This window comes from Elephas maximus, chromosome 12 (genome assembly GCF_024166365.1).
Source record: "Elephas maximus indicus isolate mEleMax1 chromosome 12, mEleMax1 primary haplotype, whole genome shotgun sequence".
Classification (NCBI taxonomy): domain Eukaryota; kingdom Metazoa; phylum Chordata; class Mammalia; order Proboscidea; family Elephantidae; genus Elephas; species Elephas maximus.
In genome coordinates this window covers 80,568,199-80,811,991 of record NC_064830.1, presented here as the reverse complement: position 1 = coordinate 80,811,991, position 243,793 = coordinate 80,568,199, and the positions used below count along the sequence as shown (strand labels likewise).

General features: G+C 41.1%; 7 protein-coding genes across 20 annotated transcripts; 3 read left to right on the top strand and 4 right to left on the bottom strand.

The window, feature by feature from the left end:
* Positions 1 to 276: 276 nt before the first annotated feature.
* On the bottom strand, positions 277 to 25,242 carry LYRM1 (LYR motif containing 1). Of its 9 annotated transcripts, none has more exons than XM_049904925.1 (4): positions 25,161 to 25,242; positions 12,785 to 12,950; positions 8,066 to 8,158; positions 277 to 1,261 (listed from the first exon to the last, which is right to left on the bottom strand). In XM_049904925.1, the coding sequence occupies exons 2-4, from the start codon at positions 12,941 to 12,943 to the stop codon at positions 1,145 to 1,147; spliced, it is 369 nt and encodes a 122-aa protein (XP_049760882.1). In that variant the 5' UTR covers positions 12,944 to 12,950; positions 25,161 to 25,242; the 3' UTR covers positions 277 to 1,144. The 9 variants fall into 9 exon arrangements, with proteins under 9 accessions (XP_049760882.1, XP_049760884.1, XP_049760881.1 ...); XM_049904927.1 differs by lacking the exon at positions 25,161 to 25,242 and adding an exon at positions 24,789 to 24,875 and having other exon boundaries at positions 12,785 to 12,943; XM_049904924.1 differs by lacking the exon at positions 25,161 to 25,242 and adding an exon at positions 24,789 to 24,872.
* Positions 25,243 to 25,326: 84 nt separating this feature from the next.
* On the top strand, positions 25,327 to 72,969 carry DCUN1D3 (defective in cullin neddylation 1 domain containing 3). 5 transcript variants are annotated; one of them, XM_049904915.1, is made up of 4 exons: positions 25,327 to 25,494; positions 30,116 to 30,195; positions 69,301 to 69,836; positions 72,170 to 72,941. In XM_049904915.1, the coding sequence occupies exons 3-4, from the start codon at positions 69,406 to 69,408 to the stop codon at positions 72,651 to 72,653; spliced, it is 915 nt and encodes a 304-aa protein (XP_049760872.1). In that variant the 5' UTR covers positions 25,327 to 25,494; positions 30,116 to 30,195; positions 69,301 to 69,405; the 3' UTR covers positions 72,654 to 72,941. The 5 variants fall into 5 exon arrangements, with proteins under 5 accessions (XP_049760872.1, XP_049760871.1, XP_049760870.1 ...); XM_049904914.1 differs by having other exon boundaries at positions 30,116 to 30,207; XM_049904917.1 differs by lacking the exon at positions 25,327 to 25,494 and adding an exon at positions 25,599 to 25,796 and having other exon boundaries at positions 30,116 to 30,207; positions 72,170 to 72,969.
* REXO5 (RNA exonuclease 5) lies at positions 63,500 to 116,981 on the bottom strand. Its single transcript, XM_049904901.1, has 21 exons — positions 116,705 to 116,981; positions 116,438 to 116,579; positions 115,006 to 115,118; positions 113,915 to 114,041; positions 111,337 to 111,433; positions 108,208 to 108,351; positions 105,961 to 106,049; positions 104,566 to 104,681; positions 103,358 to 103,496; positions 103,114 to 103,208; positions 101,844 to 101,946; positions 99,344 to 99,447; positions 98,487 to 98,607; positions 90,342 to 90,446; positions 89,716 to 89,853; positions 88,519 to 88,611; positions 87,673 to 87,889; positions 87,267 to 87,454; positions 86,155 to 86,273; positions 83,455 to 83,532; positions 63,500 to 63,572 (listed from the first exon to the last, which is right to left on the bottom strand). Exons 2-21 carry the CDS (start codon positions 116,573 to 116,575, stop codon positions 63,515 to 63,517), a joined length of 2,382 nt encoding a protein of 793 aa, XP_049760858.1. The 5' UTR covers positions 116,576 to 116,579; positions 116,705 to 116,981; the 3' UTR covers positions 63,500 to 63,514.
* Positions 116,918 to 126,271, top strand: ERI2 (ERI1 exoribonuclease family member 2). 2 transcript variants are annotated; one of them, XM_049904902.1, is made up of 9 exons: positions 116,918 to 117,100; positions 118,685 to 118,752; positions 118,843 to 118,926; positions 119,615 to 119,742; positions 121,102 to 121,258; positions 122,422 to 122,522; positions 122,783 to 122,864; positions 123,663 to 123,751; positions 124,153 to 126,270. In XM_049904902.1, the coding sequence occupies exons 1-9, from the start codon at positions 117,078 to 117,080 to the stop codon at positions 125,473 to 125,475; spliced, it is 2,055 nt and encodes a 684-aa protein (XP_049760859.1). In that variant the 5' UTR covers positions 116,918 to 117,077; the 3' UTR covers positions 125,476 to 126,270. The 2 variants fall into 2 exon arrangements, with proteins under 2 accessions (XP_049760859.1, XP_049760861.1); XM_049904904.1 differs by lacking the exon at positions 118,843 to 118,926 and having other exon boundaries at positions 124,153 to 126,271.
* Positions 126,272 to 126,669: 398 nt separating this feature from the next.
* Positions 126,670 to 178,695, bottom strand: ACSM3 (acyl-CoA synthetase medium chain family member 3). Its single transcript, XM_049904905.1, has 14 exons — positions 178,576 to 178,695; positions 163,127 to 163,396; positions 162,076 to 162,286; positions 142,627 to 142,834; positions 139,780 to 139,923; positions 139,509 to 139,665; positions 139,188 to 139,267; positions 138,099 to 138,222; positions 137,078 to 137,158; positions 131,134 to 131,235; positions 129,291 to 129,418; positions 129,092 to 129,191; positions 127,913 to 128,032; positions 126,670 to 126,926 (listed from the first exon to the last, which is right to left on the bottom strand). The coding sequence occupies exons 2-14, from the start codon at positions 163,343 to 163,345 to the stop codon at positions 126,840 to 126,842; spliced, it is 1,761 nt and encodes a 586-aa protein (XP_049760862.1). The 5' UTR covers positions 163,346 to 163,396; positions 178,576 to 178,695; the 3' UTR covers positions 126,670 to 126,839.
* A 7,835-nt stretch (positions 178,696 to 186,530) lies between these two features.
* On the top strand, positions 186,531 to 195,227 carry THUMPD1 (THUMP domain containing 1). Its single transcript, XM_049904912.1, has 4 exons — positions 186,531 to 186,893; positions 188,965 to 189,139; positions 190,043 to 190,291; positions 191,426 to 195,227. Exons 1-4 carry the CDS (start codon positions 186,663 to 186,665, stop codon positions 191,845 to 191,847), a joined length of 1,077 nt encoding a protein of 358 aa, XP_049760869.1. The 5' UTR covers positions 186,531 to 186,662; the 3' UTR covers positions 191,848 to 195,227.
* A 950-nt stretch (positions 195,228 to 196,177) lies between these two features.
* Positions 196,178 to 220,611, bottom strand: ACSM4 (acyl-CoA synthetase medium chain family member 4). Its single transcript, XM_049905032.1, has 13 exons — positions 220,411 to 220,611; positions 217,778 to 217,988; positions 213,315 to 213,522; positions 206,938 to 207,081; positions 205,898 to 206,054; positions 203,131 to 203,210; positions 201,180 to 201,303; positions 200,415 to 200,495; positions 200,192 to 200,293; positions 199,595 to 199,722; positions 199,400 to 199,499; positions 197,349 to 197,468; positions 196,178 to 196,264 (listed from the first exon to the last, which is right to left on the bottom strand). The coding sequence occupies exons 1-13, from the start codon at positions 220,609 to 220,611 to the stop codon at positions 196,178 to 196,180; spliced, it is 1,743 nt and encodes a 580-aa protein (XP_049760989.1).
* Between the last annotated feature and the right edge of the window lie 23,182 nt (positions 220,612 to 243,793).

The window sequence follows — 243,793 nt, the reverse complement described above, 5'->3', positions numbered from 1 at the left end:
ATCAAAGGCCTAGAGCTGCATTTGTGTTAAAATGTGTATATGCTACCACTCCACTAACAGCATTATATTTGTTCCCCGTGTCATTGCCCAACCCTACAATACTTAATGCAGAGCATGGAAAAAAAGTATCCTTCTGCTCACAGGCGCAGGTTTTTGAGACTGAAATACAAGACATATTTTGAAGGAGAGGATCTGTGGGACAAGGGTAGTACCAACTGCTGTTTCTGAGGGTCAGAAGGCCATTACGGAAAAGAACACGGAGACCAAAACTGATAGACATTTGTCTTTATTGTTGATGCTTGTCGTCTTTGGAGGTCAAAGGCAACAGCACTGATGTACAGACTTGCCATGGGACTCTCCCTTGATTCCACATATTACAGAGGTATAAATTCTTTGTGTTTCGGTCTTTACTTTTCCCATTTATGTTTACACATAATTTGAAAGCCAGCTTGGCTCTTGTACTTTTCAATTATGTTAAGGTAAAATACTTATGATGAATACGATATGAGTTTTAAGTGCTTTCCAGATCAGCATACTAAGTAATCACAAGCTTTAAGATTAGGTAAACATAAGCATTTAACTAAGACATGCACTTTCATTTACGGGGCGGGTAATGGGTCTCATAAAATTTCCATGAAAAACCATAGAATGATATACCTTTTAAGAGTTTATCTAGAATTTGGAAGGGTCGAAAGACAACACACAAAAAAGCCTAGTTTTAAGCAAATCTATAATTTGAAAAGAAAATTTAAAATAATTCTGAGTGTGCTATACGTTTTCATAGTAGCCATAATTAGCAATCGGCTAATTTCTCTGAATCAGCTGGCATGTGTGGCTAAGGGCGTTCCCATGAAAACCTTTATTACCCTTCACCCTTCCTTCCACATATTTTGTTTCAAAATATGACTTCAGTAAGGCTTCAAAGGTCCATGACCTGTAGGGTTTATATCATCCACTTAGGCAGCAAGATCCTGGCAAACTCTAGGAACACGTAGGCACACATCAGGGTAAGTTCCAATATCTGGGAGGTTTTTAGAAGATACCTGAATTTTTTTGCCCCTAATCAAGGAGAAAGGTTTTGTCATCTGTTTTACATTTTAGGCCTAGTTGGCTCATCATTCTCAGAAATAAACTTTCTCCTGGGTTAGGAAATTTCATCATGAGACTTGAGATATACCGGTTTGGCAAGTTTCCTCAGTTTCTCCTGTCTTCGAAGTCCCCGACCTTGTAATGGGGTAAGGCCCATTGGAGGCAGATGAATCTGAATAATAATAAGAAAAATAATAATATTAATAATCACAATCATAATCGTAGCAGCTTATATTCACTGAGGCTTTACTAAGTACCAGGCTCTTTGCTAAGCACTAACATATTTAACTACGGCTGCTAACCAAAGGGTCAGCAGTTTGAATCTGCCAGGCGCTCCCTGGAGACTCTATGGGGCAGTTCTACTCTGTCCTATAGGGTCGCTATGAGTCAGAATCGACTCGATGGTACTGGGTAACCTATTTAAAAAATCCATTGCCGTTGAGTTGATTCTGACTCACAGCAACCCTATAGGATGGAGCAGAACTGCCCCATAGGGTTTCCAGTGAGCAGCTGGTAGATTCCAACTGCTGAACTTTTGGTTAGCCGCCGGGCTCTTAACCACTGACTCATTAATCCTTATAATCTCGATACATTAACGTTTACAATAATCTCAAAAGGAATTATTATTCCGATTTTTATAGATAAGAAAATGGAAGCTTGGAGGAGTTAAATAACTTGCCCCAGAGTATATATTAAGTCGTGGAGCCAGGAGTTGAACTCAGATCTGTATGATTCCAGTGCTTGTGCTCTTTGCCATTTTGCCTGCTTGGAGGAAAAAATGACCACAGATCACACAGCAAGATGGAAATCCAAAGATGAGGGATGTTTTGGGTTGACCTGTATCCCCAAAAAGATATGCTGAAGTCCTAACCCCTGTGAATGTGACCTTATTTGGAAATAGGGTCTTTGAAGATGTTATCAGTTAAGTTTGATGAGGTCCTAGTGGAATAGGGTGGGTCCTAATCCAATCTGAGTGATGTCTTTATAAAAGAGGAGACACAGAGGGAAGATGTCCATGTGGTTACAGTAAAAACCCATTGCCATCGAGTCAATTCCAACTCATAGTGACCCTATAGGACAGAGTAGAACTGCCCCATAGGGTTTCCAAGGAGTGCCTGGTAGATTCAAACTGCTGACCTTTTGGTTAGCAGCTGAACTTTTAATCACTACGCCACCAGGGTTTCCAGTAGCTAACCACCACCCACCCTTATCTACAGTCTGACTTTATGCAGTTTCAGTTACCCGTGGTCAGCTGCAGTCCGAAAATGTTAAATGAGTAGTGTGATGAAATCTTACACCGTCCAGCTCCATGCCACCTGGGGATTATGTTCACATAACTTTTATTACAGTATATTGTTATAATTGTTCTATTTTTTTTATTAGTTATTGTTAATCTCTTACTGTGCCTAATTTATAAATTAAACTTTGTCACAGGTATGTATGTATAGGTCAAAACATAGTATATATAGGGTTCAGTACTATCTGCCGTTTCAGACATCCATGGGGGTCTTGGAGTGTATCCCCCATGGATAAGAGGGGACTACTGTAGTCAGTTATACTGCAGCTGCAAGCCAAGGAACATCTGGGGCAAGAGAACCTGGGAGAGACAAGAAAGGATCTTGTCTTAGAGAGCATGGCCCTGCCTATACCCCGATTAAGGCTACTAGCCTCCAGAACTGAGAGAGAATAAATTTCTGTTGTTTAAAGCTACTCATTTGCTAGTACTTCATTCTATAGCAGCCTAGGAAACTAATAGGTTGTTGTTGTTAGGTGCCGTCGCATCAGTTCTGACTCATACCAACCCTATGTACAACAGAAAAAAACACTGCCTGGTCCTGCACCACCCTCACAATTGGTGCTATGTTTGAGGCCATCATCACAGTCAACTGTGTCAATCCATCTCATTGAGAATCTTTCTCTTTTTTGCTCACCTTCTGCTTTAAAAATCATGATGTCTTTCTCCAGGGACTGGTCTCTCCTGGTAACATGTCCAAAGTATCTGAGACGGAGTCTTGCCATCCTCGCTTCTAAGAAGCATTCTGGCTGTACTTCTTCCAAGACAGATTTGTTCGTTGTTCTAGCAGTTCACGGTATATTCAATATTCTTCACCAGCACTATAATTCGAAGGCATCAATTCTTTAGTCTTCTTTATTCATTGTCCAGCTTTCACGTGCGTACGAGGCAATGGAAAATACCATGGCTTGGGACAGGCACACCTTAGTCCCCAAAGTGACAACTTTGCTTTTCAACATTTTTAAGAGTTCTTTTGCATCAGATTTGCCCAGTGCAATACATCATTTGATTTCTTGACTGCTGCTTCCATGGGAGTTGATTGTGGATCCAAGTAAAATGAAATCCTTGACAACTTCAGTATTTTCTTTATCATGATGTTGCTTATTGGTTCAGTTCTGAGGATTTTTGTTTTCTTTATATTGAGGTGTAATCCATATTGAAGGCTGTAGTCTTTGTTCTTCATCAGTAAGTGCTTTAAGTCCTCTTCACTTTCAGCAAGCAGGGCTGTGTCATCTGCATATTGCAGGTTGTTAGTGAATCTTCCTCCAATCCTGATGTCACATTCTTCTTATAGTCCAGCTTCTTTTGCTCAGCATATAGACTGAATAAGTATGGTGAAAGGATGCAACCCTGACACACACCTTTCCTGATTTTAAACCATTCAATATCCCCTTGTTCTGTTCGAAGGACTGCCTGTTGGTCTATGCACAGGTTCTGTATGAGCACAATTAACCAAAAAACCAAACCCACTGCCGTCGAGTCAATTCTGACTCATAGCGACCCTATAGGACAGAGTAGAACTGCACCAGAGAGTTTCCAAGGAGCGCCTGGCGGATTCTAACTGCCGACCTCTTGGTTAGCAGCAGTAGCACTTAACCACTACGCCACCAGGGTTTCCGAGCACAATTAAGTGTTCTGGAATTCCCATTCTTCCCAATGTTATCCATAATTTGTTATGATCCACACAGTTGAATGCCTTTGCACAGTCAATAAAATACAAGTAAACATCTTTCTGGTATTCTCACTTTCAGCCAAGATCCACCTGACATTAGCAATGATATCTCTTGTTCCACATCCTCTTCTGAATCCAGTTCCCTGTTGATGCACTGCTGCAATAGTTTGTGAATTACCTTCAGCAAAACTTTACTTGCATGTGATATTAATTATATTATTTGATAATTTCCATATTCTGTTTGTTGGATCACCTTTCTTTGAAATGGTCACCAATATGGATCTCTTCCAGTCGGTAGGCCAGGTAGCTGTCTTCTGAATTTCTTCGTATAGATGAGTGACCACTTCCAGAGTCGCATCTGTTTGTTGAAACATCTCAACTGGTATTCTGTCAATTCCTGGAGCCTTGTTTTTTTGCCAATGGCTTCAGCGCAGCTTGGACTTTTTCCTTCAGTACCATGGGTTCTTTATCATATGCTACTTCCTGAAAGGGTTGAACATTGATGACTGTATTCCTTCCATCTTCCCTTGATGCTTCCTGTGTTGTTCAGTATTTTGCCCCTAGGATCCTTCAGTATTGCAACTCGAGGCTTGAATTTTTTTTCCAGTTCTTTTAGCTTGAGAAAAGCTGAGTGTGTTCTTCCCTTTTGGTTTTCTAACTCCAGATCTTTGCACATTTCATTATAATACTCTGTGTTCTCGAGCTGGTCTTTGAAATCTTCTGATCAGCTCGTTTATGTCATAATTTTTTTCATTCACTCTAGCTACTCTACGTTCAAAATCAAGTTTCAGAGACCCTTCTGATATCCATTTTGGTCTTTTCTTTATTTCCTGTCTTTTTAATGACCTTTTGCTTTCTTCATGTATGATGTCTTTGATGTCATCCCACAACTCGTCTGGTCTTCGGTCATTAGTGTTTAATGCATAAAATTTATTCTTGAGTTGGTCTCTAAATTCAGGTGGGATGTACTTAAGGTTGTACCTTGGCTCTCATGGACTTGTTTTAATTTTCTTCAGCTTCAACTTGAACTTGCGTATGAGTAAATAACGGTCTGTTCCACAGTCGGCCCCTGGCATTATTCTAACTGATGATATTGAGCTTCTCCATTGTCTCTTTCCACAGATATAGTCGATTTGATTCCTGTGTATGCCACCCAGTGAGGTCCACGTGTATAGCTGCCATTTATGTTGTTGAAAAAAGGTATTTGCAAAGAATAAGTTGTTGGTCTTGCAAAATTCTATCATGCAATCTGCAGCAGTTTCTAACACCAAGGCCATATTTTCCAGCTACAGATCCTTCTTTGTTACCAACCTTTGTATTCCAATCACCAGTAATTATCAATGCATCCTGATTGCATGTTTGATCAATTTCAGATCACAAAGGTCAGTAAAAATCTTCAATTTCTTCATCTTTGGCATTAGTGGTTGGTGCATAAATTTGAATAACAGTCAAATTAACTGGTCTTCTTTGTAGGCAAGGCGTATGGCTATTATCCTATCACTCACAGCATTGCACTTCATGATAGATCATGAAATGATCTTATTGACAGTGAACGCTATACCATTCCTCTTCAAGTTGCCATTCCCAGCGTAGTAGATCATATGACTGTCTGATTCAAAATGGTCAAAATCAGTGTGTTTCAGCTCACTAATGCCTAGGAGGAAACCCTGGTGGCGTAGTGGTTAAGTGCTACAGCTGCTAACCAAAAGGATGGCAGTTCAAATCCACCAGCTGCTCCTTGGAAACTCTATGGGGCAGTTCCACTCTATCCCATAGGGTTTCTATGAGTTGTAATCGACTCGATGGCAATGGGTTTGGTTTTTGGTTTAATGCCTAGGATATCAATCCTCATGGGTTCCATTTCATTTTTGATGAATCCACCAGCTGCTTCTTGGAAACCCTATGGAGCAGTTCTACTCTGTCCTACAGGGTCGCTATGGGTCAGAATTGACTTGATGGCAACGGGTTTGATCTTGGGTTTAATAGGGAGCTGAGGGAGCCAAAGATTGAAGTTGTCAAGGATTTCATTTGACTTGGATCCACAATCAACACCCATGGAAGCAGCAGTCAAGAAATCAAGAGGCATTGCATTGGGCAAATCTGCTGCAAAGGACCTCTTTAAAGTGCTGAAAAGCAAAGATGTCACCTTGAAGACTAAGGTGCGCCTGACCCAAGCCATGGTATTTTCAGTCGCAATCATATGCATGTGAAAGCTGGACAATGAATAAGGAAGACCAGAGAAGAACTGACGCCTTTGAATTGTGGTGTTGGTAAAGAATATATATCATGGACTGCCGAAAGAACGAACAAATCTGTCTTGGAAGAAGTACAAGCAGGGTCATGGATTGAATTATGTCCCCCCCAAAATGTGTGTATCAATTGGGCTGGGCCATGATTCCCCGTATTGTATGATTTTCCTTTATGTTGTAAATCCTGGCTCTATGAAGTTAATGAGGGAGGATGGGCAGCAGTTGTGTTAGTGAGGCAGGACTCAGCTTACAGGATTGGATTGTATCTTGACACAATCTCTTGAGATATAAAAGACAGAGGCAAGTAGAGAGACGAAGGGACCTCATACCACCAAGAAAGAAGCACCAGGAGCAGGGCGCGTCCTTTGGACCCAGGGTCCCTGCACCTGAGAAGCTCCCCAACCATGGGAAGATTGAGGACAAGGACCTTCCTCCAGAGCCAACAGAGAGAGACAGACTTCCCCTGAAGCTGACGCCCTGAATTTGGACTTCCAGCCTACTAGACTGTGAGAAGATAAATTTCTCTTTGTTAAAGCCATCCACTTGTGGTATTTCTGTTATAGCAGCACTAAGTGACTAAGACAACCGGAATGCTCCTTAGAGGCAAGGATGGTGAAACTGTGTCTTACGTACTTTGGACATGTTGTCAGGAGGGATCAGTCCCTGGAGAAGGACATCATGCTTGGTAAAGTACAGGGTCAGCTGAAAAGAGGAAGACCCTCAACGAGATGGACTGACACAGTGGCTGCAACAGTGGGCTCAATCATAACAACGACTGTAGGGATGGCACAGAACCGGGCAGTGTTTTTGTTCACAGCATCGCTATGAGTTGGAACTGACTCAATGGCACCTAACAACAATGAAAGAGCCCTGGTGGCACAATGGTTAAAGCACCCAGCTGCTAACAGAAAGGTCAGTGGTTGGAACCTACCAGCCACTCCACAGAAGAAAGATGTGGCAGTCTGCTCCAGTAAAAATTACAGCCTTAGAAACCTGATAGAGCAGTTCAACTCTGCCCTATAGGGTCACTATGAGTCACAGTTGACAGTATGGCAATGAGTAATAGGGAGCTGGTCAAATTATGGCACATTCATACAATAGCATACAATGAAATGACTGAAAAAGATTGAGGTAGAACTTTATAGATGTCCAGAATAAATCAAGTAAAATAAACAGACAACAAAATAGTATGCCTAATAAGAATCTATGTATGTCAAGAAAATGTATGTATATGAGCGTAGGAAAAAAAAAAGACTAAAAGGATATATTATCAAACTATTAGGTTGAACCAATACAATATGAAACTGCTGTTTTTGTATGTCAAAGAACTGAATATTGGCAATTTCTTACCAACGCCATAGTTACAGTGGTCACTTCTATAAAAAAAAAAGTGAGGATTTTGCCAATTTTCACCTTCTACTTTATGTATTCCTTTAATGTTTGAAGTTTATTCTTTTATTACAACAGCTTGGCTTTTATAATAAGGAAAATAAGCACATTTTCATAAAAGGGCGAAGGTTAAAAGAGAATGCTGTATGTTTTGTGTATGTGGGAACGTTGTACAGATAGGAGAAGCCAGGCATTCACTGATATTTTAGTTTGTGGCAATGGGTTGGTGGTCTGCGAGATAACTTATTTCCAGCGTGCCTCCTACAGTAGCTCAAGGCTTCCAGCAAGCATAAGCCCCCTCCATACACATTCTTAGAAATAGCCAGGTTGACAAGGATTAGGACCCACCCCATGTTAACGAGTCACACTTACTGGCCTTGGATAAGGAATCTGGTAATGCAGTCCGATTTCAATCCTGGCCGTGCACTCGTCTATACACTGCTGAATCAGGTCTGTGTCTGTGAGCTGTTACCAGGAGAAAACAGGTGAGGCTGTTAGTATTGTGGTAATGCCACCTAAAGAATGTGGTTGTTGTTAGGTGCCTTCGAGTCAATTTTGACTCGCAGTGATGCCATATGACAGAATAAAACTGCCCATAGGGTTTCCTAGGCTTTGATCTTTATGGGAACAGATTGCCAGGTCTTTCTCCCATGGAGCTGCTGGGTGGGTTTTGAACTGCCAACCTTGTAGTTAGCAGCTGACAGCTTATTCGTCGTGCCACCAGGGCTCCTTATGTAAAATACAGGTGTACATTTTCTTAAACTTTTTCAATTCATTAACACTAAATTAAATGTTGATAATTTGAAAAATCAACAGTAACTTAAATTTACTGTGGATTAAACTTGTAAAAAATTGTTGAAACAGGTAATACATGCATATGATAAAACTAATTCAAATAACACAAAGAACGCAGCATTAAAAATAAGTCTCCCTCTTACACACCCCCTAGTTCCCCTCTTCACAGACAACAATTAGCGGCAGATTCTTGTGTGTTCTTCCAAGGATATTCTGTGCATATATAAGCACACATACATAGACAGACTTGGTTTTTTTTTCCTTCATTACCTTAAGGACAGCTCACTTCGTTCTGAACCTTGCTTTTTCACTAACAATGTTACCTGGAGCTCCTTGTATATTTACACGTATAGAGTTGCCCCATTCTTTTTAACAGCTACACGAAATTCCAATGTAAGGCTGTACTATAATTTATTTAACCAATCCCCAACTGATGGACATTGAGGATATTTACAATATTTTGCCATTTTTACAAACAATTCTGCTCTGGATCTCTATAAAAAATATTTTTGTGCCCATTTGCAAGTATCTAAAAGATAAATTCCTGGAGAGAGATCTGCTGGATGAAAGGGTGTGTGTTTATGCATTTTGAATTCTAGCAAATGTTCCCAAATTACTGTCTAGAGGTTACACTAATACTCCACCACAATGTGTAACTTTTTTGCCCACTCAAACCGTACCTAAGAGTGCTTCTCTATATCCTCTCCGATTGATTCAATTTTAAAGGGACTCAATTGTTTCAGCATATGCTGTCTGGAACCCCCCTGAGTAAGCTACTGAAGAATGCTCCAACTTTCATTTTGAACTGTAAACTGCCTTGCTCATGGGTAAGGGGAAGAAAGGGCTTTTGAAGTTCCCAATGTGTCAAATCATGGAGGTCTAGTTTCAAGAAATGGGATGAAAGATTTTTCTGAAAAACAAAAAGCCAGGTAGGATTAGGGAGAGAAGCACTTCCATGCCAAGGGTGAAAAATGAGTCGACATGTGGCTCTGCTAAGGGTTGCAAATGGGCCTCAAAGCAGAGCAAGGATTGCATCAGCCCCAGATGACACCCACAGTGAAGTCTGGGCCTGTGTGGCTTGAAAATTCCAAGAGCGTTCCTGTCCTCTGGTACCTCTTGGATCAGAGAAGAGTTCCAGGAACAGCAATGCACAGAACTAGAGCTGAGTCCCTTGGGGCGAAGGCTCAACTTTCTGACCTCTGTGTTTCTCAGAAGCTATTGCTCTCATGTCCAACTTGGGAATACATTTCCATGTTCCCATTGGCCCACTGGGATTCAGAGCAATTCATGAGATAGCTTTGGATTACTAAGCTCTTACAGTGAGTGAGGTGACAAGAAGCTACTTATGTCTGCATGGGGGACTGGGGAGAAAGGAAACCTGACAAAGATATAGTTAAGGGGGGTTGTTGAGGGGGAGGGACAGGACTCCAGCTCTCCATCTGAACAAGCTTGGGCTAGAGTTCTCCAAACAGCAGTCATTCATGGACTGCTTGTATGTATGATTTTACCATACCTACATACTGCCTATACTGATAATATTTTTCTTTAAACAATTTCTCTCTTAAGCAATAATATTTGTGAAATTGTGGTCTAATATTCTATTTCCCTTCTGATACACAATAAAACAAGTATATATCTTAATATTAAATTAAAACCCATGTACCCCCTGCCCCCAATAATTTCACATACTATCAGTGGTACGCACACCTCCCACTACACTAGCTCACACTACCTTGGGCTAATCCAAGCAGAGGCAAAGGAATGATTATTGTAATAACTAAAAACACAAAGGATCTCAAGCAATCCTCAAGTGAGCTCATTGGCAAGGGTTTATTGGGTATTTACTACAATATTCCCACTACCAGGCTGGACACTGTGAGGCCATGGTCCCTGCCCTCAACTGTCAAGGTTATTACCTGATATGTGAAGCTACAGAAAAGGCATGGTGGTATAATATAACCAATGAGGAAAATGACAGGCACAGACTGCTATACAAATTCAGAAGAGTTAGCCATCATGGGGGTGTGTCTGGGGGAGGGCAGAGAAACTGAGATGGATTTCTAGAGCAGGTCAAATGGAATCAAAGTATTTGTAATGCTCATCAATTTAGTGACAACCACAAGGCAGGTCCTGTAGTATATACAAGAGAAGCACAAGACATTGTCTATGTGCTCAAGCATTTAACAACCTAGTTAAGGAGACTAGGCCAACATAAACAAAACAAAGAATAAGAAAAAAGAAAATATAACCAACTACTTAGGGGTGGGTATAAGTCAGTGGTTTCCAAACTTTTTGATGACCTACTTCTTTCAATAAAAAATTTGAGCCCAGATAATTTATAAATCAGTAAGTTAATTTATAAATATTTATAATTTATATTAATTTATAAATTAACTTACTGATTTATAAATTATCTACCAAGCCAAACCAAACCCACTGCCATGGAGTCGATTGCAACTCATAGCAACCCTATAGGACAGAGTAGAAATGCCCCATAGGGTTTCTAAGGAGCACCTGGGGGATTCAAACTGCCGACCTTTTGGTTAGCAGCCAACATGGACTAATAAATTCAATATAAAATATACATAAGCACATATTTTTAAAGGATGAAATGAAAAATTAATAGAAATAACGATTGTAATATTTTCTTTCCATTCCTCAGGGGATTGATTAAGGACCTCATGGGTATGCACACTGGTTGGGCATGAGCCATCTACACTAAGAAGAGACAAAGTTTAGAGAAGCTGGAGGATGGTGATAAAGGCAGAGGGAAGCTTCACAAGCCAGTTGGCCTTAAAAAGCAGAGAGGCTTCAGGGATTCAAAGGAGAAAGGAAAGATACTGTAGATTAGGAGTGGGTCCTTTGTAGTGCTTGTCCCAACAGTAATTTCACAGTTAATATCATCTACCTCTGAAACAAGGAGCTCTGGTGACACAATGATTAAGCACTTGGCTGCTAATTGAAAGGGTGGAGGTTTGAATCCACCCAAAGACTCCGCAGGAGAAAAGACCTGGTGATCTGCTTCCGTAAAGATTATAGCCTAGGAAACCCTACGAGGCACTTCTACTCTGTCCTATAGGATTGCTATGATTTGGAATCAACTCAACAGTACACAACAACCACAACCTCTGAAATACCTTTGAAGGACCCTGTCTTGGTTTTGCTCATTTTTATATCCCCAACATCTAGTCCAGTGTTTGGCACATGGTGGCCACTCACCCACTTGTTGAATGAAAGAATGAGGGTGAAAACCTGCAGAGTGGTAGAAATGGGCAAGCTGGGGAGGGGAGGCACTCCTGCAGAAAGATGAATTCTGCTTTGATTAGATGCTTCCGGTGGTTGGTGAGAAGCCGAGGCTGGGTATTCAGATGTTGGAGGTGAAACCATAAGGTAGTTACTCCTTCTGCAGGCCTCAATGCAGAGGGCTGACTTTCAGAGGACCCTACAGCTGGCAGAAGGGTGTGTAGAACAGACAGTGCCGAAAAGGAGACAAAGACAGGGGTCAGAGAGGAAAAAAAGTCAAGGGAGTAGACTATCAGGAAGTTTCACGAGGCGAACAGTGGCAGCACTGAATCCATTAGATCGATGAGAAGGAGGCTGAAGAAAGGTCAGGAGCTGAAAGCCCTTCCCATGCTTGGTGCCAGACAGTCTTTCTAAGGAGCTAATAGCTAATGCTTTACGGTTGGTTGGAATGGATCAAATTGAGCCTCCTAGAAAGGTTTCTGGCTCCCTGGTCCCTGGGTGTGGAATTTGGTTAAACTAGCTAATGGAGGCACTATTTTACCCAATTCTGTGGTCCCAAAGGGCCAACTCACTCTGCTAGGCAAAGAGGCTTGAGTTCAAAGTTACATTTATGAAGGGAGCCCTATGTCTCAATCCTATTCTCTTCCTGCTGAATGGGCTTATATTTGGAGGCTTTGAATAGTTTATGAATTGAAAAAAAAATGTAATTATGCACCTTTTTTTGTGGGAGTGGCTGGCAACGGGCTCAGTGTGAGGAACAGCTCTGCCTCTGAAGACTCACATTGGCCTGGTTGTCACCTGGCTCATGGGGTCCACTGAGCCATTTATCAGCTGGACTGAGATCTGGAACACGTGAAGAGAGAAACACGTGCTGGCTCTGCTTTCCAGTGGCTGTGCAAGCTAACTAAACTGGGCCTCTAGCCCCTTCCTGGTCTACTCTCTGCCACTCGGACTTGTTGTTTAGTCCTCTCATTTTTAGGACAGAATAGGAATGAACACACTCCACAAGAAACTGCACCTCCTTCTTGCAGACTCCAACTGAGGCCTACTTACATTTTTGTTTTTCTGGAACAGTGTTCTGGCTTCTTTTAATATGTACTGTTTTTCTTTAATGGTGTCTTCCATCTGCCCTGATGCCGCCTGCCATTTCCTCGCGAGCCTGAAAATTCTGCGGTAGAGGCCAAGAACTTCTTGTCGTGTTGCTGTTGTCATCTTCAGACTCACCAAAATAGAAGAGGGAAAATTTGCATAAAAATTCAATTTGACAGTAGGCAGCTAGGCAGATGTACATTTTTTTTAATCAAGCTCTTTAATTAGTCTAGAAAGAATTGCTCTTTCTCAACAGATCTGTTTGGTCACATTGCCAGGACGGTGTAGTAGGAATACCAGCTATCTCTCAACTAGACGTGTTCATCCTCCCAAGGCTGAGGATTGCTCAACAGTGCTGTTTGCCATGATAGCCAATTTTACAAGCGTAGCAAAATGAAAATTCACATTTACTGTTCTTTAAGCTCTTACCACGATACCTTAGAAGTGATGCTTTAATGTGTATTCTTGTATATTACATCACTAACCTAAGTACTTTGGAAAAGGGACCTTTTGGATAAATGAATTTCCTAGTTAAGTGAGAAGGGGAATTTAATGCAAACTCAAGTGCCTCTGGGTGCTTGGGAGGTAACACAAATGACGAACCTGGTTGGGTGGGGACAGAGGCCCACTGGAGAGTACATGCTGCCTTGAAAGGGGACAGTTGCTACTCAGCTCTGGCCAGCTCCTGCCATGTGGAAGTGAGGGCCTAGGGATGCCAGATTTCCTGAGAGCTTTGAGAATAGGTAGCAATACAAATTTTTTTAAATGAGAAATCTCCTGCTGTTGTTGCAAGCCACTGAATCGATTCCAACTCAAAGTGAACCTATAGGACAGAGCAGAAATGCCCCATAGTATTTTCTAGGCTATAATGTTTATGGGACGAGACCACCAGGTCTTTTCTTTCTCGGAACGACTGGTGGGTTTAAACTGCTGACCTTTCAGTTAGTAGTCACCAAAGCTCCTTTTGAGAAATCGCCTAAAAGACAAGAATTCATTATTTTTGAAAATGTGAGCCACACACAGGACAAACCAAACTGAGTCTGTAAGCTGTTTCATCCAGAGGCTGTTAGGTTGCTACTTCTCTTCTAATTCACAACAGCCTTGTGGGAAATTATTTCTCAAAATTGTCAGTCTACTTCCCTGTCCACGTAAGAACTGGACAACGAGTATAACTGAAAATCTTTCTGATGACTGAAGATCTTGTGGCCTCTCTGGGGTTTTCACTCTGAAAGATTGGTTAATTTCAGAGGACTTGGCTGAATGTGAACTAAGTATATCCTCTAAACCTATTTTTATTTTTAAAAATAAAATTCCTGTCAGTTTTAAGTCATTTCTATTACAGAATATTTCAGATGTAGAGAATATATATGTTAATTATAATAATATAATAAACATATTCACCAGAGACCTTAAAGAATAAATCATGTACATAGAGGAAGCCCCCATTGTTTAACCCTTTGTAATCACATTCTCCTTCCACTTCTAGAAGGAATTCACTATCCTGATTTATCATTCTCACACATATCTTTATATTTAACATTATATAGTATTGCTTTACAAGGTTTAAAAACTTTATATATAAAATGGTATTATATTCTTCTGCAACTTTTTTTTTTGCTCATCATATTAGTAAGATTCATCTATATTGTCACACATAGCCCTAGTTCATATATTCTCATTGTTGCAGATCAGTCCACTGTATGAAGACACTCCAATATTCTTATCTGTTTTCCTGTTGATGGATATTTAGTTTTTTTTTTTTTTTTTTTTTAACTTAAGGAAAATTTTCTGCCTATTTCTTTACTATTTACTTCTACATCTAAAAGTAGTTTAGGGAAAATGAAAAAAAAAAAGTCTCATTACTGGAGGAATCTGATTAAAAAACAGGTTTAAAATCATGAATATACTGCTTTTAACAAACAGGCAGGCTGGGAAGGAAGACAAGGGCAACAGACAGATAGGGTGAGCGAGTAGCAGGGCCAGGCACTTGGACACCTCATTATGAGTCCCGGGTTTTCCTCAAACAGGCTCATCAGGATAGGGAAATAGGCAGCTCACTGCTGTCTGGAAACATGGCCTGCTTCCAATTCAAGGGAAGACGTTAAAATCTGGTGACCGTGTATGCTTTAGGATGCCCTGAGCTTATGAGAATTTGGGCAGCTAAAGAATGCAGCTGGGAACTGGAAGAAGGGGTGTTCCTCTAGAAATTCTAAGTACCATAACTGTAAAGAATTCCCCTTACAGAGAATGTCTTTTTTGAATCTGATTGACCCTCCTACTTATCCTGACCCTGGTGATCTTTCTTGAGGCTTAACCATTTGATGAAGACTTGAAAGCACTACTTCACCCAATTCAAAAGTTTAAAGGCCAAAAGTTATAGTCAATACCAATTCTGAAGTCCATGATGCTTCACAGAAAAAGTTTTTGAAAGGAATTCATAAAAACCAAGAGAGAACATCATGCTTTGTGGTTGATTCTACTAAAAACCCAGATGAGATGATGACATTTTTCCTGTTAAGGAAACAGGTTTCGGAGTTTCTGGCTATCCCTAAAACTCCATGGTTTCACTTGAAAATATGTGTCAGTTCCTGTGAGTAGGGAGTCTGTAACTAACATCTATTACTGATTGCTTCACTTCCCTGTCATTAACAGACGAAACTTCCTTGACGGCATGACACGTGAGCAGGAAAGTGAAGAAGGTCTGGCACGTTAAGACAGCAGCAACCTTCTCCAAAGCCTGACTTTAACTGGTTTCCTTCGACTACTCTAAGAAACACAGCTTCAAACTATAACCGATCATATACCATAATCTGATACACAAGACCTACAATTAGAGTTAACAATTGGTACTTAATACAACTATTTTCAAAACACTTTAATTATGTCTAAGTGTTTTGAAAACTAATCCTGAAAGGGAGATAAGTGATAGTTTCGTCTCCAACATCAGGTGACCCAGAAAATCCAAGTCCAAAGACTTCCAGAGAGGAGTCTAAAGTGTATTCCCCATTGTGGACTATTAACAAGTCTAGCCTACCACTTCCTTCCAAGTCTTGAGAGAAAAGACACGGAAAATGTTTCTTTTGTTCTTTATTGGATTCCTTTCAGTTCTTTGAGGGAACCATCTTCTTTCTTGCCTTGGGGGCACATACCATGCTGTCGCTTCTTTCTAGAAGGTTTTCCCCTGAACTCCTCTTTTCACCTGACCAACCCCTACTCATCCTTCAGTTTCCAGTAAAATCATAGATGTCTCAGAAAATCCTTCGCGCTTCCCCTCTCCCCCAACCACACCCCGTGTTGAACCCTCCCACAACTCCCTGTGTTTTCTCTTTGTAGTGCTTCTCTCTTGTGTTGTTATTGTTGCCAGGTGCCTTGAGTTGATTTTTGACTCGCAGTGACCCCATGTGACAGAGCAGAACTCCCCCATAGGGTTTTCTAGGCTGTAATCTTTAAGGGAGTAGGTTGCCAGGTCTTTCCCTCGCAGAGCTTCTGGGTGGGTTTAAACCACCAACCTTTCAGTTAGCAGCCAAGCACGGAACCCTTGCGCCACCAGAGCTCCTTTATCACTCACATACTAGCTTGTTGACATCTTCCCCCAACAGACCCTAGCCTTTGTGGGAACAGAAACCACATCCCCTTATTTACTGCTGAATCCTTAGCACCTAGTAAGGTGCCTGGCATATAGCTGGTGTTCAACAAGTGTTTGCTGAACGAGCCAACGATCTCTTGCTACAGAAAGCCTGTGCTTCTAGAAACTGAATCAGCCATATATAAAAAAATTAAAAAGCTCTTTCTCTTTTGGCTTCTATTTTCTTCTTTGCCCATGGAAAACAGCTCACTTAGAAAAGCTGCCTTTTCCTGAAGGATTTTCCTTCCAATGGATTTCATGGCTTGAAACCAACATTTTTCCTTTGTAACGATCAATTATTTCACACTTATTCATGTGAAGCTGAGGCATTTTTTTCCCTTCTTTCTCTAGGATCAGGGGGTTGACCTGATGCCACGGGTATGCTGGGATTTTTCCCACGGGCTACATCAGGAATATTTGATTATTCAGAGGACCACACTGAACTTCAGTCTTATCTGGCCATTAAGTTTACTCTTATACCAGAGTTTCCTCTAAATAAATGTATTTAAATATTTGTTTAAGTCGATTTAAAACAGAGGTAAAATTACAAAATAGCAAAAATTGTGACAGTGGACTCTGAAGAACAGAAGTTTGGAAGCTGCTACTCTAAGGCATTCTGTGGTGTCTTCCCTGGTGTTTGTCCTAGCTGAGCCTTCCATTTGGAATGTCTCTTTTCTGCTACCTGCCCTACCTCATCCAGTAAACCTATTTACTATGAAGTTTTTGGAGGACCCCCACCTTCTATCACACCCAGCTACTGCTCTTTTGCTCTTATTTCATCACGTCTCTTTAGTCCCAGAGTCTCTGAATTCCTTGAGGGCAGGGACTATGTCTTGTTCATTACAGTAATAATAATGATGATATGAGGAGTCCTGATGGTGCAGTGGTTAAGCACTCAGACGCTAACCAAAAGGTCGACAGCTTAAACCCACCAGCCACTCTGCGGGAGAAAGACGTGGCAGTCTGCTTCTGTAAAGGGTACAGTCTTGGAAACCCTAGGGGGTGGTTGCACTCTGTCCTATAGGGTCACTATGAGTTGGAATCAATTTGATGGCAATAATGGGATGGGGTAATGATATTAAACCAAATCCGTTACCGTGGAATTGATTTCGACTCATAGCAACCCTATAGAACAGAGTAGAATTGTCTCATAGGGTTTCTAAGGAGCAGTTGGTGGATTCAAACTGCACACCTTTTGGTTTGCAGCCAAGCGCTTAACCGCTGTGCCACCAGGGCTCCAATGATGATATAAAGAGCTGATATTTGCTTTGCCCTTACTCTGTGCCAGGCATTTTGCTAGGTGCTTTACGTATGTTAACTCCTATAATCAGTACAGCAACTCTGTACGGTCAGCAATGGGTTTGGTTTTGTTTTTTATAGAGTAAATACTATTATCCATGCCCATCTGACAAAGGAGGAACTTGATACAGAGAGGTTAAGTAACTTTCCCAATGTCACACAGACAGCAAGAGGGGCCAGCGTTCAAACCCAGTCTGGAGGCAGAGCCCATGCTTTCAATCACTAAATTGGCTGCTCAATCTCAATAAATGTTGTTGAAAGTCTGTTGATTAGCTTTAAAGAACTTAGCCAGTTGTGATATAGGGAACTAAGCAATTCTATTCCCTTCTTATACAAAGAGCAAAAAGAGGCAATTTTTGCACCTTGGCATGAACTGCAATAATCCTTTTTCTAAGGTTTCCCATATACCATCTGCCCTTCCCCCTATCCTGCAAGGGCCCTTCTTCAATAATTGTTATACATCAGCATCTTTAAAGGAGACAGTGCACTGGCTGGGCTGCTCTGCTCTTCTGTTCCCCACGGTAACTCTATTCCCTCCAACTCCAAAGGGAACTGACATCATAAAAGAGACACCAGGGCAGGAGGTTCATTACAATGCTACCACCCACATGCCTTACTCTTTCTCTCATGGGACCCATTCACTCAACATTTATTAACCAACCACCATATGCCAGGCATGTGCTAGGTTCTGGAGATACAGTGATAAACAAGCTGCCAAGTCCCTGCCTGCCTAGTGTTTTATATCCTAGGGGCAGAGGCAGATGATATGTAAGAAAATTCCAGATAGTGATATGTGCTCTGAAGGAATGAAACAATGATATGATACTAAGGAGCAGAAGCAGGAGTTATTTTATCTTGAGTGGTCAGGGAGGGCCTCTCTCAGGAAGTGACATCTCAGCTGAGACCCTATTGGTAACAAAGTGCCCATCAATGGGAAAAGTTAAGGGGAGGGTGGTGCAGGAAGGGGGAACAGAAGGAGCAAAGGCTCTGAGGTGGGAACCAACTTCACAGAGCAATGTGAATATGGTCAGAGCCTACAGAGTCCACAGGCTGGCAGATGCCAGCACAGGTTGGTCAGGTGGGCCTTGGAAGAGTTCGGTCGTACTCTGAGAGCGAAGACACTGGTGGGTTTTAAGCAAGGCGGTAACATGGTCTGATTTACATTTTTAAAAATCTGCTGGATTTCAAATGATGAGAACTCATGATTCTACCAATCTTACAGATGGCATACAAGATTCTTGGCTAATGCCACCTAATTGACCGGAGAGTCGGAACTGAAAGCCAAAAAGTTCGATCATTTCCCTATCTGACCACAAACTTCCCCGTTTTTATTCCCGAGTCAGAAATGGGGACTTATAATGAGAAGTGATCAATCTCTTAAAAACAAAAAAACCCCACTCATTCTTCTACTCAATGTTAAGATTATAAGTACAATGAAAGGATATGGGGAGGCTCCAAGAGCCCACTGTATATGGCTCACCTAGACACTTGGCATGTCTAAATCTAATTTTATAGAAGGTCTATGGCAAGATCTGCTAGTACTAGGGGCTTCATCCACTTCATCTTTTTCCCCACCTCTGGAAAGACCATCACGGCATGAACACTTAGGAGTTTAAGTCCAGAGATGAAAATTCCCTTTCTCCAGATGAAATTTATAGAAGTATGACTCTGGTGTTAGGAATGTCAAAATTCCACATGTTGGATTCTCATGGGGCTTTGCCTTCTACTGAAGGAAAAATGTAGCAGTATAACAAGAGACGAGACAGAAGGAAGCAAGGAGAGTTAACCCTCGTTTTTGAGCCCCAGGTGAAGGGAAAGACGTTCCATAGGTAGATTTTTTTCTCCTCAACTTCTTTTGACTAGTATGGCCAAATTTTTCTCCTGAGCACTTTATTATGATTTTTTTTTGGGGGGGGGCAGAAGATAGTGAAATCCACCCACACAAAATCACCGTCTTATGTGCTCTTTGTGCACCAGTGACTGTATGTCCTTTGCCCTTCTACCCTATTATCTCCTTAGATCTGGAACTCTTTCTTTCTGCCAAATGAGAGTTCACACACCAGATACACCCTTTCTTTGACTAGCTGCTGCTTCTTAATCTTCAGCTTCTATGTCATGTCTTGTGAGGTGCCTTCTTCATATTGAGATGGGGTCAGTGTCCCTCCTATGTGTACCCCCAGCACACAGCTTACTCCTGTTGCAATATTCATTCTATTCTAGTGTAATTTTCTGTTTGATTTACCATTCTACCTCCATCATGTGTGTGTTGGGGGTGGGAGGAAGGTGATTTGGGACTATGTCTCATTCATTACACTCATAGGCCTGGCACATAATTGGAGCTTGAAAAATATTTGTTAGGAGAATAAACCCACACACACAGAATGGTTACCAGTAATGTCCATTCTCAGCCTGAAGATATACGTGAGTGGTATTTGGGCCAGGTTTCCCAACTGAAGATCTCATAGCACTTTAAAATACTAATTAGTCCTCATGATGATGTTTTCAGGATATGTGGGTATCAGGATAAAGGACTAAAGACTCAGTTATTTTCGGGGCGGGGGGAAGCCCATCAGTTCCATCTAGGGCAGCATAAAACACAGTTATGATGTAACCTAAACTCTAAGTTCTTTTAAGGCCGGTTAGGGTTTGGCCACTAAAATGTTTTATTGAGACTTAGAACCAAACATACACAAAAATAGGATTCTGATACTTTTTCTTGAAAAACAATCTTTTAGGGGAATAAGGTCCATTGCGCCCAATGATCAACCAAGCCAGAAAATTGTAATTTAAAACTTCCATCATTTGGAAAACCTCTAGCGTACCGAAATGTTCTTGATAATACCAAAGTAATCAGATTTTCGTGTCCTAGATAAAGAAGAATGACTATCTTAGTTTTGGGCACTCAGTTTCTCCACAGATATAAAAAATGAATGTATGGGCTCTGGGGGGCCCAAACTTGTGTTTGAATCCTGACTTTACCACTTTGAGCTGTTATGAACCTCTCTGAGCCTCAGTTTCCTAAAATGTAAAATAGGGTAACCATAGTACCTTCTTCAAAGAGTTGTTGTAAGGACTATTCATGAGATAACCTATGTAAATCACTTAGCACTGTGAGTTAACAAAGGCAAATGTGACCTCAATAGGAGAAAATAAAGGAGGAACAATGAGGCCTCTTTGATCAAGCCTACGCTTTGTCTGCTGGGAGGCCGGGTGGGGGAAATGTGTTGTCTGCTGGCTGGCGAATTTATTGCTTTGTGGTAGTAATGGATTTTCCTAAAGCTGTTTCCCTCTGATCATTAATAATCCCTGTACAGTAAAGGGCTATTGTTCTTCAGTATGAGTAAATAACCCTGTTGGAGGCACAGCTTATCTTCAGACCACAGCGCATGCTTCTTACTGGAAATATAATGCTGGTGCCAACACCAAAGGCATCATCAGACTTCCCTTCCTATTTTTCTTCCTTAATCTCTTACTCCTTGCTTATCCTTCAGTACGCTTTTCTCCTAGATCTGTTATACTCCCTCTTTTTGGCATACACCCGTATCCTATATAATATCATCCTTACCGTCAAGATAAACTGTGCCCCACACATCTGTCTCCTCCCTCCCCACCCCAATCAATCAACACATACACCACGGACTTGCTTCCTGTTCTGGATTCAGTTTTTGGTTACTAAAATCCAAAAACGGAAGTGTAATGCCACACACTGTATTGCAAATCTCAGGATATGCCTGCGTGGTGTACTTAATCATATCACGGCTATTCTCTGAAACAGCATCTTTGTACACAGAAAGTGACAAGAATACAGTGTGTCAGAGATGGGGGCAGGGTGCAGAGGGTAGACCATATTTTTATTTTACTTAAGGGAAAAGAAATTAGGCTAGGCTCTGTCAGATGCGAAGTCTTAAGAACATGGTGAAAATCCAAAAATATTGACGTCTGGCAGGCTTTTAAAATAACTATCCCAAACAAGATCCTGCGAGGCAAGTACACCCATTCTAAATATATAATGCCACCACTGGAGCACATACAAGATCATACTCGCGTAGGGGAACTCCAATCAAGCTATTGTAACCATGATGTACTGCCATTTTTTTTTGCCTCAGGGACAGAAATTCTAAATGGAAACCAAGTTTCTTGGTCCCCTCAATTCAAAAGAAGTTAAAGCATCTGTTACGCTGTCAGCATTTTTAGGTGACAAAGGTAGGGTAAGGGTCCGTTGGAGGTGGTGAAAACCAGTTACCAAAAGTAGAAGGCAGTGTTAGAGGTGTATGGGAAGGGCTGAAAATAGATGGTAAACTAGGCCATCCAACCCGTCATTCATTCCTAACTACCCAGCAGGGATCTTCAACCCTCCATAGGAACTAGAGAAGTTGAAAAGCTCAAAACGCTAATTTAAATTCCTCCTTTGAAATAATTTTCTAAGGAATTGGGATAGAAAACTGGCAAAAGGGCTTCAGCTGTAACCGTTAACACAGCTGGAGCTTTTTAGCATCTGAAACTTGTTCCAGCCATGTAATAAATAACTGTACTCTGCACAGGTACAGCTTCCAAGTACCTTCCACCTATGAAACAACTATTAAACGAACAACTTTTGTCAGCTGCAGAGATGAGTAAAGACGAAGTTCCTTGAGAGTAGGAGCCTTGATTGATTCATCTTTACATGTGGGAAACAATTAGCACCCTGGGTACCTTCAAGATCCTCCAGTCCAGTGCTGACCATGAGAACTTCCTGTGATACTGGAAATGTTCTGTGCCTATGCTGTGCGATAGGGTAAGACACATGTTGTTACTGGGCACTTGAAACGTAGTTAGTGTACCTGAAGAGGTGAGTTTTTATTTAATTAACTTACATTTTTTTTTTTTAACTTACATTTAAATAGCCATATGTGGCTAGTGGCTACACACTGGACAGCACAGCTCAAGACCAATGACTGCAAGTCAAATGCCCACAAGGGTAATGCACACATGATCCATATAAAAAGGGTGAAGCTACCGCTGACTGTTACTGTGTAGGAGCTTCAGCAGTGTTGCCAGATTATCTGATTTTTCAAATGAAGCTGAAAATCTGGATTTTGATGTCCAATTTTTAAATGTTGGCAAGTAAATTTTAGAAAGAATTTAAGTCACTTTGTGGGTAGAACAATGTTTGTGGGCAGAATCTGTCTTGTCATTTTGCAATCTCTAATCTAGGCCAACCCCTCGAGCTCAAAGAGAAGGACCTTATCCAAGGCCACTCCACCGGTTAGTGGCAGATCAAAGATTGAAATCCAGGCCTTCTGATTCTTCTTAGGACACTCTTTCCACTGAAATTGTGGCGGTGGTGGCAGTGGCAGCAGTGGCAGGGACAAAAACCCCTTTGTCAGAAACTATTGAATTCCACAGCAGATACCTTATGAATACAGTGTTCCTACTGTTGTGTTCCTACCCAGCTACAGTGACATGTTGGGCCTTCTGGGCAAAGCTCTGTACTAGAAGCCAGAAGACCACAAAGCAGAAACAGTCCCAGCTCTCAAAGAGTTTATAGTTTACGAGGGATACAGATATATACAGAATTTAAAGTCAGGCTTCCTATAATGGGCACAAATTACCTGCACACAAGTCCAAAAGCACTGATAGCTGGGAGAGGAAGGAAGGGACAAGACCTGAACCAGGCCTTAGGTGATGGGTAGAAGCTGGCCAATGGGTGGATGACTCTCATTGATTATGAGAGCAGGTCTCATTATTCCAGGATATTATGGGGGAGGGGGACTCCTCCTTGTATCTTTGAGGCTTTTAATACTGTCCTTTCCTGGCTTCTCCTTCTGCGTGTATTGCTAAGTGTTGAAAGCCCCAGGAAGTTTAGTCCTGGGTCTTCCTCTTTTTTATCTACATTCTCTTCCAAGGTGATCTATATTCTGAGCACCCCAAAAATTTATTATCTCTAACTATGACTTTACCACTGACTTGCATATTGAACTTCTCAACATCTTCATCTGGATGGCTAATAAACTTCTCAAACTTACTATGTTCAGGACAGAACTTCTGATATTCCTTTCCAAACAGTCTTCCCCATTAGGAGCCATCCTTGGTCCCTCCCTCTCTCACACACCATATATCCAATTCAGCAGCAAGTCTTGCTCCAAAACATATTCTGAATCTAATTCTCTCCGTTTCCACTGTGACCACTCTAGTCAAAAACAGCAACGTCTCTCCCTTGGTCCACTTTAACAGGTTCCCAGCAGGCCGGACAGCTTCCAACCTTCTCTATGCAGTAGCCACAGCGATTTTTTTTGTAAAATGTAAGTCAGGTCAGGTCACTCCCCTTCTTAAAACCCTTCGCCGGTTTTCCCATCACATTTAACATAATATCCAAGCTCTTACCACGGCCGGAAAGGCCCTGCTTTCTCAGGCCCTGCCACTTGTGTAACACTTGCTCTTTCTGCTGCAGCCACATGGCCTTCTCGCTGTTTCCTCCATTCGAACCTTTCCTTGCTCTTTTCCCCACCCAGAAAGCTCATCCCCTATCTCCTCTCGGATCTCAGACAGTTTCCTCCTCTGAAAAGAGGGCCCCGGTGGCAATTCCTGCACTCGAATGGAAAATCACGGTGCAAGGCTTTTGTCTAGTTCCCAAGTTTGTGGACTGACGGAATTATGAAGCTAGCTTTCACTGTCCTAGGCGTTTTCGTTCTCAAACGGGGCCTCGTCTGAGTCAGCCTTCCCCAGCCAGACGTCTCTAGTCCCCGGCGCGCTGGGAAGAAGCGAATAGCCTCTACTATTTCCCACTCACATTTGGGAATCCAAAGGATTCAGAAGTCTCTAATGGGCCCCAAACCGGCATCTCAGCGTTCCCAAACCAGGTGTCCCCTTTCTGCACGCGGGCTGCTTCCCAGAGGCAGGTTCCCGAGGCCAGCGTCGATGACACCGAGCTGCCCTCGCGAGACTGGGGTCACACAAGAGCGTCTCCTAGCAACGCCGCGCCCCCCCCGCCCTTACCCCTGGGGAGCCAACCCCTTCCCCCAGTCTCCCGCGCCTGGAGTCAGCGTCTCCATCCCCTACACTCACTCTGCGTCAGTCCTGCCTTTCCCCACCCACAGAAGCGCGGCAGCCCCCGGCGGGCTGGGAGGAGGCGGTGCCGGGAACCCAGTGGAGTGGTGGCCGACGGAGCTCGGGCAGATCCGGTAGGCCAGGCAGGACCAAACCACCGGGCGGACCTTTGTGGGAAGATTAGTTTCAGGTCGCAGGCCGCTCGAGTCTCAGTGAAATTCAAACTCTGTTCCACCCTCCGCTGTCTACCCAACAATATAGCCGCCTCATCTTCTTCCTATTTTCCGTTTACCCCTTTCGCTATTCTTCTCTCCCCCACTCCAGCCAAAAAAATGGGCCAGTCCAGCTCCTCCCAGCCCTCCCTCCCTGTCGCTCTGTCTTTGCCCTTACTTGGCGACGGCTTCGTACGTCCTTGCTTACGTCGTGACGCTAGCTTCCACCCTTTCTCTCCCAGCCCCTCTCCCTCATTCTCCCTCCTGGAGCAGGCGGCCTGCGGGGTTACCGGAAGTGATGATGCAGGAGGCGATGGAGGGGGCGGGGCTTCGGGGCGGTAGCCGCCGGTGGGCCGCAGATGAAAAGGAGGCGGCGGCAGTCGTGGATGAAGTGGCGGCGCTGGCGGGGTTAGGGAGCCTGGAAACGCAAGTGGGGATGGTAGGTGGTTTGGACCCGCCGAGCCGCCGTCGTTTCCAGAAAGGGTCTGACTGGAGGAACCTCTGGAGCAGCTGTGAGTTTGGCGGGGGGAGGGAGTAAGTGAGGAAAGAGGGGAATTGAGAGATGAAGGGGCGGGGGTTGGGTACCTTCGAGAAAGGGGAGGTGTACAGGGGGGAGTGGAAATCAGCGCCTGGTCTGAGCTGGTCCCTCTAGAAGAAGAGGCTGTGAGGGGAGCCTGTGGCGTGTCAGCCGCAGGGCTCAGAAAACTTACCTACTGTCTCTGCCTCCCACCGCCAGCACCCCTCAACACAGTACCTGGGCATCTGGGGCCGGAGCTGCCCTGGAGGGGGTGTAGACTCTGGTCCTGTGTCCCGGGTAAGTGCCGTGAGGTGGGAGCCCACAGGAGAGTTGGTGGGTGAATCTCCAGCTCCCTACGCCTTCGTTTCCCTCCCCACCCCCATCTTTCTCTGTAATCATTAACAGCCCTGGAATTAAGGGGCTCAGACCTGAAGGCCTTTCTGTGCACCTTTGCTATAAATGATAACCATCTGTGCCTGAGGTAATGGGGCTCGAGGCTTTGCCTGTGTCCTGTATAGGAAGTGGGACGGGGTGACAAATGTAATTTTTTTTCCATGCCGCCTCACCCCTTATCCTCCCCTACTCACACCCCTCGTTTCCACTTTAATTCATTGTGGTTGTGTGGCAATCATGTTTTTTTTTTTAAATGGCACTTAGTTCCTTGCCTTACCTCTTTTGAATTTGGTGTTCAGCCTCTATCCCAGGTCTTTACTGCAAGCTTTGTAATAGTTCATTTACAGGCTGTGTGTCATATCGGGAGTACTTCTCAAAGCCTGGTAGCTCCTGATTATAATGAGCATTTTTTCCTGTGAACACTAGAGTTCCAAAGGATTCCTAAATGGCATCATCGCCCAGGAATCAAGGTCTCTTGCTCTAAATACTTTATGTGTGAGGAATTTACATGTTGTCAACTCTTTCCAAAATTGTTTGATGTTGGGCTAATTCTGGATTTCTGTGTTGCTTTCCACCCACACTTCAAGATGCACTTCAGAGAACAGAAAATCCCATATTACTTTTTTTGTTTCAACAATTGGACAATAGCTCTTTTATTTCCTTCTTCAGTTGCGTGTCTGGCACACAAGTCTTAAGTGACACATTGGTCTTGTGCTGATTTCCATCTGATTGTTTGTGTATAGGTGGTCTTAAGTGAGGCAGTGTGCTCTGTTGTGTCTTAAAGGCTATTACAGCGCAATAACAGGGGTGAAAAATTGTCATAATTAAGAAAGCTAAGAATGTTTGGAAAGAAGGTCTCTGTTGATATTTTGTTGGTTTAAAAAAAAAAAACACACACCAAGTAGCACTCCTGTAGCCTGTCATGAATTTCAGAGTGAAGAGTGATAATTGCACTTTTGGTGTTGACATTTTCTTTGGAAATCCTCTGTCTAATCTAGGACTGTGTTTTCTGAAGAACTTTGATAGTGCCCAAATCTTAGAAATCCTATGAGTAGTAAATCTGTCCATAAATCCTGCCCTTCTGTAACTGAGCTTGTGTATATCGCTAGGAGAATTATCATAACAGGTGTGTTGAAGCTGGGGAGAGAGTCTCATTCTACTTATCAGGACTTTCAGGACTGATGAGACAGAATATTTAATGTCTTGATTGTGCAAGTAACTGTGTTTAGATGTTTCACAGAAATACAAACGAAAAGAATGACTACTGATCTCACCTTTAATTGATTTGGATCCTAGTTTACCAGTGAATAAAAAGTCCAAAATTAATTCATTCAATTAAATATTTATTGACTGGCTACTAAATGCACTGGGTATACAAAGGTGAGCACAAGCAAAAAGTCCATGCTCTCATTGAGCTTACATTGGAGGAGGGTGGGGACTGGAACAGAGAAATAGATAATAAATAAGCACAGTGAAGAAAATAGGAGTGATGTGGTAGAAAGTGTCTGGGATACAGTCAAGGAAGACCCTTCTGAGGAGGTGACACTTAAACTGAGTTTGAAGTAAAAAGGAGGAGTCAGGCATCCAAAGATAAGGGGAGGTGCCATCTAGGTTCTGGGAACAGCTAGTGCAGAAACTGGGGAAAAAAAGGGGTGGAGAAGGGGGCAATGTGTGAAAGCAGTAATAGCCAAAGTTTAGTGAGCAAGGGGGAGAGTGAAAAACAGGCAAGGTCGGAAAGGTGGGGACAGAGCTCAAAATAGGCAGGCAAAATAAGAGTAAGCAGGGGAAGGGCAGAGAAAATGATGCTTCTTTTTAATTCTGTGGGCTTTCCTAGAGTCTTATGACTTGCTGTTTTGTAGGTTCTGTTGGACTGTTGTAGTAAAAAGTCACCCTGCTGAGAGTGGAAGAGGAAGAGGCAATGGGCACCTGAGTCTTTTCTGGCAGATAAACCTCCTATCTATTCTCAAAGAGAAAATTCAGCAGGGTGTTCAATTGAGGGCACACCTTTTTCCTTAAGGGATTTTGTCTTCTGTGCTGCTATTCTAAATTGCATAATAAGTACTCTGAAAGTGTTCTAGTATAGGAATCCTCTTTTGCAGCCAGCTCTGGGTGAACTTAGAGTTGAAGGATTAGGCAAGTGATAGTAATATGCCCCTCTTGGTCTACAAATGTGACCATCAGGATCTAAGTTTGAAGCTTTTTTTTATCCAGATGCAGGATTTATGTTGCAGTGGTTTTCCTTGTTTGGTTTTTCTGTTAACTGATAACACTCAGCTGAGGTGCAGGTTGGAGCTAGAAATTCACTCAGTGGATTACATTAGGTAAATGATTATTGGGGGGTTGATGCCACTATGTTGGCATCTCTGGGCTGCCGTGTAACCAATGGATGTAACCTATTTTTGCTTTCAGTTGGGGCTGTGCATTTAATAGTCTCCTGCTTTTCAGCCTCACCTTGACCAGATTGCTAACTTAGAGAGGCTAATCAAGTCTCCCTCCTTGATTTCTCCCTCTTCAACCTGTGTCACAGCAGGCTGAAACAGAAAGAATATGCTTTTTTCTTGTGAACTTCACAGCTGTGACTAGTGTGTTCTTTGGGTCGATTGGTCCTTTGAGCCAGGGAGTTGAGAGACTTACATGGTGCTTGGACTGTTTATAGTAAACTCTGTGTTGTTGTTGCTATTGTTGTTGTTAACTGCCATCGAGAACGTCTCCAACTCATGATGACCCCATGCACAACAGAACAAAATACTGCCTGGTCCCATACCATTCCCATGGTCAGTTGTGGATCGGACCAGGCTGTTGTGACCTGTAGGGTTTTTATTGGCTGATTTTCAGATAGACCACCAGGCCTTTCTTTGTAGTTTGTCTTAGTCTGGAGGTTCCTCTGAAAACTTTCAGCATTGTTGCAGCACTCAGGCCTCCACTGACAGATGGGTGGTGGCTGCACAAGAGATGCACTGGCTGGAATCGAACCCAGATCTCCTGTATGGAAGGCAAGAATTCTACCATCGAATAACCAATGCCCCTATAAACTCAGTATTAGAAATGCTACATAAAACCTTTTAGTGTGTGGGAAAGAAGAATCAGAAGTTAAGGACTTCTGTTTTAGGTTCTAGTACTCTAGTAGCTCCTGAAGATGGAGTGTCAGAACTCGAACAGAGCTCCCTGGGCAGTCCCAGGGCTAATAAAAAAAAAAAAACCTGTTACTGTCAAGTCGATTCTGATTCATAGCGACACTATAGGACAGAGTAGAACTGCCCCATAGGGTTTCCAAGGAGCACCTGGGGGATTTAAAGTGCCTACCTTTTGATTAGCAGCTGTAGCTCTAAGCGCCAAGGTTTCCATTAAAGAAAGAAAAAAATTCTTTTTTTTTTTTTTTTTTTAGAGGGGATGAATTAGAGCCTGGTACTGAATTCCAACTTGAATGCAAATAAAGTCTTTTAGTATACATGTTGGATATAGTTAGGACCAGGCAAACAATATACTTCTTCCTCCACACCCACTACTAAAGAGTCACTCAAAGGAGTAGAGAAAGGATGATGATACTTCTTTGTTTTTGATTTTGGCCCAATTAAAAAAAAAATTTGGACTTTGTATGCTAATGGCTGGTACTTAAAATGCTCTAGTCAATGGGTTATTAGACTGTCCACTATTCATCTTCTTTTCAATGGTTTATTATAACTCAAGTATGAAAATATCCCGTAGGCTGAAATTTCATCAGCCATTTGGAGACTGGTGGTTCTTTTCTAATTTCCAAAAGGAGGTGGATGGGTAGGAGGGGACTTGAACACAGGGAGAAGCCATTGACTCCTACTTTGGCCACTAGTTGTGTTTGGGGAAAGAATCTGCAATTCTAAGTGAATTTGGATTCCCGGAACTGAGATGACTTTTTAATCCAGGTTATCGGTGAATTTGTTTCTTAACCTTTGGAGGCTTTTGGACAAACTCTTTTGAAAGGTGGCAACCTAGCAGGCCATTTGATGCCATTTGCTGTTGGGCTTGTAAGTGGTTTTGCGTTTCATTAGATGGCTTAAAGTTAATCTGATTTTGCTATTGTTTTGATATATACGCTACAGTGAGAAGAGTTTTTAATTGTACACTGAATACCAGTTGTTTTGAGGTAAGGACTTGGTAACTCAGATTGAAACAATGGTAATTATGTGGTAACTCCTGTTTCCCTAGCTCTTGATAACTTACAATTTCCTCTTTGTGTGTGTTTATAGATGTTGATACCAGTGAAGCAGGATCAATTCTTCTTTAACGTTGGAACGCTGTCCTGAAGCTCTTTGCGCAACGGACCAGGGTATTTCATTGAGTTAGTATTCTTCAATTCAAATCAAGTCTCACTAGTTTCTGTGTCTTTTTCTAGGCAATGGAGGGGGGAGGCCATATTTTATATGGGGGAACAAGGAGGTTACCACAGCACATTTGACCATTTAATTATAATTACAAACTGGAACTTAAATATCAATTTAGTGAAATAATGGGGCAAAAAGTTGGAAGTGGTGCAAACTCTAATTCTTTGGAGTTGTGATGTGCAGAAAATAGGAGGAGGAAATGCTGTCTTTTAAGATGTGATAGTATTTAACTACCACACACCAGAGTAGAGAAGCTCAATAAGTCAGTCCACCCTGGATGGAGGTGATGATTAGCCCTTGTGGCAATATAAACCATCTATGGTCAGCGCCTACTACCAACCTGTCATCATGCTGATGACTCCTACTGCCTCCCCCAAGGCTTGGCCTTGCTCAAGAGTGTCCTTTTAGCTGGGCTGCGTTGTTGGGTTTCAGGTTGAATTGCCGCATGGAAAGCTTGGATTACATAGTGTTGGGAAGTATCATCCATGTTTCTGTTCTATCCTACTATGCCGGAGGCCTCAACCTCAGCACCACAGGACTGGAAAAAACTCTGTCGCTGAGGCCTGTAGATCTTGACCTGATCTGATAACTGACCAAGTATCTCGGACAGCACCATTGTGTAGTGTAGGACTTTTCATTTTTGGAGAGTGCTTAGCATCTTATAACCATGCCTCACTATCTACTGTCAGTCCAGGAGACACTAAGGAGAAAAGGCCTGTCCCCCTGTGTTAGTAGTAGATTGCTCCTACACTGTCAAGACAGCAGAGTTCATTTCCATCTTTTAGCTCGGCTTGGTTGATGAAGGGTTTGGACTCCGCAGTGTTTGCCTGAAGTGAGTTGGTGTGTGACCTATAATTTTGATTCTGAGCAAAATTCAAGTCACAGCATTTACTGTATCGAATTCTACTAATTCCTCTGCTTCCAGTTTAAGAAGAAGAAGAAAAAGTCAGACCCTCGCAAAACCTTAGAAAATCTGGTGCGATTTTTCGTTAGTTTGTTTTTAAACTGAGCTTTGAGGAGTTTTCTCAGGGACTGTTGCTGAAGTAAGCTTGTGACAGGGATAAGGGCAGTTTGTTGTCTTCCATTTCAGCCCACTGCACTTCACCCTGTGAAAGATATTACTTTAATATTCTGTTATATTGGGCTTCCGCATAAGATGAAATGAAACATTCTTGAGACTAAAAACAGATTGAAAACCTGTGATTTAGTGGGGTAACAAATCTAGAAAGGGTAGTAACTAGCTTAAAGTCACAGAGCAAGGTACTGGCAGCTTCAGGACTAGAGTCAGGCCTTTTCTGCACTAAATTTTGTTCTCAGCTTCACGGCCCCTCTCAGACGACAATGAGTTGTAGGCACTAATAGAGTTTGAGTTGAATTGAATGCTTGATGTTGGTATTCTGTCTTCCTAGGTTCTTCACTTACTTTATTAGTTTCCTAGTTCGTTACTAACTTTATTAGTTTCTGAACTTTCAGCTTGACAGTTTTGTCACAAGCAATTAATCTGTCAGAGAAGACGCCTTATAACCAGATGTGAAGTCTATGTGAAGTTATTAATGGATAACGGACTCAGAGACTCTCTAGTTTAGCAAAGGTTTTGGCTACTTATTAGGAGAGCTGGTCTTTTCCCCTCAGAATATTCTGAAAGTGATCATAAACCAAAGCAACCCTGTTGCCGTCAAGTCACCAACAACCCTGTAGGACAGAGTAGAGCTGCCCCATAGGGTTTCCGAGGAGCAACTGGTAGATTCAAACTGCCGACTTCTTGGTTAGCAACCTGAGCTCTTAACCACTGAACCTTTCAAATAGGAGTTGAGGCTTTATCACTGTAAATCTTAAGTTAGTGGGCATGTTATAGAAAATACCAACGCAAAATGCTGAAACATAGGCTGCCTTTTCCCAGTGATTTACTTGCCCTGGAATCTGAGCAGGAAAACCCAGGTGTTCCCATTGACAGACAGCTTTAGAATAGCTCTGTGGAAATAACCACAACAGTCACATTCTGGTTTCTTTTTTTTTTTTTTTTATAGCCATGGAACAAATTTGTTTTCAGTTAAACACTTGTTTTGTATCTACTCGAGGACTGCCTAGTGGCTGACCTTCAAAAGAAGGCGGGGATTAGGAGTACAACTGCAGTGAGGTGCTTACACTCAAGCAGAGTGGGTCCTAGGTACAGGATTGGGGACATGCTGGAAGCCCAGGCCCTCTGAAGGCGTGCTTTTCTCAGTTGTGACATTTACTTTCTTCTCAGTTAAGTGGAGTTTGGCAGTGAGGGGTGTTTTGAGGAATGCTGTTGTGTCCATTTGCAAGAATGTTTCCATGGTTCTTTTTCTCCAAGTAAACTAGTTCTTATTTGAAGTAACTAGTCATGTGTCCAGTCATTTTTACTCAGCAACACGTAGTTATAGCTGAGGTCCATGATGAGGAAAATTTTGCTTGGGGGTTAACCTTGTGTGAAAGAGAATAGCCTAAAGACTTTCTCAGAGACGGTAAAATGGGACGGCTCAGTTGTGAGTGAAGGGGACATGCAGGGGCAGACCTTTGGGAGGGCAGGGGGTGTTGATAGTGTTGTGGACTGGGTGAAGAGAAGTGTCCAACGTTGGGCCAACTGGGAAAGGGTGGAAAATGCTGACCGTAAAGCTTAACTGGGGGAAGAGTGGGTGGGGAAGGAACAGGGTCCCCAACTCCGGGCAACACCATTCACAAGGAGGAGTCTGGGCCTCTGTGGAATTGAGCGATGCAGTGGCCCTGACCACAAGTCTTCTCTCCCCCTACTGTAAAGTGCATTTCTGCTGGAAAGGGATGAGTGTAGGAGTGTAGTGGCTGGTTTGATCAGACTGCTCTTTAGGATTGACTGGTCAGTCCTGATTGACTGCTTATGGAGTTGTCTTAGTCATCTAGTGCTGCTGTAACAGAAATATCACAAGTGGATGGCTTTAATAAAGAGAAATTTATTCTTTCACAGCCTCGTAGGGTTACAAGTCCGAATTCAGGGCACCAGCTCCAGAGGAAGGTTTTCTCTATCAGTTCTGTAGGAAGGTCCTTCTCGTCAGTCTTCCGTCAGCCTAGGAGCTTCTCTACGTAGGAACCCTGGGTCCAAAGGACGTACTCTGCTCCTGGCACTGCTTTCTTAGTGGTATGAGGTCCCCCTGTCTCTCTGCTTGTTCTCTCTTTTATATTTCAGAAAAGATTGGCTCAAGACGCAATCCAGTCTTGTAGATTGAGTTGTGCCTCATTAACATAACTACCACTAATCCATCTCATCAACATCATAGAGATGGGATTTACAGCACATAGGAAAATCACATCAGATGACAAAATGATGGACAGTCACACAATACTGGGAATCATGGCCCAGCCAGATTGATACGTGTATTTTTGGGGGACACAATTCAATCCAAACTTAGGTAGTGGCCTAATTTTGTTTTTTGAGATCTGTCTTTTTTGACTTTTATATTTGACAAATCAGAAGTTGGTAAATTAGAGGGCATATCATGTACTGGGGTCCGTTCAAGTTTGGGTTAAAGTACATAGTGATGAGAACACTAGATGGTGGCTATTGTCATTTAATGTCTACTATCCAACGGGCACATTACATGTAAACTATAAGGTAATTCATGACTCTTTCATGGGAATTATAATAAATATGAAATAAATCACAACCGAAACTATTAACTGAAGTCATTTTTTACTTCATCTTTCCACAACATCCCATGTTCTATTTAGCAGTTCAAATTAGTTCTTTAGTCTTCCTTTTAGATTTTTTTTTATTCTACCAAGTCCTTGTAGACCTGCTCTATAGGACTAGATTTCCTAGTGCCCAAACCGGCAAGCAGTGCTCTGAATTAGCGACAGCTCTAGACATAATGACTAGATCAAGCAGAAAGTGGCTTGATCTTATGGCATTAAGTCAGTTTTAATGTGGAGTTCTTTTTCGGAAGTTATGAATCCTCCAGTTTTGAATTCCATAAGTGTAATGGAATAAGGCTATCTGAAGTTGATTTAGATGATGAGTAACAAGGTGCATCTACTGATATTTGATGGAGTTTTCTTGACATCCAGATACTACAAATTGAATAACCTCAGATTAAAAGAAGCAGACTCCTCCCTTAATCAATATGAAATGGTGCATTCCCAGAATGTAATACATACTTGTCGAACTTCATGGGTTCACTAGCCCTAGAGCCCCACAACACAAAAAATTCACTTAATAAAAAATCAAATACACAGACTTCATGTTTTCTTTCAATATGACTTTAAAAAGATTTGGGTATGCATAGCTCAGTGGTTAAGAGCACAGACTCTAGAGTCACACAGTCTGGATTGGAATCCAGACTTTTCCACATATTTGCCATTTGACCTTGGAGGAGTCACTTAACATTGCTAAGCCTCAGTTTCCTCATTTATAACTTGAGGATAGTCATAGTAAATAGTTGTGAGGATTCAATATGATAGTACATTTGAAGTACGTGGCACAGTGCCTTGCATATAAATAAATATTTAATAACTTTAGCTATTATTAGCTACATGGCATACATAGCTAAGTTCACCTGGATTGCCAGCTCCTTAGGAGCCAGGAACTGCAATCATGCGTTGCTTAACGTCCATGGTATGTGCTGTGAAACAGGACTTACGTGATTTGGACATTGTGTGAACACCATGTTATATACAGGCATTTCCCGGGTTACAAACCTCCAACTTAAGTATAACTCATAGTTAACGAACCAATCCCCATAAAGTCTTAAAAATTAGTGGTATATACAATGGTTCATAATAACAAACGGGCTCTACGACGTGCATCAAAACATTGTTATTACTGTATTATTATGTTAAAGATGTTTTAGTGTATCTGGAAGTGTTTAATTTTTAGAAAGGTACATTATATGCTATATACTAAGATGGACATTTGACTGACATTAGATACCTAACTGTCTGACTTATGTACAGATTCAACTTAAAGATAGGCTTAGGAATGGAACTCATGTATAATCCAGGGACTGCCTGTATCACCTTATGGGATCATGGATGTTATGCTGTGCAAGCTGTGCATGACCTCCTCTTAGCACAGTGGTTAAAATGATCGACTGCTAACCAAAAGGTTGGCGGTTTGAAACCACCAGCAGCTCCACAGGAGAAAGATGTGGCAGTCTGCTTCTGTAGAGATTTGCAGCTTTGGAAACCCTCTGGGGTTGCTATGAGTTGAGATCGACTTACAGCAGTGGGTTTGGTTTTTGGTTTTATGACCCATGTATGGAATAGTGTATAAAGCGTTGCCAGGCACATGGTAGTCGCGAGTTTATCACTTGAAAATAAAACCTGCCCTCTGGGTATCTGGGACTCTGTAATGGGTCTGTAATGGAAACTTCCAACCTGTTTCCAAACCCACAGATGGAAAAATCTTCCTGAAATCCTATAGAGCTTGCATAAGTCTAGCAGTCAGAAAAGGGCCTCAGTGGCTAAGATACTACTGTTTGATCAAAAAATGGGAAACTGATCCAGGAGACGTTTTTCAGCTTTGGCAGTATGCCTTGAGGCTCAGTGAGTTGGGCAAAACCACAGGAGACTTCAGGAAGGAAACAACAGATTTATTTCAGCCGGTCAGACAATCTTTGAGAGAGTCGGCTGGCAAGTACCATGTTGTGTGTGTTCCTTCTCAGAGAAAGTGAAAACCCCGCCAATCCATGTGTAAAGGGTTTACCAACTACTTAAGGTTCACTTGTTGGCAAACTACCCTGTGACCAGGTCTGTAATTCCCCCTTTAACTCACCCAGTGGGAGATTCCACTCTAGTGGTACCATTGCTGGATTAAGTCCTAGATTCTAGATTAGAGTCTGCCACCAATTGCTGTATGTCCTTGGGCAGCTTGTAGTCCCTTTTTGAGTCTTGTTTTCTTAACTGTGCACAGAGCATTTGGGACTAGATCACTGTTTGTCAAAATATGGTTTTCGAGAATACACGTTTAACAAGTACTCAAGAGTATGGTTTTTTTTATCACAGGTGGTATGTGAAATGAATTTTGGTGGTCCATGGATGAATACTTTTTGTTTACTAGTTCTGTGTTTTAATGTGTATTAGTGAAAAAGTGACTAGTGTATCAGACCTTTTACATCATGGATAGTTTTGTTTGGGACATGATTTTTTAAGCTTTTAAGAAAAATAGGTGAACAGTAGTGGAGTGGTAAATGGACATTGTAAGATTATAAAGGTGCTGTAGAAATGGCTGAAGTTTGTAAGTTCCATGATTCATTAAGTTCTAGTACAGTGCCACACATTAATTTGTGAAGTCTTTGTGGTGATGGACAGAGTAGGGCAGGCCCAATTTTCAGTGAATTTAAAGATTTTACTAATTCAAGCAAGCTGATGAAGTTCTATTCTGCATTCATGGAAAAATAAGTAGGTTGTGTAGAGTTTAAAATATCATAGTATACAGGGTAGGTATCTGTCTTAGTTATCTAGTGCTGCTGTAACAGAAATACCACAAGTGGGTGGCTTTAACAAACAAATTTATTTTCTTGTGGTTTAGGAGGCTAGAAGTCCAAATTCAGGGTGATGGTTCTAGGGGAAGGCTTGCTTTCTCCATTCTGGTGGAAGGTCCTTGTCTCTTTGCAGCTTCTATTCTTTGGCTAAGGAGCCCTGGTGGCACAGTGGTTGAAGCACTCAACCAAAAGGTTGGCAGTTCAAACCTAGCAGCAGTTCCGCAGGAGAAAGGCCTGTTGATATGCTTCCGTAAAGGTCATTATTGTTGTTGTTAGGTGCCATTGAATCACTTCTGACTCATAGCAACGCTATGTAGAACAGAACGAAACACTTCCTGATCCTGTGCCATTCCCACAGCCATTGCTATGTTTGAGCCTATTGTTGCAGCCACTGTTGTCAGTCCACCTTGTCGAGGGTCTTCCTCTTTTTTCTTTGACCTACTTTACCAAGCATGATGTCATTCTCCAGGGACTGGTTCCTCCTGGTAACATGTCCAAAGTACTTAAGATGAAATCTTCCCATCCACGCTTCTAAGGGGCATTTTGGTTGTACTTCTTCCAGGAAAAATTTCTTCATTCTTCTGGCAGTCCATGGGGTATATTCAATATTCTGTGCCAGCACCATGATTCAGAGGCATCAATTCTTCTTCAGTCTGCTTATTCATTGTCCAGCTTTCGTATGCATATGAGGTGATTGAGAATACCCTGGCTTGGTCAGGTATACCTTAGTCCTCAAAGTGACATCTTTGCTTTTTAACAGTTTAAAGGGGTCTTTTGCAATAGATTTGCCCAGTACAATACATCGTTTGGTTTCTTGACTGCTGCTTCCATAGGCGTTGATTGTGGATCTCCAAGTAAAATGAAATCCTTGACAACTTCAGTATTTTCTCTGTTTATCATGATGTTGCTTATTGGTCCACTTGTGAGGATTTTTGTTTTCTTTATGTTGAGATACAATCCATACTGAAAGCTGTCATCTTTGATCTTCCTCAGGAAGCACTTCAAGTCCTCTTCATTTTCAGCAAGCAAGGTTGTGTCATCTGCATATCACAGGTTATTAACATGTCTCCCTCCACTCCTTGTATGGCGTTATTCTTCATATAGTCCAGCTTCTTGGATTATTTGCTTAGCATACAGATTGAATAAGTATGGTGAAAGGATACAACTGTGATGCATACCTTTTCTGATTTTAAGCCACTTAGTATCCCCTCGTTTTGTTTAAAGGACTGCCTCTTGGTCTACGTACAGGTTCTGCATGAGCAAATTAAGTGTTCTAGAATTCCCATTCTTTGCAATGTTATTCGTAATTTGTCATGATCCACACAGTCAAATACCTTTGCGTAGTCAGTAAAACACAGGTAAACATCTTTCTGGTATTCTCTACTTTTGACACATCAGCAACGATATCCTCTTCTGAATCTGGCTTGAATTCCTGGCAGTTGCCTGTCAATGTACTGCTGCAATTTTAGATTATCTTCAGCAAAATTTTGGAGCTCTGGTGGTGAGGTTAAAGACCTACGGCTGCTGATCAAAAGACCAACAGTTAAATCCATGAGCTGTTCTTTGGAAACCCTATGGTGCAGTTCTCTGTCCTGTAGGGCCGCTATGAGTTGAAATCAACTCGACAACAATGAGTTTTTGGTTTTGGTTCATCAAAATTTTATTTGCGTGTGATATTAATGATACTGTTCAATAATTTCCATGTTCTGCTGGTTCACCTTTCTTTGGAATGGGCACAGATTCGGATCTCTTCTATTCAGTTGGCTGGGTAGCTGTCTTCCAGATTTCTTGGTGTAAATGAATGAGCACCTCCAGTGCTGCATCTCTTTGTTGAAACATCTCAATTGGTATTTCATGAATTCCTGGAAACTTGTTTTTCGCCAGTGCCTCCAGTGCAACTTGGACTTCTTCTTTCGGTACCATAGGTTCTTTATCATATACTACCTCCTGAAATGGTTGAACGCTGGACTAATTCTTTTTGGTACAGTGACTCTGTGTATTCCTTCCATCTTCTTTTGATGCTTTCTCTGTGGTTCAATATTTGCCCCTAGATTCCTTCCATATTGCAACTCGAGGCTTGAATTTTTTCTTCTGTTCTTTTTATTCGAGAAGTGCTGAGTGTATTCTTCCCTTTTGGTTTTCTAATTCAGGATCTTTGCACATTTCATTAAAGAACTTTACTTCGACTTCTCAAGCTGCCCTTTGAGATCTTCTGTTTGTCTCTTTTACATCATCATTTCTTCCATTTACTTTTGCTACTCTATGTTTACGAGCAAGTTTCAGGGCCTCTTCTGATAACCGTTTTGGTCTTTCTTTCTTATCTTTTTAATGACCTTTTGCTTTCTTCATGTGTGATGTCCTTGATGTTACCCTACAGCTCATCTGGTCTTTGGTCGTTAGTGTTCAATGCATCACATCTGTTCTTGACATGGTGTCTAAATTCAGGTGGGATATACTCAAGGTCATACTTTGGCTCTTCTGGACTTATTTTAACTTTCTTCAATTTCAACTTGAACTTGCATGTGAGCAGTTGATGGTCTCTTCCGTAGTTGGCCCTGGCCTTGTTCTGACTGATGATATTGAGCTTCTGCCTCGTCTCTTTCCACATATGTAGTTGATTTGGTTCCTGTATATTCCATCTGGTGCAATCCACGTGCATAGTTTTCATTTATGTTGTTGAAAAAAGGTATTTGCAATGAATAAGCTGTTGGTCTTTAAAAATTGTCATGTGATCTCTGACATCATTTCTGTCACCAAGACCATATTTTCCAACTACCAATCACTGGTAATTTTCAGTGCATCCTGATTGCATGTTTGATCAATTTCAGACTGCAGAAGTTGGTAAAAATCTTTAATTTCTTCATCTTTGGCATTAGTGGTTGGTGTGTAAATTTGAATAATAGTAGTATTAACTGGTGTTCCTTGTAGGCGCATGGGTATTATCCTATCACTCATAGCATTGTACTTCAGGATAGATCTTGAAATATTCTTTTTGATGATGAATGCTATGCCATTCCTCTTCAATTTATCATTCCCAGCGTAGTAGATCATATGTTTGTCCAATTCAGAATGGCCAATACCAGTCCATTTCAGCTCACTAATGCCTAGATATCAATCTTTATGTGTTCCATTTAATTTTTGACGACCTCCAATTTTCCTACATTCATAATCGGTACATTCCTTTTTTGAATTATTAATGGATGGTTGCAGCTGTTTCTTTTCATTTTGAGTTGTGCCACATCAGCAAATAAAGGTCCCAATAGCTTGATTTCATTCACATCATTAAGGTCGACTCCATTATGAGGAGGCAGCTCTTCTGTTGTGTTTTGAGTGCCTTTCAACCTGAGGGGCTCATGTTCCAGCACTGTAACAGACAGTGTTCTGCTGCTGGTCATAATGTGTTCACAGGTCAGTTTTTTTTTTCTCAGAAGTAGATCACTAGGTCCTTCTTCTTAGTCAGTCTTTGTCTGGAAGCTCTGCTGAAACCTGTCTACCATGTGTAACTCTGCTGGTATTTGAGATACTGGTGGCATGGCTTCCAGCATCACAGCAACATGCAGGCCACCACAGTAGGACAAACTGATGGATGAGTAGTGGCCATAAAGGTTACAGCCTTGGAAACCCTATGGGGGATTTCTACTCATAGGCTTCCTGTGAGTTAAGATTGACTCAGCGGGAGTGGGTTTGGTTTTGTTTTTTCATTGCTTGGCTACTTGGTGGTCTTCATGTAGCTTGGCATCTTATCTTTCCCCATCTCAATTTGCTTCTCTGTGCTTAATCTGCTCTTTTTGTATCTCAAAGTGGTTGGCTTAAAACACACCCTACACTAATATAGCCTCTTAACACAGAAAACCCATTCCCAAACGAGATTATAACCACAGGTAGAGGCTTTAGAATTTACAACACATGTTGTTGGGGGACACAGTTCTATCCATAACAGTATCTCTATCTACCTCCTCTGAGGCCAATTCTAACTCTAACTCTGAATATCCTCTTTGACACCAACTGGAAATGTGTTATTTCTCCCTCTGTCCCTAACCCCTGGAGTTAGGTCAGATCTCACAAGTTAAAGGAACATAGTTCTTCAGACTGCTAAGTCAGCCTAAGACTTTAGATACTGTAAGCCTGGGGGTCCCCACAATACCTTTACTTCTGACCTGCAGGTTACAAATTCAAGGGTTCCTTCTGTCCACTCAGGATGCCAGCTGTAAGCTTGGAAGTCTCCAGACCCCCCTCACTTCTGACTTCTTGGTTCAAAATTTGGAAGACCCAAGATCCCCTTCACTTACTTGCTTGCTACAAGTTCAAGGGTTCCCTTTTCCCTCTCAGGATGCCAACCATGAGCTGAGGGTCCTCATACTATCCTCCCTCACTTGCTGGCCACAAATTCTAGGGTTCCTTCTATCTCCTCAGGATGTCAGCCATAAGCTCAGGGTCTCATACTATCCCCCTCCACTTCTAACCTGCTGGCTACAAATTTGGGAATTCCTATTACCTCCTCAGGTTTGATAATTCTCCAGGACAACTCACAGACCTCAGGAAAGCACTCTATGTAGGATTACAATTTTATTATAGCAAAAACGGATACAAATGAAGAGACACATGGGGCAAGTTCTGGGAGGGTTCCCAACTCAGACCTTCTGTGTCCCAAAGGACACACTACCCTCCCCCTGTGCCTTAATGTCTGTCACCAACCAGGAAGCTCACTGAGCTTCCACGTCCAGATTTTTATGTTGGAGTCTCGTCCAGAGTTCTTATGGAGTCTCATTATCAAGGCCAATCATTGCCCATATGGTTGAGCCCAACCTCTAGTTCCCTCCCCTGAAGTCTGGCTGACAATCACCTGATGGGTCTTTCTGGCATGGCCCAGCCCTCACCCAACATCACCTCATTAGCATAAGCCATTAGGTGTGGTCTGGAGTCCTCACAGATGAAAAAGGACTTAAGAGCTCAGCTGCTAGTCTAAAAGGTCGAATCTTCCAGCTGCTCCTTGGAAACCCTATGGGGCAGTTCTGCCTTGTCCTGTAGGATCACCGTGAGTAGGGATCAACTCAGGAATAGAAGGTTTTTTTTTTTTCCTGAGGTTTTAGAGGTCATCTCAGGAACCAAGGACAAAGACCACATTGTTTAATGTAAATCCCTCACACAGGAATTAGTAGTGGTAACTGTTTGTTTGCATAGTGAGACCTTCAGTTCCTTTCACTCTTTGGTGTTGTGACTCTTCATATTAGGAGTGAGTTAGGGTTCCGATTTGTTCTTTTGGTGAGGGAGGAAACCAGTTAATGAATCCCAGGCTCCGGGAAGACTGAGGTATTCTGCCCCATCTTAAGAGCTGACCTGTACATTATTTCTTGCTGATAATTACTTTAAAGGGACCGTGTGCTATGTGCCCAAAAATGAAATTAAACACTGAAGCAGGCTTTATTTAAAATTTGGTTTCACTTTCTGTCATATTGCTCATAACTCAACATAGTGGGGTCTTGAGAAGGAAAATGAGTAGTGGTAGAAATGAAACAAACTATCGTGAAGGGTGGTTTCTTTTTAAGTGAAACCTGAGAATAAAACTGAAATCTCGATTAGAAAACTAAGAAAACCGCTTTCAGATGTAGTCTATGGTTTCTTGAAGTTTGTTTTTAGGTCTTAATTACCTGCAGTCCCTAGACATTTTCTGTGTATCTTCACACTATCATCTTTCATTATCTACATTTGGCTGTTGGTCTGTGTTCAGCAAGCGATCTTGTTTTATAATTAACTCAGCATAAAGGGCTATGGAGTTGGTATAACTACTTGTAATAAATTGTTTAATGTTTCAAACTGTAGTTTTTAAAAAATTGCTATAAATATGGTTCCAAGCCTGTTGTTTTTCTGCGCCGTGTGTTATGTAATCAAGATTACATTAGAATAGAGCAAAATAATGACAACAGTGTAGCTCAAGATTTTTCTCTGACATCATTTATTTAATACAAGGTTTCTACACGATCTCATGTTTTCCAACTGAGGTGTGATCCAGTGTTGCGTGCCACGGGTCCTCATACTTGGTAAGGTTTGATTTTGTCATTCATACTTGTCTTGTTTCCTGAGAAAGGAGACCTATGCTCTTGAGTGCGTTGGGAAAGGGAAAGAAAGGCCTTTTACTCAAGGCTGCATTTTGCAGGATTAAAAATCTGCATGCCCACTAAGATCTAATATATGATATGCAGCTAGCGTCCTTTGAGCAGATTTTATTCCTTAAGCTCTAATCAAGCAACTTTTCCTTTGTCTTAGATGTAAAAGTCTCAAGACTGTCTTATTCAGGCTAGATGCGGGGTTTCTGAAGCACAAAATCCATTTCCCTTGGTGCAGAGGTTAGTCATTATTTATAGATAATTGCTGATGAGTCTGGATAAATTCTAAAAGGGAGTGGGCAGGGATTGTGATATTTGCCCTTGGTCTGTAGACTAGGATTTGCAAAGCTAGAATGGGGTTGTTTATTTTCTTCTCTTATTGGGAAATTGCTCTCGGATCAAGGAGTCTTGTTTAAGACCTCTTGTGGGCAGCTGGGCGGTTGGGCTTTTAAAGATTAGAAGCACGTGAAAGAAAGAGTATTCTCTCCCAATCATACAAATAATTATCTCCATGGTAGTGTAATCTCCATAGAAGTATAAGCGTTCAAGACCACACATTTAAAAAGATTATTATATAATTTAGAGTTACAGTGAAAGACATACAGACATGGTGATAGCGTTCATTACCTTTTCAAGCAGTCTCTACATGTTTCTAGTACAGTTTACTGTTGTCTTGCCACACCAGACTGCCCTGTTTTCACTTCATCTGGAATCTTTTCACCTCTAAAATAAAGCCATTTCCTGATATTGAAAACTTGGACTTTCGTGGTAACTTCAAGTAAAAAACAACAACAAAACAAAACAAAAAATGCTTCATTGAAAACTTTCTTTAACTATGACATTAACCTCCCTAGTCAAAAAACTGAAATTACTTAATTTATCAGAGCATTTGCTTTTCTGAGTTTCCAGCTCTCAACTATTGCTCGGCCTAGAAGGAAGAGATAATAAAATATTATGCAACAGGTGAAAATCTTTCCAATTGCCTTTTCCCCATTTGGAGAAAAACAGTTTTTCCTTCCCTCTGAGCAGCTTGTCTTAAGCTTTTCCATTTTCTTATTCATAGCTTTACTGTGTACATATGCTTAAGTTGACTAACTAAACACAAAGCTCTGACAGTCTCCAGCATTTAGTACTTCTGAATCTGCTTGCTTAAGCAAGAAAGCCTTGGGTTACAGTAGCAGCTTAACAATACAACTTTTAAAAACATAGCTTTCTAATAGTATTCAAGGCATCCAAACAGATGCAAGATATTTTCTCTCTAAGAAGAACCAGACTTTTTTGTTTTCAAGTTAGGCAAAATGAGCAAGGGACCGACTTTCTCAGATGGAGATTGAATCATTCATAGGGGACTTCTGAAACTTCTAAGCTGGAAAAATATGGCCTCCAAATTTAATGCTCTCACTGTTGTATTCAAAGTGAAGTATGTGTAATCTGAATTTTTGTTGAAGACTGATCCTAGGATTGGATACATGGTGTTTCAGGAAAAAGAAATGTGTTTATATGTTGCCAGCTCTCCGTTCCACCAAGTTGGAGGGCCTACTGTAGAGCTTGTTCTTAAGGACCTTGCAGCCTGGTAGGAAAATGATACAAGAACAGTTAGATTGTAAAGTCACTGCTATAAAGGTATCAGTGCTATACTTGGATGATATGATCCTATATATAGAAAATCCCAAAGAATCCACAAGAAAACGTCTAGAGCTAAGAGAGGAATTTAGCAAAGTTGCAGGGTACAAGGTCAGCCAAACAAAAATCCGTTGGGTTTCTATATACCAGCAATGAGAAGTCTGAAGGGGAAATTAGGGAAACAATTCCATTGACAATTTCAGCTAGGAGAGTAAAATACCTAGGAATAAATCTAACCAGGGATGTAAAGTAGTTACACAATAAAAATTAGAAAACACTGTTGAAAGAGATTAAAGAAGACGTAAATAAATGCAAAGATGTTCATGGATTGGAAGACTTAATATTGTTAAGATGTCAGTACTACTCAAAGTGTTCCATAGATGCAGTGCAATCCTGATCAAAGTTCTGACAGCCTTCTTTACAGACATAGAAAAACCAATCTTCAACTTTATATGAAATGGCAAGAGGCCCTCAAATAGCTAAAACAATGTTGAAAGAGAAGAACAAAGTAGGAGGACTCACACTTCCTTATTTTAAAACATACTATAAGACTTTTTTTTTTAAATAAGACTTTAGTAATTAAAACAACCTGGTACTTGTATAACAATAGGCACGTAGACCAAAGGAATAGAACTGAGAGTGCAGAAATAAACCCCTGCTGATTTTTGACAAGGATGCTAAGTCCATTCAATAGGGAAAGAAGAGTCTCTTCAATAAGTGGTATTGGGAAAATTGGATTTCCACATGCAGAAAAATGAAGTAGGATTCATGCCTTATACCATACACAAAAACAAATTCAAAATGGATTAAGGACCTAAATGTGCAAACTAAAACCATAAAATTCTTGGAAGAACAAGCAGGGGCAATGCTTTCAGGCCTAGCTTTCAATAATGGATTGTCTACTATAATAACAAAAGGACAAAGTCAATCAATGGAACCTCATAAAAATTAAAAGCTTTTGTTCATAGAAAGACTTTACAAAAAAAATTAAAAGACAAGCTACTGACTGGGAGAATATCTTCAGAAACTATATCCAGAAAGCTTTCAAGCAGCCATCTAAGGCACAGCAATTGGTCTCTATCAACCTGGAGCAACAGAGGAAGAAGGAGAGTCAGGAATAGGAGGACGATATGGAATGTGTGGCTAATTGCTTGCCATGGGAACAGAAGAACTGGATAGTCCCCAGCTACCATTACTGAACATTTTGATCAAAAATTCCATAGAAGAATCCTGATCACGAGGGGGAAAATGCAGAGTAGAATTTCAAATTCTCATGGACTTTAGACTTTCTGGAGCCATGGAGGTTGTATGAACCCCTGAAATTATTGCCCTGAGATAATCTTTAAGCCTTAAACCAAAAATATCCCCTGAAGTCTTCTTAAAACCAAGCAGTATAGTTTAACTAGTGAAAAAGGTCTGCCGTGAGCATTATGCTCTTTTAAGAACTGTCTATATGGGATCGAATTAACAACCCTCCAGTCCTACTGCCATCGAGTCGATTCTGACTCATAATAGCCCTATAGGACAGAGTAGAACTGACCCGTAGAGTTTCCAAAGAGCACCTGGCTGATTCGAACTGCCGACCTTTTGGTTAACAGCTGTAGTACTTAACCACTACGCCACCAGGGTTTCCAAATTAACAACAGCAACTCAAAAGATTAGCTAGGAACCTTAGGGAACAGTGAGTTTATGTTAATGAGGGAGGAGCAACTCAGAAAAAGAGGGTAAGAATGGTTGCACAACTGAAGAATGTAACCATTGTCACTAAATTGTATGTGTAGAAATGGTTGAATTAGTGTATTTTTGTTGTGTATGTTCTCAACAACCACAACAAAATAAATAAAATTTAGAAGTTAAAAAAAAAATCACTGCTATAAATGAAGGTGCTGAGGGGCAGATAGGCTCTGGGTCTGCTTTTAGGAGCCAGGGAAGGATTCCTGAGGGAGAAAAAAAATCTGAATTAGGCTTGAAAGACCAAGACTGGGGAATAGGGAGGCCTTCCAAGCAGTGCTAAGAGCATGTGTAAAACGGTAGAGGCAGAATAGGCAATGCCGCGCTGTGAGTAGCAGGTGTTTCAGGAGAGGGGAATATGACAGAAGTTGAGGCAAAATCCAGAAGGGCCTTGTATACCTTCCTGAGTTTGGATCTTATTCTGTAGGTAAAGGAGAACCATTAAATTATCTTCAGTAGAGGTGTGTGTGTTCGCATCTTAGAAATATCACCCCTGTGGCAGTGTGCAGGAGAGATTGGAGGGAGCAATCTTGGGAGTAAGTAAACCATTTGTGAAGGTGTTGTAATAAAGGTGGCAGGGGCCTGAACTAAGTCACTCACTGTGGAAATACCGAGGAGAGACACTTTTTAAGTGCAGGAGTTAGAATTTAGAAAATTTGCCTTAATCAGAATAAAAGTTATTGCTCACTCATACCACATGTCCCACATGGGTTGGCAGGAGGAAGGGTGGTCTGCTACACAGTTAGAGACCCACCCAGGTTGATGTAGGTTCCACCAACTTCTACTATACCATCTGTACTGTCTTGGTCACCGTGGCAGGGGTGTCATGTACCAGCTCTATGCCTGGACCTGGAAGGCATAAGTATCATAGGCCAGAAATAGTCATATTGCCCCACCTAACTGAAAGGAGGCAGGCAAACTGGGAGAGCAGATGAAATGTTTGGTGAGCTCCACTGTCTCTGCCACAGAGTAAGGACTTGTGTAAGTTGCTTCATTTCTGAGCTTGTTTCCTTATCTGTAAATTAGGGATATTAAGAGTACAAACCTCATGGCATAGCTGTGGGGTTTAAACAATATCATGCATGTAAAATGCTTGGCACTGTGTCTGGCACAATAAAACCTTCAAGTTTGTCTTCAAGATGAGTCATGTCTCATTAGTGGGTTATAGACAACAATTAAAAACAACAACAAAAACTTTTTTTTAAAGAAATAGCATCATAGAAGTAAGCATAAATAATTGCTTCATGAAACTTGTGGCAGTTATAGGCGTATTTTTGTGTGTCTTGGGTAAGGATGTAAAATGTATTTCTCACTAAAGGTTACAGTTAAAGTTTGCAAGCCCTTGGATTAGTCCAAGCTGTCATTTCTCAGCTACTGAAAGGCTTGTGCGCACCAAAACAACCAAGAAAAACCTATTATAATATATCCTTTATTTTATTTGATTGTGGTAAATATGTATAAATATTTCCATTTTTAACTCTATAACTCAGTGACATTAAGTACATTCACTATGTTGTGCAACCATCACTACTGTTTCCAAAAGGTGCCACGTCAGACCAACTCAATACATCTTAAGTAACAACTCCTAATTCTCACCTTTCTCCAGCCCCTTGTAACTACTAATAAACTTTTATCTCTTTGCATTTGCCTAGTTTTGGTATTTCATATAAGCGGAATCGTAGTATTTGTCCTTTTGTATCTGACCTGTTTCACTCAGCGTAATGTTTTCAAGGTCCATCCATCAGGTAGCATGTATCAGGACTTCCGTGTCTTTTTATGGCTGAATACCATTGTGTGGATATACCACATTTTGTTTATCCATTCATATGTGGTAGATAGTTGGGTTGTTTCCACCTTTTGGCTATTGTGAATAGTACTGCAATGAACATTGGTGTACAAGTATTTGAGTCCCTACTTTCAAATCTTTGGGGTATATACTCAGAAGTGGAATTGCTGGGAATATGATAATCCTGTGTTTAACTTCTTGAGGAACCACCAGACTGTTTTCTAAAGCAGCTGCATCATTTTACATTCCCACCAGCAGTGGATGAGGGTGCCTGTTTCTCCGCCTCCTCTCCAACACTTGGCTGTTTTCTGTTTTTCTGGTAATAGCCGTCTTGATGCATTTGAAATGCCATCTCATTGTGGTTTTGATTTGCACTTTCCCAATGCCGTTGAGCCATCTTTTCATGTACTTGTTGTCCGTTTGCACATCCTTGGAGAAATGTCTTTTTAAGCCCTTTGCCCATTTTTTAATTGGGTTATTTGTCTTTTTGTTGTTGAGTTGTAGTTCTTTACGTATTCTGTATATTAAACCCTTATCAGATATTTGGTTCCCAAATATTTTCTTCCATCCTGTAGGTTGTCTGTTCACTTTGTTGATAAGTCCTTTGATGCACACAAGCTTTAATTTTGATAAAGTCCAATTTTGTCTTTTGTTGCTCTTATTTTTGGTATCATATATAAGAATTTATTGTCAAAAACCAAGTCCTGAAGCTTTATTCCTATGTTTTCATCTACGAGTTTATGGTTTTAGTTCTTAATTTAGGCCATTGATCATTTTGAGTTAATTTTCATATATGGTGTGAGTTATTCTGATTTACTGTTTCGCTTCTGCAGATCCATTTTTCCCAGCACTATTTGTTGAAGAGACTAATTTTCTCCCAATGAATGGACTTAGCACCCTTGTTGGAAATCATTCATTCTTAGATGTATGGGTTTATTTCTGAATTCTCAATTTCTATTCCTTTCGTCCGTATGCCTATTCCAATACCAGTACTATGCTGTTTCTATTACTGTAGCTTTATAGAATGGTTTGAAATCGGCCAATTTGAGTCCTACTCTGTTCTTTTTAAAAATTGCTGAGGCTATTCGGGGCTCCCTGTAGTTCCATATGAATTGGAGGATTGGCTTTTCTGTTTTTGCAAAAAATGCTGTCAAAATTTTGATAGGGATTGCATTTGTAGTGCTTTTTGAGAGAGGCAATTTAAACCTCCATATTTTTTTAAAAAATAGCTTTGAAAAACATTTAATTTTGAGAAATTCTGGCTTTACACTTACTAGCTGTGTGCCTTTAGGCAAGTTACCTATACTTTGTGTGCCTTCGTTTTCTCATTTATAAAATGTGATAGTAATGTTTACCTCATAGGATATCATTATAAGGATTATTGCAATAGTTGATGTGTATGAAAATGTTTTGAAAATGATGCCTGGAACATGGTAAACCTTAGGTACTATGTTTTTACCCAGTAATGCGCACATTATACTTTTTTGCCAGCTGCGCAACACCCACCCCACCCCCCTCCCACGTTATTTTGTTATTTTCATAAGCATGCTATGCTAGTTTCCACATGTTATGTGTGGGCATATTATTTGTGAAAATAAATACTGTAGTATTTGTGAATGTTATTGCTTAAAAGCAATAACTGTTCAGGTAGGTAGATATGTGCAGTGCACTAGGTACATGTTGTTGGGTACTGTCAAGTTGGTTCTGACTCATAGCAACCCCACGTACAACAGAACGAAGCACTGCCCAGTCCTGCGCCATCCCAGTCCTGCGCCATCCTCACAATCATTGGCGTGTTTGAGCCTATTGTCGCAGCCGCTGCGTCAGTCCATCTCATTGAGGATCTTCCTCTACCAAGCAGATATGCAGGTGACACAACCTTGCTTGCTGAAAGTGAAGAGGACTTCAAGCCCTTACTGACGAAGATAAAAAACTACAGCTTTAAGTATGATTTACACCTCAACAGAAAGAAAAAATTCTCACAACTGGACCAATAAGCATCATGATAAACAGAGGAAAGATTGAAGTTGTCAAGGATTTCATTTTACTTGGATTCACAATTCCCATGGAAGTAGCAGTCAAGAAATCAAATGATGTGTTGCATTGGGCAAATCTGCTGCAAAAGACCTCTTTAAAATGTTAAAAAAGCAAATATGTCACCTTGAGGACTAAGGTGTGCCTGACCCAAGCCATGGTATTTTCAGTCATGTCATATACATGAGAAAGGTGGACAGTGAATAAGGAAGACTGAAGAAGAATTGATGCCTTTGAATAGCGGTCCTGGCGAAGAATATTGGATATACCATGGACTGCCAGAAGAACGAACAAAATCTGTCTTGGAAGAAATACAGCCAGAGTGCTCCTTAGAAGAAAGGATGATGAGACTTACGTACTCTGGGCATGTTATCAGGAAGGACCAGTTCCTGGAGAAGGCCATCATGTACTAGGCACATAAACCAAAAAACCAAACCTGTTGCCATTGAGTTGATTCTGACTCATAGTGGAACTGCCCCAAGGAGCGAATGGTAGATTCGAACTGCTGACCTTTTGGTTAGCAGCCAAAGCTCTTAACGACTGTGCCATCAGGGCTCCATAACAGGTGCTTATTTTCATTCGATTCTTTAGAAAGTATTTGTTTGGTCTGGTTGGCCCTTTTCAAGTTACCATACACACTGCCTGCCTTCTTGGAGCTTTCTAAGAAACTATCACCAAAACAACAATATCCTTCCTCATATACTTATCATTTTTGACAATTTGCTTGGGAGCCATGAATGTTTATGTTCCATAAGAGTAAGTAATGTATAATCCATTCAAGCCTTGTTTCATAACAGAAGCTTTATAAACAATTCAATCAGAAGAACTTACTAGGGGAGAAATTAATGAATTATTCCCCCCTCCCCGCCCCACCTTTTTTTAAGCTTTGGCCTTGAAGAAACAGATATCAACGTTGTTTTAAGATTGTTATGTTGACTTCTCTTACAGTGAGTAGTTGATGTCAGCAAGCTGGCTTGTAGTGAGAAGGATGACCGACTTTGCAGAGCGATGGTGGATAATGCCTTTCTCATTTTGATAAGCCCTTTGGTGATACTCTAGTAACCTGGGGGAATAGGAGTTAATCCTGGCTGCCTGGCGGAAGGGGATTTGTTATATAATTTATGGTACCCAGAAGCCCTTTGGGGAGGTCTTTATTATCTTATTATCATGACAGCATCCATCTAGGCCTAAAGATTAATTTTTGTTGTTCTCATCTAGTTCCATCAGAGTGCGTCTCCTAACCGAAAAGGTAGCAATCTGCTGTTAGTAGCCTGCACTTGGCTTTTGCTTTGACACAAAGGTATGTTAAGAATGGATGTTAGAAATCCAGAAATGTTTCAGTTAGTGATTTATTATTAGAGGTTTTTTTTCCCCCCGTTAAACTGATTTAACTTGTGAAAGTGAGTCATATTCAGGGTTTCAAACATACCCTCTTTGACTAGCCTCAAAAGAGGTTTATTAATATTGCTGTCTTGTAAGTCACAGCTGCAGCTCATTTGTGCCCGTCCTGCCACTGCTATAACAGATGCAGGTGGAGTGTCAGTTTGGTTTTCCATCACCTGACACAACTGGACTTCCTAATGCTATCGCTGGACTCTCGCTATTAAACAAGCCTGTACTATCTTCTGTGACTCACTGAGAAATCATGTGGTGGTGTGATCCCCCTGCCTCCCCAGCTACCAGTGCTTAAACTTGTAATTTTCAATGTATTGTGTTAAAACAAGCTTCTAATTCTGGCTATTTTTCTTTTCAGTTTTAGGCCTAAACTTGGAAGCTCTATTTTTAAAAAACACTCTCCTAGAAAAAGTCGCTGGTGTTGCTATTCTCTGTCCACCCCAAATATCATAACTGGGCCTGGAGGCGGGGAGAGCAAGGGCTGGTTGTTTCACATGGTTAAAGCAGAATGTGGGGGCCTGCCAGCCAGTGGAGGTGGAATCTGCTCTTTGCTTTCTTGGCAAGTGTGTCTGGCTTTGGAGGCCCTGACTAGGACTTCAGTTCTTGGCCTTTTCCTGCTGCCATATGAAACAGGCCATTGTCTGCAGTTGTTCTAAAGAGATGGAGGACTTTGATGGCCCATATCACCTATCTTCTTTGACAAGGAACATTCTCCAGCCCTCGGAGTTGAAAGCCACCATGTCATAAGTTTCAGTAAATACCCTGGCATAAGAGATCTCAAGAAATACAAACTGGCAGTGTTTAAGTATTCAGCTTTTCTTGAGTCCTTTAAGTGTTTTAAGCAGTTGAATCCCTATTTAAAACAAGCACTATGCAGTATTCAGAAAAGCTGCTGGCTTTTGCTCCTGCATCTCCAAATGCCTTAGATACGATGCCTTTGTTTATTGAGGTGGGGAAGATGCAGACTGGCACCAGAAAAGTTTTCACTAGAATGCACTAGGTTGGTAAACCCCTGGAGTATCTAGAGTGCTGTGTGGCCATGGCTTGAATAAACCCTTTGGGTTTACTTCCTTGCTAAAATGAGAGGCAGGCATGATTTCTGTTAATAATGTGAATTTTTTTCCAAGGGGCTGAGGTGCAGGTCACAAAGAGGCATGACAGGATGAATACCTCCCTGTTTCAGCTTCACGTTTTGGCTTTCATTATGTTTAAGGTGAAAGTTAGCTTGTGGAGTGAGGAGAGACAGAGCCATACACTGCTGGCTAAGGAGCCATGTTCGTATCAGATTAGCCGAGATGCTGATGAGGTAGGGAATAATTGGAGCAATGAGACATTGTTTTTTCTTCTTTCTCAATGTGATGGGATATTGGAAGGGGTCCAGGAGAAATTGGACCTTAGAAACCAGCTCTTGAGATGTGAAATTGAATTCTGCATCCTTAGGACTCAACTCCTTTGCTGTTGAGTATTTGTTAACATCATATTAATAATAATTACAGTTGGTATTAATAGTTATCATATATTGAGCCCTAACTGTATACTGGAGCCCTGGTAGCATAGTGGTTAAGACATCGGCTGCTAACCAAAACATTGACAGTTCGAATCCACCAGCTGCTCCTTGGAAACCGTGTGGGGCAGTCTTCTGTTTTGTAGGGTTGCTCTGAGTCAGAATCGGCTCAATGGCAATGGTTTTTTTTTTTTTTTTTTGGTAACTGTGCTAGGGACATTGCTAAGCATGTCGAATATAAATACATCATTTATTAACTCAGGAGTTAATACTTTTAAAGTGTGTAGACTTGTATCTTGTATGCAATAAGTGCTTAGTAAGCATCAGTGATTCTTATTCATTCAAGAGATCTTTATTAAGCATCTGTTGGCAGCATTGGTAGCATTGGTGCATAGGATAAAATAGGACAGATAAAATCCCTATTCTTGTGACGCTTACTTTCTGGTGTCCAATACAGAAGTCCACAGATAAGAATTTCAGAGAGTGATATGTGCTGTGAAGAAACAGAACTGTTGTGCTGGATCAGAGTGAGATGGCACTTGAGATTGGACGGGCAAGGAAGACAGCTCAACATTGACCTGAGACCCATCTGAGGTGGTGGGTCTTCACACTGAACCATTGATAGAAGCAGTGTTATTTTCCCAATTTTGAGATGAGAAAACTGAGGGTGCAGGGTGGTTAAGTATATGCTGGAGATCCGACAGACTGTGCAAACCCAGTCATTCTGCAACCAAAGCATGTCCTGTCCTTCCTGGAAGGCACACGACTACTGGTGTAGCTATAGGAGCTGCAATATTTCTGCAACTGTTTTTTTAATGAAGGGAATGAATGTGCTTGCAATACAGCCAAAACACTGACACAACTCAGAAAAGTTCCATGTAATTTCATGGACCCCGTGGATGCAAAATTTGGGAGAGAGAGAATGTATATATATATATATATATATATATATACTGTTTATTCTGGGGTCTGTAGCTATCATCAGGTTCTCAAAGGTGTTGCTGACCAACAGAGCTTATGGTGCTACTGCTTTTAGATGTTCTCACACTGGGTTTTCTTAAAATAGGGCCTGGCTGCTAGGGCAAAGTTTTAATAGGATTGCAGTGGCCATTAGGCAGCAACAGTTTTGGCAGGTCAGTGTGGGCGGGAAGTAGGCGAGGAACTGGGCACAATCATCAGCTGTCTTCCTTTGCAAAGCCTATAACAGCACGATGCCTTCCATCAGGTACAGAGTTCTGGTTTGTATTTAATTATCTGCACATCTTTACATGTCAATATACCTTGGGGCTTCATGGCATATGAGTGTGCATTTCTGAAATCAGTAACTGTTACAGAACAAAAGCAAAGCCCAAGCCTTGGGCCCTCAAGTTTCACCCTGCGGGGAATGTATTTCCGATAGAGACACAAGCATGAGCATTTTCTGTCACCGTCTGTGAAACCTGAACACTTTCTAAATGGGCTCCTCAGCCCTTAAAATCAAAGAGAAGTTGTTTCTGGGATAGTAATTGAAACCAAGAAGGTAGTCAAGTTCTGGTCGGGTCTGGTCTTTTAGTTTCATAGGATGTGGTCTAGATGAAATACCTGTTTCAGCTAGAGGATTGATCATGTTATTATTGCCCAGAGGAAGACTTCCGGAAGCTCTGGTTCCCAGCCTTTCACATGGTGTCTGAATGCTTGGAGGAGATTCGTCCTTGGGAACAGGAAAGCGGCAGGAAATATGTACACAACACAAAAAACACCTTTGAGTAGTCTGTGGTAGATCTACTTGAAGGAGGCCTAAGTTTGTAAAATTGCAATTGGAAAAGTTCTTTCAGCTTTTTAGTCATGTTGTTGTTAGTTCTGACCCATGGCAATCGCATGTGTGCAGAGTGGAAGTGCTCCTTGGGCGTTTCAAGGCTGTGGTCCACCCAGTTATGATGGAATTTACAGCTTGGATGAACTGGGGATCGTTGATCCTGTAGTTCAGCCATGAGTTCCCTTTATATATTGGGTTGAACTTGTGGCCTAGTCAAAAGCTATGTGATAGATATATTTACAACAATGACAAAAAAAAAAAAAAAGAGTAGCTGCTGAAACTACTTGTGTACAACCAAACACTTCATGGGATTTGGTTCCTTAGTTTGGAGATTTAGGGTCATCGTCTCATGAGACATTCTAGTTAATTGGCGTAATAACATATTTAGTGCTTCTGTTCTACCTCCTACTTCATTGCGTAGTGCCTTGGGTCTTAAAAACTTGTAAGTGGCCATCCAAGGTACAAGACTTGGCCTCTGTTAGGCTGGAGCAACAGAGGAAGGAAAGTCAGGAATAGGAAAAGGAAATGGAATGTGTGGCTTCATTGCCTCCATGAACAACTGCCTCCTTTGCCATGAGACCAGAAGAACTGAATGGTGCCTAGCAACCATTACTGAACATTTCGATCAAAGATTCTATAGAAAAATCCTGAACACAGGGGAAAATGTAGAACAAAATTTCAAATTCTCTGGAATCCAGCCTTTCTAGAGCCACAGAGGTTGTATGAACCCCTGAAACTAGTGTTCTGAAATAATGTTTAAACCTTAAACCAAAAATATCCACTGCAGTCTTCTTAAAACCAAAGAATAGTTTAACTGGTAATGAATGTCTGCCTTGAGCATTGTACTTTTAAGATCTATCTATATAGGATCAGTTTGACATCAGCAACTCTGAAAATTAGTTAGGAACTTTAGTGGGCAGTGAGCTTGTGTTAATGGGGAAGGAACAACTCGGATAAGGAGGGTAAGAATGGTTGTACAACTTCAAGAATGTAGTCAGTGTCAGTGAATTATACACGTTGAAACTGTTGAGTTGGTATATGTTCTGTGTATATTCTCAACAACCAAAAAAATAAATTATTAAAAAAAAAGACAAATAACAAGATTCCTGTAATCAAATCCACAGTTTTCAATAAAGCATTTTTTGAAGCCTTAAAGAAAAGAAAGAAAGAAATTGTGGCCTAGTAAATTGGTCGTGGACCATGCATCAGGACATCTAGGTATTATTAGATCTTCTCTTTCTTTGATGTGTGAGTAGATGGATCTGAGTGACATACCTGTTGTGTCTTAATGAGAATTCTTTCTGTTGTGACAGAAAACCTGACACCTGGCTTATGCAAAAAGGCAATTTATCGGCTCACATAATGGAAGCTCAAACTTTGATCTCACTTCAGGTACAGCTGGATTCAGGGTGCTATTAATCCTTCAAAACTCAGCTTCTCTTTGTCTTTTGGAGCTGCTTTCCACTGGTTGGTTGCATTTTGGGTTCCACATGTATCTGAATAGAAGGGATGATTTAATCCTCACAGTGGTCCTTTGGTAGGCATCATTCTTTTCCCTGATGGCTCCAGATTCTCCTCTTTTTCTGGTAAGATACTATAGCAGCTCCAACTTCTCTGTTTTCAGTGCTGAGATTCAGTATGGCTAGTTTAGGGCACCTGTATTATCCCTAATCCAGTCACTGAAGCCAGGGTCATGTGAGGCTTTGGTGGACCTGACTCACACATTTCATTATGAACTCCACTCAGCCACGTGGCCAAGGGTGAAGGAGAGGGATCTCCTAGTGAAAATTGCATTATCACCCAGTGGCGAGCCTGGATACTGAGGAGGCAGACAAGTGTCTGTTATAGGTGTTAATACCCTCTGACCCCATCTGAAGCTTGAAAGTCCATATTATAAGCCTGTGGGCTACATCCAGCCCTTAGCCCTGTCCAAGGGTTCCGCAGTCCATTTTGAATGAGACTCTTGCTCCCTGTGGATGTGAATCAGTCAGGTTCTAGCTAGTCCATGGGCTAGAGGCTTCACAACCCCGGATGTTAAACCCATGGTAAGGAGACTGTTACTTACTAGACCTAAATATAGACATCATCTTTTTCTTTGGGGGTGGGGGGGGGGGTGATGGCATTTTCTTTTGAAAGAATAAATTTGGAAAATTTAGATATAATTGAAAGATGTCCTTATAGTTAATCTTTTTTCCTGTTTTCCCTTATTTAACAAAACTTTCTTAAAAATCCTTGGAGCCAGAATCATTATTGGATTCCTTTATTGTTGATAGTATTCACAGTGAAGTAGTCTCTTTATTTACCCATCTTCTATCCTTATTTGATTGTTTGATATGTTTCCTTAAGTTTAATGCCTTATGTGCTTTTTGTAAGGATTACTTTTTCTTTTTAAAGAAATTGACTTAGTTGGCAAATACTACAAGAAGGTGTTGGGAGAAATACATACCCTCAGTACACTACTAGTATAAGTTGACACTACTTTTTTGGAAGTCACATTGGAGATATATATATAGCATATCCTTTGATGTATTGGCTCTACTTGTAGGAATTTATTTTCAGGAAATACAAATATCCTGATTTTTAGCTGCATATTCTGTTTATTTTCCTAGCATTGTTTATGATAATGAACTATTGGAGTACTGTTTATAATAATGAACTATTGGAAGCAAGCTAAAAGTCCAACAATGAGAGATTTAAATTGATAAATTATGGTACCTCCATTCAATGGAGTATTTATCTGGCTGTTAAACATGCTTTACTATAGGGAGTCTCAACCTCCCCCCCCCCCGCCATACAGTGCTGTACCAAATTTTGACAGATTGGATCGTAGGATATAAATGAGACGTGAAATAGAGTGATTCCAACACTATAGTTGAATTGCTGCTCTTCTAAAAGCTCTGTGAGGAGAGAATTTTTGTGAAGAAGCATTCAGTGGAAAAGGTTGCCAAATAGGATGTACAGTGTGACCCCAGTTGTGTTTACAAGGCACATGTGCATAGCATGTATATGTATGTATTTATGTGTATAAAAGACTGATAGGATATGTTCTAAAACATTAACTGTAGGTGTTGGGGTACTAGGTAACTTTTTTCCTTGATATCTGTCTGTATTTTCTAAACTTTACAGAGTAAGTATGCAATACTTCTGAATTTGGCCCCAGGAAAGAGAGCCTGAGTAACCTCACCTCTCTGACCGTTTGCTGATTGATTGAAAGCAGATATTCTTTTCTTGTGCAGGTCTTTTCTCTGTCCTCTTGCTCTTCCTGTCTGCTCTGCATTATCAGCCCACCTCCATCACAGGCCTCTAGGAAAAGAGTGGTCAGTGTGGTCTTAATGGATTTAATTTTTTTTTTTTTTAAGAATTAGTGAACATTAAGAGGAGGATTAGTTACATGTGATGAACCTGAGCCCTACTGAGAGGAAATGTGACTCTAGAAGCCACATCTATGCATTTGTGGACATTCAGGTGCCCCTTTATTATCTTTTATCATTTATCATCTTCGTACTGGGTTCCTTCCTTGTCTTTTGATTCATTTCACAATTTCCCTTCTTGCCTTCCCTTTTACTTAAATGCAGAAACCTAACCTCATCTCCAGTTAATGTTTTTTTCAGTCGATTGCTGACTACTGGACTCCAAAGGTGACTGAAAAGTGAACAGTTGATGTGGTAATTGGGTGTTTGAACACTAATCAGCTACATTCAGGTACACTTCCAGGGTGGCTGGTATCCATATGCTCCCTGGAAGGGGGGTATTAGTGCCTCATCAGTGGTTTACCTTCAGTAGGATCTAATGAGGTTGTCTCCTAAGAGGAGGAGAACGAGCTGCAAGCACAAGACCAGAGATACAGCGTGTAGCAGGCATGCTGTTTTTATTCCAGGACCTCGGAGCGCAGATTCACAGATAGTGCAGAAATAAATAGAGCGGCCCACCTAGAATTCTGGCGCCCCTTAACAATGCCCCGTTTGCGCATAAGTAGGTAGTCAGACCTGCACAGATCAACAGTGATCAAGCCAAAAAGCCAAACCCACTGGCGTTGATTCCGACTCATAGGGATCCTATAGGACAGAGTAGAACTGCCCCGTAGGGTTTCCAAGACTATATTCTTTACTGAAGCTGACTGCTGCCTTTCTCCTGCAGAGCGGCTGGTGGGTTCAAACCACAGACCTTTTGGTTCACAGCTGAGTGCTTTAATTACTGTGCCACCTGAGATCCTTTCAATAGTGACAGCAAAAAGTATTTCAAGTGTTGTTCAGTAAAACAATATGGCCCATTTTTGTTGTTTATTTTGAGTCCTGTGGGATTAAACATAGCTCTGGAACCCAGAGACCAAAAATGCTTCATTATTTGGTATTTGGAAAGTTTAGCACGTGTGTGTGTGTTGGCTTGGTTGTGTTTGGCAAGTAATATTTGTTCTAGCAAGGAGCCCTGGTGGTGCAATGGTTAAGCACTTTGCTCCTAACCAGCAGATTGGTGGTTTGAACCCAACAGCTGCTCCACAGGAGGAAAGATGTGGTAAACTGCTCCCGTAAAGATTACAACCTAGGAAACCCTATGGGGCAGTTCTCCTCTGTCCTATAGGGTCACTGTGAGTCGAAATCGACTCAATGGCATACAACATTTGTTCTTGCCAGCCCACACTGGCTTCAGTCCTCAGGCCTCAACTGGGTATATATTCTTATTAATATATTTGAAATATGTAAGGTAAGGAACAGTGAGTATACTTTACAAGGAAAAAGAAAATTACTTTGTGCTCAGTGTCACGTGACCTAATATTATTTTGCAGAAATACAACCAGTTGGTATATTTTCTTTTTAAAAAAATCCTCTTTTCTCCCTCCCTCCATCCCTCTTTTTTGCACTTTTGAGATTGGCTGAATTAGAAAAGTCGTATGTTCCTACCCAACCCTAAATGGAACTGCTGTCTTAGCTTGCTGCTGCAGTACATTTTAGGACAAAAAGTCTTTCAAAAGCATGAAAATAGAAGCAGACGGGTCTCATTTGCTTTGGCAGAGGAAACAGCTTTCCCTCCCAAGTAGCTCCGGGTAAGACCTAATCTCCAAAGGTGATCTTTGAAGTCCAAGTTCCAAGTGACGGCAGTGACTGCATTTAAAATGCTTTCTCAGTCTTTCCTCCTTGTGATTTTTGCAAGTTCACTTTCTAGGAAGTGGTTTACAAATGGACACCACCCATTTTCCATCTTTTTCTCAGGCCATTCAGAGTCTGCGGCTGCGAGGTGGGATCAAGGGGCTGTTGTGGTCTCGCTTTGAGACTCCCCAGGGGGAATGGCTTCTGCCAGTACTGCCGCTTCAGCTTCTGGCAGCTGGAGCAAAGCTGTCTGAGGAATTCATGTACTTGTGTTCTCTGGCCTTTGGGTGTCTGGCATATATAGTAAGAAATAAAAACATGCATCCAACTAGCTCTACAAATGGTTTAGATGAGAGCTGAAAAGATGAGTTTCTTTTTGCTGCTGTGTAGAAACACCAGTATCTTGTCAGCAGCTTCTTGCTCCTGAATAGACTCTAAATGGAAACAGAATGGAGAGGTGGGTTGGGTTGGTCCCTTCTCTCAAGAAGCCTCAGTAGGTCTTGAGTGCCATGCTGACAGTATATTCTGGTGCCGGCATTTTCCTCCTGTTTTTTAGCTCCTCGGTTCACATGGCAGTTACTTGGGTGACAGGCTCCCCAGCAGCAGCCATCCCAGCAGTCTTCTGCACCGCTTCCTGACCCGCCCAGCTGCAGCAACGGGCCAGCTTGCTGTGGTCTGGTTTCCATATGTCAGGACCCATTGCTCACCCTGCAGAGAGCAAAGTATGGTGATGCAGGAGAGAGAAGGCTGCACCAACACTGTTATGTATCACCCTTGTTCAGATTGGAGTGGCCCTGCTTTCTCTCTCCTTTCGGACTTATTTTTCCTTGGCTCTGCTAGGCCCAGGCAAGGAGGCATGTGAGCCGTACATGCATTTCACTAAGGAGGCAAAGTGCCTGTCCTTGGGTGGGCTACATTAGAGCTTTACTCTCTTTGGAAGCCAAAAATATTGAAGTAACCTTAGAACATTAGGCCTCTTGGAAGGACTAGTCCAGACCCCTCACTTTAATGTTGGGGTCAGAGACACTCAGAGAGGTTAAGTGACTGTTCAGGGGCACACATTGTTCAGGGAGATCCTGGACCAAAATGGAAAGTTTCCTGGGAGTTTAATGTTTTCATTGAGTCAATACTTCTGGGCTGCACTTAGGTGTTGATGATGTATGTTTTCATCCTCGGCCATCTTTACCTCCTCAGGGAAGGGGTACGTGCTGGCACGTAGTCAAAGCAGAGAACAGTAGCAAGGTCGACAATGTAGAGCGAACAGTTTACAATCAGACCACCTGAATTTCTTTTCCCTCATATACTGGCTGTGTGAGCTCAGGCCAATCCCTTAACCTCTATTCAGTTTTTCCATCTGTAAAATGAAGATTATCATTTCCCTCATAGGGTTGTAGTGGATTAAATGTGACTGTCAGGTTAAGTCCTCAGCACAGTGCTAGGATAGACCCAGTAAATGCTCAATAAATGTAAGTAATTATTTAAAAAATACTGTTAGTAATACATTTCTTAAAATCACCTGTAGACATGAACTGACCACATCAGCCCTCTTTCCCCTTCCTTCCATTTATGCAACCAGTCATTTAAGGGTCCAAACAAACAAGCCCTACCTCCTCTGTGAGCACTTCCCACAGTGTGGGCTTTAGAGTCTGACAGCTGTCTTCATTTCCTAGTCCTACTGCTTAGTAGTTAAGAAACCTCCGTTTATTAATCTGTAAAAGCCAGAGCAGCCCATTTCCCAGGCTGGTTGTGAAGTTTGAAGGTAGTGATGCATATGGAGTGTGTAGCCCCATGTAACACAGATACTGGTTCTTCCTCCCCCGTCCTGCTGCATTTCTTCCCATAATGCCAGTCCACACTTGTCCCTCCTTTTCCCTTTCCACTTGCACTGTATGGTTTAGCCCTCCATGCAGAGTTCTGCTTCATAAGAGGCAGTTCTGTCTCAGCAGTAGGTAACAAACCCCTAGAGGACAGGGACTTGCATGGCTGCAGTGGTATCAGTAGGGGGATGTGACCGCACCAGGTGACAGCATCAGAAAGGAAGATACCAGTGTCCCCCAGTGCTCGGCTTTTCCTGGCCCACATCCACCTCTGCTGGTTCTTGCGGTCTGTCAAGCCTGGGGCACGGGGTGGGGGGTTCCCAGCGGGTGGCCCACTGCCCCTCTGTAGCACTGCCCCAACCCCATCCCGGTGTGGGCTCAGCACGGGTGTGAGCTGTGAGCCAAGGGCAGAACCTTAAGTGGGTGCCAGCCTTGAGTCTGCAGAGCCCTGAAGTTTGGACTGGCCACGCAGTCTGTCCCTGAGCAGGGGCATTGCTGGCATGGCCTGGCTGCTGGCCTGGGTCCCCGGTGTGGCTGCTCTGCCAGCCCCTGCAGCAGGATGTAACTGCCCAGTGAGCCAGCCGCCTCCTCCTGCAGAGTTGGCCCTGCTCACCCCACCACTTTAACCTCGGGAAACTATGTAAATGTAAATATATTTAGGGTATGTGTATGATATTGTAATTTAAAGGTATAATTTTAGTTTTAATAGTTGTTTATGTCATTTCTGTTGTCATTATATTCAGTGACATATGGAAATTATGATTTACAAGTAACAGTACAAAAACATTACTAAGGACTCTGCATAGTCTGGTATAGGAGGAGGTCCGTGGGGCGGGTGATACCATGAGTTACCACACTGGGTGATACTAACCCTAGTGACGCCACTCTGTGGTTGTCATTTAATGGAACTGCCTAAGAGATGAACAGCTTCCTGATACCCTTGGAGCTAGAGCATCCACACTGACTGCAGCCTCTGGGATTGCCTCTGGGATTGCCCTCTGGGCCTGCAGTACCTACTCCAGGCCTAGGGTTGGGCAGGCAGCCAAGCCCATCCCAGGAACAGCAGCCAGAGCTGGCAAAGGGGAAGAGGGAGCTGGAGGCTAATGTGCAGAGAGGAAACAAGGAAGGGGGAGGCAGAAGCAGTTAGAGCTGAGATTGAGGGAGAAAAGCTGGAGGCTGATCTCAGTCCAGCATAAGGCTGAGTAGGGCTCAGTAGAGTTACTGTCTTCCATCTTTGTGGTAAACAACCAAAGCTACAACTGTGCTTTGAAAGTCAGCTTTCCAGGTTTGTGGGTTTGTTTTCTCTTTTCCTGCCTTTCCCTTCTCCTTACTCTTCTTGTTCCTGCCTCCGTCAACCCATTTATGCCACTTAGCTGAGGCAGGAGAGGAGAGAGTGACTTACTGTGAGAACAGGAGAGCTGCTGCTGGGTGTCTGGGATGTCCTCTCAAAAACTCATTGCCTTCGGGTCGATTCTGACTCCTAGCGGCTCTATAGGACAGAGTAGAACTACCCCATAGGGTTCCCAATGCTGTAAATCTTTACAGAAGCAGACTGCCACATTTTTCTCTCATGGAGCGGCTGGTGGGTTCAAACCCCCACCTTTTGGTTAGAAGTTGAGTGCTTAACCTCTGCGCCACCAGGGCTCCTCTAGGGAGTCCTACACACCTGAATTGCCATGGAAGATCAGGGCTGGCTGATGAAAGGAGCCCTCTTCGAGGAGAAGGAAGATTTGATTCTGTCACTGACTTTGCAATAATGATAACAGCAACTATAATAAAAGCTAACACTTACTGAATATATTCTTGAGCTGGTATTGGGCAGAGCATTTGACATGGATTATCTCATTTAAAAAGGAGTCCTGGCACCATCTAGTTCTTCTGGTCTCATGGTAGATGAGGCCATAGTTCATGTAGACTGTTAGTCCTGTAGACTGGTTTCTTCTCTGAGTCTTTGGTTTCTTTCTTCCTCTTTTGCTCTGGACAGGAAGAGACCAATATATAATAGCCACTCGCAAGCTTTTAAGACCCTAGGCACTACTCACCAAACGGGGATATAGAATATAAACTTCATGAATGATAGTATGCCAATGACTGAGTTGTCCCATGAGGTGTTTGGTTATGCCTAGAAGACTCTGTAAATGTGCTGCCTTTGTGCCTTATCATGCGTATGAATACATATGGATGCACACACATACACATACACACACATACGTATACACATATGTACATGCATGCATACGTGTGTAACCACACATGTATTTTTTTGGTTGCTGCAAAATTATGTATGTCTTAGCATTTGCCAAAAACATCCTTTTTTCCTGTGTGCTTCTTAGTGACATCATTTACCTTGGTCAGGCTGTGTTTACTTCACCTACGTGAGGTGTTACTTTCCCACCACCAAAAACAAGTGTCTACTATCTAGAGAGTGAATCTTCCCCCCGCCCTACCAAATCCTTGGTAACCACTAATGAATGTTGGTTTCTGTATGTATATTTTGTATAAAAGTGAGATTATATGATATTTATTCTTTGTGATTGACTTATTTCACTCAGCATAATGCCCTCCAGATTCATCCGCGTTGTAGGATGGTTTGAGGACTCATCATTAGCCTTTATAGCTGCGTAGTGTGTGTACCGCATTTTGTTTATCCATTCATCCATTGATGGGTAGGTAGGTTGTTTCCGTCTTTTTGCTGTTGTGAGTAGTGCTGCAGTGAACATAGGTGTGCATATGTCTGTTCATGTCACATTTATTCAGTCTCTAGGATATATACCTAGAAGTAGAATTGCTAGATCATAAGGTAGTTCTATTTCTAGTTTTTTTTTTTTTTTTTTTAACAGTCCCACCAGCAGTGGATAAGGGTTCTAATCTCCCCACATTCTCACCAGCATTTGTTGCTTTCTGCTTTTTTGACCAGCGCCATTTTAGCAAGGGTGAAATGATATCTCATGGTAGTTTTGATTTGCATCTTTCTAACGGCTAATGATTGTGAACATCTTTTCATGTGTGTGTTGGCTGCTTGAATGTCCTCTTTGGTGAGCTGTCTGTTCATGTCTTTTGCCCATTTTTTAATTGGCTTGTTTGCTTTTTTGTTATTGAGTTGTTGAAGTTTTCTATATATTTTAGAGATTAGACCCTTACAGATAGGTCGTTCCCAAAGATTTTTTTCCCAGTCTCTAGGTTGTCTTTTTATGAGACTGGTCTGTTTTTGAGCAGGACCCCAGCTAAGGCTCAAGCCAGGGTTAAGAGTCCTGGCTGGCCTGGGGAAGCTGAGGCCTGGAACCCATTGTTCAGACAGGACAACAGCTGGGGCTTCCAACAGGCTAATCAGATTCTACCCGGTTGCTAATAATGATAATAACTATGATATACCCGAGTGTTTTCTGTGTGTCAGGTTGTGTGTACCAGGTATTCTCACTGAATCCTCACAATAGCTCTCTGAGGCAGATGATCATTTTACAGATTTGAGAAAATTCAGGTTCCACTGAGTTGAACAATAGCCTCTGGCAGTTGGGCTTTGACTTTAGAGCTGGAGCTCTTAAGCGTTCTAATGGGCTGAATTTTCACAGATTTTGGCCATCTGGTGGGGCTGACCCAAGGGCATCCTGCCTGCCTCGATCACAGCAGAGCAGCGGGGAGGCCTCCCTTCTTGCGCGCTGGGCACAGACCGTGTGTTGCTGTCTTCCAGTGGCTGATGCTAAGACTTGCTGCTCTGGAATTGCTGTGGTGTCTCTCCGGAGCTCAGGGCCCAGCCCTTGGCGGGCTTTCCCTGCGAGCTTGCTGTAGGTGGGCTCAACAGTCTAGCCTAGTGGGAAAAGTCATGGTTTCTCGAGTCAGACATACCCAGGTTCTGTGTTATCTGATGTTGGACAATTCACTCTGAACCTCAGTTTCCCTGTCTTTATATGGGGTTGTGGTGAGGATATATGAGTTGATGTGCACTTCACTCTGAACCTCAGTTTCCCTGTCTTTATATGACGTCGTGGTGAGGATATATGAGTTGATGTGCATAAATTGCATAGCGTAATGCCTGGCACCATGTCAGGTGCTCAATAATTTATAACTGCTATCATTAGATTTTTTTCATATCATTAGCTATTAGCCAGCAGCTCGTGGGTCCAGGGAGACCTTCAACTTAAAACACTTAAAGTGCTGCCAGCCTGGGACACAGGGCTGGGCGCCATGACTGAGGCTGGGGAAAGCCCCGGGACCAAAAGTGTTTTCCTAGAGAAAGGAGTAGTCACAAAAGAAGGGAGGCTGTTGGGTGGGTAATCAGAGGACACAGCTGAGCTCACCGTCAGATTGGAAATTCCTTTCCTTTGGGTTTGAGACCACCACTCACCTCAAAACTCAACTGGAGTGGGGTCATTTCACAGACCAGGACAGGATGGATGAAAGGGGCCCCATCTTGCTGCACTTGCCGATTGATCATCTGTTTAAATTGATTTTCCTCTCCTGATTTTCATTTGCAAGGCATATTAAAAGCCAAGGTTCCAGCTGGTTCTGCTGTGTCAGGTCATCAGATGCTGGTCTGTGGTGGGCTGGTTGAGTAAATGGGATTAGGGCCTCTTTGGAAGCCCCATCTGTTCTGTTCCTACCTGAAGGCCTTCGTGCCAGGGTTTGGAGGAAGCTGGCGTAAGGAGGCATGTGTCCAGTGGGGGCGGGGCTGAGTGGTCTGGGGTGGGTGGGTCAGATGGTGATCAGAAAATCCTCTTATCTCGCTGGGTTCCCCAGGCCTCCCTCAGCAGCAGAAGCTGAGCAGCAAACCCTGGTGAGTCAGCGTGCCTGGGAATCAGAGTTGCCAGTCTGTGAGCATGTGGGGTTTGTGTAAGTTTAGGCCTTTTGTTTCTTTCAGCACTCTAATCTTTAGAAACACAAATCTGGAAACCAGACCCTCCACATGGTATAGTCCTATTTGTTTTGAGACAATTCAACTCGAACAGTTGCTTCCTTTGTATGATGGCCTTCCAAGAATTAACCCTTTGCCTTTTAAAATCTTACAAATTTATGTTTCTTGCTTACTAGCTATGCTCTTAAAACAAGAAAAGACTTTTTAAAAAACCTGGTTTGGGTCTGTCATCTTCCACACCAAAACCTTATAAGGATTGTTGTGTGTTTTTGAAGCCTCAGCGAAACTGCTTGTCTTTCAAGGGCATGTGTAGGCATCTCTTCTTATCATTTATTCTCTTTGAAGGTAGAGAATGGGACACACCCTGATATGAATAGTCTCCAAAAACTACAGGAATGGCTTCGGCCTTCATTTTAAGATTGTTGTACCCTCAGAACTTAATCTTAGAGAAAATTCAATTTGAACATTCCCCAGATTTATCCAGGCACTATGTGGAGAAAGCTAAGTTCTTCAGGTATAGTTTGAAGCTATGTTGTTGTTGTTAGGTGGCCATCGAGTCAGTTCTGACTCGTAGCAGAGCGGAACACTACCCATTCCTGTGCCATCCGCACAATCGTTGCTATGCTTGAGCCCACTGTTGCAGCCACTGCATCAACCCGTCTTGTTGAGGGTCTTCCTCTTTTTTGCTGACCCTCTACTTTACCAAGCATGATGTCCTTCTCCAGGGACTGTTGCCTCCTGATAACATGGCCAAAGTACATGAGACAAAGTCTTGCCATCCTCGATTCTAAGGAGCATTCCAGCTATACTTCTTCCAAGACAGATTTGTTTGTTCTTCTGGCAGTCCATGGTATATTCAGTATTCTTCACCAGCACTATAATTCAAAGGCATCAATTCTTCTTTGGTCTTCCTTATTCATTGTCCAACTTTCACATGCATATGAGGTGATTGAAAATACCGTGGGTTGGGTCAGGCGCACCTTAGTCCTCAAAGAGACATCTTTACTTTTTAACACTTTAAAGAGGTCTTTTGCAGCAGAATTGCCCAATGCAATACCTTGTTTGATTTCTTGACTGCTGCTTCCATGGACGTTGATTGTGGATCCAAATAAAATGAAACCCTTGACGACTTAAGTATTTTTTCCATTTATCATGATGTTTAAGCTCTGGCATTTCATAAAAATCACTCTTTTACCATGCTGCCAGTCCCCTGTGAGATTTTAATTTGGATCATAATTCTCCAGAAAAGTTCTTTAGAGCCAGACATGGGGACTGTCTTGGATTTGGTCTGGGGTTGGCTTTCCCTACCGTACTTCTCCTCGCTCCTGGTCCAAATTTCTGTTGCATAGTAACTTCAGTGGTTGCAATTATTATGGTATTGTTTTTGTTGTTAACTGCCATTGAGTTGGTCCCCGACTCTTGGCAACCCCAGGCACAATGGAACAACACGCTTCCTGTTTCTGTGCTATCTCCATGATCGGTTGTGATTGAACCATTGTGATCCATAGGGTTTTTTGATCCATTGACTGATTTTTGGCATTAGATTGCCAGGCCTTTCTTCGTAGTCTTTCTTAGTCTGCATGTTCTGCTGAGTCCTGTTCAGCAACACAGCAGCACACAAACCTCCACTGACAGGGGTGATTTTGCACATGAGGTGCTTTGGCCAGGAATCGAACCTGGGTATCCTGCATGGAACGCGAGAATTCTACCACTGAACCACCAGTGTCTCCACACAATTATTATTATAGCAGCTGGCAAAATTTTACAAGTACTAAATTGTAAATGCATCTCCTAGCAGATTTGTTGAAGGGAGAAATACAAGGATCCCAAATAGACAGTCTTAGAGAAATCACTTCACTTCCAGCTCAGAAATTTCTAGCAATTCTTTAAAAAACACTTTAGTTATCATGTAATAAGGTACCATAAACAGTTTGTTATGTATCAGCACGGACTTTTCTTCTTCATCTAGCAATTATCCTATCATTTAGAGATACTATTTAGATAATTCTGCCTTTCTTTTAAAGTGGAGGTGCCCCCTTGGAGGACTGCACCTATAGATGGTTCATGTGTAGTGTGAGCCTGGCCTGCATTCTGTGTTCAGCCTCACTGAGGACCTGAGGGGGAGAAGGAAAGAAGCTCGGAGACTGGGTTACTTGGCTTGGAGTACAGGCTTGGTGGATGGCTTGTGAAAGTGGGGTGAGGAAAGGCGGGGATGAGCACTTCACCTACTGTATGGGATAGCCCCAGAAAGGAATTTGGAGAAGTCAGACAAGTTCTCCTTTGCTCTTTGGCTAGGGCCCTGTTTGTAGTTTTGACCCTGCAAATCCTTTACATCATCTTTAGATCTTAGGAAACTAGCGATCTTGGTCATGGCCACCCCCTTCTCCCTACTCATCCTACTTAAAAAGAAAATCTGGGAATTCCAACATTAGGGACTGGAAGATGAACCTTTTATTTGCACTTTCTGGCTCAACTCAGGTTCAAATAACTTTCTTATGTGATGGCAAGTTGGCAAGACAGATTTCTTCGGGAATATTTCCTGGCAAAAGTGTAGTCTTCCCTTGATGCATTCTGCACATGAATCAACCTCTTTGTAACATATGTTACCTTAAGAATTTTAGGAATTTCCTTTATTAGTTCTCCATGTGTGCCCTGGCACTGGAAAACTGCATTTCCAAGGTGAAGGTGTAGAGCTGGCCTATGAAGGAGGGATGAGGGACAGTCTCAGGGCATGTCCTTTGGTGCTTTGTTGGCTCATTAAAAAGCCAGGTGCACCAATGGGGAGTCCCAGGAGGGTAGCGTCCATACCTTGTTTCCCTTGTGTAGAGGTGACTGTTCTCTGCTTTTTCCTCTAGGTTGGCTGGCTCCTCTGGCTGATGGCATGTTGAGGCACACGGGCCAGCGGCAGCAAGGGCATCTGATCCCGAGGGGGCCACTCTAAAGGCCAGGCCGCCAGCACCATGGGCCAGTGTGTCACCAAGTGCAAGAATCCCTCATCAACCCTGGGCAGTAAGAATGGAGACCGTGACTCCAGCAGCAAGTCACAGAGCAGGCGGGGTGCAGGCCACCACGAGGAACAGGCGCCAGCCTGCGGCAAGCCAGGTGGGGATATCCTTGTCAATGGGACCAAGAAGGTAGAGGCCGCCACCGACGCCTGCCAGCTGCCGACATCGTCGGGAGATGCTGGGAGGGAACCCAAATCCAATGCCGAGGAGTCTTCCTTGCAGAGGTTGGAAGAACTGTTCAAGCGCTACAAGGACGAGCGGGAGGATGCAATTTTGGAGGAAGGCATGGAGCGCTTTTGCAATGACCTGTGTGTTGACCCCACGGAATTTCGAGTGCTGCTCTTGGCTTGGAAGTTCCAGGCTGCTACCATGTGCAAATTCACCAGGTTAGTCACAAATATTTCAGGTCACCAGGTGAGCTAAGGAGGAAAGAGAACACCATTGGGCAGTGGTGCCCAGCTAGGATATAACCGAGTTGGATTCATAGGGGGTTGGGTAAGTCTTCTTTCATTTTCCAACCAATTTCTCTGAAGCTTAAATTTTTCGAGCCAACTCATGCTTCTTATCCAGAGAGTCTTAAAGGTTTTAAAAAATGTGGACTTGGCTCTACAGCAGACCTCCTCAGTAGGAGCCTTGGAGGGGAAGGCCTAGGCATTTGTATTTTGACAAAGCTTCATATCTGATTCTCGTGTATCCCGCATTTCTTGTCACAGGATAAACCTTTGCCTAATTTGTGGGTCAGATTTTAGGCGTTTCACAGCATTACCCGGCAGCCTCTGAATAAGGCAGGGACCAGTATTGCCTGGAGTTAAATGAGGAATAATCCACGGTGTGCCCTGTGCTGAGCTTTTGTCCAGCCCCATGGCTATTTCAGACTTCTCTCATACTCCTTTACTTGCCAGTCCACTCGCTCATTCACTCCCTTGATGTTTATTATATACCTATCACATGCCAGGGACTGTGAGTACCACTACGGTGAGTGCCACTGGAAATACACATGTGTCTCCACGAAGCTACTTGCCCCATGGCATCCTCTAGTTCTTAGCACAGTGCCCTCAGCCAGGCCTGTGTGCCAACAAGGACAGTGACTGCAGTTATCAAGTAGTAGGTGTCTGCATCCTCCTGTGTCCCTGTCGAGGTGGTTTGTAGGGCAGGGCAGGGTCACTCCATGGTGTGGTTTACAGAGCACACTGGGTTATGAATAACAAGAACTGACTTTGAGACCCAGCTATGTAATTTTTAGTTTATGTGCCCCTGGGTAGGTTACTCTCTTGGCCTCAGACCCTCATCTCTTCAGTGGGTATAGCACCCCTTGAGAAGATGGTCAATGTGAGCCACTTTGTAAGCTGGAAAATTTAGAGATTTTAAAAGTACATACACAATTTTTGTATCTTTGATAACAGAATTTTTTTATTAATTTTTATTGTGCTTTAAGTGAGTTTACAAATCAAGTCAGTCTCTCATACAAAAATTTATATACACGTTGCTTTATACTCCTATTTGCTCTCCCCTCAATGAGACAGCACACTCCTTCCCTCCACTCTCCATTTTTGAGTCCATTCAGTCAGCTTCTGGCCCTCTCTGCCCTCTCATCTCCCCTCCAGATGGGTGATGCCAACATAGTTTTATGTGTCTGCATGATCCATGAAGCTCATTCTTCACCAGTGTGATTTTCTATCCCATAGTCCAGTCCAGTCCAATCCGTGTCTGAAGAGTTGGCTATGGGAATGGTTCCTGTCTTGGGCTAACAGAAGGTCTGGGAATCATGACCTCCAGGGTCCTCCTAGTCTCAGTCAGACCATTAAGTCTGGTCTTTTTTTATGGGAATTTGGGGGCTGCATCCCACTGCCCTCCTGCTCCCTCAGGGGTTCTCTGTTGTGTTCCTTGTCAGGGCAGTCATCAGTTGTAGCCAGGCACCATCTAGTTCTTCTGGTTGTGGGCTGATGTAGTCTCTGGTTTATGTGGTCCTTTCTGTCTCTTTGGCTCATAATTACCTTGTGTCTTTGGTGTCCTTCATTCTCCTTTGCACCAGGTGGGTTGAGACCAATTGATGCATCTTAGATGGCTGCTTGCTAGCATTTAAGACCCCAGTAGCCACTCTCCAAAGTGGGATGCAGAATGTTTTCTTAATAGATTTTATTATGTCAGTTGACTTAGATGTCCCCTGAAACCATGGTCCCCAGACCCCCGCCCCTTGATAACAGAATTTTGATGACTGGTGATAGAATTCCTTAGGTTCATCCAGAATCTTTGGCTCCAAAGCTCTCCCTTGGCTGTCATAAAAAATGTACCCCAACCAACCAACCCATGGAGAGCCAGAAGGGAAGCAGGAAGACTCCCCGTCTGGGGGGAGGAAAGAGTCTGCAGCTTAATCACTATTCCAGAATGGGAACAGGGCATAGAGCAGGAGATCTTTTAGTTCCAATTCTGGAAAGATGAATGAATAAATGAATGAACCATTTTCAATCAGCTGCCTACCATGTGCCAGGCACTGTTAGAAGCAGTTAGCATATGTTAACTTGTTTAGTCCTTATTAAAACCCTATGAAGTATTCTCACGATTTGACAGATGAGGAAATAAGACTAATTAGTGCTGGACTTGGATTTAAATTGAGGCTGTCCTGCCCCAAACCCATGCTCTTAATTACTGTACTGTTCCTTTCAGTAAGTGATGTCGTTTGTAATAATTATTAATTGTGCCTTCTTCCTTCCTGTTGCAGGAAGGAGTTTTTTGATGGCTGCAAAGCAATAAGTGCAGACAGCATTGATGGGATCTGTGCACGGTTCCCCAGCCTCTTAATAGAAGCCAAACAAGAGGACAAATTCAAGGATCTCTACCGGTTTACATTTCAGTTTGGCCTGGACTCTGAAGAAGGGCAGCGGTCGCTGCATCGGGAAATAGCCATTGCCCTGTGGAAACTAGTCTTTACTCAGAACAATCCTCCCGTATTGGACCAGTGGCTACACTTCCTAACAGAGAACCCCTCGGGGATCAAGGGGATCTCCCGGGACACTTGGAACATGTTCCTTAACTTCACTCAGGTGATTGGCCCCGACCTCAGCAACTACAGCGAAGATGAGGCCTGGCCAAGTCTTTTTGATACCTTTGTGGAGTGGGAAATGGAGCGAAGGAAAAGAGAAGGGGAAGGAAGAGGTGCGTTCAGCTCAGGGCCTGAAGGCTTGTGTCCTGAGGAGCAGACTTAGCAGCTCCGAGCCAGGAGCAGCAGGAAGGATCTGCCCGCTGCCCTGCAGCCACCTGAGGAATTGGACCTTTCTGGAAATTACTGAAGATCCGGATATTTTCTACTTTACACCTTTCTCTGCCTTGTATCTGAAAGGGCTCTAAAATGCTGTATCATGTTTTAGGCACTTTCTTCATTTTTTGGTTATTTTGGTTATTTCTTTCATTGGGGGTCCCCCAAAATATTTGAACCTGGCTACATGTTGTGTATCTTTTTTTGAAGCCTTCAGATAGGATAAGCCTGCCATTTCTTGCACAAATTAGATTTTTCTTGGGGTGGGGTAGGGTAGGGTGTAGAGCAGGGTGGGGGGCTGGGACGGTTAGGTTGAATTAACATTACAAAATGATACAGTGCCAGATCTCAGTTTTGCATATTCTGTTTTTCAGGGCAGGTCTGTACTGTGTGTAGTGCTGTTTACATGGTTGAATTTAGGTTGTAATAATTATTTTTAAAGATTTACGCAGAGTTGAATAGCAGTGTTAACTGTTAACCACGTTGCATTAATTCCCAGACAGTTTAAAGCTCTTGGTGAGCCAAGGCCAGCTGAGAGCATCTGTAGTCTGGTGACAACCCCCTTTTAAGCTAATTTATCTGAAACCTTTATTTCCCTCACTTCTTGCTCATTCCTTCTTTGACCTATTGCATTTCATGTTGAGTTTACCCATCAAAATGCTGCCCCTGCCAGCCAAGTGAGCAGTTACTTGTTTAAACGCATTGTACTGAGAACCACTTAAGCATCGGATGCAGAGAAAGCAGCGCTACCTCAGTTTTGCCGGAAGTAGACTTCTTTGATAGTTTTCTTTCTTTAATGAAGTTTCTGTATTTTCATGTTGTAAGTGGAAATACTTTTTTTTTTTTTCATTTGCCTTGGAGCCAAAGTTTCTGTTCCTGGTGGTCGGGAAACTGCCTGCCAGCCAGATGACTTGAAGGAAAACTGTGGTATGGAGCTCTGCTTGAATTTTCTTTTTTCCCTTTGAATATCATCAGCTTACTTGTCTGGCAAGTGCAGAAGCCTGGGGCTGGCCTGAGCTCTGCCAAACAAATATGGAAGTGTATTTAATAGTTAAAACGTGTGCCCTTTCCCTTCTTGCTGCACCCATGTTGTCACTGAAGCCCCAGGAGTTATTTATTACCTTTTTTGTTAAGTCAGGCTCATTTGGGGTAATGTGATGACTGTTTAGGTTTACATGACCCTCCTCTCCTTCCCCCAACCCCAAATATGTGTATATACATATATAAAATATGTATATATTTTACCTATATAAAATATATATATACACATATATGTATCTATATTCCATTGTTCCTTTGCCTGCTAAAACTGGCCATAAAAGAGGGAGCTGCCTTCAATATATAAAGTATAAGAAGAGCGCCAGGGAACGCCAGAATGAAGGAGGCTTTCGAATCTGAATTTGGACCATTTTCACTAAAGAGAAGGTGAATTTTCTCAGCCCTTGCCTCACAAGAACGAGGGCCCAGTACCCCAGACTCCTTCAAGTACTTGCCCCATAAGGCCAGCTTTGGGCCATATTGCCACACGGGGGCCTGAGGAGCTGACTCTGGTCCTACCTGAGGGCCTTCTTTTTTTTCCATTTTAAAGAATACATCCTCAAACAACTGTACTGGGTGGCAGGAACTTGTACAGTTCAGCTTCCAACACTTGGGAACAGATTGAAAAGGGAATCTTTTAAATAAAATCATATAAAAATATTTATACTCATGAGGTAATAAGAATTTTTCTGTTAGACGTTTGGAGTTTCCACTCCTAACTCTTGCCCTACCCGGGGGTGTGTGTTTCTCATTCCCAGGCAGGAACTGCTCATTCTGAGTTCCTTTATCCTTAAAACTTCGGGCTCCCATCTTTGCAAAGATGAGTATTTAAGAAGTTTCTGCAGTCAGTGTTTTTCTAAAATTTCCATTGACATAGCGAATGTACTTGGAATTTGATTTTTTTCCCCCTTTAATCTTAACCCTGACAGTTGTTCCATCTACAGGGGTAGTTGAGAAACATTTAAAATAAGCCACAAGGTAGGTTAGCAATACTGCTGGGAAGTTGAAGGGAGTCTCAGGCCAGGTGCCTGGCTTTGTTCTCATTAAATCAGACATGATGTCCACTCATGTGCAAGAGAGTCTCTGAGGGCCCCAACAGGTTCTGTGGGCTCTATTCTAGTCAGGGTACCTAGACTGAGGTCTTAAAGCGACTGCCGTCTCATCCAGCCAGTCTCCACTCTCAGATCTTCCCGATTCTGGATTGGCCAGAGGTTGAATGAGGGAAAGGCAGGCTGCTCCTAGGTAGGCAAGGTTCTTTCTGTTCCAGGTCAGAAGAGTGTATGGAAAAAAGCGTGCAGGAGGAGGAGGAAGCTGAGGACTCTGGAGGAACTGAATTCCTTCTCTAGCCTATAAGAAGGCATTCCATGCATTAAAACCCATTGCTGTTGATTCCGACTCATAACCACCCTATAGGACAGAGTAGAACTGCCCCCATAGGGTTTCTAAGGCTGTAAATCTTTATGGAGGCAGACTTTGCCACATCTTTCTCCTCGGGAGCAGTGGTGGGTTTGAACCCAGGACCTTTTGTTTAGCAGCTGAGTACTTAACCACTGCATCACCAGGGATCCTTCATTCCATGCATTAGGTGTACTATATAGTGGGCGGAATTTTTTTTTTTAACAATTCAGCTCACATACAAACACACCTGCCAAAAAGATGCCACCAAGTCAGTTCCAGCTCATGGCCACGCCATGTGTCAGTAGAACTGTGCTCCGTAGGGTTTTTGATGGCAGGTTTTTTGGAAGTAGATTGCCAGGCCTTTCCTCTGAGGCACTTGTGAGTGGACTTGAATCTCTAGCCTTTCAGTTAGCACCCAGGAACCCTTTGTACCACCCAGGGACTTCCCTCTTAGCCAAGGAGCCATTACAAAGAATTATTTTTTATTCTATTTTTAATGATGCATTTGTTACAGAGGTACAGATGAGATGCCTGGTGAAAAGGGAACAGTCAGGGAGAGATTGATCCTTCCAGGTTTGATTCCCTGATACTCAACAAGGAAGTCAAGCTTCTGCAGTAGCTCTGGGCCAATGCTTGACTTTTTCATGACCACAGGAAAAGCAGAAGCTGTTCCGCAAAGGGATTCAAGGTGAGGTGTGTGTAGTATTTGCAGTTACACTTCTGGGAAATAAAAAGCCCTTGTTCCTCTTAACCTAGCGATAGGTTTGTTCTTCACTGGCGATCAGTAATTTTGTGGAAGAAGCCAAATGCATGCCCCTTAGGTAAGCCCTGGGCCCTTCACTCTAACGGTATAACTTCAGGGTGCTATCAAGGGGCAGGATGTGGATGCCAGTTTGAAAACCAACATCTGAGGGTAACCTCAACAAATAGAAGGAATTAATGTGTGTTGGGAAATTGCTTGGGTTTTGGCAAATGGCTTTGTGAGCTTCTGTGGTGTTTCTTTAGCAATTTGTAAGGAAGCTGGTATGAGATGAAGCATTGCTTCATTGAATTGCTTTCCCCCATCCCTGCCAAATCTGAATGTATCACTCTTAACCCCTCCTCCTGTAATGACACTTTGCTGTGCTTCAGCTGTGACCCAGCAGCTCTACCCTCATCCCTGCCAGATGTGCCCACGTTCTGAATTGGGTCCAAGGCCCCATCCCTACCCTTCTAGTAAGGGAGAGAGAAAAATCTAGAGCTGGGTAAAGATCCAAACTTCAATGAAGTCCCCCAGGCCCAGGGAAATCCAGCTGAGAATGTACAAGGGTGTATTTTCGATATTAAACTCCCTCAACGAAGGTGTGGACTAGCCTTGAAAAGGAAGAAAGAATTAAGCAACACAGTATTAATCGATCTCTGAAGCAATACTGATCTTCCAGGGCCTGGTACCAAAATTCAGTCCTGAGTGCTGGAGGCTGCAGAGTGTGGGACCCCATAGTTGATTTGATGGCCTCATGTACTGCCAAATTATAGCAAACACTGGTGAGAAGTTGCTGGGTAAGGACTTGTCTAAAAGTTTAAAATCCAAAACACCTCTTTTGGTTTACCACATTTAAAGTTAGGTCTTCAGTGCAAGGAAGCCCAAAGGTAAACCCGATTAGAAGGTAAGGGCTGGAAGGAACCTGCTGCTGCTGCTTTTTTTGGGTTTGTCTTTTGTTGCCTGCTTTTCCATTTTTCTTGTGTCTCCTATGTTTGGTTAACGATGACTTGAACATCTTGGTAACTGACAAAGGTCTTCCTTAAGGAAATTCAGGAGTATCTTGTTTAAATGGCTGAAAAGACAAGATGTTTTACGGTTGAAGTGTGTTGACTGGAACTCCCCTGAGGACATGCCACACTGATCCTCCTCTTATTCCATACTATCTGAGTTAGATGGAAGTGATTCCCAAGCCCCTTCAGAGTTTCTTCCCATGGTAAGCTGTAATTCTAGCATATATCCAGTTTAACCGGGACTGGGACTACATTTTCGTCAAGTTCAGGAGGGTTTTGTTTTTTTTTTTTCCTTCCTTTTTGAAAGGGGAAAAAAAAAAATGTGTTTGAGCACTGATTGTAGAAGCCAAGATGGTTCAAATGGGTTCTGCTTGATTCAGGTGCCGGAGCATCTTGTCCTCCTTACTTCTCTCTTCTTGGAAACTGAGCTACCCACTGTCCTTCCCCACTACTGTCAACACAAATCTTGGATATTGCCAAAGGAAGCCATTCAGCAGCTGCTGCTGTGGGTTTTTTTTTTTCCTTTCCCAGCACACATATACTTGCTCTGGGAGAAGCTCTTTCTTCTGACTCTGGTCCCCAGGCTCCTGAATCTGTGATTATAATTGTTCTTAACCTGTTGCACTAATGAATCTAATTCTAGGTTTCAAAGGGGAATTTGAAGCAATAGGCAAATGGGGCTTGGATGAATTGACCCTACAGATACCCTGCCTTAACCCGCTGAGGTGATGAGTCCACACTACTCATGTGACCCTCCACCTTTGTGGATCCCTCTTGGTTTGTGACCAGTGTGTCCGTTTCCTGAGGTTGTACAAACTTGACAGAAGTCAATACTTTTGTTTGTATTCTCTGCATTGTTGCACTCTCCAAATGGCCCTTTGAATATTTTTATTAACTTGTTACACATATTTTTGTCTTCGATGTCTATATTATTATTTTTTTTTAATTTGGAAGGTTACCTGCTGTTGGATTTAATAAATTTGTTTACTTGACTATTGACATTTCTGCAAAAAAAAAAAAAAAAAGCAGTGACTTTATTCTGGGGCAAGATTGAACTACCGGGAGCCTCTCCCAACGTGATACTGGATTTGGAAAATTTAATCCAGATAGTACAGGATTCCCAGATTCCAAACATGGGTATATTGACCTCCCACTCACCAAGCGTTAACAGGGTGGCCTTTGGGGTCCCAGTACTTGTAGGCAAAGAGTAAGAGTCCTCACAGGGCAACTGTCTAGACAGTCTTACCTTACCAACTCATGTGGATTCCCATGAGGAATAAAAAGTAAATTTGAGCACTGTGTAAAATGGATGGCTCCTAGACCTAACAGATTAGAAGTGATTAAGGCAAGGAGACAAGGTGAACCTGGCTTTAAAGGACTGCCAAGTGCCACTGTTGTTTGAAGTTAGTAAACCTGAATTTCCTTTTACTCATCTATAAAATTAAGAGAACGTTAATTGTATCAAGTGTTAGTACTTAAAAGAATTCCCTTAAGTTCCTAAAACATGTAAGCACTCTCCTAAGGTTCTCCACAAAAGATGTCATGTGAGTAATGCAGGGGGCTCCAGAAAATATAAGAGGGAGGTTGGCATGGTCATATGTCACCTCTTACAAGTTGCCGCTCCTCTTGAGGCTCAACTTCCCTTTGTGCCGGATGGGGCAGAAGGAGCTCGGACTACATGATTCCCGATAGCACCATCTTGTTTTACGTTCTAGAAGTCTGTTTTGGTAAAACACGTATCCCCCTTAGCTTCCTTCTATTGCATTTTCTGTATAGTTGTTTATATACAGGAAAGCTATTGACCAGCCATCTTACTCATTTCTTTGATGGAGGCCCTAATGGCATCCCCCAAGACTCCCAGCCTTCTAAAAATGCTATCTCCTAAAAGTACAGTGGTGGGATTAGATTTTATTTTTGAGTTGGAAGGGGCTTGGAAATCTTTCTAGCCAGGGACAGATTTTTGAGGTTTCCTCAGTGAACTGAAATGTTTTTGTCTTCCTCCTTTATTACCAAGTGTAGCATCAGATGGGGGTGCGAAGGAAACCTAGGGGGTGACTTTTTTCTCACTTAAAAAGTATATCCCCAAAATGTGTACTCTTTCCCCATTTGGCTGTTGGGCTTTTGTGGCCACTTTGAGTCTAGCCAGAGCCTCGCGAACAGGTTTGGGAGTGACAAAGTAGAGGATAGTGATTTTGGTGCTTGTATAAAGCAACTCAAAACTGTTGTCACGGTGCTGTCCAGATTTACAGTTAATTTTTAATTAGATGAGAAACAAGCAGCTTGTTCATACACTTACCAGATAAACTTAACTACACATGGAGCTTACTTTTTCTAGCAGGAAAGGTCTGCTATGCTAAGGGGATGCACAGGGTCTCGAGGAGTACAGAAGTCACCTCAGCACTGGCCTCTGCTCTCAAATCCATTTGCCACAGCACATGGTGGGTTGGCTCTGGAAGTTCCCCTTTACGTCTGGGTTCTGACATAGGTTCCCAAGGGTTGGTAAGCCTGGGAAGGAGAAGCAGGGGGGCCTGTCTAATCTCCCTTTCCCTTTCTTTGACTTCGGAGGATGCTGTGTCTTATGAAAGCCATAAAGCTCCCACCTGGGTTAACATTCTCCTTTATGCAACGTTCAGACCTTGATTCAGTCTCTTATCTTAGGGGTGCTGAGAAAATCCCAGTGGAATATGGCAGGAATGCAGTTTGCAAGAGGGCATATAACTCTCTAAGGTGTTTTGTAATTCATGCAGATGAGGACTCCCCATGGGGCTTGTGCTTTTCCGGGGTGGTACTGCCGCTAGATTAAAATAGCTATAAAATAGATAGTACTAATGCAAGACAATGTAACAGGGACACAGACTAATGTACATGTGGATTTACATAATGAAGGAGGTGTCCTTTACTGAGTAAGTAATGATGGATAACTGGGTGAAATCATCTGAGTAATTGGGAAAAAGAACCAAATGCCAAAATAAATGCCAAGGGGGAGGTAAGGTGTAAGTGTAAAAACTAAATCATTAAAAATACATATACTTGTCAGAATATATTAAATTGAATCTATGGATCAGTGAAGACTTTAACTGACAAAGGGACACTAAATCCCTAAGATGCCCTTAAAAATTCAGTATGGAAAAGTACTTAGCTTTCCAATAGAAAAATGGGCAAAGGATATGGGTAACTCACTTAAGAAAAACAACAGGCCAAAAAGCTTCTGGGAAAAAAGTTGAATGCCAATCTAAAGGGTATTCAAATAAATAGAAATTAAACCTACAATGACAAACTTTAGCCTATCAAATTGGTAAAGATTTGAAACAAATTCATGCTAACAAACATGGTAAAAACCTTTCTGGATGTAAAACCCAGTAATTTCACTTTAGGAATTTTTCCTAAAGAAATATCTGCCGAAGATGTACAAGAAGAGTATAATGGGCAGCACCATTTGGGAATTTTCGTGTCAACAATAGATTATTTTAGTACTCATGACACATCAACATGTTGGAATATTATATAGCTGTGAAAACTCTGCTTTTGAGTATTGAAACAAGATGGTAAACACTGGCAGTTATTGACTCTAGGAGATGGGATTAGATGTGATTTTAATTTCCTGGATTTTTAAAATTTCCGTTAATGGGCATCCTTTATAATAAAGGAAACCCTGGTGGCATAGTGGTTAAGAGCTACGGCTGCTAACCAAAAAAAAAAAAAGGGAGTTGAAATCCACCAGGCGCTCCTTCAAAACCATATGGGGCAGTTCTCTATCCTAAAGGGTTGCTATGAGTTGGAATCGACTCGACGTCAGCGGGTTTGGTTTTGGGTTCCTTTTATCATAGAGAAAAGGTTATCTACAAAAAGGGGACAAAAGGAAATGAAGATGAACATGGCTGAGTGCCCTGAACAACCCCATTGTGGGTGGGGAGGCCAGAAAAAGGAGTACATGCAAAGCCTAAACTAAGAGTTCTGAAAAAAACCCTTGGATTTGCCACTTCCCCTTCACCCCCTCCAAACAAAAAGAAACCCCAGAAGCTGCTTCTCCGGCAGCTGCCTTGGCAGCTCCGTATTCGCTGTCTAGAAGGGTGTGGGAGGAAAAATGCACAAACGCACTTATGAATGGAATGTGTGTTTGTAAGAGGCCAAGTTGGCAGCTTTGGCTTCCAAAAGGTGGGAGCACCAGCTGAGGGAAGAACACTGCGTGCAGATTGAGGCCTCAGAGGCCTTGTGGTCCGGGTCCCAACCTCGGTAGAGTTCTGGAGTTGGGGGCCCATGGAGAAACTGCCAGCCCCACCCATCCAGAAGGAAATGGCATTGGCTATTCCTAGGAGTATAAAAAAAAAAGGAGTATAGGAAGCCCTAATGTGCTCTGAGATTCTGCATTTGGAAAATGATCCTTGGTAAAATGTCCTCCCATTGAGCACTTCATTTGGGCTTTCCCTAATTTAATCCCAATAACAGATTTAATAAGAAGGTACTAAAGTCCCCATGGGGCCCTAGTGGTGCAGTGGTAGATGTCTGACTGCTAACCAAAAGGTCGGCAGTTCGAATCTACCAGCCACTCCCTGGAAACCCTATGGGGCAGTTCTACACTGTCCTACAGGGTCGCTATGAGAATCAATTTGATGGCAATGGGTTAAGGTCCCTGTTTTAAAGGTAAGGAAACAGGCTCAGAGAGGGAAAATAATTCACATATAGTCTGCTATTCTGTCATTTCCCACAAACTGGCTCTTTGAATTCTCCCTAAAAGTAGCTATTCCTCATTTTATATAGCTGAGGAAATGGACTCAAATGGGATTAAGTGACTTGCCCAAGAATACCCAGGAGCAGAGCTGAAGCTCTAACCCAGTCTTGTCTGTCCAAAGGCAAGCACTTATTTTGTTCTTCAGGACTGCAGCCTCAAGAGGTGAGCACAGCCCTGGAACTCAGCTGGGCGGGAAGGAATCCAGCAACACTGTCGGTTTCAAGCTGCTCCATGGAAAAGTCTGAGAATTAGAGAGATGGTCTTGGTAGGAACTGCCATAGGCCAAGGTTAGTGGAACGTGACTGATAAAGTGCCAGGACACTTTCCTGTCAGCCATTAAAGAGTTGGCTTTATTCAGAGCCTTGCAGGAGAGGTTGGCAGTAAAGCTGGGGAACTTTCCTCCTGATGAGGGATTCAATCTGCAGTGCCCCAAATCCAAATCAGACTCTTCGGTTCTGGCTCCTGGTTCCCAACTTCCATATAAGGCCAGATCTTGTAGATTAAAGGATTAAACATTGCCTTAAATGCTCAATCTTGAGAGTTAATTTTAAGTAGAATTGTTTTCTAATTATAAAAGCAATATATGCTGAATGTTTAAAAAAATCCAGCCCACACACAAATAGATTTGATAATGAATTTGCTAATCCCACTTGCTAGAGGTAAAATACTGTAAACATTTTGGCATTATAGCCTTCCAGATTTTGTTACAAGTCTGTGCATAGCTTTGTATGTTTTTTTCCTACAAAAACAGCCTCAAACTATATATACTATTCTGTAACTCTTGGCCCTTCATATAATAGCCAAAACTTTCTTAGTGAACATTACATGTACAGTACTGTGAATGCATAATCTCATTTATATTCACAACAATCCTATGAGCTATGTACTATTATTATCCCAAGCAGAGACATGTTAATTTATTCAAGTTTGCATAATTTAACAAGCAGGAAAGCTGGGATTCAAAGCCAGGCAGTCTGGATCCAGAGCTCTGTTGCTTCCTTTTGCAGATCTCTTCCCCTGGAGATTCATACACATACACACACACACACACACACACATACACGTGCTTGTACTTTTTTAGAATTGTGTGCTGTGCCCATGTCCTTTCTAACACACAAGGTTATCAGTTTTTAGAGTTGATTAAAAAGCAGAGCGGAGTACTGGCTTTGAGTTTGAAGCTTCAGTTTCAAAGGAAAGATCTGGTGTGAGGGAGGCACCTACTGGTGAAGAGTGACACTGAAGCCTCATTTTGAAGGGAAGGAGACATTCCTAAGAATGGAATTTGCAGAGGGTTTCCAGCATTGTTCAAAAGCTCAAAGAGCCTTCCACTCTCCTCTGTCTGGTAGAGCTGCCAGATTTTTAGTTCAGCCAATTCCGCCCCCCCCCCCCCTTTATAACAGCTGTCAATAAGGAAACAAGTTTGCCTTAGAGAAATTTGCTTCATAGCTGTTACAACTTTGACAAGTGACACAATGGCTGGGTTTTCTCCTGGCTTCCTTACCTGTAAGTACCATTTAACAGGAGTGCTACATGGAACCAGCATCTGCTACCACACCTGTGTACAAAAGCTCGCTCACACAAAGAAAGAATAAACTGGTTTCCTCCTCTCACTGTCTCAAGAGGAGGAATGCTTGAAATCTAGGCATTTATTGAAAATCCGTACATGCCATATAAATGAACTAGACTCCTTAGCTGGTACACCAAGTAGTTCTGTGAGAGCTGTCTGCTGGATGAAGAGGCTTGGCAACCTGGAGAGGCTGCGGCCTGACCACAATCTCTGCCATTGCCTGTGAGGAATAAGAAATGGCTCATGGAAAGTGGCGGGCAGACTCACAAAGACATGTTTGGGATGGTGCTTTCCTCTTCATCTTTTATTCCCATCAGTCCTAGGCCAGAGAGCGATCCATGAGTGCTGCAACAGATAACAAATGAGGAGTGAAGGGGGGTTATTATCCACAGGGTTGAATGATGGTTATAAACATCTAGCTAGAGGAAGTAAGTTTATTTCAATTCCTATCTCACAGGGCTTTTATTAGGACTACAAACTGGTAACTAACACACAGAGCACTTACTACCTGCCAGGCACTATTCTAAGTACTTCTATGCATTGTCTTGTTTAATGCTCACAACAGCTCACTGATGTAGGTACAATTATTATCTCCATTTTTCAATTAAAGAAACAGGCTCAGAGACATACAACTTGCTAAAGTCATGCAACTGGTAAGGGATAGAAGCAGGATTTCAGTAATAGAAATCTGTCATCAGAGTCTTGGCAAATTGCCATGTTAGAGTTCATTTTTTTGTCGTCGTTCATTTCACTTAAACACTTTTGTGGCACCTATTATGTGCCAGGCACTGTTCAAAAAACCTTACAAAGCTTAAACTTATTTAACAGTGCATGTAAAACACCTGGCATAAGTGGTTAGAATTTAGGAGGCGTCCAATACGTTAGTTGCCTACTACCTTATAATGAAAATTCCATGGAGTTGAGTTAGATTAGAGGGTTGAGGAGCAACCTCTGAAGCAAAGCAGGTAGACAGGAGCAAAGACAAACAATCTGTCACCAGCTGCTGTCTGAACTGAAGCTAACAAGCACTACTAGCCTTTCTGGGTAGGGAGGACTGGAGCTTTGAGGGCCAAAGAGTAGCTTTGGAGTCAAATAGACCATCAGGGTTTACATCCCAACTGTGCACTTAATAGCTGTGTGACCTTAAACAAGCTGCTTAATCTGAGGCTTTTTCTCTGCCTGTTAAATGGAGATTCTAACAACCTCAATCAAAAATGTACATAGAAGCACTTCCCATAGTACCTGACACTTATTAAATGTGTGATAAATTACAGTTAATATTTTCAATATTCATTTCAGGAGTGACCAGAGATGTAAGGATTATTTAAGAGCTGAGTCAGGCCTCCAACGTGAGGAAACATTTTCTTCTCTTTGTTTCTCCTTTTTCCTGAGCCACTTGTTTCCCTAGGGTATTGCCTGGCATCACACGAGGCTCAGAGAAGGCCGTTACACACCAAGCTTACACAGTTTGCTTGTTGGGAAAACGCATGTTCCTGTGGCTTGGTTTGATCAATAAGGCTACAGAAGTCAGAGGGTGACTTCTAAGACGAAGGAGTAATATCAGGCTTCCTCACTGCAGGATTTGCTGCTTCCAGGGGGTTTGTTCTTCTGACTTGTCAAACCTGTCTCAGGACCTTTGCCTCAGTCAAAATCTAAGCCTTAATGCTCCCTGACCCCAACACTCCTCAACCCTCACCCACTGTGACCACTGACTTGACCATGCTTTTGGGTCATTCTTGACTTAGTTTACCTACAGTGGGGGCCTGCAATCTAAGTAAGCTAAAGACAAAGTCCCCTGTTCTATCCCTCCCTCCATACACTGGCCGTAAGGAGCTGTGTAAGGGCAAGTCTGTCTGCCTCTGCAGCCATGCTCCTAACCAAAAAGCCTAATTGGCAACTTTTCGTCACTTTTTAACTCCTTGCTGCTAGCCTATCCACAAGCTTGCTTAAAGTATATCAGTCTAATGCAGTTTTTATTCAATGTAATAATTGCTTCTGCTTCTCAGAGCCAAGAATTCTCTCAAGCTGCCCAGGAGGAAATCCATCTCACTAGTGGCCCTGACATGCATGTGATAAGGACTTTATGACAGAAAATGAATTTCTGATCCAGGCTTCAAGGCCTAGATCATGGTATTCATGTTCTGCTATCTGGGACCTTGGGGCTAGGAAAAAAGCCTAGAATGCCAGATTGTCAGAGACTTTTTTAGATATAATACAATCCAGTGGTCTGCAAACCATGCTCAAAAAACCCACTTCCCTCCTTTGTCCCACCCCAATATATATACTCATTCATTCACCCACCCACTCATTCATATCCAGAACTGCCCATCTTTATGTTTTAGGATTTAACATTAGTTTTTCTTTAAAGGGTTATACAGCTAAAAGGGTTTGAAAATCATTGATTTACTTCAAATTCCTCATTCAACTGAAGGAAAATTGAGACCCATAGTGGGAAAGTGCCATAGAGTAAATACGTGATAGAGCTGGGGCTGTACTCAGAGTCTTGCTCCAGTATTCCTCAGGTTAGAAGCAGCCACGTTGGCCCTGCTATCTTCTAAAAGTCAAAAGAAGTGGCAACGGAGGAGAGGGCAGGGAAGGTAGAAACGTGTTCCTAGTAAGTGGGCAGGGTAGGTTACACCTAAGCCTGGGCCTTGTCCTAGGACTTCTTGGCCTTTTTAACCAAGTGAAGTTAGGCAGCTGCTTTTTGCCCCAGAGAGGCTACAGGACTAAGACCTCTGGCTTTTAACTGGCAGGAGCTGTGTCCTAAAGGGAGGAATTAGTTACATAGGAGCATATAAACATAAATCAGGGATATAATAATACCTATGTCTCAGAGCTACTGTGAAGATTGAGAGATGATTCATTTAAGTCTTCATTATGTGCCTGGACATCAACAAATGGCCTTTCTACAAGACCAGCTGGAGCCCAGGGACCAGTCACAACGGGACAACTATGCACAGTTCTTACCTCTTGGTTCCTGGCAGTAGGATGAGGCAGAGGGTGCCTGGGCATAGGCTGTGGTAGAGCTTTCCAATCTTCCGACCCCAGCGCCAGGCTGCTATCTTCGGGTGATCCACCTTCAGGACCTGGGATCAAAGTCACATGTCAATACTCAGCCACAGCGTCCTCTGCTCACTTTTGGAGGGGCTGTAACACTCTTCCTCAGACTCTGTGGCCACAGGAGCCCAGGAAAGGCTCTGTACAAATCCCTTGACCTGAAGCTGGAGCCCACACTGCAGGGTTTCCTGCCTACCACAGCATCCCCAGGCCTCAGGGTCCGTTTTAGGGCCTCCTCAGGGGAGGATGGCTGTGTTTCCTCCAGGTAGGTCTGCAGGGCTCTGAGCTAGGGGAGTCACATCACTGATAAGGACTCTCATTTGGCCTCTGCCATTAAGAATCTTTGTGACCTTAGGCAAGTCACCCACCAGCTCTGGCCTCTATTCCTCATCTCTAAGTGTGGGAGCTGAGACTAGGACAGAATTTCCCAAACTATAGTCATCCTCATTCTACCTTCACCACTCTATTTATGTGTCCCTCTCATGTTTGTTTGTCTTTAAGTGAGTCAATTTCTTCCTTAGCCTTGTCCAAGCAATAATCTCTCTGAAATCACAGGTTCAATGTGGTGGTTGCATATTTTAATGAGTGTTAGAAAAACAAGTCTATAACTATCAAAGTGAAAAAAAAGTCCATCTATGACCACCAAAAATCATCTTGTGTGTGTACCACACTTTGAGAAACCCTAGACTAGATCACTGAAGACTTGTCCAGATGTCTGACCTCCTGCTTTAGTCCCTCAAAGTCCCTTGGAGACCCACCTGGAGAACCAAAAACTTGATTTTAGCAGGTGGGAGGGAACAAGAGTATGAGAAACCTGGGAGAAAGATAGATGTGGCCAGAGCTGGAAGAACATGGAGACTGAAAAAGACTGGGGCCAGGACAGAAAATGGAGACTGAAGGCCTAAGTGTCCCTGAGCAGGACTCCCCTGAATGATTTCTAGAAACAACTAAAGGCTAAGGTCCAGAGCCAACCAACCACAGCAGCTGCCTTTCCTGACTGACCCAAGGATGTAGTCACTCACCTGTAAGGCCTGCTGCTCCGAGGGGGGTGGTAAGACACGAATACCTGGGGGCCTTCTTGATTCAGGAGGCAAGCCCCTGAGCCATGCATGGAGGTGCCTAGGGGTTAGGGCATGCCTGCCTCTCAGCTTCCAGTCCTTGCCTGTGAGAATGTCGAGGGCCCTCTGGGCACTGCCAAAGTTTCTGAATTCTGAAAGCAAGAATACCCCCCGCCTTCTGTTATCAGGGGCCAAGAAATTGGGTCACCATTAAGCTGGTGCATGGCCAGGGCCATGGCAAGACAGAATCAGGAGCTGCTGCCTTGGTCCAGCCCAGGAGGGCTTGTTTGCTAAACCTTTCCTTTCTCTGACCTCATATTTTCACCATCCCCAATCTTCCCTATGGCTATATTTGATGGTATAGACTTACTCAGAAAACAGTATTTTTTCTGCTTTCCGCTTTTAAGATCTTTAGGCAAGATCACAGCTTCCAGGCCAAAGAAGAGGGTAGGTTGCTGCAACAGGTGTTCTTTGAAGGTTTCACTTACTCCAGACAGGTAAATAGTACCTCGGTTCTCAGAATCTCGTTCCAGCTCATTCACGAGGGTGTCACAATCGAGGGTGAGCTCAGTTACAGGTCTCTGCACCTAGCCCAGGAACCAAGGAGTTAGTGGTAGAAAGTCATCACTTCAACCCCAGGCATCTGTATACTAGCCAGAATCCTTGGGAAAATAACTTAATTTTGCAGTTTCCTCATCTGTAAAATGAGGACAGTGATAACAGAACTATGGTGGAGCCTAGATAGAGAGATAAATATATTTATATATTTTTTCATGTAAATATATTCTCCCTCTTTCCTTCCCCTATCCCCAACATTAGAAATCAGTTCTCTGCTTCCTATCCTCAATGAAATTCTGTTTACTTATATAAGAAACTTCAAAATACCACCATTTGATCTCCCTGAAATTTGAAGGAAAGGGCAACCACAAAGAACCACCCAGAATAAACCATTTGGACCTTAAGTAGTGATAAATAGTACCAGGAAGACCCTAATCTAGCCCAGGAGAATTGTGACAAAAACAAAAGCTGGCATGTCTTAAGTGCCTCACTGCTAGAACTCCAGACTTGGCTGAAGACTCTCCATAATAGGAATCTCATGCCTGGACCTCTCTAGGGTGTTTCCTATATGTCTTCTTGTGCACTGAAAATACAGGCTGTCTTGGGCTATGGCTGAGTGAAGGGTGCTGCTTTTTTTGTCTGTTCCTGGCCACCCTACCTTGATGCAGATATCGTCTACCAGAACGCTGTCCAAGGTCTCTATAGCCAGCTGGGCGGCTTCCAGAACTTCATACTGGATACAGAGATGAGGCTGTAGAAAGAACAAGATTTCTTCACCTTTGCTTTCCAGGCTCAAACTACAGGAGGAGCTGGGGAAGAAGCATGACCTATGGGGCCCAAAGTCACCAGAATGGACACCCTTAATGTGTTGGGCTAGACAGTGATATGGTAGAGTTCAACCTTAAGTGGAATCACCAAGGTTCAGGACTGGTTCTACTAACCTTACTTGTCCTTTAAAATTGAAGCCCTCTCTCCCTCAGTGGCATGGGGAAAGCACTAACAAATTCTTTACTATCAAAATTGCTTTTCATAATATTTCTTATGAGTCACCAAAAGCTTATGTCATCACTGGAAGCCATAGGTAGAGATATCCATCCGTCTTTTTGTTAGTTTAATTTTAGAGAGGCAGCTTTGCTATAATCTTGGGGAGCTAAGTTCTTTGATTGGCTAGGTCACATCTTAGAATGGACTGCAAATCATTCCATTTTCCATAAACTTCTAGATATTCAACCATTGACATTTATGCTCTCTGGACTTGAGTATCTTGTCTGTTCTAAAGTGCTCTCCTCCTTTAATCTTTAAGGTAAAGCTTTTCTGCAGAACAACACTGCTTGCTCCTCATGCTTTTCTACTTTATGCCTCAGAGATAATCACTCTGTGCTTATCTAAGCCATATCATCATCTTGGAGAGAAAAACCTTCCCATAATCTTCCTCCTGTATCTTAAACCAACTATGAGCCTACTTTGAAGTTAAGCCCTACTACAGACACTTTCCAAGACATGGAAACTACTGCTGTTTTTGAAAGGGTATTTTATCACTTAAAGCTGAAGCCACAATCAGAAGGATATATTCAACTGGTGAACATACTTTTTGTCTGGCTATGTGATATTTAAGGAAACTGGAGTCAACATATGAAAGCTGGCAGATTTCTCAGTTCTCTTTAAATATCCAAAGATCTGGGTACACATTTCTGTTGGTCAACAACTGCCCCCATCAGACAGAGCATATCTGACACTTCAGATGGTAAAAGTCAAGCTCACTTAACTAATATTTATTACTGCATAGCTCCTGTAGACATCTGAGTTTCTAGCTCTAACCTAGAAGGTCAAAATCTAAGTTTTCTGGTCTCCTTACCTGATGGGTTTCAAGAACAAGAGTCATTGATCGTACTGGGCCAAAGCTCTTAAACAGTCTCTTTAGAGCCTTGAGGTTGCAATTTTTGCTAAATGGCCCAGCATAGACAGTTGACATCTCTGACCACTTGACTCTCATCTACAGGAAAAACAGCAGAATATAGTGAGGAGGTAGATGTGAAAAGAGAAATAAAGTCTAAAAACATCATGAAACAAAACATGGGATAATTCTTCTTCAAGGAATTTTTTAACACAAACACTTGCCAAAGTACAAATTTGCATACAAGGATGGTCACTGCAGTATTACTTGTAATAGCAAAAATTTATAAAGCAGAATTGTTGTAAATACAGGTATACCATACAATGGAATATTATGTAGCCATTAAAAACAAGGGAGATAAGATATGTATGGAAATGGAAAGATGTATAAAATACACTCTTATATTAAAATATAAAGTTACAAAACAGTATGCATAGGCCAATTCCTGTTTTATAAAAATGTTAATATAGACACAGAAACACTGGAGAAATACATGACAAATTTCATAAAGCATGTATTACTTCCTATAATGGAGGGAGGTTATAAAAGTAATTAAATATATCATCCAGCAGAACCCATCTACCTACCCTTTTGTTCATCTCCTCAGTGAAGCTGGGTGAAAAGGGCTCAAAAGAAAACTGGACAATGCTGATGGGAAACAGGGGAATTTCCACTCTAGCCTGCTCAAGAACCTGCAGAGAACACAGCCTGGATGAGCAAGGAACCTAATAGTCTATTGTGGCTCCTGGAAGTGAGCCACAATAATGTAAATGATGGTTATCTTTTTACCTATAATGAAAAGCAATATGGGGCTGACTTCCAGCTCTGGAGAAAAATGGTGACACGACATGGCCTCCCACAAAATCATAAAATCAATAAGAAGAATAAATAAAACCACATTTGGCCCATACCTTCTGTATTACTAAGAGACAGTAACTACCACAACCTTAAAACTACTTCTAATTAGGGAAATAAATTCCATCAGAGCTCCCACCATGGCACATTGCTACAAGCTTGCAAGTACAGAGAACAAGGGAGAGTAGGCTTAAGAGAGTCTGTGAGAAAGAATCAAGGGACATGGAAAACTTACATGAAACACAAACAAAATCACTCCCAGAGGAAGTCCAGCTAACTGCCAAAATAATGAACACAAGCTAAGGCTCTGGTAGTCCACAGCACTTGACTTGGCAGCCTCAAAAAACAGTGATTCTAGGGAATAATCAAGTATATAAAGAAGAGGTATTACTCCTCAGAGACATTGCAGTGAAGAGAAGAAAGAAAGAAGGGAAAGGGAGGAAGGGAAGGGAGGGAGGGAGGGAGGGAGGGAGGGAGGAAGGGAAGGGAGGGAGGGAGGGAGGGAGGGAGGAAGGGGAGGGAGGGAGGGAGGGAGGAAGGAAGGAAGGAAGGAAGGAAGGAAGGAAGGAAGGAAGGAAGGAAGGAAGGGAGGGAGGGAGGGAGGGAGGGAGGGAGGGAGGGAGGGAGGGAGGGAGGGAGGGAGGGAGGGAGGGAGGAAGGAAGGAAGGGAGGGAGGGAGGGAGGAAGGAAGGAAGGAAGGAAGGAGGAAAATTAAGGAATCTACAGAAAGGAAAGAGAAATAATACACCCACCAACCCCTCGGAACAGCAAGAGTATAAATTGCCCTCCCCCTCCTCAACACTAAAACATCATTCTTAAATAGCATTAAAAAAAGAAAAAGAACAAAGAAACTGCATTCAGGAAGGCAAAACTGACAGAAGAGGGGCTCCTGAATGAAATCTCTGTTCACAAAATGAATAAAACTAGAAAATAGCAGACCACAATAATCTAAACTACTATTGAAAACAAAACAAAACAAAAAAAGTGAGAATCAAAGCATTTCAGGTGATGAAAATTCTCCCCCCAGAAATCCACCACGGAGCCAAAGTAAACTGTTACCGTTATATTTCAAACAGAATTAAAATATTAGCAACCAAGCATTTGGGGATATGAAAAAGAATATCTTAAGTAAGAAGTTAAAAAACAAAACAAAGAACAGAAGAGAAAATTACAAGGTATTAAGAAAGAATAGATTCAAGTGAAAGTTTAATAAAGGACATTGAAAAAAAGCAGGAAAAAAAAGAGAATAAAAATGAGAAAAAAAGGATTAGAGAGAAAGGAGTTGAAATGGAAGATAGTCAAAGGACGGCCAACGTACTTGTGTAATAGAGTTCATGAGGAAGAAAATTAAAACAATGGAACCAAACAAATATTTGAAAATATAATCCAAGAAAACATTCTGGAAATAAAAGAAGACCCAGCCAAAAAACAAAACCAAACCCATTGCCATTGAGTTGATCCTGACTCATGGTGACACTATAGGGCAGAGTAGACATGCCCTATACAGTTTCCAAGTAGCAGCTGGTGGACTGGAACTGCCTTTGAACTGCCGACCTTTTGGTTAGCAGCCGAACACTTAATCACTCTGCCACCAGAGTTCCAAAAGACCAGAATCTATATATTGACAAGGGTCACTGAGTACCAGCAAAAGTTGATCTGAAACGATCAACTCTGAGGCATAGGCTACTAAGACAATTAGACTTTAAATATAGAGGGGAAAAAAAAAAAATTCTCAGGGCCTCTAGGCATAAAGAAGAAATAATTTACAAGGCCGAGAGAATTAGACTGTCATTGGACTTTTCAAATACAACTTATAAGAACTTTCACCTTTAGCCAGGATGAAGTAAAGCAAACCAGGAATAGAAGGAAACTTCCAGAACCTCATAAAGGGCGTCTATTAAAAAAAAAAAAAAAAACTACCACTAGCATCCTGATTAATGGTATCAGATGGAGTGCTCTTCCTCAAAGATTAGGAACGAGCTAAGAATGTGTACTTTCACCAATTTTATTCAACACTGTGCTGGAGATTCTGGACTGTACCTATGGCCAGAAAAGAAATACAAGGCATACAGATAGGAAAGGAAGAAGTAAAACTCATTAGTCACAGACAATAGAAAGTAGAATAAGACTACTGATTCCTGTACAGGTAATATGTGGGAGAAAAATGATACCACTTAAAACTAACAGACCAGATAGTAAAAGGTTAAATAAGAAAAAAGAGTATTAAAGGTTCTAAATGTAACCACTGTAACAAAACAACAGATCTTCCTAAATACCAAAAGAAATGTAAAAAAAAAAAAAAAAGCATAAGATAGAATTGAGACCAAACATACCAATAATATCAACAAGTAGGATGAGCTTAACTCAAAAGGAGAAGGCCTTGCCACCCGGAAATTAATAAAACCTTCATGAACAATTCTTGGGTGAAATGGGAAATATAAACAGAAATTATGTAATTTTAAAAACAGCAATAATGAAAACTACATTATCAAAATCTATGGAATACATTCAGAGCAGTGATTAAAGGCAAATTCATAGCTCGAAAAAATTATATCAATAAAAATGAAAGAATTAAAATAAATTAATAAATCTCCCAAATCAAAAAGCTAGAAAAACAACAAAATAAAGCACAAAGAAGACTAAAGGTAAAAGCAGAAATTAATGAAGTAGAGAGCGGAAAAACAGAACAAACTAATAAATCAAAATCCTGGTTCTTTCTTTGGCGGGGGGGGAGGTGGGGGAACAAAGTAGACCAGCTACTAACCAATTTAATCAAGGCAGAAATAAGAAAGCACAACACAAATATACAAAATAAGAAGTAGCATGGGAAAATAACTACTGATACAGAGGAAAATTAAAAAAAAAAACTTAAAGAGATTCACATATCACTATATAAATATAGAAATCTAATCTACGTGAAAATAGAGTTATTTCTTAGGAAAATATACTTTACCAAAACTGTCTCTAGTAGATATATACAGCTTAAACAGAACCAATTTCCATAGAAGAATTAGAGAACGTTAACAAGGAACTACCCGACAAAAGAGAATTAGGCTCAGATGGATTCAAGGAGAATATTAGCAAACCTCTAGAGACCACATAGTCCCAACACTACATAAATGGTTTTCGAATAGTGACAATGAAGTAAAACTTCCAAGTTCTTTTCAAGCAAGTGTAACATTTAAACCTAAACTTGATAAACAAAATATAAGAAAATTATAGAGCAATATCACTCATGAATATCAACATAAAAATCCTAAGTAAAATATATTACTAAAAACTCCATTAACACATTAAGAAAATAATATACCATAACCAATGGGATTTATTCCAGGAATGTAAGAATGGTACAATATTAAAACATCTGTTAATATAATTCTCCATATTATTAAGCCTAAGGAGAAAATTACAGGATTTATCTTCAGACATGCCGAAGAAGTCTGACAAAATTCAACATACATTCCTAATAAAAACTCTTAGGAAAAAAAAAAGGAATGTATGTGCTGATGTATACATAGCTCAATCCTAAAGCCATCTGACTTAAATGAGGAAACTCCAGAGAGATTCTCATTAGGGTTAGGAAAAATGCAAGAAGGCCAACTACATCCACTACTACTTAACACTGTTGTGGAGGCATTTAGACAAGAGAAAACAGAGACATAACACCTGGAAAAAAAGAAATTAAAAAATGCTATATATACACTGGAGTACTATGCAACTGTAATAAAGAATGAGGATGACGCTTATAAACTGATAGGGTACAATTTCTAAGATACACTCTCACAGGAAAAAGCCAACTGCAAAAGAGCTTACATAGTATGTTATCTTCTGTGTAAGAAACAAAGAGAAAAGAGAAGAAAGCCCTCAAATCAGTAACCTGACTCTACAACTTGAGGAACTAGAAAAAGAGCAAACCAAGCCCAAAGCTATCAGAAGGAAAGAAATGAAATAGAGGATAGAAAAGCAACAGAGAGAACCAACAAAACCATAAGTTGCTTTTTGAAAAGACCAATAAAATTGACAAGCTTTTAGCTAGACTGAAAAAAAAAAGAAGATGCAAATAACTAAAATCAGAAATAAAAGTGAGGACATTACAACTGACCCTACAAAAATAAAAAGAATCATAAGGGAATACTATAAAAAATTATATACAATAAATTAGACAACTTAGATGAAATGGATAAGTTCCTAGAAACACATAAACCACCTAATAGATTCAAGAAGAAATAGAAAATCTCAACAGATCCGTAACAAGTGAAGAGACTGAATCAGTAATCAAAAACCTCCAAACAACAACAACAACAAAAGTCCTAGACCAAAGGCTTCACTGGGGAATTCTACCAAACATTTATACAATTGACACCAATCCCTCTTAAACTCTTCCAAAAAATGCAAGAGGAAGGAACACTTCCTAACTCATTCTATGAGGCCAGCATTACCCTGATACCAAGAAACTTGAAAGCAGGGACTCAGATACACCAATGTTCAGTTTAGCATTATTCACAACAGTAGAGAAGTGGAGAAACCCAAGTGTCCATCAACAGAGGAATGGATAAACAAATTTCCGTGTATCCATACAATGGAATATTATTCAGCCATAAAGGGAAATGAAGTTCTGATGCATGCCACAACATGATGAACCTTGAAAAATTACACTGAGAGAAGTCAGTCCGCTGCAAAAGGATAAGAATGGTATGGTTGCACTTACATGAAATAAGCAAATACATAAGCCCAAAACCAAACCCACTGCCATTCAGTCAATTCCAACTTCTAGGGATCCTGCAGGACAGAGTGGAACTGCTTCATAGGGTTGCCAAAGCTATAATCTTTACAGAAACAGACTGCCACATCTTCCTCCTGCTGAATGGCTGGTGAGTTCAAACTGCCGAGCACTTAACCACTATGCAACCAGGGCTTCTTAAGCAAATAGATAGAAATGAAAAATTTTTACTGGAAAGTTTTTGCTTTAGGAGGCAGTGACTTTATGTTTATGGTGGTGGAATAGCTTGGAGAATGATAGTGAGAATGGCTGCACAATTTGAAGAATGTAATCAATGTCACTGAATTACACACTAAGAAATTATTGGGAAAAAAGAGAAATGAAGTTCTGATACATGCTATAATGTCAATGAACATTAAAACATTGAGTGAAGTAAGTCAGAAACAAAACGACACATATTGTATGATCCCACTTATATGAAATATCCAGAATAGGCAAATGCAGAGAAACCAAAGTTTGTTAGTGGTTACAGGGAGCATGTGGGAGGGGGAAATGTGGAGGTATTAAGGGGTACTGAGTTTCTGTTGTCGTTAGGTGCTGTCGAGTCGGTTCCAACTCATAGTGACCCTGTAGGACAGAGTAAAACTGCCCCATACTGTTTCCAAGGAGCAGCTGGTGGATTTGAACTGCTAACCTTTTGGTTAGCAGCTGAGGTCTTAATCACTGTGCCACCATGGCTCTGGGTGATGAAAAACTTATGGAAATGGAGAGTAGTAATATTTGTACAACAGTGAATGTAATTAATGTTACTGAATTATATACATAAAAATAGTTGTAATGGCAAATGTTTGTTATATGTATTTCACCACAGCAAAATTTTTTAAAAAAGAGAAATAAGCATATATAACAGAACACAAAGTTATTTACTTATGAGGTGGGAAGACGGAGGAAAGAGATATGAGAGGGGATCACACTTCTTTGAGTATATTTTTTTTGTATAGTTTTGTCTCTATAATTTAATGTTAATGCTCTATGTACAAAAAAAAATTAAATCAACAAAGATAGAAGGGAGATAAAAAAAGAAAACCTAAAACTGAAAGTAAACTAAAACAAATGAACCCAACTGTATTTTACATGTATAACACAGCTAATCTGAAGGGGAAAAAGAATCCAAATAACTTATAAATAAAATATTCATAGACCCTAAAGCCTCAGTCTTGGAGTATGGGGATGTTTTAAGCTCATTCTTTAGTGATGTGGGGGTAGCAAAAAAAGGGAGATATACCTATGGAATGAGAGAAGGAAAATAAGAACCCTGTATAAATGGGTTGAAATTGGAGGTATTAGTATAGACACAATTTATAAAATATACGTGCATATATGTGTGTGTACGTATGTTGTTAGGCCATCGAATCAATTCCGACTCGCAGAGATCCTATATGCAACATAACGAAACACTGTCGAGACTTGTGCCATTCTCACAATCGTCGCTATGTTTGAGCCCATTGTTACAGCCACTGTGTCAATCTATCTCGTCCAGGGTCTTCCTCTTTTTAGCTGACCCTCTACCTTATCAGGCATGATGTCCTTCTTCAGGGACTGGCCCCTCCAGATATAACATGTTCAAAGTACGTGAGACAAAGTCTTGCCATCCTCGCTTCCAAGGAGCACTCTCTGGCTATATTTCTTCCAAGACAGACTTGTTCGTTCTTCCAGCAGTCCATGGTATATTCAATATCCTTATATGTGTATATATATATTTAAGCATATATGTGTATATATACCCTGAGTGGAAACCCTGGTGGCATAGTGGTTAAGTGCTACGGCTGCTAACCTAACAGGTTGGCAGTTCAAATCCGCCAGGTGCTCCTTGGAAACTCTATGGGGCAGTTCTTCTTTGTCCTATAGGGTCGCTGTGAGTCAGAATCGACTCGATGGCAGTGGGTTTATACCCTGAGTAATGCAAATGGTTAATGTGCCCGGCTGCTAACCAAAAGGTTGGAGGTTAGAGCCCACCTTGGAAGAAGGGCCTGGTGATCTACTTCTGAAAAATCAGCCATTGAAAACCCCATGGAGCATAGTTCTACTGACACACGTGGGGTCACCATGAGTCAGAATCAACATGGCTGCAACATGTATGGTTCTATGTACATAATATATGCATATGTATTATCTCTGTATGTGTATACATGCATATACTTCCTAACTCTGTCTGCTACAAGAGTCTAGAAGCAAAGATACCTCACTCAGTAGCAATATGCCTATCTAGCACCTACATCTTTGTTTCTAACACCAAGGTAAGCCTGAACATCTTGCTGTGCCAGAATCTAATCAGGAGGAAACACCATAAAACCCAAAATGAGGAACATTCTGTTAAAGCAAAACGGGAGGACATGCATTGTTGAAAAATATCAATATTATTAAAGACAAAGAAAGGTTGAGGGCTGTTCTAGATGAAAGAAGATGGAAATACACACTGAAGTATTTAGGGGTAAAGGACCATGATGTATGCAGCTTATTCTCAAAAATAAAATGTCAGAGAGAGGAAAATAAAATGTCAGAGAAAGACAGAGAGAAGGAGAGAGAGCAAGAGGAGCATGCATGCACACATGCAAATAAATTAATAAGTTAATGCTGGGGCAGAGTATTAACAACAGGTGAATGTAGATAGAAGATATGTGGATGTTCTAACATCCATGCAAGCTTTCTGTAAGTCAAATTATTTCCAAATGAAATATTAAAAAAAAAAAAAAGGATTTTCTAGACGAGATAACACAGTAAGTTTATGCTTTTATACACCCCACGTTTTACACATACAGCAATGGTAGAGGAAATAGAGTAAACCATAAAGATACAGCCAGGCTTAAAATCAAGAAAAATATCTCCATACACCAGAAACAGAACAGAAATTCAAAGCGGTGTACAGGGTCAAAGCCACTGGCCTGCTGGGCTCAGGAAGCAGACACTGGCAGCTGTCAGTTCTACTGTGGGTAACTGGGACTAAAAGTGCTCCATACAAAACGTGAGACAGAAGCCAGACTTGCTAACTGTAGCCAGCATTTCTGATGAAAAACATCGTAAAACTTGCATGGGGTGCAAAGGGCTATTCTCCCCTCTGCTCTGAATGTAGCCTGCAAAGGGACAGCAGGTCACTCACCTCTTTATTTGAAAGGCACTTAATACTTTGACAGTTTCTGGAAGAAGAAAGTTCACTAGCATCTGTCTCCCGGGTCAAGAAAAGGAGTTTCTGACCCACTGAGTCCAGGCATTCTAAAACACTGGCGAGAAGTAGAAAAGATCAAGGTAAGAAGAACAACAGTTTTCCATAACCAGAAAGTTATTTCTCCATACCTGCACTGTCCAATATGGCAGCCACTAGCAACATGTGGCTATTTAAATTAAAAGTTAAAAATTCCATTTCTCAATTCCACCAATCACACGTGGCTAGTGGCTACCATACTGGACAGCTCGGAGAGCGGAAATTTCCATCATCACAGAAAACCATATTGGATAGTGTCGCTCTATAGTTAGGGAGAGGAAGTATAAACAGGAAATATACCCAAAGCCCTGTCAAAGTTTAGACTAGATTCTAACGATCTGATATATTTGTCATGGTCTGAAGCCAAATCCCTTCTGAGCCTGTTTTTGTTTTGTTTTTGCAATCAGGGCAATACATCAAGATTGACTCTTGTACTCAAAATACCAACTAGTCTAGCATCTCCCCCAATGCTACTTAGTTCAATGTATCTCGGTGTCTTACTTTTTTGGTAAAGGATGTCATTTTTCGACCAGTCATTAGATTCAGTAAATTAGAAAAATAAGTATAACAATTCACTAACCTTTTACTTAGGGCAGAAGGTGGTATTTTCCCCCATGGTTTTGTGATGGAAGAATGTTACTTATATTTTTGGTAAACATCTCTCAATACACAAAAGTGGGGGAAAAAAATCCCAGGTTTTGTTGTTAAGAAATCTGATACACCATTTGCATGTGTTTAGGACTGAAAAATATTACCTTGTGTTTGGCTGCTGAACAACTTCTGTTGTATTTTTCAGCTCTCGGCCTGCTGCTTGCAATTCCTGGCGACTAGCAAGTGCCTCCAGATTTAATTCTGCAATCTTGAAAATAAAGTGGTGAAGTCATCGAATTTTTTGCAAAGCATTTGAAATAAAAAACAAAATAAAACAAGAAAAACCCTCTAAAGTGGTGTTCTCTGCTTCTTTAGACAGTGGCCTTGCCATTGCCACAAGTCCCGGGGGGCTGGCTTCAATAGTTACCAGATGGTTTTTGGCTGCTAAGCTAAGAATGGCAATCTGTTACTAGCTGCCAATATCGTTACATGAATACGGGAAAGGGCCAAACAGGGCTAAGTGAATTTTGGCCTATCACTCATTCCGTAGTCATTTAAAATTTACTTCTCTGCAAACTTGCAACGTTTGGAAATGATAAAAGTAAGGCTTTTATAGCAATATCAAGGAAAGCCATCTTTCTGGTTTAACACAAGAAATACCATTAATTTTTTAATTTTTCAAAATTTTATCTTTTTCTAACAGACATTATGGAAAGGATGCAAACCCATACACGGCATTAAAGCTTATTCTGGTTGATGTTTATTCTTCTTCCATAAAGTGGGAGGTCACTTGTTAGCTGTGATATACAGATTGAGATACAGTTGTTTAAATAAGTTTATTTTCAAATTGTTTTAAATTTACAGAAAAATTATGAAGATAGCACAGAGAGTTCCCATATACCGTACACCCACTTTCCCCCATTATTAACACCTTACATCAGTATGGTGTGTTCGTCACAATTAATGAGCCAATAATATAAATTAACGTTAACTAAAATTCATACTTTATTCAGATATCCTTAGGTTTTACTCAAGTGAGATACAATTTTCCCTAGAAATCAAGTGACAGCATAATGTAGTAGATTTCAGTGTGGTTCCAGGACCCCTGGGGGTTCCAGAGACCTTTTCAGGAGAGGTTTATGAGATCCTCCCTTCTCCAACTATATAACACAATAGACTGGATGTAGAGGCAGCTATGAGAAGCTACCTGTCTTCAATTAAGGTAGGCACCAGAGATTTGCAAATATATAAAACAATGATACTCTCCCTGATAATTAAAAAAAGTATAAAGATATATTTTTTATGTTAATATGTAATAGATATTTTACTGATTTTTAACCAGTTCATAAATATTTTAAAATTTTGTCAGATTAAAATTCTAAAACTGTAACTATCGATAGACATGACCCACACAAATAAAAGCTCTTTAGGGTCCTCAATAATTTTTCAGAGGGTAAAGGGTCCTGAAACAAAAACATTTCTAGAACCTCTGAAGCAGTGGTTTAGGACAGGGGTTGGCAAATCAGGCCCAATGTGTTTTCTGTATATGGAGTTGTATTGGAACACAGCTGTGCCCATTCACTGACACACTGTCTATGGCTATTGTCCCACTACGATTCCAAGTTGAGCAGTTATGATAGAGACAGTATGGCCCATAAAATTATTTACTAGCTTGCATTTGTAGAAAAAGTTTGCTGGCCCCTGGTATACAGCACTGGAAGACAGAAAATGACAGACCTAGGTTTGAATTCTGATTCCACTCTGACTAGCTGTGGGACCCCAGATACATGAGCTAACCTTTCAAAACCTCAGAATCCTCACATTTAAAATGAGGATGATAGTTAGCTCATAGGATTGCTGTAAAGATTAAATAAGATAGTCTAAAAAAAGCATTTTAGAACAGTACACTTAGAGCTCAATGAACAGTGGCTACTATTATTTACCAGCCTAATGAAATATTTTGGAACACCTTTCCACGACCACAGCACAAAACACTATTCTGGCTGTTGATTGTTATTCTAAGTGGATGGACTATAATTTGTTTCATAATGGAATCATGATGAAACGTTATTGTACAATGGGACAGTCTAATAAGTTAGAATGCATTGTAATAAGGTCTGTCAGAAAATACATCCTTTTCAGACCTTATTACAATGTGTTGTTCTCATCTGTACCTACTGAACTGCTGTTGAAACAATGACATGCTTCCCCTACTTCAAGACAGCAGAAATCTACACAGATTTTTATAATTATTAAGAATTATTAGCATCAATTACAATGGTCACCACCACCAGTATGGGTGCTTAATATATTCAAGGCACTGTACTAAGAGCTTTACACACAGTATCTTATTTACCCTCACCAATACCCCCTTAAAGTGGGTGTTTCCATTTTACAGACCTAGAAACTGAAGTTCAGAGAAATTGCCTAAGATCACACAGCTAGAAACAGTACAGCCTTTATTTAAAACCAACTGGGTTCAACTCCAGAGGCTTCATACGTAACTACTACATTATGCTAGCGCTATGGGCTTTAATTTTAAATACATCCTCAGCTCAAATCACATTCCATTTTTTTAAAGAAAGATAACAAGAGACAGTGGTCTATAACTGTTCTAGTCCCATAATTTAAAAAAAGGCAAACATACTGGTCAAAGATACTAACCTTCTTTGGGCCATATTTAAGGAAATAGCAAGCCAATTCAAGGGATGTCCTCGCATCTTCTATGGCATCATGACCAATCCTGTTTGGACACTGTATGTCCTTCCTGGAAGGCAAAATAAAACAGACATGCCTGGGAGCATTTTTAAGATAGGTTCTTTTAACCATCTCAAATGTTCTGGGTACATGTAAAATTTCAGACTTGCATCGCAACAGTATAGATTCTCTTGTTCCTACTGAGTGCCAGGCTCTGAGAGAGGTGCTGGGGATGCAGAATGATCGAGAACGGCTTTGTCCACAAAAGGCTACTCAATAATACTCTGACCCACTCCTCAGCCAGCCCCTTGTCACACTGCTTAAATGTTGTAACCACTGTTTAAAGTTAACTTCCAGAAATCTTCTATTTGCATACAAGTGTCTATATGTACTTAAATCCTTTCCTGTTTGTTCTTTAAAAACCTTAATATACAAATATCTATGTTACTTATTGATGTATCTAATCTATATCATCTCGATATCTAAGCGTATAGATCTTGCTCTCCATCTCCACTTTATTTTCAGTATTATCTTAGAAAGGTTTCCACATTACCACATGCATATCCATTGTGTTCTTTTGAACAACAACAAAGTATTCCATAGTACCTGTTGCTGTCAAATTGATTCCGACTCATAACGACACTATAGGACACAGGAGAACTGCTCCATAGGATTTCCAAGGCTGTAATCTTTATAGAAGCAGACTACCTCATCTTTCTCCCGCAGAGGGGCTGGTGGATTCAGACTGCCAACCTCTGGTTAGCGGCCGAGAGCTTTAATCATTGCACCACCAGGGCTCCTTATGCAATAGCACAGATAACCATAATTTATTTAACCAATCCTATAGAATGTTTCCAGTTTTTCAGCTATTTTAAACTATGCTATAAGGAACATCTTTGTATATTCATCTGCGTGTGTTTGTACACAATAGGATATATTCAATATAGGCGTGTTATGTTTTGAAACGTTTGGTTAACTTTTCTGTCCTTCCCTGCCTGTTCTATCCAATAACCCTTGGCTGTGAATACAAACCCCTTTCTCTACTCCCATAATTGCTTCATCCCTGAGTCATACTTCTCTCTGGAGCTAGGTTTCCAGGATTTTTAAGAAATGAAAGGAATAATGTTTCCAAACTAACAGGGAGAACAGAGATCCTGAATTTTGCAATATGCATTAGATACTATATGCTAAGGTATGTGCAATTTGTCAGGACAATATAGTATGCAAATAAACCTACCCCAAAATAGCTTTGGCTAAGAACTTTAGCTTAAATCTTCTGCCCTGCTCTCTGACATAAAGCAATGATGTATCAATAACATATGGATGTATCATCTGAGGAGGAAAGAGAACAGAATAAGTAACATCCTATGCTAAAGGAAAAAGCAAGTGGGCTAGGGAATGGAGCCCAAGGCTTTAGCTTTGAGATAATCGGAGCAGATGTTTACACTAGAAAAAAACTAAGTCCTAAATCAGATACTCACTTTCAGTGCCCTGAGATCCAAGTCTAAAGAGTGGCCCACTAACACAGCATCAGGAGGAAGCAATGCTTTTAATTGTCTCTGTACATCCTTGAGTTTGGTCGTCACTGGGTTAAGAACCGTCTTTGTGATTCCCGAGAAGCTTTCAATAAAAAAAAGAGAAATGGACAGGGTATTAGCGTATTTTCCTCCTCGGAAGTCATTTCAAAAAGAATATTAAAAATTTTTTAAATTCATATATGCTTATAGTAGAAAAGGTTAAAATACAAAAAAGCAAAAAGGGATTTAAAATTACCCATAATCCTACCAAACAGGGATGGATCATCACTTCGTTCATTTTAGTAAATATTCTTCCATATTTTATATATACATATATTTTATTTTCATAAAAATACAATCGTAATACATACGCTGCTTTATAACATGATTTTGTCATTTGCAATATATCATGAGCAAGTTTTCACATCAATAAACCTACTTTGGCACATCCTTTTAAACAGTTATAGAGTATCCCGATTCCCTACTTTCAGACGTTTATGTTCTCATATTTTTATAATACTGTGACAGACATGCTTATATATACATCTCTGCCACACATGACTGTTCCCTAAGAACACTGCCTAATTATTGAGACTATCATGCTACTATCACTATCACGGCCTCTGTGTCTAAGTAAGCATGAGTCTACAGGTGCAATGCTTCACTGGCTTTTTCTGTGCCTAAAATGAATCAGTGAGGTCTGTACATTCTGAAATTACGTACAAATCTTTGGAAAGATAGACGGACTAAGGTTTTGAGCCCCAGATTTCTGTTATGGGAGAACTTAGTTTTGTTTTGTCTTGGGGGGAGTCAAAGCAGATTAACCTCTTTAGGTGTGACTGCCAAATGATTTGCAGATTTTGAAATGAAGGCTTACCAGAAAACAAAGCTCCAGCTGTTTGGCAGTTACTAGATAATGGTCACAATTAGGAAATTCTATGCCAAGAAAGATAATATCCTAGCTTAAGGTTGTAAGATAAGAAAGCAAGAAGGGAAACAGGATAATACACTGACATTGTGCAATTTCAGTATTAAAACTTTCTGCTTTGTTGATAATATGTAGTTAAGTAGACAAAACTTAATTATATAGAAGCTATGAGCTACTCCTGCTAAGTCTCATTCCACTCTAGTCTGACAGCTCTAGGAAAAAATGGAGGTAAGGTGACGAATACCTGGTGAGGTAGTCAAGAATCTTGTTGTCAGGTTTCACAAGTTCATCCATAACACAGCAGCCTCCTTCAGCAACCAGTGAGATGCGTGTTAGTTCTCTCCCTTTGGGTGTGAGGCACTGAAATACCAAAATGTAGCCAGGCTACTGACCTGTGGAAGCTTCCGCTTCCTCTCATTCTTCAGACTACATCCACTGCCATCTGCCCTAAGCTCCTGGGGTCCCTGCAGCAATGGCACAGCCTTTAGCTGACTAAATATCCATTGTGAATGAAATTAAAGCTAAGCAGGCTGGTGAATGTTACACTTACGGGAATTCTCTGGGAAGTATATGCTGAAGGAAGATAAATGGAAATAATAGCATTTTGAATAGTATCTACCACTTATTGAGTGTGTACCACATCCCCAGTATTATGTTAAGTACCCCTAATATAACATTTATTAAGCAGTCTATTTTTATCTAATACTGTCCTAAGTACTTTACATATGACACTTCATAATAACCCTATGAGGTAGTCTCTACTATCCCCACTTCACAAAGAGGGAAGCTGAGGAAACTTATGCAATAAGTTAGGAAATCTGTGTAAGGTTATGTAGCCACTAACAAGCAAAGCCAGGATAAACTCATTGCTGTCGAACTCATTCCGACTCATAGCAACTCTGCAGGACAGAGAAGAACTGCCCCGTAGGGTTTCCAAGGCTGTGTTCTTTACAGGAACAGATTGCCACATCCTTCTCCCATGGAGCAGCTGGTAGGTTTGAACTGCCAACCTTTCTGCTAGCAACAAGCACTTAACCACTGTGCCACAAGGGCTCCTAAAGCCAGGATACAACACCTGGTATGGCAGACTCCAAAAACTTCAGCTCTTGGCCACCACTCTGATGAATTGAGAAACTGTTTCCTGAATACTACGTGAGAGGGGATGCACTGTCTTTGAAAGGAGACTTACTAGAATTAGAGTAAAACGCAAGAGGGGTATAAGCAGGGAAATCCCACTTCTGATCTTTAATGTGTAAAAACAAAGCCAAGGCAATAGTAACTGAGGCAAAATCTCTAAGGCAACAACACTAACAACAACAAAACATTTGTCCAAAAGACAGAGGAGTATGCGTGTCCAAAAGTTAGAGATGCAAACTTCTAGTAATGTGCAAAGACTTGATTAAACACATCAACTACTTAGAAAACTTGTATATATTTATTCTTCATCCTGGAGCACAGATCCAAGTTTTCTAAAATACGAGGAAAAGGGTACACTTTCAGCAATTTAAACTGAATATTGGAACTGAATGCACTGGTTCATTGGCACATTAGACTCAAGGAATCATCTTTCACTTGACCCAGGTGATCTTCTAACTAGAGTTTGAAACACTCCAGGTGGAAAAACAAAAGTAGTACTTACCATTTCACAGTCAATTCCAAAGAGAGGGCTGTTGTCCGTTACTGTACCACTACATTTGGTAGGTACAAAGTTTTCACAGTCAGAAAAACCTGGGAGAAAAATGAATAAATTTTTTGCCTTTGGAACTACAGCCGGCAAACATTACTCTTGGATTCATCCAGGCAAAGCTGAAATACCACATTGGCTAGGCACCTTCTCTATATTTGACATAGATTTAAATGTAAAGATTAAATAAGAGACAACATCTGTCCCCAAGTTTTTCTCCATTCACTCATTTGTTTAGGCTGCGATTAGGGGGGAACCCTGGAACTTGAACATCCTGGCAGTAACCAAGTAACAAATTTTCCTCCTTATGAGAAAAGAGATTATAACTAAACTTGTGTCTAAATCCAAAGTCCCTGGACTCTCCATGTAGGCACTAAGTGAAGACAAATAAAGTATGCAAATGACTACATGTGACATTTCTCTTTCCTAAATAAAGCAGAATGAGGTTTCACCCCAGTGGACATCTACAAGGATTTCATGTAGGCAGGAAGTTTAAGCAACATTCACCACATTCCCGACCCACCTCACATGGAGACTTCCCTCCATTTTCTGGGATTAAAAAAAAAAAACTTCCCTAACAGACTCAGCTATAGGCTTAGGGTAACCCCTCTGTTGTGTACCCTAAATCACTATCCAGGCACATCCAGCTCAGGGGCCCAAAAGCATTTGAAGCATTGAAGATTCCCATTTTCAAACAGAGGCAAAGCAGCAAAGCTTAACTTTTTGACCCAGTAATTCCACTCTCAGGTATCTACCGAAGAGAAATGAAAACACATGCCCACACAAAAATGTGTATATGAATGTTCACAGGAGCAATACTCATATTAGCCAAAAAGTGGAAACAATCCAAATGTCCATCAACTGAAGCATGGATAAACAAAATGTGGTATAGCCACACATGGAATATCATTCAGCAATGAAAATAAATGAAATACTGATATAAGATACAGCATGGATGAAACATGAAAACAAGCACAATGAAAGAAACCAGTGATAACAGATCACAGCCTGGGGCTGTGCAAGTTAGGGAGAAATGGGGACTGACAACTAATGGTATGGGATTTCTTCTGGGGTGATGAAAAGCATACTAAAATTTACAGTGGTGATGCTGCACAACACTGTGAACATTCTAAAAACTACTGAATTGTACACTTTAAATAGGTGAATTATAAAACCAAAAAAACCAAACCCATTGCTGTCAAGTGGATTCTGACTCATAGCAACCCTACAGGACAGAGTACAACTGCCCCCACAAGGTTTCCAAAGCTGTAAAATCTTCACAGAAGCAGACTGCCACATCTTTCTCCTGCCAGAGCAGCTGGTAGGTTCAAATCATTGACCTTTCAGTTAGCAGCCAAGCACTTAACTACTGCACCACCAGGACTCTTTGGGTGAATTATATGGTCTACTAATTATATCTCGATAAAGCAGTTTTAAAAAAAGAAATTTAATATCACTACTATAAATGGAAAACCTGTATTACTAGCTATAAATAGGAAGCAATAAAAAAAAATGAAATCAAAGCATTGCAGATAAATAATTTTTTTTTTAGTATAAGTACATCCCATGTAACTTTTTTTTTTTTTTATGCTAAGGAATTACTCATTGTTTATCCAAAACTCTAATTTAACTGGTGTCCTGTATTACATCTGGCAACCCTACATGGTGGGGACCATGTCTCCCACACTGAACAAGTGCCCTAGCCTCCATTGCTAGCCATGGACCTGAGGCTTCCCGGCACCTAAAAAGAAAAAAAAAAAATCAAAGTAATTTTATTAAATTCTTCTATATAACTGATCAAGACTCTGAGTCCAGACCTGCTTTATTTGCTTTAAAAAACAATGGGGGTGGTATGGGAGGAGGATTAGAAATATTGGAGAGGTGTTAAAGTGTTAACAATACATTGACTTCTGTTTGCTATACTGAGAAGGGAATGAAAGAAAGCCTAAAAAGGAATATTTCAATACTTTTTAATTTCATGTTCATACATTACCTGAAATCATTGCTTTACCAATCATGGTATACATCCAACACTGTGGGAAACATGGTACTTTAAACATTCTCCTCATTAATAGAAGATGGAATAAGTAAGAATAAGCCACTTGGAAAGCAGTCAGAAAAATGAACTTTCAGCAGTAATATTTTGAAATGAACTGCTAAATATTCTTACAGTTACCAAGATCAGATTACATCTCAACAAACCTTGTAATGGAAAGTGAAATGTTTTCATTTCCTCCTTTGTCAGAAGGCATCTGGTCAAGCCCACTCTCTTAAAGCCAAACTTCTGAATGATGGGGTCATTCTGCAGGTTGAAGGTGGCTTTTACATTAGCAGAAGATGAAGACCCTAAAACAAGAAGGACAATTTAAATGTATGTTCGAATGTGTGTTTAAGAAACCTCAGAGGACATGTTTCTTAACATTATGTAGGCAAAACACAGTGCAAATCCAAAGACGTATAAGACCCAGCCTCATTTTTAAGGAGTTTGCAATCTAATACGGTTAGAAGACCACAAAGAGAGAATAAGTCCCAAATGGGTTATAACAAGAAAGGCTATAAAAGGGAAGGAGGAAGACTACACTTTTGGCTTGGGTGGCCAGAGATGTTTCAAGAGAAAAAGATCAGCAGAGTCTTGAAGAAAAGATAGAATTCAGATAGTTGGTGTATCAGACCTGTCCATTATAGTGCTTGTCACTCCCAACAGCTCATTCTAGCTAAATCTTCTCTATCCCCAGCCACCTACTCGTGCAGCACCAGCCTGTTAAGCAGGGGTGGGGACCTGGGTCAAGAGGGACCCATCTATAGACTGACTAGTGACTTGCTATTACTTGTCAAGATATGCTCAGACGGGACAATGGTAATTAGCTAAACTGACCAGACTATCTGCTTGAGAATCTAAACTAGAAAGTAAGAGAACTGACCAGTCAGAAGAGGAAAACAGAAAAGATGCCATGAGAGGAAGGAACAGCTCTTCCCTAGAGGCACTTAGGCTCCTGATGGCTTTCTGGTTCACATACATCCGTCAAAATAATCCCCCCTTGCTTAAGACAGCTTGAACAAGTAGCTGGTTCTTGCAACCAAAAGAGCCAAAGTATCATAAGTAGAAAAGGTAAGGCAGAAATGTACAATGCAGACTTGGTATGGAAATGAGCTGACTGATGAGAGAGAAAAAAAGGTCTGTGTAGGAGAGCAGTATAGGAAACAAGGTTGAGAGAGTGAATTGCAGACCATTATGTATGCCAGGCTTAAGAATTTGGACTTTAGTCTACCATTCAATATATAAGGGGGAGCAACTGAAAGCTCATTAAGAAGGAAAGTGACATAATCAAAACAGTATCTTAAGAAAGATCGACCCCAAAGATATGTGGAAATTAGAGTAGAGAGACGAGGAGGTTTTGTAGTAATCCAGGCAAAAAATTATTCAGGTCTGGATTAGGATGGTGGTAGGGATGGAGGAAAAGGGATATATCAAAAACATTACCCAAGAAAAACTGGTAGAGCGTGGTGACAGAATAATAAATTTACTGATGCTTATTGTATGCCTGGCATTGTTCTAGCCACTGGAGACTATCCAGCGAACAACACGGACAAAACTCCCTATGGACCTTGAATTCTAATTGGGAAGATGGACAACAATTAAATATATAACACATCAGGTAGGGATAGGGGCTATAAAGAGAAGGAAAGGAGGGAAAGGAAGATAGGGAGTGCTGGGGCAGAAAAAGGGTTGCCGTCATATATTTTATATAGGGTGATCAGGAAAGGTTCATAGGAGCAAAGGGAATGTGCCCTGCAGACTGGTATGGGAAAACAAACAAACAAAGTAATTCTAAAATTCAAGATTGGTGTCTTAGAGAAAAATGGTACTAACAGAAGAGAGATTTGAAGAAGGGGGCCTGTTATTTAGGGATGAGAAAAATGCTTTTAGCCATGTTATGATTGAAATGGCAGTGGAATATCCAAGTAGCTAAGTCCAACAAGCTTGGAATCTGGGACATCGAACCTAAAGATTAAGATATGGGAGTCACCCATAGAAGAATGATAGGTAAACTTGGAAGAACAGATGAATACTCCAAAGGAAAAACTGAACTGAAGATCAGAGTGCAGTGGACTATGCCTTCAGAACGTTAATGTTTAGGATAGGAAGATGAAGTGAAATCCTAAAGAAGTTGCTATAACCTCTCCGGCACCTCATTGCCTACAGGATAAAATCCAAAGGCCCTAGCGTGGCATTCAAATACTACAGGACGTGGCCTTAACCTGCCTCTCCAGCCTCATCTCGTACCACTACATCTTCTCCAGTTCCCCACCACCTCCTATCATTCCCATTACTCTATATTCTTTAGCCATATCAAATTTCTCTTTTCTGATTATACCTTTTCTTTCACAATTCTGTGCCTTTACATGAGCCTAGAATCTCGTAACTACTCCGTAATTTGTTCAAAGATGTTTAAAATACAGTGAAAATCAAATCAAATACATCTGCAGGTCAGATATGGGCATCTATTGCAAAGAGGGGAGAATAACGGAAAGGCAGGAAGTTAGAAACGAAATGCTGCTGAGACAGGACACAGATAATAGGAAGCATAGTTCTGGAAGAGACTGGAAGAAATCACTGGTTATTCCTCACTACTATTTTCATGTCCCCTCAGAAAATTAGCTTTTTTACGTGCTGTTCAATTATTTATTTCTGAACACAAAAAAACCATCAATGAACAATACTTATCCTTACTATGTGTAATGAACTCTGATAAGTTCTTTTCCATGAGTCGCCCTCCCCCCCAAAAAAGGTTAATGATAACTTGTTAATGGGACACAACCCACAGTTTGAAACACACTGCTACCGTGGCCATTTGCCTTTTAGCTGGCCAGCATCTAAATCCCCTGCCTGTTCCTCATTATGAGCAGTATTAGTGGGCATGCATATTAGCCAAAGGTGAGATCTTTTTCATACTCCCAGCAGTCAAGTTATGGGCACTTAACCCATTCTTCCCATGAGGTTTTGAACCCTGAAGGAGATATACAAAGACCCAACGACCATTTAGAAATTATTCACAGTAATTCCTAAGAGTCTAGCATCAGTGATATCTAGGGGTAGCCTTAACTATCTAACTTAACCAGATGGTTTCCGAGGCATGAACCCTGGGTTGGTTTCTGCTGTCTAACCTCCTTTGGTACCTTCCCATTTTGCCCTTAAAAACACTTCCTGCTTCAGTTAATTAGATTTGAGTTTTGTTGTTTATAACAATAAACTTGACTGAAAAACCTACTTACAAGCGTAACCCTAGTCTCTTTTATAATGAGCACATCATCAACCAGTCACAGCCATACCTTCCATTGTCCTGGGAAGATGCCCATTTATTTGTTTCTTTTGCAGTCCAATGATATCAGCTAGAAAATTAGATGATGGAGGAGGCAAGCGGAATTTCTGAAAATACGCAACAGATTTTTAATAATTTTTATTGTGCTTTAAGTGAAAGTTTACAAATCAAGTCAGTCTCTCACATATAAACTTATATACACCTTACTACATCTTCCCATTTACTCTCCCCCTAATGATTCTGCCCACTCCCTCTATCCAGTCTCTCCTTTCGTGACCATTTTGCCAGTTTCCAACCCCCTCTACCCTCCCATCTCCCCTCCAGACAGGAGATGCCAACATAGTCTCAAGTGTCCACCTGATGCAAGTATCTCACTCCTCATCAGCATCTCTCTCCAGCCCATTGTCCAGTCCAATCCTTGTCTGACGAGTTGGCTTCGGGAATGATTCCTGTCCTGGGCCAACAGAAGGTTTGGGGATCATGACCGCCGGGGCCCTTCTAGTCTCAGTCAGACCATTTAGTCTGGTCTTTTTATGAGAATTTGGGGTCTGCATCCCACTGTTCTCCTGCTCCCTCAGGGGTTCTCTGTTGTGTTCCCTGTCAGGGCAGTCATCGGTTGTAGCCAGGTACCATCTAGTTCTTCTGGTCTCAGGATGTAGTCTCTAGTTCATGTAGCCCTTTCTGTCTCTTGAGCTCATAATTACCTTGTGACCTTGGTGTTCTTCATTCTCCTTTGATCCAGGTGGGCTGAGACCAATTGATGCATCTTAGATGGCCACTTGCCAGCGTTTAAGACCCCAGACACTACACTTCAAAGTAGGATGCAGAATGTTTTCTTAATAGATTTTATTTTGCCAATTGACTTAGATGTCCCCTGAAGCCATAGTCCCCAAACCCCTGCCCCTGCTTTGCTGACCTTCGAAGCATTCAGTTTATTCAGGAAACCTCTGCTTTTGGTTTAGTCCAGTTGTGCTGACCTGCCCTGTATTGAGTGTTGTCCGTCCCTTCACCTAAGGTAGTTCTTATTTACTATCTTATTTACTATCTAATCAGTAAATAACCCTCTCCCAACCTCCCTCCCTCCCGGCTCATAACCACAAAAGAATGTGTTCTTCTCAGTTTAAACTATTTCTCAAGATCTTATAATAGTGGTCTTATACAATATTTGTCCTTTTGCAACTGACTAATTTCACTCAGCATAATGTCTTCCAGGTTCCTCCATGTTATAAAATGTTTCACAGATTCATCACTGTTCTTTATCGATGCCTAGTATTCCATTGTGTGAATAAACCATAATTTATTTATCCATTCATCTGTTGATGGACACCTTTGTTGCTTCCATCTTTTTGCTATTATAAACAGTGCAGCCATAAACATGGGTGTGCATATATCTGTTCATGTAAAGGCTCTTATTTCTCTAGGATATATTCTGAGGAGTGGGACTGCTGGGTCATATGGTAGTTCTATTTCTAGCTTTTTAAGGAAACGCCAAATCAATTTCCAAAGTGGTTGTACCATTTTATATTCCCACCAGAGTGTTCCAATCTCTCCATATCCTCTCCAACATTCATTATTTTGTGTTTTTTGGATTAATGCCAGCCTTGTTGGAGTGAGATGGAATCTCATTGTAATTTTAATCTGCATTTCTCTAATGCCTAATGATCGAGAGCATTTCCTCATGTATCACAGCAGATTTTTTTTATAAAAATGCTTGAAAGCAGTTAAAACATTGTCAAAAGTTGGAACTTTATTGTCAGCTCAGTGCTATGAAAGGTTTGGACCTTAATTGCTCGCTCTGTAAAATGAGAACTGTTCTGTTAATGTGGAAAGGCGACATTTACAGTACCTCCAGAAATGTCCTCTGCTTCTTTGGCTACACATTGTGAACAAAGACACACATTACAGAAATGTGCAATTTAGACAAGGAAAGTCCCTTATATATTTGAAAGCACTTCCACATCTATTATTTCATTACACCCAATGCCAGGTATTTAGGACAAATGACAGAGATTGAGCGCTCCAGCTTCTGGCTCATCTGGGCTTAAATTCCAGTTCCACCACTTACTAACTGTAATTGGGCAAGTTATTCAGTTTCTTTTTTTGTAAAATGGGAATTAAAAAAGTATCTATCCCTTCTGAACTGTCAAGAATTAAAAACGATGCATGCAGCATGATTAATATAATACCTAGCATATAGGAAAGTAGTCTATAAATACACTTAAAAAAAAAAATCAGATCCTGTTTTAAGTGTCTAGTCTTGTGACTTTTTTCAAGAGAAGCAGAAAAATACAGGTTTTATTTAAGTTTTACCATTTTTCAAAACAGCACAGCCCCAATAACACAGGACAGTATCAACCTGGAAACTACCGATTACAATCTGGCAATAAATGTTTTGCCCAGACTAACAAAGAAATCAGAGACAAAGCTAATCTTAACATAAAATTTCTGAATCTTCATCCTTTTTGTTTTCTACAACACCTATTGCTTGCCTAGTCAGGTTGCCAAGGAGCACACAGTCTGAGACACGTGCACTAGTGTCAAGGGGGGAGGACCTGACTCAGCTCTAATACAAGGTTTTCTTAACTTACGTGTCTGAATGACCTTCGGAGAAATCCAAATTCCAAATAGAACCTGTAAAAGTGCAGCTGACTCATTCCTTGCAGAACAAAAACCACCACGTTGTTCAGGTGGTTTTGGTGAAAAAGCTGGCACCAACTGTTGAAAAATCAAACCAACACAACTAAGAGTAACATTCTCAAGCCAGTTACATAAATACAGAAGGGGAGTGTGAAAAAAAGCAGTGAGCAACAGCTAATGGCATTTACCATCACTGACTGACTGCTATTACTAAACAGAAGTCAAATAAAGAGCTCTCGAGCTAAATTACTATTACATTTGAATCAAGTAACATACCAAATAAAATGCATTGCTTTCATTATCCTATTAAGGCTTGTTTTAAATGAGAACTAAACTCACAAAGACACACATCCCCAAGATCCCAATCTGTTCTGCAGCCCTTCCTAAGCTGGGTAATCCCACGGCTGGCTTTAAGAAAGCCAATTTTAGATAAATTGACAAGACCAATGGCCACATTTGCTATGCAAAGGAAGGCTTTTGAGGTGTCTAGCCAATTCATAATAACCTCCTCCTCACAAATGTGTGCATTTGAAAATCTATTGATATATATAAAAAAGTTTTTTCATAAGCCATTTTATAATGATTTTGACAATATAAGAATAGTAAAATTTTCTTTGCCCTTTATTTGTTAAAAAAAAAAAAAGATTCATTAGGAGTCTTAATGTATATTCATGTTATTTCAACTGGGTCCTCACTGGAGGCTTACAACTCAAAATACCTGTGTAGGGCTGAAAAATAGTGTAATTAAGGGAAGCAGGCCAGGTGGGACACTGCAGAGTACACGCCCCATCTAAAGCTGGAGGCCACAACTCAGTTTGGACAAATTGGACAAATTGTTGCCATGTGGGAATACAGGGACAGTTGCAAAAACCTGGATTTTTACATAGGGATTCCCAAATTTAATTATCGGCAACTATCATAAAAAATTTTTTTAGGACACGCTGCACTGCAAGCAAATAATGTCAGTAACCAAATATGGCCCTCTAGATACCAGTTTGAAACCTCTGGTCTACTATACTTACCATTTCAGTTCATCTCATACCTGGGTTTAGGAACAGTGGATTTGCCCAGAACTGCATACTTCAGCAATTCACATAGCTGGCTGTGGGTTACTTCACAGTTTTCAGCAAATAAAATGGTAGATAAGCGAGCTCTCTGCAAAAATAAATCAGGACATAGCAAACCATGATTATTAAGAAGAGCAACAAAGCAAGGCAAATTATTAAATTTTCCAGTTTCTCTTTTTTTTTCATTATTTTAACATATATTCAAACATACCAAAACCAAAACACCAAACCCAGTATCGTCGAGTTGATTCCGACTCACTGCGACCCTACAGGACAGAGTAGAACTGCCCCATAGGGTTTCCACGGAGCGCCTGGCGGATTCAAACTGCCGACCCTTTGGTTAGCAGCCATAGCACTTAACCACTACACCACCAGGGTTTCCATTCAAACATAAGGAGGGTTCTAATTAACTGAAAATGAAGGTCTAAGACGACAACCTATAACGTGACATTTATAGAATATTTAATAAAAATTGTTACAGAACGTTAATTATACTTAGTTACGTGCAGTAAGTTCATGAATGCCAAGGAAAGACCGAGGAACTGTTCAGATTGAAAGAGACGTGACAACTAACTAAATATAATACAAGATTATGGATTGGATCCTACTGCTAAAAAGAATACTGTTGGAAACAACTGAAGAAACTTGAATGGGGTCTGAGAATTAGTAGCCAATAGTCTATCAATGCTACTTTCTGATTGTGATGGCTGTAATTGTGGTTATGTAGGAGGACATCCCTGTTTGTAAGAAATACACTAAAATATCTGAGGGTACATTGTGTCAGCAACTACTTTCAAATGGTTTTGTGTGTGCATGTGTGTGCTCTTGCAACTTTTCTGTGAGTTCGAGTTTTTAAAATAAGTGTGGTAAGACTGTCAATTTCTATACGTCTTACATTTTTTTTGCTAATCTGATAGGCAAAAAAAACGGAATTCCATTTTAACAACAAAATGATTTGTTAGTACTAATCACCTTTTAACATACTATATAACTTTCTTGCATCTACTGTTTATCTTCGGAATCTCTCCACTAGATCATAAGCCCTACTAGGTAGTGATTTCGTTTTATCCACTGATGTACCCAAGTGCTCGGCACAGAGTAGACAAGAAAAAGCTGATGAATGACTGAAGGAACGAATGACGTGTATTGCCCTCAGCAAATGGTAGCAGTCACCATCAGTCGTATTCTCCCATTGGACTATTAGCTTCATGAGACCAGAGATTTTTGTGTTTTTGTGCACTGAAAACCCCCAGAAGCCAGAACAATTCCTGACACACACACACAAAAAAAGAACACACAAGAGATCAATAAATATCTGTGGGTGAGCTGGGCCTGCCTGACCAGCGTCCAGGCAGATGGGGACCCCAAATCGCCTAGAGCCGCCCGACGGGCTCCCCGTTAGCTCACCTTGGCGTCAGGCTGCCTCTCCTCCAGATTCCAACCGGCTCTCATCGCCTCAGGCGCCCTGACCAGCCTGTTCGGGGCCCGCCTTCTCTTTCTGCCCTTCTTGGGATGTCTCCCGGCCCCTTCCCCGGCTGGCTCCATGAGGCTGCGGAGAAAGATCAGCTAAAACTGAGGAAACCGACGCCCAGATTCCCCGGCCCGGGCAGTCTCCTGAGGGGACGCAGTCGGGGCTTCAACAGCCTATAAACCTCCCTCAGATCCGTTCCTCACTTCACAGTTCACAGTGCGTACTGACGACCTTTGCCGTTTCGCGGACAAGAAAATGTGCCAGAGCAAGCCAAACAGTTCTACCGTCCGCTCCCCAGATTCGAAACCGCTTTCCAACGGCTCAAACGCTCCCCAGCCCGCCAGTAAAGTGGAGGGGGCGTTGCCAATCGGCTTCCCCGCCCAAAACCTCTCCCCACATCTCCCCGGAAACGCGTTAGAAACCCGGCGGAGAGCGCAGGCGCAGCCTCTGCGGCCTCCTGGGCTTCTCTCTGGTCTGCAGCCTGCCATCTCAGCCACGCGGGGCTTTTGAATTGACCGGAAGTAGCCGGCGAGCGACTTCCGGCAGTTGGACTTGGAAGAGTAAGGAGTGTCGGGAATGGCAACGAAGAAATTGGCGCGGTAGGTGGGGGTTTCCAGGCAGGGGGTCGCTTCCGGTCGGCCCTGCAGTCCGTGGCGGCAGCTTCCGTTCCCTACGGCCGCTGCGTCTCCGACCCTACTTTCTGCCCAGGACTGAAAGGCTTAGGCTTGTACCCCGGTCTCGAGCCTCAGGCCCTCTGCGCGAGGGCGGAAAGAGTCGAGTACCTGGACCGCTTGGCTTCTCGGCTGTGTGGCCTTGAGCCAGTCTCTGCCCCATTTTAGCCCTCGGAAAGCGCCTGGACGTGATGGCAGGCCCCTCTGCACCCAACAAGCTGTTTATCCCACTACTTCGTAGTAGTTCGTTTAAGTCGTAATATGAGTCTGTGGACTTTTTCCTGATCATTGGACATGCTGTTCCCGTTTCTGACTGTTAGAAGCAGTGTAATGTGCTAGTGAATAGCATGGGCCAGGATTTAGACAGGCCTGGGTTCACGTACCAGAACTGTCCTTAGGCAAATTACTGAACCTCTGTAATTTGAATCTTTTCATTCGTTAAAACATAGGCAGCAAAAGTGTCATCTCGTACAGTTGTTGAGGATTAAGTGATATCTATCTAGATTTTTCTTTTTAGTTTTTTACAGAGTAGGCAATCAAGAAATGTTAGCTATAATTCCCTTCTGGCACTTCCCATCATACTTCTTAACCCTTTGGAGACTCAGTTATTTTCTGCTTTGAATTTTTTGTTGATACCATGTGGTTTCATTTATGGAAGCATGCTGAATCATTGACTGTATCTGAATTTTTGGTGGGTAGTGTGGATTTTTTTTCTTGCCCCCTCCCACAAGCCTACCTTAAGTGTTTAGTGCTGCATATGAAGTACCAGTAATTATACCCCACAGTCCCCACTGCGGTTTAATGGCACGTATGTGTAACAAAGGCAAATTTTCAAAATTTCTATCTACCCTGTCCTATAGAGTCGCTATGAGTTGGAATCGATTCGAAGGCAACGAGTTTGGCTTTTGGTTTGTAAATACAGTGACCTGTCTAGTTAAAATCTACCTAGTCAAAGTCATTAGTGTTACCTTCACTTAAGGTCTTAGTAAGCTCTTCCCATTTTGTGGCCTCCCTAGCATGCATTGCTTTTGGAAGTCCTTTAGCATATACTACCTTGCAGTGGTTTCAATGATGTCTTGTTTCTTCGTCTGTTTTTTTAAGCTTTAATAAGGGACCATGTTCTTTGTTGCTCTTATCTTCTCAAGACTGCTGTACACAAAGCAAGCCTTGAAAAAAATGCAGATGCAAAAATAACATCTTAAGCTTTTCAATGCATTAGTTAAATTCCTCAATATTATTGTGAAATAAGGGGAGCAGGTAGAATTAGCTTAAGTTTGCAAATACTGTGCTTTGAAGCCCATGCAGGTAAAATGACTACGAAAATCAAAAGAGAGGGTGGCAGAGTTAGGATGAAAACCTATGTTTTTTGTCCGCAAAGTCTAGTTCAGTATCCCCTTAATCACAATACACAATTAATGAGAGTTTTGCAATATGCGTAGTACCATTAATTTGATAGCCTATTCAAAAGGAATGTGAATTAGTTTATTGATCATATCTCGTTTACATTTTTAGGCAGCTTGGATTAATTAGGAGAAAGTCATTTGCACCAGCAAATGGAAATCTAGGAAGAAGCAAAATCAGTGAGTACTGTAGCGTGCTTAGTTTCTTTACATTTTGTAGCCTTGTACTTTTAGGCTGATAAAACATAAGGATACGTTTATCTCTTGCAGAACAGTTGTTTGACTACTTAATTGTCATTGATTTTGAGTCCACATGCTGGAATGATGGAAAGCACCACCATAGCCAGGAAATAAGTAAGTCTGGATGGCCAGTGACCAAAGCTAGTACTAGATGAATCACTTTAATGTTTAGATAGAAACCAGTCAACAGTTAGTTAAGGAAAACAGGATGATCTATGAATTGGTAGCTTACTATAAAACTTAAAACACAAAAAAACACCCTTAATATCTAGAAGTATACTCATATAAGATACAGTAAACCTGTAAAAGCTGGAACCTGTGTAAGGCAGAAATCAGTCAGAGAAGGAAAATTCAAATATTTTCCACTAAAAGGAGTGATAGAAAAGGCAGAAAACTTGGGAAGCCTGGAAAAACAAGGCAGTCCTGTCAAATTCTGGCTCTTACTGGTTTCACTGTAATTATTTAAGGATTGCGTATAAAACTTCGTTTGTACAGATACTGAAAAAAATACTATAGCAGAAGAGGAGTGCATTTCAAGGTCCATTAGTATTTGTATTTAATTGTGGAATTATATCCAAGAGTTTTCTTCTAAGTAGACATATTCAGATCAGAGCTTCAACCTTTTGATTTATTCTTTGGCTTAATTTTATTACACTGTGCTGTTTTGTTTGGTCATCTTAATATGCTCTGACTGAAACAATGATTATTTAATAATACTATGAGATGGTAATACGTACTTCATTTCGGGTGATTACAGCATTAGCCAGTATATATTTAAGCGTCCATTGTTTCTTTCATTTAGTTGAATTTCCAGCAGCGTTGCTGAATACATCCACTGGAGAGATTGAATCTGAGTTCCATGCTTTTGTTCAGCCTCAAGAGCACCCACTTCTTTCTGAATTTTGCATGGAACTGACAGGCATAAAGCAGGTATGTGCCCTCCCCACCCTAAGCCAAGCAGGTATAATGCAAATTTTAAGATTCAGAAATCAGTTTCAGAAAGAAAAAAAAAAAAACTCTATGCCATTTGCAGTTAGATTTATTCAGGGTTAAGGGAAATAATGTGCTCTCCATAAGTCCGCTGGAATCTTTAGAAATGAGAAAGAATCGTGTTGCAAGAAAGAATGTCAGATATATTTTATGGAAGTTAAGTGACTCACATTTATCTTTTATTTCTGTTGTATGGGTTTCATTATTATATTTCGGTGTGAGTTTAGATTTATTAACCTAATTTTTCTTACCATAGAAAGTTCTAATCATTATGTTACCTCTGTCCCATGTGTTTTAACATCTTCTCACTAGATAACACTCTTTGCCAGGATAACCTCTTCCTCATCATATCCTCCAGTGCTTACCTATACTAACTCCTCAAAAATTACGGAATTTGTTAGACAATAGATGAGTGGTAACTTCGGTGAAGGGTAAGACCGTACACAGTACTGGGGAAGCCAGCACAGCTTGTCCAAGGCAGGGTCATGGAAGCTCCATAGACACATCCAAACTCCCTGAGGGACTGAATTACTTGGGCTGAGAGCTGTGGGCACCATGGTCTTGGGGAATATCTAGCTCAACTGGCGTTAACAGTTTATAAAGGAAATGTTCTGCATTCTACTTTGGTGAATACTGTCTAGGACTTAAAAGCTTGTGAGCGGCCATCTAAGATACTCACTGATCTCACCCCTTCAGGAGCAAGGGAGAATGAAGAAAACCATAGACACAAGGGAAAGATTAGTCCAAAGGACTAATGGACCACAACTACCACGGCCTCCACCAGACTGAGCCCGGTACTAGATGGTGCGCAGCTACCACCACTGGCTGCTCTGACAGAGATCACAATAAAGGGTACCGGACAGAGCTGGAGAAAAGTGTAGAACAAAATTCTAACTCAAAAAAAAAAAAAAAAGACTAGACTTACTGGCCTGACAGAGGCTGGAGAAACCCTAAGAGTATGGCCCCTGGACACCCTTTTAGTTCAGTAATGAAGTCACTCCTGAGGTTCACCCTTCAGCCAAAGATTAGACAGGCCCATAAAACAAAATGAGACTGAAGGGGCATGCCAGCTCAGGGGCAAGGACTAGAAAGCAGGAGGGGACAGGAAAGCTGATAATAGGGAACCCAAGGTCAAGAAGGGAGAGTGTGGACATGTCATGGGGTTGGCAACCAATGTCACGAAACAATATGTGTGCTAATTGTTTAATGAGAAGCTAGTTCTGTAACCCTTCATTTAAGTACAAAAAAAAAAAAAATTATGGAATTTGTTGAATTCAGATTTTATAACTTTCTATTTAGGATCAAGTTGATGAAGGGGTCCCTCTGAAGATTTGCTTATCGCAGTTCTGTAAATGGATTCATAAGATTCAGCAACAGAAGAAAATTTTTTTTGCTACTGAGGTCTTGGATCCTTCTAGTTCCAAAGTAAAATTATGTGCTTTTGTTACTTGGTCAGGTAAAAAAAATAAGTTACGCCTATCCTTTGTAAATGGGTAGTACCTAATTCTTTATTTCTAGTAAGAATTATACTTGTTACACTCCTGGGCCAGGAATAGAAATATGAGTGCCTAGCAGAAGTTAAGTAAGAAAAGTAAATTCATTAATCTTTTTTAAATTACCACTCTGGGATACCCTAAAAATTTAAGCCTTAACTTTAAGAATCTTGGTGGATGATTCTGATTCCAGGTAAATGTGATTAAGTGAAAACTTTTACCATGCTATTTGTTACAACTTTGAATAAAAAGTGTTCTCATTTAGCTTACATCCTTTGCTTTTGTACCTTAAGGTTTACCAATGTAGACATAAAAAAAAGATGGGGAATTTCAAGTAGGCCTTTTATATGTAGCATTACCATTAATCATTACTGGTAATAATGTTGCACCATTGATAGCATAGTATTGACAGTCATATTGGGTTTTAATTTGCTATAAAATGGTTTCTCAATTATATATTTTCCTAGAATGTTGAAACTTTCTCCATATAAACCCACTGCTAATCAGTCAGTTCCGACTCACGGCGATCCTATAGGACAGAGTAGAATGGCCTCATAGGGTGTCCAAGGCTGTAAATCTTTATGGAAACAGACTGCCACATCTTTTTCCTGTGGAGTGGCTGCTGGGTTCAAACCGCTGACCTTTTGGTTAGCAGCTGAGTACTTTAACCACTGTGCCACCAGGGCCCCTTCTCCATACACCCATTACCGTTGAGTTGATTCTGACTCGTAGTGACCTTATAGGACAGAGTAGAACTGCCCCATAAGATTTCCAAGGAGCAGCTAGTGAATTAGAACTGCTGACCTTCTGGTTCGCCGCTGAATGCTTAACCACCACAGCTCCATCCTTCTCCATATAGGCCTTGTGATTTAATATCTTCCCTTTCTTTCTGAAATATTCAGTGAAATTTTTTGGGGTACTTAAGAAATCATGTTGAAACTTTGTCACCAACCTAATTCCTTAATAGTAAGTTATGTAAAATGAATACTTACTAGGTATTAGCAGAACAATTAAATCTTACTTTTTTTCGTATCATCTTCCAACTGTTTATAAATTTATAAATGATGGCATAAGTAAAAAGCTCTGGCACCACTGACTTTGTTCTCTTTTAATGTGCTTAATGCAGACTGGGACTTGGGGGTTTGCCTGGAGTATGAGTGTAAAAGGAAACAGCTGTTAAAACCTGTGTTCTTAAATTCTTGGATTGATCTCAGAGCAACTTACAAGGTAAGGGTCAAAAGATGGGGGCATGTTCACTTTCCATCCATTGAAAAATGATTAAGCTGTCTTCCTACACATGGTTATGAGGTTCTACAAATAAAATGTTTTCTTTCTAAATATTCACATAAATATATTTCAAGTATTTGAAAACAACAAAAATAAGTACATTTCAAATTTAATAGAACTGAAAATCATGAAAAATGGTTAATACGTAGCTTGTCTAGCAGTAATTGGTTTTTTAGATAGATCTTCTTTTATTTTCTTAGCTTTTCTATAAGAGAAAACCAAAAGGACTAAGTGGTGCCTTGCAGGAAGTGGGAATAGAATTCTCAGGACGAGAGCATTCTGGTTAGTATAAATTGAAAATTATTATGTAAGTCATAAGAGTATTTTATTCTTATAAAATATTTCATGTGAATCCCATTTATTTTATAATATCATTAATAAAGAATATCTTTCAGCCTACAAAAAGCTCCTAATCCTACAATTCAAATTGTTGGTAAAACTTTGAAATTACTACATTCATAAACTATTATAAAGACCGCCATCTAGTGGCTTTCTAGTTGCTAAAAAGAATGAAAACAATTAGCTGAATCAAATGAAATTTAAACAAATGCCCAAATAACACAGTGGACTAGTGAAAAAAGTAGACAAGACTAGTGGATTACTCACAAATTTTGGTCCCTACGGAATGTTAGTCACATTTTGTGGACTGCCTAGCAGATTTTTTGTTTCCTCAGTAAATGTCCAAGACCTTATCCTTCAGTGATGACGCTGCCACAGCACCAACTTCTCATGGTTAAAATTAGTGGATCGTAAAGTTAACGGCGTGCCCTAATATCCATGTATCACTGCCGCCAATTCCTGTAGAGCTGATTCTGACTCATGGCAACCCCGTGTGTGTCAGAGTAGAACTGTGCTCCCTAGGATTTTCAATGGGTGATTTCTGGGGAAGTAGATCACCAGGCTTTTCTTCCAAGGCACCGTTGGTGGACTCCAACCTCCAGCCTGTCGAGTAGTAGCTATGCACATTAACCATTACACCACGTAGGAACTCCTATTTCCATATAAGTGGTAGTATTTTTTTTTCCTGCATTTCTTTATATTAGTACTAGCAAGTTCAGCATTTAATATTTATTTCCTCAGGGTTGGATGATTCTCGGAATACTGCCCATCTTGCTTGGAAAATGATCAGGGATGGTTGCTTAATGAAAATTACTAGATCCTTGAATAAGGTTAGTGGTATCTTGCCTCTTTGTTCTGTCATCTCAACCCCAGGAGTCACCACAGTTTCATTGAAACGTAGATTACATGTGTGTAGTCATTTAAACATGGCAGCACAATAGCTAAGCACCTGTCTGCTAACCGAAAGATTGATGGTTCAGATCCACCCAACAGCTCCACAGGAGAAAGATGTGGCAATCTGCTTCCTAAAGATTACAGCCAAGAAAACTCTATGGGGCAGTTCTACCCTGTCACATGGGGTCACTATTAGTCGGAATCTACCCAATGACGCATTACAACAGATCATTTAGAAGTCCATCAGTGACATTTTTCTCTTTTGTCTCATCGTGTATACTGAAGAAATTATAAATGCAGTTTCCAAAAGCTGTTGGCTTTGTCTGTGGAATCACAGGTACCCACTAAGAGGAATCCCAACATTTTGGCCAGAAATTTGAATACAAATCGGGTTGAAGAAGCTTCTGACTGCAACAGTACCCTCCAGGTCCCCAGGATATGTGATAAGGGGCCTGAGATTACAACAGATTCCAGTGAAGAAGTTCAAATGAGATCGGCTTGTGTGAATTCTTCCGTAAAGGTCCAACAAGATCAGTTAAAACTAAAGAGCGATGTGAGAGCAGGTATTCACAATGTCAAAAGCTGTTTATCTGTTTTCAATAGTAAGTCCTTTACTTCTCTGGGGCAGCTGCAGTCTCCCAGCTTGAATTCACCTATCAACATGCAGAAGCAAATAAAAAATGGACACCTTGCATTTAATACCAAATCTAACTCTTCAACAGTTGGGTCAGAGTTGGTACTTGTTTCCACTACCGTTTCTTCTGTCAATCATGTTTCTGATATGGAAATGAGTTCTGCTCTTGACTGTTTACCTATGTTGGCTGATTGGGAGGATGTAGCTTTATTGCCAGCATCTCAGCCTGAGCAAAATACAGATTGTATACTTCCCACTGGTGACTCAGACTTAGATACTTCACTTAATTCTGGAGAAGAACCTGAAATGCTAGGTCATGAAAACTTTGGGAGCACAGAGGGAACTCCTCAAAAATCTGAGACCTCTAAATCTATTGTGTATAAGAGCCCTCATACTACTATTTACAACGTAAAAAAAGTCAAAGACCCAGTTCCAAATGTTTCTGCCTTTAAGTTACCTGAACCCAAATCAAGTACCTTCAATAGTGTTAATGCCAGTATGTCTCATTCTTCAATTTTGGGAAAACATCCTCTTTTAGGCGGTACTAATAGGAGCCTCTCCAGTCCCCCAGCTTTCCCAGCAGCCAAAAAACAGACCTTCACTATTCATGAAGAAAAACATACATCATCTGATTGCTCCCCAGTGAGAAGTACCTCCCAGAAGATTCTCCCCTCTGTATTAACTTCTACAGTTAACCTACAAGAGCGTTGGAAGAGTGGGAAAATGACACCTCCTTTATGCAAGTGTGGCCGAAGATCTAAGAGACTTGTTGTTTCTAATAATGGACCAAACCATGGAAAAGTCTTCTATTGTTGCCCTACTGGCAAATACCAAGAAAACAGAAAACAATGTGGTTATTTCAAATGGGAACAGACACTTCAGAAGGAGAGAGCCAACAATACGATCCTGTTTCATTCCCCTGGGAGACTCACTTTCAGTTCTCCGGAAACAAGCCATATTTCTGACAGAAGTGTAAATTCTTGTACTAAAAATTCTTTGAGACTGAGACCCTCAATGAGAAGTTAATAAACTGTCTTTATATCTAAATTAAATTTTTACTTTAATGTGATTTTTTTAATGTAAACATGAAAAATGCACAGGGCTACCAATTAGGAGAAGACATAGCTGAGCTTTGTAGACCACACTGAGACTATTAAAACACACATACACACAAACTAAAAATAGAGAAAAAATAAATTTCATGGTCTTATAATTTTATTTGCCAATTCAGTCTTCCGTTTGCCTTTTATTTGTTCATGTATGAATTCTGATTGCTCCTTAAATTCTTACCCATGATGAGTATTCTGATAATGTCTTGAAGGAGCCTTGGTGGTATGGTGGTTAAGCACTGGACTGCTAACTGAAAGGTCAGCAGTTTGAACCCACTAGCCGTTCCATGGGAGAAAGATGTGGCAGTCTGCTTCTGTAAAGATTACAGCCTTGGGAACTGGTTCTATGGGGCAGTTCTGCTCTGTCCTGTAGAATCCCTATGAGTCGGAATTACTTGGCGGCAGTGGGTTTGGTTTTTGGTTTTGATGATGTTTTACACTATTTTAGGAGCCCTGGTGCCACAGTGGTTAAGAGCTTGGCTCCTAACCAAAAGGTAAGCAGTTCGAATCCACCAGCTACTCCTTGGAAACCCTATGAGGCAGTCCTACTCTGTCCTATAGGGTCACTATGAGTCAGAATCAGCTCAACAGCAATGGGTTTGGTTTTGGTTTTTTTTACACTATTTTATTTGTATTTTTATATTCTAATATTTGAGGGATTTATACTTTCTTGAGAAGCACAAATAAAAATTTCATAAACGGTATTTATTACGTTAAATATAGTAAGAAACAATGCTGTATGATATCCTTTGATAGTTAAATCTTGAAATAAATTTTAAACAATTTGAATAAAAATGACTAATAAAAACCCCTACTCTGTTTTCAGGTACATATTTGTACTTTAAGGATTATGTTAATTTTATGCCTGATATTTTTTTCTTTTTCTAAAAATTTTTATAAACTCTTTAGTTTTATTATAAAGCTTGAAGCTTGGTTCTGATTTGTATATCAGTATGTTAGAAGAATTATTCAGCTAAGATTTGAAAACCAACAGTGCAGAGATTTGGTTCAGAAGCTGCTTCTATACTATATATTTTTTAATTATTCAGCAATTGATGGTATTCTTTTTATATTACTAAACTATAAGGAAAATGACACTAATACAGAGGCATTTACAAAATGTTTTATTTCAAAATTCAGTCTCTGATGTCATAACTACAAGATAGTTTAAATCAACAGTTACAAGCATGCTGCCATTTTTTGATCACCTTTCCAGAATCTTGGGGGTTTTACAGAATCTTTGTTTTATAGATACTGTGATAATTAATGGAATAAATGAATTTAAATTTTTTCCCATTCTTTTTTTCTCAGTTCATTTCTTTTTATCTTCCCACTGACAGTCTTTGGCAGCTCTTGAATAAATTCTACCTGTTGGTATCAAGCGGAAAAAAATTAGCCCAGAATTTCTCTTTAGATAAAGTTGATTTATAGAGTAGTTCTGTATGAATTCTGTGGAGCCCTGGTGGTGCAGTGGTTAAGTTTTCAGCTCCTAACCAAAAAAGGTCAGCAGCTCGAATCCACCAGCTACTCCTATAGGGTCACTATAAGTTGGAATCAACTTGATGGCAACAGGTTTGCTTTTTTGGGTATATGAGTTCTGGATGAGAGAATTGGGGCACCCATTAGAGTGAATTTTTGGTATTAATCAAAAAGGAAAGGGGGTGTTGTTGGGAAGATTTTTCTTAATTTCTATTGTTTACTACAAGTTCAGTGAACCAAATGACTCAACAAATTAGGGGTTTCACTTTAATCTCAAAGATTCTGACTCTTCATCTGTCATTAGTTCAGTTTGGAACATTTCATATAGCATTTTTGAGGAGAATGTTCATTAATATTGGGGGAGTGGTCTGCCTCTGCATTTCCCATTGGGGCTGCCTAAGCGGAGGCCTTAGGTTCAGACATGCTCTGATAAGGAGGCTGAGAATTGGGTCTCACCCTTTCCCAGCCCCTTCTTATCAGAGAAGCCTTCCTCCCTGTTCGGGGCACATAGTAACTTTCTCTGCCTCTTGCTTATACGTGGACACCATAGGGCACCTGGGCGACCCCACTTTTGTATCTCTTCCTGGAGGGGAGGGGACAGGATCTCCTCCAGCCGCAGCACAAGAGGGGTGCACATGGAACATCTGCCCTGCACTGGTCTCGAGGGACGACTCGCTGGCCATGGGAGACCAGTGCCCCCAGTTGAAGCTGATCTCACTGTCTCTTGTGAGTAAAGCATTATCCCATGCACTAGTAGGGCATGTGGTCTGTGTCTTTTGAGGGCAGCCTTGAACACTGGCACAACAATTACACAAAAAATAGTTGAAGTTTTCCTAGTACATTGAACAAATATTCATCATAATTGGAATACCTACCTTTCTGGGATATTTGTAAGGTGCTGTCACTTTTTTTACATGCTCCTGAATCTCCTTTTTTAATTGTTCTTGGTCACATGACTTATAATCAGGTTTCAGAACAATAAAAGCCTTTACTACCTGAAATAAATATTTGAAACACCAGGAAAATAAGTTGTGTATTTTTATATTTTAATGTGTCTTGTTTGCTTTCTCCAACTGGTAATCTAAGTGCCTAGTGGAGTGGGCCAGAAGGTTTAATGGGATTTGGTCCCAGCTCTGTGATCTTAAGTCAGCCAGTTGACCCATACACCTTCTTGTCTGTAGCTGATACAAGAGAGCTTCTGGTACCCTTGCTTTGTGATCTCACTCTGGAACCCTTTCATCTAACTACATCTTGAACTCCACTATCTTACCCGTTTATGATTATCTCTGCTCTTGTTGCCTCATCTTTTATTTCTTTCAGTAAAGTTTCCTCTTGGAAATTTGGCAGTGCACTAAGCAAAGCCCCTTGGGTAACAACCCAGCCCAATTCAGGTTAGCTTCTAGATCTGTGCCCTCCTCCCCACACCCCTAACATGGCCCTTATAAACACTCTTCACACTGGGTTTTCTACATCCTGAACTGTGAGAAAATAAGTATTCTTTAAAGCCACCCTCTTGTATTTCCTTTATGGGAGCACTAAGATACTAAGACAGTACCTTTAAACCCAAACTGCCATGTGGTCAGAACAACTAAGAGTGGGCTTTGGGAACTCCTGTCTTACTCATAGCTTATCTCCTGAATACTTACCCAGCCTGCTTCCGATTGCCTCAGCGCCTGTGTCTGACCTCCACCTCACCCCTGATATCTAATGCCAGCTTATGCTCAACTATCCTTGGATCGTGTCAGTTTCCAGACGTTGAGCCTGACCTCTCTTCCCCCATCCAGGTGTGAGTCTTGGTTGTTGGCATTACACCATCTTTGCCCTAGCCTGCATGGTAAAGAATCAAATTCTAGTATAGATTTTCCAGTCTTAATCCTTAGCAGTTCTGACTTGCATATTTCTATCTGACTTGCATATTTAGTAAATGAATTTCTATTTGACTTGCATTTTTAGTGAATGAACGATTTGAGTAATTTCGTTTCAATGAACTACAGTTAAATATGTGTGTTAGCTTGCCAACAGATTACACAGTCAAGGGGAATGGGTTCTTCTACCTCTCCTCTGATGGGATCTGGGCTGCTAACAACAGCTGATTCTGCAACCACAGGGTGCTCAATCAGGGCACTTTCTACTTCAAATGGTCCAATTCGGTAACTGGGAAATAAAGGATACAGCAGGATGAGCAGCAGGTTCACTCCAGAATGCTGATGATCCCTTAACACAGACATGTGCAGAGAGGAAAACGAAAGTTACCCAGAGGATAATATGATATCATCAGATCTTGCAATGAACCAGAAGTACCCATCTTCATCCATATATCCCCTGTCTCCAGTGATATAGAAATTGCCTCGTAGAGTCGAAGCTGTTCTTGCAGGATTATCCTGCAAAACAAATAACATTTTGTTAACTTTATTATGAATGTGACCCTTCTGTTCAGTTGGGTTTTTAAATAATTCTGTTGTAGTAAAATATATATAACATAAATTTTGCCATTTTAACCATTTTAAAGTGGACTATTCAGTGGCATTTATTACATTCACCATGTTGTGCAACCATAACCACTACCTATTTTCAGTCATTTGGGTTTTTTTAGTCTTTTTTTTTTTTTTTTGGTGGTAAATGTATAGATAAGAAATCATTGGCCATTTCAATAATCTTCACATGTACAGTTCATTTAGATTTTTAAATGCTCAAGGAAAAAGACAATTTGGGCTCCTTTGAGAAGCCTCTGACAACAAAACAGAATGATGAGGAGTCAGAGTGTGAAATAGGGGTGAAATCCCAGCAGGGCACTCGCCTAATGTAAGGATGGTAAACTACAATCACAATAATTAGACCTGCCTCCATCCTGAGAATTTTCTTGGATCAAAAAATAAATTCCGCAGGAGCTCAGAGCCCAGAGGAGTAGGAGAAATAAGTCTTTTGCTAATTGGTTAATATCTAACCCTGGCAGGAAAAGAGAAGTGAATACTCAGAATTAAAAGGAAGCACCAACAGCTAATAATTGTTGTTTTTGTGTTTTGTTTTACACAAAAGTAGAGTTGCTTTTGTAACTTTGGCATAGAAAAAAAAATGAAGTATTGCTATATTGTGGAAGTTTACTGACAAGTACAGCCTAGACATTATGTTAAATTGATGTAAGCTTTGGTATAATTTGTATACCTTGATTAGAGATGAAAATATGCTTGCAAACATTAAGAAGCTTTGACCTAAAAAAAAAAAAAACCCAAACCCCTTGTCATCAAGTCCAACTAATAGTTACCCGATAGGACGGAGTACTGCCCCATATGGTTTCCAAGGCTGTGATCTTTACGAAAGCAACTGGTGGGTTTGAACAGCCAACCTTTCGGTTAGCAGCTGAGCACTTTAACCACTGTGCCACCAGGGCTCCTAGGAGCTTTGGAGGCCTGTAATGAAACGAACATAATCTCTCTGTCCCCTTTCCTATCCTCCTCTCACTCCTCCCAGGAAGAGAGATCACTAGTCATGTTTCAGGATACTGATTGAGTTATGTTTTAGGATGGAGTAGGTCAGTGGAGAAAAGGCTTCTTAGGCCACATTTTCTTCTCCACAGAGAGTTCTCTGCACTGGGGCTTCAGACGTAGGCTCAGCCAATAATAAAATGCTTCCTCTCCTTTTTCTTGGGCTGTGGTGACCATACGTCCTGGTTTGCCCAGAACAGTCTTGGTTTATGTCTGTGGTGCCGATGTAATTATTAATAGCTCACCCTTTCACTTGCAAGTGTCCTGGTTTGAAGAACAAATTATATGCCTGCCTAATTATGTAAGTATCTGTCCCAGGAGGTGATCTAGAATAGAATTGGATATTTCTTGATTATGAGAAGTCCAATTTACAATGTCTCTATGAGTCATTAAAAATCCCAAGTGCTGGTTAGCGTCTGTACAGGATCCCCAGTCTGCAGGGTTGCTATTCAAGACAATGAATTCTCAAGAAATCAAGAAAGGGCCAAGTACCTATCCAAGGTATGTCTGTGGCAAATAAGGATAATTGCCAAGCACTTTTGAGAAATAAATATTAAAAAAAAAAATTAAAAAATATATATATAAAATAAGAGGTTATTTAATAACTCTCTTACCACATATTGAGTAAAAAGGCCGACTGGCCGGTTAGGTAGAACTTGAATTCCAATATCTCCTTCTTGTCCAGGAGGTAGAACATTGCCATTTGCATCTAAAATCTAGGATAAAACAGAACAGTTTATTTAAAGGAAATTTTATTTAATGCTACATTTAAATATTTTTTTGCCATTTAAGAATACAGACTTCAAAAAATTTCTAAGTATAACTTATACTTCTAAAAGAAATGTAGTAGTTTAAATTCTTATTGCATAAAGTATTATAAAGTGCAGGTTACCAAAATGTAAAAGAAGAATAAAAATTACCTTTTAATTCCACCATCCAGCAATAATTACAGTTAATATTTTGGTGATACCCTTCTTTTTTTTCTTCGCGATAAATAGAATCACTTTATAATACATTGTTTTGCAACCTGCTTTTATCAGTTAGTAATATATCTTGATTGTGTTTTCCTCATAATAAATAAAAAAAAGAAATAGGTATCTTTATTAGTGCTCTTGAAATTTTGCTTAGCTATTTTATGGAACAAAACTGTACTTCAGAAGCCCAATTCAAGTAAATGGGAAAAAGGAAATATTCTCTGTTGAGACAATGCTGGATAAGCCCAAAACTTGCTCTCTTTCCCTTCCCAATCCTAGTGGTCCCCAGTAATGTTGAATAGTAGCTAGCATTTGTTAAACACTCACTACATAATCCACTGCCATCAAGTAGATTCCAACTCATAGCTACCTACCCTTGTATAATAGAGTAGAACTGTCCCCACAGGGAGTATGTGACCCCCAATACCCACCACCATGTTTTCTCCTTTTTCAAAACGGGCAACTGAGAGCTTAACATAACTAAAGCCATGATAAACCTATAAGTTGTTCTTCCTCTGCCTGCCTCCTTCACATACCTCTGTTAATGACTGTTTTGACCAAATGTTAATAATTTCGTTCTTTGTTTTAAACTGATGCAAATAAACTTTTGTTCTGTTGGTGGGACTACCTGTGGCATAGAACCCCCACAGGAAGGTTGGAGCACATGTATCAGATATGTACATCTTTAGCCTAATAACGTCTGGCAGGGGACTACAAAGACACTTGTAACCCTTTTAAGATTCTATTATAAGTTCTAATGTAAAATTGCTCTTTGGGACTCCATAGAGACAGCCTGTGTTGCTGCCGGTCCCGGTGATGTATACATCTCCTTAATAAACTTTCTCACTCTTTCTGACTTGGAGTGTGTTTCATTGGCTCAACTGCTCCAAGGCACGGACCCTAATCAGGTAACATTTCCAAGGATGTGATCTTTATGGAAGCAGACTGCCACATCAGTCTCCTTTGGAGCGGCTGGTGGGTTCGAACCATGGATTTTTCACTTAGCAGCCGAGCGTATTAATCGCTGCACCACCAGGGCTCTATTCACTACTTGCGAAGTAGTAAATGCTAAAGTTTTAAGTACTTCACATGTATTCTCTTTTTTAATCCTTACAACATTCCTATATGGTTAGAACTATGACGCCCATTTTACAGATAAGGAAACTTTAGGTACAGAGAGTTTAAATAAGATAGTGATTGTGCTGAAATTCACAACTCAACTATCACACTCCAGATTTTATGCTTTCAACCTTTACATTCCTCTGTGGAATCACTCCAGGAAGCAGTTATTTTGACAAGTTATTTCCTGCCTCAGAGCACTTGCACATGCTTGTCCACTTGCCTAGAATGGTCACCCCACCCCACCCCCATCATCCCTCAGGTCTCAGTTTAAATAGTCCCCAGGAGACCTTTTTGTCTCAGTCTATAGTGGGTCCCCTCTTGTATACTCCCAGCTCCTTTGCTGTTTCCTTCATAGCATTTGTCACTCTTACCACACTGTGATTAACTCATCACTGTCTCTTCATTGGACCCTAAACTCCATAGTGCCTGAAACATGACAGGTATTTATTCAAATTAGCATTTTCCATTTGATTGCTTTCTTTATATACTGGATTTTGGCTTCAAATAAATTTCAGCTGTTTCTAAATATCAGATTCTACTCTGCTTTTTTATACATCCACCAAGTACCTTTAAATCTGAAGTGTGGCTTGAATGTAACCAAAACCAGTTGCCATTGAGTTGATTCTGACTCCTGGTGACCCCATGTGTTACAGAGTAGAACCACGCTCCATAAAGTTTCAAGGCTGTGGCTTTTCAGGAGATCATCAGGCCTTTCTTCCAGGGCATCTCTGGGTGGGTTTGAACTGTCAACCTTTTGGTTAGTAGTCAAACGCTTAACCGTTTGCAGCACCCATACTTGAGTATAGTACCTGCTTGGCACTTCCCAGCAGGAAAGCAGCTAATGCTCAGGATGTGAAATTTGAAAGGCAAAAGAATTCTAATTATAAAAGCTTATTTTTCACCTCTTGCAAAATATATAAATTCCCACTCAGTCCTTTTTAAAGAAATGCTTGGCTCCAAGTGCCAAGGAATTAAGAATCCCTGGGTGGCACAAATGGTTAAGTGCTGGACTACTAACCAAAAAGTTTGAAAGTAAGTTATGATGACCTGCTTCTGAAAGATCATGGCTTGAAATCCCTATGGAGCAGTTCCACTCTGCACACATGCAGTCACCATGATTTGGAATCAACTCGACTGCAACTAACAGCAACAATCAAGGAGTTACTGTCAGAAAAACTAACAGCAACAATCAAGGAGTTACTGTCGGAAAGGAGATACGTTAAGAATTCCAATCACTTGTCACTGACTACTCTTCAAGTAAAAAAAAAAAATAGCAATCAAGAAATCAAATGACACATTGCATTGGGCAAATCTGCTCCAAAAGACCTCTTTAAAGTGTTAAAAGGCAAAGATATCACTTTAAGGACTAAGGTGCGCCTGACCCAAGCCATGATGTTTTCTATTGCCTCATGTGTGTGGGAAACCTGGAGAACGAATAAGGAAGACTGAAGAAGAATTAATGCCATCGAAGTATGGTGCTGGCGAAGAATATTGCATTTACCATGGACTGCCAGAAGAACTAACGAGTATGTCTTGAAGAAGTACAGCCAGAATGCTTCTTGGAAGCAAGGATGGCAAGACTTTGTCTCATACACTTTAGGAAAGTTATTAGGAGGGACCAGTCCCTGAAGAAGGACATATTGCTTGGTAAAGTAGAGGGTCAGAGAAAAAGAAGGCTCTCAAGGAGATAAATTGACACAGTAGCTGCAACAATGGGCTCAAATACAGCAACAACTGTGAGAGCGTAGGACCTGGCAGTGTTTTGCTCTGTTGTGCATAGGATTGCTATGAGCCAGAACCAACTCTTTAATAAATGGGAAAACAGATACAGTCTCTCTCTTGGCAGAATCTCTTGTGCTCTTTATTGCTCACGGGGCCCTAAAAATGTTTAAATATGAAAATTAAGAGCTTTGGGCTTTGAAGTTGCAAGACTCTGATATCTAGCTAGCTGGAGCACATCACCAGATGCCAGAATGTCATTGCATATGCTCTTAACCAATTAATAAGATGCCGAGTAATAACAGCCCTTGAGTAAGGGTTAAAAATGGAGTAGTTATGCTGATTGGGGATGCAGGCAGAATACTATTTTCCCTGAAGCTGCATCATTTTTGTATTCAGAGATCGCTACTTCTGAAAACCCCTGGGCTGAATTCATGGGGAACTGGTGGGGGTATACTGCAGTTGGGAACACCTTGAGTACAGCTGTGCCCATGAGACCCTGATAGCCATGCCTGTTGGGACTTGTCATCCAAACCAAAACCCACTGCCGTGGAGTCAATTTGACAGAGTAGAATTGCCCCATAGGGTTTCTGAGGCTGTGATCTTTACAGAAGAAGATCACCAGGTCTTTACTCCTGTGGAGCTGCTGGTGGTAAGTTTGAATAGCCAACCTTTCTGTAAGCAGCTGAGCCAAGCATTTTACCAGTGCGCCACCAGGGGTCCTTAGGAATTATCATAAGGAGGGAGAAAAAAAGAGGACACGGCTGTATGAAATGCCAACTTGATTTCCTGTAACGCAGACGTGATAATGGCTTAATTATCAATTTTTCATTCTTCAACCTAATAGGCTAATAGGCTAAGCCTATTAAACAATGAATGATTGCTAAGCCTGGTTACAGAATGTAACCAGGGTTCCCCTACCATCTCTTCTTAGGAAAGCTTTTCAAAGGATGGAATGTGAGGGAGAGTTGAATAATAAATAATAACACCACTTATCTTCTGGATCCTTATTATCTAGTGCTGCTATAACAAGTACCACAAGTGGATGGCTTTAGCAAACAGAAATTTATTCTCTCACAGTTTAGGAGGCTGGAAGTCCAAATTCAGGGTGCCAGCTCTAGCGGAAGGCTTTCTCTCTCTGTAAGTTCTGGGGGAAGGTCCTTGTCATCAATCTTCCCCTGGTCCAGGAGCTTCTCAGTGCAGGGACCTTGGGTCCAAAGGATGTGCCCTGCTTCCAGCTTGGCTTTCTTGGTAGTACGAGGTCCCCCTATCTCTCTGCTTGCTTTTCTCTTTTATATCTCAAAAGGGATTGACTCAAGATACAATCTTATCTGGTAGACTGAGTCCTGCCTCATTAACGTAACTACCGCTAATTCTGCCTCATTAACATCATAGAGGTAGGATTTACAACACATAGGAAAATCACATCAGATGAGAAAATGGTGGACAATCATGCAATACTAGGAATCACAGCCTAACAAAATTGATACACAATTCAATCCATAACATGTGCCAAGTCTTCTGCTCTGTGCTTTAGGAGATATCATTTAATCCTCACAAGAATGCTATGAAATCGGTTTTGTTATTGTTAGGGTTACCAACCATCCCGATTTGTTTGGATCAAGGAGGCTTCTGGGATACCTGACTTTCGGTGCTAAAACCAGGTAGGTCCCATAGGGACAAGCTGTTCTCACTAGTCCTCATTTTACAAATCAGGAAACTAAGGCTTAAACGGATTTAACAGCTTACCCAAAGTCACTCAGCTAATGAATAGCAGAGTCAGACTTGAGCCACTAGGCAACACTAGACAAAGTTCCCACAGCAAGGTTAAAGTGAGGGGAAAAATCCAGCATCTGGTTTGTTCTATGAACAGTGACAACAACAATCAGTCTCATCTAAACTTTCTCAGATTTTCCTGATCATATGAATCACCTGGGGTGCTGTTAAAAATACATGGATTCCTAGGTCCCGCCCCAAATCTATTGAATCAGACTGTCCAGGGAAAGGGCCTGAGAATTAGCATTTTTAGCAAGTGTCATAGTGATCCTTAAGATCAGATACGCTTGGAAAACATTGATCTACTCTACAGCTGACCCTCAGTAAAGTTTGGTTATGTGTTCTCTACTCTGTAACCTCATCCATTTTGTCTTTTTGCTGCTGTTGTTTTCTCTTACGTATTGATATAAATTCCTTTGGGTAACTTTGGCTGGGTTGATCTGAGAAGATTTCTAAGCCTGTACAGAGTGTGTAGATGGGGAAATAGGAGCCCCACTAGAGATCAGGTGGAATAATGGCAGTGGGCCAGTTAGATTCTAGAGAGCCCAGGCCCTGCCCGGCAGGACTCGGGCAGAGAGGGAGAGTGCTGCAGCCTCAGCAAATTGTAGCCCATTTTGGCCTAGTTGACCCCCTCAGGAGGCCTTGACCTCCCTCACCGGAAGCGTGATGTTGTGGTTAAGGGACTACTAGCTCGCGTAAGTTCCTTACCCCTTTGTGTTTTATCTGTAAAATGGCCCTAATGTTAGTATATCTCCTATAGGTTCCTTCTGCGAAGTAAATGGGTTAATACCAGTAAAATACTTAGAACTGCATGGCACGATATCGATATTTGCAACGCTGAAAAAATAAATGAAAAGAGACCAACAACCTAATGTTTCTAACCCATATCCATCTTTGCTTGGCAGTTGAGGTTATAGTAACAAGAATCATCACCAAAACAAAGAGATGGATGTGGAGATGTGCAAACCTTAACATCAAAAGCAGGAGAAGGCTTTCCCATTGAGCCTGGCTTAATTTTCATTCCCTTAAAATTTCCACAGATTAGCACCTAGTTAGGAAGAAGAAAAAGTAACATAACATTACAAGTAAATTTAAACCAGACTCAAAACAAAACAGTCTCTGCTTTCAAGAAGTGCAGAGATAGACACTCAACAAATATATATAATAAAGTTATAACATATAATAAATTTATAATTCCTAAACTATCCAAAGCTAAACCCATGCTGTCGAGTCAATTGCGAGTCATAGTTAGTGACCCATAGGACAGAGTAGAACTGCCCCATTGGGTTTCCAAGGCTGTAAATCTTTACTGAAGCAGACTGCCACATCTTTCTCCTGTGGAGCAGCTGGTGGGTTCAGACTGCCCACCTTTTGGATAGCTGCCAAGCACTGTAACCACTGCGCCACCAGGGGTCCTCCCTCTGTAATAACCACTTTTATTATTTTTCATTAATTTCTTCAGACTTTCTTCTTATTCTTATTTCTATTAGCTTTTTAAAGAACTCATTTTGCCAAAGAGTTGTCTAAAACCAAGCAAAACTAAACCCATTTCCGTCGAGTCAGTTCCAACTCACGGCAACTGACACTTTTAATATTTCAAGAAACAAGGAACTCAGTTTTCCATTTTGAGGCAGCCCTGTAAAAGTACCGTATGACATAAGATGAAAATTCTTTTTATAGAGCTAGTATTTTTTTCATTTAAAAAATATTGTAATGCCCTCACCCTAATGAGTTATTAAAAAAAAAAATCGGTTATATAGTAGTATTTTTCTCAGTAATTGCTATTTAAACAACTGTGTCTGTTAATCTCCTGTAGAGCTTTCTTGCAACTAGGTTTCCTCAAGCTTTTTTTTTTTTTTTAATACTCTTCTAACCACTCCATTCCTTCCCTATCCCTCGAGCAATCATAAGGCTGTAATAGACACTTTGCTATTTATTCCTCTGACTGAATCGGATCTAGCCCTGTCTCTTCAGTGGGGTTAGCATACTGTTTCAGTCTGTCCGTATCCTTCGTAGATATCCAGGCCTGTCCTGTTTCTCCATAGTTCGGTCACTTCAGGGTTGATTGGTTCTCCAGCACTCACGCAGTGCTTTAAGCTTTTGAACTTATAGCTTCTCGGAAAACAGGTAACAGGGTGGGGTTAGGTTTAAAGGGAAAAGTGGAGAGAAATGGAAATTAGGGTTGTTCCTAATGAACTTTCAATATAAATTGTGTTGTACTTCCTTCCGGGTTCCCCTCCCCAATACAAAAAAAAAATTCTAGCATCATAAAATGATACCCCAAACACTAGTTTTTCTTTTTCTTTTCTCTCTCTCTTTTTTTTTTTTCTTAAGGGGAGCCGATTTGTTGCAAAGAAAAGCGATGTTATCTATCATGGGCTTAACCTAGGGAAAAAACTAGTTACCGTCGAGTCAACTGCAACTCACAGCGACCCCACATGTGTCAGAGTAGAACTGTGCTCCATAGAGTTTTCAGTAGCTGATTTTTTAGAAGTAGATCACCAGGCCTATCTTCTGAGTTGTCTCTGGGTAGACTTGAACCTCCAACCTTCAGTTAGTAGCCAAGTATGTTAACTGTTTGCACCACCCTTAACTGTTTCCTTAACTTAGGGACGGTACCATGTAATAACATTTGAAGTCAGTGATGAAAAGTTTATCAATTGTCTGGTTAAGTTGATTATGATATATTTATATTAGGAAATGCTATACAGTTATAAAAAGAATGAGGAAGCTCTTGAACAGTACTGGCCAATAGAACTTTCTGTTGCGATGGAAATGTTCTCTAATCTGCACTCTCCACTACAGTATTCATGAGCCTTATGTGGCTATTGAGCACTTGAAACATGGCTAGTGCTACTGAAGAACTTTACTCTCCTTTCTTGGCGGGGCCCACACTGGACACGATAATAATCATTTACAGAATGTTAGCAAGAAGGAGGAGGAGGAGGAGGAGGAGGTACCTAAATCTCAAACCTACTAGTCAGGAGCTGTGTTTTTAGGCAGAAAGATCTTTTACTTTATAGCTCCTTTTTCTCCCTTCTTCCCCTACTAAGTGCCAATTTATCAATATTTCTTACCTAGTCATATCATTCTGTATAAGCATTCGGTATGCAGTTGGGGCCGAACAAAAGACGGTGATGGGAAACTTGGAGAGTGTCTGAAATTTAAAAGACATGAGCTCTTAGCCTTACTACAACTATAATAAGTACAGGTCAACTTATTGTTTATTTTAATGTAAATGCACTCACACCTTTTCTTCGTATACCTTTTCAGACTTACTGACTTGCCAGATGTGAAATATCTTAAATTGTTTTGTCTACTCTGATGTCTGCAATTTGCTATATTCATCAGTCCTGCTAACGCATTTCTAAATGCTGATCTCTTGGGCGCTGCCTTACTTGCAAGATAGAAGTTGGCTCAAAACGTGGGAAATAACATGCAAATACACATGCTCCCTGGATCCATGGAGAAAAGACACTACTCCATGCAGACTTTGCCCAGCCTGTGTCTGAGGTATTCCACATTACATCGGAGGGTGTCAAATCCAGCCAGAACCTGGGAAAACAAAGAATATCCCTAGTGTAGACAGGAAAAAAATAAGAAAAGACCAGTAAATGGATCATCACCTTTACGATTTGGACACTTCAATCTGCAGTGTTGTGGAAATACCTTCCATTTACAGATAATCCTATACCGAAGCTGCTGTGGGTGTGTTCGGTCATTTTAGGAGATCCACTTGTCCCACTGGTAAAGTAAATGGCCATAGTCTCATTGTGTTTTGTCTTCACACAGGTATGGTTGTCACTGGTATGTCTACAAAGGAAACAATGATGATTCTACACATAAAATACGGTGTCAAAGACTGTTACTACTGAATAGGAACCAAGAACTGACCTCTTCATCTCATAATCAGGCCCTAGTTGACCTAGGTTCAATTTCAAGTTAAAAGCCATCTCTCCATTTTTTTTTTATTTTTAGGTATTTTATGGAATCAAACTAAACTTGACCATCAGTAGCCTAAAAGTAAATTTCATAGCTTTTTCCTGAATGGTCATGGGGATGTGAAGAACTACCCCTTTCCCTCCACTGTAGATACTTTAAAATAGGATTTTTAAAAGTGAGTATGTTAATAGAAGTCATGGGTAATAATCATGTGTAATTGTATAAAGCAGGGGTCAGCAAATTGTAGTCCATGGGCCAAATCTGGCTGCCTCCTCTTTTTGTAAATAAAATTTTAGTGGAACACAGCCATGTCTATTCATGTACGTATTACCTATGGCTGCTTCTGCACTACAACAGAGGAGTTCAGTAGTTACAACAGAGATTATATGGTCTGCAAAGCCTATTTACTATCTGTCCCTTTTTAGAAAACGTTTGCCAACCCCTGAAAGAATTGTTTCCCACGAGAGTCTACATAGTTCTAGATATAGAAAGCAATAAGACTAAAGAAGGTCTAAGCATCCATCCAGGAGAGGAAGTAGCCCAGTTAGAGAGAAAATATTTCAGTTCCAGAGGATAACTGGGCTTCTACATAAGTCATACATTACCCATACTCACTGCCATCGAGTCAATTACGACTCATACTGACTATATAGAACAGAGTAGAACTGCCCCACAGGGTTTCCAAGGCTGTAATCTTTGTGGAACCAGACTGCCACTTCTTTCTCCTGTGGAGCTGCTGGTAGGTTTGAACTGATAACCTTTTGGTTACCGACTAAGTGCTTAACCACTGCACCACCAGGGCTCCCTAGTCCTACATTAGGGCAGCTGAAAGGAGGTAAAGTCTGCACACATGTACATCAAGTGTCTACAGAGCATATAGATATATCTGGGAATACTGAGCTGACAATGAATGAATCAGAAATATCCTGGCCATGAGAAATATGGAAAAGCTGCTTTCAAAGACTGACAAAGCTAGACCAAGTATTTAGTCTATGACCCCATAATTATCTTCTTTAAAAATAGTACCTGTAGCCGTGTACCTATCTCTTCTATCACAGATAATGGTTGCCCTCAAAACTAAGGTAGGGTTATTATACTGATCTCTTACTATGAGAGACAGTAAATATAGCAGTTAAGTGTGTGGGCTTAGAAGCCAGAGTGCCTGGATTTGAAACCCAGCTTTACCTGATTCTGGCATTTGACCTTATTCATCCAGATAATTATAGTAGCTAGTAGCTACTCCCTAGAGTCCCTGGGTGGTGCAAATGGTTAACATACTTGGCTACTAACCTAAAGGTTGGTGGCTCAACTCCACCCAGAGGAGCCTCAGAAGAAAGGCCTGGTGATCAAAATCAGCCATGGAAAACCTTATGGAGTACAGTCTACCCTGACACACATGGGGTCACCAAGAGTCGGGAACTACTCAATGGCAACTGGTAGTGGTGGTGTAGTGACTCCCTAGGTTGTTGTGAGACTTAGATGAGTTTATATATCTAAAGTGCTTGGAAGAGCACCTGGCACGTAACCAGTGTCATATAAATGTAAGCTATTGCAATTACAACATTATTTTTATTAGAACAGTATTTGCTTGTTGGTAAGAACTCAGTAATTGTTCGCTGTTTTAAAGCAGGTAAGAACAAGTCCATAACTGTAAGCATGCTTCCAGACCTTTGAGTAAAGGTAGGAAGCTCATTCTTAAAAGGGAATTTGCTGATAACATAGTGCTAAGATGTTAGAACCAGTAGCTGTGGAGAGTTCCAAGTGACCCCTGAAACCATTGCATCCATTAACATTAATGGATGTTCTTATTATAACCTGATAGAAGTGTTGCTGTCAGTGATAATGATATAGCCTACACAAAAGGACTGATTGCAGTCAGTTTCCCTAGGAGATGATAACAGCTCTGTAGTGGGTGCTGTGATACACCTGGAACCCCCTGCAGGAATGAACGACTCATTCCCCCCCAGGTGCTAGGAGCTCTCTGAGAATTGCCTTGGCTGAAAAAACCTGTCTCACCCAAGCTGCCTCTTTCTAGGGAGATCCCACAACTAATTACTAATCAGTATGGGGGTATAAAGGCCTGGACCTCTTGCTTTGGCCAGAATCGGCTTTGAGGGGCTACCAAGCTCCAGAAGTCCCTGTGGGGTGGAGTGCTTTGTAGGGAATGCATACCAGATCAAATAGGTTCTCTGCCCAATTCCACTTCCTTTCCCTTCCTTCACAGGTGTTGACCCAAAGGAACTCCTTAATAGACTTCTTACTCAGGGTCTGCTTTCTGGGGACCCCAACCTATGACAACACCCCCACGCTCCTTCCTGCCTCAGAGCTTTGCACTATTGTTAGGTGACATCAAGTTTGTTTTGACTCATAGTGACCCCATGTACAACAGAACGACACACTGCTAGGTCTTGCACCATCCTCACAATTGTTGCTATCTTTGAGCCCATTGTGGGAGCCATTATTTGTTTCTTTGCTTATTGTTTTAATTTGCATTTTTCTGATCACGAGTGGGTTGGACATCTTTTCACTATTTCCTTTTGGAAGCTGCTGTACAACACAATTATGACTACTCACTTCATCATCTCTTTGAGGTTCCCCCACCCCTCTCTGGGGTTTTGAGACACAATTAGTTTGGAGCGCAGATTTTCACATTTAGGTGCAATAGCATCTACAGCCGGGGCTAAAGCATCATTGGTAATAATGCACTTAGCTTTGGATGATCGTAACCTGTAGAGGATGTCTTTCTGGGTCAGTTGAGTGGTTCCTGTAATTAGAACTGTCCCTAAGGGAGCAGAAAAGAAAGAATGCTTAGAAGAAAGGATTTCCTTCATCATGTTAGTTAGGGTAATGTAAATAGGTCATACAGTCTGTATTTCTCAAAATGAGTTAATTAATTTACCAGGCAAGGTAACTATTTGTCTTCCTCTCATTATTCTGCTTTTGCCTTTCAAGGAATCTCAAAGCCTATGACCCTTTTGACCTTAAAAAATAAAATCCAACCAGTTGCCATCATGTTGATTTTGACTCATGGTGACCACATGTGTTGCAGGGTGGAACTGTGCTTCCTAGAGCTTTCATGGCTGTGACCTTTCAGAAGCAGATCACCAGGCCTTTCTTCCAAGGTGCTCCTGAATGGATTTGAACCACCAACCTTTTGGTTAGTACTGGTTGTGATATCTTAGCATTATATTTGTTCTAATATGAAAGGGTGTTAAATGCTGGATAATTATCATCTATTTGAAGACTATTCATAAATTGAGCTAGAAAGGAGTTTTAATTGAAAAGTAGTATTACCCCACATTTATTGAGTACTTTTAATGTGCCAGGTACTATTGTAAGTGTTTTGCATATTTTAACTCATTTAATCCCCACCAAAAAGCCAAAAACACAAAACTAGGAATAACTTGCCCGAGATCATCTACGTAGCAAGTGACAGAACAGGGGATGAATCTTGTAGCCTAACTCCAGAGCCAAAAAAACTCAGACGCGTTGCCATTGAGTTGATTTCAACTCATAGTGACCCCATTGGACAGAGTAGAACTGCCCATAGGGTTTCCAAAGCCTTAGTCTTTAGGGGAGCAGACTGTCACATCTTTCTCTCATGGAGCAGCAGCTGGTGTGTTCAAACTGCTGACCTTTCGGTTAGCAGCTGAGTGCTTAACCACTGTGCGACCAGGGTTCCCTCACTTCAGTATACCACCTTCAAAATGCACATGATCGTTTGATGGTTCTTTCCAAAGGGAAGGACTGAGGCGTGCATTTCTTTCGTGATTGTGTTCCTGCCAGCTGTGTAGTACACTGTTGTTGCTGTTAGGTGCCATCAAGTTGGTTCCAACTCATAGTGACCCTATGTACAACAGAATGAAACACTGCCCAGTCCCACACCATCCTCCCATCTGTTCCTATATTTAAGCCCATTATTACAGCCACTGTGTCAATCCATCATGCTGAGGGTCTTCCTCCTTTTTGATGGTCCTTTATTTTACCAAACATGATATCCTTCTGCAGGGACTGGACTCTCTTGATAAAGTGTCCAAAGTACGTGAGATGAAGTCTACCCATCTTCACTGCTAAGGAGCATTCTGGCTGTACTTCTTCCAAGACAGATTTGTTTGTTCTTCTGGCAGTCGATGCTATATTCAATACTCTTTGCCAACACCATAATTCAAAGGCATCAATTCTTCTTCGGTCTTCCTTATTCATTGTCCAGCTTTTGCATGCATATGAGGTGACTGAAAATACCATGGCTTGGGTCAGATGCACTTTAGTCCTCAACGGGACATCTTTTTTTTTTTTTTACTTTTTATTTGCTTTAAGTGAAAGTTTACAAATCAAGTTGGACTCTCATACAAAAATTTATAAACACCTTGCTATATAATCCTAATTGCTCTCCCCCTAATGAGACAGCACAGCCTTCCCTCCACTCTCTCTTTTCGTGTCCATTCGGCCAGCTTCTGACCCCCTTTATCCTCTCAAAGCCCCTTCAGACAGGAGATACCAACATAGTCTCATGTGTCTACTTGTTCCAAGAAGCTGGTTCTTCACCAGTATCATTGTCTATCCCATAGTCCAGTCCAATCCCTGTCTGAAGAGTTGGCTATGGGAATGGTTCCTGTCTTGGGCTAAAAGAAGGTCTGGGGACCCTGACCCCTGGGAACATTCTAGTCTCAGTCAGAGCATTAAGTCTGGTCTTTTTACAAGAATTTGGGGTCTGCATCCCACTGCTCTCCTGCTCCCTCAGGGGTTCTCTGTTGTGTTCCCTGTCAGGGCAGTCATTGGTTCTAGCCAGGCACCATGTAGTTCTTCTGGTCTCAGGCTAATGTCGTCTCTGCTTTATGTGGCCCTTTCTGCCTCTTGGGCTCACAATTACCTCGTGTCTTTGGTGTTCTTCATTCTCCTTTGCTCCAGGTGGGTTGAGACCAATTGATGTATCTTAGATGGCCGCCTGCTAGCGTTTAAGACCCCAGACGCCACTCTCCATAGTGGGATGCAGAATGTTTTCTTAACAGATTTTATTATGCCAATGACTTAGATGTCCCCTGAAACCATGGTCCCCAAGCCCCCGGCCCTGCTACACTGGCCTTCAAAGCATTCAGTTTATTCAGAAAACTTTTTGAGTGTTTTTTTTTTTTTTTATCTTGATTTATTTTTGCAATTTCCCTGTCTGGGTTAACGTCTGATTGCTCTGTCCAGTGTTCTAGTCTTGGGTTGATAGCTTATATTATTGATTTTCTAACCAAAGAACTCCCTTTGGTACTTCTTATAGTTTTGATGAATTCCCTAAAATTCTGTTCACCTGGAAATGTCCTAATTTCACCTTCATATTTGAGACACAGTTTTGCTGGATATATGATTCTTCGCTGGCAATTCTTTTCCTTCAATGCTTTATATAAGTCATCCCATTGCCTTCTTGCCCACGTGGTTTCTGCTGAGTAATCCAAGCTTATTCTTATTGACTCTCCTTTGTAGGTGACTTTTTTGTTTATCCCTAGCAGCTCTTAAAATTCTCTCTTTATCTTTGGTTTTGGCAAGTTTGATCATAACACATCTTGGTGACTTTCTTTTAAAATCTACCTTTTGTGGAGTTCGATGAGCATCTTGGATGGATATTTTCTCATCTTTCACGATATCAGGGAAGTTTTCTGCCAACAAATCTTCAACAATTCTCTGTATTTTCTGTTATCCTTCCCTGTTCTGCTACTCCAATCACTTGTAGAAATAACCTCATGATAGTCTCACATGACTCTTAAGGTTTCTTCATTTTTTTAAATTCTTTTATCTGATTTTTCTTCAAATATATTGGTGTCAAGTGCTTTATCTTCAAGGTCACCAATTCTGCCTTCCACTTATTCAATTCTGCTCCTCTGACTTTCTATTGAGTTGTCTAATTCTGTAATTTTATTGTTCATCTTCTGAATTTCTGATTGCTGTCTCTCTGTGGATTCTTGCAGCTTATTAAATTTTTCATTATGTTCTTGAATAACCTTTTTAATTTCTTCAAATGTTTTCTCTGTGTGTTCTTTGGCTTGTTCTGCATATTGCCTGATCTCTTTCCTGATGTCTTGAAGAGTTCTGTATATTAATCTTTTGAATTCTGCATCCGGTAATTCCAGGAAGGCACCTTCATCTGGAAGATCCTTTGATTCTCTGTTTTTTGAGCTTGTTGAAGTGATCATGGTCTGTATCTTTATGTGGTTTGATATTGACTGTTGTCTCCGAGGCATCTATAAATTATTGTATTAATTTATTTTACGTTTGCTTGCTGTATCCTAGTTTCTTGCTTTGTTTTGATATGCCCAAATGGGTTGCTTGAGTGAACTAGCTTGATTATTTTCACCTTTGGAGCTCTGATGTCCTGTCACTAGATGGCTAGAGCTGTTATCAGGTATATGAGCTTATGAGTCCATTCACTTTCCTTGTGTGGATTCAGCCCAGTTGTCTAGGTAGCTGGTCACCAAGTATGTGGTACAGGCTCTGTCCTACAGCCTTAGAGGGGTGGGGTGTTTGGTGTAGGTTTCAGTTATCTGGTTGCAGCAGGGGGTCATGCTCTGAACAAGGCAGGGGGCTGAGAACTGTCCCCCGAGTGTCTCTGGGGAAAGTGTGTCCCTGTTCCCGAGAGCATACAGGTGGGTGGGTTCTGCAGACAGACCATGAGCACACAATGCTTTTGGTTATAAGGGCTGGGAGGTACCAGTTATCCTTGGACCTGTGTCGTGGGTGGCTGGGTGACCTGAGTGGAGCCACTAGTCCTTAGGCCCCTGATGTGGGTAGGTGAAGACTCTGTTTAGTAGGCTAAGCGATGTCAAATATCAAACATTCACCTCTCCACTGCACAGCTTAAACACTTGCAGTCTGCCAGCAAGGGTCTATGCTCCTGAAATAGGCCCACTCAGGTCCATGCAGGGGGGAAAGGTATTCAAAGTCCACAGACTGTTTATGCCTGGACAGGAGCCACTTCTGTCGTGAGCTCCCCAGGTTAGTGGAGTTGGCAAATTCTCTTTTCCCTCTGTTATGAATTTATTCATTCTCCAAGTCCAGGAGCATGGCTCAGGGTGCTCAAATGCGCCTATCTCAGGCCCAGGGAAATCAACAGCCAGTGAACCAGCTTGGGGCTGGGGGTGCAGTAAAATATACGCAAATACTTAGCTTTTGCCAAGAGCGCTGTTCTTCTCTGGTTCTGGAGGTGTGAGTAGGCTGTGTGGCTGGCTGCTTCTCCCTGATGAAACCGCAGCCAGATGCTACCATCAGCCCGCCACAGCTGCTCCTGGGAGTGGTGCCTGAGGGATCCCAGCGATTTAGGTCCAGCAACTCCTCTCTGCTTCTGAACTGTCTCTCTCTCCCTCTGCTGCTCAGTGCGTTTTCTAACCTTGCTTTTGATGTTCAGGGCTCCTAGCTTGTCGTAAATATAAACATTTCACTTGATTTTTCAGGTCTTTGTTGTAAGAGGGATCACCAGAAGGATCTGGCTATTCCACCATCTTGGCCCTGCCTCCCTCAAAGTGACATCGTTGCTTTTTAACACTTTAAAGAGGTCTTTATGCAGCAGATTTTATATATATATCAATCCCAAACTAGTTGGTATTGAGTCAACTCTGACTCATGGTGACCCAGTGTGTGTCACAGTCGGGTTTTCAGTGGCTGAGTTTTCAGAAGTAGATTGCCAAGACTTTCCTCCAAGGAGCATCTGGGTAGACTCAAACCTCCAACCTTTCAGTTAGCAGCCGTGTTCATTAACTCTTTGCACCACTCAGGGACTCCAGGTGATGATAAGTATGTACTATTTAAAAAGATGGAGAATGACCCTTTTGGGGGTCATTTGGGGCAGGGGGAGCTGTTTTAAATAGAATGACCAGAGGTGGCCTCTATGAGGATTCCTATTTATATTTAAGTTTCACACAAAAGATGTGTTCAAAATTCCTAGAAACAAAATGTTCGTTTCTGCCTCACAGTTGTTATTTTGCATGAATGCATGAGGATTTATACATGCTACTGAAATCGGTTAGGAGAAAGGTCCAAAGAAACCACTGTGGAGTAGCAGAACAAGCACTGTGCTGGAAATCTGGTCTCCAAGGTTCTTGTTCCGCCTATTGCTCTAATCAGTGTATAACCTTGGCTAAGTTGCTGAATCTTTCTGGATCTCTCTTGTCTCATCTATAAATTAAAAAGGTGGTCCTTAAAGTGTAGTCCCTGGAACAAGCAGTATCAACATCATCTGGGATCTTTTTAGAATTGTAGAATCTCAAGTCCTACCCAGAAGAATCTGCATTTTAACAAGATCTCCAAGTGATTCATATGCACATGTAAGTTTGAGAAGAATTGGAACTAGCTGATTTTAAATATCCATTCCCGATTGGAAATTTTATGAAAATTCTAGAAAATGCTGGAGAGAGCATTGGGCTCAAGTATTAACTTGTTAAGTTACCTTGGACAAGTGACTTGATCTTTCTTGTCCCCCATCTATGAAAGCTTTAGCTTCCCCATTTATAAAACGAGGCTTTCTCTTCCTATTCATACAGCTCTTGTGAAGATAAAAGGAGCAGATGAACAAACATTTATTTTAAAGTCTGAGGGACCCTGTCTATAGGAACTTTAAACGATCTATCAACTGGGTTTGAGTGTTATACTAGCTTTTTGGGTAAATATTACCTAAAGTAAGGGTCCAACTGATTGGGGATTAATATTTTTAAATAATTACATGCTGAGATTTCTCTTGTAATGGAATTTAGCCTATAATACATAGAAAAGAGTTTGAAAATTAAAATGTAATTTAAGAGTTTGTTGTTTGCACTGGGGGCTACAGAGCAGATACCTCTCAGAACTTGGAAATAAGGGAAATAGATTGCCCTCCAAGAGCTAAACTATAAACTCAACATAAAATAGAACACAGATGTGCAAAATCACTGTAAACAGACATAATGGTTCACAGAGAAGCAAGGTTAAACTGTAGTGGGATATATATCAATGTATCTACGCCAAGAGTTGTATCCTTTCACCATACTTGTTCAATCTGTATGCTGAGCAAAATAATCCAAGAAACTGAACTGTACAAAGATTGGATTGGAGGAAGACTTATTAACAACCTGCAGTATGCAGATAACACAACCTTGCTTGCTGCAAGTGAAGAGGACTTGAAGCAGCTATTGATGAAGATCAAAGACTACAGCCTTCAGTATGAATTATACCTCAACATAAAGAAAATAGAAATCCTCACAACTGGATCAACAAGAAGCAACATGATAGATAAATGGAGAAAATATTGACGTTTTCAAGGATTTCATTTTACTTTGATTCACAATAAATGCCCACGGAAGTCAAGAAATCAGGTGATGGATTGCATTGGGCAAACCTGCTGCAAAAGACCTCTTTAAAGTGCTAAAAAGCAAAGATTTCACTTTGTTGACTAAGGTGCACCTGATCCAAGCCATGGTATTTCTAATTGCCGCATATGCATGAGAATGCTGGACAATGAATAAGGAAGACCGAAGAACTGATGCCTTTGAATTATGATGTTGGCAAATAATATTGAATATAGCATGGACTGCCAGAAGAGCAAACAAATTTGTCTTGGAAGAAGTACAGCCAGAGTGCTCCTTGGAAGCAAGGATGACGAGACTTGTCTCATGTACTTTGGATGTTATTTGGCAGGATCAGTCCCTGGAGAAGGACATCATGGTTGGTAGGGTAGAGAGTCAGCAAAAAGAGGAAGACCCTCGACAAAATGGATGGACACAGTGGCCCCAACGATGGGTTCAAACATAGCAATGATTGTGAGAATGGTGCAGTACTGGGCAGTGTTTCATTCTATTGTACATAGGGTCTCTATGAGATACAGCCAACTCGACAGCACCGTACAACAACAACGTATCAAGAGCTGGTGTCAGCGGGGGTATTGCAGGCGCAGAAGTATAGAAAAAGGACACTCACTGGGGCAACTCTGACGGTGCCCATCCTAGCCTGTCTAGGGAGGAAGTTTATCCGAAGGGATTTCACATATTATGGTCCCTTGGATGAGGTGGCCCCAAGCCAGTCCCTGCATTCACTCTGGCCTTTTTTCATTTTCTCAAATCAACAAGTTATTTCCTGCCTCCAGGCATTTGCATGTGCTCGTTCATTTTCTAAGGACCCCTGGTGGCACAGTGGTTAAAGCATTCAGCTGCTAACCGAAAGGTCAGTGGTTTGAACCCACCAGCCACTCCATGGGAGAAAATTGTGTCAGTCTGCTTCTGTAAAGATTACATTCTTGGAAACTCTATGGGGCAGTTATAATCTGTCCTATAAAAAAAAAACCCAGTGCCATCGAGTCGATTCCGACTCATCTGTCCTGTAGGGTCATGATAAGTTGGAATTGACTCAAGGGCAATGAGTTGGGTTTGGTTTTGTCCTTTTTCCCAGAATGTTCCTTCCCTGTCCCCCTTCTCCCTCTGGCTGAATCATCCCTAAGGTCTCATTTAAACAGTCCTTTTTTTTTTTTAGGATACCTTCTCTCAGTCTATAGTAGGTCTTGTATACTCCCAGCTCCTGTGCTACTTCCTTCACAGCAGTTGTCGCTCTTACCACTCTGTGTGTTTATTTAACTCATCACCGTCTCTCCCATTGGACCCTAAACTGCATAGTGCCTGAAACATGATAAGTGCTCAGTAAACACGTGTTGCAGGGAGGGGCAGATGGATCTAGAGGGATGGGTAGATGGTCTGGGCTTTGAAATCCTGGTGCCAACAAATTGAATTTTGAAAGTCTCTTGTTCTGAACCCATATCTACAAAACAAACTTCAGGCTCAACTTTGTCTTCTCATGTAGGCCTGTTAATAGGGAGAAAGGGGGTATTCATGTCCCTTTTGATAGGTATATTTCTTCATGCAACAGAATTCATTAGTAGTAGCATTTTATATGTCCTATCCCATACATAACATGTCTGTCAGTTTGTCGTAGGGTGGGGACTTGCGTGTTGCTATGAAGCTGGAAGCTATGCCACCGGTATTCAGATACCAGCAGGGCCACGCATGGAGGACAGGTTTCAGCTGAGCTTCCAGACTAAGACAGACTAGAAAGAAGGACCCAGTAGTCTACTTCTGAAAACCTTATGAATAACAGTGGAACATTGTCTGATATAGTGCTGGAAGATGAGCCCCCCCAGGTTGGAAGGCACTCAAAAGATGACTGGGGAAGAGCTGCCTCCTCAAAGTAGAGTCGACCTTAATGACGTGGATGAAGTAAAGCTTTCAGGACCTTCATTTCCTGATGTGGCATGACTCAAAACGAGAAGAAACAGCTGTAAACATCCATTAATAACCGGAACCTGGAATGTACGAAGTATGAATCTAGGAAAATTGGAAATAGTCAAAAATGAAATGGAAAGCATAAACATCGATATCCTAAGCATTAGTGAGCTGAAATGGACTGGTATTGGGCATTTTGAATTGGACAATCATACAGTTTACTATGCTGGGAATGACAACTCGAAGAGGAATGGTGTTGCATTCATCGCCAAAAAGAACGTTTCAAGATCTATCCTGAAGTATAACACTGTCGGTGATAGGATAATATCCATACACCTACAAGGAAGACCGGTTAATACGACTATTATTGAAATTTACGCACCAACCACTAGGGCCAAAGATGAAGAAATAGAAGATTTTTATCAGCTGCTGCAGTCTGAAATTGATTGAACGTGCAATCAAGATGCATTGGTAATTACTGGCGATTGGAATGTGAAAGTTGGAAACAAAGAAGAACGATCAGTACTTGGAAAATATGGCCTTAGCGATAGAAACAATGCTGGAGATCGAATGAGAGAATTTTGCAAGACCAACGACTTCATTGCAAATACCTTCTTTCACCAACATAAATGGCGACTATACACATGGACCTCGCCAGATGGAACACACAGAAATCAAATTGACTACATCTGTGGAAAGAGACGATGGAAAAGCTCAATATCATCAGTCAGAACAAGGCCAGGGGCCAGCTGTGGAACAGACCATCAATTGCTCATAAGCAAGTTCAAGCTGAAACTGAAGAAAATCAGAGCAAGTCCACAAGAGCCAAAATATGACCTTGAGTATATCCCACCTGAATTTAGAGACCATCTGAAGAACAGATTTGACACATTGAACACTAGTGACCGAAGACCAGATGAGTTGTGGAGTGACATCAAGGACATCATACATGAAAAAAGCAAGAGGTCATTGAAAAGACAGGAAAGAAAGGACCAAGATGGATGTCACAGGAGACTCTGAAACTTGCTCTCGAACGTCGAGCAGCTAAAGCAAAAGGAAGAATTGATGAAGTAAAAGAACTGAACAGAAAATTTCAAAAGGCCTCTCGAGAAGACAAAGTATTATAATGACGTGTGCCAAGAGCTGGAGATGGAAAACCAAAAGGGAAGAACACGCTCGGCATTTCTCAAGCTGAAAGAATTGAAGAAAAAATTCAAGCCCCGACTTGCAATAGTGAAGGATTCCATGGGGAAAATATTAAACGACGAAGGAAGCATCAAAAGAGGATGGAAACAACCCAGAAACCCCACTCCTCATAATATACCCTAGAGAAATAAGAGCCTTTACATGAACAGATATATGCAAACCCATGTTTATTGCAGCTCTGCTTACAATAGCAAAAAGCTGGAAGCAACCAAGGTGTCCATCAACAGATGAACGGTTAAATAAATTATGGTATATTCAAACAGTGGAATACTACGCATTGATAAAGAACACTGACGAATCTGTGAAACATTTCATAACATGGAGGAACCTGGAAGACATTATGCTGAGTGAAATTAGTCAGAGGCAAAAGGACAAATATTGTGTAAGACCACTGTTATAAGATCTTGAGAAATAGCATAAACTGAGAAGAACACATTCTTTTGTGGTTACGAGGCGGGGAGGGAGGGAGGTTGGAGAGGGTTATTTACTGATTAGTTAGTAGATAAGAACTACTTTAGGTGAAGGGAAGGACAATACTCAATACATGGAAGGTCAGCTCGACTGGACTGGACCAAAAGCAAAGAAGTTTCTGGGATAAACTGAATGCTTCAAAGGTCAGCGGAGCAAGGGCGGGGGATTGGGGACTATGGCTTAAGGGGACTGCTAAGTCAATTGGCAAAATAATTCTATTATGAAAACATTCTGCATCCCACTTTGAAATGTGGGCGTCTGGGGTCTTAAATGCTAACAAGCGGCCATCTAAGATGCATCAATTGGTCTCAACCCACCTGGATCAAAGGAGGATGAAGAACACCAAGTTCACACGATAACTATGAGTCCAAGAGACAGAAAGGGCCACATGAACCAGAGGCTTACATCATCCTGAGACCAGAAGAACTAGGTGGTGCCCAGCCACAACCGATGACTGCCCTGACAGGGAGCACAACAGAGAACCCCTGAGGGAGCAGGAGAACAGTGGGATGCAGACCCCAAATTCTCATAAAAAGACCAGACTTAATGGTCTGACTGAGACTAGAAGAATCCCGGCGTTCATGGTCCCCAAACCTTCTGTTGGCCCAGGACAGGAACCATTCCCGAAGACAACTCATCAGACATGGAAGGGACTGGACGATGGGTTGGAGAGAGATGCTGATGAAGAGTGAGCTACTTGTATCAGGTGGACACTTGAGACTGTGTTGGCGTCTCCTGTCTGGAGGGGAGATGGGAGGGTAGAGAGGGTTAGAAACTGGCAAAACCGTCACGAAAGGAAAGACTGGAAGGAGGGAGCGGGCTGACTCATTAGGGGGAGAGTAAGTGGGAGTATGGAGTAAGGTATATATAAGCTTATACGTGACAGACTGACTTGTAAACTTTCACTTAAAGCACAATAAAAATTATTTAAAAAAAAAAAAAAGAGGATGGAAGGAATACACAGAGGCATTATACCAAAAAGAATTAGTCGATGTTCAACCATTTCAAGAGGTGGCATATGATCAGGGACCGATGGTACTGAAGGAAGAAGTCCAAGCTGCTCTGAAGGCATTGGTGAAAAACAAGGCTCCAGGAACTGATGGAATATCATTTGAGATGTTTCAACGAACAGATGTAGCGCTGGAGGTGCTCACTCATGTATGCCAAGAAATACGGAAGACAGCTTCCTGGCCAACTGACTGGAAGAGATCCATATTTATCCCTATTCCCAAGAAAGGTGATCGAACCGAATGTGGAAATTATAGAACAATATCATTAATATTGCACCAAGCAAAATTTTGCTGAAGATCATTCAAAAATGGCTGCAGCAGTGTATTGACAGGGAACTGCCAGAAATTCAGGCTGGTTTCAGAAGAGGACATGGAATCAGGGATATCATTGCTGATGTCAGATGGATCCTGGCTGAAAGCAGAGAATACCAGAAGGATGTTTACCTGTGTTTTATTGACTATGCAAAGGCATTCGACTGTGTGGATCATAACAAATTATGGATAACATCGCGAAGAATGGGAATTCCAGAACACTTAATTGTGCTCATGAGAAACCTTTACATAGATCAAGAGGTGGTTGTTCATACAAGGGGATACTGATTGTTTTAAAGTCAGGAAAGGTGTGCTTCAGGGTTGTATTCTTTCACCATACCTATTTAATCTGTATGCTGAGCAAATAAGACGAGAAGCTGGACTATATGAAGACGAACGGGGCATCAGGATTGGAGGAAGACACATTAACAACCTGCGTTACGCAGATGACACAACTTTGCTCGCTGAAAGTAAAGAGGACTTGAAGCACTTACTAATGAAGATCAAAGACCACAGCCTTCAGTTTGGACTGCACCTCAACATAAGGAAAACGAAAATCCTCACAGCTGGACCAATGAGCAACATCATGAAAAATGGAGAAAAGACTGAGGTTGTCAAGGATTTCATTTTATTTGGATCCACAATCAACAGCCGTGGAAGCAGCAGTCAAGAAATCAAAAGACACATTGCATCAGGCAAATCTGCTGCAAAGGACCTCTTTAAAGTTTTGAAAAGCAAAGATGTCACCTTGAAGGCTAAGGTGCGCCTGACCCAAGCCGTGGTATTTTCCATTGGATCATATGGATGTGAAAGCTGGACAATGAATAAGGAAGACTGAAGAATTGACGCCTTTGAATTGTGGTGTTGGCAAAGAATATTGAATATACCATGGACTGCCAAAAGAACGAAAAATCTGTCTTAGAAGAAGTACAACCAGAATGCTCCTTAGAAGCAAGGATGGCGAGACTGCGTCTTACATACTTTGGACATGTTGTCAGGAGGGATCAGTCCCTGGGGAAGGACATCACACTTGGCAGAGTACAGGGTCAGCGGAAAAGAGGAAGACATAGTGGTGCAACAGTGAGCTCAAGCATAGCAACAATTGTAAGGATGGCTCAGGACCGGGCAGTGTTTCATTCTGTTGTGCGTAGGGTCGCTATGAGTTGGAACCGACAGGATGGCACCGAACAACAACATCCCATACATATGGTAATGAGAGTCCTCCCCAGAGATTCAGAGTTGTACTCTCCACATACTGACATAAAGCAGCTTCCTGACTTACCAAATGAGTGTCCAGATCTGGTATATTTGCCAGAGTCTTGTCACCTTATGGGGTGGTGCAAACTGTTAACGTACTTGGCTGCTAACCAAAAGGTTGGAGATTCAAGTCCCCCTACAGATATGTCTTAGAAGAAAACCCTGGTGATCTACTTCTGAAAATCAGTCACTGAAAAGCCTGTGGAGCAGTTTTACTCTGACACACATGTCATTGTCATGAGTTGGAATCAACTGGATGACAACAGGTTACTGGTGCCACTCTGTGAGGCCTCCAGTAAGATAGTAAACTCACTTCCTTACGCTAAGTGGTTCTTGAACTTGAACATACATCAGAATCACTAGTAGCAATTGTTAAAACACAGATTGGTGGGCTCCACCCACTGAGTTTCTGATTCAGTAGATCTTGGGTAGGACTCTAGAATTTACATTTTTGGCAGGTTCCCAGTGTTGCTGATGCTGCTGGCTCAGGATCCACACTTTGAGAACTACAGCCTAGCGTTATCCTCTGCAGTGCTCTGTACCTTTCCTTTTCTGAAAGCACATTAAAACTCATCCCAGCACTCTCCGGTCTAATAATGCATTTCCTAATATTTTAAGACTCCCCAAAATGCACCTTTCAATTATACAATTTTACTTTTTTATTGAAAAATATACCAAACTTGCAACAGAGTTTATGCAATGTGCATGTACAATTTCGTTTAAAATTTTTTGAAAACAAGTATTATTCACTACCCAGTTGAAGAAACAGAATTTAACCGAATGTTTGAAGCCCCCTATGCACCCTGCCCCAATCAAATCTCTCTCCATCCCACCCTCACTCTCAGGCAACCACTATCTACAATGCTGTATTAACCATTCCTTTGTGATAATTTATAATTTTATCACATATTCATATAATCCTAAGTTGTACATGAGCAAGTGGAGTCCTTGCAAATGTTGCAGGTGCATTCCTTAGCTAATGTTCATTAAGCGTGAACATTTATTAGGAAATCAAGTAACTATGAGCTTGTTTCTAATGCTGCCAAGAATTATGTAATCATTGCCTCCCATCTTATTCTTGCCTCTAAGAGAATCTGCCTGCCTTCCTGCTCACAGCCCCAGTAACCTTGCTTATACCAGATAAAGCTGCCATTGTCCACAGCTGATTGTCTGAGCAACAGACACCTAACCCAAGCTGCAGCAATGTGGCAAACCAAAGTCCTGCATCAAGGCAAAATGATGGAGGATCAGAGAAAATGTGTTGGCAGAGAGAAGAAGGAGGAGCAGACACATGAGAAAGACAGAGACAAGAGGCCCTGTGTTTCAGAGTGAAAGAACTGAAAAAGAAGTTGCCTGCTGAGTAAGTTCCCTCACAGAGGCCCAGTTATTCTTTCACACTTTGTTCTGTGAGTAGCCTTTCATTAGCTCTCCTTTCTAACTTGAACTAATATGAATGGGTTTCTGGCCCTGACAATCAAAGAGTCCCTTACTAAGACAGGAGTCCCTCAGAGGTTCAAATGGTTAACGCACTCAGCCGCTAACTGAAAGGTTGGCAGACCCAGAGGCACCTCAGAAGAAAGGCCTGGTGATATACTCCTGAAAAATCAGCCATTAAAAACTCTGTGGAACCCAAGAAAAGGCTTATACACAGAAAGAAGCAATCTGTGATGGTTATGAGGGAGGGAACGGGTCGGGAGGGAAATCACCAGCTAGGTGGTAGACAAGTGTTAACTTTGGTGAAGGGAAAGACAACACACAATATAGGGGAAGTCAGCACAACTTGACCAAGGCAAAGTCATAGAAGCTTCACAGACACCTCCAAACACCTTGAGGGACCAAGTTACTGGGACTGAGGGCTGGGGACCATGGCCTCAGGGGACTTCTAGGTCAATTGGTATAACATAATTCATAAAGAAAATGTTCTGTACCCTACTTAGGTGAGTAGCATTTGGAGTCTTAAAACTTCCATGTGGCCATTTAAGATACTTCTATTAGTCCCATCTCTTCAGGAGCAAAGGAGAATGAAAAAAACAAAAACAAAAACAAAAAAACACAAGGAAAATATTAATCCAAAGGACTATTGGACCACATGAACCCACAACCTCCACCAGCCTGAGCTCAGAAGAACTAGATGGTGCCGGGCTACCACCACCGATGGCTCTGACGGGGATCACAATAGAGGGTCCGGGACAGAGCAGGAGAAAAATGCAGAAAAAATTCCAACTCATAAAAAAAGACCATACTTACTGGTCTGACAGAGACTGGAGGAACCCCTGAGACTGTTGCCCCTGGACACCCTGCTAACTCAGAACTGAAGCCACTTCCAAAGTCAACCTTTCAGACAAAGATTAGACAGGCCTCCAAAGTCAACCTTTCAGACAAAGATTAGACAGGCCTATAAAACAATCAGTAACACACATGAGGAACGTGCTTCTTAGTTCAATCAAGTATACGAGACCAAATGGGCAACACCTGTCCAAAAGCAAAGACAAGAAGGCAGGAAGGGATGGAAAAACTGAAAGAATGGACATGGGGAACCCAGGGATGTAAAGGGAAAGAGGGAGAGTGCTGACATATTGTGGGGATTGCAACCAGTGTCACAAAACAATTTGTGTATAAATTTTTGAATTAGAAACAAATTTGCTCTGTAAACTTTCACCTAAAGCACAGTAAAATAAAAAAAGACAGTGTTGAAATACTAAAAGAAAAGAAACTGAGAGATTATTAATGTGTATTACTGTTTAAAAAAAAAAAACAACCCTATGAAGCATAGTTCTGCTTTGACACATGGGGGGGTCGCTCTGAGTTGAAATCTACTTGACAGCAATTGGTTCATTTTTACTAAGACAGTGAGCTTAATTATGCAGCATTCATGTCAAAATCCTGTCAAAAAACCGCATGGGCTCTGCTACTGCAGTATATAATATGTATATGTGAAATTAGAGTATATTTGCTTTCCTTAATTGGAAATAATGATTATAATAAATTAATAATAGATACATAATGATTTATTATGACACTAGAAATATTCATTCATTTCACAAATATTTTACTGAGCATTTACTATGTGTCAGTCATTGGGGGTGCAGAGATGAATACGTCACAGACTTTGCCTTTGAGTAGCTTACTTAGTCTTATGCGGGGGATGACAGATACATAGGCAAATAGTACCCCGTCAATATACTAAATGTTCAAATAGAGGTATATACATGTTGCTTTCAGGAATCCAAAAAGAGAGTGCCTTGATTGGGACATCTGGGGAGGAGGGGCAGGGAGGAGTTGCCTGAGAAGGTGACATTAGAGCTGAGACTTGAAAGTCTAGTAAGAGTTGTCCAGATGGTTCGGTATAAGAAAAAGGCCTTCTAAGCATAGGAAATATTGTGGACAAAAGCCAGGAGATGGGAAAGATCTCAAACTTTATTTTATTTATTTATTTATTGGGTTTTAAGTGAAAGTTTACAAATCAAGTCAGTCTCATACAAAAAAATTTTTTTTCTGTGTACTCCTAGTTGCTCTCCCCCTAATGAGACAGCACACGCCTTCTCTCCACCCTCTATTTCTGTGTCCATTCAGCCAGCTTCTGTCCCCCTCTGCCTTCTCATTTCCCCTCCATACAGGAGCTGCCCACATAGTCTCATGTGTCTCCTTGAGCCAAGAAGCTCGCTCCTCACCAGTATCATTTTCTATCTTACAGTCCAGTCTAATCCCTGTCTGAAGAGTTGGCTTTGGGAATGGTTCCAGTCTTGGGCTAACAGAAGATCTGGGGACCATGACCTCTGGAGTCCTTCTTTCTAGTCTCAGTGAGACCATTAAGTATGGTCTTTTTATAAGAATTTGAGGTCTGCATACCACTGCTCACCTGCTCCATCAGAGATTCTCTGTTGTGTTCCTTGTCAGGGCAGTTATCAGTTGTAGCTGGGCACCGTCTAGTTCTTCTGGTCTCAGGCTAATGTAGCCTCTGATTTATGTGGCCCTTTCTGTCTCTTGGGTTCATAATTACCTTGTGTCTTTGGTGTTCATTCTCCTTTGCTCCAAGTGGGTTGAGACCAGTTGATGCATCTTAGATGGCCGCTTGTCAGCATTTAAGACCCCAGACACCACTCTCCAAAGTGGGATGCAGAATGTTTTCTTAATAGGTTTTATTATGCCAGTTGACTTAGATGTCCTCTGAAGCCATGGTCCCCAAACCCCCACCCCTGCTATACTGGACTTCAAAGTGTTCAGTTTATTCAGCAGACTTCTTTGCTTTTGGTTTAGTCCAGTTGTGGTGACTTTTCCTGTATTGTGTGTTGTCTTTCCCTTCACCTAAAGTAGTTCTTATCTACTATCTAGTTAGTGAATACGACTCTCCCTTCCTCCCTCCCTCCCCCATGTCGTAACCATCAAAGAATATTTTCTTCTCTGTTTCGACTGTTTCTCGAGTTCTTGTAATAGTGGTCTTATACAATATTTGTCCTTTTGCAACTGACTAATTTCACTCAGCATAATGCCTTCCAGATTGCTTCATGTTATGAAATGTTTCACAGATTCATCACTGTTCTTTATCGATGTGTAGTATTCCTTTGTGTGTATATACCATAATTTATTTATCCATTCATCCGTTGATGGGCACCTTGGTTGCTTCCATCTTTTTGCTATTGTAAAAAGTGCTACAATGAACATGGGTGTGCATATATCTGTTCATGTAAAGGCTTTTATTTCTCTAGGATATATTTCAAGGAGTGGGATTGCTGGATTGTATGGTAGTTCTATTTCTAGCTTTTTAAGGAAGCGCCAAATTGATTTCCAAAGTGGTTATACCTTTTTACATTCCCACCAGCAGTTTATAAGTGTTCCGGTCTCTCCACAACCTCTCCAACATTTATTATTTTGTGTTCTTTGGATTAATGCCAGCCTTGTTGGAGTGAGATGGTATCTCATTGTAGTTTTGATGTGCATTTCTCTAATGGCTGATGATCGTGAGCAGTTCCTCATGTATCTGTTAGCTACCTGAATGTCTTCTTTAGTGGAATGTCTGCTCATATCTTTTGCCCATTTTTTAATTGGGTTATTTGTCTTTTTGTAGTTGAGTTTTTCAGTATCATGTAGATTTTAGAGATCAGGCGCTGATAGGAAATGTCATAGCTAAAAACTTTTTCCCGGTATGTAGGTAATCTTTTTACTCTTTTGGTGAAGTCTTTGGATGAGCATAGGTGTTTGACTTTTAGGAGCTCCCAGTTATCTAGTTTGTATTCTGATGTTTGTGCATTGTTATTAATGTTTTGTGATTTTTTTTTTATACAGTTTATGCCATGTATTAGGGCTCCCAAGGATCTCAGACTTTAAAGGAAACCATGTGATATGGCCAGAGAGTGGGGGAAATAAGCACAATAAAGGGAGGATAGCTAGGGCCTTCCATGACACACCTAAAGAAGTTTACTTTTATCTGGTAGCCAAAGGGGAGTTATTACATAATGTCAAACAGCAAAATAACAGGATAAAACGTGTATTCTAGAAAAAACACTGGCTACAGATGGCAGATTGGGTAGGGGTGGGGTATGGACACTACAAGACCAGAATTAGGGAGACCTTGGGGGAAATCCAGTCAGGTGATGGTCAAGATGTGAAGTAAAGTAATGGCAATGATATTGGAGAAGAAGAGGAACTCTGGAGACACTTAAAACCAACAACCTCCCTGCTGCCTAGCTGATTCCAGCTCATAGCAACTCTATAGAACAGATAGAACTGCCCTATAGAGTTTCCGAGGCTGTAATGTCTACTGAAGCAGACTGCCACATCTTTCTCCTGTGGAGCGGCTGGTGGGTGCTAATGTTAGGTTAGCAGCCCAGCGCCTAACCACTGTGCCACCGGGGTCACTTCTGGAGACACTTAAGAGATCAAATTTATAAGACATAGGGGCTGATTAGGAGAGAGGAGTCACAGATAGCTGGCTTAAAGCACCAGACAGATGGTAATTAACCATGAGGGAAAATAAAGGCATGAAGCAAGATCTGAAGTGGGTAGGCAGATAATAAACTGAGTTGTGGATGCTTTCAATTTCAGATACCTGTGAGTCCTACAGGAGGGGAAGACCAATAGCTATGAGAGTATTCAATTGTTGATTTTCATTTATTTAACAAACCTTTAAGAAAAAACCCAACTCCTAATTTAGGTCATGGCAGCCCCATGTGTGCAGAGTGGAACTGTTCCATAGAGCTTTCAAGGATGTGACCTGTCAGAAGCAGATCACCTGGCCTGTTTTCCGAGGCACCTCTGAGTGGGTTTGAACCGCCAACCTTTCTACTAGTAGTTGAGCACTTAACCATTTATGCCACCCAGCGACTCCTTCAGACCCGACCTGACTCAAAGGCAACTAACAACAACAACAATTTAGGTCAAAATATATGACGTTTCCAGCACATTTCTAAAGTTCCTGAGGTTAATCCTATATTGTGCACAGTTTTTCTTCAGATAATATACCCAAATAAATGGCTCCTGATACTCCTTAGATGTTTTGGAAAATCTCCTATCCAGCTTAGTTTAAATATAATCAGAGTGTAAACATTACTAACCTGTTCGGAGACAGGCCACATTCGCAAGCCACCACTCTGGGATGCTGGGCAGAATTACAATTACTCGATCTCCCCTTTGCAGCGCACAGGCTTCTGTTAGTATATTGGCAAATTTCTTGGACAAAGAGCCGAGTTCCTCAAAACTCCATTTCAGCTCTTCTCCATTTTGGTGTACCCACCAGAAGGCTGGATTGGAAGGCTTCTTTCCAGCCTAAGGAAAGAGAAACCACTCATGGATTTTAAGGTTGTGGTGTGGTTAAATTCTATGCCAACTGACTAAATGGAATATTTTCTTTGAAGAAAATTCACAGGTCATCCGGTTAGAACATACTTGAAATATTTGGAAATACCCTGGGGCCCTTATTTCTAGATGTTGGGACAGCTATGTTATCTCTTCTGGTCCATGTCATTTCTCATTTAGTCTGAATGTTATTCTTTTCAAAAAGTTAGAATTCTTGCATCCGTTTATATTTCTCTCAATACAGTATCTAGGCCTCATTTCCTACCATCTCTGGCTCTTAGAATCACTTTTCACTCTCCTTTTTTTTTTTTCTTAAATCAACCTAGAATCGTACATTTATGTAACCTAGGGTTTCTCAACCATGGAATTATTGACATTTTGGACGGAATAATTCTTTGCTGGAGTCCCTGGGTGGTGCAAACAGTTAACAAGCTGAGCTCCTAACTGAAAGGTTAGAGGTTCTAGTCTATCCAGAGGCACCTCAGAAGAAAGGCCTGGCAATCTACTTCTCAAAAATCAGCTATTGAAAACTCTATGGAGCACAGTTCTGTTCTGACACACATGAGGTTGTCATGAGTCAGAACCTATTCCACAGCAACTGGTTTGGTTTGATTTCTTAATTCTTTGTTGTGAGGGGCATTGTAGGATGTTCAGCAGCATTCCTGGCCTCTACTGACTAGATAAGAGTAGCATCTCTGTTCCCCAATCTTGACAACAAAAATGTCTCCAGATATTGTCAAACATCCCTGGGGGCAAAATTACTCCCAGGTGAGAACTACTGATGCCACCCAACTAACCCTTGCTCCATACCTTTTCTATCTTGGTCCATTGATCCAGGACATCTTTAGCAAAGTTGAAATATTCTGGGATCTCCAGTTTGAAGTCCTGTTTCATGGATTCATAATCGGAGAAATTCTGAGGGGCCATTGTTCTGTAATCTTTATATAATGCTCTCACAGAACCAGGGATTGCTAGGTACTGAAAACGCTTGGTCCGAAGTAATATCGCCATGGTGGCAAGAGGCAGCATCAGTCTTGCTGGATGTTTTGGCACTCAAGATTTCCACAGTGACCAATTCATCTGAAAAGACAAGGAAAAAGGACATGCGTTTGTTTCTGTACTAGAAGTAGCCAGACATGAAAGCAGCTAAGTTTTATTATTATTCATCTTGATAATAATAATTATTACATATAATATATGTTGGAACCCTGGTGGTGCAGTAGTTAAGGGTTTGGCTGCTAACCAAGAGGTCGGCAGTTCGAATCCACCAACCACTCCTTGGAAACCCTATGGGGCAGTTCTACTGTGTTCTACAGTGTCGCTATGAGTCAAAATCGACTCGACAGCAATGGGTTTTAATATATGTTACTATAACGAACATGACAATCATCATAATAGTACAATTTTCTGAGCAGTCACTACGTTCCAAATACTGTGCTCAGTGTCTTATGTGTAATTTCTCATTAAATCCTCAGAGTAACCCTGAAGTTGGTGCCATTATCATTCCTGTTTACAGACAAAGAAAATGAGTCTTAGTGAGGTTGAAGATTTCATAATTAGTAAGAGGCAGAATCTGGGTTTGAACTCAGAACTATCTAGTTCCATTTTCCTGACTGCTACATACTCCTGCCCCTACCTGTTTGTCAGTTTGTTGTACTGTGGTGGCTTGAGTGTTGCTATGATGCTCGAAGTTATGTCAATGGTATCTCAAACACCAGCAGAGTCAGCCACGGGGGACAGATTCTAGGGGAGCTTTTCCAGACTAGAACATACTAGAAGAAAGGCCTGGCAATCTGCTTCTGAAAATTAGCCAATGAAAACACTATGGATCACAACAGAATATTGTCTGATAAAGTGTCTAACCTCTAGGTTAGAAAAGCTACTCAAAATACACAGTGGCCAAACAGTAGACTTACTGGACTCGGCAATGTTTCCTTCTGTTGTACATGGTGTCGCCATGAGTTGGAGCCAGCTGAGGGCAACTAACAACACAACATGTGCATTCCTAAAGTAAGGATTTGGGTCATACAGGCAGTTACTCTCATTGAAAGCAAAGGGCTAAGTCTTTTTATCTAATGTCTTTCACCTACAGGTTTCAAAAATAGCTCACAAATGTTAAGGAAACTTGCATAGTGGAAGTCTAACCCATAGAGGAAGAAACTGAGAGTAGCCCAGTATCTATTTAGGCATGAAAATGCCATCAAAGATTTTGGATTTATAGGCTGCAGTTCCCATGCTCCCAATAGAAGCCCATACTGCCTTCGAGATCAGGCAATTGGCTGGAGCAATTGGCTTAGGCTGTATTTACTAGAGATGTAATAATAGGGCTTTAGCCTTTAGGACTTTTGTCGGGGAGGACCCTCTGGGCAACCCAGCAGTCCTCACTTCTGTGGGAAATCATTTGATTACTATGTTAATTACTTGGCTGAGGTCTCATAAATGAGACTGTTGAAAATGAAGTTCTAGGAATTATGAGCATGCGGGGTTCTCTTTATACTTCTGGTAATTTTCCAGATTACCTACAAGAAACATGTGTTACTCTCACAACCATTAAATTGTGAGAGTAATAAACTGGTTTACTTTTAACTGCAACTCTAGCTGTGTGGTGTGTAAGGCAGCATGGCTATGTGGAAGTATTACTGTATTGATAAATTGCCAAAATAATAATTAATGACAGACGTCAGCCTTAAGTTTTGACCTAAATGGACCAGGCATTTGGGCATCATGTTGATACACCCAACGCATCGAGAGAACTGGGCACTTCTGATCTTCTCACCTATTTGTGTGAGGACCTCGTAAATCACTGCACTTAAGCCCTTGCACATCATCTGGTTTTAGCCTCCACATTTTTCCCTGAGAAGAAAACTGAGCTCTAGAGAAGGGACGCAACTTGCTTCAATGTGTCATGTCAAAGCTAGAACTAGAACTCAAGTCTTTGAATTCCCAGTTGAATGTTCTCTACAGCAGAGTTTTCCAACACTGGCTATATATTTGAATGACGAGGAAAACTTTTTTAAAAAACTGCTGGTGCTTGGGTCCTGGAACAATGAAATCTGAATATCTGGGGGTGGGTACTGGGCCTCATATTTTTTAAAAGTTCCTCAGAGGATTCTAAGGTTGAGGATCTCTGGTCTAGAGGCTGTGGACTGTAAACCAGTAGCATTAGCATCACCTGGAAGACTTCTGGAAATGTACTTTCTCTGGCCCCACCCCATACTATTGAATGAGTAAACCAGAAATCCAAACCCCTTGTCATCGAGTCAATTCCAACTCATAGCGACCCTACAGGACAAAGTAGAACTGCCCCATAGGGTTTCCAAGGAGCGGCTGGAGGATTCCAACTGCTGACCTTTTGGTTAGCAGCCAAACTCTTAACCACTGCGTCACCAGGGCCCCTTTGAATGAGCAGGTTTTAACATTTAAAGAAGATCCCCTGGTGACTGGTGTGCACATTGAAGTCTGAGAAGCCCTTGTCTATAGCGTGGTTGCTAAAACACATTGGCCCCAGTCATAGGATAGGATAGGGTCTCAGGTTTGCCATTTGAACCATTAACTGCTCACAACCTCAGTTTCACACTTTACCAATGGGGAAAACAATAGAACTTTCAACAGAGAGCTGCACCGAAGTTTAAATGAAATAAGGCACGCAAAGTGCTTCTAGTGGTGCCTAGAATATTACTATCCACTAGAATGGGGATTGGCAAGCTTTTTCTATAAAGAATCAGATAATAAATATCTCGGCTTTGCAGACATAAGAACATTTATACCATTGCAGAAAATTCTACTGGACAGCACTGGTCTATATTAATAATAGCTCAGAACTGGATTGATATGAAACATTAAGATACAAGAAAATTGAGGGCTAAGGCTCTCAAGATAGAATTTTTCTAAAGGTTTAGGTTAGTAAAGTGTTAGCCATCTCTTTTTCTCTTGCCTAAGCTGCTGTGTGAAGGAAAGCATGAACAGGAATCTCTTGAGAGTTCTCTTAGGCTCTAGGAGAAGAGGCTGCTCTTAGAACAGAAGTAAAATCACAGTGAGAGCTGGTTTCCCAGTGGGTTATGTCCCCAAGTCTCCAAAGGTCATTCTGTTTTGGTAGAGTGAGAACCACCTGTGTCTGTTTGCTGGGAATGAGCAGGTGCAACCATCAGCACACCTGTTAGGACGAAGTAAGGCACTTTTGCAACTTTCTCTCCTAGAAGTCTTGCTTTCCCTTTTCCTGAGGGAGATCCTTCATGAGCCTCTGAACTTAACTTCTAAGTCACAGATATTACCCTTCTTACAGAATTAGCAACTAAAGGAAACTGAGGCTAAGCAGTCAACACTCAGTTTTTAGACCTAGCTTTTCTCTCTTAATTTTTAAAATTTATTTTTGGATAATGTCTTTAAATGGTTCAAAAATATAAAAATCTGTCTCCCATTCCTAATCTTCCAGCTGCCTTGCCTACCCCACCCCAACCTCTGTGTAATCACTATTACTATCTTTATGTATCTCTTCAGGATTTCTTTATGGGTATTCAAGTAAATATGACTATAGATTCTTATTTCTCAGGTACTAGAATACATACTATTCTGTGCTAAAAAAAATTAGCACTGTGTTTTAGAGATCTTTCCATATCAGTACACAAAGATCTTCCTTATTCTGTCTTTTTGTTTGTTTTGACAGCTGCATGGAATGCCAGTGAAGAGCTACACCATAATTTCTTAAACCAATTCCCCATGGGTGATCATTTGACTTGTTTACATTATTTTATGATTTAGATGAAATTTTGAAACTATGTCCTGATTCTCTCATTACTTGGATGTAACAACAGAAAGTATTTAAAAATAGTTATTAAGAAGTATCAGGAAAGAGGCGGAGCCAACATGATGCTATAGACAGAATCACCACGCCATCCCTCCACAGCAAAGACCCAAAAAACTAATTTACTTAGTTTACAGTAAGATAAACGTCTATCCTGGAACCATAAGTGTCAAATGAAGAGATAAAGGACTCAACCAAGCACTGGATGGAATAGGAAACTGACAGAGAACAGAGATCGAGTAGAGATATAGAGTGGAGGTCCCTTATCAGCTAAGGCAGCACAGATTTGCCATCTTGGACATTTGTTGTATATCTGCGGACAGGGAGTATAGGAAAGCAGTTTCAAGGAGCCCCCAGCAAGAGACAGACCATCCGGTACTCAGCAATATATGCTTTCCCACCTCCACCCTTCCCCCTGCTTGGCCTCCACTGCTTACCAGTGGCCCTGGTCACTCAGGCAGGAGGCCCTGGCTCCTTGCTGCTTGGATTTCCCCTGCCCACACCAGCCAGCTCCTTCAGTGCCATTTCTTTGTTGCTTTTTTCCAGCTTGGTTTCTTCCTTGGCTCTTGCTTCTGCCCCCTCCTTTCTCTTGAACACCTGGCTCTGTGTGCCATCTTTGCTTCTTCTTGACAAGCTGTGAAGCACTGCTCAGCTGGGGAACTGCTTCCCTGGTCTGCACCACCATGCTGGTGGGATCACTGGGGCTTTTTTTGTTTGTTTGTTTGTTTTCTTTTTTCCTTTTTGTTTTTCTTCATTTCTTGGTTTCTCACCTCTCTCTACTTACCTTCTTCTCCTGTCTCCTGAATGCCTGGCACTGTGTGCCATCTCTGCCCCTTCTACCTGGCTGTTCTGCACAGTTTGGGAGCCACTTCCCTGGTCATTGGTGAGATCCCTGGGGGGCATTTCTTTTTTCTTTTATTTATGTATTTATTTTCTTTTTGTTTTTTCTTCATTTCTCAGTTTCTTGTCTCTCCACACCAACAGCAGGCTCCCTCTGCACTTTTTTTTTTTTTGCCTCCTGTTTATCTCCTCTTTCTCTTCTTTCCCATACCCGACTTAGCTCCACACATCACAACCTTCATCCTCCCGCCTGCCTATCTGCACCTTGCACTAAACATCACACCCCTGAGCAGCATAGGCATGGCCTACTGGACCCTGCCCTGTACTGAACCCTGGCCCGCCCTGTCGGCATCAGTACGTGCCACAAATAACCCATCCCAGTCCCCCCCTCCTTTAGCTGTACCTTCCCTGCTGCACCATAGCTGGGCGACTGACCCTGCCCATTGAGCAAGGAGGTGAAAAGTATCGTGCCCACAGATGAGCAAAAAACAAAGAATGCCTAACCTGCCTGCTCAGACATAACCAAATAAAACAAAAACTAGGGTGAAACAAACAAACCTACAATCTATAAATGAAGGAAGTAACTACTGAATGTCCCAAAGATAGCAGACAATATCAAAACATATATATATAAAGGACAGAATGGTTCTAGTAGGCATCCAAAATAAAACACCAGATGACTTTTCAGTACAAGAAAAGGCACTGGAACTACTTGATAGGGAATTCAAATCTCTAACATTCAGAGCTATCCAAGAGTTGAAGCAAAAAGACAAAAATGAAGAAAAAATAGATAAATTCTTGGAAAAGGCAGACAAAATTATGGAAAAGACAGACAAAACAATGGAAGAATTCAGGAAAATAGTACAGGAACAAAATGTCAAAATAAATTCACAGCTAGAAATCATACAAAAGCAACAATTAGAAATCCAAAAGATAAACAACAAGATTTCAGAAATGGACCGTGTCATGGAAGGTCTGAGGAGCAGGTTTGAAACAATGGAAGACAGGATCAGGGAAATTGAAGGCAAATATTTGGATACCACTTTGAGGAAAAATCAGAGAAAAGAATGAAGAAAAATGAAGAAATCCTGAGAACGATGTGGGATACAGTTGAAAGAAAAAATTGCAAGTGATTGGAGTTTGAGAACAGGGGTAGAAAACAGAAAACCTGGAAAGGATCATTGAAGAATTGCTGACAGAAAACTTCTCTAATATGACTGATGAAAACTGACCATCCAAGAAGCTCGATGAACTCGTTCTAGGATAGACCCCAACAGAAAATCACCAAGGCATATCATAATTACACTTGCTAAAATCAAAGACAAAGAAAAAGTCCTGAGAGCAGTTTGAGAAAAATGAAAAGTCACATACAGAGGGGAAGCAATAAGACCAAGCTCTAATTACTTGGCAGAAACCATACAGTCAAGAAAGCAATGGGATGACATATATAAAACCTTGAAAGAAAAAAATTGCCAACCAAGAGTATCCTGTAACACTCTCTTTCAAATATGATGGTGAAATTCGGACATTTCCAGATAAACAGAAATTAAAGGAATATGTAAAAACCAAACCAAGCTTACAAGAATTATTAAAGGGAGTCCTTCTGTTTGAGAGCAAACAACATTAGACCACAGCCTGAATCTAGGATATGAGATCACACCAGCCAGATACCAACCTAGGAAATGAACTCTCAAGGACTATTCAAAACTAAAAGATTTGCAATAGGGAACCAGAGAGGTTGATACATAAGTGACAAAAATGTCAGAAAAAAAAAGAGGGAATAAATGGTGTAGGTATAGAACTTTCTAATGGAGAGGAAGGCAAGGTGATACCAAGTAATGAAAGACTAGTTCAAACCTAGGAAGATAAGGGTAAATTTCAAGGTAACCACGAAGGAAGTTAATGAACCTACTCATCAAAATAAAGAAGAAAAGCATAAAGTCTCAGTAAAAACAAAAGAAATGAAAAAATCCACAAACAAAAGGAATTCAGCACAGGAGAGTAAGAGAAACGAAGAAAACGTCAGTACCATTAAAAAAAAAAAAAGCACTACAAAATGACAGTAATAAACTCACACCTATCAATAATTACACTGAACGTGTCATGGATTGAATTATGTCCCCTCAAAAATGTGTGTATCAGTTGGGCTGGGCCATGATTCCTGGTATTGTGTGCTTTTTCTATATGTTGTAAATCCTGCCTCTATGATGTTAATGAGGGAGGATTGGCAGCAGTTAGTGAGACAGGACTCAACCTGTAACATTGGATTGTGTCTTGAGGCAATCTCTTGAGATATAAAACAAAGAAGCAAGCAGAGAGATGGGGGACCTCATACCACCAAGAAAGCAATGCTGGGAGCAGAGTGCATCCTCTGGACCCAGGGCCCCTGCATGGAGAATCTCCTAGTCCAGGGGAAGATTGACGAGAAGGCCAACAGAGAGAGAGGAAGCATTCCCCTGGAGCTGACACTCTGAATTTGGATTTTTACCCTACTTTACCTACTTTACTGTGGAAAAATAAACTTTTCTTTGTTAAAGCCATTCACTTGTGTATTTCTGTTATAGTTGCACTAGATAACTAAGACAAAATGTAAATCACCTAAATGTACCCATAAACAGAGAATGACAGAATGGAGAGAAAACAAACAAACAAACAAACAAACAGAATCCATCAATATGCTATCTACAAGAGACACACCTTAGAAACAAAGACATAAATTTATTAAAAATCAAAGGATGGAAAAAAAATATATCAAGCAAATAGCTACCAAGAAAGAGCAGGAGTGACCATACTAATCTCAGATAAAATAGACTTTAAAACAAAATCCACCATAAAAGACAAAAAAGGGCACTATATAATGAATAAAGGGATGATCCATCATGAAGACATAATCATAATAAACATCTGTGCACTCAATGACAGGTCTCCAAATACATAAAACAAACTCTAACAGCACTGAAAAGAGAAACTGACAGTTCCACAATAATAGTAGGCAACTTCAATACTCTACTCTTGGTAAAAGACAGAATATCTAGAAATAAACTCAACAAACATACAGAAGATCTAAAGGACACAATCAGCCAACTTGAACTCATAATCACATATAGAACACTCCACCCAACAGCTGCGAAGTACATATTCTTATCCAGTGCACATGGAACATTCTGAAGAATAGACCACATCTTAGGCCACAAAGCAACCCACAAAAAAAATCCAGACATTGAGATAATACGATGTATCTTCTCTGGTCATGCCATCAAAGCAGAAATTAACAACAGGAAGAGCAAGGAAAAAAAAAAATCAATTACATGGAAACCGAATAACACCCTGCTTAAAAACCACAGGGTAATAGAAAAAATCAAAGATGGAATAAAAAATTCCTAGAATCAAACAAGAACGAAAACACATCATACCAAAACCTTTGGGACAAAGGAAAGGCAGTCCTCAGAGGTCAATTTATAGCAATAGACGTACACATCAAAAAAGAAGAAAGGGACAAAGTCAAAGCATTAGCTATACAACTTGAACAATAGAAAGAGAACAGCAAAAGAAGGCCAAAGCCACCAAAAAGAAGGAAACAATAAAGATCAGAGCAGAAATAAATGTAATAGAGAATAGAAAAACAATAAAATCAACAAAACCAAAAGTTGGTTCTTTGAAAGGATCAACAAAATTGATGAACCACTGGCCAAACTGGCAAAAGAAAAACAGGAGAGGATGCAAATAACCCAAATAAGAAATGAAATGGGGGATGTTATAACAGATCCAACTGAACTAAAAAGGATCATAACAGGGTATTATGAAAAACTATACTCCAACAAATTTGAAACCCTAGAGAAAATGGACAAATTTCTGGAAACACAATACCTACCCAAACAAACTAAATCTGAGCAGACCCATAACAAGGAAGAGACTGAAATGGTAAAAAAAAAAAAAAAAAAAAAAGACAAAAAACTCCCAAAAACAACAAAAAAGCCTTGGCCCAGATGGCTTCACTGGAGAATTCTACCAAACATTCAGAGAAGAGTTTATACCAGTACTACTCAAACTAGTTCAGAACATAGAAAATGAAAGGATACTTCTGAATTCATTCTACAAAGCCAGTATAACCCTGATACCAAAACCAGGCAAAGACACCATAAAAAAAAAATTACAGACCAATATCTCTCATGAATATAGACACAAAAATTCTCAACAAAATTCTAGCCAATAGAATTCAGCATCATATAAAAAAAAAAATACACCATGACTAAGTAGCATTCATACCAGGTTTGCAAGGATGGTTCAGCATTAGAAAATCAACATAATCCACCACATAAATAAAAAAATCACGTGATCGTCTCAGTGGATGCAGAAAAAGCATCTGACAAAGTCCAGATAAAATCTCTCAATAAAATAGATAAAGAAGGGAAATTCCTCAACATAATAAAGAGCATCTATACAAAACCAACAGCCAACCTCATTCTTTCTTAATGGAAAGAGGCTGAAAACATTCCCCTTGAGAACAGGAACAAGAAAAGGATGCCTTTTATTACCACTCCTATTTAACGTTGTGCTGGATGGAAGCCCTATCTAGAGCAATAAGGCAAGAAAAAAATAAAGGGCATCCAAATTGGTAAGGAAGAAGTAAAACTGTCTCTATTTGTGGATGATATGGTACTGTACGTAGAAAACCTAAAAGCCTGCTCGAGAAAACTACTGGAACTAATAGAAATATTCAGCACAGTAGTATGATACAAGATAAACATACAAAAATCAGTTGGATTCCTATACACCAATAAAGAGAACAATGAAAAGGAAATCAGGAAAACAATATCATTTGTAATAGCCCCTAAAAAAATAAAATACTTAGGAATAGATCTAACCAGGGATGTAAAAGACCTATACAAAGAAAACTAAAAAATGCTACTGCAAGAAACCAAAAAAAATCTACCTAAATGAAAATACACACTATCCTCATGGATAGGTAGACTCAACATTGTGAAAATGACAATTCTACCCAATGCAATCTACAAATACAAAGCAATCCTGATCCAAATACCAAGAACATTCTCTACAGAAATGGAAAAACTAATCACTAACTTTGTATGGAAAGGGAAGAGGCCCCAGACAAGTAAAGCACTATTGAAGAAGAAAATAATAAAGTAGGAGGACTCAAACTACTTGACCGTAGAACCTACCATACACCTGTGGTAGTCAAAACAGCCTCGTACTGGCACAATGACAGATACATTAACCAAGGGAACAGAATAGAGAACCCAGATGTAAATCCGTACACCTACGGTCACCAAAGTCCATCAAATGGGGAAAAGATAGTCTTTAACAAATGGTGCTGGCAACGCTGGATGTCCATCTGCAAAAAAATGAAACAGGACCCATACCTCACACCATATACAAAAACTAATTCAAAATGGATCAAAGACCTAAATATAAAACCAGAAAGTATGAAGATCATAGAAGAAAAAATAGGATCAGTGCTAGAGGTCCTAATAAACCGCATTAGCAGGATACAGACTATAACTAACAACATATAAGCTTCAGAAGATAAGCTAGATAAGTGAGATCATCTAAAAGTTAAACAGTTATGCTCATCAAAAGACTTCACCAAAAGAGTAAAAAGAGAACCTACAGACTGGGAAAAAGTTTTTGGCTATTACAAATCCAACAAAGATCTAATCTCTAAAATCTATAGGAATATTCAACACCTCAACAACAAAAAGACAAATAATCCAATTTAAAAAATGGGCAAAGGAAATGAACAGACACTTCACCAAAGAAGACATTCAAGTGGCTATCAGACACATGAGAAAATGGTCGGGATCACTAGCCATTAGAGAAATGCAAATCAAAACCACAACGAGATACCATCTAACCCAGCATTCCTAGAACAAATAATAATAATAAAAAAAAAAACAGAAAGTAATAAACATTGGAGAGGCTGTGGGGAGACTGGCGCTCTTATGCACTGCCGGTGGGAATGCAAAATGGTACAACCATTTTAGAAGACGATATAGTGCTTCCTTAGAAAGCTAGAAATAGAAATACCATATGAACCAGCAATCCCACTCCTAGGAATATATCCTAGAGAAATAAGAGTCATCACACGAATAGACACATGCACACCCATGTTCATTGCAGCTTTATTCACAATAGCAAAAAGAAGGAAACAAACTAGATGTTCATCAACAGATGAATGGATAAGCAAACTATGGTGCATATACACAATGAAGTACTATGCAACGATAAAGAACAATGATGAGTCTGAGAAGTATCTCACAACACGGATGAATCTGGATGGCATCATGCTGAGTGAAATAAGTTGATCACAAAAGGATAAATATTGTATGAGACCACTACTATAAAAACTCATGAAAAGGTTTACACATAAAAAGGAACAACTTTGATGGTTACAAGGGAGGGGAGAGGTGGGGATGGAAAAACACTAAATAGACAACAGATAAGTGGTAACTTTGGTGAAAGGTAAGACAGTACACAATACTGGGGAAGCCAGCACAACTTGGAGAAGGCAAAGTCATGGAAGCTCCATAGACACATCCAAACTCCCTGAGGGACCGAATTGCTGGGCTGAGGGCTGTGGGGACCATGGTCTCAGGGAACATCTAGCTCAATTGGCATAGCATAGTTTATAAAGAAAACGTTCTACATTGTACTTTGATGAGTAGCATCTGGGGCCTTAAAAACCTGTGAGTGGCCATCTAAGATACTCCACTGGTCTCACCCCTTTGGGAGCAAGGAAGAATGAAGAAAACTAAAGACATAAGGGAAAGATTAGTTCAAAGGACTCGTGAACCACAACCACCAGTCTCCACCAGACTGAGTCAAGTACAGCTGGATGGTGCCCAGCTGACACCACTTATTGCCCTGACAGGGGTCACAGTGGAGGGTCCTAGACAGAGCTGGAGAAAAACATAGAACTCACAAAAAAAGACCAGACATACTGGCCTGACAGAGACTGGAAAAACCCTGAGAGTGTGGTCCCTGAAGTTCACCCTTTAGCCAAGGATTAGACAGGGCCATAAAGCAAAAAAGACTAAAGGGGCACACCAGCCCAGGGGCAAGGCCTAGAAGGCAGGAGGGGACAGGAAAGCTGGCAACAGGGAACCCAAGATTAAGAAGGGAGAGTGTTGACATGTTGTGGGGTTGTTAACCAATGTCATAAAACAATTCTGTGCACTAACGGTTTAATGAGAAACTAGGTCTATAACCTTCATCTAAAGTAAAAATAAAAAAAAAAAAGCAGCATCAGGGACACTGAAGTCAGTCCTGGGGTTTACCCTTCAGCCAAAGTTTAGACAGGCCCATAAAACAAAACTAGACTAAATGGACACAGCAGCCCAGGTGAAAGCATGAGAAGCCACAAGGGGACAGGAAAGCTGATAATGGGGAACCGAAGGTCGAGAAGGGGAGAGTGTTGACATATCATGGGGTTGGCAATCAATGCCATAAAACAATATGTGTATTAATTGTTTAAGGAAAACTTAATTTGCTCTGTAACCTTCATCTAAAGCACAATAAAAAAAAATTAGAAGTATCGGAAAAAATCTCAGATCCTATTAAAATAAGAAGCAGGAATTTGGACTGGTTAGAGCAAATATTTTGGGGCCACATTCTCAGTAGGTTGATCTGATTTATTTTATTTACTCAAATATTGATGGTCACCTATGGACTATTTCAGGCACAGAAAATACAGAGTTGAATGAAAGACAAAGTCCTCCTTGGCCTTACAGGGAGAGACAAGTCAACAAATAAATGTGACAGGTGATGCAAAAAAGCAAAGGGTACCAGGGAGATTTGGCTGCCCAGTGCTAAGCACTTCACATTCATACATTATTATTTCCATTACATAGACACGGACACACACACATGCAAGCACACCTCTCCAACTTAGAAAATGCCTTCATTCACCAGATATTTATTGAGCACCTCCTATGAGCTAGACCTGTACTCCCACTAAAACCCACTTCCATCAAGTCGATTCCGACTCATAGTGACCCCATAAGGGTACTTTGTGTACCTTCTGGATGATGCAAAAGTTGGCTTCCTATCTGTTACTGAGCAGCCTGAGAAGCTAGGCAGACAATGCTGTGAAAAACTTGGTTGTGATTCATGTTCAATTTTTTTCCCAAAATATTTTATCAAGAGAGTCTGCCAGCCACAGTCTTGGTGCCAACTGTGCCGCTGCCACTGTCACCTTTACAAAGCCACCCACTGGAAGCATGAGCAGTTCCGGAGGAACTTGGAGAAGTTGGAGGGGCTGGACACGCTTACCAAGGTGTTAGTAGCCTTATATAAAAAACCAGAGAAACCTAATAGTGCTTTGGATTTTTTAAAGCATGTCTTAGGAGCTGCAACCGCAGAACATCAGCAGTAGAGCTGCTTAGCCTAGAATTGGCAGAAATAAAAGAGGGATATGAATCTATTGTATAAGAAAATTAAAAAACAAAAAACTGGAAGCAAAGCTTCCTCGATATGAACCATCTCAGGAGGTTAAGCGTGCTGAAGAGGATTCCTCTCAGTTGAAAAGACACTGAAAAATGGTTCTGTATGACTTCAACAGTTTGTATAGTATATAATCTTTTCTGAACCGATGTTATAAAACTTTTAATATGTTAAATTCACTTATCACACTTTGTCATAAACACAAAATTAGAATCACCAATAAAAACTCAATATAACTTTCTTTGGGTGAATCTAAAGTAAACCTTGAAAAAACTCTGAATACAGCCATCTAAACAGTTTTCATTACCTTAAAAGACGTTCTGTTTGCCAGCCTGATTAGGAATGATGGTACTCGTTGTATCTTAACCAAAGAAATTAAACATGTATTATTCCTTGGTTTAGTTCAGAGTATGAGCACAGATACCGTCATTCTTTAAAATGAAGATGACAAGCTGTTTATATTCCCTTTGGGCAGCTGGAAAGATCTGTGTGGCATAAGGTACTTTTGCACAGGTTCCGATAATTCTCTACTCTTGTTTATAAAGCAGAACAAGTAACCCTTCTCTGGCACCACTTTGCCATACATGGCTGTATGTTCCAGTTTAAACGGTTCCCTTCTGTGCAGTCGTGCCCTACCTGATAATCTGATAATGTTGCCTTGCTTTGCTCTGTGCTTCAGTGAGTCCTAGTTGCACATTGCCCTTTCTACGTGACTTTTCAACTTGCTACCCTGATTGTAATTTACATAACTTTAAGTTGCTTAGTGAGCACAGAATAGAGGCAATAGAAAATTCTGGGTTTATGCCTAAAGTGGGAATGAGAAGGGGAATAAGCCATATATATATTGTGGGAAATTAGAGTTTTTGAGTATAATTATGTAGTGTTTTTTTCCTCAAAGTATTTTTCTAATCTTGAATTCATTTTACCTTCACTATTATGAGTCAGAATTGACTCAAGGGCACTGAAGCAGGTAGGGCAAGTATGAGTGGGAATGTTGGGTGCTGAAATTTTAGGCCAAAGACTGATTTGCTGACTGTAGAAATGCAAGCGTGGCAGTGAACCACTCTAAGCGTCACTTTCCTCATCTGTTAAATGAGAAGAATATCTGTGCTGCCTGCTCACAGGGTTATCGTGAGGGTCAAGAGAATGTGAGAGATTTGTAAATGGTAAAGCACTATGTCTGTGTTTGTTAGTCCAAGACCTATGGCCAGATGTTGTTTTATTGATCACTTATTTTCCTCATTGATTGACTGACATTATTTCATGTATTCTATCCCTATTTTTAGAGAACCTGTCTTTATTTTTCAATCAAACCACAATACAGAAAGCAAAATGAATCCAGTGAAAGCTGGTTTAACTAGCAAAAGTCTCAGCATCTGCTGGAAACAGTGACCAAGCTAATTGTAAGGGCATGTTGGCAAGAATGTGGCCAGTGATCTGTGTGGCCTCTTCTTGTCACAAGTTTATTTTTGGAGGAGAAAAGGGGGCAGATACTGTTGGAAGAACATTAACTTGGACTGATTTGTCTCTTACCAATTTGAGTGCCTCCTACAGTGACAGCAATGTGTTAAGTGCTGGTTGTTATAAAGATAAAAGACTTGAAGTTATAAGGCATGTATATAAGCAATTTACAATATGGGATAAAACTCAAAAACCCACTGCCATCAAGTCGGTTCCGACTCATAGCGAACCCATAGGACAGAGTAGAACTGCCCCATAGGGTTTCCAAGGCTGTAAATCTTTGTGAAAGCAGACTGCCACATCTTTCTCCTGTGACAATATGGTATAGGATGTGCTCAGAACCCTAATAATAATAAAATATGGTCCCATGGGAGTTTTGAAAGAAAAAGAAAACACATTGTATCAAGGTAACACAGGTACACAGTTTTAAAAAATCAAATAGTACCATATGGCTAAAAATGAAAAACTTAGCTGCTAAGTTTACAGCCTTCGGTGCTTGCATACTCCTTGTCACTAAATACAACAGAGAAGTTCTGATAGAAACACTTGGCTGCCCAAGACTTGAGTATTTAAAAAAAAAAAATTTTTTTTTTGGTTTTGTTCCCATATTTATTTTTGTACTTCTGTTATCTTAGCTCACAAATGCATGCGTCAACCCAGCAAATCTTACATAAGAGAGAGAAGGCAAGGTACTCACTCAAGTTAGATCCCAACAGCTGGAGACAATGGCAGACTTGTTTTCTAAAACAGCCCTGAAACTTCTTGAACTCTCACATCTGCTTGCAGTAGCTTTAAGAAGAGAGGGGAGTGGGCTGACAATCTGCAAAAGCAAGATGTGCACAGAGTGCCTTTTGTTGATTGGTGGAGACATTCTGGAGGGAGGAGCAGGAGATTTTAGCCTGAGCTTGTATAAACTGAAAGTTTGCACAGTCCTTCCCTGTTATTCTTAGAGGCAATCATTAACATACACCTCTTTTTCTAGTTCCTTGAGGCCTGGCAAGGTGATTTATTCACTGAAAAGAAAGTGTACAAGGGATTGCTTCGTTGTTGTTGTGTGCCATCGAGCTGATTTCCACTGATAGTGACCCCACAAGACAGAATAGAACTGATCCACAGGGTTTCCAAGGCTATAATCTTTACACCTTTCTCCCCTGGAGACAAACTTCTGACCTTTTGGTTAGCAGCTGAGCTCTTAACTACTGCGCCACCAGGGCTCCTAAGGAATTCCTAAACCAAACCAAACCAAACCGGTTGCCGTTGAGTTGATTCGGACTCATAGCAACCCTGTAGAACAGAGTAGGACTAACCCACTAACCCATAGGATTTCCAAGGCTGTAATCTTTATGGAAGTAGACTGCCATCTTTTTCCCGAGGAGTGGCTGGTGGGTTCAAATCACCATCCTTTCCATTAGCAGTCGAATGCTTAACCACTGCACCACCAGGGCTCCCTGAAGGAATTGCTAGAGAGTGTTAATCCTGGGAAGGAGCAGAAGGAGGACAGAAGAAAGGACAGATGAATACATGGCAGGGTTATGAAGCGGGGAGGAAAGAAGTTGAGAGGTGGGCGTAGGTTGCCCAGGATCTCAGCAGACCAGGAGCTGCGGTTATCTGTTGAACTGGTCAGGACCAAAACTGAGCCCTATCAGGTCACTTCCCAGTTTGAATCTTGAATCATGCTTCCCAGCTCACTCCAAGTAAAATCCCAAGTCCTTATGTGGACTATAAGAGGCTGCCTGACCTGGCTGCTAGGTCCTCTCTGCCCCAGGGCGCTCCTCCTCCTGCTCACTTTCCTGAAGGCATACCACCTTCTTTTCCTTAGACACACGATGCATGTTCAAGCCTCAAGGTATGTGAATTTAGAGTTCTGCCTGCCGGGAACGCTGGAACACTCTTCCCTCAGATATCCCCTTGGCCAAACCCTTCATTTTTTTAGGTGTTCAGCCAAAGAGGCCTTCGCTTACCACATTTTCTAAAATAAAACCAGTTGCCATTAATTCCAACTCAAGTAGAACTGTGCTCCGTAGGGTTTTCAATGGTTGGTTTTTCAGAAGTACATTGTCGGGGCTTTCTTCTGAGGAGCCTCTGGATGGACACAAAGCACCAACCTTTTGGTTAGCAGGCGAGCATGTATTTTTTTCTCTTTAACATATTTTAATTTTTTACACCTGTTATTGTCACCCCTGAGAGTAAGGGCTTTTTTTGTTCACTGCTGTATTACTATTGCCTAGGTGAGTTGCTAGCAAATTTTGGGCATTCAATATATATTTGATGGATAAATGAATAAATAAATGACTTTTCCAATTACTCATGATAGAAACTCAAGTTCACTTAAACAAAAAGAGAAATTTATCAGTCATTTTTTAGTTCTAGGAAAGTTTTAAAAAAAATTCTTTGGGATTTTCTATGTAGATAATCATGTCATCCACAAATAGGGACACTTTTAAGTTCCTTACTCTGCATCTCCTGCATATAATATATATTACAACATAATTGTCTTAAATATTTCATCGACATACATTTAGAAGCACCTCTGACAGCAGTTATAATTTTTGTTTCAAGCATCAAAAATAATTTAGAAAACTCAAGAGGAGAAGGAAAGTCTGTTGTGTTCACTCATTTTTTTGCTTACTGTTTTCTTCCTTCCCGATGTTCCAAGTTTCCCTCATCTATAGTTCTTAATTTATTCATTTTATGGTACTTTAGATGAAAGTTTACAGAGCAAACTAGTTTCTCATTAAACAATTAATACACATATTGTTTTGTGACATTGGTTGCCAACCCTGCAACATGTCAACACTCTCCTCTTCTCAACTTTGGGTTTTCCTTTACCAGCTTTCCTGTCCCCTCCTGCCTTGTAGTCCTTGCCCCTGGGCTGATGTGCCCCTTTAGTTTCATTTTGTTTTATGGGCCTGTCTAATCTTTGGCTGAAGGGTGAACCTCAGGAGTGAGCTAAAAGGATGTGTGGGGGCCGTAGTCTTGGGGTTTCTGCAGTCTCTGTCAGACCAGTAAAACTGGTCTTTTGTGTGCGCGTGTGTGTGTGAGTTAGAACTTTGTTTTACATTTTTCTCCATCTCTGTCCAAGATCTCCTGTTGTGATTCTGTCAGAGCAGTCAGTGGTGGTAGCCAGGCACCATCTAGTTGTGTTGGACTCAGTTCCCTCATCTATAGTTTCCATTCTGTTTAGAGTGCTTCCTTTAGCCATTCTTTTGGGGTATATCTGCTGGCAACAAATTCTCTTTGTTTTCCTTTCTGAAAATGTCTTAGTTTTCCCTTCATTCCTGAAGGATATTTTCACTGAGTATAAGATTCTGGGTAGAAAGTTCTTTTCCTTCAGCACTTGAAAAATATCGCGCTACTTCTCTCTGACCTCTGTGGTTTCTGATGAGAAATCTGCTGTCATTAGAATTGTTTTTCCCCTATCTTGTTTCTCAGAGTGCTTTCTAAGTTTTTTTTTTTTATATAACTTTAAATATGATGTGTTCTGGTATGAATTTTTTTTTTTTTGAGTTTATCTTGTTTGGGGTTTACTCAGCTTCTTGAATATGTAGGTTTACGTCTCTTGAAAAAATTTTGAGACATTTCCAGCCATTATTTCTTTGAGTACTTTTTCAGTCCCATTCTCTTTCTTCTCCTTTTCTGGGCTTCTGATGATATTAGTACTAGATCTTGTGATAGTCCCATAGGTCCCTGAGGCTCTGTTCAGTTTTTTTTTTTTTTCAGTCTAATTTCTGTCTGTTCTTCGAACTGGGTTATTTCTATTGTTCTGTCTACCAGATCATTCATTCTTTCTTCCATTCTAACCATTCTGCTGTTGAGCTCATCCATAAAACTCTTTATTTATCTTACTGTATTTTTCAGTTCTAAAATTTTTTGTTTTGTTCTTTATATCTTCTATTTTTTGGCTGAAGCTTCCTATTTTTTCATTTGTTTCAAGTGTGTTCATAATTGCTCATTGAAATTTTTTTTTTTTTATCATGACTGCTTTAAATATTTATCAGGTAACTCTAACATGTCTGTCATCTTGGTGTTGGCATCTATTGCTTGTCTTTTTCATTCAGTTTGAGATCTTCTTTGTTCTTGGGATGACAAGTGATATTCAGCTGAAACCTGGACATTTTTGTATTATGTTTTGAGGCTCTAAATCTTATTTAAACCCTTTGTTTTAGCTGTTTTTTTGGACACTGCGTTTGCAGGGGAAAGAGGGCACCACCTCATTATTGCCGGGTGAATATAGAAGTCAAGGTTCTCCACTTGCTCTTTGATGACACTGAAGTGGGTGCCTTTGTTATTGCTGGGTGGAGATGGGAAGCCAGAACCAGTCTGCTCCCTACTTGGCCTTCTCTGACATACCCCAGTAGGGTAACTAGGGTATTTAGAGACTTGTGAGTACAGATGTGAGTGTAGAAGTCTCTTCACTAAGAGGCATATACCTGTCAAAATTGAGACTCTGGCAATGTTGAACTGAAGCAAATTGGAAGAGTCTGGGACCAGGAGTTCAGGGCACCTTCAGGACTGAGTGAATATGTGTGTAGGAGTACAAAAGCCAGGCCAAATGTGGCTTCTCCAGGGATAGATCCAAGTTCACACTGGTTCAAAGGAAGGTTCCAACCTGAGTGATCAGGCTGCTGGAGGTAATAGAGAAGGCAGTCCTTCAGCTTGCCCAAACAGCTATAGTTCCTCCCTGTTCCTTGTCCCCTGCGAGCCTTTTTAGGCCTCCGGAACAAACCAATGCTCTCTTCCACCGCCAACCCCTGAAGTCTGATAAGCAGCAGAAATTTCACCTGGTGCCCAAATGTCTAATCACTCCTTCCTTGGGAGAGCAGGCAGGAAAATCTATATTGCACTCCATGCAGCGAGACATATAGCCCCTGGAGTATAAAACTGGCTGGGGCAGGGAATTCCTAGTCCCTGTCATGGATTGAATTGTATCCCCCAAAACATCTGTCAACTTGGCTAGGTCATGATTCCCAGTATTGTGTGATTGTCCAGGATTTTATCTTCTGATGTGATTTTCCTGTGTGTTGTAAATCCTATCTCTATGGTGTCAATGAGGTGGGATTAGATGCAGTTATGTTAATGAAGCAGGGCTTATTCTACAAGATTAGATTGTATCATAAATCAATCTCTTTTGAGATATAAAAGAAAGAAAGGAGCAGAGAGACAGGGGAACCCCATACCACCAAAAAACAAGAGCCAGTAGAATAGCACACACTTTGGACCCAGGGTCCCTGAGCTGAGAAGCTTCTGAACCAGGGAAGATTGATGACAGGGACCTTCCTCCAGGGCTGACAGAGAAAGAAAGACTTTCCCTGGAGCTGACACCCTGAATTCAGACTTTTAGCCTCCTAGACTGTGAGAGAATAAATTTCTCTTTGTTAAAGCCAACCACTTGTGGTATTTCTGTTATAGCAGCACTAGATGACTAAGACACTCACCTGCAGTGCAAAATCGGAACATGTATAGAAGAGTCTCCATCTCCACTGGACAGCTTTTGAACCAAGGGGGTCCAATTCGCCATAGGACTGTTTCCTATTGTTTGCCATCTGTTTTCTGTGAGCAATTAAATAGCTTTCATTTGCCAACACTTTGTGAGTGTCTTTTGTGTGCGGCTTGATCAGAATAGATGGACATGACACCCATGGAGTGGTTGAAGTCACTGGGCACAATCATCCTCCTAGCAGTTTTATCGCTGCTTGAAATGTTGAAACAACCTGTGTGTGCAACACAGTGTTTCTTAAGTAGCTTGTGGGTGTGTGAAAGTGCAAGTGTGATGTAAGTGCTGTTGGCTGAGGCTAAAGAGCCAGTGAAAGACTTGGGGGTGCCATTCAATCAAATGCAAAGGATGAACCAGTTGGCAGAGGTAAGGGTAAATAGGTCCAACCTACCTCATTTTATTTTAAATTACTTTATTGTTTTTAAATTTTATTTCCTTTTTAAAGATCTTCTTAAAAGGGTTTAACTCAGCTTTTAGTAAGTAAGACATATAAAGAACCATTGAAATAAGAGACGGGGAGACAAGTAATGAAGTGTGGGGATTGGGCTGGGGAAGGGATACTAATACCAAAAAAAACTAGGCTTCAGTGAGTCACACCTGAACTCCACACAAGCTGTTTTTAAGCCCACATTGCTTGAACATTGTCCATGAGCTAAGTATTTGTCATGCCTGATCTTATTTAATTTTCCCAGCAAACTTTGATGTGAGTGTTATTATTATCTCCATTAATTATTTTTTAGCTAATGAAGAAACTGAAACTCAGATTAGGTAACTTGCTCAAAGTCCCATGGCCAGGATGCAGCAGAACCAGGATTTGAACCTAGGTATAACTCTAGAATCTGGGCTCTTAATCATACATGGTACCAATTCTGAGAACAAGGGGATAGTGCACGGCTTAAAATCAGGAAAGATATGCATCAGGGTTGTATCCTTTCACCATACTTATTCAGTCTGTATGGTAAGCAAAGAATCTGAGAAGCTGGACTATATGAAGAGAAACATGGCATCAGGATTAGAGGAAGACTCATTAACAACCTGCAATATGCAGATGATGCAACCTTGCTTGCTGAAAGTGAAGAGGACTTGAAGCAGTTATTGATGAAGATCAAACACTATAGCCTCCAATATGGATTATAACTTAACATAAAGAAAACAAAATTCCTTACAACTGGACCAGTAAGCAACATCCTGATAAATGGAGAAAAGACTGAAGTTGTCAAAGATTTCATTTTGCTTGGACCCAACCAACACCCATGGAAGCAGTAGTCAAGAAATCAAATGATGTATCGCATTGGGCAAATCTGCTACAAAAGACCTCTCTGAAGTTTTAAAAAGCAAAGATGTCATCTTGAGGACTAAGGTGCACCTGACCCGAGCCATAATATTTTCAATTGCCTCATATACATAGGAAAGCTGGACAATGAATAAGGAAGACCGAAAAAGAATTGATGCATTTGAATTATGGTATTAACAAAGGATATTGAATGTACCACGGACTGCAAGAAGAACGAACAAATCTGTCTTGGAAGAAGTTTAGCCAGAAGGCTCTGTAGAAGCAAGGATGGTGAGACTTTGTCTCAGATACTTTGGACAGGTTATCAGGAGGGACCAGTCTCTGGAGATGGACATCATGATCGGTAAAGCAGGGGGTCAGTGAAAAAGAGGAAGACCCTCAATGAGATGGATTGACACAGTGGCTGCAACAATGGGCCGAAACACAGCAACTATTGTGAGGATGGCACAGGACCAGGCAGTTCATCATCATGCTAATTACTTCTCTTTCTCTTAATATTTTGTTGTTTCATACATAACAAATCCCAGAATGGGGGATATAGAATGCCTAGGTCAATAAAACTCAAGTTATTCCTTCATATGTTCATTCAGCACAATCAGTACACTGTCAAAGCCCTAATACAAGGATTTCAAATTTTCAAGTTGGTTTCTAATTGCACCAAGTATAAGAGAATGGATTTCTGACTTTACAGTTGGGGAATATTATACTCTGAAGGGATTGCTTAGTTATCCAGAGAAAATAACTTTTTTTTTTTAATTAAGCTATTTTGGGACAGGCATGGAGAAAGAAATTATTTTTTTCTTTCTTTTAAACATTTTTATGGAGAAAGAAATGGGAAAGTATACTTGATTAGAGGAAAAAAGATGAATTTTTTTTCTTTACTCTTAATGAAAATTCTCTTATGTGTATTGGATTTCCAGGCTATTATTTAGTATCAGCACTACTTTTTCATGGGCATCACAAGAATGGGAATCTAAGAGGTGCAGGTAGGCGTCATAATAAATAAGAGGTTCTTTCTTCCCGATTTCTGACTACAATCCATTCCACATTTTTGGGCCACTGGATTAGGTAATCCATCCAAATGCAATAATGGATAAACCCTTTCTTGGTTCCTCACGATTTTGTACTAAAGTGAGGACTGTGATTTCTGTCCAAAACAAGTACATTTGCAACAATGACAAGTCAGTAAAATGATACCACTATCACTTGTTATGATTTCATTACAGGACAAAAGTGTGTCAAGAAATTGATAAGGACAATTTTTTTTGTATTAATAGAAATTTATTTTGTAACTTAAAATAGATAATATTCCCATTGGAACAATTTAATGTTAAGAAAGTTAAGTTTCGCTGCATTTTAATGTGTCTGATTCTCATAGTCAGGTCCCGCTGATTTCACTGAGCACAGTACTAGTTTTCTTTGCTTCCCCGGAGCTCTGCAACAGAGACACTAGAGGAAAGTCTACCGAAGACACATATTTCAACAGGAGCAAAAAATAAGCAGAATGGTTGGAAGACCCACTGACTTCTGAGAAACGTCAGCTTATAAGGGCAATGTGAGCAGGAACGGCATCTCGTTTCGCTCAGCCCTCACTTGGAACGACTAGCACACAGGTTCTTAAAAAATATTAACGAGTAAATGAAACGGTTGTTTGCAAGCACAATCAATATCAGTCGGTGTCCAGGCCCTAGGTATGCAGGCCGGGTCCACCATGGACCGCAGGGTTGCCACATCTCCGTGGAAACCACTCATTCAAGTGGTGAGGCGGAGGCAAAGGCTCGTCCGTCCTCGCGAGGGGCGGGGCAGGAGCGAGGCTCGCGTCACCTCTCTACAGGGAGCCTAGCGCTTTAGGACCCGGGGAAGCACATAATGAGGCAGGAAGGCGGGCCTACGCGAGGCCGTCGCACAGACCTGACGTAACTAGCCGGCGCCAGCAGAGGTGAGGGAGCCGAAAGCCCTGGAGAAATACGTTTCTGGCTCTCAGCTCGCGCGCACCATGGCGGCCCCGGTCCAGCAGCCTCCTCAGCCCGCCGACGGGAAGCGCAAAGGCAAGGCTCAGTACATGCAGGCCAAGCGGGCTCGGCGCTGCGAAGCCGCCGGGCCCCGGCAGCTGGAGCCTGGACTACAGGGCATACTCATCACTTGCAACATGAACGAGCGCAAATGCGTGGAGGAGGCCTACAGTCTGCTCAACGAGTACGGTGACGACATGTACGGGCCGGAAAAGGTACCAGCCCCCGGTTGGGCGGGCCTGCGGGCCCTTGAGGGAGGAGGGAGGGCTGCCTGGCCGGTGCCTCTGTACGCATGCGCGCATTTTCTGGCGCTCGTGGCGGCGACCGAGCGTGGCGTGGTCTGTGTCCCGCCCCCCTCGCGTTGCTTCGTCTGTAGGCTCGGCTCTAGGCAGGGCCAAGAGCTCGAGTTGTAGGTCAGTTCTCGCGATTTCAGGAGGCCTTGACTGCCTGAAGGAAACCTTGAACAGCTGCTTGGTCTTGTGCTTCAGATGACTGCACCTTGGGCTTTTCTTTCCATCGTTAATTAACAATGGTGGTGGTGGTGTGTGCCGTCCAGTGGATCCCGACACACAGCGATCCTGTATGAGAGTAGAACTGCCACATAGAGTTTACTAGGTTGTAGTCTTTATGGGAGCTGATCGCCAAGTATTTTTTCCCGCAGAGTGGATGGTGGGTTCAGATAGGTCCCGTTTGTTATTTGCTTCTGAGGGCCAGGTGTTGTGCTTAAGCTCATCAATAATGTAACATTTAAGCCACACAACAGCCTTGTGAGGTAATGTTCGTGAGTACATTGAGACTCAAGGATGGCCCAAGTTCACAAGGGCAAGCTTCATTTCATTTTCACGGTTTTTGCCGTATATTACCATCTGAGGAGTCCCTGGGTGGTGCACATGGCTAAACATTGGCTTATTAGCAGAAAGACTGGCTAGTTCTAGCCTACCCAGAAGCACCTTGGTACACAGGCCTAGTGATCTGCTTCTGAAAGGTCACAGCCTTGAAAATCCTATGGAGCAGCTCTGCTCTGCACACATGGGGTTGCCATGAGTTGGAAGCGACTGGATGGCAACTAAGGTAACCAGTACCATCTGAACACTGCCGCTGTAATGCTTTTGTTTGTCCTAAGCAACACCCAAAACCAAACGCACTGCCATCACATCAATTCTGACTCACAGGGGCCCTATAATAGGACAGAGTAGAACTGCTCTGTAGGGTTTCCAAGCGCCGCTTGGGTCTTAGCAATAGTATCTCTGAAATAGTGGGTTTCACAAGTGCACATAAGAATACATTTTAAAAAGTGAAAAACTCTTGTACCAAAAAATAAGACAAAACAAAACCCAACAGAAACCTGTTGCTTTGTGTCTATTCTGACTCCTGGCGAAACCGTGTGGATTTTCAAGGCTGTAATCATCCACAGAACCATTGCGTGGGTTCGAATTGCCAACCTTTAGGTTAGCGGCCAATTGCAAACCACTTGCGCCACCCAGCTCCTACTTTCGTACCAATACCGCCTAAAATATAATTGTCCCATCACATTTTGGAAATCATTTTATTGGTTTCAGGTGGATCAGTACACATCTACACACATGGAATTAAATGGAAGAGAATAGCACAGGGAATTTAAATTCAGGCTCTGTTATTTACTAACTGGGAATTAACAAATTACTTAATTCTGCTATGCTAGAGTTTATTTGTAAAAAAAAAAAAAAGTATTTTATATAGTTTAAAGCTAAAAAGTTGCTTACTACATAAAATATTTTCTGGTATATAATAAAGGCTCATAAATGTGTGCAGTTATTATTAGTGCCAGATTGGCATCCCCATTCATAGGGCAGAGAAGTGGGCAACAAGTCCTGTCTATACAGGTGCCTTGAGTAAGTTCTTGAACTATTGCTGTGCCCTGTTCCTCAGAACAGGAGTAAAGACTTTGAATTCCATACGTATTTGGTCTCATCTCACCAAAAGGAGAATATCTTGAGTTTGGAGGCACAAAGATAGCTAGTTTTGGCTTTAAGGTCCACCCTGAAATGATTCCACTGGTGAGCACATTTCCCTGTGTCCCACACTCACGATACTTTTGAAAACATTTTCAGTTGATACGCTTGTTTGTGTCTGAGGGAACTTCCTTCTTCCTCCACGTTTTGGAGGAGGTGGTGTCCTAGTCTCTCAATAAAAGCTTTATTGTCAGTATTTAGCTATCTGCCACTCAGAGTTTCATATAAATACTAAATTATAACTTTTAAACATGAGTTGTTATGGCGTCTCTGATCATTAGCTTTATGCAAACAGTTTACAGACAAGAATCAGCAGTCTTCTGGAAACGAGGGAGAAGATGATGACGTGGAGGCTGCCTTGAAGAAAGAAGTTGATGACATTAGGGCGTCTACAGAGATGAGGCTACGAAGATTCCAGTCCATGGAGAGTGGAGCGAATAATGTTGTCTTCATCAGAACACTTGGGATAGGTGTGTGTCTGATTTATGCTCTGTAAGATTGTTGATCCTGTAATATCTGGACATTTTCCTGTCTCACTGAACACTGCCTAGAAAATGACTTTCTGGCTGTGGTTCATTTACTTACCTCTTATCTACCCTGCATTAGCACTAGGCTTGTGGAGAGGTGGAATGGAGTAGTGAATGCGGCATTGGCTTGGGAGCATTGGCTTTGCCTCTTCCTTCTTAAGTAACTTTAGACAAAACGAGAGTGCATGTCCTGTTTAAAAGGGACAGCTGCTACTCAGCTCCAGCCAATTTGGGAGTGTAGTCCTGGTAGGCCAGATCTTCCAGTTTTTCAAAAGAAGTTGGAAATCCAGATAGATTTTTTGATTTTTAAATGTGGTTGGGGAATTTAAAAATCTTGAAAACACAGCAGCCCCAAACAGACTTGTATGTAGATGGGATGTGGCTTGAGGGCTTCCACGTCTTGTTCTTGTACACTTCAAGGTGCTGGGGCTTCAGCTCCTCCCAGTCTGGATCTGGACTTCTTGTGCTCACTTAACTAATGGATTAATTAAATCCTTTTAAGTGACTTGTTGCATTTTGTTTTGTTTTTATAAGGAAGTGTGTACTATTTAAGCTGTGTTACTTGGATAGTAGCCATTGCTATATGTAAACAGAATAGTGTTGGAGATAAGTCACGATTTCACACGAGCACTGGTTTTTATAAGCATAAATACAATAAGCAGTGAAGAAGAAATAATTGGAAAAAATTACTAGGTAGACTCATTTCAATTTTTTTGTGAAAATTCCTTCCATCACCAACTTATGTCAACGACAATTTAGAAAGTTTGAATAGTTTCTAAAATGTCTGAGAATTTATATTCTTAAACTACTTGTTTGCTCTCTGCTGATTTATTCTTTTTCTTTTAGAACCTGAGAAATTGGTGCATCATATTCTCCAGGATATGTACAAAACCAAGAAGAAGAAGACTCGGGTTATTCTACGAATGTTACCTGTCTCCGGCACGTGCAAGGCTTTCTTAGAGGATATGAAAAAATATGCAGAAACATTTTTGGAACCCTGGTTTAAAGCACCAAATAAAGGGACATTTCAGATTGTATACAAATCTCGAAATAACAGTCACATGAATAGAGAAGAAGTTATCAAAGAATTGGCAGGTATGTTTCTCAGCAATTCCACCTAAGTCCAATATTAAATACTTGTTCTTGATTTTAAGATTTTTAAAAAAGAAGGCTTATGATTTTGAGTGTGGAACAGGTATATGAGAATATCCTTAAAATAATTTGAAACTTCTGGGAAAGTCAAGTCCCACTTCTCCGACACCAGATGTGTTGCTCTGTCCATATCAATTTATTACTAGCTCTGTTCCCCTTGTGTTCTGACACCAGCTGCACATGAGCGTTTCTTCTTGTGACCCTGACTTCCCAGAGCTAAGTCAGACCTCACAATTAAAGGACACAGTCCTCCTTGCTGCCAAGTTTGCCCAGGACTTCATATGCCAGCTGCAAGCTTGGGAATGGAGTCCCCATGACACCCTCCCTTTTGACCTGCAGGTGTCACTACCCTCACTTGGATTTGGTGATTTGTTAGAACAACTCACAGAACTCAGGAAAGTACGATACTTGATGATTATAGTTTTCTTATAGCAAAAAGACACCAGTGAAAAGATGCATAGGGTAAGGCCTGGGGGAGTTCCCAGTGTGTAGCTTCCATATCCCAAAGGGGACATGCTACCCTCCCAAGTCTTTTACCTTTATTTGGGCCTCATTACTTAGGTATGATTGAATCAGGCTCCTTCCCCTGAGATGGTGAAAACACCAGGTGGGTCTTTCTGGTTCGGCCAGCCCCCCACCCAGGAGTCTCACCTCATTAGCATAACCTGTTCTGGAGCCCTCATCAAAGATACTTCAGTCACTAAGGAAATTCTGCAGTTTTAGAGATGATCTCAGGAACCAAGGACAAAGACCAAATTCTTTGGGTACGGTTAACTTTACTCAAACCTAACTGATTTCAATATGAGATTTTCTTTTTGTTTAGGTAAAGTCTTTTCGGAATCAAGATAGAATGTTTTTATTTTGTTTTAAAAGAAAATCTTGTCACGTGTCTCAGGATTTTATTTGTATTTATTTACATTGAAAGATTCAGTGACTTTGAAGTCCATATAGAAGAGGGGACTAGTATATTTTATTTTAACAAGTCCCAAACAGAAAAGGATGAAAGATTGTTTTTTATTCATCAAGCTTGATGGTATCCTTCTCAGCCTAAGCGTTTTCCTATACTTTTTGTTACAGGAATAGTAGGCAGCCTGAATTCAGAAAATAAAGTGGATCTTACCAATCCTCAGTACACGGTGGTGGTAGAAATCATCAAAGCTGTCTGTTGCCTGAGTGTCGTGAAAGATTACATGTTGTTCAGAAAGTACAATCTCCAGGAGGTAGTGAAGAGTGCCAAGGACCTGTCACAGCTTAACCCAAAGCAGGCAGCACACGTGGGAAATGGGAAAGAAGCTAAACAGGAATCTGGTGATAAATCAAATCAAAGTGACCTAACAGAAGGAAAACATAACCAGCAGGAGGTACCAGAGAATAGTGGGGGGGTGGAGCAGACAAAACCAATGTCTGAGACAGAGGCGGTGAATGATGGAGGAACTAAACCTGAACTTGTGAGCCAAGTCCCCGAAGAATCCAAGTCAAATGAAAATGACCTCACATAGGGGAAAAAAATCATTCAGTGTTGAAGGTGGGTTTCTAAACTGGGGTTCTTTGAGATGTTGCTGGGGTTCCATGAAAAATTGTGACTGGAAAAAAAAAATACTCCTTTGAACTTCCCGTGCCATGTATGGCTAATACTCACACTAGTGAACAGTGATCAAACGGCCCTGTTAACAAGTTTTTTTTTTTTTTTAATACTGTGTTTTAGGTGAAAGCTTGCATAGCAAATTAGGTTCCCATTTGAAAATTTTTATACAGCTTGTTCAGTGGCATTGGTTACATTTTTCACAAGGCTTCAACATTCTCATTATTTCTATTCTTTTCGTGCTGTTTCCATTAATGTAGCTTCCCTGCCTCTCCTTCACTTCTCATCTTTGTTTTAGGGTAAATGTTGACTGTTTGGTCTCATGTAGTTGATTATTCCTGTTAACAATTTTGTTAGAGGTCTTTCAGCCCTCCGTGGCAGCTTCCAGTAGGCCCACATGCATTTCGTTGAGCTGGGGGAAGCTGTGGATGATTGGTGAATACTAGTTCAGTGGGAGGATGGTAGGAGGATGACCTTGGCCTCTCCCTCAGGGTTACCTTCCCCAGTCTCCCTTCAGTCACTGCCAACTGATTTGTGGGAGACAACAAACTCTCCGTAATAGAATATCAGAGGGAAATTTTCTTTCTAAGCAAGCAGTTTTTACATGCCACAACTCATCTATCCTCTGCCACTGTTGTAAACATTGCAAAAATGTGGACTGTGTAGAAGTGAATTGTCTTTGTATTTTTTTTGTGATTTTCTTGTTTGTTATGCCCATTTTTCTATCTTATTAACATTTGTCACAAATAAATCTGATAGTCCAGTGCTGCAGTTTGTGAAGGCAGGGTGTGAGAGGAGGACCATTCTAGGTGTCAGGCTGCAGACGTTCCTGATAAGGTTAATGATGAAGGATTACAGTCATCTGAGCTACTTCAGTGTACTAGTGCAACAAGGGGCACGAGAAAGCCTGTCTGCAACGATAGCTACGTATCAGGGGTTTTATGTGGACTTGTAAACCAAGCTGGCTTATTCCGTTGTGCATTGTCTATGGCATACGACTTATAGATCTAGCAGTTGCTCCAGCAGTTTGACAAGTAAAGATGTTGATTGTTTTAAATGACTTTTGGAATAAAAATAGAGTAAAACTACTGTAAAAAAAAAAAAAGTCATGTTCAGTTAAAAAGTTCAGGAAGCAAGTTTTTTAGTAGCAGAACTTACCCCAGGAAAGAAAAATTCACAGAGTTGGTGAGAGTCTAATAATGGCAACGTTAAAATGCCAGGGCAAGATGCAGTATGAGAAGTTGAAAAGACCTTACGCTCAATTTAGTAAGGTTTTATATAAATAACCAAAGCTGTAGCTTCTCCGTCCAGGGTGATGAGTAAACAGATTCCACCAATATTTGTCATGCTGCCACATTTGTAGGATTTGTAAATGATGATGTCACAGAGCTGCCTCAGACAAAGGTCAGTATATATTTAATGCTGTGTCTTCATATCCGGAAACCAAAAAGTCTGTCATCTGTACTGCTGGCGTCCCGTTAGTGGTCGGCTCCATGGCAAGTTCTGCCTCTTGTTAAAAAAAGGAAATCCTCACACTGATGTTACAGCACACTGCTTTCTGCTTTCTTCACAGAGAGGTGCTGACATAAAAAACTTGGAGATGAAAGTAAGCTCTGAATAATGCTACAAAAATGATTAATGTTTAATAAACAAAGACACATTCATGCAAGAATGTTAAGCTAAGATCTTGACAAAGAGTGCATGTATCTGCTAGATACAGAGATCTTCCAGTTATCAGTGGAAGAGTTCTCAGCAGGGTTTATGAGCTGAAAGGTGAATTGCCAGAGTACTTTGAAGAAAACAGGCCAGATTTTGCTGGGTGCTTTGCAGATGAAGAATGGCTACGGGAAACTAGCTGATTTAGCAGTCATTTTTCATCACATGAACAAATGAACAAGTTTCCACAAGGTCCTGGAGAGAACACTTTTTTAAAGTGACAAGATTCTTAGATTTAAAAGGAAACTAACTCTGGAAAAATTTTGTTACCAAAGGAACTCTTGTAATGTTTCCACAGCCGCTTGAGCTTGGGAATGAAGAAGGATAGCAACATGCCTTACAAAAAAATCACCTGGAAAAACTACAAAACCAAATAGTATTTTCCCAACACTAGTAGACGACTGGGTATGGAACCCTTTCTTTAAATCTTCTGTTTAGCCTGGGAATTTGTCTTGAGAGAAGAGGAAGAATTCTTTGAGCCCTAGGCTGACAATTTCTAGATTTCTGTGAATTAAGAGTCTTATGTCTAGGACTTAGTGGTCACACTGACATAAATTCAGGGTTCCCTGAATTTGAAAGTTATTTCAAGTTTTCCTCCAAGGTAAAAAGGTTGAAAAAGGGCAAAAGAGACAGACACCAAAGAGGGCTGCAGAACAAAGGTATCCAGCTTGAGAATATTAAGGGGCTGTGAAATTAGCATTTGGAAATGGATTTATTCTTGTTTTCAAGAGTTAGGGAGTATAAATATTAAGATTTCTCACGGAGATGGCTATGTCAGTTTAATGGGTGGTGAATATGAGAATTGGCAACTGAGACTTGAAGGATTTGGGTGACAAAGAGAATAGGTAGGTCCTCACTAGTGCAGTTAAGGGCTCTAGAGGCTGGAACTTACTTAATCTTTAGATACTTAGAATGTTCTGTTAATGGGGTTGAAGTCATCTTGAAAGAAAAAGAGCATTATTAATATCATTTGGGGGAGCAGGGAAGATAGGATTTTGGTGCCTTCTTTAGCATATTTGCTCTAAGACAAAGATACTTTTATTTTGATAGCACAAGACAAAGGGACTCTGGGAATAAAATTGGCCATGTGCCAACAGCACATACAGCTCTGGCACTGAGTCCTTTTACCTTGCGAAAGCTGCTACTCTAGAGAAGAGTTTTGATTTTATAGGTTGTTTTCATTCCCCTTTTGTATTTGTTCATGTTGGTAAAGCCTGTGTGTGACAAGCAATTCTTTATAACCATGTTCTGTTGGAATCTAAATTCATTGAAAGATTTGTTTTTGGCTTTATAAACTTTATTTTCACTGACATTTGAGCATGGTATTTTATAAATGACGAGATTCCAGGGTAGAATTGAATGCTTTTATTATTTTTTTAAATCTTTTATTTGAAAAAATTGTGTCAGTTAAAGAATTTAAGTGTTGTGGTTTAATAAACTTGTTTTGCTCTGGAGAGGAAAAGAGTGTTAAACTTGGTATATTTTAAAACATGTTTCTAAGGTTAAACATGGTTTTCAAATTTTATTTTTACTATATTTTGCCTTTGGTAAGGCCAGGCATTCAGCTTGTTTTTCATAGTTCCCAATGTTTTTAGAAAACTTAAAATAAATTTCTTTCTTAAAGATTGGTGTTCTGTGCCTTTCCTTTTTGTCTTGGAAAATCTTACTTTACAGTAAACGTTAAAAAGTTTATATGTCAAATTGTGTAGCAAATCAACTAAAAAGATATGTATATGACCCTAAAACGTAAAGATACAATTTAATTACTCTCAAATAATACTCCTAAATAATCTAAGTTTTGGGTATTTTATAATGAATTTGCTTCAGAATGAGGTACAGTAATGGAGTATTTGAAATTTCATCAAACTCCCTTACTTGCTTTTGAATGAGTTGTATTCCTGATTGTAACATTAATATTTTAATTCATCTCGAAGTATTGGTAATATATAAAGGTGTTAAGCAGAAGAAATTGTCTTCAACCATTTCGCTTAGAATAGTTATCTTTATTTTAGATTAATAAGGTACAAGGTAAGTGAAAAACAGACTCATTGTCCACTATTCTTTTCAAAGTAATCATTTGATTCTTGCTATTTTAAACACTACGAATCAGTGTAACCCTTGCCTTTATGTTGGGTCATAACAATTTTCTTCCCAGATATTTTTAGATTTTTCTCCCCTTTGGGTAAATACAATACAAAAACTCAGTTGGATTTTTCAATCAGGAAGAAACAGCACTTTTAGAGAAAACCAAGCCCATTGTTGAGTTGATTCCGAATCATGGTGACGCTATAGGACAGAGTAGACCTGCTCCGTAGGGTTTCCAAGCCTGTAATCTTTACGGAAGCAGACTGCCACATCTTTCTACCATGGAGCTGCTGGTGGGTTCAAACCACTGACCTTTTGGTTAGTAGGCAAGTGCTTTAACCACTGCATCACCAGGGCTCATTTTAAGTGGTCAATGAGTTATGAGAAAGCAACGACTAAGAGAAAGTACCTATGTAAGTGCTTAATGCCTTGGTTTTCTTATCAAGTTATTTTCGTCCCCATTCTTGGTCTCTTAAAGCATTTCGTTTGATTTTTCCGGTGATAGTCTTTGGGAGCTCTTGAACAAATTCCACCTAGTTGACAGAAAGCATAAGAGACACTTGTTTCCATTGAAGCTCTGATGTTGAGTTTTAGAGTGGGGGGATTGTCTTAGCCTAGGCTCATGGGTTTCCTGGACACCAGAAACTATTCCATTTATATAGTAAAGATGACATTTTTAACATACTTATATGCGTTGCCAGAAGGAAATAATCTCTTTGTCCCATTGCTTTCCTTCATTCAAACTAGATGTAGTCCTCTGCTACCTCAGGGAAATGGTGGCAATATCTAAATGTAAACAGAAACAAGTTCTGGGCATTTGAGGTTTTTAAGGCTGGGGTCCTGAGGGCTTTTTAGGGAAATTTTATGGATAATTTTGAGTATATACAATTTTCAACTTATGCCCTCTTTTGAAGACCCTAAAATCATCCCTTTGTTCCTCTCCCGCAAGATATGATTACTGTATTTTTAAATGCCCTCAAGCAAAATTTCTGGAAATCAACTCGTCACTGATTTAGTGGATTTAGTGGAGAAAATGTGACCAGTCCTTGGATTGAAAATTAATTGGGCCTTTTGGATGAAATGATGCCAACTGAGGTGAAATTCCCATGTAGGTGAATTAATATCAATCAGTGGTGTTACTTGGCTAAGCAGAAACTGCAGTGCCATCTCTTTAATTAATTGTTCTTAAACCCTCCTTCGAAGAAAGCCGCTTTGGATAACATCTTCCTGACTCTTAAATGTGATCACTTGTACCATGCGTTTTGGTAGAGGAGTGTGATGGCCCAAGAGTACTAAGATGAATCAGGTGCCACCCCTAGAAACAAGGCACTTGGCAATTCTCTGCCACCTTTTTTTTTTTCCCTCATGAAATGGGACTGATTAGAAACATCTTTAGTAGTTACTCAGTATTTGTAGAGATGACCAAAACTTCTAGTTTATCAAGCATTTGGAATGTCCTAATATATTTCAAAGCAAAATAAGCCCTAAAATTGAAATAGGTGTCTTCTACATATGTAAAAAAAAAAAAAAAAAATGAGCTACTATAAAAGCTAGTAAAATCTATATACCAGCTTAGACTATAGTTTGGTAACAGATGCTTTTGGGCAAAGTACTTGCCTTTCTTGGGTATTTGTAAGGTGCAGTTGATTTTTTCACATGATCCTGAAGTTCAAGAGTTAATTTCTCTGGGTTGGATGATTTAAAGGGTGCAGATAGGACAACAAAAGCTTTCACCACCTGTAGGAGAAAATTCATATTGCTGTGTTTTTTAGATGCGTCAAGGGTTAGGAACCAATGCTGAACCCAAGTACTTAGCCTTTGATAGCAGCAGCTTGACTGATGAATGCAAGCGCCAGAGATTACCTCTGAACAAAGCTTATTCCACATAAATAGTTTGTAAGTATGAACAGTGCGGTGTCCAATAAAGCTAAAGTTTGATTTATATGTTCCACACCAAAATCATTGCTGTCAAGTTGACTCCGACTCACAGCAACCCTGTAAGGCAGGGTGGAACTGCCCCATAGGGTTTACAAGGAGTGGCTGGTGGATTTGAACTACCCATCTCGGTCTGGTTAACAGCCAAGCTCTTAACCTGGCCACCAGGGCTCCTTATTTATATGTTACACACATGCATTTAACATTTCAATCAGACTGTTCCTGTGATACAGGCCGTCCTTGATTTACAAATGACCACTTATTCCACCAAAACTATATTGTTGGAAGCGTGTAGTAGGGGGACAAATAGAGGTTCTAGAGAATGTATGGTTAGAAGAGGGTTTAGGAAGGTCTAAAGGAGGAAAGGCTATACCCTGGGAAATGGGCTCTCAGGTGAGATTTACCCCTATAATGGCTTTCTTGCTTTATATTTTTTTCTTTGTAACACTCTTTGAAACCCACCAATTAGATAATTATTAAGGTTAGTAAGTATCCTTTAAATGAATATTCATACATTGATTCTGATTGGTTTTTACTTCTGCTGTTCATCTGAAACCAGTTATATTGAGAGAATGAGAACGTGGCGTCAGGTGGAAAATATTTTTGGAGCATAGACTACTTTGAGAGTGGAGGGGATACAGGAGGGAAGAGTACAGGATCCACAGTGTCACTGCAGAGGGTCACTGGTATGTGAGAAGGAGGTACAGACAGAGATGTGGGAGGATTCTGATAGAAAAACTTTTAGGAAATTTTGCCACTTGCTGAGTTTGTAAGAAACGTTTTCCTTCCCATTCCGTATGGCTTCCTCCTAGAACTAAGGCTATTACCCTTAGTTAAGGAGGAAGTCATCTCCCGAGTTCCATTTCTTTGAAAACCCTGTGGAGCACAGTTCTATTATGACACACATGGAGTCTTCCATGAATCACAATCAACTTGACCGTAACTGGGCGGGGCGGGGGAGGGGTGGGGGGACCTTGTGGAGCTTGCTTGGGAACCTAGCCACAGTCTCCTATTTGCATCGTTTCTGTGAGAAAATGTATTCTGAGTTCCTGTCAGCTGTGTATACAGTACAATGAAATCTGTTGCTTTCACTTATGCATTATCTGTTTGTGCTTTTGTAGTAAGAGTGACCTGATTTTCCTATAGAGGAAACGTCTATAACTCCTCTTTGTTGAGGTCGATACCAAGTCCAAGGACAGCCACATGATCCAGGTCTGGCCAGTCAGCATATACCATTCCCCTAACCAAGAGAGGCAAATGTGACCCTGGGAGTTGCTTGAAACTGTTGGAAATAAAGCTCTCTCCTTCCACTGAGGCTGTTAAGTTGTATAAGCCTAGATAGAGTTAGTTGCTACCAAGTAGGAAGAACTTGTCCAAATAGAGCCAACACAACGGCAAAGCCAAGAAATGGAGAAAGACATGAGCCCTTGGGTGTAGCTGTGTCTGAAGCCTGACTACTCCTGGGCCTCCCTCTTATGTGAACCAGTAAATTCTCTTTTATTTATTTGCTTAAGTCAGCTTGAGTTTCTGTCATTTGCCACCAGAAGAATCCTAATGCACCTCCTTTGGGACACAGCTCATTTGTAAATTTGATCGCTTGTTGTACATTTGTGCCACATCTTTGCCTCATAATGAGAAGTGGATGACTACTCTTGACGCAGTCTTTGCAGTGGTCAAATGCATGGAACTTGAAACTATGAAAGTGGTACTTTAATAAATGACATGCACGCTACCTCTCCTCTGGTTGGATCTGGACTACTGACAACAGCCGATTCAATAACTGCTGGGTGCTCAATTAGTGCGCTCTCCACCTCAAATGGCCCAATGCGGTACCTAGAAGAGGAAAAGGAGCCCTCAGTTACTATACCACCAAAGGCGGAGACTCTTTTGGCAATTTTTTATTTTCTAAGTGTGGCAAATCTACAAACCCAGAGGATATGATGACGTCATCAGCTCTGCCAACAAACCAGAAATACCCATCGCTGTCCATCACTCCTCTGTCTCCAGTGACGTAAAAATTTCCTCTCATCGTGGCAGCTGTTTTCTCTGGTTCGTCCTAGGAACCACATATGGCATTTGGGTATTAATTTGGTCGGAACAGAGAAGGAGGTATGGTACCCACCAGGTGACTAGTCCACTATATATCCTATTTTTAAAAGAAATTAATTTTTGAAGAGGTAGTTCCTAGTATAAAATACAAAAGGCCCCAAAGAGTATAATAAAGTGTAAGCCTCTCTTCTACCTCTAGCGCCTCCACTCCCTATACCCACCCACCCACCCTACCCAGTTTTTCTTTCTGATGACAACCACTGCAACCAGTTTCTTATATGTAGAATTTAATCTTTACAAAACTCTTAGGAGACAGGTGGTACCCTCCTGATTTTACAGCTGAGGAAATAGACTTGGATTTTGTGACTTGCCCAAGGTAATAGCAAGAAATGGTAGCTAGGAAATTTGGCCTGTATGGTCCTGAATACCACCTTTTCTATTTTAAAGTGTGAATAGCACATTCTACAATCTCATACCACATATTCAGAGAAGAAACAGAAGGGCCGTGTAGACTTTAGTCTGAGGGCAATTTCCCCTTCCTTGCCAGGTGGTAGGATACTGCCATTTTCATCTATAATCTAGAATGAAAGAAATGACTTAGGTTCTAAAAAAATTTTTTTTTTCATGAAATGAAAATGAATAGCAGAAAACTATGAAGCATTATCTCTACTGAACCAGTCAGATATTTTCTTAACCCACCTGGACATCGTAGGGTAGTATGCCTTTCCCCATCGAGCCCGGTTTAATTTCTTGTCCTTTCTGATTGGCACAAATGATGCCCTATTGAGAAGATGTATTTTATATAAGTATGCAAAAATCTATTTTGGTAATCTACGTCATGACAATGAAACTGAAGATTCAGTTTTGGCTGATTTTCTCAGTATGCAATCTCATCTTCTAGAATACATTATTTTAGACTAGTGGTTCTCAAACTTGAGCATGCAGCAGAATCACCTGGAACGTTGTTAAAACACAGATTGCTGAGCCCCATCGCCCAGTTTCTGATTCAGTAGGTCTGAGGTGGAGCCCAAGAATTTGCATTTCTACCAAGCTCCCAGATGCTGCTGCTGCTGGTTTGGGGACCACACTTTGAAAACTACTGCTTTAGACTAAGGGTACCATTAAGTGCACCTTGAAATAAATTCCCATCTGAGGCTCTTTGAGGCCCTTTCCAGTTCAGTGGAAAGAAGAGCTGCTCTGTTTTGGGCCTCTCCAACTCCTAACATCCCTGAGATTTTTCCTGTGCAGGAGGAGACAGGGAAGCTGTATGGAATAATCGTAATTCCCCTTCGCCAAGCCTAAGCGGACAATTCACAAGCTTTGGTAACTGCTGGCAAAGTAAGAATTTTGGGAAACCCCATAAAAATTCAGAGTGTCATGGGGACACTCCAGGGGCTCTATGAAGAATCACAGGGCTGAAAGGCTCCCACTATGCGAAACGCAGACTTTGCCCTTTGAATATACCACTTCCGTCTGTCCATAGCCCTCGTACAGCTCCAGCCCAGTTTGCGCCTTCCACTGCTCCAGCACCTCAGGGTTGAGTGGCTCCCCTCCTGTCAAACAGTGCCGCAGCTTCTTGAATTTATATCTGCAAAGAAGGAGTTGCATGAACTCTTTGGAAGGATAGTCTGAGTGGCTTTCAGTGCAAGACAGGGCATTCAAGCAACAAGCAAACGAGCCAGGAGAGGTGGGTCTTAGGAAAATTCATTCAATACGTATTTGTTGAGGATGTACTACATTGCCAGACATTGTTCTAGGCATGTGGGACACGTTTGTGATTAAAACAAGACTCCTAACAGAGCTTACATTGTAAGAGGTGAAGGAGAAATCTTTATGAGCACTTATAATTCTCACAACAACCCTATTTTACAGATGAGGAAATCAAGCCTCACAGAGGTTAAAGAATTTGCCAAGGCCTCCCGAATAATACATGGCTGAGTGGCATACTCTGTACTACACATTTACCTTTGATCAGATAATGCACCAAGCATGCCACATACATTGAATTCTCACCACAGCTCTGTGAGGTGGCACTTACCCATTGCTGTCGAGTTGATTCCAACTCATAGCAACCTTTATAGGATGGAGTTGAACCGCCCCATAGGGTTTCCTAGGCTGTAATCTTTGTGGAAGCAGACTGCCACATCTTTCTCCCGTGGAGTGGCTGGTGGGTTTGAACCACTGGCCTTGCAGTTAGCAGCCGAGCGGTTAACCACTGTGCCACCAGGGCTTCTTATGGATGGAGTTAACAGAGGCTTAGCAGGGTCATCCCGACTATCTAAGCTCACACTATTAATAAGTAGCAGACCCCTACTTTTTCTGGCTCTGGAGCTTGAGCTTGTAGCCACTGGCCTTACTACTCAGCTGCCCACAATAAGGTTGGAAAGCTTGGAACAGCCCAACTCTGATAAAGTTCCAAATGGGTGAGAGGGGGTGGGTAGGACACAAATTGTGTGTATTCAAAATCATTCTTGAATAACCTTTGAATCATCCTTGAAAAGTGAGCAAGATGCTGACATTTTGAGGGCCACGAAGGAGTTGACACTGACTAGGAAAAGAGGCCATTCATGTCTGCTCTATTCTGTCTCTCATAGCACTCTCCCTCCTGGGCCTCTATACCTTGGAGGAAACAGAAAGTAGAAGAGCTAGCATTAATTAAACCATCTCTTTCTTCTTTTCCCTCTCTCCTCATGAACTCAATTTATATTAGTTAAATTAATATAATTGCAACTCCACTGTATGTGCAGGCAATTTGGCCAAATTTAGCTTTATTCAAGGAAATATAAGTGTAGTTTTTAAAAACAAACTACTAATTCTTTTGAGCTGTTTCTTATCTGCAAATGGTACTGAAAGACAGTCTTTTTGGGGGTAGGAGTTCTGGGACCGTAGGGCTTTAGTTGTCCTGAGGGAAAAGTCCAGTTGCACCTAAATGCTGTCCCAGTGGTTCTTAACTGGGGTGATTTTCCCTACCAGGGAACAGTTGGCAATGTCTAGAGACGTTTTGGAGCCCTGATGGTGCAGTGGTTAAGAGATCAGCTGCTAACCAAAAGGTCAGAAGTTCGAATCCACCAGCTGCTCCTTGGAAACCCAATGGGGCAGTTCTACTCTGTCCTATAGGGTTGCTATGAGTCTGAATCGACTGGATGGCAACAAGTTTGTTTTTTGGGAGACATTTTCAGTTGACACAATTTGGGGGAGGGAGTTGCTACTGGTATCTAGTGGGTGGAGTCCAGGGATGCCGCTAAACATCTTATAATGCACAGGACAGCTTCCCACAGCACAGAATTATCTGGTCCTAAATTCCCATCGTGCTGAGACTGAGAAACCCTGGGCCATCCTGTGCTGCAAAGGGGAGACCTGGGATGCTGGATAATAGTTTTCATTGTGGTTCAAGTGGAGATTTCTACTGAAATACCTCTTGAGGTCTTTTTGCACAAGCATTCGGTACACGGTGGGAGCGCTGCACAGGGTCGTGATGGGGTAAGTGGTCAGCGTCTGGATGAATTGTGAAAGAAACAGATGTCAGAGTGGTTAGTTACAGGTCAAGAACAGAGTGGATACTTACAACCTCTCATTTTCTTCCATGAATATGTGCCCCTTTTCTGGTCACTACCAGGAATAAAAACCTGTTGCTGTTGGGTTAATTTTGACTCATGGCAACCCCATGTGTTACAGGGTAAAATTGCTCCATAAGGTTTTCTTGGCTTTAATTTTAAGGGAAGCAGATGGCCAGGACTTTCTTCTGTGGTACTGCTGGGTGAGTTTGAACTGCCAACCTTTAGGTTAGCAGTTGAGTGCAAACTGCTCGTGCCACCAGCTAATATTTATCGGTTGTCACTAAATCAAAACCTGTCTCTGTTGAGTCAATTCTGACTCGTAGTGACACTACAGAACAGAGTAGAACTGTCCCATAGTGTTTTCAAGGCTGTAATCTTTATGGTAGCTTACTGCCACATCTTTCTCTCTCTCGGAGCGGCTGGTGGGTTCGAACTACTGACTTTTCGGTTAGCAGTCGAGCACTTAACCGTTGTGCCACCAGGCTCTTTCTGTTGCCACTGGTGGATTCAAACTGCTGACCTCTTGGTTAGCAGCTGTAGCATTTAACCACTACACCATCAGGGTTTCCCAGTTGTCACTAGTGACTATATATTTGTTGGTAATTTCCAATTATTGGAAATAATGGGCATATGGTACAGTAACAGGCATACACATCAAATTTGAGAACAGCCACAAAACATGACTTGGCTTATTCTATCTCAAGGGTATAAAGTACTAACCACAATGGGACCTTAAAGCCCTCTGCCCTTCTATTCATGCACAGCACTGACTCTGGATGTATAAGCTGACCTACCAGTACCTTCCCAGCACCATTCTTATAAGAGATGTTAGTCTTTTTTATTGTATTGATTAAATGCATATGTGAAGGATTTTTCAGGCCTTAATTGTTTAAGACTTTTTTTTATAAGTCCAGTTCTTTAAAATAAAAATAGCAACCTAGTTATCTTAAATCTAGAGAAGTACTAATGTTTTAAAGGTCTTCTTTCTGGAGCGGGTTTCACTCTGCCATTTAATCTGTTGACAATTTGTGTGAAATTTAAGCATTTGGAAAAGGGCACTCATGATGTATGTCTAGGCTATTTGGATCGTCATAGGTTAAAAATAGGTTTTTTCCTTTAAAAATTAAAGACGTATTGTTAAGGTAAAAATATATATAAGACAACTGGGTGGTGCAGACAGTGAAGTACTCCACTATTAGCTAAAAAGTTGGCGGTTCAAACCCACACAGAGGTGCCTAGGAAGATAGGCCTGGTAATCTGCTCCCGAAAGGACACAAACTTGAAAACCATACAGAGTAGTTTACTGTGCACACACATAGTCACCATGAGAAGGAATTGACTTGATGGCAGCTAACAACAATGATGTTAGTTGCTATCAAGCCGATTTTCAACTCATGGTGATCCCACGTGACAGAGTAGAACTGCCCCATAGGGATTCCTTTTTTTTTTTTTAATCTTTACAGGAACAGATCGCCAGGTCTTTCTCCCATGGAGCAGCTGGATGGGTTCGAATTGCCAACCTTTTGATTAATAGTTGAGTACTTAACATTTGCACCGCCAGGGCTCCTTTTACTAACAATAACAACAACAAAATATACACTAAAAAAATCTAACCATTTGTAAGTATACAATTCAGTGACATTAGTTACATTCATCATGTTGTACACCATCACCTATTCTTGGTATTTCAGAATAGCTTTTGATCCGTAAATGAACGTTACTACCATGTGTTCTTGTTCCCTTCATTCTAATTGTTTTACTGAGTATAATGTACATAATTAAGAATAGTGTCAATCCAAAAAGATTTTTATAGCACTTATAATGTACCTATTACCTTGGTGAAATAATATTCTTATTTTACAATGGAGGTTTTGAAACTGCAGAGTTTACTTATCTACTTCAGGGCACTTTGTAAACCCAATGTAGAGATGTTACTTCTTATGTTACTCTAGATTTCTGTTAAGATCCTCAAGCCATCTTGTCAGGCCAGTTAGCAGAATAACAGGGTGAACATAACTTTTATTCACACACAGGTGTGCTGTTTATTCAAAAACATGCATTTTGTTAAACTTAATTGATTTTCCATGGTTGAAAAATAATTGGCCTGAATCACATTTTTCTTAAGGTTAGAGAAATCGGAGCTCTCTGATATCTCAATCTTGCCATCTTTGGCTGAGAAGAAAGGTCATGCCTGGTATCTAGGACAGTATTGAGTGCTGAGAATTAACAAAGTGAGAAGTATGGAGTTGCGAGAGGATGGAAGAGGCCACTCTGGGAGAAAGGTGACCCCACCTTTAATCTCTTCCACACAGGATTCAGATTTACCAGCTATTGTCTTTGTTTCACTGAATCAGAAACCAAGTATTTGTTTAGACTTAAGACTTCTAATCTATTATTTAGAACTAGGCTCTTAAGCAGCCATAGATTTAATGACACTAGCAAATCCTGAACAATTTGAAGCAGAAGACTGGATTTCATGCCTGAGCATTATGGAGAATTTGCTTGTTAAAAAGGAATTATTTCTTTAAGCCCAAGAAGCCCTGTATTCTACGGAATCATTTCTTTGTGGCTTTGTATGAGACGAGAGAGCTCTAAAGACAAGTGTAGCTGAAGGTCATGACTTACATCTAGGAAGGTGTCTGTGTCGAACTGGGCCATCTGATGCACAAAAACGCAGGCTCCCCGAATCCAGGAAAAAAACACACTGCCAATGGCAGCCTTGATCCAGCCCGTGTCGGACATGTTCCATATGATATCTGAGGACTTCAAGTCTGCCCAATACCTAAATGATATGAAGAAGCAACAAAACAGACCAAAGGGGGAAAAACAAAGAAAGCAAACAAATGGTGTTTTTAAGGAGTAGTCTTGCCCCAGAAGGAGCCCTGGTGGCACAGTGGTTAAGCATTCAGCTGCTAACCAAAAGGTCAGTGGCTTGAACCCACCAGCCGTTCCTCAGGAGGAAGACCTGGAGATCTGCTCCCATAAAGGCTACAGCCATGGAAACCATATGGGGAAGTTCTACTCTGTCCTATAGGGTCATTATGAGTTGGAATTGACTTGATGGCAATGGGTTTATGGGGTTCTTGCCCCAGAGCCTCAAGGTCAAAAGATGTCCCTTGACAGAGTAAGGGATTCTACCTCCCACTCTTGTTAGAAGGCCCTTTCAGAATTCTAGGTGGTCTGAGATTAGAGTGGGAGGCTGCTGGGTATGACATGATTTTCTGAGCTTGTCCATTGACATGTCACATATTTATTGAGCAACTACTATGTGCTAGACACTGTTCTATAGCAGTGAACAAGATAGACCAGATCTCTCTGATCTCATTTTGCTTCAGGAGACAGATAGTGATTGAGTACACAACGAATAAATATAATTTGAAATAGTCGTAAGTGCTATGAGGAAAACAAAACAGGGTAGGTAAACTGATCTGGCAGGGAGGAAAAAGAACCGGACATGCTGCTGTGGGAATTGAATTAAACTTGACTCCTGCTTTTGACTTGGCCAGTTGGTTAGATAGTGCCATTCACTGAGCTTGGGGAGGGCAGGGGCATCAAGAGCTCCATTTTGCAGATGTTATATTTGAGAAATCTAATGACCATCCAAATAGAGGTGTCAACTAGGTAGTTGAATATACTTGTTGGCAGCTCAGGAGAGAGTTCCCTACCTCCCACAGAGGGTGTACCCAATGCCGAGGCTGCTGTGAGAGTGCTGGGCCATCTTGGGAGAGCCTGTGGTCCCACTGGTGAAATAAATAGCCATTGGCTCTTGACTTCCTGTTTTCACACAGCTGTGCTCTTCCGAGGCAGATCTGCAAAATATGGTCCCCAAGACAGTAGCTGAAGATGGCAAACCAGTTTAACTCTGATATTTCTTTTGCTCTAGTACTTATGCCCTCTTGACACCAAGAGACCTTTTAAGAGAACTGAATCTAATCCAAAACATCCCTGATAGGGATTCCTCAAATCTTAAACAGACTTTGCAGATCAATACCAAGATTAACAGTTCAAATTTTTTAAGCTCTGCCTCCCTATTGGCCAAATAGATAGCCAACTTATCTTTCAATATTAACAAAAAGACATGTGTTTTGTTTAATTTAACATTTTTTCCCTAGGTGCTTTTTTATCTATGAATTAAAAAAAGCATAAATTAAAAAAGTTGAATCTTAAAATTGTTATTAACATCTCAGGAGTTTTTATTTTTTAAAGGAAAATCTTCTGGCATTTGAGTCAAACTTTTTAATAAGTAGCCTCCTCCTCCCCTTATCCTGTGTTTTGTTTTCTGTGGTTTCAGTTACCCATGGTCAACCACAGTCCGAAAATGTTAAATGAGTAGCATGATACTCTTGCACCACCCAGCTCCATCCTGCTCAGAAACCATATTCATAACCTTTATTACAGTATATTGTTATAATTGTTCTATTTTATTATTATTGTTGTTAATCTCTTTCTGTACCTAACTTATAAATTAAACTTTATCATAAGTATTGTATATAGGACAAAACATAGAACATATAGGGTTCAGTACTTTCCATGGTTTCAAGCATTCACAGGGGTCTTGGAACATATTCCCCATGGATAAGGGGGGAACTACTGTAATTTGTATTTAATGTCTTGGTAGACACAGCTAGTTGCTTACCAAATAGCCATTTTCTCCTTTCTTATACCAATAAATCTCTGATTTTGTTCACATATAAGGCAATCATATCTTCAGGGAAGACTGCTCCTGGTATAGCTTCAGGGGGTGAATCTTGATTAACCTAAGCCATCATGGCAATTCCTTCCCTTACCAGTGATTGGTTTAAGAAGGGGCACATGATGCAATTATGGCCAATGAGCCGCAAAGGGTTTATGGGAAGTATTTTCTTGTTCTTAAAAAGGGTCTTGAGGAAGGGATGCTGCCTTCCCGACCCCACACATCCTGTTTTCTGGCCTTTGGATATCGTGAAAGTACATGATGCCTGAACTTACCCAAGCCGTGTTGTGATCACGAGGGGAGAAGTGAACACATTGAGGATGGCATGATGGAAAGATCAGTGAATCTGGGTTGTTACTAACTTCGTGGAGCCACTGAGTTAACCAACCCTCAGACCTTCCTACTTCTGCCCTTCTTATTTGTGAAGATTATAAAACTGTTTTTATTGTTTAAGCCACTTTTACTTGGGCCTCCTCTCTTCTGTCATTTTGTTGTACTGTGGTGGCTTGAGTGTTTCTGTGAGGCTGGAAGCTATGCTACCAGTATTTCAAATACCAGCAAGGTCACCTATGATAGACAGGTATCAGTGGAGCTTCTAGACTAATATAGAGTAGGAAGAAGGACCTGTCTACTTCTAAAAAACAAAAATTGACCCGTGAAAACCTTATGAATAGCAGTGAAACATTGTCTGATATACTGCTGGAAGATGAGTCCCTCAGGTTGAGGGGCACTATAACATAACTGAGGAAAAGCTTCCTCCTCAAAGTAGAGCCGACCTTAATGTGGATGAAGTAAAGCTTTCAGGACCTTCATTTGCTGATGTAACACCCCTCAAAATGAGAAGAAACAGCTGCAAACACCCATTAATAACCAATGTGGAGTGTATGAAGTATGAATCTGGGAAAATTGGAAGTCATGAAAAATGAAATGGAACACATAAAGATCAATATCCTAGATGTTAGTGAGCAAAAATGGACTGATATTGGCCATTTTGAATTGGACAAATCTTATAGTCTACTATGCTGGGAATGACAAATTGAAGCAGAATGGTGTTGCATTCATTGTCAAAAAAAAAAAAAAATTCAAGATCTATCCTGAAGCACAACACTGTCAGTGATAGGATAAATCTGTACACTTACAAGGAGGACCTGTTAATAGGACTATTATTCAAATTTATGTGCCAATCACTAATGCCAAAGATGAAGAAATTGAAGATTTTTACCATCTTTGGCAGTTTGAAATTGATCAAACACGCAAGATGCATTTATAATTACTGGTGATTGGAATGGGAAAGCTGGAAGCAAAGAAGGATTGGTAATTGGAAAATATGACCTTGGTGATAGAAACCAAGCCAGAGATTGAATAATAGAATCTTGCAAGACCAATGACTTATTCACTGCAAATATCTTTTTCAGTAACATAAATAGCAACTATACACATGGACCTCACTGATGGAATACATAGGAATTGAATCAACTACATCTGTGGAAAGAGATGGTGGAGAAGCTCAATATCATCAGTCAGAACAAGGCCAGGTGCCAACTGTGGAAGAGATCATCAATTACTCATATGCAAGTTCAAGTTGAAGCTGAAGAAAATACAAGCCCATGAGAACCAAAGTATGACCTCGAGTATATCCCACCTGAATTTAGAGACCATCTCAAGAATAGATTTGATGCATTGAACACTAATGACCGAAGACCAGATGAGTTGTGGAATGACATCAAGGACATCATACATGAAGACAGCAAAAGATCATTAAAAAGACATGAAAGAAAGAGAAGAACAAAATGTATGTCAGAAGAGACTCTGAAACTTGCTCTTGAATGTAGAGTAGCTAAAGCAAAGGGAAGAAATGATGAAGTGAAAAGTGAACAGAAGATTTCAAAGGGCAGTTCTAGAAGACAAAGGAAAGTATTATAATAAAATGTACAAAGATCTGGAGTTAAAAAACCAAAAGGGAAGAATACGCTCAGCATTTCTCAAACTGAAAGAACTGAAGAAAAAAATTAAAACCTCGAATTTCAATATTGAAGGATTCTATGGGCAAAATATTGAACAATGGAGGAAACATCAAAAGAAGGTAGAAGAACTACACAGAGTCACTGTACCAAAAAGAATTGGCTGACATTCAGCCATTTCAAGAGATAGCAGACAATCAAGAGCTGATGGTATTCAAGGAAGAAGTCCAATCTGCACTGAAGGCACTGGCGAAAAACAAGACTCCAGGAATTGACAGAATACCAACTGAGATGTTTCAACAAACTGATATAATGCTGGAAGCACTCACTTGTTTTTGCCAAGACATTAGGAAGACGGCTACCTGGCCAACCCACTGGAAGAGATCCATATTTTTGCCCATTCCAAAGAAAGGTGATCCAACAGAATGTGGAAATTATTGAACAATAAAAAAAAAAAAAAAAATTTTTATCATTAATATCACATACAAGTAAAATTTTGCTGAAGATAATTCAACAATGATTGCAGCAGTATATTGACAGGGAGCGGCCAGAAATTCAAGCCAGATTCAGACGAGGATGTGGAAGGAGGGTTATCATTGCTGATATCAGGTGGATCTTGGATGAAAGCAGAGAATACCACAAAGATGTTTACCCGTGTTTTATTGACTATGCAAAGGCATTTGACTGTGTGGATCATAACAAATTATGGATAACAATGCAAAGAATGGAAATTCCATAACACTTTATTCTGTTCATGATAGAACCTGTACATAGGCCAAGAGACACTCGTTCCAAAAGAACAAAGGGATACTGTGTGTGTAGTTTAAACTCAGGAAAGGTGTGCATCAGGGTTGTATCTTTTCACCATATTTATTCAATCTGTATGCTGAGTAAATAGTCTGAGAACCTGGACTATATGAAGAAGAATGAGGCATTGGAATTGGAGGAAGACTCATTAAACCTGCAGATGCAGATGCAACATGCAGATGGTAGCCTTGGTTGCTGAAAGCAAAGAGGACTTGAAGTACATACTGATGAAGATCAAAGACTACAACCTTTAGTATGGATTACATCTCAACATAAAACAAAATCCTCACAACTGAACCAATAAACAACATCATGATAAGCAGAGAAAATATTGAAATTGTCAAAGATTTCATTTTACTTGGATCCACAATCAGCACCCATGGAAGCAGCAGTCAAGAAATCAACGATATACTGGTGTGGGCAAATCTACTGCAAAAGACCTCTTTAAAGTGTTGGAAAAAAAAAATAGATCACTTTGAGGACTAAGGTGCACCTGACCCAAGTCATGGTATTTTCAGTCACCTCATATGCAAAAACTGGTCAATGAGTAAGGAAGACAGAAGAAGAATTGATGCCTTTGAATTACGGTATTGGCAAAAAATATTGACTATACCATGGACTGCCAGAAGAATGTACAAATCTGTCTTAGAAGTACAGCCAGAGTGCTCCTTAGAAGCGAGGATGGTGCGACGGCATCTCACATACTTTGGACATGTTATCAGGAGGAAGCAGTCCTTGGAGAAGGATATCATGCTTGGAAAAGCAGAGGGTCTTTGAAAAAGAGGAAGACCGTTAGTGAGATGGATTGACGCAGTGGCTGCAAGGATGGGCTCAAACAGCAACGATTGTGAGGATGGCGCAGGACTGGGCATGGCTTCCTTCTGTTGTACTTAGGGTCCCTATGAGTCGGAGCCAGCTCGACGGCACCTAACAACAACTTGATTTATCCAAGGTCACACAGATTATAAAAGATACAAACAGGATTCACTGGTGTGGACCTTGGGAGGGAATTTTGGGATTGGCCAATAGTACTTGGTTTACATTAATTAGTAGGATAGATTTTCATTCTGACAAAGGAAACTGCCCTGTTATTCAATAGGGTTTACATGGCTTCCCTTTCTATACACTTCTCTGGAAGAACTCTTTTTTTTTTTTAAACATAAGCTATTTAACTCCTGTTTGAAGGATAATACCAACGATTAACGTTTTACCCACTTTTTTTTCTAGCTTATGAGGGACTTTCTCACATACTAGCGTATTTTATCCTCAGAACAACCCTTGAGGTATGTGCTGTGTAATTATTCTCACTTTACGGATGAGGAAAAGTGAATTTCAAAGAGATTAATTGATCCGCTTTGTTTATTCATTCATTCAATAAATATTTCTTAAGCACCTACTGTGTCTTAGGAACCGGTGATATAATGATTAACTAAACAGTTAAACAAAGCTTCTGCCTTCTTGGAGCTTATAATCTAAGGCAGAGGTTGGGAAACTTTATCTGTAAAGGGCCAGATAGTAAATATTTTAGGCTTTGTGGGCCATACAGTCTCTGCTGTAACTATTCATTCTGCCTTTGTAGCATGAAAGCCATAAGTCCCATTCTGACTCAACAGTGCACAACAGTGGTAATCTTTATGGACACAGACTGCTTACATCTTTCCTCCTCAGAGCAGCTGGTGGGTTCGAACTGCCGACCTGTTGGTTAGCAGCCAAATTCTTAACCACTGTACCACCAGGGCTCCTCAAAAGCAGCCAAGACAAAATGTAAACAAAGGGCATGGCTGCATTCCCATAAAACTTTATTTACCAAAACAGGTGGTGGGCTAGATTTGGCCAATGGTCCTCAATTTGCAACCCTTGCAATCTGCTCCCATAAAGATTACAGTCAAGAAAATCCTATGGAGCAGTTCTACTTTGTAATACATGGGGTCATCACAAGTCAGAATTGACTCAATAGCAATGGGTTTTTTTTGTTTGTTTTTGGTTTTGTCTAGGGGAGAAAAACAGACAATAAGTAAGGGAACAAACGAATGACGTGGTAATTTCAGGTAGTGAAGAGTGCTGTGAAGGAAACAACAGGGTAATGTCATAGAGAGTGGCTTGGAATTCTACTCTGGATCAGGCAGTTGGAAAAAGTCTCATTGAGAATAAAACATTTGAGCTGAAATCTAACTGACAAGAAGGAACCAACAGTGAAAAGGTCTGGGGAAGAGCATTCCAGATGGAAGAAACAGCAGGTGCAAAGCTGCTGACATGGGGAGAGGGGACATGTTGGAGAAATTAAAACGTGGCCAGAGTGAGTCAAGCCAGGGAGAGTGAAAGGAGATGCGGTCTAGGAGGTAGGCAAGGGCAAAGGCAAGGGCAAGGGCAAGGTCATGCAGGATACTCATGAGCCACAGTAGGAAGCCGGAGGCAGAGCTACATCCCTTCCTTCTGTCCTTAAGTCTTTTATTAACTGATTCTTTTCTGAGAAGGATCCCAGATGAACTCGAAGTGAGCCCTTGGAGGCAAGGAGACTCCGAGGCATAGCTGTGATTCACATCACTACGGGCAGTGTAAATGAGGCTGAGAGAATACTCACTGAAATAACTCCTGGAAACTGAGCCACCCTTTCCGGCTATGCAGAGACACCAGGAGTTTGGTCATCAAGTTGGGGCAGTCTGGCGCAATGGACTCCACCGCTGGGGCCACCTCCTCACTGGCCACAATGCACTTGGCCTTGGATGCTCGCAGTCGGTAGAGAATGTCTTTTGCCGTCAGCTGAGTAGTTCCCGGCATGAAGACAAGTCCTGGGAGGGAGAGAGGGCCCCAAGCTGAACAGGACTGTTGTCCATTAGTTAAGACTCTGCGGATTATGGAAAACTTGGGCTTTGTGCTTGAGTGGGGAGAAGCTGTGGCACTCAGCCTTCAGCTGTCCCTGTCTTATCCCACAGGATCTGCATCACAGGGAGATTCTTAGAGCACTGACTTCGGAATTCTCCAGACAGCAGGTCTAATCCTGGCCTTGCCACTTACTCTCTTTGTGACCTTGAGCATGTTACTTGATCTTTCTGTGCCTTTACTTCCTTATCTGTAAAAATGGAGATAATAATAGCACCTACTTCATATGTAAAATGCCTGTCATATAGTAAGCATTAAAATGGTGGGCAATTATTATGTAACATTTTAATGTACATTTGAATCATTATTAAGTAACATTTAAATAGCACTTTACAGCTTATGGAGCCCTCATGGCACAGTGGTTAAGACCTCAGGCTACTAACCAAAAGGTCAGTGGTTTGAATCCACCAGCCGCTCCTTGGAAACCCTGTGGGGCAGTTCTACTGTGTCCTATAGGGTCCTTATGAGTAGGAATCAACTCAGTGGCAAAGGGTTTGGTTTACAGGTTTACAGCTTATAACACATTTTCGTGATAACATCATCTCATTCAATCCTCTGAACCAGTGGTCTCCAAAATGAGTCGTACAAGGCAATCCACTGGGGATGAGAAAAGAAAATATTAGAATTGAAAAACAATTATTGAGCTATTAGAATTCTTTTTATATTCTTATCTCATTATTTTTGCATATGTTTAATAATATGCATTATATATTAGTGCAGTAGAACAGTGTAAATAATTATACGGAGAGCATGCACCCTGGTAAGGACTCCTGGTAGCACCGTAGTTAAGAGTTTGGCTTTGTGGGCAGTTTTACTCTGTCCTGTAGGGTCACTATGAGTCTGAATCGACTCGATGGCAACAGGTTTGGTTCTTTTGGGTTTTGTGTGCCCTGGTGCGCAATGGTTAAGCGCTTTGGCTGCTAGCCAAAAGGTCATCAGTTCAAACCCACCAGTGACTCCTTGGGAGAAAAGACCTGGTGGCCTGTTCCTGTAAAGATACAGCCTAGGAAACTCTATGTGGGCAGTTCTACTCTGTCCTATAGGGTCACTAAGACAATTGACTCAACAACAATAACATGTGCCCTAAATATTTTTATTCATAAACCCTGCAACCAAAGAAGCATGGAGACCACTATTCTAAGCAACCCTCTTCCAAAACCCACCGCTGTCAAGTTGATTCTGACTCATAGTGACCCGATAGGACAGAGTAGATCTGCCCCATGCTGTATCCAAGGCTGTGATCTTTTCAGAAGCAGACTGCCACATCTTTCTTCCACGGAGCGGCCGGTGGGTTCGAACCACCAACCTTTTGGTTAGCAACTAAGCACTTAACTGCTGCGCCACCAGGGCTTCTTAAGCAACCCTGGTAGGTCCATGCAATTGTTGCCATTTGATGGAAGATGAGATTTGGTCATTGCTGGTAAGTGTCAGAGCCAGCCCTCAAACCCGGGTCTTCACAGTGGTCGGGCATATCAAGGTTTGCCTGGGCCACTGTGGCCATGCTTAGCTCATCCCAGTCCCCTCACTCCATCCTAAGCATTAGCCCAAGATGGGCCTGATTCTAAAGAACCAATTTCTCATGACAAGAACATAAATGAGACAATTAGATGAGAGTAGTTTGCACTTTCTACAGTGAATCAACGGGAAGAAAGCAGTGTGTGTAAAGCATTGAAAATAACCACTACCATTTATTAAGCACTTACTATGTGCCTGACATTGCACTTAAAACGAACCCCAGTTGATAAATGACAATTTGCTTAAGGAGCGAAAAGTCAGGAAGTGGCAGAGTCAGGATTTAAATCCACATTTGCCAGACTCCCAAGACCGGGACCTAGGTGGCATCCCAGACTACTTATTTCTTTATGAGTTCCCTGAAATTAGCTGAACTGAATTCCTAGGGAGACTTTATTTTATTGGAAACAGTTGAAAAGCTCTTATATGCCATCCCCTCTTGAGAAAATGAATAAGAATGTGATGAATAGGAATTGATTAAGGAAATACTTCCGAGGGGTTCAGAACATTCAGTCAATCTAAAAATATAAGATGATTTCTTTTGCAGACCACTTTTTCTTAATGGCTCAGAAATTTATTAGCATTCTTCATGGATTGTGATACCGATGTGTTCTGTGGATGAATTCTTGGCGAAGGCGAAGTAAAAATAAAACATTGTGCTGTGTAGTGTGGTACAAGCAACCATGATATTTACACAGAAAAATGACTAATTGTGAGTTAGAAAACATAATTTTCAGCTGTTTGTTTGACATCTAATTAACTGAATGTTTTTGACCATTCAGCCTTGTGCTTATTTTTAATTGACATTTTACATATTATATAAGTTACATTAAGTGTTATTACTTTTTTTTTTTTTGGTGACAAGTAAACTACCCTTAGTCTCCTCCCAGTCACAGTTTCACATTTACAAGTTCTTGTTTATAGGGAATGCAAAAAGAATTTTACATATTACTATTTTTACTTAATATTGGTAATAAGAGCATTTTTCAACATCATTATAAATCTTTATAATTATCTTTTAAATGGTATTCCATCAAGTTGAGGCACCATAATTTCAGTCAGCAATAAACACACCTCAGTTAAACATTTAGTCTCAGCGAAGTTATAGTTTACTTAACCGTTTCTCTATGTTGTTTCCAATATTTTACTATTATAAATGACATTACAACAAAATGTTTTTGTGTTTTCTACAGCAGTATATCCTTTGGTGTTCTTATTTATTATTAGTTAGTTTTAAACATTTAGTTAGCAAATTTTTTCTGGAACGTTCCAGAAAATAAACATTTTAGGCTTTGTGGGCCATATGATCTCTGTCCCAATTAGCAACTCTGCCACTGTAGAGCAAAAACAGCCAGGGACAATATGTAAGTAAAGGAGTGTGGCTGTGTTCCTTTGAAACTTTGTTTAGAAGAACAGGTGGCCAACCATGGTTTGCCAACTCCTGTCCTAGAGAGAGGAGCCCTGGTGGTGCAGTGGTTAAAGCATTTGGCTGCTAAGCCAAAGGTGTGTGGTAAGAACCCACCAGCTGCTCCGTGGGACAAAGATGTGGCAGTCTGCTTTCACAAAGATTTACAGCCTTGGAAACCCCGTGGGGAGTTCAACTCTGTCCTGTAGGGACTCCATGAGTCAGAATTGACTTGACAGCAATGGGTGTGTGGTGTGTGTGTGTCCTAGATAGAAGGAGCCCTGGTGGCATAGTGGTTAAGTGCTCAGCTGTGAATCCAAAGGTCGGTGGTTCGAACCCCCCAGCTGCTCCACAGGAGAAAGATATGGCAGTTAGTTTCCTTGAAGATTACAGCCTTGGAAACCCCATGGGGCAGTTCTACTTTGTTCTGTAGGTTACTATCAGTCGGAATCGACTCAGCTGCAACAGGTTTGAATTAGTCTCAGGGAGGAAAAGAATCCTGTTGGAATTTTCATTTGGGATGTGTTATAAATTACTACTTTGGGATAAAATATCTCGTTGAATCACAATCTTTCTATTTGGAAATAGGCGGAGGCTTTCCAACTGAAGTCTACAGTCGTATTCTCATAAGTCCTTGTGTTCTAAAAGGTCTTTTCTTCCTTTTATATTTTCATATCAATGAGAATCTAGATATATTCAATAGAAGCAAATTCTGGATTGTCTGGATAAGTACATCAAAACCCAGAACTACAAAGAGGCATCAGTGCCCACATTTGCTTTTAGAGGGCTTTGGGTTCAAATTCCAATTACATAGCTTTCTAGCTGCATAACCTTGAGCAAGCTGCTGAACCTCTCTGAGCCTCAGTTTCCTCTCCTATGAACAGGTATCACAATAATACCTGCTTCTTAATTTAGCTGCATCACGATTGCATTATGACGTCACGCTTGGTCTTAGTTTCAACTTTTGTTTTTCTGTCCTCTGCAAGCATTGTGGCACAGTGGTTAAGAGCTACGGCAAGCTATGGCTGCTAGCCAAAATGTCGGCAGTTTGAATCCACCAGCCAGTCCTTGGAAACCCTATAGGGCAGTTCTACTCTGTCCTGTAGGGTCGCTATGAGTTGGAATCAACCTGATGGCAATGGGTCTGTAAGCACAGCTTTAGTCAGAACTCGCAATTCAGAAAAACCTCAAATTTCAGTCTTTCTATGTTTCTGCACAATTTAGTAAAGTTCAATATTGAAGCTGACCTGTTCGCATACAAGCCACATTTAAGAGCCACCATTCTGGGATCCGGGGCAGAATCACAGCCACTCGATCTCCTCTCTGCAGGCCGCAGGGCTTGGTGAGCACATTGGCAGCCTTTCGGGACAAGGAGCTCAGTTCTCCAAAGCTCCATTTCACTTCATCCCCTTTGCCGTTTACCCACCACAGGGCTGGGCTGGCGGGTCTCTCACCTGTCTGGACAGGGACACGTGAGAAAGAGAGGAGAGGCTCATATGGCTGGTGACCAAGTAGTGGGGAGATCTGTCTTTATACCCCCTCCATTCCTGTTCCCTTGGATCCTAGTAGGAGTACCCAATACATCTTTGGGGGAACCATCCTCTTAAACTGAGTGCAGGCTTGGTGAGACAACCCATCAAGGTGCTAACTCTTGCCTGACCAGTGGGTGGGAGTAGGACCCATGTTGGGCCGGCTAGACTTTCTTTCCTTGGACTTTGAGTTTTTGGAGAGGAACAAAAAGCTAGAAATGGTTGGAGCAAGAAATTGTCAATTGGATACTGGTGCTTACGTACCCCTAGGGAGTTGTCCTGGTTCTTGTCCTTTCCCAGACTGACTCTTCAGACAACTACCCAATTTTACAACTCTCCTATATACCACTCCAGTGAATTCCTCTCCTTTCTAAGTTAGATTCTGTTCCATCTAGGTAACCTTGATAGATGTACTTGGGTGGACTAGCAAACTGACATCCCTTTGTACCGAAAAATCTGAGGTGTGGACTTCACAGGCAATAAGCATCAGGTCGGCAGGCCATGGGGGCCAGTCAACTGAACTGATTGATTCTGGAGGAAACTTCTTACTTGTGAGTCTACAAAGTGAGTCATACTGGAAAATGTCTTGGCTTTTTATGCATTACCTGAAAAAAAAAAAATCACTCCCTTTCCCTCCTTCTTCTGTCTGGAATGCTGGGGAAACTTCCCCAGTTGGCAAAATACTTCAAAGCCCAGTTGACATTTCGCTTCCTCTGGATAAGCTCTGTGAAGGCTTTCTTAGCCATGTGTCCCTGCAGCTTTGTGTTCATGCTCCATTACATATTACAGACACGTCCTTACCCTACAGGTGTAAGTTCCCACATGATCAGGGACTCTGTTCAGGTGTCTTCGGAGCTCTATGACCTTAGATAAGTAACTTAACTTCTGTGAGCCTCAGTTTTCTTATCTGCAAACCCCCAGGATGGTTGTGGGGATTCGATGAAATAATTCAGGTCAATATTTCTCAATCTTTAGTCATTTGGGTATCACTTTCGCTATTTTTGTCATATCTGCCTACACCTGTGCTGTTATTCTTTGTATTCTTGACTCACTTTTACTTGTATAAATTTACTTAAGAAGGAAAATGCATTTGATTTTCATAGTTGAAAAATCAGTACCACTTGCTAAAAATAGGTTACCGAAAAATAAATATATTGGTAACAAAACTGTGTCCTTCAATTTCAGGAGAGATTATCAACTTCTACCTTCTCTCTCTTTGTTCAAAAGAGAGTTTAGCAAGTATTACCAGTTGCCATTAAGTCAACTCTGACTCATGGCGACCCCACATGTTTTACGGTAGAACTGTATTCCATAGAGTTTTCAATAGCTAATCTTTTTGAACTATGTAGCCAGGCCTTTCTTCTCAGGCATCTCTGGGATTCAAATCATCAACTTTTCGGTTAGCAGCTGAGCACATTATCCATTTGCACCACCCAGGGACTCCTTAGCAAGTGTTAGAGAGGTGTTGAAGAGGTCATGACTTTAAATGAAGACTTTCTCCTCTGTTTAATAACGACTGATTCAATATTATTTAGTGCCTTGTATATCTAGTAGCAGAATCCCTGGGTGGCAAAAATGGTTAAGTGCTCTACTACTAGCTGAAAGGTTGGTGTTTCAAACCCACCCAAAGGTGCCTTGGACAACATGCCTGGTGATCCATTTCTGAAAGGTCACAGCCTTGAAAACCCTATGGAGCAGTTCTACTCTGCACACGTGGGGTTGCCATTAGTTGGAATCAACTTGGTGACAACTAACAACAACGACAACAACAACAATATATCTAGTAGCTAAGGTCATCTTCTGAGTCTAGGTTCTTGCAGTGCATTTTGGTAAGCACTGAGTGTTTAGCTCAGTACCTGGCATGGGGTGGGAGTCAGAAAGTAGGGACTTTGTCTTGAGGCTGTAAACACTCTGTTGTGCACGCTTGCTTGCTTTATTCTTCTTAACCTCCGATTCTCCCCTTTTCTAGTCACCCCAACCATGACTATGCATTCATTGGTGATGCTCTTTCCGGAAGCCAAAACTCAGATTACTACTCTGTGGATAAGCCTATGACCAGCTCAAACAATGTATGAGAAGCAAATAGCTGTTGCTTAGGACTTGGAGAAAAAAGAAAGAAAAGAGGAATAACTCTGTTTATGTTGTGCAGGCTCCAGAGAAAAATAACCATATGTCGTTGAGGAACAGAGATCCTCCTTGGGAAGAGAAGAGGGCGATTGGAAAACAAACAAAGGAAAACAAGAGGGATGAAAGAATTCAATTAAATTTGACAAGTGGATCACAGAATAAGAAAATGATAAGTTGAGAAATAAGTGGGCACCAACATCTAATGGAACCCTAGCATCATATACCTTCTCCTTTTGGGACCACTGGTCCAGCACATCTCCAGCAAAGTTAAAATTCTTAGGCAATGTCCTCTCACAGCGATTTATGGCTTCGAAGTCATCAAGAGTCAGAGGTGCCCAATGCTGGTAATCTTTGTGAAAATGCCGGCCAGGTGGCTTGGCAAGCCAGAGGAATCTGAATGTCTGGTATTGAAATAAAATCTTCATGATTCTCCAAGAGTTTTTTCTACTGATACGGACGTGGAAGTACTGCAGGCTCTGGGGAGAGATGGGAGGAGAATGTCAGTCTCTCCTGACCCTCACGGTGAGATTGGGAAGTGGATTTATGCCTGTGTGCCCCTTGGAAGCTGGGGAGCACCTGAAAAATACCCCATCCTTCTTCAGAGCTGTTGCAGCTGCCACTGAACTCTCCCTCTTCATTCTGTCTATGACCAGATTGGTCTTAAAAAATACAACTGTAGAATGGTCAAGTTCCCATCTTCTGCCCCTGCCTTCTCCCTAACTAAGCAACAAACCAACAGAATACTTACTCCCTGCCTTGGCATTCAAGTCTCCTTTAATCAGCCTCATGCTCTGTTCTGTTATCTGCTAATTCCTGTACTTGAATCTCCTCTTTCAGTAAAAGCAGCCTATTCATTTTCCATAAATGTCTATTCCCACCACCAAAATCTGGCCTGTTATGCCCCTTGCTTCTGTCTGACTCTTCCCTTCAGCGTTCCAGTATAATTGGTCAGAAACCTTGATTTAAGTCCTGGGTCAGCCATTTCCTGGCTGAAGGACATCCAGCAAGTTATTCTTTCTGTGCCTTAATTTTCACATTTGTAAAACGTGAAATGAAATTATGGGAAATATATAGCGCCCCCTCCAAGAATTGTTGTGAGGATTTAATAACACAATGCATGTAAAATGTGCCTTTTAAATGTTAGCTACTGCTATTGTTATGATTCTTTTCATTATTAGTATCAAGGCATAGTTTCATGAAATGGTCTTACAGAGTGAATCGGGAGACCTAAATTTTACTCCCAACTCATTCCAAGCTAACTTTGTGGCATTGGTAAGTTCTCCTTTCCTTTCTGAACTGCAGTTCGCAATCTTAAAAATTTTTTTTCTTCCTCTGTGGTTGTTTCTTCTTTTGAATTCCCGTAACGTGCATCTATACTATTTACATAAAAGTTGTCTACTTTGTATTGCTAATTAAAAAAATATATATGTGCCTGTGTCTCTAACCTACCTAGATGTTGTGGGCAGAGGCTATGTATTGTATCCTTAGCACTATGACTCATAAAAAAAAAAAAAAACAAAACCCATTGCTGTTGAGTCGATTCTGATGCATAGTGACCCTAGAGGACAGAGTATAACTGTCCCATAGAATTTCCAAGGAGCACCTGGAGGATTTGAACTCCTGACCTTTTGGTTAGCAGCTGTAGCACTTAACCACTACACCACCAGGGTTCATACACCACCAGGGTTCATAGAGGATCCTTAACGAAAAAAAAAAATTGCTGTCGAGTTGATTCCAACTCATAGTGACCCTATAGGACAGAATAAAACTGCTACATAGGGTTTCCAAGGCTGTAGTCTTTACAAAAGCAGACTGCCACATCTTTCTCTTGTGGAGTAGCTGTTGGGTTTGAGCCGCCAAACTTTAGGTTAGCAGCCGAGTGGTTTACCACTGTGCCACCAGGGCTCCTCTCAATAATAATAGTCAATATTTATTAAGTCTTTGCTATATGTCAACCATTTTGCATTCCTGATATCATTCAATACTCATGACAATCTTCTGAGGCTGGTGCTATTATTCTCTCCATTATACAGATGAAGAAACTGAGGCTCATATAGACTTAAGTAGCTTGCCCAGGATAATTCAGCTCATTGTGGCAGGGGCAAGATGTGAACCTATATGATTTGACTTCAGAGCTCACCTACACAACCCCTCTGCTCTTCAGTCTCCTTTGGGCAGCCAGCCTCCTTCAATGAAGGTTTATTGTTGATAGTAAACACCCTCACCCTTGCACCCTACAGCTCTACATAGTTGCTTTGCATGGAGCAGAAAAATCTGCAGGTGCAGGTGTGCCTGGGTCTGCAGCGTAGTGATAATAAATAACAATAGAACAAAGAGTACTGTGTGTACCAATCCCTCATTGGTGTTGCCAAGCCTTTTTGCTACTGAGAGTGATGTAGGATATAGCCCAGGAAAAGCAATTTCTGACAATACAATTAAACTCTCTGCAATGTCAAGGTAGAAAGAAGAGGGATGGTATCTTACCTGGATAATTTTCTGCAAGTAGGGTGGAGGTATTAAGAGTAAAAAAGAGGGGAAGGGTGGAGGCAGAGGAGGTCATGCTCACGATTTAGCATTCTCTCAAAAAGTGAGACTCCATCCCTCTCCTAAAACACACACACACCATACCACACATCACATACACTTACATCACACACACTTACATCACACACATACACGCACACTCATATCTACACTCGCCTTTCTGGGTGACCTTGGCCAAGTTACTTAACATCTCCTAGCCTCATTTTCATCTGTACAATGAAGGTAATGATAATGCCTTCTTTGGTGGCTAGTTGTGGGGGTTAAGTGGGTGCCTTAGCCCAGTGCCTGGCACATCTCTAAAAAATAGGAGTCAATAAATGCTAAATATTAAAAATCAAGCTTCAAAACCACTTACAGTGGAAGGCTCTAGCTGCTTGACATACAAAAAAAAAAAAAAAAAAAATCTAGAAATCTGTTGGATTGGAACCACCAACATTTATCTTACACCTGCCCCATTTTAATGCCCTATTCTCACTGTGCTTCAAGCTCTAGGGACTGAACTGAGCCTCCATCAGCCCAAAGCATTCTAGCCTTCACTTCCATCATTTTGGCCCTTTTTGGTCCCACTTCAATGATTTGGAACGACTTCCAAGAAATGGGAAACCTGAAATATTTTTGCCTCCTAAGGAGAATGATGCAGAGAATATAGCAAGAGTTTTCAAATTTCCTCTCCAAATTGAAAGATTGGGATTTTTCATGAGTTCTTATTTCCCATACCTCCATGGATAAATTTTCCAGGTCTTAATAAATCACTGAACTAACATACCACCAAATCTAAAACAAAATATCATGAACAGATCTGATCTGAATATTCATTTCAGCATTTTGCCGTAAGTGTTATGAGCATATACAGAGTGAAACAGGTCTTAGATATGTGAACAGTTATTAGTATTTAGCAATAAAAAACAAATCAAGATACCTCAGAGCTGAGTTTTCAATTAAACCTTAGAAAGTTTTGCCAGTCACTTTTTTTCTTTTCTATCTCTTTGGTCTGCTTTTGATTTTCGGAATATTTGTTTTGATATGGAGAGACCTTTACGGAGACCATGAAACATTAGAAAGGCGCTATTTTGCATCAAACAGAGCTATTTTCTGACTTGGAATTCTGTGGGCAATTCATATGATTCCAGGGTCAAATCTGAGGGTCACTGACTGTTTTAGGTATAAACATTATCTCTGTAGAAATTTGCATATAAAAATGTTTTTTAAAATATCCCCAGAAGGTATCTGTAAAAGACAAGAGAGTTGAACTAGTTGATTTCTAAAGTATTAGTGATTTCCCAAGGGTAAGAATAAACTTGGAAACTTTAACAGTGAAAATATTTACTGAGCACTTAGCATGTGCTCATCACTACATGAAATACTTCCATGCAATATCTTGTTTAATTCTACCAACAGCCTCAGGAGGTACTATTATTATTTTACACACGTGAAAACTGAGGCACAGAGAGGTACTTAATTTACTTAAGGCCACTCATCTAGCAAGGAACAGGAATTAGAGCCACCTTTGTTGTCTCTGGAAACCCTGGTGGCATAGTGGTTAAGCGCTACGGTTGCTAACCAAAAGGTCAGCAGTTCAAATCCACCAGGCGCTCCTTGGAAACTCTATGGGGCAGTTCTACCCTGTCTTATAGGGATGCTATGAGTTTGAATTGACTCCACGGGAACAGGTTTGGTTTTTTGTTTTTTTGTTGTCTTCAAAGCCATTGCAAGGAAATGCTGTCATAGATTTTTTTTTTGTTACATTTCTACCAACCGTCCCAAAGTAGGTGAGCAGTCCATTTTCCTGTCAGTGGGACAAGTCACCCAGGGCTGGGTCTGTAGTTATACCATTAGGCGAAGACAATGTGACTGTTCCCTTACTGTTGTACTATAGATTTAAATATATTTTCACAACTTCTCATCTACTAGATTCACCCCCATGTTACCACATGCATGTTTACTTACCAGAAAATAGTATTATTGGCCCAGAAAGACCTTCAGCTCCTTCACAAAGACTCAGCTCTGGATCTGCCAAAAAATCGAGTCCTTTCTTCCTTTCTTTTGGTGGCATCTATGCCATCATAGCCCTGAGTCTCTGGTGTACACTTGGGAGGATCATAATCACCGGGGAGGAGAGTTTTTGTTTCTCTGGACATCCTGTGGTTAAAAGGACAGCAACTTATAAAACACAGCTGGGAGGGGAGAAAGAAACTACAGGAGCAACCTCCTCTCATGGTTCAGTGCCAGACAATGGCTAACTGCCAAGACATTAGCGCATTATTCTAGTCCATGGAGCTGGCGATACTGAGATCCATATTGCTCAAGTGGCCTATTGTCAGAGCCTCTTGATATAATTATGTAGCCTGGGGTGTTGGCCCTGGTGGCGTAGTGGTTAAGTGCTACGGCTGCTAACCAAAGGGTCAGCAGTTCAAATCCGGCAGGCGCTCCTTGGAAACTCTATGGGGCAGTTCTACTCTATCCTACAGGGTCGCTATGAGTCAGAACCGACTCGACGGCACGGGAGTCTGGTGGGGGTGTTGGCAGGCTCCATTCTTGCAGCATAACTGGATCTGTCCTAGAAAACCTCTCAAAGTAGGACAGTCAACAGAATCACATCAAAACCACCAACTCTTGATTAGAGGCGATTACAAGAACCTCTCCCTCCCCCCCCCAATTCCTGACTTTTGTTAAGCGCTTAACATTCTGCCAGGCTATAATACCTTGATGTTATCTCATATGGAAATCATCCTGAGACAATGTTGCTGTGATTGGTTAGAATATAAACTTTGCCTGTCTGTGCCTCTGTGAATGCCAGTTGCTAGCAACAGGGATTGAATTTCATGAAGTCTGTGCCTACATGTTGCTTGTTGGTGACAGTGATAGTGACAATGGTCAGACAGTGGCACTTTTCATCTTAAGAGTTCATTGGTACACTACATGATATCCAGAGGAGAGTATATCATGGGATCAGACATGAAGAAGGCTGGGCTCCTTGATCCTGTAATAAACGATGCCCAACATTAAGTCCAGGGAGGCAGGCTGAATAATGATGTTCATCTCCTTAATTCCCCAAACCTGTGAATATGTTATTTTACATGGTAAAAGGGACTTTGCAGATGTGAATAAATTAAGATTTTGAGACTGGGAGATTATCCTGGATTATCCAGGCAGGCCCAGTGTAATCATCAATTGCTGTTGATCAATTCCAACTCATGGCGACCCCATGTGTGCCAGTGCACCCAGTTAAGTTGGAAAGGCAGGGAAGCACATTGAAAAGATAACAAGAGTACTGGACTTTACATGATTAGGCATCTAGTTGTTCCTGTGGGGATCATAGTGTGTGAGGGAAAATACATAGATTTTGTGGAGTCTGACTGGCCTGGTCTTGAGTCTTAGATCTACTACTCACTAGCTTCATGACGCTGGGCAAGTCACTTAGCCTTCTGAGTTTCAGATGTTTCATTTGTATGATAGGAATAATAAGAACCACCTCAAAAGGATTGCTGTGAAAAAATTTTATGGAATAATTAAGGCACCTGGTATGGCACTTGGCAAATAACACAGGCTTACCCAATGGTGGTTGTATCTTTGTATCTCCTCCTCCTCTGCACACTCCATCCCCCCACCTTAGAAGCTCAGGAACAACAGAGCTCACTGCGGGCCAGGCTGACTGGGGGGCTTCTTGGAGGAGGTGAGATTGAATTGGGCCTTGGAGGATGGCAATACTATGAGTAGGTGGAAAAGAGATTAGGTATCCCAGAAAGGGACCACAACATGGATTAAGACGAAAAAAAACAAACCTGTTGCTGTCAAGTGGATTTTGACTCACTGTGACACCAGGTGTGACAGAGTGGAACTGTGCCATAGGGTTTCCTTGGCTGTAATCGTAATGGAAGCAGATTGCCAGGCCTTTCTTCTGCAGTGTAACATAGCAGTGTCAGAAACTAACTTTGGGGGAGAAATGAGAATCAAGAGCATCAGGATCAGCACAAAGCTGATTCCTATGAGGTGGAGGTCAAACATACCTCCACTCTTCAACCTTTTTACCAGTCCCGAGACCAGCCATAGTCCCCACAACACTCTCCTTGTCTCAGCTGGGCTCAATAAATCGTTGCAATGGCCACACAGAGCTCACAGACCATAGTCATGCTTGTGTGGTTTATTAGGGAAGTAACAGGCTACAATTCAGGGGCAGGATCAACTTGGAAGTAACAGGAACAACTCAGGAGACAGGATATAGTTCATTGGTCAGGACAGCTTCCAACGAGGACAGCTCTTACCTTTCTCTCCACCAAGCCCACAGGCAGGCCTTGCTTCTCAGCCTGGCTTCTGCTGCTGACCTGCTTGGGCCTAGCCTCTGCCTTCCTCAGGCAAGTGCTACGGATCTACGGGCTCAGGTGTTAAGTGCCTAGAGGCACCCCACTTTACCAGCAAGCCTCCTGCTCGAAGGCACTCAGCTCTCTCACTCCATGGTGGGTAAGCCCTTTGCAGCCATCTGCCATCTCCTGCTGCTGCCATCTGCTATCATCTCCTACCATGGCAATCACATGTCATTTTCAGTGTTACAGCTCTATCTCTCCTGGGTCTAGGAGGTTCTCAGGGCAGGGATCCTGGTCCAAAGGACATGCTCCACTCCAGGTTCTTTTTCTTGATGGTAGTGAGGTCCCACTCAGCCTCTGTGGGATTAGCCCTTTTTATAAGACTTTCCTCACACCAAGACGACAAACTGACCAGTCCCCTCAGTAGGTCACAGGCACCTTACTGTCCAATTCCTGCAAGGGTTTTATGTACTTATATGCATACTAAACTGTCCAGTCCCTTCGCAAGAGTTTTATGCACCTTATTTGGATAGTAAACTGTCCAGTTCCTACAAGGGTTGTGATCTAGCGAATCATCTTGGCAGAACTACAAACCCAGGGCCAGAGAAGTCATATATAAAGACAAACCACTGCATTGCATGCAGCGATGCTGGTTGGGTTTGAACTGCCAACCTTTAGGTTATGTCTTAGGCTGGGTTCTCTAGAGAAGCAAAACCAATGAAACGTATATATGTATATATGTCTCCCTCTCTCTCTCTCGATATATATGTAGAGAGAGAGAGAGATATATATATATAGAGAGAGATATATATATATATAGAGAGAGAGAGAGAGATTTCAAGAAATTGGATCACACAGTTATGGAGGCTGTTAAATCCCAAATCTGTGTGTCTGACATCAGGCTGGAGGCTTCTCCTGACTCATGTGGTTGCACGGGCTGATGAACCCAAAATCAGCAGGTCAGATGGCAGGATTCTGGCCCATGTCCTGAGAACTGGAGATCAGAGGATGATGAGTTGGATGCAGGATTCAGAGAGGGTGAGCCTTGCCAGAACATCTATGTATATCGGATACAGGCCACACCCCCAAGGAAACTCTTTTCAACTGACTGGCTGCTCACATTGGACCACAAAATGGAGGATGATCACATAATATCTGACAAACCACTAAGAATTGTGGTCTAGCCAAGTTGACACATAACCTTAACCACCACAGGTTAGTAGTCAGTACAAACCACTTGTGCCTCCTAGGGATTAAGACAAGGAGATACTAATGAGCAGCCTTGGTGAGGGATGGTAATGGACAGTCTCCTAAAGCAAAGCTCTATGTTAGGGAATGATGGGTGATAAAATTGAAAAGATTAAATGCCAGGCAAAGAAGTTTTGACTTTATTCTGTGATTAATAGGGAGACATTGATTGTTTTGAACTTTTGAGCAGTAGCAACAATTTATTATTAATTTATTTCTAGTCCATCTTAATTCCAAGAAGGATTTAAGTTAGCCTATTAAAACGTACACAAGATGCAACTGAAGTAAATTAAAATGAATAGGTTGGGAAAAAATACATACAAAATTTTATATGTACTCTTGAGCTAGACTGGACCTGAATCCGGTTTGAGGATGGATGACAACATGGATAGAGGTAAAGTTACTTTTATTTAGCTTTACTATAGACCAAGAAACAAGCAAATCAAAGAATATACCAAGATCGAGGACCCACAATGTCATGAGTGGATGTGTCTCCTGAGGGCCTTCTTGGTTACTCATAGAGGTACATTGCTGAGGGGATTAGGGATCATGTAATGGTAGAGGGCATGTCAAAGAAGCTCTGATTTGTAGCTTTTGCCAATTTCCATAGTATGAATACTCTATGAGTGACTTCAGACTACCTGAGTGATGTCATTGAATGTGGAGTTGGGAAGAGATATGCACAATTGGCTCTCATGAGCTGGTAGGAACCAGCTCCCTCACACCACTGCCAAGACTTTCCCTTCTTACCATAATAAGAAATTCTTGACCAGCTCTAGTGTATATACGTATGTTTTATGTCTTTCTGTGTGGTTAGCTCTACCTGAGTTTTAATGCAATAGGCCTCGCCATGGCCTGACATAATATGATACCAATTACTTAAAACAATATGTATATGAATTAAGAAAAACTTGCAGGAAAATACACTAAATTATTAACAATGATATGTTTGAGTAGTTGGATTATGGGTGACTTTCACTTTATTTCTCGTAATTATGAGAATTGTATGTATTCTCTACCATGAGCATACATTGCTATGTTTGTATAATTAGAAAACATAGATTACTTCTGTTGTTGCTGTTGTTAGTTACTATCGAGTCATTTCCGACTCATGGTGACACCATGTATAACAGAATGAAAATGTTGACCAATTCTGCGCCATCTTCATGACTGGCGATATGTTTGAGGCCATTGTTGCAACCATTGTGTCAGTCCATCTCATTGAAGGTTTCTTTTGCCTTCATTGGCCCTCCACTTTACCAAAGATGATGTTCTTCTCCAGTGATCAGTAGAAAAGTGAAGTATGGAAAGGGGGAAGGGAGTAACTGTATAACGGAGAAATCTGGAAAATACTACTCTCATGGATTGAATCGTGTCCCCCCAGAATGTGTGTCAACTTGACTAGTCCATGATTCCCAGTATTGTGTAGTTATCCACTATTTTGTCACCTGATGTGGTTTTCCTATGTGTTATAAATCCTTCCTCTATGATAATGAGGCGAGATAAGTGACAGTTATGTTAATGAGGCAGGACTCAATCTACAAGATTAGGTTGTGTCTTAAATCAGTCTCTTTTGATATATAAAAGAGAGAAGCGAGCAGAGAGACAGGGGGACCTCATACCACCAAGAAAGAGCTAGCAGTGTGCATCTTTTAGACCTGGGGTCCCTGCACTGAAAAGCTCCTAGACCAGGGGAAGATTGATGACAAAGACCTTTCCCCAGAGCCGACAGAGAGAGAAAGCCTTCCCCTGGTGCTGGCACCCTGAATTTGGACTTCTAGCCTCCTAGACTGTGAAAGAATAAATTGCTCTTTATTAAAGCCATCCACCTCTGGTATTTCTCTTATGGTAGCACTAGGTAACTAAGACACTAACTCAGCCAGGTGATCAAGGTTTATCATCATCAGTGATAAACCCTGTTGATAGCATGTACCCTTGATATGATGTGATGAGAATGATACTTCATCTCTGTGATCTTCCTCCCCAAAACCCATGATTCCAGTCTAACCATGACAAAAGCATCATAAGATGTAAATTAAGGGACTTTCTACAAAATACCCAACCAGCGCTCCTCAAAACTGTCAAGGTCATCAAAAACAGAGAAAGCTTGAGAAACTGTCACAAACCAGAAGAGGCTAAGGAGACATGATGACTAAAGGAAATTTGGGATCCTGGATTAGATCCTGGAGCAGAAAAAGAACATTAGGGAAAAGTGAAATCTGAATAATGTGTGGAGCTTAGTTAATAGCAGTGTTCCAGTGTTGGTTCCTTAGTTGTGACAAATGTAGTAATGTGAGCTATTAACAATAGAAAAAACTAGGTGAGGGGTGTATGGGAACTCCTTATCTGTCTGTGCAACTATTCTACAAATCTAAAACTATTCTAAAATTAAAAATTTACTATTAAAATTATATTCAGAGAAATAGAATAATGTATTAGGTCTCTAAAAAGTATTGCATGAACATCAGTGTGAAGGAGCAAATGATTCCAAGGTTTGAGAAGTTCTGAACATCTCATTAGTAATTGTGGTTATTGAGGACTAGAATAAAAATGTTTTTCTTTAAAAAATGTGCTGAAGATGCAGAACCCTATGTATAATATGCTCTCATTTGTTTATATATTCGTATTTTCTTTTACCTGCGGAGACTATCCCTAGAAGATTAGCTGAAAAATGACTAATTTGTAGTTGCCTAAGAGGGATAGGAGCCCTGGTGGCGCAGTGGTTAAGTGTTCAGCCACTAATGTAAAGGTTGGTGATTTGAACCCACCAGCAGCTATTTGGGAGAAATATGTGGCAGTCTGCTTCCGTAAAGATTATAGCCTTGGAAACCCTATGGGGCAGTTCTACGCTGTCCTATACAGTCGCTATGAGTTGGAACTGACTCGATAGCGGTGGGTATAAGATGAATACTGGAGAGTTGAAGAAATGGAGGAAGGGGCATTAAAAGATGAGAAATTCATATTTCCAAAGCTTTATGTAATCAAATGCATCAATATTTTCTTATGGCTTCTGGGCTTTGTATCTTTCTTAAGAAGATCTTCTTTCCCTCAAAGCTAAAATGGTTTTTTATTTTTCTAAATTTTATTGTGTTTATATATATGCAAGTATGCAGTAATATCTCTTGTCTCTATTGAAATTATTTTTGAGACTTATTTTACATTGTAAATTATATCTTGTACATTTTGAGCTATGTGTATTATTTTTTTCAAATATAGAATGGAAAACTGGAAACAAATCTAACAGATTTTATTTTACAACAGAACAAATTTTTTTTTTTTTAAAACAACAAAAAAATGTACTGAGTAAATGCAGGTAAATAAAAAATAGAGCAGAAAAGCAAGATAAAAAACAGAATGAGACCAGTATACAAAACACGTGCAACAAAGACTTCCATTTGCTTGAAGTACGCCAGAAATCCGGTAGAGCTTTTCTCCATCCAGCCCAAAGAGGGAAACGTGGTCAGGCTATGTAATGTCCATAAGATAAATACAGACCAGCTGCACAAGAAAATCACATCTTTTCTTGATGTTTAGACCAGAGGTAATTTTTCTCTTGCCTATTACTGTAAATATCATACTTGATAGCATTCCTGCAGTAAATTCAGCCGTGAGTTTCTTTTTAGTTTTTTTTTTTCACCCAGGCCAATAGCATTTCATCAACATATTTTTTTTGGTGGTGTTGTTGATATGGTATTTTGTATTTTTTAAATTAATTTTATTGTGGTAAACTATATATAAAAATTTGCCATTTTAACTATTTTTAAGTGTAAAAGCAGTGATATTAATTACATTCACCATGTTGTACAGCCATCACAATAGATATTTCCAAGTTTTTCACCACCCCAAACAGAAACGCAGTACCTCTTAAGCAGTTACTCTCACTTTTCCTCCCCAGCCCCTATTAAATTTTTTGTGTCTATACATTTGCTGGAGCCCTGGTGGTGCAGTGGTTAAGAGCTTGAGTACTAACTGAAAGGTCAGCAGTTCAAATTCACCAACTGTCTCTTGGAAGCCCTATGGGGGGCAGTTCTACCCTGTCCTATAGGGTTATTATGAGTTGGAATCTACTCAACGACAACGGGGTTTTTTTTTTTTTGGTTTGGATACATTTGCCTATTCCAGTTATTTCATGTAAGTGAGGTCACACAATATTTGTCCTTTTGTATCGGAGTTATTTCACTATGTTTTCAAGGTTCATCCATGTCATAGACAGTATCAGAACTTTATTTCTCCTTATGGCTGAATTAATACTCCATTGTATGTATGTACCATATTTTGTTGATCCATTCACTTGGGTTGTTTCCACCTTTTGTCTATTGTGAATAGTGCTGCAATGAACATTGGTGCAAGATTATCTATTTGAGTCCCTGTTTTCAAATCTTTTGGATATATACCTAGGAGTGGAGCTGCGGGGTCATATGGTGATTCTTGTTTTCCACAGCGACTGCACAAAAGATCAACATAAAATTTGATAAAAGCAAATTCTATGAAGGTTTAGGAGCAGAGAAGTAGCTAGAACACAGCAGCTGTTAAGTACAGATGCACTGCTGAGGTTAGGGCTAGACTGACATACTCTGCGGACACGTGAGGAGGTAATGAGCATCACACCAACTCCACACAGACACTGGCCGCGGGAGCGAATAACCACTAACCACCCACTGACATGAGTCTGAATCGATTCCGACTCATGGCGATCCCAGGAGTGTCAGAGTAGAACCGTGCTCCATAGGGTTTTTGTTGGCTGATTTTTCCAAAGTAGATCTCCAGTCCTTTCTTCAGAGGCTCCTCTGAGTGGACTTGAACCTCCAACCTTTCGGTTGGAGTATGTTAACTGTTTGCACCACCCAACTCATTGCTATTGAGTCGATTCCAACTCTTAGTGACTCTATAGAACAGAGAAGAACTGCCTATCGTGTTTCCAAGGCTGTAATCTTTATGGAAGCAGACTGCCTCATCTTTCTACCACAGAGCAGCTGGTAGGTTTGAACCACTGACATTTCTGTTAGCAGCCAAATGTTTAACCACTGTGCCACCAGGGCTCCTTTTGCACTACCCAGGGACCTAACTAATCACTGGACACCTACAATATTCCAGGCCATGGACTAGGAAGCGGAGCATCAGAGGTAAATAAGACATGGTTCCTGCTGTGGAGGGTATAACATTCTGTTGGGGAGACAGAGCTGTAAAGATATTAGCGCACTAAAGTGTTGCATGTGTTATGACAAACCTCCGAACAGGCATTAAATGAGGGAGTAGTGGATCCTACGCCGGTGGTAGTGAGGAAGATAAGTGTAGGAGCCAGGAAACTTCATAAATAAGGGATATTTTAGGATGATTACTCTGGCATAGTGTGGTAGATGTGTAGCAGATGGAGAACCCAGAGGCAGACAGGAGCTGGGAAGTGTTTCAGATGTGAAATGGAAGAGTTGATTAGCTACTGAACTCTGTCCTGCACCACATGAAACTGGGAGAAACCAATACTATTTGGTCAGGACCCTTTTGGCTGCAAGTAACAGAATCCCAATCTATACAGCCGATTATTGGCTTGCAGAATCAAGGCCATATTGATCAGCCAAACCATAGGAAGATGAGGGTGCAGCTGGGCCCTGGAAAACTAGGGGCTCAAACACCATCAGGAGTCTGCCTTTCCATTTCTTGCTCTGGTTCTTTGTGTGAGTTTACGGTATTTTCTTTCCCTGAAATTTGGCTTTCTCCACATGGTGGGGAAAATAGGCCTTTGTCAGTCCTGGTGTTTTTCATCGTAAGACTCCGTACCACTCAAGAGGTTGGCTTTTTTACTCATGCTTTGAAAAATTCTGGAGAAGAGCTTTGGATACAGTTAAGTGCCAACATTCCGACCAATCAACTGAAGCCAGGAAGGGGAAGGGGTCAAGAAAGAAGATGGCAGCTACTGTGATAGTCAGATAGTTGAGTGGACAAGAAGTTGATTGCTGGGCAGACAGTCCTACATCTCTGCTTCACTTATTAAATGCTGTTATACACCAGGCTTAGGGCCAGCAGCTGAGAATGTGAAACAGTGCCCAACCTTCTCTCTCAGGGGTGCCCTGGAAAAACAAAACAAACAAACAAAAAAACCCTACTAATTCCTAGACAAACTCCTCCCGAATTCTGCTTCTCAGAAATTCTCCCTCCCTAGTGCTTTCATCCAGAGTTTGGGGCCGAAGTCATCCCACCATGGTCACTTGCTTCATTTGGCTCTTTGGGCAGCTCTGAAGTCTTTGAATGCTTCATTTGGAGTGTAAGAACTAGATTCTCCATCCTACAAGGGACAGTGTGTATTCTATGCTTCTTACTTGGTTATATGGGCATCCTGTGAAAACCTCTTGCTTAAAATGGAAAGAGCAAGATAACAAGTTATCACTGGATTGACACCAGCCTTCTAATGGTCCTTTTGGGAAGGGCCAATATTTCTCCCAGTGATGATAAGCACCAGGGACCTTGTTATGCAGGAGACCCCAGGGAGTGTATGGACCTGCAGCTTGAATCATTAGCTGCAACTTTAGGGAGCGTATTCCACCCTTGGCAAGTGAAGAACTAACGTAATCATAAGCTAACATAAGTTTCAAGGGGAAGATTGTGAATCACATCAGAATAGAGAATCTACACTTAACCCTTAGTTAAACTTCCTGGACCAGAGGCTGAGAATGTAGAATTGCTCCTCAGGGTCTTCTAAGCAAATCAGTCCAGAAGCCAGGTGTATATAAATCCTCAGAGATTTATTTCACCTAAAACTGTCCACATAGTAATAACAGCTCTACGTTACATGCATATAATACATTCTAATCTCCTGTGATCCCGTATGCTATTATGTCATGTAATCCTCACAACAATCCTACAAAGCAGGCAGTACTAGTATTGTTATTTTATCAGTGATGAAACTGGGACTCTGAGAGGTTAAGTAAACAACTGCCTAGGACCTTTTTTTAATGTTTGGTTCTTTGTCTTTATTATTATTATCATCATCAATTTTCAGCAGAATGAGTTGGTGTCCCAGTAATCTGTAATGGTAACTAATGGATGTTTAAAGATCGATTATGAACTCATGTGTGTATAGTATTTCAATCCAATGCAGTCACTATTAGTTTTTTTTTAATGCTCAAATTGTCCCAAAGTGACTCATGGGAACCCCTTCAGGGTGGCTTCGGTTGTCCTTTTGACATGACCCTGTTGGTCTTTGAAAATGTGCTTAACTTTCTGTCACACTATTTTCCAAGTTCTGCTTATACAATCCTAAAGGCAACCATTTCTCTAAGGAGTCCTGATTTCTTTTAGTGACAAATGGTATTTGATAATCAACCCCTGCTGTGCTTTACAAGTATAAGAATGATGAACCAGGTTTGGCATTTTTGTATCACAATAGTCACTGTGGCATTTCATCCCATTGTGCATTATATCATAAAGGAGCCACAAAGCAAGACAGTAAGTTGGACTGAGCTCTCTGCTCTTGTTAATTAGCATTATGTGTTTGTATCTGTCTGTATTTGGTTGAAGCCTATGATATTTTAGGGTACATTTACTCCTAATATACTTACTAATTAACATATTTTATACCAGAATCTGTGCAGGGTCCAAGAAGCAGATTCACCGTAGCTCATAGTTACTGGAATAAAAGAAGTGGGGTGAGGCTGTCATTCTCTGACTTTGTCCCCCCTGGAACTGATGGCACATATATTAGACTGTAGCTGGTCATGATTTGCTGTATTTTCTTTACAAACAGACCAGTTAGAGTCAACAACTGCGTTACCATTGACTTCAAGCTCTACCCCCTGAGCCTTCTGGCCTGAGTGTGTAATTGCCCTAGGGAGAGTTTGCTCTTGAATGGTACTCCTATATCTTCAGAGATTTCCAAGGGGATGAAGGGAATCTTACATGCCAAATGTAGTGGTCAAAACTTTGACTCCATTTCTTCCTCTAAGCCAGTGGGCAGGATACCAGGTGCAACCAGAAGAGGAAAGAGCTGTTGTTTCCTATGAATGGAAATAAAAAACCAGTATTTAAGAGCTTAAGCCAAATTAATGGTTTGCATTTCAGGGCCCCAGAGGGTATAGATTGGATTACCCCACGTAGTGCTTCAGGCTCTACCCTAGACGTGGAGACAAGTGGGAGGTTGTTGGTTTACCATATTCCTTGTCTACTAAACTGGATGCTCAGATTGTAAGAACTGAGGAGAGTATGAACTGGCATAATTAAATGCTTCTGGATCCATGCTATTACCTTGTGACATTCTCTTGAAATATAAATACCACTAGAGGAAGGATTTTTGTCTGCTCTGTTCACTATTTTATCTCTAGCACCTTGAACAGTGCCTGGCACACAATAGCTTTCTCAAACAGTATTTGTTGAATAAGTGAATGAATTTTTCCCAGAGCAACATTAATATGTATATTAATATGTATGTATATTAAAATCTTCCTTTTGCCCTTGCTTGGCCCACATATGCACCTTCCTCCCAAGAGAAGTATTTGTGACCTGAATTGCAGTCATTTTTAGTCTGATATCCATCAAATGCCTTGTCAGATTGAACAACTGATATCTTTTGTACTGGAAAAATATCTAGAGGAGTGTTTTCCACTGATGGACTTGGAATTTTCAACTTTAATAGACTTAGCATCAACAAACATAACACACAGACACATACCTTTGGGCATGTGTCATGCATAAATAGAACTGATAATGTGTCAGCCTTAGTCAGACTCAGGGAGGAAAGATTCAATTTGTATCAGTCAGGATAAGCTGTGTGATGATAGGGTAACAAACAATCCCCCAAATCTCAATGGTCTATACAATTGCAAAGGTTTATTCCTTGGTCTCATTTCTGGTCCATCATGGGTCAGTTGAGGGGTTTTATGGGATCCTGGCTGATGGAACAACCATTATTTGAAGCATTATTAGTGGGTGTGGAAGAGGAAGTCTGGAAACGACATAAATGATTCCCACTCACAGTTCACTGGTCAGAGCTTGCCACATGGCCCTAGAGCAAATCCTACCACTACCTATTTAATGATGAGCACGGTTGTCGTTTTACTAGATTGTCCTAGATTCATTCTACTTCTGGAAGCCTATCATAACAGAACCCAAGACCACTTTCCTAGAGGGGCAGCACTTAAAAAAAAAAAACCAGGCTAGTTATTTTCGAACCTCAGAGAACTAGGTCTTATATACAGTTCAATGGCTATGATCACAGACTTTTGGGAATCAGAAAGACCTGAGTTCAAATTCCACCTCTGCCATTGAATAATTTTGTGACATTAGGCAAGATATTTAATCTCTTTAAGACTTAGTATTCTTGTCTGTAAAATGTGTTTATCTCACAGATAGGATGAAACTTGTGAAGATAACAAGAGATCACAAAGTGAAGTGCTCAGCACATAATGTCTGGTACATATTGTAGATCCATTATGTGCTAGCTATCTTGAAAGACAGAAAATCTTGACATTTTATTAGTTGGTGACTCTCGGGCCAAGCTTTCTTGACAGGCAGTGCTTTTACATTCTCAAGAGGTCTGGCGATTAAGACTGCTCACATTTCTCTGTGGCGGAATGTTCTCGAAAAATCAGTTCTTTTGAAATGAGTTTTCAGCTTACAAGGTTTAGCTTTCATTAATTCCCTATGTCCAAACCCAATCTTCCACACACATTCTCATTACACAGACTCTGGAAGTTTCCATATCAGAGGGTCTCAACCTTGGCTACCCATCAAGAATCCTCAGGGATACAAGCTACAACATGGATGAACCTTGAAAACATGATGCTGAGTGAAATAAATCAGCCACAGAAGGACGAATAATATATGATCCCTTTTATAAGAACTATCTAGACTAGGCAAATATATAGAGAACAATGTTTATTATTGGTTCCTGCAGGGGCAGGGGTTGCAGAAGGGGGACAGTAGGAGTCATTGGTTAGGGGGCACTGAGTTTGTGTTAATGATGATGGGATAACTTGGAAACAGATAGTGGCGATAGTTGGATAATATTGAGAACATAATCAATTCCATAAATAGTAAATTGTTGAATTAGAAAATGTTTTATTATATATATTTTTACCACACAGACACACAGACACAGACACACAGACACACACACACACAGAATCCTCAGGGAACTTTTAAAAATACCTTGGCCCCAGCTCAACCCAGCCGAATCCCTTTCTCTGAGAGTGGGAACCCAGAAAAAAGTATTTTTTAAAAGTTGTCCCCGTGATTCTAATGAGCAGCGAGGATGGGGAACCATCACTCTACATGCTCTGGCTCTTGCCCACTTCTCCTGCTTCTTCCCTTACCACTCTTCTCCCCCTTGCTCTGGCTTGCTTTTTGCTCGCTGAACATGCCAATCTCACTCCTACTTCAGGACCTTTGTATTTGCTGATCTTTTTTTTTTTTTTTTTTCAGCTTGGAGTGTGTTACCTGATTTTCACATAATCCATTCTTGTTCCTCAGGCCTCCATTCAAGTGTCACTTCTTTTGGAAAACTTTTTCTTGATTTCCCCATTCTAAAGTAGCACTCCTCATCTTACTCCTGCTCTTCAGCATTTTTTAAAACTTCATCCTGTTTTATTACTTTTTAACATTCACTGCTATCTGGTGTGCTGATTAATTTGCTTGTTTATTGCCTATCCCATCTTTATAATGTGAGTGCTTTAAAAGTAGAGCCCTTGTCTGATTTATTATTCACTGCTGTGTGTTTGTTTGTGCTGTATACCCAGGGCTTAGAACAGTATCTGGCACACAGTAGGTACTCAGTAAATACCTGTTGAGTAGGTGATTCTTCTCTACCATTCACTGATATAATTATATAAAATCATTCTATGATAAATTCACAAAAAATAATTTTTTTAAGAGCAAGCCTTGGAATTTCTATTTCATCATGCCCCCTTACACAGTTTATATTGCTTAACTATGTGTTATGGTGAGAAAAAATAGGAAACATTTTAAATAAATATCCCTCATTATTAGTATTATTATATCCCGTGGCCTTTACCCTATCCAATTTCCCTTTCTGCCTATTTCTTCTATCTTGCTGCATACTATCATTCTGGAGATTTCTTAGGTTTGAAAGCATTGAGGCTCCTTTCCCTTAAGCTCCTCCCTCTAGTTAGCATTAGGAAGAAAGAGTATAGAATTTGAAGTCAAATGTTTAGGCTTGAATTCTAGCCTGGCAACTTACAAGGGCAAACTATTTAACCCCTCTGAACCTTAATTTTCTCATTTATGAAGTGAGGACACTAATAGCTCCTATCTCAAAAGGCCATAAAAAAAAAAAATAGTAAAAATAAAATGAGAAAATATAGGTAAAATTCCCTGGTACTTTGTGGGAATTCAGTGAATGTATTTAAAAAGAATCTATCATTCAAAATGCCTCTTGGATTTGCCATTTTCTTTTTGTCCGTTTTGCTGCTATAGAAGGATAGTGGAAGGTGCCTTATTCTCAATCTCCTTGCCTCCATCTTTCCCTCTTCTGGGCCATAAGCATACTCCAGCCAACTCTCGCATTGGGACAACCATATTCATTATATTGCTGCCCTTCTTGGAAACCTGGTAACTCCTTTGTTGCCAATCCCAAACTCCTCCATCTGGTTCTCAAATTTCCTTAGAGCTTCCTGCTTACTTCCTCCTGGTTTATACTACTTGCTCCCTGTTCTGGCTCAGAGTTGACTGGGGCTTTTTGTGAGAAACAACATGAATAGATGAATGGTTGAGATTCTGGTGAAATAATGTCACTACTTTTATACAGGAAGCTCTGTGATAATGCTCCCTTATTTAAGTGTGGAGACTGTGTTTTCTGTACCTTCCTGAGCCTCAACTTTCTCATCTTTAAAATGGGGCTAATGAAGATGCATATAGTAGTTGTGAAGCTTCAAGTTACGTGTCAACTTGGCTGGGCCATGACTCGTAGTGATTTGGCAGTTATGTAATGATGTAGTTTGGCAGTTATGTAACATCATAACTGAGCCAGAGCAGGAAACATGTAGTATAAACTAGGAGGAAGCAAGCATGATGCTCTAAGAGAATATGAGAACCAGATGGAGGAGTTTGGGATTGGCAAGCAAAGGAATTACCAGGTTTCCAAGAAGGGCGCAATGTAATGAATATGGTTGTCTTAATGTGAGAGTTGGCTAGAGTATGCTTATGGCCCAGAAGAGGGAAAGATGGAGACAAGAAGATTGAGAAGAAGGCAACTTACCCTATGTAATGATGTTACATAACTGCCAAACTACATCATTACATAACTGCCAAACCACTGAGAGTAGTGGCTTAGCCAAGTTGACACATAACCTTAAGCATCACAACTACTATATGCATCACCATTAGCCCCATTTTAAAGATAAGAAAGTTGAGGCTCAGGGAGATGCAGAAAACACACAGTCTCCACACTTAAATAAGGAGGCATTATCACAGAGCTTCCTGTATAAAAGTAGTGAGATTATTTTACTAGAATCCCAACCATTCATCTATTCACATTACCTGTCACAAAAAAGCCCTGGTCAATTCTGAGGGTTAGGTTGTTAACCAAAAGTTCAGCAGTTCAAATCCATCAGCTGCTTCTTGGAAACCCTATGGGACAGTTCTACTCTGTCCTATAGGATTGCTATGAGACAGAATTGACTTGATGGCAATGGATTTTTTTTTTTTTTTTTTTTGGTAATGATGTAGTTACCCTCCATTTTGTGATATAATACAACCACCTCCCTGAAGTGATCTGATGTGATCAGCCAATCAATTCTAGGAGGAGTTTCCTTGGGGGTGTGGCCTGCATCCAATATATATGGACGTTCTGGCAAAGCTCACGTGTTTTTGCTTGATCTGGATTCTGCACCTGGCTTGTCATCCTCTGACTTCCATTCTTGGGACTTGAGCCAGTGGCCTGCCATACTGCCTGCTGATCTTGGGATTCATCAGCCTCCACAGCCTGTGAGCCACCATCCTGCCGTCTTACCTACTGATCTTAGAATTTGTCAGCCTCTACAACATGTGAGCCGGTGTCCTGCCATCTTACCTGCTAATCTTGGGATTCGTTGGCATCCACAGCCTGTGAGCCAGCAAACTGCCTTCTAACCTGTCGATCTTGGATTCTTCAACCCCTGCAGCTACATGAATCAGGGAAAGTCCGCAAACTGACACCTAACCCATGGACTTGGGACTTGCCAGCTTCTACAACTACATTTCCTTGAGATAAATCACTCTGTCCCTCACTCTTCACTCCCTCTCTGTCTTTTTCCCTGTCCGTATATACACTTATACATGCACTTCTTTGGTTTTCTTTCTCTAGAGATCCCAGCCTAAGACATTAGGTACCAAAAGTGATTCTAGAGAAACAATATTGTAATAATGAGTTTACAAATTGGTTTCAAGTCTGACTAGTCTTAAAGGCACTGAGGACTCTGCCTCCAGTAGTAAAGAGGGCGCTGCTAATCCATGGCATGAGATGACAATATTAATACGGAAAATATCATCACCAATAGATCAAATATTGGTGAGAAGTGAGGCTCTGGGTGACTGCATGTTTGATAAAATTTTGTCAGAATGAGAAGAATGGAGAAGCTGGTTGGCTGGGCCTACTTTCAGTACACAATGTGGTGAAAGAGCTCATGATTTCAGAGTCACAGCTCAAGTGCTGCTTAAACGACCTCAAAGTTGCCACATGTGCCCTAGAAGGAAGCCTCGTTTCTTGTAGTGACAGAGCTGATATTGACAAAAACCAAACCCAGAGTCTTTTCTTTTTGTAAGAGTGGCTGGATTACATTGCCAGTTGAATTCTCAACCTTGAATGATGTCTGAAGTTAAAGTGAGGGCATTGATTGGGAAGAAATGGGATCTTGAAACTTGGGATGGGAACATATGAGCAGATAATCAGGAAGCTGGGGACATTGAACCCTTAAATGCTGTTGAATCACTCCTGCCAACAGAACCACCTCTCCTTCCCCCATCTGATGAGATTAACCCAGCTGTGCCTGAAGAATCATTGTCTGATATATCACCTGGGGCATAGCCTGAGGCAGATGCCTTACAAGACATTGCTGAATGCTCCTGGGACCCACTCCCACCACTCATTTTTGCTTCTAGAGCTATAGCTAGACTCAAGTCCCGGTGTGACACAAAAGGTGAAGTACAAAAATGTGACCTAGGAGGAGATATGCTACACTCCAAAAAAAGTGCTTGACTTTTCTAACATATGCAAACAGAAACCTGAGGAATATGTGTGGGAATAGCTATTAAGGGTGTAGGATAATGGTGAGAGGAACATAAAGTTGAATCAGTGTGAATTTATTGATATAGGTGCACCAAGCACAGATTCTTCATTCACTGTTTTAGCTCCAGAGGTTAGGAAAAGATCTAATAGTTTATTTGATTGGTTCCTGAATTACACAGTGGTCTACAGTAAATCAAGCTGAAGTACCAGACTGGGCTTAGTATACTGCAGAAGAAGGTATCAATAGGCTTAGTGAAACTGGCATGTTAAAGTAGATTTATCAGGTTGGACCACAAACCCACAGATGGAGTGCCCAGAGGACACATCTTTTACCACAATGGTGAGGAACATATTTGTGAAGGGAGCCCCAGCACCCTTGAAGACTGCTGTGATTGCTATTTTATGTAAGTCAGATTTGACCGTGTGAACTGCCATAATGGAATTAAAACACCTAACTACAATGGGGCTGATTGGATCTTGGGGTGGTAGGGGCCAAGCGATGGCAGTCAACAGACAAAGACAAAGTGGGCGTGGTTACCGTAATGGACAGTGGATTCAAAGCAGTAATCAGGATAGTCTGACTTGTATGGACTTATGGCACTGGCTACTTAGTTATAGTGTCCCTAGGAAAGAAATAGATGAGAATTCTACTAAATATTTACTTGGTCTGTACAAATGGAAGAATTTTAGGTCAAATGAATGGCAGTCTAACTTGAATCACCAGAGTAGAGAGTCACTCCTCTCAATCAATCCCCGGACTTGAGCTGGTTTACAAACTGACAACCCCTGAATGAAGTGGAGAGTGGGTCCCCTTGATCTTTCTCCGAGCCTCCCCCCAAGGGACCTATGGCCTTTCACAAGAGTGACCATTCATGGAGGAGAAGGAAATAATCAGAATTTTGGGGACTACCAGACACTGTGTCTGAACTGACACTAATTTCAAGAGATCCAGAATGTCACTGTGGCCCACCACTCAGAGTAGCAGCGTATGGAGGTCAGGTTATTAAGGAGTCTTAGCTCAAGTCCATCTCACAGTGGGCCCAGTGGGTCCCTGAACTCATCCTGTAATGATTTCCCCGGTTTCAGAATGCATAATTGGAATAGACATGCCCAGCAACTGGCAGAACCCCCACACTGGACCCTTGACATGTGGAGTAAGGGCTATTATGGTAGGAAAGGCCAAATGGAAGCCATTGAACTGCCCCTACCTAGAAAATAGTAAACCAAATGCAATATTGAATTCCTGAAAGGATTGCAAGGGTTACTGCAACCATCAAGGACTTGAAGGAGGCAGAGGTGGTGATT

What these genes read in the sequence shown, in the direction of transcription:
- LYRM1 (XM_049904919.1), bottom strand. Translation starts at nt 24,244, where the DNA reads ATGAGCTTTCTGGGTGGGGAAAAGAGCAAGGAAAGGTTCGAATGGAGG. An exon ending in GCAGGGCCTTTCCGGCCGTG is followed by an intron (nt 12,951 to 24,107) that starts GTAAGAGCTTGG and finishes TATTTTGGTGAG; the next exon opens with TCTGAAGATGACAACAGCAA. An exon ending in TGTTCCAGAAAAACAAAAAT is followed by an intron (nt 8,159 to 12,784) that starts GTAAGTAGGCCT and finishes TCCTGGTAACAG; the next exon opens with CTCACAGACACAGACCTGAT.
- DCUN1D3 (XM_049904918.1), top strand. Translation starts at nt 69,406, where the DNA reads ATGGGCCAGTGTGTCACCAAGTGCAAGAATCCCTCATCAACCCTGGGC. An exon ending in ACCATGTGCAAATTCACCAG is followed by an intron (nt 69,837 to 72,169) that starts GTTAGTCACAAA and finishes TTCCTGTTGCAG; the next exon opens with GAAGGAGTTTTTTGATGGCT.
- REXO5 (XM_049904901.1), bottom strand. Translation starts at nt 116,575, where the DNA reads ATGGAGCCAGCCGGGGAAGGGGCCGGGAGACATCCCAAGAAGGGCAGA. An exon ending in TTAAATATGGCCCAAAGAAG is followed by an intron (nt 99,448 to 101,843) that starts GTTAGTATCTTT and finishes TTTATTTTCAAG; the next exon opens with ATTGCAGAATTAAATCTGGA. An exon ending in TAGACGATATCTGCATCAAG is followed by an intron (nt 87,890 to 88,518) that starts GTAGGGTGGCCA and finishes TTCCTGGGCTAG; the next exon opens with GTGCAGAGACCTGTAACTGA.
- ERI2 (XM_049904902.1), top strand. Translation starts at nt 117,078, where the DNA reads ATGGCAACGAAGAAATTGGCGCG. An exon ending in CCACCATAGCCAGGAAATAA is followed by an intron (nt 118,927 to 119,614) that starts GTAAGTCTGGAT and finishes TCTTTCATTTAG; the next exon opens with TTGAATTTCCAGCAGCGTTG. An exon ending in TTACTAGATCCTTGAATAAG is followed by an intron (nt 123,752 to 124,152) that starts GTTAGTGGTATC and finishes GTGGAATCACAG; the next exon opens with GTACCCACTAAGAGGAATCC.
- ACSM3 (XM_049904905.1), bottom strand. Translation starts at nt 163,345, where the DNA reads ATGCTGCCTCTTGCCACCATGGCGATATTACTTCGGACCAAGCGTTTT. An exon ending in AACCTCAAAGAGATGATGAA is followed by an intron (nt 139,924 to 142,626) that starts GTGAGTAGTCAT and finishes TTTCCTTTGTAG; the next exon opens with ACATACCAGTGACAACCATA. An exon ending in GATACGGACAGACTGAAACA is followed by an intron (nt 137,159 to 138,098) that starts GTATGCTAACCC and finishes CTTCCTAACTAG; the next exon opens with GTGCTAATCTGTGGAAATTT.
- THUMPD1 (XM_049904912.1), top strand. Translation starts at nt 186,663, where the DNA reads ATGGCGGCCCCGGTCCAGCAGCCTCCTCAGCCCGCCGACGGGAAGCGC. An exon ending in ACATGTACGGGCCGGAAAAG is followed by an intron (nt 186,894 to 188,964) that starts GTACCAGCCCCC and finishes TTATGCAAACAG; the next exon opens with TTTACAGACAAGAATCAGCA. An exon ending in AGTTATCAAAGAATTGGCAG is followed by an intron (nt 190,292 to 191,425) that starts GTATGTTTCTCA and finishes TTTTTGTTACAG; the next exon opens with GAATAGTAGGCAGCCTGAAT.
- ACSM4 (XM_049905032.1), bottom strand. Translation starts at nt 220,611, where the DNA reads ATGAAGATTTTATTTCAATACCAGACATTCAGATTCCTCTGGCTTGCC. An exon ending in GTGCAAAAAGACCTCAAGAG is followed by an intron (nt 201,304 to 203,130) that starts GTATTTCAGTAG and finishes CCTTCTTTGCAG; the next exon opens with ATATAAATTCAAGAAGCTGC. An exon ending in GACGTCATCATATCCTCTGG is followed by an intron (nt 199,500 to 199,594) that starts GTTTGTAGATTT and finishes TTCCTCTTCTAG; the next exon opens with GTACCGCATTGGGCCATTTG.